The 280,687-nt window shown below is 32.5% G+C and overlaps 20 protein-coding genes and 3 pseudogenes across 28 annotated transcripts; 9 read left to right on the forward strand and 14 right to left on the reverse strand.

Moving 5' to 3' along the window:
- Window positions 1-9,512: 9,512 nt before the first annotated feature.
- LOC114383017 lies at window positions 9,513-13,932 on the reverse strand. Its single transcript, XM_028342592.1, has 3 exons — window positions 13,541-13,932; window positions 11,129-12,439; window positions 9,513-10,113 (listed from the first exon to the last, which is right to left on the reverse strand). Exons 1-3 carry the CDS (start codon window positions 13,721-13,723, stop codon window positions 9,886-9,888), a joined length of 1,722 nt encoding a protein of 573 aa, XP_028198393.1. The 5' UTR covers window positions 13,724-13,932; the 3' UTR covers window positions 9,513-9,885.
- A 3,408-nt stretch (window positions 13,933-17,340) lies between these two features.
- LOC114384312 (lysM domain receptor-like kinase 3) lies at window positions 17,341-22,032 on the reverse strand. Its single transcript, XM_028343977.1, has 12 exons — window positions 21,281-22,032; window positions 20,897-20,930; window positions 20,777-20,784; window positions 20,489-20,647; window positions 19,906-20,108; window positions 19,406-19,495; window positions 18,939-19,032; window positions 18,695-18,846; window positions 18,511-18,602; window positions 17,989-18,127; window positions 17,791-17,889; window positions 17,341-17,690 (listed from the first exon to the last, which is right to left on the reverse strand). Exons 1-12 carry the CDS (start codon window positions 21,936-21,938, stop codon window positions 17,526-17,528), a joined length of 1,893 nt encoding a protein of 630 aa, XP_028199778.1. The 5' UTR covers window positions 21,939-22,032; the 3' UTR covers window positions 17,341-17,525.
- A 2,451-nt stretch (window positions 22,033-24,483) lies between these two features.
- LOC114385250 (chitin elicitor receptor kinase 1-like) lies at window positions 24,484-36,425 on the reverse strand. Its single transcript, XM_028345272.1, has 5 exons — window positions 36,351-36,425; window positions 25,723-25,817; window positions 24,945-25,080; window positions 24,728-24,826; window positions 24,484-24,648 (listed from the first exon to the last, which is right to left on the reverse strand). Exons 1-5 carry the CDS (start codon window positions 36,423-36,425, stop codon window positions 24,484-24,486), a joined length of 570 nt encoding a protein of 189 aa, XP_028201073.1.
- Window positions 36,426-43,928: 7,503 nt separating this feature from the next.
- Window positions 43,929-47,197, forward strand: LOC114384307. Its single transcript, XM_028343970.1, has 5 exons — window positions 43,929-44,317; window positions 44,697-44,821; window positions 46,199-46,290; window positions 46,607-46,693; window positions 46,770-47,197. Exons 1-5 carry the CDS (start codon window positions 43,971-43,973, stop codon window positions 46,872-46,874), a joined length of 756 nt encoding a protein of 251 aa, XP_028199771.1. The 5' UTR covers window positions 43,929-43,970; the 3' UTR covers window positions 46,875-47,197.
- An 852-nt stretch (window positions 47,198-48,049) lies between these two features.
- On the reverse strand, window positions 48,050-55,524 carry LOC114384303. The gene is made up of 18 exons (XM_028343964.1): window positions 55,272-55,524; window positions 54,886-55,003; window positions 54,614-54,801; window positions 54,390-54,497; window positions 53,397-53,461; window positions 52,684-52,789; window positions 52,244-52,327; window positions 51,544-51,690; window positions 51,340-51,468; window positions 50,767-50,834; window positions 50,135-50,168; window positions 49,955-50,039; window positions 49,532-49,599; window positions 49,338-49,451; window positions 49,218-49,253; window positions 48,967-49,053; window positions 48,583-48,674; window positions 48,050-48,464 (listed from the first exon to the last, which is right to left on the reverse strand). The coding sequence occupies exons 1-18, from the start codon at window positions 55,398-55,400 to the stop codon at window positions 48,368-48,370; spliced, it is 1,755 nt and encodes a 584-aa protein (XP_028199765.1). The 5' UTR covers window positions 55,401-55,524; the 3' UTR covers window positions 48,050-48,367.
- A 655-nt stretch (window positions 55,525-56,179) lies between these two features.
- On the forward strand, window positions 56,180-57,692 carry LOC114384309. Of its 4 annotated transcripts, none has more exons than XM_028343974.1 (2): window positions 56,180-56,329; window positions 57,010-57,692. In XM_028343974.1, the coding sequence occupies exon 2, from the start codon at window positions 57,012-57,014 to the stop codon at window positions 57,444-57,446; it is 435 nt and encodes a 144-aa protein (XP_028199775.1). In that variant the 5' UTR covers window positions 56,180-56,329; window positions 57,010-57,011; the 3' UTR covers window positions 57,447-57,692. The 4 variants fall into 4 exon arrangements, with proteins under 4 accessions (XP_028199775.1, XP_028199773.1, XP_028199772.1 ...); XM_028343972.1 differs by having other exon boundaries at window positions 56,187-56,406; window positions 56,961-57,692; XM_028343971.1 differs by having other exon boundaries at window positions 56,187-56,406.
- A 271-nt stretch (window positions 57,693-57,963) lies between these two features.
- Window positions 57,964-61,561, reverse strand: LOC114384304 (serine/threonine protein phosphatase 2A 59 kDa regulatory subunit B' gamma isoform-like). Its single transcript, XM_028343965.1, has 2 exons — window positions 59,961-61,561; window positions 57,964-58,825 (listed from the first exon to the last, which is right to left on the reverse strand). Exons 1-2 carry the CDS (start codon window positions 61,179-61,181, stop codon window positions 58,436-58,438), a joined length of 1,611 nt encoding a protein of 536 aa, XP_028199766.1. The 5' UTR covers window positions 61,182-61,561; the 3' UTR covers window positions 57,964-58,435.
- A 1,585-nt stretch (window positions 61,562-63,146) lies between these two features.
- On the forward strand, window positions 63,147-67,525 carry LOC114385251 (annotated as a pseudogene).
- A 1,655-nt stretch (window positions 67,526-69,180) lies between these two features.
- LOC114384305 (plant UBX domain-containing protein 4-like) lies at window positions 69,181-71,861 on the forward strand. The gene is made up of 4 exons (XM_028343966.1): window positions 69,181-69,710; window positions 69,980-70,295; window positions 71,172-71,267; window positions 71,363-71,861. Exons 1-4 carry the CDS (start codon window positions 69,250-69,252, stop codon window positions 71,744-71,746), a joined length of 1,257 nt encoding a protein of 418 aa, XP_028199767.1. The 5' UTR covers window positions 69,181-69,249; the 3' UTR covers window positions 71,747-71,861.
- An 8,762-nt stretch (window positions 71,862-80,623) lies between these two features.
- LOC114384306 (homeobox protein knotted-1-like LET6) lies at window positions 80,624-85,380 on the forward strand. Of its 2 annotated transcripts, XM_028343969.1 has the most exons (5): window positions 80,624-81,102; window positions 81,328-81,620; window positions 82,019-82,268; window positions 84,220-84,449; window positions 84,979-85,380. In XM_028343969.1, exons 2-5 carry the CDS (start codon window positions 81,363-81,365, stop codon window positions 85,174-85,176), a joined length of 936 nt encoding a protein of 311 aa, XP_028199770.1. In that variant the 5' UTR covers window positions 80,624-81,102; window positions 81,328-81,362; the 3' UTR covers window positions 85,177-85,380. The 2 variants fall into 2 exon arrangements, with proteins under 2 accessions (XP_028199770.1, XP_028199768.1); XM_028343967.1 differs by lacking the exon at window positions 80,624-81,102 and having other exon boundaries at window positions 81,223-81,620.
- A 3,202-nt stretch (window positions 85,381-88,582) lies between these two features.
- Window positions 88,583-90,335, forward strand: LOC114384310 (50S ribosomal protein L30-like). 2 transcript variants are annotated; one of them, XM_028343975.1, is made up of 3 exons: window positions 88,583-88,740; window positions 89,637-89,836; window positions 89,929-90,335. In XM_028343975.1, exons 2-3 carry the CDS (start codon window positions 89,645-89,647, stop codon window positions 90,058-90,060), a joined length of 324 nt encoding a protein of 107 aa, XP_028199776.1. In that variant the 5' UTR covers window positions 88,583-88,740; window positions 89,637-89,644; the 3' UTR covers window positions 90,061-90,335. The 2 variants fall into 2 exon arrangements, with proteins under 2 accessions (XP_028199776.1, XP_028199777.1); XM_028343976.1 differs by having other exon boundaries at window positions 88,596-88,740; window positions 89,643-89,836.
- A 12-nt stretch (window positions 90,336-90,347) lies between these two features.
- Window positions 90,348-94,888, reverse strand: LOC114384302 (protein NRT1/ PTR FAMILY 6.4-like). The gene is made up of 5 exons (XM_028343963.1): window positions 94,684-94,888; window positions 94,460-94,583; window positions 94,135-94,352; window positions 93,229-93,776; window positions 90,348-91,378 (listed from the first exon to the last, which is right to left on the reverse strand). The coding sequence occupies exons 1-5, from the start codon at window positions 94,684-94,686 to the stop codon at window positions 90,508-90,510; spliced, it is 1,764 nt and encodes a 587-aa protein (XP_028199764.1). The 5' UTR covers window positions 94,687-94,888; the 3' UTR covers window positions 90,348-90,507.
- An 11,412-nt stretch (window positions 94,889-106,300) lies between these two features.
- On the reverse strand, window positions 106,301-108,136 carry LOC114384308 (annotated as a pseudogene).
- A 797-nt stretch (window positions 108,137-108,933) lies between these two features.
- Window positions 108,934-113,173, reverse strand: LOC114383746 (annotated as a pseudogene).
- Window positions 113,174-125,669: 12,496 nt separating this feature from the next.
- Window positions 125,670-131,848, reverse strand: LOC114383405 (endoglucanase 11-like). The gene is made up of 5 exons (XM_028343079.1): window positions 131,490-131,848; window positions 131,150-131,362; window positions 130,691-130,891; window positions 130,043-130,297; window positions 125,670-126,501 (listed from the first exon to the last, which is right to left on the reverse strand). Exons 1-5 carry the CDS (start codon window positions 131,733-131,735, stop codon window positions 125,833-125,835), a joined length of 1,584 nt encoding a protein of 527 aa, XP_028198880.1. The 5' UTR covers window positions 131,736-131,848; the 3' UTR covers window positions 125,670-125,832.
- Window positions 131,849-147,808: 15,960 nt separating this feature from the next.
- On the forward strand, window positions 147,809-155,963 carry LOC114384024 (nucleobase-ascorbate transporter 1-like). Of its 4 annotated transcripts, none has more exons than XR_003660605.1 (14): window positions 147,810-148,095; window positions 150,859-150,956; window positions 151,056-151,235; window positions 152,678-152,778; window positions 152,867-152,942; window positions 153,419-153,478; window positions 153,562-153,749; window positions 153,831-153,927; window positions 154,195-154,281; window positions 154,449-154,507; window positions 154,611-154,702; window positions 154,868-154,941; window positions 155,032-155,192; window positions 155,400-155,487. XR_003660605.1 is itself a non-coding variant. In XM_028343705.1 (14 exons), exons 1-14 carry the CDS (start codon window positions 147,897-147,899, stop codon window positions 155,610-155,612), a joined length of 1,689 nt encoding a protein of 562 aa, XP_028199506.1. In that variant the 5' UTR covers window positions 147,813-147,896. The 4 variants fall into 4 exon arrangements, 3 of the variants coding, with proteins under 3 accessions (XP_028199505.1, XP_028199506.1, XP_028199507.1); XM_028343705.1 differs by having other exon boundaries at window positions 147,813-148,095; window positions 154,868-154,945; window positions 155,400-155,612; XM_028343704.1 differs by having other exon boundaries at window positions 147,809-148,095; window positions 153,562-153,927; window positions 154,868-154,945; window positions 155,400-155,963.
- Window positions 155,964-162,902: 6,939 nt separating this feature from the next.
- On the forward strand, window positions 162,903-171,650 carry LOC114384542 (subtilisin-like protease Glyma18g48580). The gene is made up of 11 exons (XM_028344233.1): window positions 162,903-163,035; window positions 163,158-163,267; window positions 163,555-163,652; window positions 163,767-163,931; window positions 164,689-164,812; window positions 165,302-165,845; window positions 169,336-169,430; window positions 169,527-169,802; window positions 170,037-170,151; window positions 170,230-170,443; window positions 170,893-171,650. The coding sequence occupies exons 1-11, from the start codon at window positions 162,949-162,951 to the stop codon at window positions 171,426-171,428; spliced, it is 2,364 nt and encodes a 787-aa protein (XP_028200034.1). The 5' UTR covers window positions 162,903-162,948; the 3' UTR covers window positions 171,429-171,650.
- A 9,473-nt stretch (window positions 171,651-181,123) lies between these two features.
- Window positions 181,124-184,665, reverse strand: LOC114383416 (MDIS1-interacting receptor like kinase 2-like). The gene is made up of 2 exons (XM_028343091.1): window positions 181,811-184,665; window positions 181,124-181,698 (listed from the first exon to the last, which is right to left on the reverse strand). The coding sequence occupies exons 1-2, from the start codon at window positions 184,548-184,550 to the stop codon at window positions 181,352-181,354; spliced, it is 3,087 nt and encodes a 1,028-aa protein (XP_028198892.1). The 5' UTR covers window positions 184,551-184,665; the 3' UTR covers window positions 181,124-181,351.
- Window positions 184,666-218,760: 34,095 nt separating this feature from the next.
- On the reverse strand, window positions 218,761-223,566 carry LOC114385184 (subtilisin-like protease Glyma18g48580). The gene is made up of 11 exons (XM_028345194.1): window positions 223,445-223,566; window positions 223,164-223,273; window positions 222,987-223,084; window positions 222,720-222,884; window positions 222,462-222,585; window positions 220,742-221,285; window positions 220,549-220,655; window positions 220,200-220,457; window positions 219,976-220,090; window positions 219,641-219,854; window positions 218,761-219,495 (listed from the first exon to the last, which is right to left on the reverse strand). The coding sequence occupies exons 1-11, from the start codon at window positions 223,526-223,528 to the stop codon at window positions 218,963-218,965; spliced, it is 2,352 nt and encodes a 783-aa protein (XP_028200995.1). The 5' UTR covers window positions 223,529-223,566; the 3' UTR covers window positions 218,761-218,962.
- A 13,522-nt stretch (window positions 223,567-237,088) lies between these two features.
- On the reverse strand, window positions 237,089-240,487 carry LOC114385013 (MDIS1-interacting receptor like kinase 2-like). The gene is made up of 2 exons (XM_028344939.1): window positions 237,795-240,487; window positions 237,089-237,687 (listed from the first exon to the last, which is right to left on the reverse strand). The coding sequence occupies exons 1-2, from the start codon at window positions 240,364-240,366 to the stop codon at window positions 237,326-237,328; spliced, it is 2,934 nt and encodes a 977-aa protein (XP_028200740.1). The 5' UTR covers window positions 240,367-240,487; the 3' UTR covers window positions 237,089-237,325.
- Window positions 240,488-244,183: 3,696 nt separating this feature from the next.
- LOC114385014 (subtilisin-like protease Glyma18g48580) lies at window positions 244,184-252,651 on the reverse strand. Its single transcript, XM_028344940.1, has 11 exons — window positions 252,502-252,651; window positions 252,241-252,350; window positions 252,067-252,164; window positions 251,808-251,972; window positions 248,877-249,000; window positions 246,267-246,810; window positions 246,068-246,174; window positions 245,727-245,978; window positions 245,489-245,603; window positions 245,174-245,387; window positions 244,184-245,028 (listed from the first exon to the last, which is right to left on the reverse strand). The coding sequence occupies exons 1-11, from the start codon at window positions 252,586-252,588 to the stop codon at window positions 244,493-244,495; spliced, it is 2,352 nt and encodes a 783-aa protein (XP_028200741.1). The 5' UTR covers window positions 252,589-252,651; the 3' UTR covers window positions 244,184-244,492.
- Window positions 252,652-264,306: 11,655 nt separating this feature from the next.
- On the reverse strand, window positions 264,307-268,601 carry LOC114384449 (MDIS1-interacting receptor like kinase 2-like). The gene is made up of 3 exons (XM_028344122.1): window positions 267,038-268,601; window positions 264,791-266,263; window positions 264,307-264,679 (listed from the first exon to the last, which is right to left on the reverse strand). Exons 1-3 carry the CDS (start codon window positions 268,278-268,280, stop codon window positions 264,318-264,320), a joined length of 3,078 nt encoding a protein of 1,025 aa, XP_028199923.1. The 5' UTR covers window positions 268,281-268,601; the 3' UTR covers window positions 264,307-264,317.
- Window positions 268,602-271,647: 3,046 nt separating this feature from the next.
- On the forward strand, window positions 271,648-274,523 carry LOC114385087 (glucan endo-1,3-beta-glucosidase 12-like). The gene is made up of 3 exons (XM_028345057.1): window positions 271,648-272,014; window positions 272,114-273,445; window positions 274,136-274,523. The coding sequence occupies exons 1-3, from the start codon at window positions 271,966-271,968 to the stop codon at window positions 274,168-274,170; spliced, it is 1,416 nt and encodes a 471-aa protein (XP_028200858.1). The 5' UTR covers window positions 271,648-271,965; the 3' UTR covers window positions 274,171-274,523.
- The last annotated feature ends 6,164 nt before the right edge of the window (window positions 274,524-280,687 follow it).

The raw sequence follows: 280,687 nt of genomic DNA on the forward strand, positions 1-280,687 counted from the left end.
ATCGCAGGATTTCGACAAAGGGAATCCACATACCATTGGATTATGAATTTCAAGCATAGGAATCATTTCAAAATGCATTATTAAACTGTCCACACATCTGTGAAAGGTTAAAGACAACGACAAAATTCAAATTTGTCAAAGTCATAAGAATCTCGCCGGTCGACTGGTTCCTTGAGAGATCCAACAATTCCAAATTTCTTAAATTTCCCAAGCAGTGGCGGAGCTTAGTTAAGTATTTTTTTTACATATAAAAATACAAAAATACAGTATTAACAAAAAAGATATTCTAGTATTTTGTATATATTATTTAAAGTAATTTTTTCTTTAATTATTAATAGTTTTAAGTTATTGAAAAGGTGTTAATATTGCATTCTATGTTTTTTTTTTCTTAAAGAAAGTTGCATTCTAAGTTCTTGTTTTTATAACATCAGTTATTATAACTTATTTAATAACACTTTTTATAGGTAAACTATTTTACTGTTTAATTGTCTTTTTATAGAAAAATTTATCACTTAGAAAGTTCAAGCTTTTTAGCAATCTCGGACTATATATATAACAGATACTATCTCCTTGTAAATTTATTGAACCACAAGAATTTGTATAACTTACAATTAATTTGCAAAAATTTTGCATGTGGTTGCAAGAAAAACTGAATATATTATCACAAAGTTTGTATAAGAGTTTCGAGAAACTGCAAAAAATGGCTAAATCTATATAAGCTGAAGGTGAAACTTCTAAAACAATCTTTTGATTAGCTTTATAATGGAGTTTATGCAGTGTATGATCTATGCAAAACAATTAAACGAATCCCATCAGATACAATAATCTTAAATAGATCTAATTAAAACACTTAGTTCTTCAACTGATGATTTTTTCTTCTACTTGGAAGCTTATTCAAAATATATATCAGAAAGCCACTGATAGTTTCAGTGAAACTATTTTTTTAAGATTAAAAAAAAAAGATGAGAAACACTGCAAAGATATTTTAACCTGATTCAGCCAAACAACCTCTGAACTAAATCTAATTCCTACGTACACTCGTCAATCACTAAGTAGAAATGCACAGTGAAACTAGCTGTAGGTGCAAGCAGATATGCACAACAGCTTACGCTCGTCAATCATTACTTGGTTATTATTAGCACAACAAACCTACTTGCAAGTGGTTTCTTTACCTAAATATTTATAAAATTGTAATTTTTATTCTTCTCATCGGCACAAAAGAACGTAATGTAAAATTACTGCAAACCAAACATTTTTATAATCATAATTTCATACATAATGAGTGAGAAGATCAACAACAGTGTAATAGATCCACAGCCGGTTGTCCACAGTAGAACATAGAGATGTTTCAGCTCCACCATCATCAACCTGTCTTCCTGTCTCTTTCAATCTCCTCTAGTTTCTTTTAATTTTCTATTTGTTACCTACATGCAATCCTTCACAAGTTGCTGTTATGATGAAGAATATCAGAACTAGTGATAGAGGAGCAAGTATTCACAGCTTGGGCTTCGAGGGCCAGGGCCTCCAATGAAGAAGAAGAGGGAAGGAATGAGAGGAGTGTAAATTGTTCTTATTGATTTTGCTAGTTATTTACATATGCATATATAATGCCTACTGCTAAAGGAATTATCCATATCTTCTAGGAATATTTGCATAACAGAATTGGTTATGGATGCATCCTAGCAGGGGACAACTAGAATCTAGCAAATCCTGCACTGCCAGCTCATCTCCTCATCATTTGCATTGCATTTCAGGCATAATCTCTGAGATATGCTGGCCTGGTAACTCTCCTCTTTGCTTTTGCTAATTGTACTCCTGCATTGTTGTTTACTTTCCCTGTTTTCTCTGATGTTGCTGTTGCTGCTACACTGCTATCAACTAGCCACTTTGATGAACAGAAATCTGGTGAATATCCATGTCCTTCAACATCACAGAACGCTCAGACAATCCTCTTAATCTGTCACGGACGTCCATGGCAGACCTCCCAGCTTGAACCATATCTCCACAGAACCGGCATGTGATTAGACGCAGGGGGCAAACTGAAGCTTGATGCTCCACCTACGAAAATAGTTAAAACAATTTATTAAGATAGTCTGATTCATAATATAATAATTTGCATATCTTTCATATGAACTCAGATTACCAGATTGTATATTTCCTTGCATTAACTATGAAGAATTGCACACTGACTGGAAAATTAAATTAACTGTAATAAGTAGACCACACTTCTTAGTAAAAGGAAAACTTAGATGGTAAATTTTTATACAAATTGACAACAAGCGACAAACTTCAGGATTGGCCCCCCAGTCCTTAGATTCAGAAATAATATACATTTCAAGAATTTCTCTTTGTCCCTTAATTATTTCTAATTTCTAAAAAGGGCAAATGCCAAACATGCTTATTTCAAACATATCCAATATCCATCTCCTCAAACAGCCTCCTAATGTTCTTAATCTCCAAAAGTTTTGGTAACTAAAACAATGGATATTTTTTAATATGAAGATATGAAGAAAAATTGAGATTCCTATCATATGGAATAAAATCGAAAATAGGGTGTGCGAGCATGTTCTCACGGGTGGACTGACATTACAAATATCTCACGGTTTAACTTCCAATCTGTTCAAAATTGTAAGTCCCATCATAATTCACATGATAGTCTGTTGATAAAAGAATCTAATCTTAAAATGCATTTGATGAGAATAATAATAAGTACAGATAGATGAGGCTTACGGTTCATGTTTAACATAGACAAAGGAAAAAGTAAAAAATAGAAAGAAAAAAAATGATGTGCTAGGCAGGATACAAGGAGAAAAAAAATTATTTCAATGAGTCACTCCCCAACCCCTATATTATTAAAAGAAAAATTTCAGAAGATTTGGAAATGGCATTAAACTTCACTCCCATCACTAGACTTTCAACTTTTAGAAGATCCAATATGTGTCAGCTAACCTTGGAAAAAACAAGTAAAATTCCATACTTCAAAGTTTGTGAAAATCAAGAAAAAATTCCAATAAAAAAAAATATTGTAATATTTTAATACATGACACTTTTTAACTGCAAAAAACATAATTATTCATGGCCTCCTCAACATTGTTTCAAAATAAAATTTAAATAAGATGAAGGCTTCTGCCATCAATTCTCTGGATTAAACTAACTTATCTCGGCAATAAATTCGGACAGACACAATGGCTTCAACAGAACACAGAAAAATAATGTATGACAGTAATCCCATATAGATTGACAGAAAAAAGAATTAGAAGAGGCAAAAAGAAAAGAAACACACGCACACACAAAACTAGCAAGAAAGGGTAGGAGACATGAAACTCACCATTTGCTCTTTCTCAAGGATTATTCCACAGGGCAGTGAAGTGCCTCGTGAAAAACTTTCATGTGATTTTCTAATTCTTCCTGCTGGAAAGCCTGACCACACCTGTCACAGTGAATGTGGTTCTTGGGCTCCTCAATCCTAAGAAACACTCCACAGCCTGCAAAACTGTACATTGTTCGGTATCCAGTTCCATAGATGACATGCAAGATGATGCACTTATGCTGGTGTCGTGTAGGAAATATGAGAGGATGTCTGGAGATGAAAATATCAGTGTCCCCCCCCCAATCTGACTCTGATTCTAATTTTACTTCAACACAAGAATTCCCGGAAGAGAGTTTCTCCCAAATGACATTGTCTATGGAAAATTTGTAATAGACAAACTTTCCTTCTTCTATTGTTCCAATTTGTGACATTCTGAATACAAGTGGCATTAAAACATGCCCATCTGTCTTTTCTGAAAATGTATCAGGATCAACAATGTCAACTTCAATATTCGTTTCTAAAATAGATTCACTTGAAGAAGGTTTTAACTCAGGGACCCTTAATTTGTAAGCAAGTTCTCCATAGTGTCACCTTGAGAAAGAGTAGCATGCAGCCAAAGACATGTTTCGAGGATAGCCTTATGATCGGGCCAGTCAGATAATCCTACTCTTTCAGGCTGAAGTTTTGAATATGTCCCTTTTGGAAGCCAAACATAGCGGACATCAACTAAGGGAGGTTTTGAAGTGCCTTCAGAAAACAAATTATTCCCTACATGAGGAGGAAGACCCACTGAACCTTGATCAGCAGTGAATTCTAAAACTCCTGAATGGGTGGTCGTCCCCTGTTTCACTTTATCAGTTGTTTGGATGCTTGAAGTGCTTTCTTCATGAACTAACGACAACTGAAAGTATAAGGGTCCCTGTCCCTTAACAAAAGTACCCTGCTTAGACAGTTCTGCTCAGACAGCCTGAATTGAGCATGGAAAATGAAGGAAATCATTTCGTATTTTTCACATCAGGAATATAGACAAAAAAGGAATTGTTTGCAGCCGCAAATTTTGTGGTGGAAGGTATGGTAAGCATTTGTGTATAAGAAGATTAGCAAGTTTATTTTCACCGGTGGTGGGATTAAATATTACAAGACTAAGTTTCAATATCATTTAAGGGTTTAAATTAAGCATCACACCAGCTGGTTGTTTCTTGGTAACATTGCGACTGATCGTTATGTTCATGTACTTGATAGTGTTAAACTTTTTGGTGATGGTTACTCAACATGATATTGAATACTCTTTGACAAACTGACATGGAGTTCCATGCTTGATAATATAATGCCCCATTATTTGAGCCAAATTGCATTCAAGCATAAGATATGATGGACCTATCCTATGCCTTACCTCAACCTCAAAGGTTTATTAGAGACTAAACTCTTTCTAGGCCATCACCTTACAGCTCAAGCTTTTGAGTGGAAAAGGTTGCTTGGTACCAACTAGTTCTTTCTTAATACACAACTTTGAAGACTCGACCATCGAACCACAATACCACATCACAACCCTATTTAGGGGCTTGCCCTGGTAACTAGTAAGAGGCATAGACGAATCCAGCATGGGCCATTTCATCCAGAATTAAAACTTCTCAATGAATACAGTTGCTGAATTATGTTTTATATAAGATAAAGAAAATGTTCCGAACAACCATATAATGTAAAGGGTCCAAAAGTGATTCACAGTTAAAAAAGATGCAAAGGTAGCAAGTCAGGGAACATAAAACCAAAGGTGCTGCTGCATAGACATCAAAAATCAGGGAAAGGGCGAAATTTTTATTACCCTTGCCCTTACACAACATGAACAAACTGAAGAATAAGATTTTTGAGTGAGATAATCATAACAATAACAGGACATGATCGGACAATCCTTTGGGTGTGTGAGTAATTTTGTGGTGTGGTGGAGTTTTCCCAACACATTTTTATGGTGACTTTGGTTTATTTATTTTCACTTAAGGAACCTCCCAAAAGAACACAGTGGCCTGGGCACATCACCGATCATCATTCAGCAAAATTAATAAATAATTGGACTGACTTGGTTAGGGATTATTGCTTAGAGAAAGTATGTAATAACAGGGGTAGGTGAAACCAATTTTTAAATTAAAAGTCCACTTTTAATCATAGCTCGTAAAATGGCATTTGTGACACGGTAAATGTCTTTCTTCAAAAGCATTCCAAATACCAACCCACATGCATATCCCACTGCTACAGCTTTCCAGCCAAATCCTGATTCTTCATGATGAAATGTTGGATGTGGTGGTCAATCTTCATCCTTATTGCAGGATTTTGACAAAGGGAATCCACATAGCGTTGGATTTCCAGCATAGGAATCATTTTCAAATGTGTTAAATTGTCCACCTGTAGGTATGATTCCCTCAAAGTGGTTTTGTGAAAGGTTCAACACATCCAGAAAATTCAAATTGATCAAAGCCAAAGGAACCTCTCCTTTCAACTGGTTCCACGAGAGGTCCAACCATTCAAAATTTCTTAAATTACCAAAGGATCGCGGAATGGTACCAGTGATTGCATTGTGCGAAAGGTTAAGCCCTTTGAGAGAATGCAATTCTCCAATGACTTTCAGAAGTTCTCCTTCAAACATATTATTTGATAAATCAATGGTTGTGAAAATAGTTAATATCCTCTTGAGCTCCATGTATTGACCTTTCATTACAACCACTACTGAATCATTATAGAAATTGTGGTTACCCATATATTTCAAACCAGTTTGGCTGTCATTCACACTCACCATTCCTTGAAAGTTCTTGATGTATGATGCTGGAAAGGGTCCACTAAAATTGTTATTTGAGACATCAAAAATTCTCAGCCTGGGAAATGGATGCTTGGCACCGAAACAAGTGATGACACCATGAACCTTATTTGATCGCAAACTGAGTACCTGTAACTCCTGGAGGCTTTCTAGCCAATGGGGAAATGTATCCTCTATGTTATTGTCTGCCAGGTCCAAAACTTCCAGATTTGTGCAGTGGGCCAAAGACCGTGGTAATGGTCCATCCAATTGGTTGCTATTCAACTTTATAGTTTCCAATGCATTTCCCTAAGAAAAGTTTCCAAGTATGTTGCCGTAAAGATTGTTCTTTTGCAAATCCAATGCCCAAAGAGAAGGAAATGTTCCCAGGCATTGCGGAATCTGGCCTGTCAAGTTGTTATGAGTCAAGTTGAGTATGAGGAGGGAGCTTGCATTGCACATTGCTGAAGGAATGTTCCCGGTCAGCTCATTATTTGAGACTAAAAAGTATGGAGTGACATTGGGTGGAATTGGGAGATCTCCTTGCAACTTGTTGAAACTGAGATCAATATGAGTAATTGTATAATTCCAGGAGTGTAAGAGCTTCTCATGAAACCACTGGAGAATGCTTCCACGAATGTTGTTATGAGAAAGATCTAGATTCAACAATAATTCAAGTGGTGCTAAGAATTTAGGGAAACTATTAATATTACAGGAAGATAAATATAAGGATTGAAGGTTGGGTAAGATGTAGTCAACGGTACTATCAAAGTTAATAGAGAGAAGACTATTGTCTGAAAGATCGAGAATACCTAGATATTTTAACTTTGAAAATAGATGAAAGTCCAGATGACCACTCAAGTCAGTTGATGCCAAACTCAAAACAGAAAGATTTTGGAGTTCAAATATTGAATTTGGAAAACTACCTTGCAGTTTGTTATTAGAGAGTGACAAGTAATCCAAAGAATAAGATGAGAATTCACCAATTGACCCCGTGAGGTGGTTGTGGCTAAGATCCAACCATAACAACGAAGGCAAAGAATAACACCAATATGGAATTGTTCCATTTAACTTGTTATCAGTCAAATATAGAAACTGCAATTTTGGAAGTTTATTGATTTTGCTTGGAATGGGGCCAACTAATTTATTAAATGATAGATCTAAAGTGGAGAGTTGAGTTAGATTAAACAATGATGAGGGAATCAGTCCTTCAAAATTGCAACTCTGCAGAGCTAGACTGTTAAGAGACATCAAATGGCCAATGGAATTGGGAATGTTTCCCGAAAAAGCAGTATAAGCGAGAGCCAAGTAGCTTAGTGGAGTAGTCCAGTTGGACTTTGGAAGTTCACCTCTCAGCTTTTCATTTTCATTCAAATTTAGTTTTTGAAGATTGGGTAAACAGAGGATGTGACTCGATAGATTCCCTTGCAATTTGGTGTCTGCAAGACTAAGAGAGGTGAGAGAGGAAGACAGATTGGTTAGTAATGACAAAGAACTCTCTCCGATAGAAGACATGTCCGCGCCATCTAAATAAAGCTCTCTTAAATTAGTTGCATTTTGAATGAGTTTGTTCCATGTGTATGGATCAACTCTCATTCTCGGGTAGCCGTAGCCGTAGGTGCAACTGAGATCAAGTGATAGTAATTTGGACAAGTGAGAGTTTGTGGAGGGAATGTCACCAAAAAAATGATTGTAGGCTAGGCAGAGTCGTTGAAGGTGGTTTAGGCTGAAGATGGTGCTGTTGGGATGGAGTTGACCTTCAAGATCACCGAAGCTAAGGTCAAGACCGATGACGTGGCCTGAGATGGTGTCGCACGTGACCCCTTTCCACTCACAACAATCTGTGCCGTTTTTCCATGTTTCTAGTTGGGAAGAAGTGTTGTGTGAGTTTTTGAAAAGTAGTAAGGCAGAGGTGTCATGGTGGTTGCAGAAAGAGGAAGAAGAAGAAGAAGCGAACATGAAGTATGGGAGTAGAAGCCAGCAAAGAATGTTATTATTGATATTCATCCTTTAAACAGAAGAACAAAAATAGAGAGGATTTGATATGGATACAACCAATTCAATTCACTAACTTCAATTTATAGCCTAGGCTACTTCTAAGGCTTTCATTTCGATTCAACTGTTTGCTAGCTTCTTGTTTCTTTATTTATTTTTTCTCTTTTTATCAAATTATTAATTATATTTATTATTTTCTTCAAGAAAATTGTTTGACTTTGTTCCTAATAAAATGCTGATTTTGAGAGGATTGAAGGTTGAACGCGTGAATTTTCCTCATTGCCTTTGCAGGCCAGGATACAACTCAGACAACTTACAGCAAATAAATACATAGTTATAAACCCACACAATACAGAACCATATTAAACTAATTCATTCCTTGACAATTTGCATGGATTCTGTTGTTTGTTCCTTTCACTCTGACATATGAAACACCTTCAACAAGTCTCGCAATCCATTGGGGTTTTCCGGTGAATAATACATTACAGCCCAATTAAAGTCATCGAGAAAATTCAAATTTGTCAAAGTCATAGGAATCTCACCCGTCAACTGGTTACATCAGATGTCCAACAATTCCATATTTCTTACATTTCCCAATTTTTTACATAGAAAAATAGTATTGATAAATAAGATATTTTAGTATTTTTTGTATATTATTTAAAGTTGTTTGTTCTTTAATTATTAATGGTTTTAAGTTATTGACAAGGTATTAATATTGCATTCTATGTTTTTTTTTATAAAAGAAAGTTGCATTCTAAGTTCTTGTCTTTATAACATCAGTTATTATAGTTTATCTAATAGCACTTTTTATAGGTAAACTATTTTACTGTTTAATTGTCATTTTGTAGGAAAATTTATCACTTAGAAAGTTCAAGTTTTTTAGCAATCTCGGACTATATATATAACAGGTACTATCTCCCTGTAAATTTAATGAACCAGAAGAATTTGTATAACTTTCAATTTGCAAAAAGTTTGCATGTGGTTACAAGAAAAACTGAATATATGATCACAAAGTTTGTATGATAGTTTCGAGAAACTGCAAAAAATGGCTAAATCTATATAAGCTGAAGGTGAAACTTCTAAAGCAATCTTCTAATTAGCTTTATAATGGAGTTTATGCAAAACAATTAAACGAATTCCATCAGATGCAATAATCTTAAATAGATCTAATTAAAACACTAGTTGTTCAACTGATGATTTTTTCTTCTACTTAGAAGCTTATTCAAAATATATATCAGAAAGCCACTGATAGTTTCAGTGAAACTATTTTTTTAAGATTCAAACAAAGGATGAGAAACACTGCAAAGATATTTAACCTGATTCGGCCAAACAACCTCTGAACTACATCTAATTCCTACACTCGTCAATCACTAAGTAGAAATGCACAGCGAAACTAGCTGTAGGTGCAAGCAGATAAGGACAACAGCTTACGCTCGTCAATCATTACTTGGTTATCATTAGCACAACAAACCTACTTGCAAGTGGTTTCTTTACCTAAATATTTATAAAATTGTAATTTTTATTCTTCCTATCAGCCCAAAAGAACGTAATGTAAAAAATACTGCAAACCAAACATTTTTATAATCATAATTTCATACATAATGAATGACAAGATCAACAACAGTTTAATAGATCCATAGCCGGTTGTCCACAGTAGAACATAGAGATGTTTCAGCTCCACCATCATCAACCTGTCTTCCTGTCTCTTTCAATTTCCTCTAGTTTCTTTTAATTTTCTATTTGTTACCTAGATGCAATCCTTCACAAGTTGCTGTTATGATGAAAAATATCAGAATTAGCCACTTTGATGAACAGCAATCTGGTGAATATCCATGTCCTTCAACATCACAGAACGCCCACAGGAATCACACGGGGCAGTCCTAGAACCACAAATACTCTCATGCTCAGACAATCCTCTAAATCTGTCACGGACGTCCATGGCAGACCTCCCAGCTTGAACCATATCACCACAGAACCGGCATGTAATTAGACGCAGGGGGCAAACTGAAGCTTGATGCTCCACCTACCAAAAAGTTAAAACAATTTATTCAGATAGTCTGATTCATAATATAATAATTTGCACATCTTTCATATGAACTCAGATTACCAGATTGTATATTTCCTTGCATTAACTATGAAGAATTGCATACTGACTGGAAAATTAAATTAACAGCAATAAGTAGACCACACTTCTTAGTAAAAGGAAAACTTAGACTTTTTATGCAAACTGACAACAAACGACAAACTTTTTTAATATGAAGATATGAAGAAAAATTGAGATTCCTATCATCTGAAATAAAATGGAAAATAGGGTGTGCGGGCATGTTTGCACGGGTGGACAGACATTACAAATATCTCACGGTTTAACTTCCAATCTATTCAAAATTGCAAGTCCCATCATAATTCACATGATAATCTGTTGATAAAAGAAGCTAATCTTTAAATGCTTCTAATTGATGAGAATAGTAATAAGTAGAGATAGATGAGGGTTACTGTTCATGTTTAACATAGACAAATGAAAAAGTAAAAATCAGAAAGAAAAAAATGATGTGCTAAGCAGGATACAAGGAAAACAAATATTATTTCAATGAGTCACTCCCCAACCCCTATATTATTAAAAGCAAAATTTCAGAAGACTTGGAAATGGCTTTAAACTCCACTCCCATCACTAGACTTTCAACTTTTAGAAGATCCAAAATTTGTGTCAAGAAAAAATTCCAATAAAAAAAATATTGTAATACTTGAACAGATGACACTTTTTAACTGCAAAAAGCATAATTATTCATTGCCTCCTTAACATTGTTTCAAAATCAAATTTAAATAAGATGAAGGCTTCTGCCATCAATTCTCTGAATTACACTAACTTATCTCTGGCAATAAATTTGGACAGACATAATGGCATCAACAGAACACAGAAAAATAATGTATCACAACAATCACATATAGATTGACAGAAAGAAGAATTAGAAGAGGCAAAAACAAAAGAAACACAAGCACACACAAAACTAGCAAGAAAGGGTAGGAGACATGAAACTCACCATTTGCTCTTTCTCAAGGATTATTCCACAAGGGCAGTGAAGTGGCTCGTGAAAAACTTTCATGTGCTTTTCTAATTCTGCCTGCTGGAAAGCCTGACCACACCTGCCACAGTGAATGTGGTTCTTGGACTCCTCAATCCTAAGAACCACTCCACAGCCTGCATGCTGACAGACAACATTGTGCCTGCTACAGTAAGCTTCATGTAGTGCAATAGTCCTGCCGGGTATATAATGCTTGCAGTTCCTACATTGTTCGGTATCCAGTTCCATAGATGACATGGAAGATGATGCTTGCTGACCAACATTTTGGTTGAAATTATCCTGGACCATGACTGATATTTTATAGTTAGTAATTCCCTTGAAGCCATATACACCAATGCTGTAAGTCCCTGCACCCATGTTTTTATCATTAGAGCTAAGAATCAAAGTCTTTGAGCCAATATCATGAGAAGACCACTCATGCCGGTGTCGTGTAGGAAATATGACAGGATGTCTGGAGATGAAAATATCAGTGTCCCCCCCATCTGTCTCTGATTCTAATTTTACTTCAACACAAGAATTCCCAGGAGAGAGTTGCTCCCAAATGACATTGTCTATGGAAAATTTGTAATAGACAAACTTTCCTTCTTCTATTGTTCCAATTTGTGGCATTCCGAATACAAGTGGCATTAAAACATGCCCATCTGTCTTTTGTGAAGATGTATCAGGATCAACTATGTCAACTTCAATATCCGTTTCTAAAACAGATACACTTGAAGAAGGTTTTAACTCAAGGACCCTTAATTCATAAGCAAGTTCTCCATAGTTTACAGTTAAAATGTCACCTTGAGAAAGAGTAGCATGCTGCCGAAGACATGTTTCAAGGATAGCCTTATGATTGGGCAAGTCGGAAAATCCTACATTTTCAGGTTGAAGTTTTGCATATGTCCCTTTTGGAAGCCAAACATAGCGGATTTCAACTAAGGGAGGTTTTGGAGTGCCTTCAGAAAACAAATTATTCCATACATGAGGAGGAAGACCCACTGAACCTTCATCAGCAGTGAATTCTAAAACTCCAGAATGGGTGGTCCTCCCCTGTTTCACTTTATCAGTAGTTTGGATGCTTGAAGTGCTTTCTTCATGAACTAACGACAACTGAAAGTATAAGGGTCCCTGTCTCTTATCAAAAGTACCCTGCTCAGACAGTTCTGCGAAGCAAGAAGGAGGTAGCTTGATCTTATCTCCACCGCCTTCATAAAAAAAAGCCTCTAGTAGTCGGTAAAACACTATTCCTCCGCCAGCAAGTAGGTTTTCTTGCATCTGTCGGGCAGCCTGAATTGAGCAAGGAAAATGAAGGAAATCATTTAGTATTTTTCACATCAGGAATATAGACAAAAAAGGAATCGTTTGCAGCCACAAATTTTGTGGTGGAAGGTATGGTAAGCATTTGTGTATAAGAAGATTAGCAAGTTTATTTTCCCGGGTGGTGGGAGTAAATATTACAAGACTAAGTTTCAATATCATTTAAGGGTTTAAATTAAGCATCACACCAACTGGTTGTTGCTTGGTAACATTGCAACTGATTGTTACAAATCAAAAACCATTCATGTTCATGTACTTGATAGTGTTAATCTTTTTGGTGATGGTTACTCAACATGGTATTGAATACTCTTTGACAAACTGACATGGAGTTCCATGCTTGATAATATAATGCTCCATTATTTCAGCCAAATTACATTCAAGCATAAGATATGATGGACCTATCCTATGCCTTACCTCAACCTCAAAGGGTTATTAGAGACTAAACTCTTTCTAGGCCATCACCTCACAGCTCAAGCTTTTGAGTGGAAAAGGTTGCTTGGTACCACTAGTTCTTTCTTAATACACAACTTTGAGGACTCGACCATCAAACCACAATACCACATCACAAACCTATTTAGGGGCTAGCTCTGGTAACAAGTAAGAGGCATAGATGAATCCAGCATGGGCCTTTCCAACAACCATATAATGTAAAGGGTCCAAAAGTGATTCACAGTTAAAAAAGGTGCAAAGGTAGTAAATCAGGGAACATAAAACCAATGGTGCTGCTGCATAGACATCAAAAATCACGAAAAGGGGAAAAATTTTATTACCCTTGCCCTTACACAACAAGAACAAACTGAACAATAAGTTTGCTGAGTGAGATAATCATAAAAATAACAGGACATGATCTGACAATTTACGTGGTCTGATCGTTGCAAAAGGTAGACAGAACATACTGAATAGCCAAAAAGCAAAAGTATAAAAAAAAAAAGTTGGAGATGGCAAAAGGGGTGCAACACAAGTCATCAATCTCACGAACCCTACATGTGTTTTCTTCAAAGTTAATATCTTCAAGGAGCAACCAAATTTGTACATTTCATATTCTCAACAATCATAATAAGGAGAGACTACCTTGAGTTGAGCTTGTGCGGCATCAATACGACGAGATCTTTGAACAGCTTCGATGGCTTCCTTTTGCTTCTGAGCCTCTTCTTTGACCTTCTTTTCCTTCTGAAGTTTCAGTCTTGCTCTTTCCTTCCTCTCCCTCTGCTCTTTCTCTAGCTTCTCTCTCGCTCTTCTCAGTTCAAAATCCATGTCTCTCTCTGTGTTTGTGTTTGTGTTGTGTTCGTGCTGATTAGGAAGAGCCGAGAAGGAGTTGCAATTTGTGAATCAATCGAATTGAATGCAGAGTTTTTTCTTTCTTCATTTTATTGTTGTTTGGTCGGTTGGCTTCCTTCGCAGAGGTATTTAATATCTAGAAGAGTCTGGACCTTTCTTCTGGGATCAACTTGGGTGTTTCCTTTACTTAGGCTCCCTTTTTATACAAAACATGTAAAAATTTGATTTTGCTTCTTTTGTTTGGTGATGAAAAAACACAAATTCCTTTGATATTCTTGGCTAGATTATTCGTACTACTTTCTCCTGCCTCCAATATAAGTAACAAATATTTCTTATTTAATATTTGTAAAATATAATTTTTTTTATAATTGAGACCCAAAGAAATAGGTTGAGTTGAGTTTATAACACACTATGTGTTAGAGGGAATAAATAGATGAAAATAGATAACAGAAATAAAAACAAGAAGATTTATGAGTCCTTTTGTTTGTTAAAAAAAGATGGGCACATGATATCAATTTTTTTTTATCTCATATTTGATTTAAAATTGTTTATAGAACAGAATAAAAGAGATGGTATATTGCAGAACAAAAATATAAAAAATTGTTACTTAACTAAGGAAACTTAATTATCCCAAATTCAAGTTATACAAATATATATGAATAATGATCGTTTCTTTTCTTTTTTCTCAATATTTCCTCATTAGACATGGCAAGAGACAGGTCAAGGGGTAAGTATGACTATTCCCATCATCTATTTAAAATTTTAATTCACAAACCCATAAGGTTTTATTGGGTTTTGAATATACCTACAAGTAACATGCAACACCATTTTTATATTTTTAATTTATTGATATTTTTAAATAAATTATTATCAAGTTATTAATTATATAATAATTCACATGGTAGAAAAATAAAAAACAAAAAAAATTAAAGATGAATAATTAAGAATTAAATTATATTTTTTTGTTAATTATATAATTTTAAGTTTATTATTTAATTGTTATTATAATTTAAATTATTTAACTATCAAATTAATTAATTTATATTTTAAAAAAATAATAGCAATAAAACCTTGTAGGTATTATATGTCTATGTTGTAAAAGAATTATAAAAATAAAATAAAATAAAATTTATTTATTTTTATTTATCGGGAAAATTAAATTTATTAGATATTATAAGGGTGTCGCAACCCATATACATGGATATCACGAACCAGACAACCAATCCCTCATCCCTTCAAGCTTACCCACCTCTTATCAAGAAGGTTACAAACATACCTAAAGAGCCTATAACAAACAAAAATGTACGCAAACCATATTACGTTCCCTCATATCATTCTACAGACCCTACACTATAGGCTCCTCAAGCATATCATTGGATTTGTGTGATCATTTGTGAAACAAAAAATGAAAACCACTCATTCTATTTGTCTACCAAGACAAAATTAAATCAAACACATGTTCACTCTAGTTATATCTTTTGAAAAGGCATATCATCATCAGTTGGAAATTATAAATCTCAACGTTTGTTGAACGTACGAACTATTAAATTCCAAGGAAAATTCACAACAATCATGGTACTAGTCAGGCAATTAATCCAATTAGTAGGATATTTAGGAACAACAAAAACATTAAGTCACAAATAATCAAACACATCATAGAAACAGAACAAAAGTTGAAGCCAGGAGGAAGAAAAGATGAAAAACAAGCAATTATGGTGGCACGAAATATTAATTAATTAGGGACGAAGGGCTTCTAAAGTAAGAAGTATGAATGAGATTAGCACGCCACATGCATGTTCCAGGGTTTCTTGCAGTAGTTTACTCATTTTCATCCTCGATCACCACATCCAAAACTTCCTGTCGATCCACGGCGATATCCTTCGACAAAGAATTGAATAGTTTTAGGTGTACATGAGCATTATGATTGTTCATCAAACACTTTCCTCTTGTTAAGTGATTCTGAAATTTGAATTTGCAATGTTTTCCCCCCTACAATATTTACATGCCTTGGGCATTGAAAAAAATCGAAATTAACTAGTTAATTAATTATCTGGGTTGTGTCATTCTCAATCTCAATTAATATACGAAGAACCATCAAGGGCAACTGATTCTCAAGCATAAGCATGCATGTCACGTTTGAGATATGGCACGACATTGAGTTTCCCGTGTTCTCCAAAGACAGTATCATTGTCAGCATAGTCATCAGGCACACCATAATCGGATCGAAAAATCTCCAACACGAAAAACAGCCATCAAGAATCATCATTTGCAAGAACCTAGGCTTATCCTGCATCCAAATTTGATCTAGTGGATTGTACGAGCCTCTCAACTCGTCAACCACTTGATCCATGCAATGCTAGATCAACTCAATGGGCTTTATGCACCTCTAGAGGAAATGAATTAGAGCTCAATGCTTGTGATCTTCCATGTCCTTCAACGCAGTGACACGTGAGGGTATCTTGTAAATTGAATGTCTCTTCCATTGCTCCTTCTCAGGTACTGAAGCACCATCACTCTTGAGCTCCTCATTGATTTGGACCACCCACTTTGTTTCTTCCATGTATGCGTAATAGATTTGGTACCTCTATGGTGTCTCTCTTGAACCATGACATACAAAGGTAGGTATTCATTTCTGAATCTTATAGTAATGTTATGCACGTGAAAAGCAAGCATAAAATATTCACGATCATAAGCCTCAAAGAGGTTAATATATGTCTAATTAGAATCTTCTTTTCAGTTTTGGAGGATGGCGCGCAGAAGGTGCTGCACCACAATTAGAATCGTCTTTTGAACAAAATTAAACATGATTATATATATATAAGTATTACTACTCCCAACTCGGAGCAAAAATGTGTCAACTTCATTCATAGCTAAAATATACAAAAAAAATAAAATAAAATTCTTGGCCTATCTCTAAATATATTCTTCACATTAAAGGAATTGCTGATTCATTAGCTACCATATTAGAGAGTTGGTTACAGATCAATAGATTGATGCAATCCATTATCCTTGAAAACAATTGTCAGGAGAATACAACTTGTTCGTAATGATGTATTAAGAAAGCCAATAATTCTGTCAAAAAAAAGAAAGCCGGTAATTATTATTATCTCATATTAAGGAAAGTTGCTCTGAAGCATTACATAGCTGTTTTATACAGCTGCAGTTAAGTTGCAACTTTTTACCCATCACTGTTGCACCTTTTTCTAGTGGGTGCCTCCTTTTTGTTTTACTTACTATGACGGGTTTTCTATATTTTGCAATAGTTTATGTAGGATAACTTTCTTATAAAAAGCAGATCCTGTATGTTGCTTTGAGTGTGTCAATTGGATTAAAATCAATTCTAAAGCTCGCTTTATTCCTGGTCGTATGAGTGTGTGTAGATTGTAAAATATTTAGCTTTCTGTTTTCTTACTTCATACATGATGATCTATGAAAGATTGGATCCAATCTCTGTGAATGATATTGAGTTACTTCTATTAGCTAGGAGTCAGGAAATATAAGATGGACCAGATGGTTAAGGAAGAAAAGAAGAAAGAAAAGATGGTGAGTTCGATCTTCTCTTCTCAGAAAACTAACATTCCAACAAATTAATATTCGCTGATAAATAAAAACTTCTATTAGGAGTCAGAACAACAGGTGTTTCCAAATCAGATAGAAGAAAATTGAACAAAACTCATTTACAAAAATCTCAACTCCATTCATGTACAAACTTTTCAGACCTTACATAAAGTGCTTCCAAAACTCATTAAAAACATGGTGTAATTGTCACAAAGAACCTTCATCTCACAGACAGTAGATTTATGAGAGTCTGATTTTCGTAGGAAGTGTCATCATAGCAATCCTCAGTAGGTGATGAAAGTGTCAAGAGAGCAACAACTATAGACCTCATACTCGGGCGTAGTAGTGGGTTATCTCTTGTACAAGCTCTCCCAAGTTGAGCAATCTGCAACTCATCAAACAATCAACTTACCTTAAGTTTTGGTTGGTATAAAACTGTATAAGATATAAATAATCAAATTATTTTCACAGAAAAATGCTTCCACCTTGAGAACTGAATCGATTGGATAGTTTTCTCCAAGCCTAGGATCCACCAGTTTGCGAATACTTTCTGAAGGATTACTCTGATTAAGTGCTTCTTCAAACTGAAATACAAAACAAGTCAACTGTAACTTCCTTTCTGTGAATTGAGGGTATTTTGTTAGTAAACTAGTTCAGTTCAGAGAAGGAGTATGTAAACTCACCAAAGCTACAAGGCCCTTTGATTCAGCAACAGATTCTCCTGTCTTTAGGACAGCATTCTTTGCAGAAATAAGTTCATAAAGAACAACTCCAAAAGAATATACATCTACTTTTGGAGAAATGTCACCATATTGAACATATCTGCAGAAAATTCAGGTAATCAATAAAATAATTAGTTCTGTTCATACAAAATTAAAACTAAAGTGCTCGTTTTCCTTCCGCAATCAAAAAGTTTAAGATAAGATCGCTAATCCATGGACAAACAAACCTAGTAATATCCTTGCAAAAATTAAAAGAGATAATTAATGAACTAATTATCAATGATATGTCACTAAAACTGAATTTGATTTTACTAGTTAATCATACAACATTTCCCTTGTTGTTGTGATCTGTTCATCAATAACATCAACTTACGATTCATCAATAATAAGAGGGCCTACTATTAACAATACAGAGAACACATGTTTTTTCCAACAAAACCGAAATTTCATTTTGATTATTTAACACAACAGAACAAATCATACTCTGGTGGCATGTATCCAAATGTTCCCACAAGACGAGTTTGAAGTGTGGAACCTCCAACTTCAATAAGTTTGGTCAAACCAAAATCTGCAACCTGTATTTAAAAGCAGACATGGTTTAGTCTCAAAACAGAAATGGAAAATAATGATTTGAAGAAAGGATCAGGAAGAATGGTAACAATGCAACCTTTCCACGGAAGTTTTTGTCTATTAATATATTTGCAGATTTTACATCACGATGGATATACACTGGCACAGTGTGCTCGTGAATATATTCAAGGCCTCTTGCTGAATCTAGTGCAATTTGCACTCGGCTAGACCATAGGAAAGGATCTTTCCCTGGAATCATGTTATCATCATTATTCATTGTTTGACAATAAGGTAACATGAAACATCATAGGAAAAATATCATAAATACATGCTGTTCTCACCTGTACCATGCAAATATTGGCCTAAGTTTCCATTGTCAATATATTCATATACAAGGAAAAGAGACCCCTCAACACAATATCCAATCAAGCGCACCTGTATTGTTGTTCACAAAAAGGTAGCTATAAAAATACAGAAAAAGGTATTGAACTTACATGGAACTGCTTATGCCAAAAAAATAAACTACATTGACGCTCACAATCAATTACAGGAATAAGATATAGATATCACAAGTTTTTTTCACACAAGTAATGCTGATCTCATGTTAATTTGCAGGATTATCATGTGGATCTGCAGAAATAATATTTCAGGATAATTATAGACTGTTTTTGCAATTCTGTTCACAAAATCACCCTGGATATTTTTTCCTAACTTCCTTATTGTTTTTCAAACTATACGGAAAATGATTAATTATCCTTCCCAGATATATACATAATACATGCTTGGAGTTATTTGAAGGATGTTATACCAGATTCAAGTGATGAACATGAGTTAAGACCTTCAACTCGCAAAGAAATTCTGTTGATGCTTGCACGTCCATCTTCTTGATTGCAGTTTTCTGCATAGAAATGAATTATATGAGAGCATATCCAGGAATAGAGTAAAAAAGGTAAAGGGTTAACCTGAAATGGCATAAAAGCCAGAAACTTGCCAATCCACCCTTGACAATATTATCAACTAATAAGTGAACAATTCCATAGGTACCTTTCAGTTCAATGAATTGTCTTATACTATTAACTAAATTATATAACTTATATATCACACAATGAACTGAAAGCCTTACAATTTAAACATATCAGTACTTTTCTGATGTAAAATAGCAATAGCATGGGAAAACTGTATGTGTCAGTAATAGCAACACACGAGTAAAAGTAAAAACTTCTATCCTCCATTTTTGTTTTCCTTCTTTCCATTAATATTCTTTTGTCTGATTATGTTATAGAACTGAATATACATGTAACTTCCTACCTCGCCTCTCAGTTCTGCATAATAGACAATTCCAAATTCACCTTGACCAATTTTATTCTCCAAGCTGAAGTTATTTGTAGCCTTGGCTAGTTCTTGATATGAGAACTCCATTGATTTTGCCACCATAATGCCTGTAAGGCCAGTAGCACTAGTACTAGCAGTCCCACTGGATCCTGAAGTTTCATATTCTGCACTTCCAGAGACTTTACCCGGAAGAGGAAGAAAAATCAACAAGTGTTGCCATGGCCCCATTAGTCTAGTACATATCAAATTCTAGGAATATGCCAGAGTTGATGACAAGTAAACTTTGAAGAGGTTGATAAATAGCAGGCATTTTTTTTTTTTATAATAGATACAAGACTAAGAGGAGAATGTGTTAAAGAAAAAACATGAAAAATGATAAAACAGCCTAAAATTGGATCAGGTAATAAACTTATACAGGATAATCTTTGAAAGAAAAAAAAAGATAGTATAACAAAAGCTTAAAGACATGAAAATTCAGAGTACTATCTTTAACCCATATTTGGGAATATGTTATGTGAATAGTTTAGAAGGAATGCGTTATATGAATACGAAAGTTTACCCATACCATCTTGAGTTGAAAACGCCATAGAATTTTCTGTTGCCAATTTAGCTTTCTCTCCTTCCTTCTTCTGGAAGTACTTGACATATATGCAAATTACTAATAGAAGAACGCATATTCCTGCTATAGGTATTCCAACTGAAGCACTCGTAGCAAGACCTGCTTATATACAGAAGCAAATTTAAGCTCCCAGGCTCTGACTTCTTTTTTTTTTTTGCTTTCTCATATTTTGTGAAGCTGAAAATAATCTTCATGTAACCAACTCTCTATGAAGTTTGAGAGCCAAACCTGTTTTTCTGCAAGATGGAAAAGAAAATGAAAGTTAAAAAGATAGAATCAAGCACGTAGCAATATTCAATTCTAAGAGCATAATTCAGCATGAAAGGTGAGACAATCAAAATTACCCACCTAGGGTACAAGGGAACATAATCTCCATGTTGATCTGGCAAGTTAAATAAAATTGAAACGTTAGACAGATGCATAAAATGTTTTCCCAAATGCTTTGAAGAAAAATAAATGAGTTATTTTAACCCTCAATATGCTGATAATACCAAAAGGAAAATAACTTGACATTGCTCTCTATTCAGAATTGCAGGTTCATCTTGATAATTCACGTTATAAAGGTTTGCATTAAATATTAGAATAGCTTACCAAAGTGAAACACCAATTTGGTTTAGAGAACAATACCAAAAACACCTAAGGAGTTGTATCTAAGACTCTAAGTTTTGTCCATACCAAAAAAATACATTGATGAGTACACCAAAATAACATGATGTGAAAAGGAGAGCATACCTCTTCCTGGAATGAAAACAATATCCCCACTCTCTTTGCTGAAATTGACACTAGGATTGTAACTCTGTAGCAACTGTGCATCAAGGCGAGCCTCGTTGGCAATATCATGCAAATTATTCCCAGGCCTGAGTGGATAGGTAATAAACAGCCCATAATCTTTTGAAACCTGGCTGTTCCCACAAGAACAATTGACCGTGACATTAACCGTGGCATTTGCAGGTATACCATTTTGATCATAACTGTTGAACCTCCGCAAAAGCTCAACAGTGGTGAGATTGGCATATGTCACTTTCGCAATCGAATCATAGGTGTCACCTGCAGAAGCTGAGTACTCAAACACATGCCCCAGAAACTCACCATCGATACAGCCACAGGGGAATGGAATATTGAGTCTGGAAAATGCTAGCACATTTTCATTGAATATTTTGTCTTTGTTGTAGATTATAACATCAGAATTGGACAGAACAATTGATTCCATCAAGCGCGTTATATTTTCGAAGAGTAAATACCCTGGACTAACATAGTATGAAGCTAAAGCTACATCACATCCCTTCACACACTTAGACTCCGCATTGCAACAAACATACTCCAGCAACAAAAAGAACAGTAACCATTTTTTGAGTTCCATTGGGTCACGGAGAGCACACAAGAGAGACATAAAGAAACTCAAATCAGAAAAGTGGATTTCTAGGACTTTATACACCAGCCTTAAGCATATTCATTTCTTTTTTTTCTCTTTAAACCAATGTCACACTTCCTCTTTTAATCAACACAGACTATAGAAAAGTAACTCAAAACATAAAATAAAAGTATAAAGGTGTAACTAATTAAGTGAATGAACATAAACTAAGAATTCACATGCACACGTTTATGCTTTTTAGTTTTTTCAGAACATACACCTGATAGGTTATAACGCTAAATAGTTTTCCACGAGAATGTGGAAGGAAACAGTAGGATTGGCTAGAAAATAATTGAAGTTGACTTGCATGTCATTTATTTATATGACAAATATTGATCGGTGTTCTTAAGATATTGGTTAAGAAACTAAAAGAAAAAAAAATTATTCAAATGCACAAAATTATGTTTTACTTGACTTTTTTATGTTCTCTTATAGTTTTTACATTAAATATTTTCTCGTTTTAATTCCTTAACCAATACCCTATTAGCAAGAACCTAATTTATTTATTTATTTAATTTTGGATAACAACTTGCATGTCATTTATTGAGGAGGACATATTTGGTGTACTTTGAATATAGTGATATTTTTTATGGTAGAGAGGGCTGCATAATATGGACGCGGAAATCTCTGTGATTGAAAGTGTTGGCTTTGTTTGATCCTTTCTATCCGAAATGCCAACCGTGTCGGCCAATGTGCCAACAAACCACTTCGTATTGTGTCCTCTCATTGTTCTAACATAACAAACGAAGAACAATTTTCCATTTTAAATTTTGAGGCACGCCTGTGCAGCTTGGCTATGACCAAATATACTCCGTTGACATAACAAATGTTAAAAATAGTCTCACATCCGGTAATTCATGAACATGATAAGTGTTTATATAGCTGGGTAGACTAGCCCCTTATGAATTGATTTTTAAGGGGACCTTTCGGATGCCTTTGCTGCACTATAAAATTTAATATGGTATCAGAGTCATATTTTGCTTCTATCCAGTGGGTGCCGCTAGAAATGCTAAAGAGTGCTTCATGGCACTTGTGAAGGATATACTTGTTTTTTAAAAAAATAATTTTTTCAGTTTTTATTTACTAAGTTTTATGTATTTTTTATTTTCTTAACAAGTATTTTTTTAAGTAGATGTTGGGTTTGTAGTGTTGAAAATCATTTTTATATTCTTTTATCATGTGAAAAAATTATGTTACATTGAATAAATTAATAAACACTATCAATTAATAGAATATATACTTATTTAATTAATTAATTATATTATCTCTTTATTCGTTAATGCTCTTCATTTCACCTAATATAGATATTAAACTATATTGATAAAGTTGAAAAGCATTGTTAATATTTTATTAGTTTGCAGTGACGACAAAATTTCAAATAATTAAGTTAAAATCTCTGATAGGATGAAGTAAATATAAAGTAATAAAAAATGAGAGGAAATTGTTGTTTTGTTTGGTGGCATTATATATCCTTCAACAATTAACATCATGACAAAGACACATAAATTGATAGGCACGTATATCCTCCTCTATTATTATTTATATCAGCTAATTTAAATTTTGAATTATCTATGCTAATTCCACAGTAAATATATTTTTTATCCGTTAAAAATATAAATATTTTACTTAATTTAACTATTAAATTAATATATTATTTTATCATTAATTTAGCTTCTCAAATATCAAAACTATGATTATTTATAAACAAAATATAGTATAATTAATAGATAATTTAGTCTCTTAAAAACATTTATTAGGATTGGATTCTTAATTATCCATACAAAAAAAATACTTTATTTAAAGATATATTTAGTTTGGTTATTACTATATCTTGAAATGATTTAATTTTTAATCTTTGGCGATTAAGGAATACTCTTTACTGAATTGTCGTTATTTTAAACTTATGTTACCTTCCATCGGACGGAATATATTAATTAAAAGCTAATTTCATATGCAAATGCATATTGATTCCCATGAAAAGGTAACCAGGCAATATAGAAACTATAAATTAATGTAAGTAATGAACATTATCCTTTTTTTCCCCTCATTGTTTGGCGGTCGAATTGCCGCAAAGGGGTAGCAAATGCAAAATAAACAAATACATAAGAATTAAAGAAAAAAAAAAGAAAGAAAGGATAAATAATGTTATATAGTATTATTTTTATATTATTATTTAATTACAAACAGTTATATTTGATAATTTTATTAATTTTATAATAATTATCTTAAATATCATACTAAATATGACTTTTGATTGATCGGTAATGTAAATTTTTTTATAATAACAGGACATGTTTAGATAAATAATAAACAATTTCCCATGCAATTTTTTCCAAAGCAAGAAAAAACCACAGTAAGGAAACGGAGTTTATTAACTGGTACAAACAATCAGTTAGTTGTAAATCAGACTACAAACAATAGAGTTCGGTGTAGATAATTGTTGGGAACGAAGTAGAGTTATCACAAATTTGTTTTGCAACAGAAGAATTAGATGGTAACATTTGTATTCTAAATTCCTTTTTTCCTATTTCCCAGACATTAGATTAGCATGATTTGGATTTTCAATGATGGAAGCAATATCCCAATCCTCAGTAGTTGAAGTAAGTGCTGTGAGGGTAACCACAACAGAAATCATATTTGGACGTTGTTGTGGATCACTTTCTGTGCATGCTCTAGCAAGTTGTGCCATCTGCAAGAAGAAAAATGGCCTAATTAGTTGTTGAAATCAGAAAAAGAAAAAAGTTTAAATGCTTTGTGATCACTGATACCTTGCAAACTGAATCAATTGGGTAGTTATCTCCAAGCCTAGGATCCACCAGTTTTTTAAGACCTTCTGTGGGATCTTGCTGATCAAATACTTCATCAAACTGCCATATATATTTCCAACTAATTAAAAACAAGAAAGGGAAAATATAGTTCTTAATTGTTTATGTAAGATCACTAGGCTGTCATTTAATTCAACAGTAGGGTGTGAAGAATAATCACCAAAGATACAAGACCCTTTAATTCTGCACCAATTACACCACCTCTGATCAATGCTTCTTTAGCAGAAATTAGTTCATAAAGAACAACTCCAAAAGCATAGACATCTATTTTGGGAGAAACATTGCCATATGCATATCTGCAGAAATAATGGTATCATTGAATTCAGGCTCATGAGAAGCAACCTGATTTTATGTTTATGGAGACAAATGTATGTTTAAGTGTTAACAATGAAAAACTTCTCCCTCAAATGCTGTTAAAGTAAAAGGAGCTGCATAAAAAGAAATACTCTCTAAGTATTCATAATTGAGTACTATATTAGAGGGGAAAAATAAAAGAGCAATTGCCAGCATGTATACTCTGACAAAAGAAAAACCAATAGTAAAATCTATCTACAAAATGTACTATATTTGTTTTGATTTCCCACTAGCATCCCACATAGCAGATAATCTTGTTTGTGGTAAGATCAAGCATTTAATGTGAGAATGCCTCTTCCAGCAAGAACTCAAACCATGGAAAATGTGCATTTAATTATGAAAAAGGATTTCTCCTTTTTCTAGAGGATTAATGATTAATGTATGCTTACATATAAATAATTTGTGAATTTGTTTGTGTGACGAACTGGCTTTAATCAATTTTAGTATAGTGAATGGGTCTGCTACAAGACTTATATTATTGCTGTTGGCCTCAACAAGGCTCTCTGATCCTTACTTCCCAGAAACTACAAATTCCATTTATAAGTTAAGTATCACTTAAAAGAGAGAAATATAATTCATCATACTCTGGTGGCATGTAACCAAATATGCCCTTCAAATTAGCAGTGGGAAGTGATGAACTTCCAACATCAATCAATTTGTTTAATCCAAAGTCTGCAACCTGCAAATAAATTAATATAGGATTTCTCACAAACTATTCCCATTTTGATCGGCCAAGAGAAATATAATTCCATAAAAGAATGGGTATAAGGTATACCCATAACAAAACATACAATACTGTTAAAGTTGCATAAAACAAAAAGAAATACTTGCTACATTCGAACATGTCCCAATATCACATAAACTTAATTCCTGCATCTGTCGTAATTGATACCATGTTTTCATCCATTTTAAAACTACATAAAGATCCTATAATCTTCTCCCATTGGTTCCATTAGATGCAAGAAAAAAAAATACCCTTCGAAAAAATTATTCCAGCTTGTAAGTATCAATAGCGTGGTTGTACACATTTGGAAGCAAAATTTCATTCAAAATAAAAGGATAAAGGCGTATGAAACAGTATTATATGATGCCCAGTACAAAGGGTTTATATTAAAGTGTGTTAATAAAAAAATATAAAAATAGAAAGGGAGGTATGCTAATTAATTAAAAGTGGTAAGTATATCAAAAGCCTAGAAAGGATGACTTGCATACCCTGGACTGAGTCCAAACACGTTTCTTTTATTTTTGTGCTACTTAAAAAAACTAGTACACAATACAAGCGAATTGAAGCCCAAATATTTTCTTTTTGTGTATGGCTTCACCAAAAAAACCGAATCCACCAAACTGGCCGAAGGTCCTAAGTGGTACACTCGCCAATTTGTTGGATTGATGTTCCCTGCACCTCTAAGTTGCTTCTTGCATCTCTTTTTTGCTTTCAGAATGACCAAACCGTAATGTAAAATTACATTCCAAAATGATTATAGATTTTGATTTCTAGAACGGTCAATCCAGAAAGTAAAGAAAACATTTTGGAAAGGATGCAGGAAGTAACTTGGAGGTGCAGGAAACATTATTCCAATTTGTTTTGTACTTTGTTCTCTGATTCTCATAATTCTATTTGGGCATTTACTTTTTTATCTTCCCTACCTACTTCCTGCATTTCCAACTTTTTTGAATATCCCTAAACTACTCTTTTCATATTATAACTTTTTGGAATGGGTATTCCATAATACACTTGCAATCCATAAATATATTTCATAACACCTATTTTGGAAAAAAAATCATTCAAAAACATTGTTCCAAAATACGTATTTCAAAACATGTTTCAGAATTTAAAAGTCTATTATGAAACACTCATTTCGTAATTTACTTTCAATCCTTAAATGTATTCCAGGACACCTATTCCAAAAGAAAAAAAAAAAAGAAAAAACATTGTTCCAAAACATGTATTCCGTAACACGTTTAGAGATTTACAAGTCTACTATGAAATACTCATTCTGTAATACACTTGTAAATCTGGAATGTGTTACAGAATACCTATTGCAGAAGCAAAAATAAAAAAATAAAACTTATGAATTACAAAATAAGTGTTTCGTAGCACATTTATAGATTTATAAGTATAACTAACCAAAAAATAACCATCACTTACCTTCATTAGCATCACACCTAGAGGGTAAGGCCGCAAACCACTTCGTCCGTGTTACATGACTAAGGGTGAGGGACGATGTTGCATGGGATTTTTTGACTAAGGGAAGAGGGTCGTGCAATAGTTAGACATTTGGGAGAAGGAAGTGTTAAGACTTGTTAAGGATAATTTTATTCACACAATAAAAATGAAAAGTGCAAGAAATAGGTAAGGAATTGCACAAAGTAAATATCTTGTATTTGCGCTTTTGTTGGGCTAGATGTGGTCCAAACTTAAAACTCCAAACTAAAGCTAAGTCTATGTCCTTTGTTTTGAATCACCATTTTTTTAATCCCTCAATATTAGTTGTTAGGTGTTAGTTGTGTATTAGTGGAAGATTCAAAATCATTGAGTTCACAACTTCTCTATTCCTCTCTTCTCCCTTTATCATTAAACAAACCTTATAACTCTTTCGATTTGTATCACCATAATTCAATATTATTATTTAATTAGAAAACATGTAATTTATTTTACTAATATTTTAATTAAAAGTGAAAATTAAAATTATATAAATAGTTCAAAATTAACTTAAGTAGAATAATCACAAAATTATAAAAAGCTAATAATGATACGTGTGATATTTAATTGTATTAGTTTGGTTTGGATACCAAATTAAACTAAAAAAGTAAATTTATATATGTTATTTTAAGTTTTTTTACATCTTTTTTTCTTAATATAGAATTTTAAGTTTTATATCACTAAAATTAAATATATATTTTTATTCTTCAGTATCTCTAGAAAATAATTAAATCAATTCCAAGATTGATATTTTTAATTAATATATAACTTGTTCACATCTATGACTTTATATATCTCATTAATCCTTCTACTTAAAACATGCGTCATAAAAAAAACTAAAATAGTAAGCATAACTAAAGACACTTGTAAAATTAAATAATAAATACATAAATTTGAATGTTTAAAAACAAATAATTATTTAGGTGGTGATTTGATTTAGATTTAAATAGTTAAATATACGAATAAAGCCAAAAATAATTGATTTAATTTGTATTACAAGAGAAATAAATTAAATCAACCATGTAATCAAACTAATATGAATTCATTTAAATATTTTTTTTAGATTACCAAATTTACTATATTAATTCAATATGATAAACCTTACCTAACCACACAAGAACTCTTGTTTGTAATCTTCTTTGTAGTCTTTTAATTTGGTCGTGTAAATAGCTACCATTTAGGTAAAAATAGTGAAGATCGGGGACACGAAATGGGGTGCTTAGGTGAAAGTGCATTAGGCCTAGCCTCATGGCAATTCCTCCTTAACTTATAGCCTAACCAACAACCAACAACTTAATATATATATATATATATATATATATATATATATATATATATATATATATATATATATATATATATATATATAGCACTTCAATCCGAGTGGGTTGACTTATATGTAATTTGGCATTATAAAGATTAAAGACAAGTGAACTTTGTTCAACAAACCACTCGAGTGAGTTCTGATCACACAGCCACAAACTACCGCACAAAGTAAAAGATGCCTTTCAGGTCTAGTGGACTTGATGCCACACCCAACGTTGCTACTACTCCAACAATATATACACATTTTTCAACCAACAAACTCTCTCAATGATTTTCCTGTACATGCAATAATAACACGCAAATTTATTCATAGGAAATATTTATTGAGAAAGAATTCAAACACACAAATAAGTCGTTATTCGAAAATAATTAGTATAAGTAATTTAGATGGTTGTGCAAAATACTTATATATATATATATATATATATATATATATATATATATATATATATATATATATATATATATAACACCATGTGATGATCTTTCAAATTCATGAAACGTTACTTGTTTAGACATATGAGAGTTTATCATATTTACTGAATTTCACTAATTTCATATTTTAATTAGTTTTGTTTCTCTTTAATTAGTTCAAATGTTGTGGATATTGATGACTAGCTTGCGCAAGCATTGTTCGAAAGGTTGTTCAGCAGCAGGATATTAGTATAATACAACATTGATGTTAAATCGAGTTACCTCGAAACACAGTTTGGTTTGTTCCTCCTAAATAGAGGTAAGTGCATGCATGTGAAACCAAATATAGTAGGGACCGTTTTACGTTGTTGCAGATATATATCGGGGTCAGCTTGCGGTTGCAAGTAATCCACTCATGCAAGGGCTATAATATATTGTAAAAGCATATGGTTTTCTAACTCTTAAGTGTTGAGGCAACGTACCTCAATTTGGCCATATGTGTTTGTACAATTACAAAGTACATGAACTATATAGGCTCCGGGTTGTATTAATTTTTAAACGATAATGATTGGAAAGCAATTTCTTTCAAGCTAGCTAGAGAGATGAATAATGTACAACCTATCTTATCATATATAAGACTTTCCATACAACTATTGCCATAATATATCAATCAAATATAGTCTGGTACTAGTAAACTATTGATGTAGTATATGGTCTTCTGTGTTCCAAGTAATTAACGTTAGGTTTTTCTTTATTCATTTAGACAATTAGATTTGTCTTTATTAATATAACCTTATATATATATATATATATATGGACCTACCTGATGGGTGGATAAATATATAAGTGAAATATTTAATTTAGTGGTCATTAAAAAGTAGGTTGAAATATATTGTTTTAATTTATTAGTGTTTGTTGAAATATAAGTGTGGGATAAAATTTCATATTTTATAAAAATAAAAAAGTTGAATATCATATATATAAGTGAAAAGAATACCCATAAACTTGAGTTTAAGATTTTGTATTAAGAAGCAGTGTTAGATTCACTTCACTTATATGATTGATCATTATTCATTATTATAAATTTTTTCGGTATTTATTCCTTAATTTTTCCAACATTTTTAAATGTGATTTCTTTCAACTATGTAATGCAAGTTTATTATCGTAATAAAAATTAAAAAGTTACTCTTGAAGTATATATATATATATATATTTTTAAGAGTAACTTTTTAATTTGAAATTATTCTTTATTTTTACCATTCATTTTCTTAAAATCTAATGGATAAGATCAGCTAATTATTATAATCACTAGATTTCAAGAAAATGATTGATAACCATGAGGAGAAAATATTCTCGGTATTAGACCCCCTTTATTTTCCAATAATAGTTTTAAATGTGATTTCTTTCAACTATGTGATGTAAGTTTATTATGATAGATATTTTGGTCTTTACATTAAAAAAATATTTACAAGACTAACTTAAAATCTTTCTAGCATAATCTAAGAGTAACTCTTTTATTTAGAGTATTTTTTATCTTTATCATTCATTTTCTTAAAATCTAATGAATAAGATTAATGACTTGTTATAATTATTAGATGTGAAGAAAATAAATGATGACGATGGAGAATATATTGATTTCTCTTCTCTTTTATTTATATATATACATACATATATATATATATATATATATATATATATATATATATATATATATATATATGAAGTTAGAGTACATGATGAATGATTAATATGTTCATAATGTTTGAATAAATCATTATATTCTCGAGAACACGTACTCTTGCACAATATTATTTATTTCAATATATATTTATAGTTTAAAAACCCAATTTTAGTGTCTCGTTATTCATTAATACACGCACCAAGTGAAACATAATTTTAAACACGCCATTAAGAAAATAAATAAATTGAAATGAACCAACATATTTAAAATTTGTTTAATTTGTCTAGTTGTAAGAGTTGATATTAAGTTTTACATAAGCTAAATCACATGTTAACTTAGTATAGAATTCAATTGTTATTAATTTTGAAGTTTTACAATTTTGACCCTTTGAAATATTATTTATTTTACATGTAATAATTAACAATGTTAAATATTAATCGTGTTCTTTTTAATTTAGGCAACTTGTATTGAGATTTAACACATTACATGTGTTACCTCTGATTTTTTAAACTCTACACAACTTTCCGCAATTTATATAGCATAAGACTATATATCCCTCCCATTGACACATTTTTTCCTAATTTCTCATACTGTTATATGTTAGTATAATGTCGAAAAGGAAATACTCTTATGTGAAGTGTGAACGGGAGGGTTACGATGCAGTGTTCAGATATGTTCCTTTTTAAGGCACTCTTGTACAACCTCATTTATGAACAAATATAAAATCTAATTACTAGATGAAGTTTGAAAGACATATATATTATAATTTATGTGTTTGAATGTCCTTTTTAAGTATATATTAGTTAATAATACTTGATTAACTTTGCATGTGAGAATAAAATCTTCACAAATGTGCTTATATATATTAATTATAAAATTAAGATAGGTTTAAACTTACGTACAAATCTGAAATGTTCAATAATTGACTCCAGAGACTGATTAGCAATTTGTTCTCTATATGTATAATGGCAATTTTTACTTGGTTTTGACGGTAGGTACAAGAGGAGACATAAGTTTAATTATAAACCATAATAGTCAACGATACATTTGAAAACTATTTATTGTTAATATCTTAATTTAGATTTAATTCTTCTCTATATGTGACAGCTATGGAAATAATACTTTGAATCACCATGAAACCACTCATTAGTTCCTAATAATACTCATAAATGGCCCTTACACAAGAATAGTAGTTATATATATTATGAATAAAACATGTCGATGAACTTGAAATTTGGAAAGAAAAGCATAATATGGTATAGATTAATTCCTTGTGTGGGGTCATTCAAGTTGGAATATCACCTCATTTCATTTTTCCGTGACTTATCAGTATCTCCAATGTTCTTCCGCTTCTCACAGCTGCTCTTTCCACACCTCCAGATATCTGCTGCCAAATCATCGCAAATTAGTGGAATTTGAAGAGGATACGGTAGCCATTAATATTGCTTTGAATTTGAAATAAAAAAAATATATATTAGTGTTGTATTAATGGGTGATGAAATTTAAACAATCTATTTTAAATTATTTATCTTATATTAATTAGTGCCAACAATGTTACATTATATTTAAAACTCATATTTTACTTTAATGGTATAATTTTAAACGACTCTTAATTTATTCTATTAAATGATCTCAAATGATAAAAAAAATATGTTTTACTCATAAGCCATCAGAATTTAATTTTAAATAATTTAACTTTAATATTAAAAAAATTAAACAGCAGTATTTAAAAATAAGAAACTCATTAAACAAACTGCGTTAAAACCCCTCTTATATAGTTAAATTCAATTACTCTATAGAATGGTAAAATTGATAATATAATGCAATCTGTCATGCCCCTTCAAAAGTCGGTGAAAAAATGCATATGCTCCCATGAACACATATTTGAAAGTTTATCTGCATTTGTGGGCGGACCACAGAATTTCAGTGCCATCACATTATCAATTTCTTACTTTGGTTGGATGAGAAAACGATACCTTTGAACCGTACAAGCTTAAAAAGTGCATTTATTGACTCATATATATATATATTTTTTTTCTCTTTGAACGTTATGAATAATATAATACATGACTTGTGTTTTTCTCGCACTTCATATTGGAGATGCTATGAATTATGATAAACCACTAAACGTAATAAAGAAGGATCACCATTTTGTTTGTTAGTAAGATAATGTAAATAACTTTCCGCCAAGGAATCGAACTTGCATTTCTTCTTCAAGTCAATATTCCTTTCTCCAAACTACTAATTGTCTATCACTTTATTTTCCCTTTTGGAATTCTTGACTATTGAATTGTCTCCAACATTTAAACTTGAATTAACGCCCAACCTAACCGCCTTAACTATAAGGCATATACATATTCTTTTGAGGAATGCTTACAGCTTTTAGTGCAAAACAGCTAAGGCACAACACAAAACATAAAAAAGTAGTACTTCTTCTCATTATTTATGGTTTCATCTTTTGCTATACCAAAAGCTAAAAAGCCACATAAAAACGAGTTTTCACCAAGACGCTTCAGGTGAAGCCTTTTTGGCCTTTCCCTATTCTCACCCGTGCAAGAAGATACATCCATATCCACTAGATTTAACATTGACAATTCGTGCTCCTCTTTATTGACATTTTTTTTTTCTAAATGATACTTTTTTTGGTCTAGTCTAAATATATGACACTAATTACATGCGTTATACATGGCACAATGATTCAATATAAGACTATTAGCATTACGAGACCCATAATCTATTGTATCTTGAATAATTCAGAAGAAGGGAGAGGTTTTGATTGGTCTCTTAGCTGAAGAAGTCAAATATTTTTAAACTATTCATAAAGTGATTACGGTATCATTACAAATATTTTTTTTTTTACTTTTAAATTAGTCAAAAAAAATTAAAACGTCTCCCATTCATTTTGATGGCAGACTAAAGTAGTTTTTATTTATTTATTTTTTACAGAAAAAGACTAAAGTAGTTATCATGTTTTTTTGGGTACTTTTTTAGTACAAAAAAATGATAAGTACAATAATTAATTCATTTATTTGAATTAGTAAATTAGTAATAAATAACATTAAAGTATTATCAACAATTTTATGTAGGTTTGTATTTTTTAACCTAATGATAATTTTGACTAATCATTGGATATGAATCAAATCATATTGAAAATTCATCTTGTATAGCTCATAATTCTCAATTAATATTAATCTTTACTTTCCGCAGAATTATTTTGTATCAATATTATGATAAGAAAAAATTATTAAAGTATTATTATAATAACATACTAATATTAAAAAAAACCAATTTAAAAATAAACTGTAATTCTTGCATAAGCTTGCATGGTGAGGAGGAATTAAGAACAAAATCGACCAGTCCTCAAAATCTACATTTTGACTTAGACCCAGCAAATACGGATCTACTTAACCTACCTTATGGAGGTGTGTATGTGTATAACCTTAATAACTAGTAATCTAGTATATGATCCCTTTCAACATGTTTATTATTTTAATTCTATTTGATTAATTAGATAGCAGCACTATTTCAATGCCGCATGCCCCTCGTTGCTTGCTGTTCCAACAAAGCCAATTGAGTGCCTCGGCGAGGTTTGACTTTTCATGACGAAAACACCCCTAGCATACTGCGCGTGCTTTCATTGCATTGACTCTTTTCAGAAACAAAGAAAAGGGGCATTTTGGTCATTCACCAAGTTAATTAAAAAGTCATAGCAATGCAAAATCAAAGACCCTTCTCTTTGGCTTCAAGCTTTCACATACATGCACCTCCTATGAGTTCGTGTTCATTTTTCTCTGTCACTATCTCTCATTGAATATTGCCACCACACCACCACCCCACAACCGTCATTCTAGGCCCCCTGATCCCCATATCCATCATTGACCATTTGATCACAATCACACGGCAATTAGGCCATGCCCCACCACCCAAACTCACACGGAAACACCATAATTGTTTTCATAAATATCACCAGATTTAGTATGCAAATGTTGGACCTAACCTTGTCCATATAAATATATGCACAACATAAACAAAGCCTATCCTACACCAAACTTTTTGCATTTCCATCACTCTGTGTTTTGTTTCTCCGAGGCCTTATTAAACAAACAAAACTACGAACATGAAGCACTTCCACTTGTTCCTCTTCCTCGCTCTTCTGTTCCTTACACCAAGAGTTCATGCCATTAGGATCAAATTCTCAGGCCCTTCTACTTCAAGCCATCAAGATTTTCATCCGTGGGCAAATTCTCCAATCCGAAGCAGCAGAGAAAGAGAGTTTATGTCTGAGAAACGCAGAGTGCCAACAGGATCCAACCCTTTACACAACAAGAGATAGATAGCTTGATCTCTCTCGGTTTTGGTGGCAACAGCAACAAATATAGTGTCATCAGATATGGTTTCTTTCTTATTCACTACCTTCTTTGTTATATACAGGGAAATACAAATATAATATATGTGTTATATTATATGCTAGCAGAATTCAAGTTGCATTTTTTAAGTCATTTTAGAAATATGATTGTTAATTAATTAGCTAGATTAGTGGAGAGTCCTTGTACAGAAGGTAAAGAGAGGATTTTGAGTTTTTAGGAAGTATGAAACAATAAATTATAAATTGGAGTTTGTGTATGCAGTTTTATACATTTTCTTTGCCTTAACCAAACTTTCCTGTTTCATTGCAATTGAAGCCAAATTTTCTTAAGATCACAATTGTATGCTTTATTCATTAAAAAATCATAGTTTTGCTTCCTCCATGGCTCAAAATCAAACAAGGGTCTCCATAATTCCCAACTGGTTGCATGTCAAATGAGTTACAATTTCTTGGCCAATCACTGCTAAGATTTGAGGTTTCGTTGGTCAAATTTTGGGATCCACCATCAGATATTTGCGAACATTTTTCCATTTTCTTGGTCCTCCTCTGCCTATGTCTTGAAAACAACTGTTGAGAAGAAGAATATAGAACACACGGTTGACCAACAGGTTTTCACAGATTTTTCGGGTTTCGCATCAATTCAAGTTCTAAAATTGTACCAAATTAGCTTTGTTTCCGGGAGGAAGAGGAGATCGGGGGGCTTTTGAGTTTGAGTTCAAAATTAATATCTGAAAATGAAATGGCAGTCATCAAAGATCAAACAGTTAAGTCATTATACCTCCTCTGGTGTCGTAGGCCCCAAACCTTGAATGCACTGTGTTAAATACCCATTACTTCACTCAACAACCATGCAAATAATTAATAAAACTCCACCATCTTGTGCACACACAAGAATATTTGTTGCCAGAAGATGATAGACTCCACATGCTCTTAGTCTTACCCTACCTACATAACATTTTGGTCCCAGAACCTCTTGTACATTTATTTTTTCTATTTTCACTTCTAATTTGTTAAAAAGGTTTTTCTCCAAAATGGTAGGGTAGTTAGGATAGAAAAAAGGTTCAAGTATATATGGTGTACAGTGAGTGTATAATATATCTCAATTCCATAGTTGCATGCACACAAAATCCATATAGGGAGCTATTTGGTTTTGGTGTGAAATTAAGGTGGGGTTTGTGGTCCACACAGGGGTGGAATAAGTGCACATACTAATTCAGGTTACAGGACGCCCACCAAGGGCACCACCAGCTCCAGCTATAGCCTTTTTGGTGTGCGCGTGTTGATTTTTGAACACCATGGTTGAGTCAAATAATTGTGTAGTTGGAAAATAAATAAAAAAGTAGTAACATAATACCAACATAATATGTTGCTGTTGGATACGCTCAATGGTAGTGTCAATTGCCGTTTGCCAATTAACATTGGCCATGCCACCATCACTTTTTGTATTATCCATAAAAATCATAAACAAATATTAATAAATTTATAATAAATCATGTACTTCACTCAATTAATTGAATTAGACCTCCTAAATAATAAATACATGTTAATAAAAAAATTATTATTTCCTCCATCATATTATAATTTTCGTCCTAAATTTTTTAACATAGACCAATAAAATCTAATAAATAAATAAAAGAAAATAACAATTTTATAAAAATAAGCTTATTGCTGTTAATTCATTTTTAGTTTTTGTTCATTAATATTATAAAAAATATAAGTCATAAAATATAATTAATGTTATATTAAAAAATAAAAATAATAATTATTTTAGAATAATTTTTTTGACAACAATTATTATAATACAAAAGGAATAAATAATATCACACCATCACATATTCATATTCATTGTCCTAATTAATCTCTTTTGTAACATGTATTTAAGTGTTTCATTGTACTATAAGAAAGAATTAATAAATTTAATCACAAGTCATACACTGATTAATTGAGTTATAATAATTTCAAATAATCTAATAATTTATTGTTAAACACATAAAAATAATATGGATGATTGCTTAAGGGACCCATCCACGCGCTAGCTACGGTAATAGTAATCGATTCCTTATTTAGGCTTCTTTGCTACTCTATTATTACATTTTTTTTTCATAATTTTTAATAATATAGGTTAGACTGCGTGCTGGCGAGATAATTTAAAAAAGCAGTAGAGCAAAAAAATAGTCAAACTAGTTAAATTAAAAAATAGTTAAAATTAATCAATATTATGTGAAAATCGATGTTAAAAAACCTGGTTCAAGTAATTTAAAAATAATATATTTAGTGTTTATTCTTTAATTTATTTACCTTTTTAGAAATATTTTTTTAATTATTGGTTTATTTAAAAAAAATGGCAATCTGTATGAGGTTTACATTAGAAACATTTGTATGAATGTTAGAAAGTATTTAGAAAAAAATTGCAGACATGCTTCTTAAACTAAGGATGAATGTGTAAGAAACCATCATAATTTTTTAATTTGTCACACAAATCATTCAACAGTCTTGTGATAATTAATAGACTTTTTGTTAAATGATTTATAAATGTGATCATTAAGAGCACATGCTGGGTACGGAATCTTTAGTCATCACTTTTGAATTTTTTTATATTAAAAATATAAAATGAAAAATATTTTAAGATTTGATCAACCTTTTAATGGTCACAGTAGATTTTATCATAGTTTTATTTGATGTAGATTGTGAAACTGACGCTGATCGATGACTTATCTGTAATGATCACATGATTAACAGAAAAATGATAAATAGATTAATAATGACCTATTGTTATATTGTTTTACCCAAGACTCATGCCAAAAAATTATATATATATATAAATTCACACCTAAAACATACTTTATCCTAATTAATCATTAGTAAAATATATGGATAAAGATTTGGAGAACGCAAATAGATACATACATTTTTTTTAACTGAGGTATTTGGAATTTTTATTTGATAAATAGGTACGTATACCTGTAATACATATCGACACAATTAATAGGAAAGTAAAAGAATTTCTTGTAACAAACGCTCCTAAGAAGATAAAAAGTATGGAAAGAGAAAAAAAAAGATAAATAATCATTTGTGTTTTTGAATGTATAATTCATTGATAAATACGTTTCTAAAAAATAAAAATAAAATTTAGTTCATGTATAAAGTGTAACAAATATATATGATTGTTAAATTTTTGTCTGTAATTGTGTTACATAAACTATTCTATTAACGATGATAAACAGAAGGTAACCGTTAAATATATTTATTATATTTTTTATATTTTTAAAGATTAAATTTTATATTTTTATATTTTAGAGATATGTTTATCAATAAATTATATATTTAAAGATAAAATTGATTATTTATCAACAAAAAAAAGAAGCGCTCATTAGGGTCCTTCGAAGTATCAAGGACATATACAGTCCTAATCATATCATTCGGAGATTTAAAGGAACTAGTATTTGTGTGTGTTCATTGTACAGTAAATTTATAGTATTTTTAAGAATTTAATATTTTTAATCACAAACCATTTGTATTTATGTAGAGTATAAAAGTTTTATTAAAATTGTTACATTTTTTAAAATGCTAATTTTGAAATTGTTTTCAATTTATTACTTTATTATTTTTTATTAATATTATATTTGTCTCATATATAGAGAGAGAGAGAGACTTTTTTGCATTTCCATTCCTTCAAAATTATTTTTTATTAATATATTGACCCAGAGTTTTATAATAATATGAGAAAATTAAAAGAGGAGTTCAAATATTATATGTGAAAGACTAAAAGATCGATGACAGAGTTTAACCAAAAAATTAGAATTAATAATTAGTTAATATTATATGAATATGTATTTTTTATTTTTCTCATTTTAATATTAACATATATAATAAAAAATAATTTTCAATATACTAAAAGTTAATATAATTTTTAATTGTATTTCTTTAATTTTTTTTAAAATAAATTAAAAAAAAAGTTAAAATGTGAGAGTGGGAATATGAAAAGTTTAGAAACATATGCATAAAATAAAAAAAATTAAATGAAATGATAAATTAAAATTATTTTAAACAATTTAAAAATAAAAAAATGTCACATAATTTAGTTAAAAAAACATTAATATTACATATGATATAGATAGATATAGCTTTGATTTTTTTGTTTGTTGATATTAGGAAACTTGATGCTATTAACTTCTAGGCATATTTTGCCAACTATTTAGTAATTAAGCTGAAATAAGTGGCTGCCAAACGCTAAATCTTAAGTCCCACCACACTGGTTTTTGTTGGAGTTCTTAAATTCATTTTTAATTTAATTTTTTAAAGTGTTTTTAACTCAATTTTAAAAAAATACTTTAACTTTTTTTGTTGTCAATTGTAAAAATAAATCATTTTGTCTTATAAATAGTAACATAAAACCTATCCGGCCGTCATCATGTCTCAACACAGTGAAATGTGAACTCACTTTTTTTTTCACTTCACCCTCTTTCCTTTATTTTATCTCAAGTAGGTTTGCATGATTTACACGTGGGACTGTTCTAATTTCTTATCCAATATAATTGTTACTATGCCACATTTAATTACCGTTATCCCATAACCATTGTTTTTTTTTAATCATCGCTTTCATATATATAATTATTAACAGTATCACTATCACTATCATTAATTATCATCACGATCATTTCCTTCATCATCATTGATCACTATTCTGTCCTCTTTACTGATTTTATTCAACAAATGTGCAATTAGTAAATTAAAAGAATGATTTGACAATCAAGTTTTGCTCGATAACTTGGCAATATAAGTCAAGTTTTATCAAACCCCAATTATTTTAACTGAGCAGGACTAGATTAGAAGCTTAATCGAATCCCCATTAGAGTTAATTTTTCATAGCTAGAAAATACTTATTATTTTGTGTCAACAGAAGATTTGATTATTATAGAAATGCACATGGCTAGTGGTAGACTCTTATTATTACTTATACGTGGGTGCAGTGGTAATGAAGGGCTTCCTTTGCCATCGATCCTATATAAGGTGCACGAGGGTGGTAAAGCCAATTGCACCGTGTGGATAAAATGCCAGAAAAACAATTTAAATTTTCAATGTATCGTAAATTGATGGAATTTGTTGATCCGAAGAAATTAAATCTATATTTATCTTTGAATGAAAGGGATTGAGGTTTTAAAGGTGTTAGGTTTGTGAGAGACGATAATTAATAATACAGTTGAAAGAAAAGGAAGTTCTTGAGGCAGGAGAATTCTAAATAGGAGAGGGGACATGTGAACTAATTAAAAAGATGTGTGAGAAGATTTTTTTTTTTTTTTTTTTGTGTGTGAGAGAGTATTACCACTCCTTGTGATTCTTGAATGGTAAACTCAAGTTTCTAGAGTGATATTATTTCAGAAGAGTTTTTCAAGTTTGTGTAAAAAATTTATAATTTTATGTGAGACAATGAATTTTTTTTGGAATTTCCATGGAAATAAGCAAGACGTGTGAAGTCACCTTAAAATTCAGTACTATTTCGATCTATTTCTGTTGTGTTTTTTTCGTCTTCCAATCTTTGATTTGTGTTGAGTGTCGAGAGTTTTCCCATTGATGAAATTAGGTGACTTAATTAATTAAGAATAAAAGCACAATGAAATTGATGGTAGATCCATGTAAAGATATCCTGTATCGAATATCTTCTTGATGATATGAAAGTCAAGTAATTAGTGATGTGTTATGTTAGTGGTAATTAACAATGGTTACAAGTACAAATAGTGTTAATACTCATACATGAATACTAAAAATCAAACTATGGCAGGGAGTATACTAAGATTTGTGCAGTGGAAGCACGATTCACAGGACATGAGAGCTAGTAATAATTAACTCAAACAATTCTTAAAAACACTCTTCCTTAAGAATAATTCATAAAAACACATTCTCATTCAAAATCATCATTCAAACTTGTATTAAGAATAAATTTTATTGAAATATATAGAAATCAATTTCGTAATGGTTAAAAAGTTAGGAACTAAGTTCAAATTTTTAACAACTAAAAATAATGAGACGTTAAGTAATTAACTAATATAAAAGTAAATTGTTATTGAAAAAGTATTTTTATATATTTTAATCACATTAAAATATAAAAAAGTAATTTCAATCACATTAATGACATGAGAGAAAAAAAATGATGCATTAAATATAGCAATAATTATATTAATGATAAAATTAATAATAAGACAAAATATTATAAAGATAAAATTATTTAATCTCTTTTATTTTGAGTGAATTAGACAAATTCGAATAAACAAATCACATCTATTATCTATATAAATATAAATTAAGAGGGAACTACCACTTTGATCTTGTGGGATGCTGTGATAGTAGTCCTTGAATTTTTTTAAAAAAACCAATAAATATCTGAAATTGAATTATATCAATAAAGTTAGTCATTCATTATCCAAAGAGAGTCACAGAATTTGGGAGTCAGACACACTAGCCTATAGAGTTTCGGATTGACAAAAAAACACACCCTACTATAAAAATTGAAATTGTCACAAAATAAATGGGCTATAAAACTAAGTTGGGCACCACCGACACATATTCATTGTAGTATATATTTTATTTTTGGTAATTAATCATTCCATAATTTTATGTCTACAATCTCCACGCACACAAACACGTGCACACAGACTGCAGCAGAATTAAGTTGCGCATTACTGGCACTGTCAACTTTACAACTTCTCTCTCTATCATCAACGTTACTCAATAGCCATTTTTTGTTGTTGTTGTTGTTGGGTACAGAGTCAAAAACTGTAATGGAGATAAGTTTTACTTCTTCATATTTTGAAGAAAAACAAGTATAATTATTTTCAAAGACTTAATCATTTACGAATATATTATAAATCTATGGAAATACCTATTAAAGACAAAAGAAAAAATCAAATAGAGTAATAACATTAGCATTATTTTTGTTCTGCAATAAACAATAGCGTTTATAAGTTAAAACCTGACGTTTGAGGATTGTTGTAACGAAGAAAATCAAGTTAATCGATCTATATATGGTGATTGCCCAAAATCTATCAAGACCATCTCATTTATCAAAGGGATCTTATTCGATTGATAGAAAAGGATAAACTGTTATAAAATTTTTAATACGTGTCATGAATTCTTATAGATGAATAAAATAAAAATTATTCCATTTGTTATACAGCATATCAAACTGAAACTTTTTCTCCAAGCATGCTGATCTTATCTCCAAGCAATAGGAATGTGCACAATTCTTGCTTCCCAAGTAATTAGATAATTTTTTTTAGTACTCTCAGGTCTGCTTATAGAGTTATAGTCAACATTTATGTTTGAACGTAGAGCAATGCTACTATACAATAAATTAAGCACATATTTTATTATAAAAGCAATTTACACGGTATCACTTTTGCAGATGATCTTCCTGAATCACAACATATATAATAATCAAGGTTATATGTTTTGATATGTGTTAAGATATATTTTAGAGAAAGGTTAGGCTAGTAACACATTATAGGTTAAAATTAATGAAAAATTGCAAAAATTTCTAGGTTTTGTTTAAGTTTTGTTTTTCTTCTTAAAATTCTTATAAAATTTCTAATGCATGTATGTTACTCATTTTTTAAAGTTTTTTTCCTTAAAAAATGAGTGTTTTTAGTAAAATAAAAATATTTATGTTTTTTTTGTTTGTCTAAATTATTTTTACTTAAAATAAGTATTTATTTTTTATTTTTTAAGAAGTAAATCTTATTTTTTTTAAACTCTTATTACTAATTGTGTAATTTTTAATAAATTTTAAGTAATATGTATTTAGACATTAAAAAAAGTAGCATGCATTAGAAATCATGTTAAAAAGTGTGTTACGGACATTTTTTTATGTAATAAATATTTTTTTTTATATGTAAGAATTGAAGTATCATAAAGTTTATGACACTTAGACACATTATTCAATTAATTGAGTTGAACTCCCAAAATAATAAACAATAAACATATTTAAATTGATTGTGTGTAAAAATTCAATCATAAATATCACTAACTTATTAATAATCAATTTAGAAGTGATATAAAATATTTTAATTGATTTACAATATATAAAATTTTATGCTTAATGCATGCTTATTATTATTTTTAGGATAATTTGACAATTATTAACTGTTTTTTTATCTATTAACTTAGTAAAAGTTAGTTCACAAAAAAACTTATTAAAAGTTACTATAAAATTTAAAATAATTATTAAAAATTTAATAATTTTAAATTAAACAAGATTTTTTTTTTCGCTCAATAAAAATGGTAAAACGAAGATATACTCCATCAAGGAAGACACTAATCACATGTTGAAACTATCAAGAAAGGTAGACCTAAGGATTATTACACATATTTAAACTATAAATTGGGATATTCCAATTCATCCATGAAAAAGTGAAAATTCATTTCACATCTTTAATTACTTGTGTCAACCAGAAGAATAATTTACTATTAATTTAGTTGTTTGAGTAGTGCATGTTAGTTGTTATAAATTGTTTATTGCTATTTTGTTTGATTATTATAGATAAAAAAATATACAAAAATTTATAATTAGAAAAATATTTTTTTGGACAATCTTAACTTGTTTACAACTTAAGAAAAAAAAAGAGATGAAAAATAAATGATAAATTTAATTGGTGATGTAATGTGATGAAAAAGAAAGATAAAAAGAAAAAAAATTATTGATTGAATGTTTGAAAATATAACCACTCTTGTAATTAATGATAGTTTTTAACTAAATTCAATAAAGTAGATAGCTTGGGAGCCATATAAATATATGATGGAACGGTGGGAAGGAAGTACAAAGTACAAAAGTAACAGAGTAACCTGGAAGATGAGTTTTCTCGCGGGAAGGTTAGCTGGGAAAGAAGCTGCGTACTTTTTCCAGGAATCCAAACAAGCCGTGGGAAAATTAGCCCAAAAAAACCCTCTTCCCAAGACCAACAACAACAACCTTAACTTTCACGAAGGATATGATCATGCGGATGTACTTCCCGAGGTTCTAAGGCACTCTCTTCCTTCCAAAGTGTTTAGAAATGATGAAGCCACCTCCTTTTCCTTCTCTGCCTCCAAATGGGTCCTTCATTCCGACCCCAAAACCCAATCTTCCGTATCCCCTGATGCTCTCAATCCTCTGCGTGCTTACCTTTCCCTGCCCCAAGTCACCTTTGGCCCCAAAAGGTTCCTTCATCACTCTTCAATTTCAATTCCCCAGTTCTTTTCACTTTATGAATCAAATTTCATTTGCATAATGTTTTCCCATTTGAATTTCAACTTTTTGTTTTAAAATCGAGTTTAATTTTTGTGTGTTATTAGTATACTGTCAATTAATCAGAAATTATCATTGGCGTGACTTTTAGGATTATAATTATGATAAAAATTAACGATATTGTAAAAATCCTTTACACTGTTAGTGTATGCTATTTACTCTGTTAAATTTTATAATTTGAGATTTAATAGGGCAATGAAGCTGATTGTGATTCATCTTCTTCTTTTTTAATGTTTATAAAGGGTGGTTTTGTTTGTTCAATTGTTTATGCACAATGGTTTGGTTACACAGGTGGCAACTGCCTGAAGCAGCAAACACGGTTTCAGCCTCAACAGCTAATGAATCGCGTCTAGACAGATATGCCACCCATGTTAACCCGGAGAAGTTGAAAGCTGCAGGTGAAGGGCTTGCACATGGTACATTTTCTTCTCATTAACTTCTTCTAACTGTAGATGGATGGTATCTCTAATGCAAATTCTCACTGATGAATATGTACATTGTTGACTCTATCTACTTGACAAACTTACGTATATTAGGTTTGGTACTTCATCTTTCACATAACCACATCCTATCTCTGTGGACTTTATAGTGGAATCTGTTGCAGATAATGGTTTATGGAAAACTGAGGGCGTAGTCAAGGCCCACCATAACTTACGGTCATCCTGTGATCCCTCTATAGAATGTGATACTCTGTTCAACTTTGATAAAATATGTCAAAGTTGAAGTACCAATATGTTCAGCATCAGGTCTGGCTACTAAGAAACTTGGTCCAACCAGTTGAGTTGATGCAGTAGTATAAAGGGGAAAGGTGTTGGGGGAGATTAGGTAATCTTATTTTATTGGGTGTAGAGAGTGTATTAGTTAATTTGAGGGAGGGAACTTGTGATACTTTCAAGTTTCTCATCAACTAAACAAGCTAGAGTTAAACCTTCACAGGGTCCCGTAACACTAGAGAAACTTGTAGTTGTGTGTGATATTAAATTAGCAATATTGGTAAGTTTAAGTGAGCAATCCTCAAGTATAGAGCTTTAAGTTGTTTAAGCTATGTTTTGTTATTTGTTGGGAGTGTTTCAATAAGGCAGACCTTTTAGTTTGAGATTGAGGTTAGAGTGTTTTATATTTTGAATATAGAAATTGAGGAGGAGGGAGAGGGGATTAAGTTATAAAATATATGTTGTTTTTATGGGGAATGAAGTAATGGGATACTATTTGGGCAGAAGTTGCTTTTCTGGTGTAAAAAGGTTTAGGGTTGAGTGTGCTAATAGGGTTAGTAAATAAAATCAAAATAGGCATCATTTTCTCTGTTTTTGGACTAAGTATGATTTAGAATATGAAAAACTAAAGTGGGGCATTAGCAGTTATAATCAACACCCTGAGAAACCTGCTTTGGGCTTCATGAACTCAAGGAGAAACATATGGGGGTCATAGTTATTAATAGCACACAATATCACTTGCTATAGTCCTGTTACTATCACCAGAAGTTGCACTATTGATACATGTAATGTTTTGTGCTTTAGTTTGTACATACCATATCTATGAAGACAATGCATTAATGTCCTACCATTTTGGGATAGTGAAGCCCAGGAATAACCTCACTTTTTATACTTGATTTGCTTGTACATAAAGTTCAGGTGGTTGTTTACTTCATTAGATATTGGTTTATGACTTTATTTTGATTTTTTTATGCTCATTATACCAATAATGAAGTTAAGAAAAAAAAATAGGTTTTTGGCAAATTCTTTGCTTATGATGCTTATGTTTGCTAATGCAACTTTTAATTTCCAATTTTATAGTTGGAAAGGCGTTTGCTGTTGCCACTGCATTTGTATTTGGTGGTGCTGCATTGGTATTTGGTATGGTGGCCTCCAAGTTAGAGCTGCAGAATGTAAGTAATTTCAATTATATGCAATTTTTTTCTCTCCCATTCATAATACATGTGTATGCTTTTAAATTAGTCAAGTAACCCACTTGAATGCCTAACTTGCTGCATTTCTATTCACCGTTCTTCATAAATTATTCATCATGTTGAATGACATATTTAGAACCATAAAACTTCCTCGTATAAGCCTTTGGTATTGTATATCGATACTGTTTTCTCTTCTATGGTTTTTTAGTTTTATTAATAGATCTATATATTGTCAAATAAATTGTCCATTTTAGTTTGTTAACTTCTTTATCGGAAATTTTTGTTGTTGTAACAGATGAGTGACATCAAAACTAAGGGAAAAGACTATGTTGAGCCAAAACTAGAGAATATCAAAGAGCAATTTGTTCCCTTAAAGATATGGGCAAGTTTTAAACTGTATTTCTTTAATCTTCTGAATGTTTCAATTCATAAGCCTAACTCAAAACTTGGATTTGCAGGCTGAGAATATGTCAAGGAAGTGGCATGTGGAAAGGGACGATGTTAAGCAGAAGACTATCATAAAGGAGCTTTCAAAAATTTGGGGTGAAAAAAGAACAGATTGAGATCTACAATTTTATTTGTTTTCCTCTTACTTTAGTTGCTTTGGAAATAGTGGCATGGACATCCAAACATAGATAATTTGGATGCAGTATGCCTCTGGCGGTTCTTGTGGCTCTGTAAATGTTGAAGCATGCAGGAGAGTAAAAATAATGCAAAATAGTGTGTATGTCAATAATTAAGATAGTAATAAATTGCGGAATGTGGTTGTTTTGGTTAATTCAACAATTCTTTATTATTTTTTTCTTCAAGCAGACTAGACATATTGTTAAGGTTCTGAAAACCATGATTTGTTGTAACAAGATGACATTTGACAACGTGAGATCAATATCTAGCATGTTTGGTAGTAAAATTTAATAGAATCAATTTTGCGTTCAAAATTATGACTTTGGCCACATGATGGAAATAATTCGCTTAAGACAATATCAATTACTATTTTTCTTTTAATTGTATTCTTACTTTTATTTAAATATTTATACACTGCATATATATGAAAGAATCGTTAAGATTAATTTAGGAAGCTAAAAATAATTTTGATATAAACTAACAGATTTAGATAAAACAAACAAAGGAAGTATTGCTTCTTGAAGATGTTATAAGGGTGAGATGACACTAAGAGTCAATTTGTTTAAACTTTTAAAAAATAATTTTGAACAAAATGTTTTTTTTTAGAAATTGTTTTTAAGAAGTAGATAGAATTTACTTCTTGAAAAAAAACAAAAAAATTACTTTTTAAAGTAAAAATAATTTAAACAAACTAAAAAAATGCTTATTTTATTTAAAAAACATTATTTTAACAAATAAGTTTAAAATGGACCCTATATCAAAGAAAGCCCTGAATTCACTAAACATATTGATGATAAATTAAGTAATTGTCGTTATAATCCACCATTTAAGTGCCGTAAGGAATGCAGTATGCTGCTATTGATGTTGTTCATCGAGGAAAAATAGAGGAAAAACGTAGACACATCTCGTAATGCAGAAAGTTATTGTTCATAGTCACTTTTCATACAAAGTTGTAAAACTCAGAGTTTTATAGACTAATGCCTGTTTATTTTTTTAAATTAATGGTGTTAACATGCTGCTCACAAAGGATTTTGATGAAACGTATTATAAACATGTCATTTTATTGGGGACGGAAAACACATTGGAGCAAATGATAAGTTAGAAAGTATAGATATGACGTTTCTTACAAGCCTAACATATTAGTGATTTGATTTATTGCTCTCTTTACATGCTTCGTTTTGGAACACCCTATGGACAATTTAGATGATATATCTCGGACTTAAAAATAGTTTTCATTTATGTCACCTCACTTGATGTTGAAGTGGTAAAAATGAATCAAAACTTCCCGTTTCCATTGAAGATCAAGAAGGAATGAGATGAAGAGTAAATCTTGAGAAGAACCACAAGAAATTGGATGTGAGGAAAAAACCAATTATGCCACCACATCATCTCTATTTTGAAGGTTGGTTTGAATCATATGTAAAAGTAGTTACTATAACTTGTAATCAAGACCAGCTCCATATTTCCAAGCCTCGAGATGCCGCTTCCACTGGAAACTCGTCTTGGATGGTAATGTATTTAAAAATGGCCTTGCAATACATAGAACATGTGCATAGAATATAAGGGTGTGTTAGTTGGACCTATATGCTTGTTGAATAAGTAAAGAAGCTAATAAGTGGTTTAGAAGGACTATGTAAAGACTTTTACCTCACAATAGGATCAGCAAAGGTCGATAAAAAGGTGTAGTAGCCAAGCCCCAGAAAATGTCTGGACCAATCAAGAAGTACGGGAATACCAACCTGAAACAAGATAAAATGCTAAATCCCCTATATTGAAAAGGTTGTTTCACTAATTATTTATGCCGTATATTTTTATTGACCTCCAACTAGGTGTTAGATGTTTGTTTGTCCAATTAAATGACATAAGAAACTAAGAGATGAACATATAAATTATGTTATGATCTATGTCAGTCAAAGCAGCACAAAAATGTAGGAAAAGATGTTTTTTCAGTTTTTAGGTATTTATTCATATTTGCAGTCTTGAAATGAAAAAAGGAAAAAGAAGTTACTGATAGCTAAACTCATGAATTACCTGTTTGAATATGGATGGGAGTATTTTAGGATTTGTTAACATAACTAGGCCCAATGTCTTGGAAAGTGGACCAAACTGTACAACATCCTGTAATAAATAATGGATAATTCCTCAGGACAGTCATTGTTCCAGGTTTGAAATTTGATATTGGTTTGGTTCTCATCTCATTTAAAGAATATTTTGGGAAGAACATCTCACAAAGACAAAGCAAAAAACATATCCAGAGTTTCAGACCGGGACAAGAAGTCCACCTGTAGAAATGGTCGGAGCACTGGATCACCAAGCCTCTGCAGAAGTGATAGATAAAATAGAAGCAACAGTAAGTAAGAAAGAACAAAATTATAATCTGAGTCATGAGAGAAATAAACTACCTGCATACAACTAAAATTGGTATATAGAAGTTCATTAATAAAATCTTCGGGAACATTGGACTGTTTCTTTGCTGACATTGCTCTTTGGAACAACCATGAAGCACTCAAGTTGGGCTGCATTATACACAATATTCACCAGGTATTTAGTTTCATCTACAGTTGCTGAAACAGTCTTTAGAGAAGTTGGAAAGTACCATGTAAGGGTTCAGCAGTGACAAGCTGTATGAGTCAAGATAATCACCATTGATTGCTTCATGTATTCCTTCATTATAATAAAGTGAAAAAAAGAATCAGATTCTCTCAATAATGTGCCTATTTTTTGTTGTTAGCTGTTACTTGTTTGAACAACTTCCTAAATCTGTTTCAGCCACATTATATTTTACTGAACTAGGTTGTTCCAATGTAGCTGAAGACAAGGTAAAGAGAAAAATGGTGGGGAGTTCACTCAATACTCAGAAAAACTAACAGATTCAAAGTTTCATGTCTCACAGATAAAACATAAATAAAACTATGAAACTGAAAATAAAAAGCCTCCTGTTCCACAACATTGCAATAGATCTGCTTCAACTAGTTCAAAAGTATACATCAGAAGTTTGAAATTTCACTGAAAGGCTTACCAGCTGACAGTCTCCCCAGGTGCCTGGTCAAGCTTCCAAATCCACCAAATGAAACAGGTGATTGTATGCCACTAGCATCACCAAACTACAGAGAATGAAGCTTCATTACTTTAATATTAGTTGATAGATCATAGATGGCTTAATTTTATAGAGGCTTCAGAAGTGTAAAACGCAATTTACCTGTAAAACTCTACTAAAAGCAGCTGGTAGCGGACTGCTAGGTGCTCCACATCATCAAACATTGTACAGTGTCATATTAAAACAAATGACAGGTAAAGATATCAGTAAGAGGAAACGAAATAAATTTAAAACGAACTTGGGAAATAGCAGATGTTAGTTAGAGACAGAGAACACATCAAGTTGAAAGATAATTTTCTGATGTTCAATTAAAAGTTGGATGGTTCATTTATTTCCATTTAATGGAGTAGTGCCATCTGGAAGTGACAGGTTAGCCAAAGAAACATTTGAAAATTTCCAAGTGAGACATTATGGAACAGGCATAAGGAAGTTCAACTTATTTAGTAGCTTCCACAGTGAGTTGCCATGCACAATACATGGTTCAAATTCTTACAGGAACCATGAATGACAAAGGAATTAAATGAATGATGTGTTTTAACTTCTAGTATTAAAATCTTCAAGGTCAAACTACTGGCTGACTGGCTGTATTGCTTTCAGGTGTCAATCTTAAGTGAAGCAAGAACTTTCAGCAAGAGAAAACAAATTGTGTGTGTGTGTGATAAGACAGTAATGGGAAGCCTATTGTAGAACTTATCAACTGATTTTTACATACATCTTCTAATACAAATTAATACCTCTGGCGATATGTGGGAAATATTCCATAAATAACTCTCAGTATCTCCAAATTGTCAAGTGAAACACCCTAAACGAAGTTTCAAATTGACATCAGTCAAGCTGATAGCAGTAGAACACCAGTATAGAAGAATGCATCTGATCAAATATAGATGTCTTGGTTACTTATATGACTTCAAAAAATAATATTTGAAGAGTGTAAAACTTTATCAGTTAGCATAATCATTACAGAACTGATTGCATAGATACTCTTTAAGTAAACAAGGATAAAAGGCAAGGATAATATGATGTAGATAACTGGAATTGATTAGTAACATACACCAAGGCAATCACAAACAGTTCTGTGACTTGATAATTCATACACAGACTGCCATTTTCAAGCTTCTAGTTTGGCTGTTAAGAACATGAAATTGAATAAAAAGATCTCCTTACTTCAAATCTTAGTTTTTCATAGAAAAAGAAATTTTATTAGAGAAAAGAAGGAAGCACAGACAAGGGGAGGATAAAATGTCCTCCAAAATGAAAAAATGAAAAAATGAGCCATCAGAGAACACAATGAAGAAAAGAAAACTAGCCTGATATTCTGGCATCAAATCCCAGTACGCTTCTAATAATTCTTCCAATTTTGGGGATCCAGGTTGAGGTTCCACATAAGTGAACAAATAAGTAGTACGGTCCAAAGGACCTGAGCCTGCTGGAAATGCCTGTGAAGATTTTAGTTAAAGTTCTTAAAAATAGAGATGGGGATACTGTGTTTCTATTGATACAGTGGAAGTTACCTCCCAAAATAATTGTGCTTTTGAATCTCCAACTTTCTTTATTGATGAACTGCTGAATATGACATCACTAGTGGAGTTTGTTTCAAAGCCACGTGCACATGTTCCAACGACAAGGCAAACACCATCAGGCTTCCTCCCACCTCTTATCTGTAAAATCATTGAACATGAAACTTGTAAGAAGCTTCAGGAAAAGGTTTTAATTTTAATATTCAGTAGGCACTTATCTATCTTTCATTAAATCAAGTTAGCATATGTAGAACTTTAATGAATAGAAACTTTCTTTAAATTCTCAATGGAGTAGTCAGTCTCATTCTGGTTAGTGATGATTCAATCAATAATACTGGATGAAAGAGACCATTATTGTCCTATCCTCCCAGTCTCATAATCATTTAGGAATTTAGTTGGCTAATTACTTATTTAACAGATATTGCATAACTTGCATATTAAATGATGTTGCACGTACATATATTAGTCAATGTGTCCTACATATGCAGGATAGAACACACAACAGAAGACCTTTCTGTTGTGTCACTCAAAGACAATCACCCTTACAAAGATAAACAAAGGAGAACAAACAAATGACAACCAGAGCCTGTATAACGTGATAACATGATGAAAGGAGAAAACATCCTAGTGATAACGTGATGAAAATCATAACTATCTGTAAGAATACAACAATGAATGAAAATATATTCCTGACCTGTTTTACAACAGGGGAGAAGTTTCCCATGGCATCAATTATAAGACGTGATGACAATATTTTGTCCCCAGAAAGTTTCAGAACCTGGAAAAAAAAAATACATGCATTCATGCTTCTTTATCATCAAATAAAAGTTATCATTCTTCAGTCCCATAATTAAATGGTACTTCAAAATTTCCATTTCAATGCTAGGCTCATATATGATATGTTTGCATGCTTCACTGTCGCACCTCAATCTACTGTGCAACTTTTTTTCTGGTACAGTAACTTTCTTTATATAACCCTTTGATGCTTACCTCTAGTTAGGTGGTGTTTATAAATGCGAATATATATGCATAAATTCAACATATAAAAATTCTGTATTGGCTGCATGGCCTTTAATAAACTAAAACTTGTGGCTGCACTAGAATAACTATTTCTAAAAGTTAAGGTAAACTCACTGCAGCATCCTCATATACATTGATGCAGGAAACACCACACCCCTCAAAAATGACTCCACCAAGGGAGATAAACCGTGTCTTTACAATCTCTATAAGCTTTGCAGGTCTGCAATTGCAAATGGCAAAAATGATTATGATTTTCAACAGAATAATCAATTTTATACTCAAATTACATAATTGTAAACTCTGTGCCTATAGTAAAAATAAAATGCATGTTTCTGAGAGCTAAGTCCAGATAATATTCAAAATTGTGTGTAATAGTACTAATGGAAGAGCATTCATCATAATAATTCAAGTTTTTTTTTTTTTTTTTGCATCTGCTTGCACATTTCTTAGTAATTCTATATCCAGTTTGCTACAGCAGATTTTCTGTCCTCTCTTGAAGGAATTATGCAAAATACAACAATTAAGTACGTTATGAAATTAGCTTATTTTGTATTTAAGATAGGTTTAGATTATAATTGAAGTCTTAATTAGAAGATTTTGAATAAAGAAGTGATTTTTCTCCAAAAAATTAAATAATTCAAACATGCACTAAATTAAAGCAACTGCAACCACATATTGTTCATTGCCAAGCCAGACAGAAAATAAAAGAAAAATATTAACTAGATAAGAACATAGATTAAATTATTCATTCATAATTGAAATAGAAAAAAACAATTATTATAATTCTTTACTGGTATATCGAATTAGTTTATGGGATGGAGACTGACGAGACTCCGAGATTAAGTATGTCGTTGACCCAGATATCCCCTTTCCTTTCAAATCCACATCTGTTCTGCATGGTTCATGAAATTGCCAAAGTGAAGTTAGTGAAAAATAAATTAAAGGGAAGAGTAGGAACCATAAATCCTAGAAGGTTACAAGAGAAGACACAGCTTGAAGGCAACATTTGAGACATAGTTATGCCATTTGTGATATGGCTTTTTACCTATAGGAGAAACAAACTATTGGTGATTGAATGTTCTTTAAGGAACAAAAAAGAATCAAGCAGCTTGGAAATTACATTGAAGCACTGAACTTAATACTTCTTAATATGTAAACAATGGTCATGTTGTGAGAACTCAAAACTTAACATGAAAATTCAGAAATTCTTAATTTTTAAGCACAAGAAAAAAAATGAATGAATTGAAATAGGATGAAAATTATTCAATGGTTCAATCTTAAGTATATAATTGTAATATAAAAATCACATTCTTTAATTACTTCAAAGACACACATGTATAACACAATAAAGTATCGTGAATTAATATTCATGGAGGATATTAATAATAAAACATTTATCTAACCGTAACAAAAGTCAGAGTAAGACTGCCAGGGTACGTATTTCCTTTTTCTCTACCTTGTAAGCTTGAATGAGTTTCTCCTTTATAAGTTTTTATACAAAATTAAACACTGCTGGGTCTTTTCTCTTGGGATTGACGACTACATTTACTGTTACTAAGTAGATAACATACTAATTTTTTGTACTGTTTGATAATATCCCTGGGTTGTTAGATAACTTCATCTTGCAGTGCTCTATGAATTTTGTCAGTTCTTTGTAACAAACAAGACCTCCTTATCCATCTTTTACTATGTTTAGGCATGTGAATGATGTGATGTATGTTCGAAGTAACTTCAAGACATTAGTTATGGAGAAATACCTAATTGAGATGATTCTTGCTATATATAGATTGGAAACTAAACTGAAGAAGTTCAGGAATTACAGGATTGAATTTTACTGCTGTGGCTCTTTCAATGTCATCTTCTTCCAGGACCCCAACTTCTACAAGTTCCAAAAGCTCCTTAGTTGATATATTCCATTCCTGATCTCTCTAATGATCAAAATAACACAGACAACTCAAAATTATTCCGACCCTTCAAAGAATTTATCGACTCTTTTCTGCGTAGGATTGAATGCTGATAGCCCAGTCAATGAAACTGAAATTACCCCTTTTAGCACATTTCTTTCCACAATGGCAACTCGAAGACCCCTAGCACACAAGGCCGTGGCAATGAAGATCCCCAGAGTGCCTCCACATACTAACACATCGTATGATCCCTCTGCTTTGTCAGCAAGATCAGATGAGCCAAACAAGCTTGGGATGGTAGAGACAACTTGCTGAGGCTCTTGCACAACTGCAATGCATACATAAGAAGATTACAAAAATATAAAATTGTCTCATTTCCTAAAGGGTATAAGAATCATTGAATGACATGAACCTTCTTGAGAGGAGCATATGCTTGACCATAGCTGGTCTAATCTTTTCAAGGCTTCATATGAGTATGCTCCACCAGCACCACCAACTTCTCCACTCACTGAAACACTCTCCATTATCCTCTATAAAAGTAAAAGAATTGAGTTTAATTTTGCTACACTTTTACTGTAAAAATATTTTTGTGTCAACAAACTAGAAAACAGCTTAAATATGACTAATTATTACAAAAGTCAATAATTTTATCATACATGCTAATCCATGATTGAAAGTTAGTGTAGAAACCTTAACACTATCATGCATTCCAATTAAATTAAAAATAAAATGCCAATCTTTATTTGGACTTGTTACATAGAAAACACAACGTGGCACGACACAGTGAAGAATTGGTACCTGGGTTCTGGAGGGAACAGCTTGTGGTCTCGGAAGGAGGGGTCTTCGGCTACATTTCTTGTGTGGGAATGAAGTCCCCACTGAGAGCTGAGATATTCCATTAATGGGTTGAAGCCGAAGCAATAACATAACAAATGAAGCTCAAAAAATTTAGATAATCAAGAGAGTAATTGAAGTAAAGCAAGCAACTGTTTTTTTTCTCTCTTCTCTGTTTGGTTTATCAATTATCATTATCATCATTGAAAAAGGCAACGAATTTGCGCACCACAAGTGGACACGTTCAACCACCAAAACTGTCTGTGTCCTTTCCTCACTATATTCCTTTCCTTCGCTATATTTCTCTTTTCTATTTTTCACTTAATTAGATTAGATATGTCTAAGTTACTCCTCTAGATATCTTTGTCAGATATGATATGAGAATAATATTAAATTATTAATGGGATATAGTGAAAAGAAATAAATAATCTATATAATTTTTTTATATTAATTAGAATTTTAATTTAATTTTAAAAATAACAATATTTTTATTTCATTATTTTTAATATAAAACTTATTAATTTTCAATATTTTGTTTGTTTTACGAAAAATTATTTACTTAATAAAAAATTAAAATAAAAAAGAAAAAGAGAAGTTTTCATTTCCCTCCTTCCATTTCAATTGGGGAGAAGGTTTTTTTTATTTCACAAGAAAAAAAAAACACATTTATACTTCCTCTTTTGAACAAATAATAAAAATTTGGTATTTCTATTTTATTTTATTTTTCTTATTTGCTTGCTTCCTATTTCCTATGTTTTGCATGATCACATTTGGAAAAAAAAATGTTAATAGTATACTGTTTAATACTTTTTGTTAACATATTTTCATGAAATATTTGTAGGTCTTATTAAATACATATAGTTGTGTAGGCAACAGAGTGGCACTCCACTGTGTCTACTTAATTAATAAAGGTTTCAACTTTGAGGATAAACCTCACCGGTTCTCACAGGGTTTATCGTTTAACGGTTGAAACGAAGCGAAACTTCCAACTTCATCTTCAACCCTGCGCTTCTTTTGAACTGGTAAAAACTTCGATCATTTTTTGCTCTTTAGTCGGTGTTCATTTCAACTCAGAAGTCAGAACATCGGAGCTCATCAAGTATGTTAATCACTTACCGCGCATTCACGAATTGGGTCTTGACCAAAACCCTAATTAGAAAACTAGTGTTTTTACATTTGTAATTGATTTGTGTGCTTTGGAATCTGAAGATTTTATTATGTGTATTTAGTGTATGATATCTACTTCTCTGAGTGAATGACAATTAGGACTTAAAACAGCCGGAAGTGAACATTGATGATTTTATGAACTTCAATTGTTATTCATTTTTCTGGTCCATTTCCATTCCATTGTTGTGGGTTTTAAAGTGTGTAGGTACTAGGTAAGGTAAGCCTCACCCTTCAAATTTTCAAGAAAAAAAAAGTTGGAAACTTGTTTCTTTTTCTAGCCATATGTGATGGAAACAGACACAGCACAACACACAAGTAAAACAAACAAACCCACATAGGGAAGCATACCTACACGTGCTACTATAGAATCAACGGAAGGTTATGTTATAGTGTCAGTTTTTCCCCCTTTGCAGTTAAAAATTAACTGAGATTACTCATGGTAATTTAAGAGGGAAGTCTTTGAATTTCTTAAAACCTTTCTTGCAGATTTGTGCTAGTTTGCAAGGGAAGCTCATTGATTGTAAACTGTTAACAGGCATGGCAAGCTCTTTGACAACATTAGCCATTACCTATTCTCCTGTCAACAATGGTTCCAGGGGTTTCAGAAAGTCAGTTAATGCTTCTAAAGGAAGGTGTTGCATAAAAGCAATGAGGATAGAGAAATCCTTGGAGGAATTGTACAATGTGAAGGTGGAAAGAAAAGTTCCTCCTGAGAGACTAGCGGAGCTTGGAGTTTCAAAATGGTCAGTGTGGAAGACTGGGAAAAGCAGGTTGCCTTGGGACTGGCAGGTAGACCAACTGGTGTACATAGAAGAAGGGGAAGTGAGAGTTGTGCCTGAAGGAAGCCAGCGTTTCATGCAATTTGTGGCCGGAGACTTGGTCCGGTACCCAAAGTGGTTTGAAGCTGACCTCTGGTTCAATGGTCCATATCAAGAACGTTATAGTTTCAGAGCATATGGTGATGATCATTGACGAGAAGATGATGCTTGGTAACCACTTAAAAGTAGCATGCACATCTTATTTGGATGTTTTATGTAATAGATGTTTTTTAAAAGTTATAGTTTTCCAGTTCTAAATGTATTACCAATATTTTTTAATGTTAGTGATACTTTGCCATCATTTAAAAGAAATAGTCCTAAATGCTTCTGTTGTATCCTTTTCATGTTCTGCCTCTGCAAGGTAAGACTTCCCGATGAGTTCATATCGACCAACTTCATATTTTTGTCTTCCAAGCAGGATGTAAAATCCCAAATGTCCATAATCCAAAGTGGAAAATTTAACTCTGCAGTAAGTGCATCATAGTGTTAAGCACACAAATTCAATTTCTTTTTTACAGCCTTCTATAAAAATATTTTAAAAAATGCAGACGAGTACAAGAAAAGTCTCGTTATAAACATAAGAGCAAACAAGAAATATCTCGTTATAATAAGAATCGCGTCATAAACATGAGAGCAAACGTATTCACTTGGAAAGGAGACAGATCCCAACGAACCCAACCCACAAAGGTTAAGTAATAAATAAGAAATAGATCCACTGAAAAGCACCAAACTCCGAACGTGTAATGACCCCCCTCTAGAAAGAAAAAAAAATGGATCCACTGTGACAAGCAGTTCAGCCAGCCAAGAACAAATAACTGCCAGAGGGAACAATGGGTTGGGATCTTTTTCTGCAAAAGGCTAAAAGAAATAGAAATTTTACTAATGTTAAAATTACATAAATATGGCAAAAGAAAAGGATTGTTTTTGTATCACTGCATAATCTCAATGGCTAGACTTCTAAACAAACACTGCCTATTATAAACTACATTCCTTATGATACATAGTACAACCCATGATTCCAGAACAGATGATGGAGACGAAAAAGCCCAGAAACAAGGAGCAGCCTGATATCCACATCAACCCCCATTCACCTTTGTTCCTCATCATGGGGTCAGAACAAACAATTTGGATCTCTGATGGCTCTCAACCACCTGCAGTTGCCAATTGATTCGCACTGGTAGCAATTGCAACAGAGGACACAAACCTTGACACAAGGATGGCCTCACTGCTTACAGCATTAGCTGCAGCAACATCTTCCAGTTGTTTCCATATGGATTCTCGCTTTTCTTGCTTCTCCCTATCCTTGATTTCTTCTTCTTGGAATCTCTTCAAGCATTCATCAAAAAGTGCCTGGTCAGCATCAGAGAATATTTTTCTAACATTCATGGTCAAGCTCTGAACTGCTTGATTCCAATGGTCCCGTATATTTTTCTCCATAGCAGGGAAGATTATAGGCAGTATCACTTTGCTGTTTTGTAAGATCAAATTTCGAATATGATCATTGTTCCACAGAAACAGTGCTCGTTCAGCTACCTGCCAACAAAATAAAGTCAACATCAAATCTAATTCTTTGAGACTGATTCCAGATAATAAAACTAAAGTATGTTGTATTGTAGCACTGCAGCTTGTAACACAGAACACAAATCTACAAAATCTTTAGTTGTCACAAATACAAGTTCTAACATGAAAGACAACCATATTATAAAATATTTTGTTGTTTAACTTCCAAGCAAAATCCAATAATCATTTCATATGAAATTATGAATAAGTATCAAATTTCTGAGATTTAAAATAAGTCTATAGTTGTCCCAAATACAAGTTTTAACATAAAAGAAAACCATATATAAGATATCCAAATAATCAATGAAATTATGAATTGACATCAAATTTGAGATTTAATAAGATATCCAAATAAGATATCTTATTAAATCTCATACAGGCATAAATAAGATATCCAAATAATAATGAAAGGAAGAAGGAATGTCGAGTCACAACATCTTTATGGAAAAAGTTCAGCAGTGCCACATCTGAACCCAACTCCAAGAAAAAAAAAGAGTAAAAACACTAACTACCACTGAAGTTTCATGAAATTACACGAACACCCCTGCCTTTTTCTACTCCTACACTAACCTCCCTTTGTTATTTAAAAATATACATTGACATCCCCTTATACATTACATTAACCCCCTTATGTTATTTAAAAGCATACAATGGCACCCCCTTAATTGTTTGAAAAATATCACATCAGGCTCTCCTAAAGGGAGATTACTGTAAATGTTAAAAAAACAGGGGAGATTTGTGTAATTATACAAAGCCTCGGGTGGATTATGTAATTTACTCAAAAGAAAAAGAAATGGCAATGAAAAAAAGGTAATATTAATGTAACATAGTTTGCCTTTCTGGTATCAATACAAGTGCTCTGATCTGATGGCTGAGCTGCTTACCTTTGATAAATTTATTACAGTTTCGAAAAGTAATCAACAAATATTAGAGAAATAGAATGATAGCATCTAAGATAGCTAAGACAAGCGAAGTGAGAATGGAAGTGAATAACATAGAAATAGAGATAGAGAGCTGAGGTCACAGGTGTTAGCAAATGCTAATAAAATGAATGCAGACAGAAGACATCACAAATGAAAAAAAAAATATGGGGGAATTTTGTAAGCACCTGAAAGTGTAAGCTATTGAGGCATCTACCAATTTGTCGAAATAGTGGGATCACACATCGCTGAAATTCTGCTGCTTGAGTTGCCTCTAAAACTTCCTCCAACTCACTAAGGAACATTACCTCCTTTGCACTATTAGTTATCGGCCAATATTTCAAAAGACCTCTTACCACAGTATCAGCTAGTTTGACGTCCTTCTCAACAAACTGAGTAATGCAATAAGAAAGCTGTTGATGATAAAGTGCAACACACTTAGGCTTGTGAAGCGGGATCAATGCACGGGCCAGAAACAGCTTATGCTCTTCCTTCAAAGGCAAAGCAAAACCATTGATTATGCTGCCCAATATTTCAAGCAACTCTGCAATCCCACTGTGTTTCTCTGTCTCAAATATGAACCTGTAAAAGATATTGTTGATAGCTTTTCTAATGAATGGCCGATGCACCATGAACTTCCCATAAATGCGATGGAGGATAGTCTTCAGGTAATCCCTCTCTCTTTGGTCTTCCGAGTCAAAAAGGTCAAGCAGCCTCAACACAAACGAATGATCAATGTATCTTTTAGCAAGCTTAGCATCCATCTCAGGTGAAGCCACAAATCTAAAGAGAAATTCATACACAATCTGCAGATGAGGCCACGCTGGTTCCAAAACAGTTTCCTCTTCGTCAGGCTCACCCATGTCTGCCAACCTTCCATCATGATTGGAAGAAGGCAGAGTGCGAAATAAATTGGTTGCCACCATCTTGGTCATCTCCTGCATCACTAACTCGTTGAACTTCGAATTCACGGATGAAACATAATCAACAAGCTCAAGTAGAGTTTGCCGCTTCACATCCTTCTCTTTGAGATGCTTGGCAGGATCATTGAAATCAAACACAACACAGCACAAATTCAACTTTCTAATAAAAAGATTATGCTTCTCCGAGCTAGGAACATCCCTGAAACTAGGCAAAGCCTCATAAGCTGCAGAAGCCATTACTGAACCTGTAGTAGGAGCTGATTTCTTAGATTGGTTTGAATAGTGTTGAGCAATAGTCTCATTCCCAGAACGAGACCCAACTGAACCAGAACTTGAAGATTTTGAAGAAACTGAATTGGATTTCAAGAGGGTATTAGAAGATGAGTTCAGTGAGAAACCATCATTGAAACCTCCTTCCCCGTTTGAATTATTGTGAGATGATTTTGAGGGTTTGCGAGGTATTTTACCGAATATCTGTTTAATCATATCTAGAAAAAACCCAACCCCAACTATCTACAAAAGAATCAAACTTTCACAACCTCGATCAATAACATTATAGAAAACAAGTAATGAAACACGTGGGAGGGTGCGATTTAAGCATACCCAAATACCCTAATCCCAAACCCATACCACGGAAAACATCAGTGAAATTTGTACTCATAAATTCACGGATTGTGGGTGCATGGGCTAGGGCGTGAAGAAATTGACGGAATGAAGAAGTGGAAAGAACTTACATTGAGAATAAGAGTGAGAAGATGCTACGAGAGTGGAAGAAAATGCAAGAAAATTAGAGATAGTGAAGTTAAAAAGAAGGAATTTGGTCACAGGAAATTAGCCCTAGTGAGAGAAAGCTGATAATGTATGTGGCCCAATTTTGATATTTAAATTTTATTAAGAGAAAAGTCAGTCACAAGTTCTCTTGTATGCTCTTTTAAATATATATTTTTATTGTCCTAAAAGCATACATTTTATTATTAATTAAATTAAAATTTATTAAAAATTATATTTTTTATGAATCTCACTTCTAATTTAATCAATTTTGTATTTTGTATTTTTATTATATTTAATCAATAATATTTTTTTACATAATTAAAAAATATGTTAAAGAATATGTCTTTAATATTTTTTATAATGTAAGTAGTATTTTAATATGTGCATTTTCTTAAATAAATATTTATTTCTATACAATTGGAATTTATAATTAGTTAATGTTATATTTACGTACATAAGTTTTATCAAATTAAATGAATTATATAAAATAATTAATTTTTTACTCTCTACCCAAAGATACTATGAGTTTACCTAAAAAAATTTATCAAATTAATTCATAAAATTTGAAATTATATAATATTAAAAAATAAAACTTTGTCAAATAGACTAAAATGGTACTGCCATTTTATTAAGTATATGTTTTTTTTTATGAATCGAACATAAACATAATAACTTTATAATAATTTTATTAAGTATATGTTTGGGAATATAGTTAAGTAATTTACAAGTTAGTTAACTAACTTTTTTAACAAAAAAGGAAAGAAAAATAGTTATTAGAAGTGTTATATTTTTTTAAAAAAATAACTTGAAAGTTTTGATTTAATTATAGAAGCAACAGTATGACTTACCATTATCTTTGGGAAAACTAATTAAAACTTGACCAACAAAAGGTAAAGATTGCATTTTTTTCAGTTTTTTTCTTCTTTTTAATTTAAAAAAATTATAGTAGTAATTTTTACTCTCGACTAATTAATATTCTTATTTCCAATAAATTTCGCATGCATATTTTTTTACTTATTTACATGTGCATACTTAATCACTTTATTTTTTATTTTTTTATATAAATATACATTGCACAATAATAATAATTTATTTTTCAATTTGAAGTCAGTTTACTTATAATGACCCACCTCACATGACTTAATTGCTTGGGTGTCTTTTTGTCTAAGTTTTTTTTATATATAAAAAAAATCAGTTATGAGAATTGTTATTAAAGTTTTCAAAATTCCACCTTTCAAAATTTTAATTTAGCATTTTTTTCTCAATATCAAATTTAATAACTTTAAGAAAATTTTCTACGAAATGTTATACCAAAAAACCACTTTCTTTAAAATGAGATAAACGTGCAAGATAATATTTTTTTTCAAAAGTCAATATGGCCAATTGCGAATAAAAATTGAGATGGATATTTTAATAATTTTAAAGTTTAAGAAATAACGTGATAAAGAGTTCGAACTAAAAGAATTAAAAAAAAATATGACTAACTTAGTTACTAAAATTCATACAAACTTAATTTGGACTATTAGAAAGTACAATAAGGCTTAAATAATATGTTGGAGTTAATGAGTTTTACAAGACCAATAAGGTCTATTTAGAATAGTTTAGAAATACTATTTTAGTAGTTGATTTTAGATTTTAGACTTTCATAACAATTAAAAACTTCTTTTTTATCAATTGTTTATGGATTTTAAGTTTATTACCCAGTACCGAGTCAAGTAACATTTTTGTCATTATTAGTTGGATAGGTTCTAAGTGTTTCGGTTCCTTTTGTTTCCTTTCATATAGCTTGTATAAAAAAGGATACTGAACAAGTCAATAGCAAAAGAACTTTTGCCAACTCAACCTGTGGATTTTCCAATTGAGCCATGCCAGGCAGTTTTTCTTGTGAACCTTACCTTGGAGGAATTTAAGGTTGGGTATGTCTTTCACCCTTATAAAATAGAGGAGGTTCACTTATTATGCTATTCATTGACAATAATAAAAAAAACTTCTGGAGAAATTCTAATAATACACCCTTTATATACTCTTCAATGCGAAATCTCATGTTGTACTAATAGAGATTGAGCCCAAGTTATTTGGTGGGATTAGTATGAAACTTTATCCAATAAAAAAAAATTGTACGACAATAAGCCTTGGGACCAATGGAAATCCTAATATTTCTCACAACTTTTTGTTGATTTAGTCTCATCTTTTCGTCTATTTTATAGAAATTGTCAAAGGAGGAAATGGCCACAATAGACAAAGTTTGTATGGAAGAAGCAAATTCATTTGTCATGTTTGATCCTGACATTGTAAGGGGTCTTTGCAAACGGGGACTGGTCTATTTTGATGTTCCTATTTATCCTGAAGATCGGTTTAAAGGTTTGTTCTAAGGGTTTAAGTGATGTTCTATTTTAAAGTGGGGAACTGCTACGCGCACAAGTAGTTTTGATGTTCTACGAGTTTATTTGTTAAGCTTCATAATTTTAATAAGTAGGGTTATTCATCAGTTTAGTTTGGTCTTAATTTAGGAACCTGACAATTTAATTGACCACATTGGTTACAACAAAATTGAAAACTAACATATTTGTTTATAGCGACATGACTCAACCAAACCAAACCTATTGGAAGCTAGTTTGATTTATTAATTTAATATGATTGACATGGGTTTTTTCTAAGCTAGTTTTACAAGAACAACATCATCCTTGAGGGTATGATTAGATGAGAGATTATGAAGAAAAAAGAAGGCAAAGAAAAGGCCTATGGTAGTCTTTCAACATTTTCTCCTTTTGACAGTCTTCTAAAAAGAAGAGAATTGAAATAAATAAAAAATTCATCATTCCTCATTTCTTGTTCTTAACCTTCATTCTTTCGTGATTTCTTTCTTCCATTTTCCTTCTTAACTTCCAAACACATCCTAAATGATTAAATATATCCAATGTAATAGAAACTCACTAGTCAACACATTGTGTATCAGAGTAAAGTTCATAGAAATAACAATTCCGGCAAAAGTTAAACCAAATAAAACAACCCAATTTGGTCAAGTTAGATCCTTAGCCTCAAATATTTCAACTGAAATAAAGACTTTAGCAAAAAGTAGCTAGCATGAGCTCGTAAAAAAACAAGTTTTTGAATTAGGCCACAGAAGCCTAAGACGCATTCAAATATGCAATGCATTATTTTCCAAAGGTTGTCTCTTATAAATGTGATTTCAATAATCTTTATGTTTATGGTGGTTCAGTTTCCCGGCTTGAAGGTTTTGTTTCCAAAAGGGAGCAGTCTTATGAAGATCCTATTGAAGAGTAAAGTAGCTGTTTCAGTTTGTGTTTCCACATTTTTGTTCAAATAGCTTACTTCTATATAGTTTGACCCTAATGCTAGAGCTATTTTTTTCAGGCTGTTGTATGCAGTTTTTGTAGTTTCAAATGAAAATGTAACAGTTAGGGACTTGGCAACAACCCTACAGGCTGATTTGTCACAGTTGCAAGCTGCTGCTGCTTTTGGGTGTCGATTGGGATGGGCAACAAAAGTACTTGATCCAGAATCTATTATTGGAGATTCAACTATACTTGCATCTCCTGTTGCAAGTACAACTAGTGATGAAAATGCTTTTGTTGCTAGTCAAAATTATAAGAATACTCTTTTTGCTAATGACTCCATTCAACAAGGGGATGCTTCAGCTTCAGGGAACAATTGACCTCGTTCTTCCTACACTCGAGTTGCTTTCATAGTTGATGCTAATATTACATCCTATCTTATGATGGGATCTGTTTCACCAGGTTTATAGCCTTCACTCTTAGCCTCTTCAAGCTTAAATTATTTCCTATAGTTTTATTATTTTTAATAGTTATTATTATTCTTAAAGGCAACTTGGATAAATTTCTCTACAAATACTAAGAAGAAAATAAAATTTTAACTACTCATTACGACTTCTTGTTATCTAATAATATTTTTGAAACTTCGATTTTTAACCATGTCAAATGACGTCGTGTGATCCATCTAGCCGATCTCACCTAGTAAGATAAGACTTTGTTGTTGTATTAAGACTGTGTCTCAAAATTGTTTTTTGCTTTTGACTAAATTATACTTCTTGCCAAACTTTGCAGGCCTGAAATCTCATGCTGTTACACTCTCATGCAAGGATCTTAGTACCTTGGAGGGTGCAACATATGAGGGAGAATTACAGGAATTTGCTAACCATTTATTTAGTCTACGTTGTGTCTTAGAGTGTCTACAATCAGGTGGAATAGTTACAAACATAAAAGAAGAGGGAAGTTCTGATAAGCTGAGTATGATTACCTCAAGTAATGATGGGCCAGTTCTGAGATAGCTGAAAGTTCTTTGGTTGATAAATCAGGAGATTGTAGTGTTTTAGAAACTGTGATAAATAATGAGGATCTAATAAATTCTGATTCATAGAAGCTTGTGGAGGCTTCTATTTACACGGACCGTGTTTCTAGTGGAATAGATGATGAAACTCGTTCCATTACTTTGGAGGATAGCAGTGATCATATCCACGAAGCTGACAAGGCACACACAAAATTTGATGGTAATGAGAAACTAGCAGTATTTGAAAGTTAGATGTTAAGACAGGAATGCTGAAAAGGAAAAAGAAATATCATGTAGACGTTATTCGCTCTGAAAGTGGCTTCTCTTGCACCAACTACTCTTGATCGTTTGTTTCTTCGCGACTATGTTATACTTGTGTCCATAGTGCCTCTTCCTCATTCAACAATTCTTCCTAGACCTACAGGTCCAGTTCATTTTGGTCCTCCCACATATTCTTCTATGAGTCCTTGGATGAAATTGGTTTTATACTCAACTGCAGGTAGTGGCCCTCTATAAGTTGTTCTGATTAAAGGACAGTGCCTGCGCTTGCTTCCTGCGCCATTGGCTGGTTGTGAGAAAGCCCTTATATGGTCTTGGGATGGTTCCACGATAGGAGAGTTAGGAAGGAAGCTTGAAGGAAATTTAGTGAAGGGAAGTATCCTCTTGCAGTGCTTAAATTCACTTCTTAAACATTCAGCTGTGTTGGTGCTGCCTCTTGGTAGATGTGATCTTAATGAACATGGAAAATTGACTACTTTGGATATCCCTTTACCCTTGAAGAATGCTGATGGATCAATTCCCTCTGTCGGAAAAGAGTTAGGACTAAATGAAAAGGAAGATTCTAAGTTGAATTCTTTATTGACCAATTTGGCCAACAAAATGAAATTGTGGACTGTTGGTTATATTAGACTATTGAAATTATTTAATGGAACAAAATCAGACCAATTTTCTTCAGAAGAGAAATATTAATGGGTGCCATTGAGTGTGGAATTTGGAATGCCATTATTTAGTCCAACGTTGTGCAATAGTATATGTAGAAGGATAGTTTCATCAGAGTTGCTTCAATCTGGCTCATTTGGTGAACACTATGATGAAATGCAAAACGAAAAAATTGCATGATATTTGTGATGGGTACCAATCAACAGGTCCCATTACAAAGCTTCTTTACCAGAAAGAGCAAGCTTTTGGACAGCCTATGGACCCTGCCAGTGGAAGATGGAATTCACTAGTGGATCTTTCTCCCATTTCTGGCGCATTAAGTGTGCGCCAGAGGTTAAAACTTGTTAATCGACAACATTGGCAAAATGAAATTTTGAGCTGTGATGGCAGTTTTCTTAGGTTTGTTGCTAAATTTCTATCAATTCAATGCTTAAAGTTGCTTACTTTTTGTTAGATAAAGTTCTATTACCAATATCTTGGCAAACAATAATCAAAAAGATATTTTTCTGTATGGCTCACAATCTTGATTTCCTAATCATCCCAAGTCTACTATTAAATGGTGCATGCAGATCATACACATTACTTCCTGCTCATGAAGCTGCCAAGAATCCCTTGAAGCCGTTACAACCAATACGATAAAAACTGAACCAGAAGAAATTGATAGTAAAGAAGCAATCCTTCGTGGAGTTAATCTTATTTTTGATGGTTCTAGGTTGCTTCCATTTGATATAGGTGCTTGTCTCCAAGCTTGCCAACCTATATCCTTGATAATAGATGCAGCTGCTGCCTCAACATATGCACCATTCAAATAGTCATGAAGTCATCATTAATTCTTATAGGTTATTCCACTTCAGATGCAATTACACTGTCTAACTTGAGCTTAGGTTGAAGGTAAAGGTTAATTTCTTTTTGGTTGGTGTTTGTGTGTTTTACCTGTTCAGTGTCACTTCTATGGATTTTGTAAGTATTACTACTTAAATAATGCATGTTGTTTCTGTTTCAGATTTTGCTAGATTAAGAAATTCAACATTATTCTAGAGATGTGAAAACTGAAATGAGGAAATACGAAACAATCCTTAAACAATGTATATATGATAGGATTTTTTTTCTTTTGCTCCTGTCAGTAAGAAAAGGACATGAAGTCACCTTTGGCTCAAATTTCAGCAAAACATAGCCATTGGAAACTTTTTTTTACCGTCTCACATGATGTGAACTAATTGTCTTTTACTTCAGTGGCTTCCTTATGGTCCATGTGTAATATCGATCTACTGTCTTATGTTTGATCTTGTAAGCCAATTAAGGGATACATTATATGATTGTAAAACACAACATGTAACTAAATAAGGATAAATAACTGGTGTCTGGCATGTGGTTGGATGATTAGTCTTCTTTAGATGCAAAGTGTTTCCTTCAATTATAATATATGAAAATATCACATTTTATACTATCTTAAATTATTTTTTAATTTTAGTTTTCAGATTAGTTTTTCCAAAGTAAAACAATTATAATGTAAAAAAGGTGAGTTCTTCCTTTAATTTGAATCCAATAGACATCTTAGATAAGTTTCGGCCCATATAATTGAAAAAGTCAAATTATAAGGTCATAATTCACAAACATTACCAAAAAACACATCAAAAGACAAATAGATTTTCACAATAATTACTTGTGATAAATGAGAGCAAATATTTTGAGGAAATTAAAATAAAATAAAAATACTTTTCACGATTTTTTTTAAAAACAATTCTATTCAGAATATTCTCCAACATTAAATATAGAAACATCTCTCAATGAAAATTTCACCTTTAATTAATCACGTAGTGGGAAGACTAGTCCTAAAAAACATTTATTTTTATATAACTAAAATTTATAAAAATAAATGTTTAAATATATAAATTATATTTTAAATTTATGATAAAAAAAAGTTACATGTCCTACAATATTTTTTTTAATTATTGCTATTTTCTTTAAAAAGTTATTGAAATTCAATTTAAAAATAAAGATGGAAATGATAGATTAAAACTTAAAAAAGATAAATAAATAAGAAAATCAAATATCAAATATAACTCTTAGAAATTTTTGTTTGAAGGACTATTTTATTATTCTCAGGATGTGAAGAATTCTTAGGATTAATATCATAGTCATTGAAGAATAACTCAACAGGATAGTCATTCAACATGTTATCCCTCGTAAATCATTCTTAAAAATACTCTCACTTAAGATATGGGTAAGATATTTTTATTTTGTATAAAATATTATTTTTATTTTTTTATAAAAAGCTGCGTTAATGAAGATTGATAATTTGATAAGAGATGATTTGCGTTCCCAACAGTCCACGCAAGGTACCCGGCTGTGGCCAGCGAGAGTTGAAGAAATAAAGCGAAAACTGAAAAAGTGTAGAAAACGGTGTCGTATGACTGATTGCGTGGCAAGTGAGGTAGTGTGTGTGTGTGTATATATATATATATAACGTAGGAGATTGTAAAAGACTCTGTGAAGTGTGCGTGAGAAAGGAACAGAGAGAAGAAAAAGAAAAAAGATGGAAGGAGAGAAAGAGAATCCCGATTGTAACGCCACTTTGGTGAACTCCTTCTGCGAAATCACTTCCTCTTCCAAAGAAGAAGCCCTTTTCTTTTTGGAGAGCCACAATTTCGACCTAGACGCCGCCGTTTCCACTTTCCTCGACAACGCCAACAACCCTCTCATCCCTCAAAACGACGACGTCGTTGTCGCCGCAAACCCAAACCCCAACTCCGTTTCCCCTCCCTCCGATTCTCACTCCCCGGACTTCAACCCTTCCAGGTCTCCTTCGCCGTCTCCGTCGCCGACTCGCACGCCCTACGAGCTCCGATCCCGCAGGTCTCTCGGCAAGAAACCCTCCACCAGCCGCCAAGGCAAAATTCGCACTCTCGGCGATCTCAAACGCTCCTCCCGCGATGATGATTCCGATTCCGATCCCGATTTCGAACCCGACGAGTACTACACCGGCGGCGAAAAGAGGTATTCATGTAAATTGATTATATTAATTGTTGGAAAGTCGCCTTAATTGCAATCACCCCTGGCCCACCTTAGTTGTGTTGGGTAGCCTGGTAAATGAGGTATGCTAGAGATTTCACATATGAATAGTGATATGACCAAAATAGAATATATGAGGGACAACCTGTTGAGTTAGGACCAAATTCGTATTCTAAGACTACGATTGTGAGATAATAAGATCCAATGTGGCTTTTTTCGTTGTAATGTGTTTATATATTTGATGCTACATGCAGTGGGATGCTTGTTCGAGATCCTACCAGAGGAAACAGCAACAACAACAACAGTGTGGATGATATCTTTGATCAAGCGAGGCAGGTTGCTGTTGATGCACCTCCGGAGAATCCTCGAAGCTCGTCGAGGTCGGGAAGTTTTAGTGGCACGGCGAGGTTGCTCTCTGGAGAGAGATTGCCATCTGCTGCTGCTGCTGCTCCTGCTCCTCAGCGTGTAGAGGAAGTTACCCACACTGTCACTTTCTGGAGGAATGGGTTCTCTGTCAATGATGGTCCTCTACGGAGGTTGGATGATCCGCAAAACGCACCGTTTCTGGAGGTAGTTTGCCATTACTTTTGCTTCCAAAAGCTCTTGTTCGTAGGCTTTTATTCATATCTTATGTTTATCTTCTGAGGGTGCATGTGCATTTGGGGAAATAGTTTAATTAAGTGTGTTTATTGAATAAGGATTTGTTTACATAAATTTTTTCTATAAGCCAATTCATAGGAGAAGGAAATAAGAAAAGGAAAAATAAGAATTTTAAAACTTTGTTATGCTTAAGTTTTTAATAAGAGGTTGGTGATAGTGATTTTGGCTGCAGTATCAAGGTTTCTTGAAGTGTATGTGGCTGCAATTGTGACCGCAGTTGTTGCAACTTTCCATAATATCATGAAAATTGATGAAACCACAGTCGCAATTTAAAACCTCGTGCATAAGTTTATTTATTGAACTTCTGTCATTTAACTTCTCCAAAAGTGGATTTTGACTTGTGCTGTTGGGCATGAGCTAATCTTAACTTATTAGAAAAGCTTAATTCATTTTACCTTTTTATTTTCTTCTCCTATGAATGTCTATTGAAAAGTTAATCCAGATAGGATTTAAGTGCTTATCAAATAAGCATTTATTTATACGTTATAAGCTTATTGAATGAAAGAGGAAATAGGGCTAGCTTGTTTTCTTATAAGTTGTAAGTTATTTTTATAAGCTATGTTGAATAACTTATTGAAATAAGCTTACAATTTTTTTAAAAAAAGTTCATGAACAGTCAGGCTATTTTTATAAGCTCTTTCAAATATTTATACAAGTGCTCATGTCATAAAATAAGCTTAAATAAGCTCTTTCAAGTACACTAAAGTTAATACTGCTTTCAGCACGGCAATGTGTGAAAGCTGTCCCAATATAGAGCATGCTAATCATTTGTTTACCTCAATATAGAGCATAAAGAAGTCCGAATGTCCCAAAGAGCTTGAGCCAGCAGATAGGAGGACTGCTGTCCATGTCAACCTCACAAGGCGGGATGAAGACTACCCTGTATTCCCTTTTCTATTTTCTAGTTTTTTGCATCTATCTATCATCCTATTTAAGGTTTTTACATTTTCTTTTTCCTTTTGCCAAAATGTATGCAGGAACCAGTGAAGCCACGCCATCGTGCTTTCCAGGGTGTTGGAAGAACTTTAGGTAGCACCAGCTCCAGCAATGATGAACCTATTCAAACAACTGGTGCTTCACCAAGTACTGCTCCATTGCCAACAATGGGTTTAATTGTAGATGAGGCACAGTCAGTGACATCAATCCAGCTGAGGTTGGCTGATGGCACACGCATGGTTTCTCGCTTCAATCACCATCATACAATCCGAGATGTTCGAGCATTCATTGATGCATCAAGACCCGGGGGTGTAAGAAGTTACCAACTGCAGTCAATGGGTTTTCCTCCCAAACAACTCGCTAATTTGGACCAGACTATAGAACAAGCTGGTATTGCCAACTCAGTTGTCATCCAAAAGTTGTAGGTTGTTTACCAGATTCTATTTTCAGTCGACTTGAAATTACTATTTTTATGCTTAAACATTGATTGATCTACTTATATTTTATTAGTGAATTTGATAAAAATGTTCATTGTTAGTAGATTCCTTATCCTAAATTTGCTTTTATAAGAGAAATGTTGTGTGAATCGAGACAAAATTACTATGAAAATTAGTGCCTAAAATTTTGTTAGGCCACAATCACCCCGTAAGGTAGTTGGTTGAAAACTGCAACTGTTTTTAACATAATTCGTGAAAAAGGGTGGAAAAAGCCTGAAAGTAGATTATGTAATGGGTGTTGTTAGGTGCACCTAGCATTTTTTATTAATGCCCGAAATGTTCTTGACTTGTTTCTTTTTAAGTTGCTTTTTTTGATTGAGTGATGATTCGTAAGTAGATTTTTCACATACGGATCAACTTGATCCGTATGAATTATACGGATGAAGTTAATCCGTATGTATAAAGTTCATCCCTATAAAGCATAGGGGTGAAATTCATCTGTGTTGGTTTTTTGTTTTTTTCTTAATTACTTAAAGTTTAATTATTAATATGTTAAATTATTCGTTTGTGTATTAATTTTTTTTTTACTAAAATTTAATATATATTAAATTTTGTAATAATAAATATTTTTTTATAATAAAATATAATTCGTATGAGTTATATCAAAATTAATTGTCATAATTTATTATTTAAATTTTGTTATGTATAATAACATTATTTATTTTATAATGTAATTGACTCATTTGATTAGTTGGTAAAATAACAAAACCTAAAAGTCACCGTTCAATTCTTGCTTTCACCATTAATTTGTCAGGAATATTTTTTCCAAAAAAGGGTAAAATTGGAAAGATGTGAAGGGTGCACGTAGTAGTGCCCTTATGTAATTTACAAATAAAGACCATCGGAAAAACGGAAAGATTGAGGGAGCCCAACCTTGTATAAAGCAAAATCGAAGTCTCTGAAAAGTTATATGCAAACACTAAACAGTATGTAAAAGGCCCAGAAACAGGTGTACCCCAGCGCATTGCGCAGGTTGATGTGTAGTTCAACTTATGTTTTGGTTAAGTGATTTTAAGAAGTTAACAGATTTTTACACTCTAATTGTTTTTTCTTTCTTCAATGATTCCCAAATAAAACACAAGAAAAATGAAATCAATTGTTAATATGTTGTAAACATTTTTTGAGTTACTATCTACATCAATGTGTTCCGACTTATTAATTTCATGTGAAAGGATTATATATGGGCTCTATCAAAATCTGTACTATTTTGGTAGAAATCAAAATCTGTATTTTAATCATATGAATAAAATTAATTAAAAAATAAACATACAAAATATTTTGTTAATTACTAGAGTTTTTATTTTGTTACAAAATTAACATATCTATCTTTTATTTTTATTACCTTTTCTTATTGAACAATAATGATGGTTGCTTTTCTTATGGGTTATAGCACTTTTTTCTTTGGTATGTCTAGTTAATGAAATAAATTGAAAGGAAAGGAAGGAAAAAAAGTTGAAAGTGGCATTATTTTAAGTTGTTAAGTAGAAATAAAATGAAAGGAATATATATATATATATATATATATATATATATATATATATATAAGAGAGAGATTAAATCATAGTAGGTGTAATTTTTCCAATTATTACATTATTTTTATAAATTAATATAGGATGTAATTTTTATTGATCCAACTGTTAATCATATCTATATATTATCAAGATCGTCTGTGTCAAATTATGTCAAAATTAAATAATAATAAAAAGATAATCAAATTATTCATTTGTTAGTATATTCTGAAATATTTATGTTACATTGATTTTAATCTATATGAACGAAATAACAAATAATTTTGTATTAATATAAAATTTTACATGTGATACATGTGAAAAGAACTTTAAATCCAACAGCGAGTTTAAAAAAAATTATTCCGTTAACAATATAATAGTTGTTAAATTTGCTAATTTGATCTTTTTTATCTCTCTACATGTGTGTAAGACGACATCCATACTCTAAATAAGTAATAAAATATGATAGGAATATTTTTGTTATTCTAATCATAAAAAAAAAAAAAAAACTTTCCATTACTTTCAATCCATTTGTGAGATTAACAAATCATTGATCTATGTGAAGTTGAGTTCGATTTTTTTAATTAAGACCTCTTATTCGAGTATTATGGATTAAAAAATATGATTAGAAAAAAAAACTTTACTAATAATGATCAATTAAATTTTTATGTAAATATTAATTATCAATAAAATTAATGAGTACTTCATACTAATGTCATATAAAAATAATTTATTTGTGGGCTGAATCTAAAACTCTTCTCTCCTTTGTTCGCTGGCAAAAAAAAAATAAAAAATAGTGCCCTCCATTACTGTCTTTGATCTAGTATCAAGAGACACTTGGATCTTCAAGAGGGAGGGGGGGGGGTATCTAACTCGTTGTGCCGTGCACCAGTATTATCTGGCTAAAGTGTAAATAGTCGATAAACAGTGTTAAGTAGTTGCCAAGGATGGCATGTCTATAGGAAAAACTTGTTAGATCAATACCTCATAATTGTTTGACAAGCAATTTCATGTAGACAATACAAAGGAGGAATGAAAATGACAATACAAAGGCTTTGATATTCCACAACTCAAGTAGAGCAATGGCCTGTTTGGTGAAGGAGCAGAACATCACAAAATAGTACGAATGTCATTTTGCTTTTGCTTTCGTGTGAGCAAATTTTAGTCCTATTTCATGATATTTTTGGATGGAAGTCAAATCATATGAAACCCACGAAAAGTCATTCCTCTCCTTTATTTCTACTCAAAATAAATAGTGGAAGAGATTTATTTTTGCCCTTCTTTCCTCCTCTCAATTTCCCTCCAAACACAGTGTAAATGATCAAAGCAATAAAGACAAAATGAGACGAAGATAACGAACAATTGAATGAATATGAAAAGAAGTTGATTTTTGTACGAATTCTATCCATGTGAATATTACAAAATGACGTAATATTAACTTTTGTTTACTTTCTGGTATATTTTTAGCTATTTCGTGTTTTCTCTTCTCATCCAATGATTGATTGCAAATTCATTTGTATGGCTTTCATGCCAAACTGTTCATACGGAATATCACAATTCCTTGGCATAAAATAAGAGTGGAAAGAGTTTGACATATTTTCTATTCTGTTGGTCAACTACGACTGTTTTTTTCTTTTTTTTTTTTTGTCAACTACTACCTCTCTAATAAATTCCGGAAATGTTTTTCCAAAATTATGTTAGCACTCCGGAAAACAACATCCATTCCGGAAATGCTTTAATGGAATTATGTTAGCACAATTTCAAAAAAATAACTTTTTTCCCAAAAGAGTATGGGTGAGTGGTCACGCATGCATATGTGGGTTAGGATGATGAATGGCGGTGTAATTATGTATGGTTAGGGTTGGGTTTGGTTGCGCTAGAGTGAGATGGCTCAACACCGCATTGGCCACAATGGTGTTTGGGTGGTTCATGGTGGGTGGCAAGAGGTGGAGACGGGGAAGGAAGGACATATTTGTCCGTTATGTTTTCTATGGGGTGCAGGAAGGAAACAAATAGGTGCTGGAAGTAAAATCGGAGTTACCTCGCCAAAAGGCCCAGAAATAGATGTTTATCACAAAAAAAAAAAACAGATGTTTAACCTTATCATGTATTAGTTTATAATTGATCTGAAATATATAACTGCATGAACGGAATTAAATAGGATGTGAATATGTTTCCTTAAGGTTTTATAGTTTCTTTCTTTTTTTTTTACTTTTAATTGGTGAATCCTACTTTGATTAGCCCAGCTTACCTCGTTCTAACAGATTAAATGAACTGCACCAAAATACTAGTCCACAAATTTTTACAATTTGATAAAATATCAGCCGAACGTGTTTGAGGTAAATTTATATGACTTAAAAAATCTGCTTTTTAAATGAAACTTGTTATACAAGAAAACAATCAACTACTTTTTTAATAAACTTAAATATCAAAGTCAATAATCAGTAATTGCATTACGCAATTTAAATGTAATTTTAAAATGCCAATAACTCATAAAGAACTTACATAAAATATTAAAAATTACATGATATTCTTAATAAACGTTCTACTTAAAAAAAAAATCCTTCAAATATATACTATTACTACTATTGGATACATTATTCAAGTAAAATTATTTTAACTTACATGATTTTGACTATTAATATGTATTTGTTGGCATACTCTAAGAGATTTATTGTGCATGATGGTTCTAATCAAATCAACTCAAATAAAAATTACTTTCTCTATAAGATATTTGTGGTTTATATATATATATATATATAAACTTTAACAAGCTGCATAAAATAAATGAAGAACAATGAATTTAAATAGATCAATAAAATAGAAAGCTTGTTTAGGATAATTGATTACACAATTAAGCAAGTTGGGTCAATAAATTGAACCTATTTTGATGGTCTTAATATCAGTTTATATTTCCATGTAACGATCTAATCTTGTAAGTCTAATTCTTTTGTGTTGATTTAGATTGATCCAACGTTTGCGTCATTATAACCTTTATACAGATTTGGCCTCGAGCCTACAATTTGATAGCAAGAATGTTTTGTCAGAGAAAATAAAAATTGATTTGTCTATCAGAAAAAGTGAAACGTCTACGAATCTAATCAGCTAGTCATTAGTCATTATATTATTTTGTTAACTTTTCATTTTTGAGCTGATTTTCTTTTTGCAACATCACTGAATGTAAAGAAAATAACAATCTTATTTCATTCTAACTGCCCCATGAAGAAAATCTTATTTCATGAAGCATAGTAGCATATATTGATTTCGAAGTCAATCCAATTGAATCAACCAGAAACCTTCAGGCTTACTCTCTTTGTTATTACGTTGTTTGTTTGCATTAGATGAGTTTTTCAATAAGTCTTTAAAATTTAAGTCTTGAAATATAATTTAATTTTTTTGTCCACTAGTTTCAAATCTAAAATGGTTGAGTGTCAGTCTAACAATGACGTGTTGATTAATTATCATATTCTTAAATACAAGAAAAACATTCTAACACCAAAATAAAAAAAGAAATTAATACAGAAAATCCTTCAGATAAAAGACACTTCCTTCAAATGGAATCGAGATCTCCTTAATTTCCTTCCGCCTTTTATTTATTTATTTTTTAATTAAGATATATACATTATTTTGACACTAAATTTTCGAATATTGTTATAGTGGTACAATTGAGAGACATCTCACGTAAACATAAACATCTTATATATATCATCAACCATCGGGAAAAAAAGTATGGATATCTTTTAATTTTATTAAAAACTTAATTGATGAAATTTGTCAACCATAGGGTACAAGTGGAACAAGCTACTTTATCATGTCTGTGAATAGTAAATCATACGTTAGTAACAGTAAGTTCTAAAGCATTTATGTTATTAAACGTGTATAAGGATATCCTATCCATGTCTTGGAATTATAGAATCCGAATTCTCTTGTTCGAGGTTGACATTATGATATTTGGTAGATAAATTCAGCATTGATTCTGCGCGATTCTGTGGACTTCATGGCATTGCATGGTTGGCTAAGGATAGTAAGTAAACTACACCATATCATCCCGTGAGGATGGGACTTAGCAGGGAGATCAACTCACCACCCACAAATTAATGTTTTTTTTTTTTAATTATCATGAAAATAACGTGAAAATATTTATCAATTTTTTTAATTAATATTTTTCTTTTAACTATATTTTTTATAAAGAAAATTTGAACTCAAAATCTCACTTAAAAAATCATATTCAGTTTTTCACTACCAACAACATGTTAGTTTAAAAAATTAATGTTTTGTTCGAATCGGAGGTGAAATAGATAGAAAAGAAATAAGAAAAATAGAATAAACATATATTGTTTGAATTTGAATGGATAAAAATAAAAATAGCATACAAAAAAAAATTATCCATTTGTTATGAGCAGAAAAAGAGTGAAATAAAAAAAATTATAAATAAATAAACTTAAATAAAAAATTATATAATGTTTTTGTATTAATTAAAAACATATTTTTTTTTACTCTACTATATTTTTAACACAATAAATTATTTAACTTTAAGAAATTATGTCATTAAAAATTTATTTAACTTTTTAAAAAATTAAAAGAAATGAGAGAGAGAGAGAGGGAGAGAGAAATACTCCGTAAACTCTTCGCAAATCATCCATGTCCATTGTCTAACATAGGGGTAAAGATAGAAAACAGGGGCAGGTTGGGGGTGAAAGAAAAGCAAATATTCTCTTCTATTTATTTTTTGTGAATATTTAGACATTTTAAGTGATTTTTTAAAACAGATTAAAGAAATGAGTTCTTTTTCTAATAATTTTATTGTATGTACATGGTTAGAAATTAAATATATACTATTATGCTTAACCGATGCATATCTACTGTAATCTTGTATAAAAGAGTGATCAAATATTCAAATTATTCCAAAAATTAACTCTGAAAGGGTTTTTTTTTATCTCTATCCTTTATTTTTTTTATTCTAACCATTGAATGTAAGTCACTAGTTAAAATTATTAGATAAATAAAAAAAATAAAGATGAGAATTAACTCTTTAATCTAATTAAAGTCAATGGTATATTTAAAAATATTATTCTTTATTTTTTCTTTCATTTTCTTTTAATCTAATAGTTAATTGTAATATATGAGTTTGAACTCAATTCCCATATTTAAGATGTTAGAGTCTTGTGAGATGAAAAATATGATTAAGAAAAGATATTCAGTAAAGGTAGTTTGTTTTATTTGTTTAATAAAAATTAATAATTAATAAAACGGATAAATATCTGATATCGATATCATGATAACCTAATAAAAATAAGATGAGTTGTAATCATACCTTAAAAAAATGAAGAATAAAAATGAAAATAACTCTTGAAAGATTATTCTTTATTGTTGAATTACCAAAAAAATACAATGTGAAAATAAAAAATAACTATTTATTTATTTTTTAAAATAACTTGATATTTTTTCACTCTCTTCACACACACATTATGTGAAAATCAAATCATACCAATATCACGAACTATTTCACTGTCACTAATAACTTTACATAGAATATGAAATTTGTTGATCAATGAATTATAATCAAATATTATTTTCATTATTAATGGTTTTTAGTTAATAAAATATTAGAAGAAAATATATTTTATATTACTTTATTCAACCACAAGTATTCATGACTATGGAGTGTTTAAGAGTTTATTTAAATTTATAAAAATAATTTATAGCTTCATAAACTATTTTAATTCATGAAAATAATTTTTGGTATAATTTATCACAATACTTTTTAATATATTTATATTCAAGTTTATAATATAAATTTTTATATAATAAGATTTAATTAATTAATTAAATTATTTACTCTAATTCACTTACTAAAGGTTCTCTCATAGATAACTTAATTTATATACAATAATTTATTATAAAAAGACAATATGGGGATTTTTTTTGGTGTATAAGGTTGATAAAAAGTGAATAGAAAATTTAATATAAACTATTTAAATTTTTGCACCATTGGATTGACACCAGTAAATTATATAAGAGTTTAATAGTCATATATTAATAATATAATCAAACATCATAATTAATACCATCTTTGATTTTATTTATAAGAAATAAGTTATAATTTATTATATATTATATATTTTAATTGTGATTAAGTAATAATGTAAAAAATATTTTAGACTGTTAGTATAATTTTCTTTTTGATATATATATAAATTTTGTATTATAATTAAATATATTATTTACTGTCAAAGAAAATGGCAAAACACAATATGTCAAATTGTCAATCATTCGTGTAGGGTAAGGTAAGAAACGCAATAGTAAAGAACTGAAAGGAAGGGACGCAGGGAGTGTCCCACAATGAGGGCAACATCTTATATAACATGGGCTTCTTTTGCTATGTCTACCTCTTCCAACCCACTTTTCTCCTCTATTTTTTTTTCATTTGATTAGATTGACATGACCCCTCTGACATATGTGTGTCTTTGCATGGATTCCAATTTACAAAACGGTGTCGTCTTCCTCTTATTAACCCACCCTCATAGTTGCTAATATATACCAATTCCATCATACTAAAGCAAAAGTGGTATGTGTGAGAGAGCGATAAAGATCATATCTCCCAAAGGAATATCACATGGGTGATAGGTGTCGATGGACGGTTGATGTTTGATTCCTTTCAATCACACCAACACCTCTCTTTATCACTACAATTTATTAGAGCCAAACTAAACCAAACACCCTTTCATCTTATGTTATATATTATTATATTAATATCAACATATCTCACGTAACTTAATTAATAATACACGTTAAATTTATTTTAAAAAACGTAAATTTAACTCCTGTCAACAGATTTTTGCACTTTGCGTTATTCTAAGCCACTGAGTTTTGATATGATTCCAATCAAACTAACAAAAAATGTGCTCATCTCAATCTAACATAGTACTTGCCAAAAAGTTAACTTAATCCTTTTTGTTATCAAAAGTTATTTCTTAATTCTTACACATCTATATATAAAATAAATCTTGCCAATATTCCTAAGAATATTTTAACACTTAAGCATGTTAAAAATGGAATAAATATAAGATAATTAAGAAGCATACCATATAAGTACGTACTTAATACTAGTACTGTTCTTACTTTGGATATAATTTTAGTGAAAGAGTGAAACACTTTTTCTCTCTCCTTCATTTCCATTAATTTCATGATGTGAGTGTGACTGATAGATAGCCAACAATAGTACTACGCATAAACAGTAGTAGTGCATAGACCTAGCTAGCTAAGAGGGTGAGTTTCACATTATTAACATACATAGATACATCTTATTTCATTGGGAAGGAAAACTCTGAGTTAAGTTGCAGACACACACGTTAACCCTGCGTGTAGCCTCTGTGTCTCCACCTGCATTCAACACACACAGCAACAGCAACAGCACACTGATAGTAGTGTTTGAGAGAGAGAGAGAGAATGAGATTAATAAGAAGCAAAGCAACACTGTTGATGCACAGAAGGAAGAAGGTAGACTACACATTCCCAAGGGGAGGACTCTGAAATCTGAATCTGAATCTGATTCCCACCACCTTTTACAGGCTATAGAGCCAAGAGCCCAAAAATCCCTATTGTTCTGACTGACTATCCATTTAGGTTCTTTGGAGTTTTCTACAAATAAAGGACTCAGATTTTTTAGCTTCATTTCCGGGAGTACTCTCTGGACAATTATATGCAGTGTGCTCTTTTTGAGAAAACAGTAAGGTGGGGACTAGCAACTAGGAACAACTGATCCAAGCCAAAGAGGTAGTAGAGCTACATACTCATACAGCTATTGGTTTTACTATTCCTATTTTACTATTACTATTTTATAACATAAAATAAATACATATGTTATATATGTAGCATGTGGAGTTTTAATTTTTTTACAGTGAGAGAGAGAGTGAAACAAAAAGAGAAAGAGCACTTTCTTTTTCATTCATTTCAAGGGTTTTAACTACACAACTTATTATTACTTTGAAACTATGATAGGGTTTGGAGGGAACAGTTGCAGTGAGCTTTCTGAGATGGACATGATGAACATGGAAACTAATAATAGGAAGTTTCTTTCTCTGCCTCTCAGTAACAACAACAACAACTCTGGTAATGCCCAAATGCGCAGTAGTAGCGATAATAGAAGGGTACCTGTCACTAGCAATAGCAATATCGCTCAGGAACATCACTACAGCCACCACAACCCCACCGACACTTGCAGTGTGAGGGATAAAATCATGGCACACCCTCTTTTTCCTCGTCTCTTGTCCTCTTACCTTAATTGCCTCAAGGTGATGATGAACTCTAAATTGTTCTCCATATTCACATAAATTACACACATATCTTTCCCTTTCTTCCTAACACAAATTGTCCTTATATAGAATATGTAAGGTTGGTTTAGTGGTGAAGGAAGAAAAAAAGGAGAGAGTTACTGGGTTCGAATTCCCGCAGACAAAAGCTAACAATATTAACAAAAAATAATTTCCGATAAAAAAATAGTCCTTATCTATATGATCATATATACACTCTTGCAGTTAACTTGTAAACTATAATTGCACTCATATCTCTACTTCTCTTTCATGGGTTTCATGAGGACTCAAATTTTCTGTTGTGGTTTTTCTTTTTGCGATTTTTGTTTATATATTTTCATGTTTTTCTTGTGTTGATGGTGTGAGTGGAGTATTAATAGGTTGGAGCACCTCCTGAAGTGGTGGCTAGCTTAGAGGAGTCATGTGCCAAATGTGAGTCCTTCAATGCATCATCAGGAAGGACAGGTGGTTCAATAGGTGAAGATCCAGCTCTGGACCAGTTCATGGAGGCCTACTGTGAGATGCTCATTAAGTATGAGCAAGAGCTCACTAAACCCTTCAAAGAAGCCATGCTTTTCTTCTCAAGAATTGAGTGTCAACTCAAAGCCCTAGCAGTTTCATCAGATTTTGGTGATTAATTACCCTTAAATCGTTATTTGTTCCTACACTTCTCTGAGTACTGTGGAGCAATTATGGACTGCGATTTCTTGTTTAGTGAAGTGGGTGACAAAGATTGAGTGTCAGTATGTGTGAGAGTGAACTTAATTAGTAATCCATGCTCGTGTGACCTATATGAATGAATTAGCAACACAACCATGGATCGTTGTTTTACTACTATGAAATTATTACTAGAAATCAACCCTGTGTGGAAAGGTTTTGGTTAGAGGCTAAGTAAGTAATGATGAATCACGGTTTAACTTGCTACCCATAGGCTAGTGGTAGTTCTTCTGTGTCTCAAAGTTTTAAACCCTCTGGAAATATGCTGCAAGCATTGAAGGGATCTATGACCTTGCTAGCTAGTTAGTACTCATAACTCTGATCTTCAGAAGCAATATTGTCTTTCAAAGCTTAATGTTGGTATTAAATATTAATATTAAGTGGTAGAGTAATTAATGATAACCACACAGCTGATGGTGCAATTGATACCAATAAAAAAAGGAAAACCACACCTGCGTGTACTGGATAAATGTGTTTTTACTAAGAATGATGTGATGCTAAGTTTGTTTGTTTATTATATATTATCATCTGAATTAATTGAAAAGAGTTAGTCAAATTACCTTTCTCATCATAAATAGTGTGATTAGTTATAAAGGAACTTGATTAAAAACCTTTACATTGGTTTTAAGAATGTTAATAATAATGGGTCCAAGGTGTTTGAATTAGGTCAAAAGGTTTGAAAACGATTATGAATCCATATTACTGCTTGAGGGGAAATCAAGAAAAATGAGATTTTGTTTTATTATTCTAATGATAAAAAGTTTATTCGTACCCCAATAATGCTGCTGCTTAATTAAGTGACCCACTGATAATCTTGATGGCTTTCCGGTTATTTTTTTAAAGGGATTTTTCTTTATGGTTCGTGTGACCTTGGTGTTACTCATTATTTCTTACGTACTCAGTGAGTTGTCACCTTTTGCAAGGCATTAGTCTTCTTTCTGTTTAATTCATCCTCTTCACTTAGATGCATGGCTCTCTCTGTCAAAGTCCCTTTAAGAACTTAGTTGAAAAAGGAAACTCCTTGTCTTATCTTCTGTTGTCATATGTTTCCTTGTCAATTTGTTCCCTCTGTAGCTTAATTAAAAAAAAATGTAAATTTTGAGTATGCATGATTATTTTGTTATTCCCTTCCTTAGTATGTTCTCTGGTGGTGGATGAAAGGGTTATATTTTTAGCTCTAAGAGTGAACCATATCTCTTGTGTATAATAGCTCACTTCTTTTTTAGTAAAGGTTGTACTCTTGAATGGCCTTTTATAATATGAAGTTATCTAAAAGCATGGTGAGATACATTTTGCACTGATCTAAAGTTCAGTTATTTTCTTTGCAACTTTCTCCTATTTAGTAACAAAGCTAGTGTGTAATATAGAAAATACTGTAATGAAATTTAGTTTTTAACTTGTTTTTGTCATTTCTTAGGTAATGCATGTTATTTGATAATTCAGAAAAATGAACATATAATCTTAACATAATGCTTTGTTTGATTGATATATATATATATATATATATATATATATATATATATATATATATATATATATATATATATATCAAAATAAAATAATTTTATATCTTCCTATCATAGTATTCTACTAATCCATTTAATACTTTATGAAAATTGTACTAATTAACTGAATAACTAAATATAATTAATGTCTTAGAAAATAAAAAATACTTTCTTTATCTAGTAAGGGGATTAGTATGATTTAGAATTATTTGATGTATTATTTCTGTCTTAAATGCCAATAGTTATAACTGACATGCAATTTTATGATGTCAATATTTTCATGATGGATATTTATTTGCATGAATTGTTTTTACTGATAACTTTTCATTTTTATTCCATTTTGTTGTGGCAATTTTAAGGTCAAAGTGAAACATCTTCGCAGAATGAGGTTGATGTTCATGAAAACAACCTAGATTCTCAAGCTGAAGATCGTGAACTCAAAGTCCAGCTTTTGCGCAAGTATAGTGGATATCTAGGGAGCCTCAAGAAGGAATTTTTGAAGAAGAAAAAGAATGGAAAGTTGCCAAAGGAAGCTCGGCAACAGCTACTTGATTGGTGGAACAGGCATTATAAATGGCCATACCCTTCGGTAACTAAGTTCTACATCCATTATAAACCATAGAGAAATGCTAGTAATCCTTTTTTTTTAACAAACTCTTCATTGATTATTTGGCTGAAAATTATTAAAAATCATATTTTATGGGTCACACTTCATGTTTAAATGAGTCTCATCTATGATTTTGTATTTTTCAACATACTTTAATCAAGAGTAGCGTGTGCGTATTATAGAGTGTGGTAGCAGTACTTCTTTTTATAGTTTCTACCATGCCTTCACAATGTGTATCCTGATAAATATTCATATTTTCATTTCAATACCTTGTTTCCTTTATATTTTCACCAAAATATAGCCTCATTTGATGGTGCTATAGCCTTTGGTGTTAATTAGAAAATAATCCTGGTAATATGAATTTCAATATTGAAACGTTAAATTGTTAGCATGTTGGTATCAACACCCAATTATGCATTAATTAATTCATAAGTTTTGTTTACTATTTATATATATCCGATGACTAATCTTATATTATGGCAATGGTGAATGTGCTTGGATAAACATGTAGGAATCTCAAAAGCAGGCACTTGCAGAATCCACAGGCCTAGATCTGAAACAAATCAACAACTGGTTCATCAATCAGAGAAAACGTCATTGGAAGCCTTCTGAGGATATGCAATTTGCCGTGATGGATGCAACTAACTACTACATGGAAAATGTTATGTGCAAGCCATTTCCAATGGATGGCATGCCTATGCTTCTTTAACTCAATCCTCTACTAGAATATTCAAAAGCTTAGCCGAGAAAACCCTATCTATTTTAAGTTGCCTAGGTCGCCAGGTTGCTATATATAATGTGTCATTGATGAATGTTTTACTTTAAATTGTAGAAAGCAGGATGAAAATTCTGTTATCCCTGAACTGCAATCTATGTAAGTGAGCGTGAATCTAACTATATGCTCTATTATCTACACTGTTTGTGGAGATCACTAGAGATGTTGTGTATGTGTTGTTTCCTAATTTAATGAAAATAATTTGTTTTCATATGGAAATGCATTAAATTGATAAAAATAATTTATTTTGTTTTTTCACGACGTTGACTTTAAAGAGACCATTCAAAATCGTCTTTAATGTGTCAAAAATTTGTTCAGTGAATGTGTTTTTTTAGCATTGCTAAATGGTATTGATTCATCGAGCAAAGGACTTGTTTTTTTATTAACAGCGTTTGACTGCTTGTATATAATTATAATTATCATTGTCGAAAAATTTCTTGATTTATGTTTGATGCATGTCTACTATATGTGCAATATGGTCTGTTGTGTTAGAGATGTTGTGGTCGTACAATGTTGGTATGTGGTCCTCATGATTGAACCCTTCGTGTTGTTGCTTCTTGTAACTATGGTTTTCCATCATTTGGAGCAGCCAACTAATGTTTCTTTTATTTGTGTGTGAAAAAAAAACAACGAATATGTGATTATTACCGAGAAAGATTATCATTATTAGACATAAAATTGGTTTGTATAAAATGGTGTATATATGTGTATAGATATGTGGAAAGAGGGACAGAGAAAGGTAGATTTTACATCACTAAAAGAATTTTTTTTCCTTTTTTTTAAGCCCTTTTTAAGTGGGGTGTGTGTAAAGATGGTTTTTTCTTTTAAAGGAACAACTGTGTACATTTAAAAACAATTAGCAGGTATTCATATACTATTCGATTATTGATAAAAAAAAATAAAGTACAAAAGCATAAGTATTTAAAACTTTGAATTTATAAAATCTCAAAAATTAATTAATTGATGCAGTAAACAAAATTAGTTAATTAATTAAATGTTATTTTATTGATCATTTATGTATTATATATCGATGTCTTATTAGTGGTAGTGAGAAAAAAGTAAATGAGGATTTTATAATTAATCATGGCAATTTGGTATAAAATAGATCAAATTTTTGTGTTACACATCAATCATCTCATTCACATGTCTATAGGTTATGTTTGACAATTAGTTTCATCACTAGAAAACCAAATTATTAGTTTTAATCCTACAAATCTCCTCCAAATTCATGAGTTCCCCTCCCAAGAGGAGAGAAACAATTCTTCATCATAATTGGACAATGGAGGAAACAGTTTCATGATTTAAATTTATAATAACTCATCAACTTATTGCTCCATTAGATTAGATCACGTACACATGGTGCTTTTAGAATGTTCCTCTGTTCGTTAAAAAAAACACAAAATGTATGGGAGTTATATTTATATTTATTTTAGAAATAATTATGCTACTTTAGAAAATATAATGCTTTTTGCAATCTTTTAGGAAACTCATTTTATTTTGTTTAAGCTTTTAATAGTAAATATTCTTTTACCTTCATTTGGTCACCTAAGTCCTTAATTTCACGTCCATATATGTTATTATTATTTTTGGATTAATTAATACTATATATAGGGTGCGGGAACTTTGTTTATTTGTAGCTCTTTTCATGCATGACTTTGGATCTACATACAAATGATTTTGTAATATTTTGATGGTTTAATTGGACTTTAAGAAAATACAAGATTTTTTTCTTTTCATAAAGTATATTTAAGATAGAAAAATAATATCATATCTGTATAAAACAAAAAACCTATATTAATTAAGATTCAATATACTATCTTTTTTTATATGTCGTTCATATTTCAATTTCCAAATGATTGCTACTTCATATGTTGTTGATAGTAGGGCTTGATACTAGTTATTTGTTTTACATGCTATACCGAGGTAGCATACAATTGTATTAGATATAGGTCCTAATGGGGTTAAGCCTTTCTATGAAGACTAATAGCATTTTATAATTTCCTTATGCAAACATATGTAGTAACTTGTAAATTTGTACATCTTTTGAAAACATTGTTGTGTAAATGTTGTATATAAGTACCAGTCTGTTGCCCCATGCCTGATACGGGTGATATTTACTTATACTTATTATGAACATATAAAATAAATATTATAATAAAATTTTGAGAATTAAATTGTTAAAATTATTCAGTTAAAAAAGTTGTTAAAATTATAAAAATATTAATAATTTTGAAAAAAAAATCATTTTTTCATTAGATTAAAAAATATAATATTATAACTAATAAAAATGCTTCTTTAAATGAGAAAAAAACTTCAATACTTAACTGAGAAGCTTACTATCCAAATTTATAAAATACTAAATTCTACAATAAATTGTACATCAAGCCAGCATTTTCATAAATCTCCTAGTAATATTATATATATAATCTTCAAGTTAGTTCTACATTAGTTCCTTTTTATTAATGTTCATAAAATAAATTTAAAGACAAAATTTCTCTATACTAATCTTAAAGATGATTTTTACAAGAATTAATATGATAACATATATGTAATAATGAATAATTGATTAACGTTGAATTTCTCTCTCTCGCGCGCACGAATAGAACTTAAAAAACACATTAAAGACAATATATTACTCAACATTTCTTATTTTACCATGATCATTCATTTAAAAACTAATAATTGCAGACACAGTTAGCAAAGTGAAAAACTCAGGTCTCTATGATTTACGTGAAAGCTCTGTCAAAAAAAAAAAAAGATTTACGTGAAAGCATGCAAAACTCATCAATTAATTTTCTTTTTAATTTTCATCTCTTAAACTTATTTAATTCATTCAAAACTCAAAATTTATTCATAAAAAAATTGCAGGTGGAAAAAAATTACATTAAGCTAAAGGTGACTATTTACATCCATTGCATGTGGTCATACAAAATGATATAAAAAAAATCACTTTTCCATATTTTTGTACATTGATAGTTCTATATTTTTGTACATTGATAGTTGTGATCTATGTAGAAAAGTGATTATCTATATAGATTATGGTCATACTCAATATAAAAAATTACTTTCTACATTGATTAAAATTATAACTTATGTCAAAGGTTGAAATAAATAATCTTTTATCAACATAATAAAATATATCGAAATTGAAAATTTGAATAATAAAATCTTTGAAAATAAAATTCAATAATAAAATTTACAAAATAATAAAATTTGAATGGTAAAAATTTTATAATTAAGCCAACTTTTTACCTCACCAATGTGTAACTTTTTTTTTTTTTTCTATTTTTAAACAGTTTTTTCCTTCAAAATCTGTTGAATAATCCCAAATAATCCGACCCTACCCCGACCCCTAGCACAAAAGTCTAAACTGTGCGTTTTGTTGGTTGGGTGCGTTAGGGGTTTCTTATTTTTTATCCCAATCACTTCCGTCAGTGGTTCCTGCCCATAACCTTTTCGGGTGATTGTTCTTCTTCGCTCACCCACGCACGCGTTACGGTAACCCTTTCTCTCTTTTTGATTCTTCACCTGAAGCTATTTACATTTAGTTGGTTTGTTTTTTCAGTAGTTCATTCCCTTTGTTGGTTCCAATTTGCAATCATGTTCTAGTTTGAATCCATGATTGAGTCACCCTATATCACGTTGAATCGTAGTTCATAACTTGTGTTGGCCGGGCTGTAACGGCTCTTGTGATTTATCTAACTTGCGTGTCTGCCTACCACCTGTTTGATAAAATGCCTGAGCTAATGCCATTGTACATATCTTTTAGAGTAAATTGCACTGACACCCCTGATGAGGTTTCGTCAATTTTCTCCCGACGCCCTTCTTTTTTTTACCCCTACACTTCTTAATTGTTTGAAGAACATTACGCCGAGGCCTCTTATACATTATATTAACTCCCTTAATTGTTTGAAAACATTACACCGTGTACCCCTTTAAGGTGGTTGCTTTAAACGTTAAAAATAAAAATAAAAAGAGGGTTATGCTATGTGTTATCTCAAGAAATTTTAGTGGAGTGTCTGTGTAATCTCACTCTTTTATTATCATCTTTTTTAATCTTTTCTTGTTTCAATGGCAAGGAGGTTTTATAAATGCTTCCTTACATTTCCTTCACTATTTATTTGCATATACTTTTGTCTCTCTCTAACTGGTTTCTTCAATGTGAGTTATTCAAGGTAAGATTTTCTGTGCTGCTTCCATCAAGTAGTTTCAAATATACAGTATTGCAGTTGAATGAAGTGTGTGGATTTTGTTTCTTTTCTTATCAAGACTGATTTTATTTAAACTTGTTTTTTTATCTATTTTTTTACGATAATTGTTAAATTTTGGTATCTAGTTAGAGTATGAAAAACATATTAACTTGATTTGTTTCTTAATGCTGTTCTGATTTTAAGCTGAAGGCATGAATGCGTTCAAGGCATATAAGGCCTGTGTGCCAATTGCTTGGAGCCCCAATATCTATATAACTCTAGTTAGGGGTATTCCGGGGACCAGGAGGCTCCATAGGCGCACTTTGGAAGCACTTCGCTTGCGCAAATGCAATCGAACTGTCATGCGATGGAACACACCTACAGTTAGGGGAATGCTCCAACAGGTTTTAGCAAAAGCTCTACACAAGTCCATTTTCTTCTTGAAATGACTTATCCCTCTGTATACTAACATTGGTAAACTTTGTAATTAATATAGGTCAAGAGGTTAGTTGTTATCGAGACAGAGGAAATGTACAAGGCACGCAAGCAGAAGGAGGAAGCACACAGAGCTCTACGGCCTCCGTTGGTCATAAGCCACAAGCCTCCCTCGGTTACTGATGCTTTATAAAGTCTTCTGCGTTCTTAAAGATATTATCTTCTTGCTACTAAAACTATCTAATGCCATTGTTTAAAGCTTTGGTCTCAAATGGACTAGATTTTGCTTTCAAGATCATGTCATAGTTTGATTCTATGATTCTGTAGTGTTTTCTACTGATAACATTAGTCAAATTCAGGCCTCTGCTCATGAAACCTGGCTAGTAGCAAGTGTTCATTTATTTATATTCTTTAGTTTGGGAATATTTATAATTTATTCCATAATTGCCTTTTCTCTTTTGGAAACAACTCACACTGTCGTTTGCCTTTTTTATATCTGTAAATACTTAATAATACATTACAATTGTCCTCGTTAAATGAGGTCGACAAAACACCCAAAAATTAACAAATTTGGAGCACAATGTTTTGTTCTTACACACTATATATTGGGCCACACAAAATGAGATTTTAAGACTATATCTTATGCTTCTTCCTTTCCATCAACTCCAACTTTCACATCATTTGCACTCACAAGCTCTTTTTCTGCATCGTCATTAGGCTTTATGTTGTGCTGAACTTTGTACTGATGCCTCATTGCTAATACAAGAAAAAGTATGAAATTCAGTAGTCCTAGCACTGCGAGCAACCAATAGAAGTAATCTAACCTGCCCTTGTTCAGATTGCTCCTTAGCCATCTTTTCTTACTTGCTTTGTCCACAATTGCCACCAATAAGCTACTGACAAAATAACCCATTGATAGTGTAGATAGGAAAAGTCCAGTGCTCATAGATTTCATTCTCTCTGGTGCCTCCCTAATGAAAAATTCTAGTTGTCCAACATAGGCAAATGCTTCCCCAGCACCCACCAGAAAAAATTGAGGGACCAGCCAAAAGGCGCTTATGGTATTATTTTTTACTGCATTCGCCCTCCTTTCTTTCTCAACAATTGCAGCAACTGCCATGGCAACACTGGAGAAAACGAGTCCAATTCCAACCCTCTGGAGACTTGTGAGCCCTTGGGCATTGTGGGTCAGTTTCCGAGCTAAGGGCACAGTGAGTTTCTCATTTAGGGAAGTAAAGAGGAGAATGGTAATGATTAGAAAAGCTGATAGAGATCCTGCTGGGACAACTAGAGACCCAACTTTTCGATTCATGAATGTAGCTTGCTCAATGGTGAAGGTATTCATTTGAGAATAGATTGTCCAGAAGAGGATACATGTAGACCAAATAGGAAGGAGCTTGATTACCATTTTAACCTCCTCAACCTGAGTCACTGTGGAAACTATCCAAGGGTTTTCCCTGTTTTCCTCCTTTGAGCAGTTCTCATCTAGGATTGCAGCTTTGTCAAGGAACCTGTCAGACCAAATACAAAGCAGTGAAAATACATGTTAGCTTACTGTTTCCCTAGGAAATGAATGACATTTTTATTATAAATGGTTCATTGTGTTTTCACCGAAGAATCAATTCATAGCTATGGACATATGTTGATTCAAGAATAAATATGGTATCAAATTAAAATCATATAATCCAAAATTTGTTTTAAGGTTGCAGTTAGATAATTCAATCTAATGCAAGATATTTGGATCTATTATTTTTGTTTAAATGGTTCAAAATATATAATTGGTCGTGCAAAATCAGTGCCTTATTTGCCATCAGTAGTTACAAATCACTGCAATTTCTTTACTGGAAGTTTTGTAGGAGTGTACCACAAAAAAAAATGCTATAGTGGTGGAGTAAAGGATTTGTCTCTTTTAATGAGTAGAATACACATTAGATAATCGATCGAATAGGATCGGCCTACTCGTAAAAAAATTTATGTTTAAACCTTATCAGTATTATTTATTATATAAAAAATAAAATATTAAAAGATATGTGCAAACCTTATCAGTTTTATTTTTTTAACAACTTCATAGTTTATGTGTGTGTATATATATTCTATGTCAGTTTTAACTTTTAATATTTAAATGTTCAATTAAATGTTATCATTATATTTTATTTTCTAAAGTTTTCTTTTTGTAATTTCAGTTGCATGCTCCGATTCTCTTTACGCATGCTTCATTCTCGTCGCCTGTGGAAGTGGAAGGCATAAACACCCAAAGCTAAATGCTATGTTGGATCATTAAAGAACATTAATATCTCATAATTGTTTTTGAATAAATATTTATATTTAATCTCAAGTTGAAAAATGAATTTATGGTCTAAAACTAATTTTTAACTAAAATAATTTTAGATAGCTTCTATGTTAGATAAAAAAAACAGTTTTCATTGAGTTTTACTATTAATAACTTATTTTTAATAAAAACATTTAAATAAAATCAAATTACTTAACTTCAGAATTAATTACATCCAAAACCAATTTTTACAAAGTGATTGCTTAAAAGGTTAGTGATCTGAGTGGAGTACAGAGTAGTGTGTAGCTGAAAAAAATAGATGTATCGTCTCCATTGTGATTTGAGCGAGTGAGTGAGTGAGAAAGATCTATGTCTCATTTCTATTTCTCGCAGGTGACAAAGATGTGTCAAGATGAAATATGTGTTCATTGGCAGAACCATATACTCTCAAACCAAACTTTTTTTGTTTTGTTTTTGTTTTTAAAATACAGTTTTCACAAATCACTTTACAAAATAAATTTTGGAAAAAAGGGCAAAATACTATTCCTTTCCAACAGACGCTGTCTTTTTTTTTTTTTCGTTTTCAAAATTCCTTTTTGACGGACTGTTCAATCAAACGTTAAATTTGTCCTTTTCTAGAGACAATACAAACACTTACGTTGTCCCAGATAGTAATAGAAATAGTAATAATCCCGTGAAAGTAATCATTATCAGAACCACAAAAAATGAGAAAATCTTTTGAAATTGCTGTGCAATAATTGAAGAAAAAGACAATCCAGCATAATATTAAGAGTAAATTACCATTTTGGTACATGGAAGTATAAAATTGTCATACTAATTCTTAAAATTAAGAAATTGTTATTTTAATCTTTAAACATATTTCACCGTAGGAACTGTGGTCAATCCCAATACAAAAACATATGTTAACAGCTTTTTTTTATCAGTAATATGTCCATCTTAATTTTAGACTAATATGATTAACGAATTACACTAAAAAAAAGGTTTAGAATTTTTTAAATTTCAATAACTAATATTGTAAGTAGTTTACTCTTAGTCATGTTGATAGCTTTAAGAGGAAGACAGAAAATTTACCTGAACTTCTGAGTATGTGGGACCTTAGCTTCAAGATAACCATTGAGAAAGGAGGGTTGTGAAGGATCAGGAAGACTCCTCTTCTTCCAAGCCAAAAACAGCACTCTCCATATAACTGTTAAGGGGCTTCCTTGTGGCCTCTTGAATCTATAGAATGGTGTGCCACAAAGCAAAACAGCAACAGCAATCACCATTGTCCCTGCTGAAATTCCATAACCCCACCCTCTCCCTATGTTGTCTTGCACATACACCAGCACCACCACAGAGAACAAGGACCCTATGCTGATGAAGAAGTAGAACCTGTTGAAGAAAAACACCATCCTTCTTTCCTCCTTGGGGTCTGTTGTATCAAACTGATCTGATCCAAAACCTGAGACATTGGATTTTATTCCTCCACCACCCACTGCTACTGTGTAAAGTGCCGCAAATAGCAAAGCCAATTGTTTGCCACTGGCCTGAATGCATTCATGGTGTTGTTTTCTGACACTGCTGCACACAGGAGGCCTCATGCTAGGAATGGTTGTAGCCACAGTTAACAAACACACCCCCTGGTCCAAGAAAGATGTGACAAGAAAACTAGTTTGTGACTGCTAGTATAGCTAGTAATATGTTAGAGTAAATAGTGTATGTACTTACTTACATGTTATCATCACAAACTAACCTATAATAAGTTTATTGAATTTTACAATATCTACCTTATAAGTCATACCTATGATGATTTTTGTTTCTGATTGATTGATAGTTAAGTGCATAGAAATTAAACTAAGAAAATTATGCTATTTGCAATTGAAAACCACTTTCCCTAGAGGGAAGGGAGAAATTGGTTGCTTTAGTGTGATTAAAAGCCAAAAGAAATTAGAGAATTGAGCATTGAGTATATCTAAATATGCAAAGCTTTTAACATACCAAAGCAGCTATGATTGCAGATATGGCAACAGTTACGTATCTGCCAAGTTTGGCATCAGCTATGAAGCCACCAAGAAGGCCAAGCAGGTTGAGAGTTCCCATGACATTGGTAACTATGGTGGCAGAATCAGCTGAAGGGAGATTCAAAACTCCAACCAAGTAGGTCACTAAGTTCATGCTTATGCCCATTACACATATTCTTTCTGCCAGTTCAGTACCTACATAAAAAAAAAAAAAGAGTATGTGTTGGAGCCAAATTGAAGAGCCCTTTGGTTCAACCTTGAAAACATGACTAAAATTTCTATGGATTGAGATGAATATGAACCTAAGATGAGCCCTGCTGCTAGCCATCCTCCAGTTTTTGTCTTGTCCACAGGGTGACCTCGAAAATCAACAGCAGCAATGCCTTCTGCCCCCTTTTCCTCCTCGCCATGACTTGCAACTAGAACCTAGAAGATAGCAAAAATGCAAAAAATCATTAAGGCATCAACAAAGTATAAAAATAAGCTTTGAACAATCGAAAAGGGTTCTTGAAAATGAAGTTAACACCATGTTTTATCTTCTGTTGGAGGGATAACTGAGGAGAGTTTTGATGAAGTGCGTGAGTGTTTCAGCTCCAAGAGTTGCAAAATATAGAAAGTGGTGTGCAAATGTAAAGTTAATTAGCTATGTCATGGCAAGGACAAGTTTGATAAGAACTAGTTTGTTATAGGTCCACTTGATGAGAAGATGAGTGGCCTGAAATGCTGAACTGCAAAGTTTGTGTCCGCGTGCTTTGGAGTTTTATTATAAGCTATTGTTGTGTGGCTTAAGAAGACCGTACGTACTGGCCTAATGAAAACAACATCTTGTGAAAGTGATGGAACACTATAGGCACTCCAAATTGCCATCACAAAGTCACAGTCATAATGAACAACTGGAAAAAGAAAAGTGTGTACAAATCCATGTTCTTCCGCTCCTCTTGCTTTATCAAGTAATTACCATGATGAACAAACAATTAATTGGACGATGAAGGTGGATTATATAGTTACGTTTGTTTGTTGCATCAGCAAATTTTAACTAAGTAGTTTTAGTTGAAATTTCATAAGCTTTGTTGGTCTATCTGTTACACAGGAAGCCAGAAATTGAAGCGTTTGGAGAAGTGCATTTGTATGCATCATGTATTGCGTTACACATTTTCTAAAAGTAACATGCTCAAAGTATGTTAAAGGAGAAAATGATCCTTATAAACCTGCAATTACATCACCACCACATCCTCTTCTGTACTATGTGTTAAAGGAAAGGTAGAGCAATGTCAGTGTTTATACTGTTGATAGTACAATGCGTAGATATATACGAGATTATGTCCATGTGACAATGTGAGTGATTGTACTGTTGTCTATTGGCAATTTTCGAAGACAATAGAAAATGCATGCTTCTAGAACAATGTGGAAATAAAATCAAATTCTTCTTTAAAGTTCAAGTCTAATAAAAATAAAATAAGATATATAAACCAAAATAGAAATAAAGAAAGAACACAGACTAGAAGTAAAAATTCTATAAAAAAAATTCAAAGAGTAGAGGAAAGGATGCATATTTTGAAAATACTAATAAGTAAAGGGTCTTACTAACTTAGAGCACTGATTAACGAATTATCAGAAAAAATGTTTCATTGGAAATTATATAAGAGAACATTTTAAAATCATAGACTTTTTCTTTTATTTCTTTAATCATTGCTCTAACTAAGGAGTATTCATAATGGTTAGCATTTGTTATGAGTAGAAATAATTGAAAAACTTTTCTAACTATTAGGCTATGCTTAGAAAAAAATTGGAAAATTTTCTTTGTAAATTCCAAAGAATATTTCTGAATTTTAATGTTCAAAATGAAGGAGCAAATTGTTGATTTGAAAGTAAAATTACTTTTTAAGATCTGCATCCAAACATGCACTCATTATTCTGTTGTCTAACTTAAAATTCATTTTTTAAAATCTTTAATTACAACATATGGTTTGAACCCACCATAAAACTGCATCAAAGAACACTTCCATCACTTGTTGAACTGAATAGTTTGATTTTGAGCAAAGTTATATTCGGAGTGTAGCGATGTTGATGCTTTGCTCTTTTTCTGTTTTCAAAATTCACACTTGTTTATAATTCTGATTTTTTTATATTATATTTTCATAAGAGAAAATTAAAGTCCCGAAAGTTTTTTTCTTATCTTTTTGTGAAATTATGTAGCCATTTTAATATGAGATTAAAACGTATTATCTTTCTTCATTTTTTCAAAAAAAAAAAAAAAACTACTGCTAGTTAACTAGTTAAGACTTTGTGTTCTGTTAAAAAAAAAGGCTGTGTAAATTATTTAAACCCTCCATGCTAGGCTAGGCTAGCCTAGTGAGCTACTACCAATTAACTTACCACTAATTGTTTACAGTAAAGTAATTACAGACTGAAATTCAATTAACCAAAGAGTGTGAAATTCATTTGTTTTCTTGAAAAGAATGTGAACTAAAGAATATAGGAGTAAATTATATAAAATAAAGGAAATCAACAGGGATGAGCTTCGTGGAATGTGTTAGTCCCTTATAAAATACTCGTGAATAAAAATTCTTAGTCAAAATTGAAAAATATGTTCATATTTAATGCTCGATAATATGATTATTTTTTAAGAGAAAACCAAAAGAAACATATGTTGTCATCGTTATAAGATTTCAAGGTATGCATAGCATAATCCAAGATTAAGCGTAACCAATCAAGAAGTTGCAGCATAAGTGTATTATTGTTCTGCCAACTGATCCTGTCCTTTAATAATACATTGTATAATAATATATTAAGGGGTGCTAACAATATTTTTTAAAACAACAATTATTTATATTAACTAAAAATTATTAAAAACTATAAAATTATAAGTGTATTCATAAATTAAAAAAATGAGACTTATATTTTTTAATTTTTTTTAATAAATTTAAACTAATTGTAAAAAAAAAGTCTTCTAAGAATATATCTAAAAATGTGTTGCTAACATTCAGTGGACACTCACAACCCTAAATCATATTTTTTCCTTTGCTGTTTCTTTTGACGGAGAATTCCCTTAAACTATTAGCCTTATTTTATAAAATGATTTTTTTAAAAATAAATTTTGAAAGAGTACTTTGCTTACCAAAGTTAGTTAGCCCCGCCTTTGGTATCCATCCGTGATTAATACATGATATAGATTCAAATGAATCAAATGCAAAGATATATCATTAGTCTATTACTTGTAAGTATATATCACACAAGTGATGTAACAAACCTTGACCCTAGTTCGAGGCAACAAACTCTCACCTTAAATTTGCATGATTTTTTAAAAAAAATCTAATTGTTACTATTATTATTATTATCCACTTTCTTATCCTTATCATTATTATTGACGTTATGATTATTATTATTGAAATTATTATTATTCTTGACTTGAATTGAATTGAAACTAACTAGAAGAAAAAGTAATTATTTGACTACGTATTGCTTCTTTAAAAAATGAAGCATTCTTTGCTCTCTTATCATCTATTATCTTTTATATAAAAGAAATCTCTAAGATTTTTAATATTTCAATTTCTTATTGCGTGTTTGATGACATGTTAGTAAATAAATTTCAAATAATTATTCAAAAATCAATTTATGTATATAATATTTACTTTTATTTTCTCAAAATTTAAACTCAAACTTCCCCAATTAACTTTGGCAGAGAGAATAAATTTGGTTAGAAAGGTACTTGATGCATAAGCGAATCTCATGGGGTGCGTGTAACAATTAGCTCCTGCTACTTGTCACAATGTGTGGATGAATATTAAAAATCTAAGCTGTTGCATTGCATGAACGAACACACCTACTAAAGCTGTATATATTCGATCACCCCTTTGAATGTTTCTTACATTTGTCACTTTCAATATTGCTCAAGAAACGACCAGTTAATTTCGTGACACAACAGAACTTCAAACGCACTCATATATCAGACAATGATGATAAGAACCTGTGTCTCTTTTCATTCTCATCAACACTGTTTTGAGAGGTATGAATCGAGCAACACGTACGTATACACAGTCACCCATGACCCCTATTGAATTAAAAAAAAAGTATAATTTTATTGTCTTAACTTTTATTATAGTTATTACCAGCCAAAACATGTATTAGAAATCGACTGAATAACTTGAATGATACGTGGGTGGGAATGTCATGTCAAATTTATAGAATAACACATAAGTAACTAAAGGACACTTCGACATGCACGCGCATGTCTTAATTGATTTTGAATTAATGTAATTTGTGTTGGAATGTTTTTATCATAATTTTATTTTACAAATGATGTATTTGCATTCGCTTATTTTATGTGATTTTTTTTATCACTTATGAAGCAGTCCATTGTAGCTTTTACGTATTTAAACATTTGGACGTCATTTTTTATGTTGGAATATGTGTCCAAATACATACTTAATTGTTCAACAAAAAAAATTACTTTAAATTATTTTAACACAATTAATTCTAAACCTAAAATCAAATTTTCAATGTAAAACTAAACCTCCTCTAAAAAAATGTAAAATTGCATATGGTCAGTAGTTCAAATAAAAGAAAGAATCGGTTAGATTTTTTATATCTTTTCATCTTCTCTTATGAATAGACTAATTATCTTTCTAATATTTCTATATTATATATATATATATATATATATATATATATATATATATATATATATATTATATTTAGATTGATCAATTAATTGAAAGATCTCTTAAAAAAATAATACTTATAAAAAACACTTCTTTAGATGTTCTAATAAAAAGAATTTTTTGTTTTTCGTCACTAATGTTAGTTTATAATATTTTTTTTACTCTCTAACATCAATTTCATTATTATTATAGTCTTTTTAGTGAATAATATAAAATAAAAAAATAGAATATTTTTTTAATAATGATTAGATAAATCCTTCATATTTTTAGAGATTGAAGACAAAATTTACATAATTTTTGGGCAAACACATTCCCTAATCTTAAAAGGGTATATTTTGGCTCATGGTTGGCCTAAGTATTTTAGTGACCTATTAAACATATATATTGTGGAGTATTGTTAACGATTTCTATGGTTTAAAGTTAATAAAATGTAACTTAAGATTAATATCTCAACAAATATTTCATAAACGTACTTTGTTATTAATTCAAAAACGCTAAATAAAATTAGTACAATATTTTTTCATGTTAAAAGTTTTTTAAAAAATACAATTGAAACAAAAATATCTATATTGAATTCATATGGCATAGTAATAACTTTAATCTCTATCTCTATATCGATGTAAATTTTTTTATCGATCTCTATCTTTTATACACCTATATATTCATACATACTCACACTGTTACACATACTTATATGTAAAATCAATTTGTTGATAAAAATTATTAATTAAAAAATTTCTCCAAATTGAATCGAAAAATCATTCTTTAAATCATATAAATATAATCATGCACATGAGTAATATCATCATTTAACATAATTATTCTTAAATATAATATTTTAATTCTTAAAGTTGATTAATAATGCAGGTGTACCCATTATCCTGAGTATTTTTTTAAGTACCCATAAAGTATTGATAGAATTTTTGTCCCTATTGTTAAATTATATTTATCCTTGTACCAAGTCTTAGACCACTTCGTAACAAGTAAAAGTTCTACTTTAATTAAATTTGTCCATGACTACGGTTGTACTTTTATTTGAATACAAGTTATAAATGTTTTTGAAAATTTCTTCACTGAAAATATATAAAAAAAAATTAGTAGAGAAGTTCTAAAAAAAATACTTCTAATCTTGTATTTGCTTAAGCGACCAAGTTTGTACTAGAATATTTTATTGTGTTGTGATTTAAATAAGAAATAAAATAAAATTTTCATATGTTAATGACAACATATTTAAAGCCATTTGTATTTCTTTTTCTCTTTGATCCATAAGCTGACGTTAATTTGTGCACCTAACATAATTACTGGTACATATAATAAAAAAGTAAAATTTCATTTTCATACTTTCTTAAAGCTGATATGAATTGGTGAATCCATAAATTCAATACAAATTGTTAATCCATAAGTCTCATATGGATATGATTTTTATTTATAATTTATATATGCAAATAAGTTAATTATTAGATTAAAATTAATTATCACAATTTATTATCTAAATTTAGTTTTATATTAAATATATATTAAAAATTATATTATTATATATAACGACATTAATTATTTTATAATATAATTTACCTATTTGATTAAAACATAATATTAATAACACAAAAGAATTTACTATTCTACCGAATATACCCACAATTATGCTGAATGCACATAACAATGTCCTTCATACGCCATAGCCATAGATTTCCCTTGTTTTATGTTGGTATTTGGGCTTCTGTTTAATTGAAAGAAGCCGAAGAGCTAGCCTAGAGCCCAAATTGTTGACGCTTCAACGATGCTACAGTACAGGACGCACTATTATTATTGCCAATGCTATGTTAGCAACATTGAGCTGAAATTTTAATTAAAAAAAATTGGGCCAATTCATCACTACAATAAAAAGTCGTCTTAAAAAAATTATTTTATAATATTGAATTAACTTGGCCATGTTTCATATCCTTCCTTCTTTTGCATAATGTTGTCATTAATATTCTTTTTTATTTCTCACGATGCTATGGGATTGTGTTGGATAAGGATCAGTTTGCATCCTTCCCCCTTCAGACCACACACAGACATACCAAGAAGAAGGCTGTTTACAAGTTGAGTACATAGATGCTTAAGGGCTTAAGGCTTAGTGGCTTACCGTATTTAATGTATTTGGTTGATCAGGATTTTCTTTCAATGAGTAGGTGTGGCGTCTAGATTAATCTGTGATGCTTAATTGTATTAACTCTTTGTTTAGTTGTTTCATTGACAAGTGGCAACTTTTAGTTGACGCCTTATGATGTATAGCAATAGCAACCCATGCTGTGTAGTGTTACTTCTTCTCTACCATGAACATTTGTCCTTTCCTAAGTTGTTGCTTAATTGCCTTGCTTTTAATTCGTCTATATACTTCTTGCGGCCTTAAGGAGGTAAAATATATTTTATTACAGAAAAAAAAAGGAAAATACAAGTCTGAGTAGGATAAAATTAAAATCTTCTAATGTAGAAACAAATATAAAAAAAGAAGAAGAAAAAACTCAAATTGCATCAAAGCTGCCAGGTTTGTTTGCATATTGGAGATAGAAATTCCTCTCAATTTTGATGTTTTGGGGTGGTTTGATCAAATAAAGACAATACATTTTTTGTGGTTTGTTAAATTGGGTATGAACTTAGGATTTAAATCTTCTGTCTTAAAATGTATAATGTAAGAAGTTTAACTCAACTTCAAAAATTAGTTCAAGGGATAAAGGTTGTCCCTCACTTATATATTCTAATATGGGATTAAATTGAAATCTAACATTCTGCAACCTTGAATTTTCACATTCCAAAGTTAACAATCAATGACATGAAGTATGCAACCACATTTGCTGCATCATCAACTGCCTTCCTCCTCACTTGAGTTAAATAGCCTTTCTAATAGCTTATTTCAGGTATATGCAAAATTGTTTCTCCAAATTGCCGCCTCTTATCTAGCTGCTTTTGTCTTAATAAAAGAAAAAGGATTTTAAAGTTTGAAACAAATGTACAACCTCTTTGACTATCTAAATGGAATGAAAGGATATAATAACTTTATCAATGAGAGGCAGGTAAAATAATATCTATGTTGCCTCTCAATTTGAAAACACTGTCTAACATCATGTGTATTGCAATTGCAACAAGATTTTAACAGAACAAGGAGAGGATGGAGCTTTCAAATTTGTTGCACATAAAACAACCCATGCTCCCACCGAATGCCTTGTTACAAAATGATGTGGCAGTTTACAAGGCTGTACAGCATCCAGGAGAGCATTTATGGAATAGTGGGTGACTAGGTGTCTGTTAAGGTGATGATATCTTTAATACGATACTGAATATATGTTTTGCCATAAATAACTTTCTTTGTAAGATACCTTTGTTCTTAATTATAGTTTCTGTTGATTTTAATTTATTCACCCTTTTTGAAGATGGTAACTATAGGCTATAGCTATTGGGAGCAAATTCCACCTGTCTTTGGTAGTCTCTCAAATATTCATTGGCTAGTCTTGGCCAATAACCAGTTTGAATGGCCATCCCCATACCTAATGGAACTAATACTGGTCTTTTGATATGATGCACCGTTGCATCATACAAAGCACTTGTATGTGAAAATACCAAAAGTTGGCGTGTTCTGATTATTTCCTCTCTACAATAATTTGTTTTATATCTATCAAAATCCATCTAATATATTCCATTATCTACAGTTATTGGTAGGTGTATAACATTTTTTAGGTAAATAGATTTTTTTTTCTTCCAAATCTGCAAATTCCAAATAAAGATGCGAATTTTAAACCCACATCTTATATTTTGGAGTCTTAGATCTTAATGATTATTCGCTATTCTTTGTTAATGACAACTTTTTTTTTCCTGTTCCTCAGCTGCTTTTGTTAGCAGTTCCTTTGGTTCTGTTTATTTCACCATCTGTTTTTGAATAAGACAATACTATACGTAGAAATAGTAATTGCATAAGGATGAGTGTATTCTATGTAACACTAATAGTGAATTAAAAGTCTGGTTATCGAATTTTAGAGACTAGTTATATTTTCAAATAATGAAAATTATTAAATTAAACAATTAAGATGATTAAAAAAAAGATTTAAGTAATTTTGTGGTTTTTGGTTTTTTAAAAAAAAAGAAAAGTAAACTATTGCAAAAGAGATATTTAAGTAATAGTAAAAGTAACCAAAGATTATGATTCACCGAATTTTCTCTAAATCCTAATTCTAATGAAATTCCTTCCATAGTTAATTATTGATTCTCAAAGTCAATCAAAGTATATGATCAAGGTCAAATGATGTTCTTTACCTTAAATCAATACTCTAATGATCACATATATATCAATTTAAGTTAAAGTATATAATCAATTTCATGGATGATCAATTAAAGATTAACTAATCTATCAGAAACTACCTAAACAATTTAATCAATTTGGTGTAAAACATTCTTTACTTAGATCCATTAGACATACACAAATGATCACCATAGTACATTTGATTAAATATAAGAATGATCGGTTCCCAATTAAACAATAAGAATAAGACAAAGAATTAATTAATATAAAATACTGAAAAATTTCATTAAGAACAGATAAAGGAATATAATTAGATAATTACATCATAATCCCGAACTAGGGTGACTAGCTACTCATAGTCAAAACAAAACTAGACAGCCTATAAGAAATGAGCTTAGACATACAAAAGTGCTCATGGTATTGCCTTCACCTTACCATCCTCAAAATCCCCAAAAGTGCTTTCTAATTCGAAAATATGATAAAAGATATTGTTTACAAACTCCAACCCTCCTATTTATAGCTCCCTAAAAATAATAAATCATATGAGATGCACCACGGCCGTGTTGAAATCCGCCACGGTAGTGGTCGGAGACGGTGACCCTAAAGTTCTAGGACATTGTGGTATGACTACAGCTCTCATGGTGCGTCCGGACCAAATGAATGTTTTCTTTTTTCTCATTTTTTTTGTCTTTATATAATGAACTCAACTTCATCTCATTTGTCAACGGTTGTGGTGAACTCATTATGGCCATCGTTGGAAGGCTGAAGCTGTTTAGAGAGGATTGTCATCATATTGCCATGGTCATCATGCTCACCACGGTTGTGTTGGATGTACTATGAATGTTGTCAAGTGACAAAGTTTTTAAGTCTTTAGGTAAAATTGTAAATTTTCACTCTCTTCACTTAATTGAGCGTCTATGCTTTTGCAAGGCAAAATTAGCATCCAAACAAGTTTTGCCAAGAAAATACAGCAAATGACACAATAACTCAGACAAAATATCACTGCAACAATGGTTTATCAATTACCATTAGTGGACTCCGTCTTTGCCATCAGTCTTTGGTTCAAAATGGTTACTGTCGCAATTCTTGATGCCAATAACGGACTTTAGCTGTATTAGGGACATTCTATTTATGATATTCAAAGAGACTACAGAGTGCAAAAATTTAATGAAACATATCTAGAAAGTTGGGGGGAAATGCAAATGAATGATTATGATAAAGTAGCTGATCTATACTTAATTACTTACATGTGGCAGACGGAGATACGGGGTTTTGAATATTAGAGTGTTTATACTTTGGCAACTGCTCTTAACTTCATGAAATCCACATGACAATTAATGTTGGTATGAAAATTCATTTCCATTTTCTTTTTCCACCCTTCTATTCATCAGTGGCCAAGTTTTAGTGTAATTTTTATTTATATATTGGAGGAAGTATTCCTATTCTATCCAGTTCACTAGTCTCTATAAAACTTGTAAGTAATATGTTCCTGGATTCTTTAGCAGCTAGGACAATCTTTAAATCAGAACTTAACATCATACTCATTCTACTCAGTATCCAGTGCTGAGTTTTAGGTTTCAACTATTATGGCCCGGTTGCGTACGACACAAACAACATCTGACGCTGTATTTTCTGAGCTTCTGTCAAGACTATACTGCTAAAAGTTAATCCATAACAAATATCAGAATGTGAAATAAGTTCCTGTCCACTGGTAATTTCTTTTTTCTACTGCAGCACTTCTGGCTGTGCCACTTTTTTCTTGGCCTTTTTTTCGCTTCCTTTCTATAGTGACTAATTTGTTCCTTAATTAGGATTGCATTGAATGTATTTTAAATATTGGTGTTGCAAGAGAGCAATCAATGTTGTGCGTATATATAATTATATATTGGTTCTGATCCTGACTTCTCTGTTAGTGATCGTTCTGTGGATGGTTTTAAAGGGGGTGAAGAAGATATTATAATAATCTTCACCGTGAGATCTAATGAGAGTGGTAAAGTAATGTTTTCTTTCCAAGAGACACAGCAAATGTTGTATGGACTAGGGCAAGGTAATGTTACTCACACATGTTTAGGTCATTCTTTGGTGTTCTTTCCAAGATATAAATACGGATACTTTTGATCTATTCACCTAATTTTATTTACTCAATCCATTTACAGATAAACTTCATATTTATCTAATATTGTTGTCTAAATAGATTTGACGGTGACTGCAAATGTTTTTGTTGTCTACTTGTCTTAAACAACCAACTTTTGTATTAGAATATATATCATATTTTTAAAAGCAACGTACTTAAGCCGTTAGTTTATTGTGAAGACGGTGCTTTTACATGTCACTTTGGCTATCTAAAAAACCCAAATAATAGGATATTCTGTTAAATATGCAATTTGAGTGAGTTTGAGATTAATCATATTTTATATAAAAGGCTTCTAGATATATAATGTAATTAATTACTTGGTTAAATTAGGTGCTTACAATCAGTTACTTTGACTGTGACAGTGTCAGTCTCCTCTGAAACTTGGTCTTCATGTTGTATCAGATTTATATTTTCATCCAACTGTAGACGCAGTTTCATCTTGGCCAGGACCTGCATTTGGAACGTGTTCAAAGGACTAGATCCATTTTATAGAATACCCAAAAAAATGTAGCTTTCAATTTTTACAGAACTTTTACTAAAGGACACCATGGACTTCTCCAAATTGTTGCTTCGAACTCTGCTTTTTATGTTCTAAAAGAACTCATGTGCCACCAAAATGTTGTTATAAATCAATCTTACCATTTAAAAAACACTTTGGGTTTAACTATGATTACCATAAAGTTTATACTTACTCCTCAACAATTAAAATATCTTCATAGGGTGTGTCTAAAATTTCATCTTAAGCGATTCAATCAGTGAGATTCTTTTTTTTTCTGCCGGAGACTGGAGCTAAAAATAACTTGAAATGAAAGAAGGCGAGAAGCTGATTTTTCTGGAGGCTCAAATGACATTCAAAGCCAAAAGTTTAGAACTCCGTAGAAGTCAAACAAATAAAAATTGAAGTGACGAATCATGTGTTGGAACAGAACCTCAGGAAGCCTTATCAACTAGAAATTAAAAAAATAAAATAGAAATCATATGTTGCCAGATCATACGCATACGAATTGTGTCATATATGTATATAATATGAAGCAGCCATGCATTTGGATTCATCTGGCACCAAAAAGATCAATAATAATAAACAAAAAAAAAAGTAAATTATTTACTGGCAACCTTTATATTGGCTAAGTCCATCTTCCTCTATTTCATTTCACAGGTTGTTACTCTGAAGTAAAACATCAAAAGAATTTTACACGAAAAGAAGTAGAAAGCATACAAGTTGAAATCCTTGCATCTAGATTCTAGGCCTAGCTGAATTATTTTCTGTATTGGCATTTGATATCACTCGCGAATGATAAAATATCATTTGTTGGATCATTAATTATCTTAAAGAATAACATGTTGAAATGTGTAAGTGTGAACTTCAATTTGTAGTAGCAGCCATCAATCAATCCATATGATACAAAAAGAGGCCAAAAGAAAACTCTGCAAACACAAGATCAAAGAATCTCTTATTCCGTTGAAGCAATTGGGCAGTAATACCACAATGCCAAGCTCATCATCATCTATCTGTTGTCAGAGATTTGGCTAACAGATCTAGACCATTCAAGCTCGTCAGATGGATCCCAATCCAACACGGAGGATTGAATCTTGGACAAAATCATGAAAACTTCAGAAATCTATGACCTTGCATTGAGGTCGCGAGCAACACAGCGTTTGGCAAGTTCTGCCATGGAATAAGCCAGTTCCAAAGGATACTCATATCTCAAATTTGGATCCATGAAACCTCCAAGTTTCTCTCTAACATTCCCTGAAAGAAGCTCCAAAAGCACAACCACAAACTCAAAAACATATCCATCTTTGGAGTAATCAAACCATTCTCAATGTACTCAGGTGGCATGTACCCTTGAGTCCCCACCACATGCCTTGTCAATTGAAACCCCCCATCACCCCTTATTTTTCAATTATTGAAGGTAGTTAAGCGCGTCAGCAACATCATGAGCAATATGAACCCTCTGCACCCAACTCAAAGGCACGGAATTCTCATACTTCTTGTTAACACTGTGAAGCCAATCTTCAAGAGAATCATTCTCCGCTAACTCGTACAAAAGATAGGTGTCACCTTTGTAGACACAAAAACCCGACAACCTTATACTGTTGAAGTGGTTAATCCTCTTGAGAAGGTTAATCTCACCCGACACGCCACCTTTGAGAACTTTAACCGCAGCATAATCACCCTTGAAAGAAGCCCTATAAACAGAACCCTTGATCTTGTTCTCTTCACCGAAGAACGCCGTTGCCTTCTGCAACTCCTCAAACTTGAACACACTCAACGACTCAATCGCGTAACGAACCCCTTCAGAAGAAACAGACCAAGAATGCGTCGTCGGAATAGTCACCTCCGTGGTGGCAGAACCCGAGAAAGCCTTTGGCGGCGGCGCGGCGGCGGCGGCGGGTGTTCCACCCGCCGCAGTTGATAGAAACAGAGAAAAAACAGAGCAGCACTTAAAATAAGCAACACAAAAACCCCAACCACGATTCCAACAATAACCAATTTCTTGAAAGAGTCGGAATCTCCGTCCTCCACCGGAGCAGGAGGCGGCGGCGGCGACGGGGAATCCTCCGGGGGAGTCGCTGCTCTCTGTATTCCAACCGGTGGCTCTGTTTTCAAAGGAACCGAAATCGGCGTGAAGTAGAAAATAACGGAGGTAGCAGAAAGCTCGTTGGCTTCAAGAATGCTCTGTTCGTCGACGCCGAAGATATCAGCAATGGAAGAAACGGATTCTCCCAGAGAGACCAAGTACGTGAGCAAGTACTTGAACCCTGCTTCGCGCTGTTTCTGCGTGGGGCAGGCGCACCTGAGAGGTACGTGGAGGTTTCTTTTGACCCTTGAGGAGGTTGCGTTCGTCGATGCAGTTTTGAAGCATGTGTTACAAAAAATAATTAGGAAACCAAAAACATAACATGAGGAAAATTATTTCACATATAATCAATATGTAAATAATTTTTATAACAATATTTAATAAAATAAATAAATATAATAATAAACGAGATTTTAAAAAAAATGGATTAAAGAAAAAGAAAAAAAAAGCCTCCACTATATCGGTAGAATAAATTTACATATATATTTTTAAATTTTTGTATCACAATTATTTTATATTTTAAATTTTTAATAGTGGTGTGCCAATTATTCGTTGACCACAACAAGAATATCTCAAATGGAAAAGAAACTCTGCTTTTTGACGTCAAAACACATTGTGGGTGCAACTGATAACGAAGCCTGAGGAAAAAGAGAAGTTATGTATGTTTCATATGATAGACTTTAGGTTAACTTGCTAAAACAGAAAGTAGATATAGTAACTTTCGCCATAGATTTTTTATTATTATTATACAGAATAATCCGTGGAATAATTTTTTTTCCCTGAGAAGTTAAAATTTCAAAAACTATATAGCAAGTTAAACAATTAATTTTTCTTCTTTTTTCTTTTCATCACCAATACATATTTCTCTTTCTTACCATAGAGTCTATAGGAAAAGATGGGATCTGGTTTCTCTGCTGTCCCTCCCTTCTTGTGCTGCTATCCCTTTAAAATTATACAGTTTTGATGATTTTTAAAATTAAATGTTATCATTAAATATTAATATAACTGTCATGAAGTGTTATTTTCATGGGGTAGCACAGGGATAACATGTGAAAGGACAATAGAGAAGTCAAATTCGAAAAGGTGTAATAAACTGAGTGTGAAGCAGCGCTACAAATTACATGTCTTTCCAAGAAGGTGCCTCAATTCATTTATAATTTTCTTTTTGATTTCTATCTCTTGATACAAGTGCACACCAAATTTGCAAATCCATGTTTTAAAACAACCGAACACAAACTTATGAAATACTAACAAATTAATCACATGAAGCAGCACCAGGATTCCATCATGGCATTCTATGCATCATATCTAATGGCTCAACCACCAATTCACTCACAAAAAAAAACAACTTCTAAGTGTGCTTATTGATGAAGGATTGATTAGTGGAAACGGTACAAGAATAATCTATACATCTTATTGACCTATAACCACTGATGTTAAATCTACAAAGGAGAAGAGATAATAACACATGCTCCCTTTTGCTGACTGTGTACATATCTATGCGTATCAATCGTGCTTTCTTTTGCAGCTTTCAAGTCGGCAAAGTCTGAAGCAAGTGTAAACTAGCACTAGGAATGCAACAAACATCACTGCAGCAAAAAAATGAAAAATATTCCTTGAAACCAAATGATAGTAAGCAAATTACCAAAAACACAAACAGTTCAGGTTTAATCATACTATGCATGGAAACTTTAAAAGATTGATATCCAAAGTAAATAACGCGCATGCACGCGCACACACAAAGGATCACTAGCAAGTGGAACTTAGAAGTGACTTACCAAATAAGGTGGAAAAGAACAAGATTGCCAGGCGATATCTTACAATCCATGGCAGACTAACTTCAAGGGTGCAATGCTTTGAATTATTATGCTCTGCTTTTACCCTGTCTAAAATCTCTGAATTTGATGGTTGTAATTCCGTTAATGAAACATCAACCCCTGTAACTGTGACACTATCCTTGTCCCTGACTTTGAATTTCAGAGTCACTGGGTGAGAGTCCCAATCTATCTCAATAGTTCCAAAGTTTGGCTGACCTAATGAAATCCCACAATTGAAACATCAAAACATGAAAACCAATATACAGTAAATATTCTTACCCAAAAATAAGGAAGAAAAGTTTACCATAAATACAAGATTTGTATCTGCAATTTTGGTTCTTAACTCTCATAGTAGATGGGGTCAACCATGCCACAAATCTCACAAAAGAACGCAAGAAAGGTGGGACAACCTCCTCAACTGATTGAGTAACCCCACTTGAGGTTAAATCATATAGTGGATAGTCCAAAGCACAATCATATCTCGTGATTTCCCCAAAGTGAACATCTCCACTAATAAAAAATACTCCAGCCCTCTGCATAGAAAAGACTAATAAGAAGTGAAATGAGTCCTCACTACAGCTACGTAAATGATACCAATGAAATTCCCTTTAACAACATAGATGTAAAACATAGAAAAGAGAAGTAGAAAATGAATGTACTGAAAGTTGTTACCTTACTATCAGCGATTAATTTAAAAAGGCGATCTCTTTCTTTTGGAAAACGACCCCATGATTCCATTGCGAACAATGGATGAATGGTAGCTGAAAGATTTGATATAACCTGACATAGAAAAAGAATATAGAAATGATTTCATATTAACAACATAAAAATGTATCTCAATTTTCCAAGGTGCAACAATTCAAGCACAAAACTGAATTATATATTGAGTTCAGCAAGATTTTCATGAGAAAAGCGCCCAGTCAAATTTAGATATACAATTTCAAGAATACAGACATAATAATTGATAATGTAGACAAAACTCATAAAGAAGCAGATGCCATGTTTAGTATTTTGAATAATTCTTATTAATCTCTGGCATTATAACAATTGATACCTAATTGCTGTACCTGAATAGAAGATCCAATTATGGTAAGAGCTGTTGGTGGACCCTTGAGCTCTGTCTCCAACCACAACCATTGTGAATTCCCCAAAATGGTTCCATCACTTCCTACAGGGTCTCTGTGATATCTGGTATCTAAGAGGACAATCTGAATAGTTTTCCCCAATCCACAGTAAAAGCAAATATTAGCACAAGAGACATGCTTAAAAGCTAATACACAATTTAAAAGCAACTCTCAAGCCTTAATTATTGACAAAAACAAAATGAGTTCTTAACCATCAAAAGACATTTAAGATGATCATGGTTACATCCTACCACAGCACAATAATCGTGAAAGGACTTTATGAATTTAACAAAGAAGATATATTTTATTTGATCAATACCTTGATATCTCTACCTACAGGACCATACGTATATGAGGCATATACACCAGCCTGTTTCCGCCTGAAATGAGAAGCTAGAGTAAGTATCTAAAATCTAAATATGTATCTGTTGCCATTAAAATCTATTAATGGGTGAATACGTATATTAGCCAGACACGTAAACATGTCTTCACTCTCCAAGAAAAAAATGAGGTTCCCCAGCCAATATAATCATGTCTCATAATATTGGAAAACAACCCCTGGAATCAAGAGAACGATTCATTTATATACTAGTATTCTTAAAAGAATGTAAATCAAATCACCCAAGCTGTAGAATACAGATACGCCCGACATGATAATGCAGCAAAAGAGATTATCCACCCACCGTGGGCTATCTTGAGGTTCATCCAAGAAATCAAGAAGCAACTTTTGGTTGGTTATTTTTCCATGAAATTCTTTCCCTGCATCATTTAATCCATAATCGTGATCATCCCATGTACCAATAACCTATTAACATACCAAATGTGAAGGTCAGGCCAAAAAATTGATAAGCACAGTCGCCATTTTAACACTCAGAAATTTGAATGAGAATATCTACTAGATAGCAAAAACAAGTAGAAAAGCTCAGAATGAAGCACCTTAGCATTCTGTTGGAGTCGAGCATAGCCAGGATTAGACTTAGCTTTTTCATATCCAGCCTTCATTTCCTGCTCAGAGGAAGGACAAATCGTGGAACATTCTTCCACGGTCCAACAGTCCTTTCCTGTCCAAATATTTTGAAAGGGCGTTTGAAGTCTCCATAAATGTTATCACCCAGCCATATAAAAATTTGGGGATGGAAGTCAACCACTGCATCCCAGATGGGCTGGCAAAGAAACAAAACACTCAGCATGCACATATATAAATGAGCTGAAATGAAAAAGTTAACAATATCCTGCAAGCATAGCAATCAAAAGCCTAAATAATAACAATTATTGAACTTGTGCTGGGGAAGAGGTTTGTAGCCTAAAGCAGTCAAACAAGAAACCATGTAAGATTGCAAACCCAAACTATAACCAAAAAAAATACCAAGGCTTAACTCTCATCTAGCTCTGTGATTTCTTGAATTTAGTTGTAGATGCAATACAATTTAGACGGCTTGATTAAGAAATACTACAAAAGACCATACAGTAACGTACAATGTAAATTATAAAGTTGTCTAGTTTCAGTAAAACATGAATGATTTTAGTGGTAAAAGTGTGAAACACACTACTCCATAATCAATTTTGATTTCTTCTAAAAACTGGGGGATAAAACGGAATTTCACATGCATCTCACTCTTGAATAAAAATTATATTATGCATAATCATCCTCACCAACAATTCTTACAAACAGGGAACATTTTCCAGAATCCACGGAAAATTATAAATAGAAACGGTTGGTTGTTACTTGTTCCATAAAATTAATCAAATTTATTTTGTTTACAGAAAATTATACCATTTATCCACAAGACACTTTTTTTACAGCATTATTGTTGTTTGTTTTCTTTTTAAGTTGAGTACAACAGAACTGCAGTTTGCTTAAAGCTGACGTAACATTGGCACTGCAACAGCGTGCTAGTACAAGAATTGGGACATCATGGTTGAAACAAAGAAACAGAATCATTAGCATACAAGTTCCATTACACGACACTGCAACATGGGTGAAAAAAAATAAAACAAAGACAAGACAAAACAAAACAGAACTAGAATAAAAAGTAGAAAAATTAAAATAGAAAAAAAAAACATAACAAAATAGAAAAAATTTTGGAACCTGAGGAGCGCTCTGGTTGGAGCATGATCCGAAGGCAATTCGAGACACCACTTGTTCCTGCTTCTCGTGACTGTCGGAACCGGTAACGGTTACTACTGTAACGCCGACCATTCCGATCAAAACGACGGCGTTCCACCACCGCCACCGAAGTTGATCGATTCCCATTTGCGCAAAAATCACAACTTCGAATCCAATTCTTTCTCAGAGGTCATAAAAAGGGAACTTTCTTAGGATGTGAGACCAATGGCAGACACAAAATGAAACTTTCGGTTGTTATATAATGCATTTCTTTTCTCTTTTTTCCCGATAAAAAAAAAAGTAAAGAGAATTCAACGAAACATTTTTCAAATCTGGAAATAAATATACGTAATTTTTTTCAAGACAAAAAGCTTCCTTTTTGCTGCAAGAGATCGTCACAAGTCAATATTTTTCTGTAAAAATAATATTAGTTTGGAAATTAAGTTTTTTAAGGAAAAAATATGTTCCTAGTTTCTATCCTTTATAATATTCTTTGTTTTAGTTTTTGTACTTCACTATCAAGTTTGGTCCAGAACTTTAAGAAATAAATATTTTTATCAATTTTTAAAAATTTAAGACCAAAATATTTGAATGTGAAGTACAATGGAATTTTACAAACTACAAAAAGACAAACATTTTTTTCTTTTATTATTTTATAGATGCAATATATTTTTTAATTTTATTAATAATCTATTTCAATAAAATCTCCCTTCTTAACCAATTTTTTCTTAACTACAAAATTTAATGCTGAGACTTTACTTAAAATGTTTAAGTTTAATTTTAATCGAATTAACGTAATCTTAATAAAATAATTAAGTTTATATTTTCAATACTTTTATATAATTTTTAACAGTAAAATACTATTATCTAACCATAATTACTTTAACAGTAAAATACTATATATTAATTATAATATTTTTATTAATTTTTAAAATAATTACTTTAAAAATCATATTTTAAGTGATATTTTATTATTTAAAATTGTAACATACTTAAAAATTAAAATATTCTTAATTTAAGATTTATTAATATACTTAAATAATAAATTGAGGCTAATATGTGTAAAATAATTGAATTTAAGTATTTTTAAAAATTATAATAATTCATATATATTACTCAACTAACTGAAATGTAATTGATATATTTAAAAAAAGAAAGATAATGCACATAGATTATGATATTATTGGCATCAAAAGAGAAAAGAAGAAAATAAAAAAATATATATGTATAAAATGATAAATGATAATAATGTGATAAAAAATAAAAATGATTTTAGTAAAATATTTATGATATTGAGGTCTACCCATTGGAAAAGCGAAATCCATGAAGCAAATAGCAATGTATAATAAGGCAATTCATTAATTGACATTTGACAAGGCTTTTACTACCATGACCAGTGTCTACAGTGAAGCAACTTTATGAGCCGCACTGATTGATAATGTTGGAGTTTGTGTTGACTGCAGTTGACCACTGACCAAACATGGAACCCATTTATCCTATGTCCTCCAAAAGCATACCTCAAAGGCGGGAAATCTGGACATTGTGCAATGAAACAAATCCAATGTTATCATTTTCAACAGTTACCAGACAGAATTGCATATTTCTACCCTCTCTCTAATGGCCATAGCCTCCATAATTGAGGGCATCTTTTGTTCATTTGCTTTTTTATTGATTGAGAGAAGCAACTGTTCATCTACTTTGCTTGCTTGTATCATATGTTGTGAATGAGTGGAGTTTTGGATAGATTTGGATTTTATTTGTGATAAGTTGGGCAAGAACAGATAACTTGGATTAGAGGAAGAGGAAGGGCCACGTGAAATTTTTTTCCCCCCCAAATGATTTTGTACGTAAAAGGCACGTGAATTTATATTTAAAATAGTTAATTCTTTATGGTTTATACATCAATAATAATTTTGAATACGATGTACCTTGTTTAAATAATTATTCAATCATTCGTTTGTGCATTTTCTATTCAACATGTAACATCTTTTACTGTACTTTGATATTATCAATTTTTATACATATTCGTTTAGGAGGGACAATTTTTTTGGCAATGCAACCATGATTCTCCTCGCTATCAAATACCAAAACCTAGGAAATTTACTTATTGCACTTCTCATATTTGCTAATTGTACTTCCTTTGTGTTTTTTCTTTCCTCAAAATGATCTCTTTCTGAAAACTAAATCTGAAAAGTGGCTAACATTTTAAGACTTTCTAAAATTACTTTTCAGAAACTACTTTCTAAAAATGTTATAACATTTTCTGGAATTTACTTTTCGAAAGCAAAATTAGGAGTAGTTTTATAAATTTGTCAAGAGAGACCCAAAGTAGGACTTCCTAAACACCACTGTCTCAAAGCTCCTAAATTGTAAGGAATAGGCTGGCATTGGGGACGTGCTTTGTGAAAGTGGAGAGGACAAACTCAAAGACTACATATTTTAGGGACTTCATTTGTATCTCTTTTGATAGATCCATACAACTCCCATTTTTACTTCTGAAAAATATTTTTTGAAAGTATTATTACACTTTTTGAAAACTACTTTTTTTAAAGCAAAGACAGAGGTGTAATTTTAGCATAAGTAGTGTTAAAATTTTAACACTTTCCACAACTTAGTTTCCAAACAAGAGGTAACTTTGAGGGAAATAAAATACAAATTAGATAAAGGGAAGTGCATTTATAACAAGAGAGTTGCATTTAGCAATTGTCCAAAGAAGATGAAAAAACATACTCACAAATTTATTTATTTTTAAACTAAACTATATATGGTTTTGATTTCTAATTAAAAACGTAATACACTATCTTGTTAATATTTAAAATTAAGAAAATTCTATATAAATAAGACATTGAAAAATTTAATTATTCCAACTAAATTGCTTACTATTAATTTGGTCCCTAAATACATATTAATATTATCTCTTAAGTTATATATGTGTGAATTAACCTGATTGATGGATTGCACTTTCTGGTGTTATTTAGAATTTTATTAATTTTAAAAATTAATACGGCATTATATATTTTTTGGGACTAAAATGGTGATATATTTTTTATTTTATTATAAGACAAAAATATATTAGATGGTGGAGTACAAGGAGTACCTTTGCCCATTATTATATCCTTCTATGTTCAAATAGTAGTAGCATAAGATGGGTTACACCACTTCATCTCTGTGTTCAGTTGATCGATAAGAACTAAAGTATATTTGGTTTATATGCACCCGCATTGACCATTTAATACAAATTCAAATGAATTTCTAGAACTTTATCTCCTCCCTCCTATTCGCCTTTCCTAAATGTGATCAATAGAGTGTTTTACCTAAACATGGTAATGGGATGTATGCACCTAGTCACATGTAGCTCTTTTGCCAAATGGTTGTAGGAAACATTACAAGAGAAAAGCAAAATATTTTGTTTATTCTATGTTACTTATCCAAAAGATACACTGAAGTTGATCTCTTTGGTCTATAATACCTCTTCTAAGTATATATATTGGACTTTGGTGGAATTTTAACCACGTAAATTCCTTGACTTTTTGTGGGGACATACTGCACCATAGATTGTTGTATAGTTTTCTATTTGGGTGACATTTATGACTTTGGATTTAACTTAATTGTAGGCTGATTTCACTTAATACTTACTTGTTTTCCAGTAACGACATAGTGTTTTGTTTATCTTACAGCGTTCAGAGGGGCATCTCGTATTACAGATTCCGCGGAGTGAAGTTCCATCGTGGTTTGAAAACAGAAGTTTTTCTTTTGACGAGGACACGAGAAATCACTATATATGCATGGTTTCGATTCAGCTGTATCAATAGTAACAAACATCCCTAATTCTTGGCGTTCCACTGCATGGTCAAGAATTGCCATGTAACATGTGTGTTGTTTTAGAAGGTTGGGTGTCGGAAAATTTGTGGGAACGTAGCATTTTATGATCTTCTAAAAAGATCCTGAAGAAGATGAATGGCCTCACAGAATGTTGGGAAATTGGGATATGGTGTTCAAGGTTGGGTAGATCGCCCTCAACTATTCGTTAGGTTCTTACCCTTTAATGTTGATAACTGTTGGCAACGTGTGCAAGGAAGATGTTGAAGAGTACTGGCGCTTATCAGCAACAACCTGGGAAAAATATTGCAACAGTGGCAGTAATAAACCCGACATTGGTCCTCTGAAGATTTCATGCGTTTCCACAAAGTTAAGAGATGCAGTGAGGTGTTTGAAGCGGAAGCTAATTAATGCCTTTCATAAAGACGTAAAAGAAGTCGGACACCACCTGCATGACAGAGAAAACTCTTTTCATTTTTTGGCCAACATGTGTTATATATCACGCAATTTGACTGCATTAGAATTGCTTGCTTTGCCTAAATAACTATTTTTTTTAATGTGTAATTTGTTACAAATTTATTTGTTAAAGATAAAAATATAAAATTTAATTCATATGTAAAATGTGTAACAAATATATTTGGTTGTTAACGTCTGTCGTCACGGTTAATCAAGTAACCTACGTAATACGGAGTGATAAATTTGTCATTAAAATGATTGTTAACGTGGATTGTCAGTATAAGGACATATTTATTATAATATTTTTTTAACTTTTCGTCCTCTCACCCCACTAACAAATGCGTCCCTTAAAGATAACAATGCAAAATTTAATCATGTCCATGAAAGATAGCAATGCAAAATTTAGTCCTTAAACGTATAAAAAGTGTGACAAATATATCAATTAAAAAAATATTTATCTTATATCTTATAATTTTATCAAATTTCTATTAAATTTCTTACTTTTAATCTTTAAAATTATTCCAAGTTAAGTATCATTCTATTTAGATTGAAAATAATATGTCGAGAGTTTTGAGTAGAAAAAACACAACTGACCGCAGAACCAAATTTATTTATTTTAAAAAAAAGATTTAATCAACTATTTTTTTTTAAAAAAAAAACAAAGTCTCACAAAATTTATATGAATGAAATGAACAATTACTAACAAATAAAGAACTCTAATAAATTTAAATAAAAAATATAATAATGTTCAAACTAATACAAAGGTTAACTTAAAAAAAATTAATACAGAGGTTTATTCTTTGCTTTTTGGACATATAATTGTATCTTCCGTTGATTTAGAGGCTGCAACCACCTTGTATTCCATTTGATATAATGTGACAGAGTACGTAATAAAAATTAATAATTAGTTGAAGAAACAAAAAATTTCAATAACTAAAAGGCTTTCATTTTTTAAATGGTAACTCAATTTTTTATATCATAAAACTAAAGAAATTTATTTTATTTTGGAAAATAAATAGTTATATTGATTAATTAAAAAACTAATTAACAATTTGATAGATGGATAAATAGATAGATAATCAAAATATAAGAGTTCAAATCTTAAACTCTATTTTATTGTTTTTTAATTTTTTTTTTCCCTAACTTCTCTCTTATACAATTCATTATTAACGTCCGGATATATTTGTTGCACTTTTTATACTTTCGGGGACTAAATTTTACATTTTCATAAAAAAAGTTATTATGACAAATATGTCTCTATGTTGACAATCTAAGTTGACAATCATTTGACAAATTTGTCATTCCATGTAGGCTATTTTATTACCATTGACGGACGACGAAAGCAAAATCATTAATGAAATTGGACATGCATAGGCCCAAATTTGTTGTTCCTCCGTGCCTCTCTTATTTTATCTGTTTTTATTCATTTTTATTTTATTTATGATTTAGACATGCATAGGCCCTAATTTGTTGTTCCTCTCTTCTTCAACCATAAAAGGCTAAAACTTTTCGATTGGAATTTGTTGACTCATTGGCAAGTGCACCAAATCGTGACAAGCAGTAAAGTTCTCGGAAGTCCGAGTGTCGAATCCACAGGGACTTTGTTTGTACTTAGATTAATGCAAACCCAATTTAAAAGCAAGAGATAAGAATTTAAAATAGAAGATAAAAAAAGATAGAAGATAAGCTAAAGAAAAGATAAGATATTTAAATATAAAGAAAAAGATGAAAGATAAGAAAGATAAAAGATTTAAATAAAGGATAAATTCACGATAAAATAATATTAGGAACTGACTTGCCTTGTCTGCCTAGGATGTATGGGTTTATGATTTTTTCTTTATCAATTCAAGTGATTCTACCCTACCCACATCTATTCATTTACTTGCCCCTGATGCCTCACGATGACAAGCCTATTCTACCTATCTATCTCCCAAATGCCTTTGCAAAGACTCAATAGATAAAATGCATGAAATTCTAATTCTAGATGTTTGCTTTGACGCATGGGCATAATGCAATCACTCTATGCCTAGCAATGATTTTATTATGATATCTTTTCTTCTTGTTCTATTAGAAGTTATCCTCTCCCGAGCGTCTAACCCCTAAAACTAATGCATGCATATCTTCTTTAAATCTTATTTAGAAGTTACCCTCTCCCGAGCATTTAACTCCTAACAGAGTATAAAGATGAGTATGCAAGATAAAAACAGAAAAGAAAATAGGAAAGAAAAACTTGGTATTGCATTGATAAATAGTGAAGAGTACATCATACATCACATTGGCTTCTAGGACTGCCAGACCCTAACTAAGGGTTTAGCCACTCATGCCCATTGAGGGTTTTACAATGAGAAGGGGTGAAAGAAAGGGAGTAAGTGAAACCCCTAGGAGAGGGGGTTCTGTCGTGGTGTGTTCTGTCCCTTGGACTGACTCTCTATTTATAGCTGTTGAAGTGGGCTTTGGGCCTTCGTAGGCGCGCTCAGCGCGACACCCCCTCGCTCAGCGCGTGTAGATCGCGCGCTTAGTGCGCATGTTGCAGGCTTAGCGCGCGTGTTGCAGGCTTAGCGCACGCTTCTGTTAGATCGCGGGCTTAGCGCGTGTGTTGCAGGCTTAGCGCGCGCTTCTGTTGGATCATGGGCTTAGCGCGTAACGCGCGCTCAGCGCGCGTATTTTACTGGGCCTGCTTCAGATTTTCTTCTTTTCTTCAATTTTTCTAGCCTTTTTGCTTGTTACACCTCCAGTTTTTATATCTGCAGTCAAAATTCAACAAAACATCAATTCTTTAATATTTAAGCGCAAATAACTGCTAAATAATTATTTTTAAAGACAATTTTGCCTTATTTTCTATCATCAAAATACAATTATTTAGCAGTTATCAAAATCCCCCAAATTAAAACTTTGCTTGTCCCCAAGCAAATCAAATTAAAAGCAGGCTCCGAATGCTTCAACACTTTCAATGGCTACAATTTCTCAGATTCCTCCAACTGGTCCTTTCCGCATTTGTCATAATCTCACAATGGAAGCATGAATTACATCAAGATGCAATTGGTTAGTATCGGAAATCAATCAAGTTGGTTTGCCTCACTTTCCTCACAAGGTTAGTGTTTATCTCTACGCACAAGTGTCTGGGGTGAGTGTTTAAAATTTATACGACCTGCAATTAAGATTCCCAAATTTTGCACTTCATCACAATTAAAGTTATTCTTACTTACATTTGGTGGATCACTAAGGACTTTTATTGGCTTGTAATGGGGCCTGGCTAGACAAGAAATCATGGTTTCTCTGGGATTTCAAACTTAAGGTTATAAGAGAGCATTCATCCTAGAAAAACTTATACTTAGCCTAGGCTTTATTTGTTTTTCAGCCTTAACACATATGCAATCTATTTTTCTTATTTCCAACCTTAGCACTTATGGCACCTCTTTTTTTTTTTCTGCCCTTATTTATTTATTTATTTATTTATTTTTTTGGAAAGAGACTTTGGGCTTACAAGCTCTTTTTTTTTTTTTTTGGGTGCCTTATTATGTGCTACTTTTACATTCCCAAGACCATCTTCATTCTACCCATCCCCCAAATTAGGGGTTTATTATGACTAAAACCTTTATGCTCTCTTAGAACCCTAAAATAAGGTTAGAGATATCACAATTAGGCTCAGGGGTTTTATTTAAAAATAATAATTACTAATTTTGGCTCAACAAGGGTGCAAGGGATAAATTTCATCACAGGTTGACTTTTTGGCTATGTGGCTAAAATAAAAAAAACATGGCCTTGATCATATCCACCTTATGTAAATAATCTAATGGTCTAAGAATGATGCAAAATTAGGAATTTAAAAACAGACGTTCTCTCATAATTAAGTTCACACAGCTCTCCGGGACAAGATAAAGTTATCGGCTTACCGGACCATGATCTCTTTCCATCAAGCTAACCTTTTCTCTCTTTGTGATTCATGTCTCACTGGTTGACTGACTCTTGCTTCCAGGAAACCAGTATTTTCACAATTGTCATGTAGCATTTCAAGTGTTGAATTCTTCAGAAAAAGCCTAAATAATGACTTCACAAATATCATGCAATTTTTATTCAATAACTGAATTTAAACTACTAAAATTAAAATGCATAAAATCATAAGTAAAGAAAAGAAATAACACAACTACCCTAAAACAACAACTGCAACTAACTAAAGAAAGATAGGGTAAGAAATCCTGGGTTGCCTCCCAGTAAGCGCTTCTTTAACGTCATTAGCTTGACGAGTCAAATGCCTTCAAGGTGGCATGAAGGTCACAAAGAACACATCTTCCTTGCATTTTCGCCTCTTAGCTAGAGACGCCATGAAACTCGTGTATTTTGGAAGCACCTTCCACATTATTGCAAGAGAAGTGGTGGCGATCAAGGAAAGAATGACACTTAAGGCTTTATCATGTTTTCCATGTCTTTCTTCCTTGACAATCAGTTGATGAGGAGTGGTATTGACTTGGAGAATACTTTCTTGTTGAATTTCTACTTGTGAGTACTTCTCCCATTGTGGTGCTTTCTCCTCATTTCTTTCTATTTCTTCCTTCTTTTCTTCTTCCACATCTTCCTTAGTTAAAATTACCTTGCACTCCTTTTTGGGCTTCATCTCAGTATTTACCGCAAAGGTTTCGGTGGGCTTTTCAGCAACTAGCTTAGCTAATTGTACTTCCAGATTTCTGATTGCTGCATCAGTGCTCTTCTGATGTGACCTTGTTTCCTGCATGAATTGTACCAGCAATTCTTCTAGCCTAGTGCTTTCTTCCTGTGGGCTGGGCTCTTGGTCACGTAGAATGACATAGTCATTGGCCGCCATATTCTCTATTAGCTCAATAGCTTCTTCTGGAGTCTTTAACTTGATCTTCCCACCGGCTGAGGCGTCAAGGAGCTGCTTGGAATGGGGTTGCAAGCCATCAATAAAGATGTTGAGCTGGACTGGCTCACTAAACCCATGTGTAGGAGTCTTCCAAAGTAACCCATGAAAGCGATCAAGGGCTTCACTCAATGATTCATGAGGGTGTTGGTGGAAGGATGAGATTTCCACCTTTCCCTCAATGGTCTTGGACTCTGGGAAATATTTCTTCAAGAACTTCTCCACCACCTCGTCCCATGTCCGCAGGCTATTCCCTTTAAATGAGCGAAGCCATGTTCTTGCTTCACCGGCCAAGGAAAAACAAAATAAGTCAAGGTGGATGGCATCTTCAGGCACTCCTACTATCTTCACCGTGTTGCAAATGTTGATGTATGTGGCCAGGTGTGCGTATGGATCTTCACTTGGTAGGCCGTAAAATAGATTCCTTTGAATCAGCTGGATCAAGGAATATGGATATGAGAAGTTGGTCGTCTGCACCTCTGGTCTAGCTATGCTGGTGAAGTACTGAGGTATAATAGGGCTAGAGTAATCCTCTAGCGTCATTCTCTGTGGACGATTTTTTTGCCATGATGCGTTCTTCGAAAAAGGAGTGTGCACTGTTAACAAAAGAAATAATTACCGTGCACGTTATCACAGAATAAATAATTTTTTTTTAAATTTTTTTTTATTTAAAAAAAAGAATAAAGTAAGAATGAGTAAAGAAAAAAAAATTGAAAAATAAAATAAAGCAGCTACAATAAATAATAGATAAAAAACAAAAAATAAAAATAGAAATAAAAATAGAAACTGAAAACTAATTGCTTACAAATTGGAATATGCAATTAATCAAGTACGAAAAACAAAGTCCCCGGCAACGGCGCCAAAAACTTGTTAGGACTTTGGCAAGTTTACCAAATCGTGACAAGCAGTAAAGTTCTCGGAAGTCCGAGTGTCGAATCCACAGGGACTTTGTTTGTACTTAGATTAATGCAAACCCAATTTAAAAGCAAGAGATAAGAATTTAAAATAGAAGATAAAGAAAGATAGAAGATAAGCTAAAGAAAAGATAATATATTTAAAGATAAAGAAAAAGATGAAAGATAAGAAAGATAAAAGATTTAAATAAAGGATAAATTCATGATAAAATAATATTAGGAACTGACTTGCCTTGTCTGTCTAGGATGTATGGGTTTATGATTTTTTCTTTATCAATTCAAGTGATTCTACCCTACCCACATCTATTCATTTACTTGCCCCTGATGCCTCACGATGACAAGCCTATTCTACCTATCTATCTCCCAAATGCCTTTGCAAAGACTCAATAGATAAAATGCATGAAATTCTAATTCTAGATGTTTGCTTTGACGCATGGGCATAATGCAATCACTCTATGCCTAGCAATGATTTTATTATGTTCTATTAGAAGTTATCCTCTCCCGAGCGTCTAACCCCTAAAACTAATGCATGCATATCTTCTTTAAATCTTATTTAGAAGTTACCCTCTCCCGAGCATCTAACTCCTAACAGAGTATAAAGATGAGTATGCAAGATAAAAACAGAAAAGAAAATAGGAAAGAAAAACCTGGTATTGCATTGATAAATAGTGAAGAGTACATCATACATCACATTGGCTTCTAGGCCTGCCAGACCCTAACTAAGGGTTTAGCCACTCATGCCCATTGAGGGTTTTACAATGAGAAGGGGTGAAAGAAAGGGAGTAAGTGAAACCCCTAGGAGAGGGGGTTCTGTCGTGGAGTGTTCTGTCCCTTGGACTGACTCTCTATTTATAGCTGTTGAAGTGGGCTTTGGGCCTTCGTAGGCGCACTCAGCGCAACACCCCCTCGCTCAGCGCGTGTAGATCGCGCGCTTAGCGCGCATGTTGTAGGCTTAGCGCGCGTGTTGCAGGCTTAGCGCACGCTTCTGTTAGATCGCGGGCTTAGCGCGTGTGTTGCAGGCTTAGCGCGCGCTTCTGTTGGATCATGGGCTTAGCGCGTAACGCGCGCTCAGCGCGCGTATTTTACTGGGCCTGCTTCAGATTTTCTTCTTTTCTTCAATTTTTCTAGCCTTTTTGCTTGTTACACCTCCAGTTTTTATATCTGCAGTCAAAATTCAACAAAACATCAATTCTTTAATATTTAAGCGCAAATAACTGCTAAATAATTATTTTTAAAGACAATTTTGCCTTATTTTCTATCATCAAAATACAATTATTTAGCAGTTATCAGAATTTCCGAAATGCAAGAAGCAACATCCATAATAAAATTGTTTGAGCCTATTTCAAAAAATAACAAATAAATAAACAGAAAAAAAATCCAAAATGGACCACACAGTCCAATTGCAATAAAAAATAGAGAAAATACAAAAAAAATACAAATGAAATGAAAAATGAAAAACAAGCCAACGCATGGAGCGAGGCAAAATGGATGTTTTGTTTCTCCAATATAATAAAACCAAAAATATACTTTCTTCTGGGATTCTTTCCCTTTTTCACACAAAAATAAATAAAATAATACCTCATTAATACATTACCACTACTCAGAATTAGACAAGAGAACATGTCATATCAGATTAGACTTTACATAAATAGGCTTAGCCTTTAAAAACTAAGGCCTAAACTTAGTCTAATACAAGTTTCATTAACATACTCTCCAAAGGGAACTACCACTAATGATAAATTGCCCCATTTAAGTGATAGTTGAAGCTCAATTCATAACAACTTGTATTATGCAACCAACAACTAAATAAAAAGCTATCAATTAAAATTACACTGAAAACCAAGAAGGTGAAGCCAACAAAGGTAGACTTAGTGATTAATTATCAATTGTAGACCACTAGTCTGACTATAATAATTTAATCTTGGCCTTATACATTTGTTTAATAGTTTTTTTTTTTAAGTTGAGTTAAAGTATGTTTTCAAATTTTCTTATCTAGTTGAGCGCATATATATGGTCCCTCTTTCAAAGAAGAGAAAACACACATAATCTTTGAATTTTTTGGATGTATTTCATTTCAATTATGTCATTCTGTATCAGCCATATAATTATATATGAGTATGTTGAGACTTATTTTTATTGGTCTAACGTTTTCGTCCCATATTTTCAATTTATCAAATTATTTAATTATTAGGTTTTTATTTCTAACTTTTTAACTTTTGTTTTTTGACAAATTTTATTTCAACAAATTAATATGATATATTTTACTCCAAACTTTTAAGAAACTTGCGAATAAAAAATTTGCAAATTATTAGTGGACAAATGACAGGAGTAAATGACAGGAATAAAATTTGCAAATTTCTTAAAAGTCATAAGTAAAATACGTCAAATTAATTTGTTAGGGTAATATTCACAAAAAATTAAAAAATTGAGGTTAAAAAATACAATTAAACCTAATTATTAAAATAAAAAAGCAAACACATATAATAAAAAATTAACTATATTATGGAAACTAGCTTTTATGAAGGATATGTTTTAAAGAGAAAAAAAAAACTGGCAGGAATGCAAAAAGTAAAAAGGAGGAATGTAAATAACATAGCCGAAATGAAAACGTGTCATCCAAACCCATTTCATACTTACCTCACTGAATATTGCTTTTGAATTACGGTCCATCTTCCTAACTGGCAACATTTATTTGTTCAGCGGGATGTAAGCATCCAACAAAAAAAGAGAAATCATCAAATCAAGCTGATATCATCAATTTGAATGGATAGATATGGTTGTTTATATTGAGTACATTTTAGGGCCAGAAAATCTCAGTCAAACCATAAATCACTCATCAATGAGGAGAAAAAAATAATTGAAAAAGTTGGCTTTTGACTTATGAGAAACATATACTGTATTAATTCACTGTATTATTTAAAGGAGGCAACCAAAAGTGAATTGCAATCATGAACCAGTTTTTGGTTTTCTATATGCAAGAACTTTGCAAAAACACCAACTAATGGTGCAGTATTATATGTGCATGCCTCAGTCTGCATAAAATTGTTCCTTCGATCCTCAAAATTGTCTTTCCCATCAGGCCCTCCAACCAAAGCCCCAACCAGAACATTAGGATTAGGTGCCTGGCTACCATACCAATTATCATACCCTTGAGTACACCCTATGAACCCTTTATTCTTTTTGTATGACACAATGGATGCCCCTCTATGGTGCACCCTTTTAGGGTAGTTAGGGCCATACCCAACTAAATAGCTCATGTTCATTGGGTTGGACCCCAAAATGTAATCAACCTGTGACTTAGCAAAATTAAGAATTTCTTCATGGTCCACTGTGCCGCCATGGCAATTTAGCTTTTGATTTGTGTTTTGAAGGAAATCAGAGTATATTGAGAGCAGAAATGCTGCTGTTGAAACGTATTGCATGTTGTTCCACTGCCGGACATAGATTAATCCAGCTGGGGTTCGTTCCACGTTATTGCTATCATTATTTTTGTTGAGACATGAGCAAATATAGTACTCTGCTTTTGATTTGTATTCTTCAAGTATATCCCTATGCTTCTTGTGTTTTTCTTCGCTTAAGAACTGCAAAAACAGATGTAACTGTAGTTAGATTACATATACTTCAATTTGTTTCACGTATCCGTGTTGAATACATATAGGATACAATATTCTTGGATATATGTAGTATATATCCAGACTTAGCACGGAGAATTCAATTTATTCCACATATTTTATACCGCACTCTTTTGGATACTTCCTCATGTATCTATCTAAATTTTTAAAAAATTCAATGAATTACTTCAAACACTTAATATGTATAATATAGAAACATTGTCCCGGTAGTAAATAAAAAATGAAAATTATTTTCTTTATACATAATTTCAAGAAGGGAATGAAATTTTATAATTTTCTATTTTTTTTAATAATATCCAAGAAATATATTTTTAATTTAGATTTGTAGAATTGTAATTATATAATGTATTTATTATGTTTTATGAATTTGTATACATCTATGTGTGTGTTACACGCATCGTATGTATTCTTTAAGTAATCGTATCGACATATCGGATCTCATACATTTATCGTGTCTTTGTATATCATATATAGCTTGCTTACTTGCTAATCTTATTCTGATAAAGGAGACATATGAGAATTTTGTAGTTATTGATTTCTATGATTCAATTCAATTTATTTTATTTTTATTCCCTTAACTACCAAATACTATCTAAACTACTACTACTATTATTCCACCCACCAGTTGCTTGTTGACATTTGAATCAAAGTAAATCATGACTTCTTATAGATTTCATGCTTGTTCATCGTATCCATAATCATTTTCTTCTCTCTCCAAATCAAACTTTGTAAAGTGTAATACTTATCATCACCAAAAAAGCCAACACATGGGTAGGGTCGGGTCTAATTATAAAATTAAACCACTTAATTAAATTTGAACTTGATTAGATTAAACTGTTTTTTAACTGATTTGACGCAAATTAATCAGACTAAATTTGGGTTTAGTTTTTTTTTGGTAAAGCAAATTTGGGGTTAATTTGCATATGGTCATCGAGTTTGTATATATTTATATATTCTAAAAGATATTTATAAAAGTTGAAATAATATTAGAAAGACTTAAATATGTTTTTTATTTTTGATATATACCTGAATTTTATATTTGATTTCTTATAAATTTTTTTCTTTGTCTTTGTTTTTTATATTTGAAAAATTTTGTATTTTATTTGTAAATTTTTATCATCAATTAAATGATTCAAGATTTATGGTGGTTGAAAAATCATGTTATTTATTTCAAACTCAAACTTAAATTTATTGGCATTTAAAAAACATCAAAATCAATTAAAATAAAAAATAAATAAATCAAATATTGAAAATCCTCTTCCTCTACCCTCTCATCTTCCACCCCCTACACGAACTCATCTTCCACAGTCGGATGTTAGAGTACCCATTAGAAGCCTCTTCACAATTTCATGTTGCCTTGTTTGAAGTGCGGGAGTCAATGTCACCTCCTCCGTCGACGCTGCCAAAGATTGCCGATCTCCGGCGCCGCGCGAATTTGACTCGTCATTGCCACCGCCGCTCACTAATGCTGACACGCAAATGCACCTTACGTAGCCACAGTTCCTCGTCAGCAACGAGTGGATCGACGCCGTTAGGGAAAAGCTCATGCTTGATCTCAAGATCGAGGCCGATAGGATGAAGGATGTGATTCTCGTCAAGGAGGTTGCGGAATACAATAATGATGTTGAGATGAACGAGAGATATCGCCGCCACCAGTGGAGGAAGAGGCGTTGTCATTGATTACTGGAGTGAGGACGTGGAATCTACGGACGCGGCGGGCTCTGGTGGCCGGAGACAAGGGAGTGAGGATTGACGAGAGGAGGGGCGATGGCCGGAGGTTGTCGTTATCGCCATTGAGGATGAAGTTGCCGAAATTGAGAGGGTTGTTGTTGAGGTTTGAAAACTTGATTAAGTTTTGGGTTTTATTTTGTATTATATTACTTGCGAATTAACGGTTGGGTTTGGTTTTTGACAGAGGTAGCATTGTGATTGGGGAGAGACATGCTTAGGATACATTCAGGATTTGATGGATGATTGGACTTGGTGGGAGGTTTTCTTTTGAAATAAATATTTAACTTTTCAAATATTAGGGAGTTTGTAAAATTTATGAGAGATCAAACATATAATATATTAAGATCTAAAATATATTTTAAGTTTATTAAAACGAAAAAAAAAATCTGCGTATTTATAATTTTAAAACTTTTTCAAACTATAGTTGTAAACGGTCCAAATAAAATTTAAAATAAAATAGAGACTTATTTGGGATTATTCTAAGTTGATAAATGCTAGGAATACACATCAATTGATGGATTAAAATAATAATTCATATGGGCATAAAGAGAAAGATGTATATTGGGCTAATGACTTGCGACAAATGAAAAACTTAATATGAAGCCTAATTAAGATTTGTAAGGGCAGTTTAATATGAACAACCACAAAAAAAGGTGCGTCAAAAGTATCGTATGTAAACTTTGGACGTTTTTTAAATGAACTTAGATCGTTCTAAAACTCACAAATTCCATCCCTCAACTTTTTTCTTTTTATGAATTTGATATGTAGTTTTAGATTATCTATTTTTTTCCATGAAAAGTTCATCTATTAACCTCACATTAGTATTTTAACGGAAACAGTAACGTGACATTTTAATGCAATGCATATGTAAAGACTCACTACAAAATATGTGAGTCTCATTCTCCATTTAATGGTCTCATTCTCAAAATAATGAAACTCACATGATTTTCAACCAATAAGAAAAATGTGTTTGAAATATTAGCAAAAAAAAATATTACTAACACTCCTTAAAAAGTATATAAACATTTAATTTTTCGATATTATAAATGTGAAACACTTCAACATTCTATCTTTTTTCTTCCACTTTTAACAAATGATTAATCCCTAACAAAATAAATAGTGACCTAGTTTCTAAAAATGTTAGCCAACGAAAGGATACCTACCTCATAACTTATTTGCTAATATTTATTAAAAGGGAAAAAAAAAGGAGGGGGAGTGTACTGAGGTGTTTAAGGCTCTCTGCACTTCACTTTAATTGCTCTGTGTTGCAAAGCTAAAGCACTAACTGCACATGGCCTTGTGCTTGGGTACACTTTTTCATTTTTATGTCTTTAATACCCTTAGATAATAATACTAGTATATTAATATACCTTAATTCGTGCATACTCCATGAATGAATGACCTTTAAAATAAAGTACCAAGATTTAACCCACCATCATTTTCAGGTTAGGAAAGCAAAATCTAGATAAAGAGCCACTCACATGGGAGAAAAAAAATAAATCAAAGGAGTTTGAAACAATGAAACCCAAATAAAATGAAAACACGCTAAAGGATCCTATATTTGAGGCTTGAGCTCTTTGAAGGCCATTATTAGGAACAAAATGTTATTAGAACAAGAGGGTGTAGTAACTGGAAAAGGATGAAGGAAGAAGGTAGAAGGAAAAAAAAGAAAGATAATGGATTTGAATTTTTTTAAATTGATATTTTTAATAAAACTAATAAATTATTTATTCATGAAAATAAATGAAGAAAAGTTTACCTTAGAGACCATGAGTTGAAGGCCAGCATATTTCACGTCCCAGCTGAATTCTGAAATGGACCAACCAGTACCACCAAAGGTATGTGCATTGGAAATAACATACTCAAAATACATTTTGTTGTTAGTGGCCTTGTACAGCCACGTGGCAGCCCACAACAGCTCATCCATATATCCACTCACCGACGCATAGTAGTTCTTTACCACTTCGACACTAGCATCATAATTTCCCCTATACTTGTCTCCGAACTCAAACAACTACAAAACACATACAATAAATGTTTTCATTCCCACAATACTTCTTTAAAAATACTAATAAATGTCTAAAGACAAAACCCCATTAAAGAAAAAAAAAACATTAGAAAGTGTAATAGTCCATTTAATTGTGATCTTTATTCTTTTAATTTAAATTTTTCTATTTATCAATTTCTCAATCAATATCTTAGCAAAAGCCCATTAATAAGTCTTAATTTCTCATATACTTTTCAAATAAAATCTCACTCAGTCCAATTATTAGTTTTGAAATTGAGATTGTCACATAAAAGTTACTACTACAAACAATTACTATCATGCAGCTTGTCAAAGCCAATAAAAAAAAGCACAATCAATCACACTTTTAATTAGGACACAAAGCATTGGCTAATGACTCACCTGCAGGGCATGGTGTAGAAGCAACTGAGAGTAATGTGGATTGGTTTTCCTGAACACAACGGAAGCAGCTGCCATGGCTGCTGCAGTCTCTCCGGCCAGATCTGAACCAGGATTGTTCTCATCTATCTTAAATGCTCGCCGTGAAGTTGTCATATCCTCTGGACGTTGCCAACAATAATGATCAGTGTCACCATCACCCACCTGAAAAAAAGGATCTCATTAATTTGAGAATTCATTCAATCTCTTCAACCAATGCCTCTAAGTAATTAAACTGGAGAGAATAACGAATTGGATTGATTGAATTAGAAATTTGCTATGGTAGCCAGAGAAATCTAAGTTTTTGGTACACTTAATTTTTTAATTCAATACTAACAGTGGAATGAATTTGGACACATTGAGAAAGGTCTTCTCGAGAACAACACCAATTAAAACTCTTGAAATTTCTTGTAGTTAGTGTACCTCAGCCCATAGGACATTTGGGCTAGTGTGAGCTTTGATGAAATAATCAGTGCCCCATTTGATTGCCTCCAACGTGTGTTCTAGTTCACCTGCATCTTCAATTTGTTGCCTATACTCTATGGCACTCCATGAGAGCATTGTGATGGTGAATGCCATTGGTAAACCGAATTTCACATGATCCCCTGCATCATAATACCCTCCCACCAAGTCCACCTACACAAACCAAAAAGAAAGAAAAAAAAAAGTTTTGATTTTGAAAGGGAATTGACATACCAAGAGAGCAAAAGACAAGAATTTGATGAGTTGGCTCATGTGGGTATTATTGAGAATTTGGACCTACCCCTTCTTCTAGGCCATCAGTGAGGCCGGAATGGTCACGCCAAGTGACACGCTGATTATAGGGTATCCTCCCAGAGCGTTGTGCTTCAAAGTAGAGAAGACTCTTTGAAAGGGCATCAGCATAATCAAAAGCTTGGGTGGTGGTGGCAGTGAAGAAGGTGAAGATGAAGATGCTAATAAGACAACAATGTTGTACTAGCATGGGGACGTTGGAGGTTCCAAAATGGTGTTTCTTATGTGGTTCCATTGCCCCCCTTCCCTCCTAAAAAAGTTTTTAGGAGTGAAGGGAAATTGGAAGAAAAAAGAATAAGTGAAGTCTCACCACACCACCACAAGTGGAGGGTTTGAATTGTCTTTTAAAAGCCTGAGATGTGCCTAAGATATATCTAAAATAGGCTGGGATCATTTTGGGGGAGAGCCCCACAAAATGAGAGAACGTGAAACTCACCTCACCACTTTTACTTGTTTTCTTTCACACAAGGGTGAATTTTGCATCACTTGGATGTCCATCTGTGTGCCAAATAAGGAAAACACCCTGCTATGTTGACTCGTGTTAAAATTCCACTGTAATTTCAAGGCACCTATTCTCTCCATTTAATACAAGAACCGTTTTTTCCTTGTGACTTATTGCAGGAACCTTGCATGTGTAGCTTACAACTCTTTTCATCAGTTACAACAACAATAATAATAACAATTTAATTAAAAGATGATGCTATTAAGTCAAAATATTAATTACTTCTATTTAATAGTTTCTATTAGATGATTTTAATTATTTAAAGAAATATTACATACTTCTTTTATATAATAAATATTGTGTTTTATGTACTCTCAATCAATAAAAAATTCATTTTATGTGTAACTTTTAAAATATTCATAATAAAAATTAACAAACCTATTAATTTAATAATTTATGAATAAATGACCGTGTAAAAAATTATTATCACTACATTCTAAATAAATTTATAAAATTTAATTTCAAATTTTAGCATTTTTTAACTAATATATTTTCAGAAGTTTCATTATTCAATCTTTAATAACTGGGTAAAAGTGTTCAAGGTACAGATCAAAAGCATTCAATACATTTTATTAAATATATTATATTACTTAAAATATTAAGCGTTATTTTTTTAATATATTAAATGCAAAATGTATTTATTTAATATTTCTACAAAATAATTAAATTCAAAGACATGAAATAAAAAAAATTTAATCACTCATTTAGTCCATAGTTTTTAAATTTATCCTCTTTTTAATTCCTATAGTTAATAAATAGATTTTTTAGTCCTTAAAATTTAATAAGTAATTTTTTTAGTTTCTGAAGTCTACATTTTAATTTTTAAAAGTTCATGCCATTAAAATTTTTAACTCCTTTGGATAATTAAACCAATAAAAAAAGTTATTTTGATTATTCAATGTTGTAATGGCATTAATGGATGCATCTGCAATAATAATAAATGAATTATTCAATTCTCTTTGTTTTATTTTGTCATGAGAAATCGAATTTACAAAACCTATCGTTACTGTACCAACTCCAGAGTTTGAATTGTTTAAATCTCTACGACTTGCTTTCGGTAGAAGAATATTTTCAGAAGATAAAAAAAATCCTTAAATTCATAAAAAAATTAAAAGTGCAATTAACTTTTAAAATAAAATTGAACAACAAAAGTATTGTGGATTTATTATTATATAAAAAAGATCCGTTGAGAGGATCCATCTCTCTCACCTGATACACACATCTTTAATGGGAATTTTAGTGCCTACGTTAATTTTAATTTAAAGTTCTTGTAGAACAGGTATTATATAACTATCTAAATGGCATATTTGTAATATGCATGGCTGTATTTGGCACAGCATGGAAGTTGTAAATTAGAAAACTCGTAAACTAATTGGAGTCTAGTTTGGAGGATGCCAAGCTAGGAAGGGTTGCTAAGTAGGCTCCATAAATGTTACATTGTGCATGCAGAGGGTGGTCTATTCCTTATCTTTGTAAATAGTTAACGCATGCCAATGTGCACAAATTTTAAGCTGAGCAAAAAATGGTTCTTTTATGGCTAAAGTTGGTCAATTTCTTATATCAAAAGCGATTTGCCTGCTATTAAGAGATAATGTTTGGCAGGCATTGGTTCAGGCAAAAACTAGAAGTTTGAAAATTATTTTGGAAGAAGCAAGGAGGGTATGGTGCGCGTGCCCGTGTTTGCGACGCAAGTTTCATCCACATACAATATGTTATTTAATCATTATTAATATATGTTGGTCCTTTAGCTCTTCCCTCTTTTTCTTTTGCTCCAAGTTTTTTTTATATCATATGATCGGCAAGGATTCACTAATGATATGATAATGATTATAACCATGTTAGTTTCTTTTATACACTATGTTTCTACATGAGTATGAGTCTATGAGAACTTTGCCCCGTCTTTTTGCGCACCTTATATAGTCTGCAATACGATACAACAACGAAGGAGAGAGGAACAAAATCACAAACAACTTTAACTATAGTCTATAACGATATTGTAGTAATTATTGCCATCACTAAGAGATTAACCAGTTATTTTCTTTTGTTTTTTTAACTCTACATTATAAGAAAAAAGTTAAAGAGTAAGTTACTAAATTTGTCTTTGGAACTGTGAGGTGCCAACAAGTTAGTTTTTGAAAGGCAAAAAATTACAAAATGTCTCTAAAATTATATTTTGTCACCAATTAAGTCTTCCATTATTTTTTGTTAGTAACTCCATCAACGGATGAATAGATAATATCTATGTTAATGTTAAATTATCTCTATTTTTTGTCCTTTTTTTAAAATTACCAGTGAAAGTTTTTTAAAAAATTGTTTAGCTAAAAAATTCTACAGGGTAGAACAAAGAAAAAGAGGAAAATTTCTTGGATTAAAAGTGAAGATGAGTATAAAGAAGAGTGCAAGGGTGGTCTTGGGATTAAAAATCTCTCTTGGTTCAATTTAAAACTTAATTGGAAAGCAAGGTGGCAATTTTTTGGTTGAAAAAAAAAGGGTTGTGGCTTGAAGTTCTTAAAGTTGTATATACATATTAAATTGCATATAGTTGGATGGTGACTCCTTTAGATCAACTTCGTTGTAGTGGAAGGATATTAATTTGTTTCACTAGGAGGTGTTCGAGTGTGGGAGAAGATTGATTTTCGAAGTCATTTGAATAAAGGTTATTAGGCAATGAGTGATTTTATTTACAAGCAAGATTAGATAATGAGTTGTCTATTCATAAAAAAAAGTTAATGAGTTGTCTATCCAATTCATAAGAAAGATAAAGGGTATATTTTGATCAGATTTGAATGAAGGATTAATTCCCAAGATTGTTTTTGGTGTTAGAATGTAAGCCATTGTCTTAAATATATGTCTCTTAAAAAACTCTCATAAAAATTATTAGATTAAGTCAAATGATTTTAGAGTTTATGAATTTAGTTGTTTTAACTTTCTATTTTTCATTTCCAAAATAATTTACTGTTTTGAAATTTCAAAGTCTATTTTTTTTTTCCTCATATACTAGTATACTCTTATTTAATACTACTCACTACTACTAATGTATGTATCAAAGATAAGATAGCATTAAATAAGAATATTTTAATAAAAAAATATAACAATATTTTTATTTATTAAGTATTATATTGCTTAATTTTATGTGCATTAACCTTAATTAAACAACTAAAAATATGAGATGGAGGAAGTAATTTAAAATAATACTCAATGCATTTTTGTTCCTAAACTATAGACATTTTAGCATTTTAGTATTATTATAAAACTATTGATATTTTATGAATCTAAGATTAAATTTATCTTTTTTTTTCCAATTATATCTTTGTTTACAATTAGTCATGCCTGAAATTTTTATTGCTGTCTAAGATAGGCACATGTACCAAGCCGATAACACTAATCATTCATCAATAAGAATGTCCATCTAGCATAGTCTCTGCCTCTCTGGACTCTTTACTATTGAAATATTAATTAGTAATGGTGGTTCTAACATGATTAAAAAGGAATATTTTAGTCAAAAATATACTCTACCAATTAATATTTTTTTAATGAGGATACACTAACTTTAACCATCTACTAATACTATAGTTTAAGAACGGAAGAACAAATAATTAACAACTTAAATTTTCATTAATAAAAAAATAAAGTTAAATTCAATGTATTCCCGCGTAATCCGAAAGGAAAGATAAGAATGAACGCGCATTAAATGTCTTGGAACAAACACGAAGCTCATGATGATTCTTAATTACACCAATCAACTCAAGATTAGGGGTAACAGCACGAGAAACATAATAATTACTCTCGAATTGATAAAAAGCAATATAATAATAGCATTTCAAAAGGTTATTGGCCATGTTCCTGAAAATAAAACTAGTAAGTCAACAGCATTACCCCTGGTGTACAAATTAACTTGCACAGCTGAGAACAGATCGAGTAAGTTTCGAATGATTTTAATATGGAAAAAATCTAAATAGAATCCTGTAATTCCTCCAGATTTAAATATAAACAAAATTAATGAATGTTTACATTAATTAAAAAAGTTAATTAATGTTATTAAAATCTTTTAATTATATTTAAATTTTATTTTTAAAATGTCTTTTAATAGAATTTGATATTAAGAATAAAAAATAGACATTAATAATAGAATCTCAATTCATTGAAGGATGCTTTTGAGTTGTATCATTAAATAAATAAAAGTTGTGAAATTTTGTTTATATTTGAGTAAAAAAATAGTTATTGCTTATAATTAAGTTCGGAGAAAGTAGTTAATTTTAATATTTTACTAATATTTTAGCATGTGCATTATACTAAATAAATGTTTATTTCATACAACTAAAATTTATAATTTATAATCAATAAATATTTTTAAATATATAAATTATATTACAAGTATAATATGTAATAAATAAATATTTTTGACATATAAATTATATTTTTAATTTATGATAAATAGTTTATGTCGTGATATATTATTATTTTTAATTATTGATAAATTTTTAAAAAATAAATTCAAATTAGAACTAAATATATTAAAAATGATAGATTAAAAAAGATAAGAAATTATGTTAAACTATTTTGTTGATATTATTAAAGGCATAAGATGATGTATATGCCATAAGTATATTTGAATCTTGAATGTTGAATATATATATATATATATATATATATATATATTTCAAATTAGTTTTTGATATTTAGTTTTAGTTGTTAAACTTAGTTGAAATTAAAAACATAAAAAAATTATCAGATTTATATTAGAAGAATAAAATTCATCCCTTCATAAGAAAATATTATTCAAATAAAAGTAAATATTATTCAGATAAAAGTAAATGCGAGAGAAAATATAAAATGTGAAAGCATGAAAAAACATATTATCTTACACGCGCATGTATATACAGGACATAAGAAATTTTCAACTCAGTTTCTAAATGTAATAAGCATGGTCATTTTAATTTTTGAATTTAATGAAAAAAGAATCCTTGAATCCATGTCTTTCAAGTTAATTTTTTTTTATCATAGTATTAATATACAAAATAACGCCTCATTAAAAATAATTGTTAATTTTCTGAGAGATCATAAAGGCACACAAAATAAATATTTTTTTTCTAACATTAAATTATTTTGTTGTTGAAATTGTATATAACCCTTTAAATTATTTCAAACATTAACATTAACTCATTTTGTTGTTTTTATTTTTAGTGAAGTGCATTAGTTGTCACTTTAAGTGTCTTCATGACACATGCAAAATGACTTTTATGTCCTAGTTATTAGTAGGAACTAGGATTTTGCATGCACCTTTATATATTATTGTGCCTCCACTTTATGGTTCATGACCACTATCTTCACCTCTAGGGGTTCAATGAGTTTCCCCAATTGGAACAACAAATCAATTTTAAAACTCACCTTGTAAGCCTTTTTAAGATGACATTTAATTCGCTTCCCATCCATCATTATTTCTGATCTCTTCATATCTTACTTGAATCACCCATTTTATAATGTGACATTTTTTTTTTATAGTTTGTCATGTGTCTTTAAGTAAACCAAATTAGTATGATAAAATAATGAAAGAACTAATTATTCTGATGGAAATTCTTTAGAGAATCAAAGTAAATTTTTTAAAATATAAGTGATCATCAAACTGAAACAATATAGATAAGAGATTAAAATTTAATTTTTATCTTAATATAATCATTCAATACTATTTAATATTCTAGATTTAAAATTCTCATTTACCATCATATTTTTTTTCTTACCCATAAGAGTCTTATGTTATGTACTCTCTATATATAATAATAAGAAACTCATTAAAAATCTCAACTATCTAATCCTTTACGAATGCACATTTAAACCTGTTCCTTGTACTAACATTTTTCTTGTCTTACCCTTTACCAAAAAAAAAAAAAAAACAAACTAAGCCGAAAGATTTAACTTCACCTTGATTAAGACAGGACTGAGTTAAGGAAATTACATATATGATATTTTCTTTATACGATAGTTAATTTAGCTTCTGGACATGCACCGACAAAATATATTCCATGATCGATGCAAGATCCAAATCTCAAACCCACACTGCTGTCATTGTTCCTTCGAATGTTTGGTTTGCATCAGCCCATTAAACATCACATGTGGCATCACATATTGAGTAGAAGAACTGAAGAAGGCTTACAAAGAAAACGTGAATCAATTTCAGTTTTCTTAGAACCGTGGTTCTTTTCCCCCCCAGATCATGACATGCACCAGTCTGTTGATTATTTGACCTAATAAATCACGAGTTTAATTTATACATTTTGTTAGTACAAAAGAAATTACACTATTAACTAATCTGGAATTAGGATAGATATAATTTTTTAAATAATTATTAAAAATCAACAAATTTACTTTATTATTATTAATTTATGATTAAATAACGTGTAAATAAAATTTATAGTTGTCTGTATATTAAATCATTACATTGTTTTTGTTTTTTGGTACAGGTTATGGTGGACAAATATTTTGTGAATATGATGCACATAGAAAATGTAACCGATTGCGGTAAGTATTTCCTATATTTATAATTCTTTATATTATCATTATTTTAATTATTTATATAGAATTACTATTGTGCCATACAAAGGGATCCCTTATGATGAATTTGGAAGGCCGAGAGTAGACGCTGCTGATATTAAACACGGCCACCATTGGCCTCCGCCACAACACCACCACAACCACCATACTCTGGTGCTTGGACTTGCCGACGTGCTACTTCTGCGGTAGTGCCACCACCGTGAACTTAATCTTTGATGGTCTAGGAGCCTTACTGGGAACATAAAATCACAAAAATAGGGTGGAACAGATAGGTGTCATTGGAAGGAAGATGCTTGAAAGGGATTGGGATTTTGGTTGTTTGACTGTGAGTGTGATCTGTCTTTGATGGTTTGGGGTTGGAAGATTGAAGCTTTTGCTTGCTTCTTGACCATGGTGCTGTGAAGGTTTCATAGAGTTGAAATTGAGAGTGAAAGGGTTGACAAGCTGAGAAAGAAAGAAAGAAAAATAATAAAATATACAAAATAAAATATACCTAAAACACTTACCATATTTGTTTATCTTTTTCTTTGACCACCAAAGAAATTTAATTTTCCATCATAATAATCTGTGCCTTTTTTTTTTGTATGTTTTCCTTGTGCTTGTTTTATGCAGTTACATGAAAAAAAAGTTTCCATCAGTATAAAAAAACTAATTAAGAGGTTATTAGAATTTAGAATTATCCCCCCACGTCATCAGTTATTTTTTGCACAAGTACTCAGGTAAATCTGTTTTAATTTGTGGGAAAATATGCCGATCATCATTATAATTATACATATAATAATATCTTAATTAAAAAGTATTATTAGGTTTTGTTTAATTAAATTTAGTATTGGATTAAAATCTAATTAAATTATATTAGCTACTGACCGGTTCATATGATAACAAAAAGAATACAATATTGTTAATTAAAATTATAAGTGCGTGCTTCTTTAATCTTCATACATAATTCTTTACCAAAAAAAATCTTCATATATAATTATATGCTTTTAAAAATATTATTCTTTATGATTAAATATTTGGATTATTTTTTAGTAAAAAAATTAAATTGGCTAGAGTCAAATGTTGGATACGAAAATATGAAAATACGTGTACTAAACGTGGCCTTAGTCTCTACCCTCCAATAGAGTTATGAAAAGGGGTCATTCCAACCTGTTTAAAGTTCGAAGTTTGTCTGCATTATTGACTCTCATTTTTAACAAGCTAATTAAACTGAAAAAAATGGACTTCATTTTTTGTCTTGCATCTGTCTTGCATAAGCAGTACAGCTTTCGATTAAATAGGTTGGCCTACAAACCAATTATTAAAAAAATAAAAAAAATGAAAAAAATAAAAAAATGAAAAAAATAACTAACAAATCTAGAAAAAGAATGGGAATTGCGATTTCTTTTATTTTTTCTTTTGTGAGTCTTTATTTGTTAATAATGAATTAATTTTCATAATATGATAAAGATACAAATAAAGCATACATCAAATAAGTAATAAAATTTCTTAGCCAAACACCATATATATATATAGTCATTAATAATGTAAACTAATCAAATGTATTATTCAAACAAAATCCTGGTTTTTAAATATTTAAGAGAAAAGGTAGAAATAAAAAAGAAATAAAAAACTTTTAACTAGCTAGAATCTGAGAAATGGAGAGAATTATTGGAGAAAAAACACCAAATTATAAGTGTAAAATAACCAATATTGCGAAAGGAACTTAAAGTTGAAAAGGTCTATTAACTTCTATAATATTTTTAATTATTTATTACATTCTTTATCTTATTATGCAACAGAGAAAAATTCTTTATCTTATTATATATTTTTTCTTCTCTTCATATCTTTTTTTTTTTTAACCAGACAACTTTTTGTAAAAAAAAATAAAAATAATACAACTACATTTTCTCAGTTGTTTTGATACTTAAATACAATTTCTTATTAATGTATTAAATAGTGCAAGATATAAACTACGTAACCATAAATAAGCCCCCTTAAGCTTGCACCATGAATCATGACAATATTCTTTACGTAATTATCCCCTTATTACTGGTGACAGCTGTTCTGATACGAACTACATTCTGTTTTGGTAATCTCAACTACGTCTAAGTTTCTTGATATGAAGACTTTCCACTGAACAAATAAATTAACTTACTATAGATTTCGGAACATCTCAACTACGTGTAAATGGCGTAACTTAAGTCTTAATATGGAGACTTAATTTACTCTGAATAAATAAATTAAGTTAATAGTTTAGTGCACGAGACTTTACTGATAACAAGTCAGTTGCACACACACATTATCAAGCATGATAAAAATTAAAATATTAATTGTTTTCTTTGTATAATAATAAGATACTGATTTTAACCCCCTCCCTCTCCTCCTTTCTTTTATGAAAAACCCTATAGGGATGAGTAGTCTACATCTTCTACAAAATTAACCTCTTTTTCAACAAATTTTTTTTCCAAATCGAATAAACTTTTAATACACACTTTTTTCATACGTTTTTAATACACACTTGCAAACAAAGAAAATAAGGAAGATGGACTAAATTTATTTTATAAATTAAAATCAATTTATAAATTTTAATTTTTGAAGAGAAAAAATAGATCAGAGAATTTCTAAAAATATTAAAACACACAAATTAATCTTTTATTTATATAAGTAGTTATATCCAGGCTTAAGTATTGAATCGAAAATCTGTACAATAAAAAAATGAATTTTGAAGTCTCAGATAAGTTTTCTTTTTTTGGTAAACAGATAGTTTTGGACCACAAATACATGTTATGAGATCATGTTCATATTGGGTAAGTCTAAAGGCTAAAATCATGTTAGCCTAGAACTTAATTAGAAATGTGCTATGGTACTCGCTCACCGACTGTTTTATATCTTCGAAAACAGAAAACAGTTCATATTAGTGCCTGTCACGCAATTATTTTTTAGATATCCCAACTCCTTTATATATAATTAAATAAATACAGTGTCTTACTCTTACATGTGGACCAATTCAGATTTCAGAGTGAAGTAGGCCAGCCCCTCATTGTCACTTTATAGAGCAGAGACTAAGTCTTCGTAATTTCAAAATCAAGTGTACTTTAGCTTCTAGTTAGAAACCTAGAATAGGTATAGGGATTCTTTGGTTATTAACCATAGAAGAATGAAAGTTTATACATCAAATTAGGCCTTCATTAATTCACCGTGTTTATAAAGTGGCGGTGCGGAACTTGGTTTGGTTCAAAATTGGTCCACACGTCCTGCCTTTAAATGGGTTGGTATATTTAAAAAATAATTGCGGGCAGACTCAACTTTGTGAAGAGCTTTGGGATATATATATATATATATATATATATATATATATATATATATATATATATATATATATATATATATATCAGTCGGTGCATTTCGTAGCACAATTTTAAAGTTCTATCGATGTGTATGTGTAGGCCAATGCAACCCTATCATCACATGTACAAGTGGTCCAAAACGAGATCTTTGGCAATTAGGAAAGTTCATGACTGAAATTCGATATTTTAGTTTACAGATTTCAAAATCCAAAATTTTTAATAATTGTGGAGAAAATTCCACATGGTATAGACTTCAACATTATAAAATTTTATACAATCATCAAAAATTTAACTATACAAAAAAGTATAAAATATGAAGGGACTAGGAATGAAGATGAATCCGTGGAAGAGGATTGACTCCCAAAGATTGTCTTCTTCTCCTAACTCAAGCTCTAAGGTTCTGTTCTTGTCTAAACACGAACACCCTTTCTTCTTTATGTTTTTTTCACTTAAAAACCATTACGAGCTGAGATTCTACGCTGAGGGTGTCTGCACGCTAAGTGTGAGTAAGTGGCTGGGCGCTAAGCGCACCTTCACATGACTTCAGATTCTTCAGACTGCTTCTTTGCACTAAGCAAACCTGGCGCACTAAACGCGAATTCTCATGCTTCAACTTCTCTTCCTATCCATTTCCTGCATTTCTATAAAATAAAAATCACCAAAATAGTATGAATTAACCGTTTAAGGTACCTACTGCACAAAAACTCAAAGGATGTCAGAATTCTAATGATTCACACAAAAAGAAGCAATAAAATGACAGAACATTGTTAATTCTTATATGTTTTAATTACATAATCTACTTATGCATATCAGTTATCATTGAGAAAAATAAAATATACTTCAATGATCTCTACATTTCTTGTTGAAAAAACTAATATCTCCATTTCAAAAATAATTACTCTTCAACTATTAGTTAGAAAATATCTTTAATGAAAGAAAAAAAAATTAATAAATGATATATGTTGTGCATAGATATATTTTGTGATTAAGTCATATAAAAAATTGTTAGATTTTCTCTATTATTGTTTCTTTTTGTGTGAAAAATTTGAATTTTAATATCATTTAACTTTTTGTCCAATATGTGATTAATCTGATAAATTTATAGTTCTCTGGTGCTATAATTGCTATAGAAACATAGAGTAAAACTTGAGAGAGAAGTTGAAGATATAGAGATGCTCGCTCAGCGCGTCACATGCGCTTAACATGACAAAGTCACATGGACAAGCCTGATATCACGTGATGACACACTTAGCGTGAGTCTCGTGTGCTAAGCATGTGATCACTTACTCCACACTTAGCGCCTAGTGCGAGGTCACATAAAATCTAAGCAAACTGCACCTTTGAAAGGGTAGAAAGAAGGGAAAAAGCATTCATTGAACCATTCGAGAGAATATTCATGAAATTAGAGTTTCCCACAAAGAGCAAAGGCTAGGGTTCATGCAAGAATAGGAGAAATCAACCTTTAGGAGTTATTCCTTCCCTCCATCTCCATTATCCTCTACCCTCTTCTCTAGGGATAAAATGACATTGTTTGTTTTATGAATCTATGTTTATAATGCAATTTAACTAGTTGATTCTTTTAAGAGATTAGGAGACTGACAAGATAAATTAGACTCTTTAACTTGAGGGATCATGATTAGATATATGAGTAGATGTAAGTGATAATTGAAATAATATTAAATAGAGAAAAATTATTAATATTACATTGAGAGTAGTTTTGGTAGGTTAGGTCCCAACACATCTATATTCTGAATCAACCATCGCTTCATCGACCCAAAGTGTTTGTTTTTCTTTCCCTTTCACGTGTTAGATAATTCATTTAATTTTATGTCAATTTACTTTTAATTTTCCATCTCTCAAAATCTTTAATTCTATTCATCAATTGTTTGAAAAAATTTGATAAGCATAATTCTGATGATCAAAACAATCCATCTGAATTCGACACTTGAATTTTTGTTTTTACTTTATTACTTGAGACATTTTGATGCACTTGTCAATGAGTTAATAGTAAACATGATTAAATACTCTAAATGAATATTTGTTTGAAGGTTTTCAGTCACATAACCAAATATGTTAATATAATTTTTCGTATGTTTATTTAAGATGTAAGTGAGACAAATTAATGGAAGAATTTGACTTTTGAATACATTTTTTAAAGCAAAATATACTTTTGGCCAAATTTAAGTCTAATTTTTTAATTTGTTTGGATGATTTTTTTAAAATAATTTATATACACTGTTAGTATAAATTTGTGGCTTAAATATAATTTTAGTTCCTTAAATTTAGATTAAATTTATTTTTAGTCTTTCATATTTAAAATTATTTGTTCTTATCCATATGATAATGACTCAAAAAGGATATTAAGTTTTGTGGATAAAGAAAACAAAAAGAATATTAAGGGATTATTTCACATTATAATCTTTTAAAAAATAAAATTCAAAGATAAAAAGATGTATCATATTTTTTAAAAGTTAAAATAATATGTTAAGTTCTATGATAATGAGTCTTACAAAATGTCAAGTTTCACAATATCTTATAATATATTATAAGTTAACTTCTTCAAAGATATGATAGGATCCATTTATAAGTATTTTGTTGAGAGTAAGTGTTAACTCACTTTCTTGACTTGTGTTCAAACAAAATCTAAGTAAAAAAAACTTTTTTTTATTGGACCAGGGTCCCGCACATATTCAACATGCTTTACAAGTGTTTAATTATTTAAAAAGTGTTCAAGACACTAACTCATCAACACACCTTTTATGTTCAAAACATGTTTGACAAGTGAAGTGTTTGATATGCCAACACTCTGACTCACTAACACACCATTAAGCTCAAAGCATGGTTGACATGCCAACGAACAGACACACCGACTTATTGATATGTCATTTTGCTTACGGCATGTTTGAAAACCTAAGGTTTGCAGAGGTGTCTATACCTTATAGAATTGTCGAGTACATATAAAGATCACCTTGATTTTGGAGGTGGAGAAAATGTAGAATATCATGACATAAGCCAATTTGATGCCGGAACCAAATGAGTTAATTGTGATTAGGAGAAGTTCATTGCTTTGGAGGTAGTGGAACATTTATATTGAAGAGAGCCATGACAAGAGAAAATCAGTATAATTTTTGGTTGGTTGTTCCTAGTAGATGTCATAAAAGGTAACCTTACACCAAATTTTTATATATTCATGTGAGATGTGTAGTTAAAGAATTTAGGATTAAATGCACAATAGAGGTCTATTCTAGCTAGAAAGAGAATGCATAGAGGCTCAATAGACCAGTAAGTTGATCATGTTGCTTGTATTGAAGATAATTTCAATTGACCAGTGATAGTAGATAATTTTGTCTTTGGCCTTCTAGGCAAATAGAACACTTACTCAATCTATACACTTAACTTTTGTTCTTCTTACTGATCTATCTAGATCTGTATATCATTGTCTTCTCTACTTACTCTGTCTAGTTATTGGTTTTGATTTTCACAGGCAGAATTGTCTCTTCCTGATTTATTGAGCCCCTATTGTATACTTTTGTGCAATTAATCCTGAATTCTTTGATGACGCATCTCATACAATATATACAAATTTGGTGCAGGGTTACATTTTATGATATCTACCAGCACAATCAACCTTAAAGTGTCATGCATCCCTTACTCCGTGGCTTGCTTCAACCCGATGTTAATGCTCTACTATTCCCACCTAAGGCTACTTCCAGAACCTACTAGTACTCAAACATCTTTATACGTTATGTGAAAATTTGGCATAACAAGGTCAAATGAAAATTTAACATGAAAAAATCTATGCCTAAGATACACACAAATTTGGCATGAAGTTCTTGACTCCTTGTATTTTAATCAATGGTTTGATTTGCTTTAAGTAGTTTTGAGTTTTCACTTGTCGTGTTCTACTTTTGCGGTGCAATTTAGACTGTGTCGATGTTAATGTTTCCTTTTCATTCTCTTTGTTGGCTCATTGTGAATGCCTTGTCTTGCAGCTGAAGTGTGAGGCTATCCTACCATCATTTCAAAATTATATATATTGAAGCTGGGAACAAGTTTGATGATTCCTTCATTAATTGTTCATGCCATGGGAAGAAGTGATGTGTGCTTAATTTCTGCTCGTGTAAAACAAATCTTGCTTTTGGAACACATATTTGCTTGTTACTAATTGTGATTTGGTTGGTCATATAACCAGGGTGGCAAGGCATGGTAATGCAAATTCTGCTCTTTGTAGCTGGCATTAACACACTTCTCCGAACACTTTTGGAATTAATTGCCTACAAAAGTTGGAGGTTCATTTGCATATGTACTCTTCCAATTGCTTATATTATCACTGACTGCCTACAAAATTATATATTTCCTCATTCCATTTGTTCATCACTGGCAATCTGAGAGCAACTGAGCATTGTTTTCTTAGTTTGCAACCTCTAACAAATGATTATGGAAACATTAACGCAATGATTGTCATTTGTAAGTTTTTTTTGTTTTATGGATTTTATTTGACTTTATTTGGACTCTCATATATATATATGTGTGTGTGTGTGGGTTAGAATGTGTGGATTTGTAGTTTTTGATGAGGTTAGGAGCTATGGTTGATTATAGTTATATCTTGATAGACTATTAAATATATGGACTATGGTGCTGCCTAATGCGTTAATAATTCTATAATTGAACCTTTCACCATCCTTATCAAGATGTGCCAGGATCTTCTAGGTTAAACTTTTTTTTTAATCTTATTATGATGTTTTTAAAAAATAATGGATAAATTATCAATACAGAATGACATCACCAATCCTCTCTAATTTCAAAGGTGAATTTAGATTTGAATTTTATATGCCTTTATGAATATATAAATTGATAGATGCCTAACAAAGCTCTCAATATATAATTCTGTTTCGATACATTAAAATCAAGACAGAGATAATTTATATAATAAAAAGAAGAAAGAAACAGAATTTTAATGAAATCACCAGAGAGAATTCAGGTGAAAATTTTAATTAAAACAATTATTTTCATGAACATGGGGATTTGGATCCCCTCATGTCTATTCAATCTAATTTTAATTAAAACCTTAACCCTTAATTAAAAGAATGCATTAAAATCAATAATGACGTTTGATTGAGAATCAGTTGTCTTACATATTAAGGATAAGTTAACTTTTTAGTTTTCTAATTTATTTTAAAGTTTAATTTGATTTTTTAGTTTATTTAAAATTCAATTAAATTTGTTCAATTTCAGTCTAAATTAAATTAATAGTGTTAAGAATATGTTAAGTGAGCCTTGAATAATGAAGAATTGACAGAAATATTAAGATTGAAGTTTATGAGTTATTTTTTATATATTTAATTGGTTTATGAGTTATTTTCTCATATATTTAATTTGGATGTAGGACTTTACTTTGAATTTGCTTTAAGAATAAAAGAACTTTCTATCCTGGTCATGAACCCATATATTAAGTACCACTGTGATTCCATAAGACTCCTGATGCCACACGCGAATCAATCACGCATGGCATGGATGATAGACTCCTGATGGGTGTGGCAAATAGGACACTCCAACCCAAAGTCAGAGCAAGATCAAACAAATTCTCATGGCTTAGGTTTTTATTGCCATGCCTATTTTCAAATCCTAAGTTGAAAATTTATGATTCCGCGAATCTGATGACGATGGAAACAGAGTTATTCACTCACAAAAGGTACCATTTCGACCAACATTATTATGCATCCAATGGGTGCCGTACAGTCCCATCAGGGGACCATAGTCACGCACAGTGCTTCGCTGGTTTCCCCAGTAAGGACACTTCAACTTCATAGTCGAATATCAATGACCCCACTTGGGAATTTGTGGGCCCCCTCCCCACACACTTTCCTATTCATAAACGCTGATCAAGGGCTAGTTTCGTAAACCACGTCCAATTTCAAAACCAAAAAATAATAACTAGCTTATCGATCACAATTGAGGCTGTTATGTTACACTTCCACACACACTTCACTTTCCATTATTTGACTAATAAATATTTATGCTTTTGCTCACTTTATTGTTGCAGTTTACTTTGTTGAGAATTCTTCTTCACCTTCTTCCTCATCATCCTTTCCTTTTTCTTCTTTCGATACCTCTTTGTTTCTCTTCAAAAGCCACGACAATGGCAGACATTACCCATCTCCCTATGGAACAGCTTCAGGACCTTGAATGCTGCTTAGACTCTAATCCTCCTTGGGGTATGCTCTCTCTCTCTCTCTCTCCCTATTTTGTTTTTCCCTCTTATTATAATCTCCGAGTTTTTTCTATTCCTTTTCATCATTTTCTGTTGCCAATTTGACGAAAAAAGGGTGCTTTTTCTTTTATAAGCAAAAAAAAAGGGTGCTTGTTAAATATTTGGATTTGAACTTAATGATCATTAGTGGGTAAAAATCAAAGAAAGAGGAAGCTTGCCAGTTTGGTAGTTTCTCCAACTTTAGTTACAAACCCATATGGATGAAATGATAGAAAGCTTTTTTCTTTTTTTGTCTTGAAGCGATTGCATGAGCTGGGTTTTCTTCCATTTGGTTTGTTATTTTTGTATGCGTTACTCCAAAAGTTTGAGACTAGGCTATATTACTTTGTTTCTGGTTATATGGAATAAAAATTTGAGATTTTTATGCTATTTTAGATAGAGTGCAACGTTGAAGTTTGAACTTTTCTGTTTTAGTCTTTTTCTCCTTGGGTTAGTTCTTAATTTAAACATAAAATGTGTATTATAATTTATAACATTCTGGTTTTTTAAATAGATGTATTGAATTCCTCTGTTTCTCATCATCATTTTAACATGTCCTTTAGCGCTGTGAGATAGTGATCACTATTTCTAAGAAGGCTTGCAATCATGAGTCATGACCATTATTTGTAATTACCACTTTACCGTACTTCTTCTGGCCTGGTTAAATGAAAACAAATATATACTTATTAATGACGTTAGATTCAGAATAAGTGGTCCTACATATTAATTTATGACTAATCGACCATTTTTACCTTATGTGTTGGAGAAATTGTTGCTACGAATTACAAAGCACCTACTTTGATTAAATTTTATGTTAAAAAAAACTCGGCCTTACATGTTAAATTCATGCACTTTTTATTTGTTTTGTTCGTAATAGCGTGACTCTATACATATAATCAACATGACACTATACATATAATCAACATGACAAAAGTTTATATTAAGAATATATATATATGTGTGTCTTCTAAAAGCGAACTTGTTAAGCCTTTCAATTTTCATATGATAATGACTCACAAGAATAATACCAAGGGATATCATTTCACCGTGCAATCTTCACACACACACAAAAAAACAAGATAAGAAATTCTTAAAAAGTTAAAATAACAAAAAAAAAGTCCTATGGTAATGGGCCTAAAAAAATAGTATGAGTCTCAGCAATATTTATAAGTTAACTTTTTTTTATTTTTATGAAAGGAGTGTTTAGCCAAGAGTAGGTGTTGCCTTTGGTTCACTTTCTTGACCTGTGTTCAAGTTAGAAGGGTCCAAGCAATGTCAAAGCCAGAAAAATACTTTCTTTCTTTTTAATTGTAACACCGCGAAGGTGTCCCCCACATTCTATGCATGTTTGACAAATGGGAAGTGTCCAACACTGACAAATTGATTCACTGACATGGCGGCGTTCTGCTCAAGGCATGTTTGACAAATATCATGTCTAAAACCACATGCTGACACACCAACATGCCATTCTTGCATAGGTGTCTATGCTTTATAGAATTGCCCAGTACATATAAAGATCACTCTGGCACTGGAGGTGCACAAAATGTAGAATATGATAAGATAAGCCACCTCGGAGCTGCAACCAAATAATTTAATTGTGATCAGGAGAAGTGCTTCATTGCTGTGGGCATAGAAGAGCTAGAGAGTAAGGAATGATGTTATAATTGTGGGTTGATTGGTGCTGCTAGATATCAATATCATAAAAGGTAACCTTGTACTAAATTTTTATGTATTTATGTGTGAGATGTGTAGTTAAAGAATTGGGGATTAAATGCCCAATATACATAGGTCTATTCCAGAAAGAGAATGAGAATGCATAGGGGCTACATAAATTAGGAAATTCACAATGTTGCATGTAAAAATCAGAAACAGGAAATATATAGAGTGTACAGAGAGGATAATGATATATGGATCTAGATGTAGATCAATAAGAATAATAAAAATGAAGTGCATAGATTGAGTAGGTGCTTTATGTACCCAGAGACAAGAAATTATTTACTAACACTAATTGATCATTGCTGGTGGATAATTTATTGTTTTTGGACTTCTGGGTCCATAAAGCACCCACTCAATCTATGCACTTAGCTTTTGTGTTTTTTATTGACTAGATTTGTGTATCATCATCCTCTGTGCTTACTCTATCTATTTTTTGTTTTTAATTTTTACAAGCACCATTGTCAGCTTCCTGATTTGTTTAGTCCCAATGCATTTCTCTCTAGAATAGACCTCTATATACTGTGCATTTAATCCTCAATCCTTTAATTACAAAGCAAACACTTAAATATATAAAAAATTGGTGCATGGTTATCTTTTATGATATCTACCACAATGATTGACCTGAAATTATCATGCATTCCTTACTATGTGACTTGATTTAGTGCAAAGCTAATGCTCTACTATTCCCACCTAAGGCAATCTCTAGAACTTCCTAGTACTCAGCATTTATATGTACTCAACATTTTTTCGTTTTGTAAAAATTTGGCATAACAAGGTCAAATGAAAATTTAACATAAAAGAATCTATGGCTAGATACACACAAATTTGGCATAAAGTTCTTGGTTTCTTGTATTCTAATCAATGGTTTGATTTGCTCTAAGTAATTTTGAGTTTTCAATTGTTGTGCTCTACTTTAGCAGTGCAATTTAGACTGTGAGGTGGGATATTAATGTTTCCAATTTCCTTTACATTCTCTTTCTTATTGGCTCATTGTGAATACCTTGTCTTGCAGCTGAAGCTATCCTACTAGCATTTCAAAATTATATATTGATGCTGGGAACAAGTGTGATGATTCCATCATGGATTGTTCATGCCATGGGAGGAAGTGACGTATGCTGAATTTCTGCTTGTGTGTAAAATAATTGTTGCCTTTGCCACACATTTATTGCTGATATTTACTTGTTAGTGTTTTGGTTCTGATATAACCAGGGTGACAAGGCACGGGTAATACAGACTCTGCTTTTTGTAGCTGGCATTAACACACTTCTCCAAACGCTTTTTGGAACCAGATTGCCTACAGTCGTTGGAGGAGGTTCATCTGCGTATATATATCCAATTGCTTATATCATCACTGACTCATCGTTGCAACAAATTAGTGACTCTCATGAAGTAAGTTTCCTCATTCCATTTCTTCATCACCAGTAGTTTGAGAGCACATTAAACTATGCATTGTTCTTTTGATTTGTAACACATTTAATAACCATTTGCAATGATAATCCTTTGTCCTTCATTGATTTTGGAACCTTTCATACCTATATGTAACTATAAGCACTGAATCCTCTATGGGAGCTTTTAGACCCACAACAATCCTAAACATATAACCAAGGATTTATTATTCTGGACAAAATTCAACGATTGTTCTTGAGTGAAACACACTGGGATTTTAGTTGTAGATATGCTAATTATTGATCACCAGAAAAATCAATATTTAGTTTTTACCAACTTTGCTATATCCATAGTATGAGGTTGTTTGTGAAGTTTAAAGTGAGAATCCACTGGCTTTCTGCCAAATGGTAATAGGTTAGCCCCAGATTATAAAATTCAAATTTAGTGTAAAGAAAAATGCTAGCCGCATACTTTTTGACATGCTCTTTCTAGCACACTCTATATTATTTTTTGAAATTTATTGGGATTCACGAAATTTTAAGGATCCTATGCCTTATTCAATGAGTTATGAGTCTCACATGATTTTGTGAGTCTCAGTAAATTTCAACCAATAATAGTGTGTTCTACTTACTAGCATTCCTCATAGCATATAATATTTTTGCTATCATTTATGATTTAAACTTCCACTGAATATTTGGACTTGGTTTTGGATCGATGACATATAATTTGGGGATTGATAAGAGATCAATAATAAAAAGGGTGTACACCAGTTGAAATCGGCAGCACAGAGGATTATACCATCTTCAATGTATTTCATTGGTCAGTATTGGTTAGGAGCAGTTAGAATGGGAGGGGGAGGTTAAATAGGAGTAGGAGGGAAACAATGAGGTTGGAATGAAATAAAGGTTGGAATAGGGGAGAGCATTTGGCTATCTCGAATCCCTGTGGACTAATACATTATATTTCATCTTCTTCTATATCACATTGATCAGAGTAAAAGCCTACTTAATAATACATCCAACTGTTCTTTGTTGATCGCTATATTTTCCTCTGTTCTGATTTGGTTCTTATTAGTTGGTGTCAAAGCTTTCCACCATGTCTCTCAGCTGCAATCAAGCGACACAGGTAGTGACATCAGCATTGCAGTGTTGTTCTAGGACTAGTACACTGCCAGCCCGAATGGGTGCTGGGACTGTGGAGTGTGGTGGGATGTTAGGATCCAGTTGAAAGATATGGAACTTGAGTCCCACATTGGAAGTATGAGATTTTATTGTGAGGTTTATATGGCCTCAGGCTCACTAATTACAATTACTAGCTTTTTTTGTGTGATTCTCATAAGGTTCTTATTAGGGAGCAACATAAGTTATATAAACTTTCTTAGAAACACACTTAAATTTCTTTCTTATTCTTGGTTTAAGAGATCTTTCAATGTTATTGGTTTGCAGAGATTTATACAAACAATGCGAGCAATACAAGGAGCTTTGATTGTAGCATCAAGTATTCAGATAATCTTGGGTTACAGCCAAGTCTGGGGACTCTTTTCGAGGTATACTAGTATCATGTGACATGTTTGTGAGTTGACAGTGTCTAATTAAAATTTTGAAGCATTTTTGTTTTGTGGATCTTCTATCCAGATTTTTCAGTCCCCTTGGCATGGCACCTGTAGTTGGATTGGTTGGATTAGGATTATTTCAACGTGGATTCCCTGTGGTAGGTGTGGCTCAAATCTCCATCTTATTTTTCATGATCTTTGTAGTAAAATTTTGATTAAATGGTGATAAATAATAATATTTAAGGAACTTATCTTGAATCCAATCTCCGAGTTGTCACCTATTTAAGTGAATCCAATTTTCAATGCTGAAATTTGATCCTTGTTATCAGTATATATGATGGATTGAGGGTTTTGTCTACTTTTCATCTTATGAATTATTTTGTAGTGGCATATGCTTAATTTGTATACAGATATTGGTGGCATTTTCTGTAGAAAAATCCTTTCATTCAACATGCTAACTATATTTCTGAATTATTTGATAGTGGCATAATGCTTAATTTGCATGCAAATATTGATGCCATTTTCTTCTTCAGAATCTTGTAATTGAGCATGCTCACTATAGCTTGATGGATGCCATACGTTTCATACCATCTTCATAAATTTACTCAATGATCTTTATTATTTTCATTTTCAGTTGGGGGACTGTGTAGAAATTGGTATACCAATGCTGTTGTTAGTAATTGGTTTGTCACAAGTAAGTGCTCTAACTAGAAAATTGTGGTTTGCATCAAATTATAATTCTTTCCCTAAGGCAAATAATTTTGCTATAAATTGCAGTATCTAAAGCACGTGAGACCATTTAGAGATATCCCTATCTTTGAACGTTTTCCAGTGTTGATTTGTGTCCCATTTGTTTGGATCTATGCTGTTATCTTGACCGCCAGTGGAGCTTACCGACACAAGCCAGACATAACACAACATAGCTGTCGAACAGACAGAGCAAATCTGATATCAACTGCCCCATGGTACCTGAAAAAACCTGTACTAATTTCTTCTGATAGGTTCAAAGGTTTTGCTGCTTCTGAGGTTTTTTCTTGTTGTTCTAGGTTCATGTTCCCATATCCTTTCCAATGGGGTCCACCTACATTTTCTGTTGGCCATTCATTTGCCATGATGTCAGCAGTTATTGTCTCAATGGTGGAGGTATCTATTTTCTTTCCTGATTTTGTTTTTATTTTTCTGGTTGACTTCAGTCTCACCTGCAGAGTTAGTATTTGTATGTTCTATCCCGGTACTTGTTAGTTGTTACTACAGATTCATATTTCAAAATTTGACCAAGGGGTCTCAGGCCCCAAAAAATTCACAATGATTAAGAAACAAAACACTGATTACAATCACCATAAATTGTCTCATTGTGTTTTAGTGAATTTTCTATAATGTCTTGACATCTTGACCATGCACTTGTTGCAGTCAACTGGTGCATACATGGCGGCCTCTCGGCTAGCAATTGCTACTCCACCTCCTGCATATGTATTAAGTCGAGGCATTGGTTGGCAGGTTAGTTACAAGGCACAAGTCATTTATTATTATTGAATTGCCTAGCTTATGCCTGTGTATTAATTTGAATAGTTTTAAGACTTCAATCCTGTGACCAGTCATTAAAAGTTAAAAATATTGTAGAGGCTGATATGACTGAGATGGAACTGATTGTTTATTTTATCCAGGGGATTGGCGTCTTACTTGATGGTCTTTATGGAACAGCGATTGGTTCCACTATTTCTGTGTAAGTCTAACTCTTCATTGAGTTTTAACTGCATCAGCTTCTTGTGTATGATCCATGTATCTTTCTATAATAGCTTGATGAGCATCATGGTTGTTTATTCTAGGGAAAATGTGGGACTCCTTGGACTAACCCGAGTTGGAAGTCGCAGAGTTGTTCAGATTTCTGCTGGCTTTATGATATTCTTCTCTATTTTAGGTTGGTAGAGACAAATCAAAGATGAGCCTGGGTTACAATAGAAGTAAACCAGTTCCTCATCATGTTATTCATAAAAATTGTTTTACTCTGATAAATTATAAACGAGAAAAGATAGTTCCACTTACATGAGGTTTTTTTGTTTTCCTTTTCTGTCATCATCTGTAGGAAAATTTGGAGCCGTGTTTGCTTCTATACCCTTCCCAATATTTGCTGCACTGTACTGTATTCTCTTTGGCCTTGTGGGTATGCCATATAATCTCAACTGAGATTTGATTGTAATACATTTTCTCTTGTTCATCTATTTACAATTACCTTCCCTTGTTCATCAGCTTCAATTGGAATATCATTTCTTCAGTTCACAAACATGAACTCCATAAGAAATCTTATTATCATTGGACTCACACTTTTCCTTGGAATATCTGTTCCTCAATTTTTCAATCAATACTGGACTCCCTCGCGACGTGGCCTTGTTCATACTAATGCTGGATGGGTGAGTTTTACTTTTCCGCAGCCATCTATATTATGCTTTATCAACTAACGTGTTAGCGTCATGTTATATGTTTTTAGATTTCTTTCAAGAAATTTGTACTTTCAATTTTTGTTTTGATATGTAACCTAACCTGTTCTTCATACTTGTCAACATCAATAGCCTTTTAGTAGTTTACTTGCTCTGAATGCAAAATTTTCATCTTTGCAGTTCAATGCATTCTTAAATACCTTATTCTCATCACCTCCAACAGTGGGTTTGATAGTGGCAGTGTTTCTTGACAACACTCTCGAGGTAGAAAGGTCAAAGAAAGATCGAGGGATGCCATGGTGGGTGAAGTTTAGAACATTCAAAGGAGATAATAGAAATGAAGAATTCTATACTTTGCCATTCAATCTCAATAGATTCTTCCCACCTACTTGATCTTAATGAAGATGATCAGGCTAGGTAAGATTTTGTTGGAGTTGCACATTCCAGCATTCATGAGTTAGGACTAACAAAAGCTACCATCCAATTTTTTTGTGGACCGCATGTGAAATCTTGGTCCAACAATGGATTCTAATGCATTGGGTCCATGCTCCCTAGATATAATAATTGCTAGTGCTAATGAGTAATGAGTTCTGTTCCAAGATTTTCATGCCTCGACAACTGAATTTAGTGAATTTACTGTATAGATTTCTATAATTGTCCTTCTGACTAAGCATCTTTTGTTTACGTACGATTCTTGATATTTCATGTGCAAACATTAATAGATAGCAGAGCAGGTTTTGCATTTACTAAAGGTAAAAAAAAAAAAAAGAAATTGCTGACTGAAAGGTGCTACAAGCCCAAAACGAAAAATAAAAAATGCTGATTCCTGGCTCCAAGGACAGTCTTTATTTTGCAACAAAATTACTCTCTGAAGTTGAGCTGGACTAATATGAAGTGATTACCCTGACTAAAGCCTTGAATGCCACATGCTATGAAACGATTCCTCTGTCTAAAGCCTAGAATATTTTTTTACTAGAGGCATATTGTATAGGTTGATAGCCTTCAACATATATATTTTTTTAATGTAGTCTACTTCCCTTCTTTTATTTAGAAGTGTGTGACTGTTATTAAGGGTTTGTTTGGTTAACAAAGTGGAAGTAAAGAAAAGGAAAGGAAGGAAAGAGTATAATAATTTTAGATAATTTTGAGGTGGTTTGTTTGGCAAGGTTGCCCAAGGGTATGATAATTAAAGTTTAAGCTTTTTGCCAACCAATAAAATTTTGTTTGTTATCAATTTTTTAAATCATAAAAAGTTATATATGTTAACAAAAAGGTTCGAGATATAAATACTTTGTTATTTATCAATTACCAATTGGAGGTATTATTTTTTTATTTTTTTCCTGTTCTTTCGTCTTTCAATATTTCCACGCAGTGTAAGGATGAAATGAAATAAAATGAATACAACTATAAATATATAAAATTATTGTAATGAACTCAGTGCCCTGTTTGTTTCATGGTTTTTAGAACGGATTTTGTTTTAGAAAAGAAAAACATGGTTGGTAAAGAATAGATTTTGAAAACTGTTTTTAAAATTATTTTTTAGTTTTTAATAGGTGACACCACACCATTATGATTCTCCTGTTGAGCTCCCTTGAGTTCATGTTCTCATTCATGGTCACCTCCATGTTTGCACCGCCACTCTTATCACCATTGTCAGTCAATGGCCACCAAAATCTTCAAGCTTCTCAATGCTTCCTAGGCTAAAGTCGTCACCACCTACTCCATCCATTCAGGTTTCGCTTACAGAGCCTTTGATTTAAGAGATAAAAAAAATTAAAAATTTCTTTTGAATTTAAAGTAGAGTGTAGATTTGAGATTCATACAATTTATTCTTTATTTCACTTCTTTTTCCCTCAACCAAATACATCCTTAGAATTGTCAAAATCAAATGTTTTTTTTGTTTGTTTTAGTTTTTGAAAACTAAAAGTAATTTTTAAAAATAAAAATCAAACTCATCCAAAACATCTGTTATTTTGGATTTTTTTTAGTTCCATGTTATTCATGTTTTTTTCTTGTACTTTTACATATTCCTTCACTTCTCACTAAAAATTAGTTTTAAAATCTAAAAAACAAAAACTCAATCAAACACATCTTAAATAAATTATTTTACCTTAAGTTACTGTATAAAATTAATTTGTTTCAGTTTTTGAATATCCAAACAATCAAAATTAATGTCATTATGTCTCTTTTCATCATAGAAGCCATGAAACCCATCTTAAATGTTGTAATCTTGATGGTACGTTTCGTATAATGCACCAATTCTCATTGAACTAAGCATTGATATTGGTAGGTAGATGCCAACAAAATTTCCATTGCTTGGGCCTAATACCTACACAATACAACATAAACATTATTTTTAGTATGAATATTAAAATAATTATTGTAAAAATTAAAAACTTTATCATATATTTTTTATTTGTGATTAAATAATAATATAAAATTATTTTATAATGCATTGGCTATAGGCTATTTTTCTCAATAGTTTATATACAAATAGTGTAAAATTTTAAACCATCATCCTATCACAAATTATAATATATGGTAAGTTAATTGAATTTTATAAAAATTATTTTAAAAAGTATACCTATCATGATTTATGATTGTTTTTTTTTGTATATATAATTTTTTTGTTAATTAAGGTATCAATGAAAAAAAATAAAATTTTTGTTTTATCAAGGAACAAAAACAGATAAATTTTTTATTGAATAACAAAGATAAAATTTAAATATTTATTAGGGATAAAAATATTTTTTAATTTAAAATAAAATGAGTATTGTTTGGTATAATTGAAATAGAGTGGAGAGAAATGTAAAAAATATGGTACCACAATCTTTTTTTTGTTCTCACTTCAAGGAAGAAATAGAAGGGAATTATTGACTAACAAAATGCATGACAAATCTATCTCTCTGAAGTGTCTGTCGTTGACTGAATAATAAAAAATTATTGCTGCCATATAATTGATTATATCATCCTATAATCGATTGTATTCTTAATATAATATTAGATGGATTCAGTGGTGCTAGAAAAATAATGGTGTATAAGTCAATGTTATATATAAAGGGTAAAATGGTATTTTAACTACTAATCTAATTTTTCTCTCATCTATTTCATTCAAACCAAACAACCTCATGATGTTGTTTTTTTTTTTTTTTTTTTTTTAATATATTTTTCTGAAACTAAACTACCCAAAATTCCTTCATATTTTCTATTTGTCTCTCTTCTCTATCTGTCTCCTATTTTACTCCACTCTTTTTCATTCGCTCTAACCATAATAAGGATAATCTTACATAATTTATTTCCGTCATAGATAAAAAACAATTGATAGTTCACAACATAAAAACTTGATAGAGACTAGTTCTATTTTCAGGTGGTTTCGTGGAAGGCTCTTTCACTTTAGTAGGATTAGATTAAGATTAAAACAATTAAAGTTTAAGTTTTAGATTTATTTGTTATATATATGTGAGTAATATTTTATTTAAAATAAAAAAGTCTCTCAAAATTTAGTTGAGCCAACCCTGCCCTTGCGTGGTTCAAAGTTAACTAATTAATTAAGGTAGTTCATGCAACTTCCATAGCAAACAAGTTGCTTGAGGAAGCATCTAACGTGACCATAATGATCACTTGTTGCAGCCTATGCTTCGTTTCTGGGAGAGTGTAATATGTTGCATGCTGAGCTTTGGGGTAAGTTGTACGAAACAAAACTTGTTTGGCAAAGGGGGCTTCGTAATATCTTCATAGAGTCTGACTCTATTTAATTTAGGTGATCAATCTCCTCTAGAAATAAATCTCAGGCATGCTATATATGGCCTAGATCCACACCTCGTACTAAGAGAAGGGTGTTGTTTTTCAATGGGATAACATTTCTCATTAAGAAAATCAATGTGATGATGCCATGAGCCCATGACAAAGTTTGGTTTATATACTATCTACTACTTGTATATATTCGTGTTTTCAACGTTGTTCCAGATTTCATCTTCCTTCATTTTACTAATTGATGTTAATATAAGTTTTGTTGCTTTCCATCGTGGATTTTGAGTTTGGCTAACTGCTAAGGTCCCTTTATTCAAAAAAGTAAAATCTCAACACACTTTGGATAACTTTGAACTCATATGACAAGGAGATCCAGATGACAAATACATAAGGTGCCCATCATGAAACCTTTCCGCGGCTACCAAGATCGAGGTTTGACTTCATAAGTTATGAGTAAATATAAGCAAAATTGAGAGTTGGATTAAAATTTTTAAATTTTTTTAAAATTAAAGGATTAAATATTTATATCTTAAAATAGAGATCAAAATTACAAAATTGAAAAGAAAAGAGGACGAAAGTTTAGTTTTGGCCAACTTATTTCATATAATTGATTGTATTTATAATTATTTGTTATTTTCACAACTAATTAATCCAGGTAAAATTAGATGGATTTCTCTTAAGGCGTACAAGTAAAATAAATATATTTTAAGTTATTTTCAACTATAATTATAAAATTTTATTAATTAATCAAATATATTAATGATTTTAAATATTTGTATATTCAACTATATAAAAGAATCACACTGTATATAAGTTATCTCAGGTACTCTTTGTACATTCACATAAGTTGGTTTATGGTTCAGATTTCTTTTTTCATTTCTCGTAATTCATCCTTTTATTTTATAACTTTTGAAAAAAATTTCTTATCTTAATTTTCTTTTCCAACTGGATCTTTTTAATTTTTGCTTAATTCTTATTTATGACGGTTGGCCTGAATGTTAAAATGTTTCAGTAACATTTATATTGTGAACGATAGAAATCTTTGAGTACACATAGATAGGTAAACACAATGAATGTAATCACCAACAAATTAAACACAATGCACGTGACATTATGCCATTTATAGGAAGAGATGATTGCTTTATTTCTGGGTAGTTCATTAATTAATGTTTGCGAGTTATGTTTATTTTTTTGTGTTTCAACAGCTTTGGAGTTTCACGGCTCAACTTTACGTCAGGATCAATCAATGCAATTCAACCCATTACTTGCGAGGAATTTAGTCAAGCCTGTTTGGCTCCATGTGACATGTGACGACACTGACGCAAGAATTATGATATAATTTGGCAGAAATGATTAAAGGAAATAGAGAGAATAGAAATAAATAGGTGAAAAAAGAAATAAAAAATGAATGCAAATATTGATATTTGATAAAAAAAAACAGAATAAAAATAAAAGATCCAATTGAAGTGTCACATTATGTTAAAATTAATTATTTTAAAATATAAAAGTTAACCATGTTATTAACATGAAAGGGATCAAAATAAATCCATTTGTAAACATAAAAAATTAAATTGAAGATTTTAAAATATAAATGACTAATTTAAAAAAAAATGTAAAAATGTAATCAATCAAAATGATATTTTAGCCATTTTTAAATTGCCAACTATTTTATTGCCTAATTTTTAAACAGCTGCATACTTGCGTAATATTTCATATTTTATATTTAATTAAATATATTTAATTTTAATATTTTTCGCATTCAATTATTATATGTAATGTGCTTGTTAACCCTATTATTTTATCATGCAGAATGCTTTGAATTGTCTCAACTCTCAACAACTTTGGTTGCACTATCTATTCGGAAGTTGGAACTGTTGAGACTTGAGAGAAAATGAAAAGCATGAGGGGGAAAATAAAATAAAATATAAAATGAAAAAAATAGAAGAAAAGATAATTTTTATTTTTATTTTTAAAAATTAATTTTTCTCTTTTTTATTTCTTTAATTTTCGTGTGAGGATAAAAAAAGAAATATTTTGTGTAATTCGTTTTCTTTTTAATAAAAATTCATTATTTATATTTGAATTTTAAACATACCATATTATCAGCCTAATGAACCAATTTATTTAAACTCATTTGTAGTGAAAAAAAAAATACTTATTTAATAAAATAAGTATTATTTTTTTTAATGTACTTGTCTAAACATTTTTTCTTAAAAAATAAATTTTACGTATCTTAAAAAAGAACTTTTATCCGATTACTAAATCAACGTTTTTTTTAAATACTTATTTTAAAATTACATATTTTAAGTTTAAATAAACTGGGAATGTTGGCGCCATGGACCACTTCTACTTCCAGCCCAAGCATGATACAATGGCTAATGGTATATTGTCGGTAAAACATGTAGTAGCCATTTTTGTTGTCGGTAAAAGAAATATTAATTGCCACTAAAAATAATTTTTGTTGTAGTGTAGCTAAACTCACCAAACACTTTTAGTTCAATCAATTACTTTATATATTTTCAGGTTTTAATTCTTAACTTTTACGTTATAAACTTTCAGCCAACTTCTAAATTTTCAATAATATATGGGTTTATTTTGTCAAATGTATCCTTAACTACATACAAAATAAGCAAATAGAGGATATCCGAATACTCTACATAGGTATAACAACTACACAAAATATAGGCCATGAAAAATGTTTTCTTCATATAATTTGAACGTAGAAAATATATTTACATTATATAAATTGGATGCAACTTTAGGAGTCAGAACTGTGCAATTTTTCTGAACTCTACAGGTGATCCGAGCTAGTCCGTGCAAACCTTCCTTTTTAATAATTGCCCTCACAGATTCTTTAATGACATAAGAAGTCACTTGGTTACAAGAGTTATCATGTCATTAGTTAACATAAATAAAAAATAAAATAAAATAATTAAAGGACCAAAATTAAAATGATCCTATTTTAGAATAAATCATATTTAAGTCTTAGATTTTTTCTAACCTATCCTGATACAAAATATGGCGGGACCAATTGACTCATGAGTTTCGACTCATTTTGATGGTTTGAATTAATTTTTATAATAATTATTTTAAAATTTATAATTAAAAATATCATCTTTTATATATACATTAGAATAACTATATTGCACATAATAAAATATTAATTTCTAATTAACTAATAACTCAAAAAAGTTTCTGTAAATTTATAATAAATGAAAATGAACTTTTTTTCCTTTTAATTTTATGAAGTTGGTCAAGCGAAGGAAAACAATTATGGCAAGTCGTAAACTTACTAGGGTAGGTCTAGTAGTAGGAGTAGAGACAGTGCATTTAACGTCATAGAATTGAACCATAGGACGATCATCACACACAAAAAACAACTTTTGATAAGTTGACGGTTTAAGTCCTTGTAAATATTTTTTAGTCTAAATTTAAGGTGCCATTTGCATTCCCTAAACTTGTATGTATAATAAAAAATGTTTAACTGTTATACACGTGTAGAATTTTTTACACTAATAAGTAGTAACAATACATGGAATTTAATGGGATTTTTAAGATAATGGTAGTGTTTTTAAAAAATGGTTAAGAAATTAAAAGAATTTTTTTTTACCGTGGAGACCTTAAAAAATGTAAAAAAAAATTATAGACAACATAATTTTACAAATTCTAATAAATATATTTCTCCTTTTAATTTCTTAATCAATACCCTAAATACCCTAAATGCATTGGTTAGGATTTGTTTTAAGATACCCTAAATATTAATGAATACCCTTAATTAGCATTGATTAAAAAACTAAAAGAATTTTTAATGAAAATATATAAATAAATATTTTTTTAGTTTCCTAACTAATATACTAAGACCAATGGATACAGATCAATAGATACAATGTAACCATGTTTGCCTCTAATAAAGTGTGGTGAAAAGATTTATATAAGGAAGCGCGTTATCAGCACTTCCAGAAAATTAAACCAGCTGAAGATGGCTGCATCCTCCCTATTCAAACTTCTCCTATCATCAATCATGCTTTGCACTATACTGCAGCCATACACACATGCTCTTAGAAAGGCAAGTATCTAATACAGTTGTCACTGTTTAATTTCACATAACTTCAACTACAAAATTCACATTTTGCTGTTGGATATACTATATTTCACATATTTATGCTTTGATTTGATTCTCTTTAGCAGACCTACATTGTATACTTGGGAGAGCATTCTCATGGTCCAAGTCCTTCACTTCGCGATCTTGAGTCAGCCACAAATTCCCATTATGATTTATTGGCCTCAGTCTTAGGAAGGTATATATAAAATCTAGTGTATTAGTTCGAATTCTAACTTTTGTATATAAAGAAAACTTGGTTCGAAGAGACCAACTAACCTTTGCCTACCTCCAAAATCTTTGAAGGAGATTTGTCTCAGTGAAAAAACAACATACATATTTCGGCACCATAAGTCCTGAGTCCTCTACCAGGACTCGCTATCATTCCATGCAATCATATACGTGTAAAAAAAAGAATCTTTATTCTGTGACTCTAGCTAGTTGATGACTAAAATATTTTTATTTATTTATTTATTATTTTCACAGCCACGAGAAAGCAAAGGAAGCAGTCATTTACTCGTACAATAAGCACATCAATGGCTTTGCTGCACTACTTGAAGAGGAAGAGGCGTCAGAGATTGAAAGTGAGCTGATAAATGATTACCATGGTTTCTTTTAGATCTTCGATATATATAAATTATAACTACGCATTTTGATGCTGTACGCATATATATATGTATTTGGATCTATTGGTGCAGAAAAGGCAAGTGTAATTTCTGTTTTCATGAGCAAAGAGTATAAATTGCACACTACCAGATCATGGGACTTTCTTGGGCTGGAAAAATATGGAGGAATTCCTGCAGAATCCGCTTGGTGGAACGGAAACTTTGGCGAAAATACAATCATTGCTAATTTTGATTCAGGTACACTAAACTTTTAGTTGCTCTTGATACAAGAGATTTCGGATATGGCATATCTAAACTGAATTTGTTTCTTAGATAAGAGTATATCAACATGTTTTTTTATAATTTTTTCTGACACATTATTTATTTTTGGGCCAAAGAAAGAATGTAATGGAACATGTGTTATTCTATTTCTATTGCCTTTAATTTTATATCTTTCCCTATTTACAATATATATTCCTTTTTTTGTTCTGAATTGATTAATAATGTTCCCAATTACTAACTGAAAATATTGATTTTATTTTTTATTTTTTAAGGCATTAAATATATATATATATATATATATATATATATATATATATTTTATAATAATAACAACATATCATACAAAGAAATAAAATTATTTTTTTAATTTAAACATTTTTACATCTTAATCTTTATACTTATTTTGTATTTTTCTTTATTTCTTCCTTCCTATTTGTCATATCAATTATCTCATCTCGCTTTTTTCTTCCTCCACACTTCAAAAGTATACACACACTTTTTTAAGATGTGAAAAAATGATTTTTCATTTAATATTAAGTACTTTATAATTTTAATTCATTAAATTTCAAGAACAGATATACTTCTATTTATATACTTTAGAAATGAACTCATTATACTTATACCCCAATCAAATTTTAATTTGTTATTGTTGTTGATGTTGTTATTTTGTGTGTGTGCGCACGTCCACACGCGTGGTTGTAACTGAATTACTGACTGTTTACATGTTGAACAGGCGTTTGGCCCGAACACATAAGTTTCAACGACAATGGATACAGTCCAGTGCCATCAAAGTGGCGTGGGAACGGGGTCTGTCAGATTGACCATTTTAGACCTTCAAACAAAACATTCTGTAACAGGTCATTTTTTACATTTTTTGTCTGTTTCTTTAATTTCACTAACCAGTGTCTCTAAAGAAATGCCAAATGAAACACTTATATATAGATATATAACTTTGAATATTTGATTATTTATGTGCAGTTTTAAAATGTTAATAAAGTTAGTGTAATCTGAGTAGTTTGTAAGAATTTATAAATTCAAACCTCTAAATCTACTAAATAAATACATAAAAATTAATTAAAAACATTTGTAAGCAAATGAAAAAGTTCCTTAGCAAATGTGACAGTACATGCATAAACCAGGCACATTTGTGTGTGCATCAGCATGTGACAATATATATATATATATATATATATATATACACACACACACACATGAAGCCCAATATGCACTTTCTATTTCCACTGACTTTTGCGGATCTGTTTTTATATAAGCATTTTATATGTTGGTGTGTTAAATATTCCAAGAAAAAGAAATATAGATACTACACAGCTATGATGATGAATCAGGAAGTTGATTGGAGCAAGAGTCTTCAGTGAAGCTTACGAGGCACAATATGGCAAACTTGATCCCTTAAAACGCACTGCACGTGACTTTGTTGGCCACGGTACACATACCCTGTCAACTGCTGCTGGTAATTTTGCTCCTGGTGCAACCTTCTTTGGCAATGGCAATGGCACTGCAAAGGGTGGATCCCCGAAGGCTCGTGTTGCGGCGTACAAAGTGTGTTGGTCTACAAATGATGCTGGTAGCTGCCATGAAGCAGATATTCTACAAGCATTTGATTATGCTGTATACGATGGTGTTGATGTCATTTCTGCCTCTGTGGGTGGCTCCAATCCTTATATTGAAGCTTTCTTCACAGATGGGGTTTCCATAGGGGCATTCCATGCAGTTACTAGAAATATAGTCGTGGTTTGCTCTGCTGGCAATGATGGACCAGCACCTAGAACTGTCACAAATGTGGCACCCTGGTCCTTCACAGTTGCTGCTAGTACAATAGACAGGGATTTTCTCAGCAACATTTCTCTTGGTAACAAACATTACCTAAAGGTAACATGAACAACATTTTTCTTTTATATCTAATTAGAAGAATTTAATTAATAGATATGTGGTTTATTTAAAAAAAATTTACACCATCGACCAATTAGAAAATTCATTCTTAATCTAACTTGTAAGATAGTTAATATAAAAATCAACAAATTTATCGTATATGTAAGTTTTGTGGCAGAAAATTATAAAAAAGAGGGGAGGAGAGAGACAATACGTATGTGGAGGAAATAAAATTATTCTATTCTAAATCAAATTATTCTAAGCCGCAATACAATAAATAACAAAAGATAAACTAATTAGATAACAAGATTTCATCAGAATTGAATATTAAAACTAATTTCCTCCTTAAAGATAACAATCACTTATTAACTAGACTAATCCATTAAAATTGAGTTGTCCCTAAAATATAGGAAACCAACTCATATACTAAATCCTATCTTATAAACTGAAAAATAAAATATTATATAGTTACAAAAGTATATCTTTAACACTCTTCCTTGTTTTTGGAACTGCAAACTCCAATTCTTTGCCTTAAGAGTTCAAATTTGTTGATGGGCAGTGACTTTGTAAACATGTCAGCCAGTTGATCTTTAGACTTGCAGTAAATTAAGTTCACTTCTCCACTTTGCTGCATCTTTCTCAAAAAATAGAGCTTCATGTTAAAATGTTTAGTCTTCCCATGACACACTGGATTGTTTGCAATAGCAATGGCTGCCTGGTTGTCAACAAAAATTCCAATTTTGTTCTTTTGAGCAAATATAATATTTGGTCTTGTTGTAGTGAGATACATTAGACATCCAATTAAGCTCCTATAATATCCTTCATCAATTTTATCAGCACCATCTTCCTTGGTTAACTTCACCTTTTGATTCATTGGTGTGCTAATATATTTGCATTCCTCCATTTGAAACTTCTTCAAAATTTCTTTTGCATATTTCCTTTGACAGATTAACACTTTAAGAAAATTTAATGAAGGCTTATAGCCATACCAAGCCTCAAATGGAGTTTTATACTTCAAGACTTTGGTTGGAAGACGAATTTGAAGAAAAACTGTTGTGTTAGCTGGCTTCGCCCAAAATGTTTTAGGCAACTTCTTCTCATGCAACATGCATCTAGTCATCTCCATCACCAATCTATTTCTTCTTTCACTAACCCCGTTTTGCTCTGGAGTGTAGGGGGTTGTGAGTTGATGTTTGATTATAGCTTTTTCACAAAATTGATTAAATTTTGATGATGTATACTCTTTCCTTTTGTCAGATCTTAGACATCGAATCTTGTAGCCACTTTGAGTTTCCACCATTTTCTTGAACTTCACAAATACTTCAGCCACTTGTAGTGATGGTGTTCTTTGAGGTCTTGCCACATCAGTGTGAATTAGCTGCAACTTTTGAGAGGCTCTCTAAGTTGATTTGGGGAATGATTTTCTGTTTTGTTTACCAAATTGAGAAGCATTACAGTTTGGCAAACTATAAGAAAGTATTGGTAGACCTTTTGACTTGTCCTTTTTTTCATGTTTAACATTCTTTCAAGATGGCAATGACCAAGTTTCTTGTGCCAGAGTTTCGTGGGTATGGCTTGAGTGAAATAGGTTGCATGCTCCTCCTCTGTTGGATCAAATGAGAAGTTTTTACCTCTCATTTTAACCCTTAGAACTTCCCGGCCAACAATGTCATAGATAAGGCAATGTTGATGTTCAGAGGACACTTTAAAGCCCTTTTTAATCAACTAACCTACACTTAGCAAGTTTTGGTCAATGTCAGGCACATAAAGAACACCTGATATTAATTTGGTACCTGAACACGTTGAAATTGCAATGGTTCCTTTTCCTTTTACAAAAATATAGCCACCATTTCCAATTCTGAGCTTTGAGACATTAGTTGACTTCAAATCCTTAAATAGAGTCTTATCATATGTCATGTGGTTCGTACAACCACTATCAATCAACCAACATTCAAAACTACTCCTCATCGAATAACATGTTGCAGTAAAAATATAATCTTCTTCCTCCTGCTCAACAACTTGGGCATCAGCTTCTTGCTGTTGAATTTTGCTTCTACAAATTACAGCTTCGTGTCCAAGCTGATTGCACTTGTTGCACTTTGCGTCTGGTCATTTCCAACATTTGTATGGTGGGTGACCTAATTTTCCGCAATGCTGACAAGGTGGATAATTTTTCTTTTTACCCTTACCTTTGTTTTGGTTGTTTGCATTATTTTCGTTGCTTGTTGGCTGATTCTTCTTGACATATTTCTTTCTACTGGATTTAACATGATGGTGCTTGGCTTGTAAAGCACCTTCAACTGCACTGTCTTGTCTCATCAACCTCCGCTGCTCTTGGGACTGCATAGCATTTACAAGTTCTGCCAATGTAATCTTTGACATATCCTTAGTATTTTCCAATGAAGCAGTAGAAGCTTCAAATTTTTCAGGGGCAGTCACCAATATTTTCTGAACTATTCTTGAATCAGAAAATTCAGAACCTAGCAACCTCACCTTGTTAGAAATGCTAAGAAGTTTGTTTGCATACTCCTTGATTGTTTCAGACTTCTTCATTTTTTGCATCTCAAATTCTCTAATCAGATTCATGGCTTGCATTCCCTTGATCCTTTCATCTCCTTCATATTCATCCTTGAGAAAATTCCAGATTTCAAATGCTGATTTGGTTGTCATGATTCTGGTGAAAATGTCATGTGAAACAGCAGCAAATAAGGTAGCCTTCGCCTTTGACTTTCTAGCTTTCCTCTCCTTTTGATTTTTAATTTTAGCCATAGTTGGATTGGCCGATAAAGGAAAAACTTCGTAGTCTTCCTCAATAGCTTCCCAAAGATCATTTGTCTCCAGATGAGTCTCCATATGAGCCTCCATTCGTGCTGCCCAGATGTGATAATTATCACCATCAAACACAGGTGGTGCTAGTGCTATGTAAGGAGTTTCAGAATCCATCTATTTGATGAATTGAAGCAAAGTTGACAGGCTTTTTTTGTGTGTGGGTTGTATTGGTTCACTCACAGGTCCCTCTAAGAAAAAGACTCTTGATACCAATGGTAAGTTTTGTGGCATAAAATTATAAAAAACAAAGAGAGACAATACGTATGTGGAGGAAATAGAATTATTCTATTCTAAATCAAATTGTTCTCAGCCGCAATACAATAAATAACAAAAGATAAACTAATTAGATAATAAGATTTCATCAAAACAGAATATTAAAACTAACTTGCTCCCTTAAAGATAACAACCACTTATTGACTAGACTAGTTCATTGGAATTGACTTACTCCTAAGATATAGGAAACCAACTTATCTACTAAATCCTATTTTATAAATTGAAAAATAAAATATTATGTAGTTACAAAAGTATATCTTTAACACAATTTGTGATTGAATCACAGGATAAACAACAAATTTATTTTTTTGCTATATGATTAGTATATAGGGAAAACCATATTGTATATCAATTTAATTTAATTGGGTTGCATGTCTATGTACATCAGGGAGCCAGTCTTAATAGAGGCTTACCATCCCGGAAATTTTATCCATTGGTTCATGCTGTCAATGCTAGACTTCCTAATGCCACAATTGAAGATGCGTAAGCTCAAATTCCCCTAACTTGCTTCAAATATTTACGTCATTGGTTAGATTTTTATTACTTCTTGTTTCTAATATGAGTGTGTTACTACCGTAGTGGTCTTTGCAAGCCAGGAGCACTTGATCCTAGAAAAATAAAGGGAAACATATTGGTCTGCATTCGACGTGATAAAACAACATCAGTAGCTCAGGGTTACGAAGCCGCTAATGCTGGCGCAGTAGGAGTGTTTGTGGTCAATGGCAAGCAAAGTGGCGGTACACTTCTAGCTGAGCCTTATCCTATACCGGGTGCAAATGTGGATGTCAGTCAGGATAAGGATATTGATGAACACGAATGGTTTGAAAAAGGAGGTTCCGACACTAACAATAGCAGGTAATCATATATCACTTAATGGTTTTATTTGGGATTCAGAATCAATTTTCCAACGGGTGACCAAACATGTTCATATTTATTTAAAATCAGGAAAGTTGGTATTTCAAGGTCATTTTTGATGATCTGACATGAATTCAAACAGACACTAAGCCATTTCCATTTCATTTCAGTGTTTCTTACATTCTAAAAATACATGCAGCAAATGAAAAACTTCATCTATAAATTTCTCTGCAGGAAACTTGTTGCTTACATGACTGTAGCAAGAACATATTTAGGAATAAAGCCTGCTCCAATTGTGGCTGGATTCTCATCCAGGGGTCCCAATGCAGTGCAACCATTGATACTCAAGGTCTACATTTCATTTCATCATCATGATATATTTTTCTTTTCCATTTTCTTAGATTCAATACTTTGTTTTCTGTTTCAGCCTGACATAATTGCCCCTGGTGTCAACATATTGGCGGCTAATTCACTAGCGGCAAGTCCATCAAATCAACCATCAGATAGACGTCGTGTTCCTTTCAATATACAACAGGGAACTTCTATGTCTTGCCCTCATGTTGCTGGTGTCGTAGGTCTTCTCAAAACACTTCATCCTGATTGGAGTCCAGCAGCCATTAAATCAGCCATTATGACTACTGGTATGCTGGCAAAAATAATACATCTATATGCATTTACCAAAAGAAACATTGATTACCCTTTTACCTTTGTTACAAATATAATTAAGGCTTTATTGTATTTTTAGTCTTTCAGTTTTTCACCTTTAAATTTCAATGGCATCTATTGATAATTACTAGCATTTCGCTTAACGGAATTAGCAGATGTGACAAACTGACATGATTTATCAGTAAGTAAATAGAGTTTTAAGATGTCATGTCAGTATGCCACATTAGCTCATTCTGTTAAATATTGTATAGAATGAGGATAGAGGAACCTAATGATAAATGGAATAAAATTCAAATCACACACTTGCGACCTCTGAGGAACTGAAAATGCAAAATAAAAAATGTTATAGATGTTGAAAAAAAAAACATTCTACTTCAAATTTTGGGAAAAAAAATCTGATAGAAATTATGCTATATTCCTGTAGCTACCACACAAGATAACAACCACCTACCAATTCGGGACGCATTTGATCAGATAGCAACTCCATTTGATTATGGCTCTGGACATATTCAGCCTAACCTTGCAATGGACCCTGGACTTGTTTATGATATGAGAACAAGGGATTACTTGAACTTCATATGTGCCCATGATCACAACCAATATTTTCTCAAATACTTTCATAGAAGCTCTTACAATTGTCCAAAGTCTTACAACATCGAAAATCTCAACTATCCTTCGATCACAGTAGCAAATCGAGGGATGAAACCTATAAGTGTTACTCGTACAGTTACCAATGTGGGGACTCCAAATAGCACATATGTTGTGAAAGCTAACGTACTTGAAGGATTTAAGGTTCTTGTTCAACCAAGTTCATTGGCTTTCAAGACAATTGGAGAAAAGAAGAGCTTTCGTGTTATTCTTGAGGGAACCAGTTGGCCTAGTCATGGTTTTCCAGTATTTGGGAACTTGTCTTGGACAGATGGTAATCACACAGTAACCAGTCCTATTGTAATCCTGTAACCTTAGAAATTACTCTCAGAAATGTTATCATTGTCGTTTGTGTTTGTGTTTGATGTTATTAGGTAGAAACTCTTAGGTGTTTTTTATTATTGGAATGTTGTATCGATCGAACATCGTTTAATTGGAGCTGTGTTTGTATTAGGCAGCCTCACAATCATGTATGGAGCTTATATGCAAGGATAATTCTAACAAGTAGTAACATACGGTCGTAAAACTGATCAATGAAACATTTTCTTTCTGATTAAAATTATTCACATTAATGAATTGTACAATGTTCTTAATCCTAATTTCTTGAAATTCCACGTCGAATAAAGATATGACTACTTTACTTCTTATAAGGCTTAGACAGTCTCTAGCGTACAAGTTAATTTTGTGAGATCGATAGGCCTTAAACCTAAATTTTAAAATAGCTATAGAGCATATCCTAAATCTGTTATTGGGCATTTGGGTCACCCAATTGTAGTCTTACAAAGCTTTGGCATTCTTCACCTCACAGTTTTGTGGAGTTAAGATCAGATTCTATATGATAATTAAACCCCGAATTTAGTTGTGTTCTAGCTACTTTCATGTTGTCTTTTTGTATTATTTTTCAAAACTATAGGAAGTGCTAGTGTACTACTGGTATTGCTTTCAGTGAGAGTGATTTAATTATCTATCGTTATGGACTTTTTAAGTCAGCAAATTGTTATCCATTGTATATAACTGTGATCCAGGCATCCAGCGGATCTTTGTTATGTATTTTGCTGGGCCTTGGTTTCTTATTTTGCAGCAAATCTGTTAATATTTACCTTAGGATTGCAGAAGCAGAACATAATCTCTGTATTATTTTCGTTTGTTGAATAAGTCTTTCAAGTCAGTATTTTTTTAAAAAAAAAAATTTGGGAAAATGTTTTTTATTTCCTTTTCTGTAGATAATATAGAAAAGTTGTAAATTTTATGTTTATTACAAGTAGTATAAATGTTGGCTGATGATAAATAAAGTAGAATTCCTCCATATATAAATTATAGATGTTGGCTCTCAACCTTTATACTAAAAACCTACAGAGTTTCAGAATTTATTAAATTTCATGATCTTTAGACATTTCCTCTGTGCGGCATACAATGATGCAAGTTTATATAGAGCTAAGTTTCTTTTCTTTTCTAAATGTATGCTATATACAAGGATGCAGTTTATCTTATTAACCAACCTTTTGACTTGGCCTCCTTATGATAAACCGTAACAACCTTATCATCAGTTTTCTTATCAAAATATTTTTTTAATATTCTGCTCATTGATACCAGAAACATCTTGTTTGGGCTTTATGTAATTTATTTTGGTCCATTTAGCTGCTGAACTTTTTTTTAGAAGAGCTGCTGACTTAACTCAGTCATATTTGCCTATTCAAATTTGGCCTTTTGGCTTGGGCTACTAAAAATTAAAATTTAGGTTCCAACAATTATACATGAAGTAAAATTAGTACTATGAAAATTTTAATAAATATTTTAAATATATTTATATATGAATATAAATTATTAATCTCATTTATAATTTGTAAATATATCGTGTACACACCAATTAAATAGATATTACTCAATGAAGTTAAATATAAATTTATTTTATTATTTAGCTTATATTATTGTAACATTTGTTTCCTGTAATATAATTTTATTATTTAGAATTTCTCATAACTTACATTTATGCTGCAATTACTAATATATATATATATATATATATATATATATATATATATATATATTAAGTTAAATATAGTGATTATATTGAACACTAGTGAATCATTTTAATATTTAAAATATATACATGCATCGTGAATTTTATATATCATATAGATATAATTATTTTTCAAAACCAAACTTGTCGGCCTGGTCACCACGCTAGAAATAAGAACATCATATCATCGTCTGAAATGCATTAACTTGGGCATTCCATTTTTTTTTTCATTTGCCTTTTTAAAAATGAATAAAAAAATAAAAGTGATAAAATAAAGAGTGAAAGTAATTAAAGGGTACAGTCAATACTCTTTCCTTTCTCACTTTACACGTTAGCTTACTTGTAAAAGCTGAATGCCCGAATCTTAGTCTTCTACTATGTATATCTTGAAGACCTTAATTAGTCTTCCACTATTATCTTGAAGACTTTACTCAAGAATGTGTACATTCTTTGATAAGAAGAGGCTTTTATATTAGCGAATAAGAGAAGGCTCTCCAAAGGGAAAACTTTTTAAACTCTTACTATAATGCAAATCCACAAGTGGAACTCACCAATGTTGGATAACAGGGATCCACCGGTTTGGTGAAACATCGCATTCATATCATCACCTTGACCCCATCTTCCATTTCTATCTCAGACAACAACACAATTCAAGTTCTACATATATTTCCCAGCAGCCAGGGGTGGAATATGCTCAAAGCAAACATCCATGTGAGTCTGTCAGGCATCTGAAATTTAGGTCTACAAGTACAACATTGTGGAGTTTGGACTTCTTCAATCTTAGGCACCGTCCCTAACTTTATATCTTTTGTTTGTTTTGTTACTACAACTTTCACATTTTAGAATGTTGCTAGCTTCCTCCTCCCTCAGGAAACAATGCTTAAAGAAACAAAATGTAAAATACATTGGCATATTAGTCCCATTTTCCTTGACCATGCTCTTCTTGTTGCAGCCAAGGTTTTAAAAAATGGTATCCAATGACAATTTCTGCTGCAGTATAAAATCAACGCAGCCACATCAGTTACATTTATCTGAAATTTTCCACAACATCAAATACTGCAATGAAACTCTAATGGGACCTGACCGTAATTTAAAACCTTGGTTGCATACAACCAGTGCATACAAGGCAGCATGACTAGGCACATGCCAGTTATTTACAATGAAATTGCCTAATACGTTAACCCAGTTCCATCAGTTTAGATAGTCATGTGACTTTAGATACATTTGTGTCTGCTCAAGCAGTATGCATATTATTGTTAAATGGTGTTATTTTATAGGTCAAATCTTGTTTATTTTGGACTGTTTCTGTGTAAGTTCTGTTTCACTCTTCTTTTGCTTATGAAATATGCTCATTGTATATTCAATAATACCTTGTTGAGCATCATGGCCTTTTATTATAGAGATTGTTGGAATAACTAAACCAGTAGGAAGTGGCAGATTTGTTAAGATTTTTGCTGGTTTTATGATACTAGTCAGTCTTTATCTAAGATGGGTTTGATATAGACAAATCAAACATGAGTCGCAGTGGGGTGAAGTTTAAAACGTTAAGGCTAAATATTTGAAAGATTTGTATAATTTGCCATTCAATACAATCTTCCCACCAAATCTGTATCAACTTATCTGTTTGCCTTGAAAAGACACCAACTTGATCAGGTTTTCTTGGAGTTGCATGGTCCACCATTAACCAATCAATTGCAATTTGGTTCAATTTGGGTGAGTTTGAGATAATAATCACACTATATTCCAACGGTTGAAAATAAGAAGGGGCTAGTTGATTTTCAGTTAATCCAACAGCACTTCGATTACTTAATTACTTAATTACATTCATATATATTGGAGTTGCAAGAATGCTCTAATTGATTGGAATCAAGGAAGCAAGCATGTGTTGAAGTAATGCATTTGATTTAGCCTATTTTACTTTAAGTTTTTCAGGAATTATTTCAAAAAAATAAAATAAAATAAAGAAGACTGCTTTAAAAAAATATAGTAACTCTTCATTTACCTTACCAAGTTTAATTACTGTATCTTTTTACTTAAATTTAATTTGACTGATTTGTTCATTTGTTAAAGTTCATTTAACTGTTTATGAAAATTCATAGTAGACCATTGAAGAAAAAAATATTTTAATCAATTAAAATTAGTTTTATTTAATTGATTAAAATTTCTTTCAAACATGAGTTACAAATGTTTTCAATTTTTTATATTTGAAATAAATTTAATCCATATATGCTATAATTTTGTCTAAATTATATAACATATATAATTATTTTTTATTTGTTGGAATTAAACACAATGTCAAAGAATTTATAACTCACACATTATGTTCAATCAATTAAATTAAACTTTTGTTATATATATATATATATATATATATATATATATATATATATATATTTTGTTGTTTTACAAAACAAATGAAATATTAAATTTATTTTCTTTTCCAAGATGTACTCTTAGAGTCCATTTATGTTTGTTTCACCAAATAAAAGTTTATTTTCAAGAATGCTACATGAAAATATTGCATATTCATGTTTGTTACATGTTAATAATTTTTATTTTTATCACACTTTTCCTACACTTCCATTCCCGTGAGAAAAGATGGGAATGAAATATTTTCATGGGAATAAGGAGAATTATTTGCTAAAATATTCTTAATTTCTTTTCTAATTTATTTTTTATTTAAATTATTTCAAAATTCTAAAAAATATTCAAAGGGATATTAAAATGTAATAAATCATATATTTTTTTTTACACTACTACAAAAAGATGATTCTACATTGGTTCTAAGGTACTTTTAAAAATAATTTTGAACATTATTTATAGCAAACTAAGTAGAAAGTCTTTTTACAACGTTCTTGAAAAACCGTCTTAAAAAAATTACACATTTTAAAATAATTTTCTTGAGAAACGTCTTAGAATGTACAGCTTTTTTAAAACGATTTTTCAAGAATCATCTTAGAATATATATATTTTTTAAAAAAAAGTTTAGAATTCTAAGATAGTTTATCTTATAATGTATCTCTTTTTTTAAAAAAAATTAAATATATTGAAGATTATAAAACGGTTTTAAGATAATTTTCTCATGAAACCATCTTAGAATGTATTTTAAAAAAAAATAAAAAAAATATTGGTCAATTTATACAACATTCATAAGAATATATAGGGATAGAAGACATAAAGAAAATATTAGAAAAGAATTGGTCATTGGTCACTACATAATAAATGATTATTGTGCAAAAAAATATTGGGTATTGGTCATTGAATAACATCCATATGCACTATTCGACCATATTCGGCTAAATTTGGGCTGAGAAAAGTATTGTGTAAAAAAAATATTGGTCATTGGTGTTCAGTCCATGCTATCAAGTCCAATGAAAATTATAAAAGTATTCGACATAAAAAAAGTTATCCCTAGAAATTCGGAAGCCTTTGCAGGTACATTAGAACCATGTTACAATATTTCAATGTCTAAAATTGGAAATTGAATAAAATGGGGAAAAGAACCGACATAAAAAGACTGATTTTTAGTAGTGTTCTTTTTCAAACAAAATAAACAAGCATTAATATATAAAGTGCAATTGCTTATAGTAAATAGAGTATCTTCTAAAAGGTAGAAGAAATGTGATTTAAATAGAGAAATACTTAACAAGGTCAAGCACAAAGGATACTGCAATTGCAATTCCGACAAGAAAATATCTATAATAATATTAACAGGGATAAAAGATTCCTAACGTGTTGTGTCTTTCTCATTTTAGTTAAATCTAAATTTATATTCTAAGAGTATAAAATTTGCATATCACATGTTTAGGCTAAAGAAATTTACAAATGAAGTTATATTTTCCTAAGGTTGATTGGTCGAACAAGGCACAAAGATTGATTTATCAAAAAAGACGATTTCCTTCTTTCTTTTTTGTGGACCCAAAGGAATGACTTTTTTTTTTTTCTCTCTCTCTCTCTGTTTTTGTTTTTTTTAATGTTTATGAGGAACGACTTCCTTTTGTAACAACCACGAGATGGGATTTATAATAGGGTAGGGATAAGGAGTTTTTTTTACATACAACAAGAAAAATAATTACTCCAATATCATAATATATATCAGAAATCAATTTTACAAAAAAATATTTTTATTGTCTATCTTATTTTTATAAATATATTAATCTCAAATATGTTTTTGTCTCTTAAATATATTAGTTTCTTATATTTTATAATAATGAATAAAGCTTTTAATTTTGAAGCAATCAAACTACTTAATTTAATTTAATAAATAGAGTTTTTGTCTTGAATAAAGCTCTTAAATATATTAGTTTCTTATATTTTTATAAATATATTAATCTTAAATATGTTTTTGTCTCTTAAATATATCCTTATCTTACCAAGCATGTGTTGAAGTAATGCATTTGATTTAGCCTATTTTACTTTAAGTTTTTCAGGAATTATTTCAAAAAAATAAAATAAAATAAAGAAGACTACTTTAAAAAAATATAGTAACACTTCATTTACCCTACCAAGTTTAATTACAGTATCTTTTTACTTAAATTTAATTTGACTGATTTGTTCATTTGTTAAAGTTCATTTAACATTTATTTATGAAAATTCATAGTAGACCATTATTTGAAGAAAAAAAATATTATAATCAATTAAAATTAATTTTATTTAATTAAAATTTCTTTCAAATATGAGTTACAAAAGTTTTCAATTTTTTGTATACACACACACACACACACACACACACACACACCACACACACACACACACACACACACACCACACACACACACACACACACCACACACACACACACACACACACACACACACACACACACACACACACACACACACACACACACACACACACACACACACACACACACACACACACACACACACACACACACACACACACACACACACACACACACACACACACACATCTTTTCCAAGAAGTACTCTTAGAGTCATTTATGTTTGTTTCATCAAATAAAAGTTTATTTTCAAGAATGCTACATGAAAATATTGCATACTCATGTTTGTTACATGTTAATAATTTTTATTTTTATCACACTTTTCCTACACTTCCATGCTCATGAGAAGAGATGGGAATGAGATATTTTCATGGGAATCAGGAGAATTATTTGCTAAAATACTCTTAATTTCTTTTCTAACTTATTTTTTTATTTAAATTATTTTAAATTCTAAAAGATATTCAAAGGGATATTAAAATGTAATCAACCATATATTTTTTTTAAAATAAAAAGATTCCATGAAACAAACCTTTCCTCATTAAGAATAATTGTTGTTCTATAACAAATGAGAAAAAATCTAATCAGTCAAAGAAATAAAGGATATATTAGAATGGTACATAATATATTTTATAAAATTTGAAATATTTACTACATTTCTTGAATAGTTGTGCTAAAACTGTAAAAAAAATAATTGTGTTTAAAAGTCATCTAAAACACAATGGAGAGAATATCTATCATTCCATATTGAAAATTCTATCTATTGAAAGTCTTCCATTTCTATAGAGTTGAAGTGGTTATTGTCCTAACCATGAACCGTTGAGCCTCGCATGGTTAGGATACGTTGGGGGAGTCTGAAGATTTGAACAATTCTTAATTTAAATACATCAAATATATATATATATATATATATAACAAAATTATTGATTTTATAATAATTATTTCTCTTAATATTTAAGACAATTGAAACAACTCTACACAGTGCAAATTAATAATTAAGATTAATATTATAAGATTTACAATAACTTTACTCAAATAAATGCTAGATCCCTTATTCAATTATAACTATTGTTATCAGTTATGGTGGTGTTATCATTTATCACCACATGGTTGATGTTATTAGTTATCACTAAATAATTAGGAAATCATACCCATGTATTTTTCAATTTAATTAATATTATACAGAAGTAAATTTAGTACTAATATTATTAATTAATATTGAAATATGTATTTTAATAATATTTATATATTAATATAATGTTTATAATTTAAAATATATCATGTAAGCATTAATATCTAGTTTGTTTGTTAAGCTAAATTGAATAGACATATTAGGCAATGAAGTTAAATATAAACATGGACTTTCTTCTTTAGACTAATAAGATTCAAAATCAAGTTTATAATTCAATAAGTTTATCTTATTTGTTTGTTTGAAGAGAAATAGAGTGGGATAAAAGAGAAAAGAGAGATATAAAATAGAAATACTAAATTGATACTATATATTTAAGTGGAAAAATAAAAAGGAGAGAAGTACGTGAACTTGAAGCAAAGAAGCATGTGTTGAAATAATGCATTTGATTAGGCAATTAACGTCTTTGATTTTGTCTCGTTCCTTTTTGTATAATGCCGTTTTGGCTGAAATAAGTTGCAATACCGTGTTTTCTTGCGGATTTTAGTGTTCTTGGGGTTTTCTCGAGTTAGTTTTTTCACAAAAAAAAAATATTGCATTTGATTTATCCTATTTTAATTTTTTTTTTTTGGGGGGGGGGGGGGGGGAATTATTATCTGACAGTTGCTTTAGAAAAATATCCCTAATCAGATAGATCACACTGCTTTGAAAATAAATAAAAAAAATGAAATTTGATATAGAATAAACAATGAAGCCTCATATAGGATTGAACAAAATTAAGTCATATATTGAATAAAAATAATATCAAGATAAATATATAAGGAAGGGATAATTTTTACTTTATAAGTCAATATTATATGGTTAAGTTAAATTTAAACTCATATTTTAGGATAATATGTCACCTATTATATTATCCACATACCAAATACAAAAATATTTTAAGAAGATGGATAAACCTAAGTATCATTTCTTTTTGCAATTAATATGTTTGTAATTGTTGAGAAAAAAAAAGTATCATATCCATTAGAGATGGTGCAAAATATAAAATATATAAATGAAGGATAATTTTATTTTATAAATTGATTTTGTAAGATTTAGTTAAATCTAAATTCATATTCTAAGAGTGTAAAAATTTGCCTCGCACATGTTCAGGCTAAAGATATTTATAAATGGAGTTATATTTTGTTAAGGCTAAAGAAATTTACAAATGGAGTTATATTTTCCTAAGGTTGATTGGTCGAACAAGGCACAACAAGTCGTAGATTGATTTATCAAAAGACGATTTCCTTCTTTCTTTTTTGTAGACCCAAAGGAACGACTTCTTTCTCTCTCTCTCTTTTTTTTTTTTTTTTAATGTTTATGAGGAACGACTTCCTTTTGGGATGTATAATAGGATATGGATAAGGATTTTTTTTACATACACTAAGAAAAATAATTACTCCAATATCATAATATTTATCAGAAATCAATTTTACAAAAAAAAATTACTGTCTTTCTTATTTTTATAAATATATTAATCTTAAATATGTTTTTGTCTCTTAAATATATTAGTTTCTTATATTTTATAATAACGAATAAAGGTTTTAATTTTGAAGCAATCAAACTACTTAATTTAATTTAATTAATTTCTCATTTTATGAAAATTTCATATAACATTTATTTATTAAAATTCATAATGTATAGGACAGTATTTATAAAAATAAATATTTTAATCAATTGACATTTGATTTAATAAAAATTTTAATTGATTAAACTTTGTTGCAGATATCAGTCATAAATAAACATAATTTTTTTCTATTTGAAAAAAAAATGATCCGCATAATAGTTTTGTGTAAAATATATAACATTTGTATTCAAATTTATTCTTCAAAATATCCTTATATGAGTTTTCTTGTAGATTACTAAAGTCCTAATATATATTGGGACTTGGGAGTGTCTTCAATTTGTAATATACTTCACCGAGTGGTTAATCGTTAACGTCAAATAATTCTCAAAGAAATATACAGTCAAAATATCCTTATCTTACCAAAAAACATTACTTTTTTCTTTTGATAAAAGTGGCTTTTCATTTATTTTTATGCAAAGTGACTTTATTTATTTTATAAAGACCAAAAACATGACTGTCTCCCTTCAAAATCACACTTTATTTATTTGATCTTACAAAAGACATAAGACAACTTACAATTATTTTCCAAGTCTTTAACGGAACAGAACATACAAAGCACTCCACTCAATTAGAAACATGCAGAATATGCAAGAGAAAAACATTAATATCCCAAAAGGCTTAATCACACTGTACACCAAAAAACTAAAAAACACATAACACACCAGAAAACAAGTTTCGATTATTTAGATAGTTGACCAAGTGTGATCATGGGGAGTGGATCCAAAGAAGATGATTTTGGCATCACAAACTCGTTATGCACTTGTTCCATACTTGGGCGAAAGCGTGGATTCTCACTTAAGCAAGCAAATGTTAATTTTGCAATCAAGATCACTTGTTCAACAATTGGCTTCACTGGATGAGGTAGTCGCTGGTCCAACACATCCATTAATAGCAAATTAGACGCAGATGATGAAAACAATGAAGAAATGAGATCCCCTGGATGCTTTCCCATTATTATTTCCAAACAAAGCACTCCAAAACTGAAGACATCACATTTCTCATTCACTTCCATAGTATAAGCAAGCTCTGTAATTGATCAAAATAATAAAAATAGTATTATAAAACAAGTAGCAGGACTTATTATTCAAACAAGTATTGATATATAGGATTAAATTCCTAAGAACAAAAATGGCCTAACCTGGTGCAGAATACCCATATGTGCCTGCAAACGCGGTTATATTTTGTGAATCAGGATTCAGAATTTTAGCTGTTCCGAAGTCAGAGATGTGGGCTTCATAATCCAAATCTATAAGAACATTCTTACTTGATATGTCACGGTGAACAATAGGAGGAAAGCAACCATGATGCATATGGTACAAAGCACTTGCCACACCTTTAACAACCTTCACCCTCCTTTCCCAATCAAACATTGTTGCACGCGTATCATCGGTTAGTACTTTATCCAAGCTACCACCCTCTAGGAACTCATAAATCAAAAAGGAAAAACGTGGATGTAAACAATATCCTAGTGACTTCACAATGTTACGGTGCTTGATTTCGGCCAAGGCTTTAACCTCAGTTGAAAAAGCTTTTGAATCGGGTGTTTCCTCGTTGGGTGCAGCATGAAGTTTTTTCACAGCAACAATCTGTCCTGCGGGTAATTTTGCCTTATAAACAGATGCAGTTCCTCCTTCTCCAACGAGATATTTGTCATCAAACCCCTCTGTGGCTTCAATGATATCTTTATACTCTATTTTTCCATCATAAATCCAAAGGGAATAATGATCCTGACTTTTTTCTTCTTTATCCTCCTCCTTTTTGGCCTTTGTTGCTCTTCGGTAGTAAATACATAAAGAAATTCCAACCACCAATAATAATAGAAATAGAGCGCCGAAAGAAAGGAGTAATGCCAGCATGATGACATTTCTTTTCATTTTATCATGAGGTGGGGTGTGGCAAGGCACCAAACTGGAGGCTTTTCCACACAGGCCTTTATTATTTTTCAATGCATCAAATGAAGCATTAAGAAAGGCTGGAATGCTAGGAATTGAGCCCTCCAATTGGTTGTTAGATATGTCAACATTTAACAAGCTATTCTGAAAATCAGGAATGGCTCCTGAGAGATTGTTGTGTGAGAGGTTTAGTGTTTCCAATCTTTGCATACTCGCAAGTGCTGCTGGTATTTCTCCATTTAGCAAATTACAACTAAGATCGAGATCTTGAAGAGATTGCAATTGGCTAAATTCTGATGGAATGCTTTCTGTGAATTCATTCTTGCTCAAGTTCAAGTAAAGTAACTTGCGCAACTCTCCCACCTGTTTTGGAACCGGGCCACCTAAATTATTTGCTGCAAGCTCGAGACGTGTAATGCCGGACCAGGCTGCTATTTCGGCAGGAATGTTGCCAGAAAGTTCATTGTCGCCTATTGATAACTCCAACAAAGCGGTCAAGTTCCCAAGTTCTTTTGGAAATTTTCCTGTTAGATGATTTGAAGACAAGACTAGTACTCGTAAGTTGGGTGCCTGGCCGAGTTCTGGGGGTATACCACCAGATAAATTGTTGTTGGACATCTTAAGGCTTGTGAGATTAGGACACTTTGCCCAGTTTGGTGAAATGTGGCCATAAAAGTTATTGCTACTCAGATCAACGTAGTCCAACTCTGGATATACACCAAAAACATCTGATATATTTCCGGTCAACTGGTTTTCATTTAGTTTGAGTCTGTAAAGACGGGAACAATTTTTCAGGCTTTTTGGAACTGGACCCGTGAAATAATTACTTTCAGCAGTAAAACTTTCAAGTAGCCCACCAAGGCAAATTTGTTGTGGCAAGGGGCCAGTGAAACTATTGATGGCTGGTCGAAAGATATTTAAATTGGTAATGTTATTCAATGCTGGTGTTAATCTGCCTTCAAGTTTGTTATTAAAGACACTGAAAACCTCGAGGTTTGTCAAATTTCCAAAGGTGGAAGGAATAACTCCGGAGATATTGTTCTCATAAAGGACAAAGAACTGTAGATTGACCAAGTTTCCGATGGAGGTAGGAATTGATCCAGAAATCATGTTAATGGCAATGACCATACTGACCAGCTTTGTCAAGTTTCCAATATTGGAAGGAATTGAACCTGAAATTCTATTATCATCGATTTCAAAAACAGTCAAATTGACCAAGTCTCCTATGGAGGATGGAATGGAGCCAGAAAGTCTATTGTTTGAGAACTGAAGGAGTTCTAAATTTGTCAAGTTTGTAATTGAAGTGGGGATTGTACCAGAGATTGAGTTCTCTGTTAAGTCAACTCTAACAAGGTTGGACAACCTTCCAATTGTTGGAGGAATGGTACCAGAAAGTTGATTCCATTGAAGTATTAGACTCTTCAAGTTCTGCAATTCTCCAATCTCCTCAGGAATAGAGCCAGAAAGTTTATTGTATTCCAAGTTTAGAATTGACAAGCTAGCCAACTTCATCATGGAAATGGGGATTGGACCACTAAAATTATTAGCACTCATTATCAATTGAGAAACACTGGACAAGTTAGCAATTTGCTGAGGAATAGTTCCACTAAAACTGTTGTGACTAATATCCAGAGTTAGCAGCTTGGGAAAGGATGAGAAGTTGAGAGTGTGAAGAGTACCTTGTAGCCCAAGATTTGTAACATTTATAGCGGTCACAGAGATGGATTCGTCACAAACGATTCCTTTCCACCTGCAAGGACTGACACCACTGGTCCATGAAGACAGAGAAGCTTGGCTTTGGTTGTCAAGACTCTCTCTCCACTCAAGTAGAGCACTTTCACTTGCTTCCATCTCTTGGTTTTCTGCAACTTCATTAGCAGTGATGGCAGCAAAGGCAAAAGAAGAAAATGTGAAAAGATGGGAGTAATGGAGGCTTAAGAGTGAGCAGAGAATTAGACGAATTAATGAAAGCTTAATGAACACCATGTTTGAGTTACAGGGTGATGAATATGTTTTATTTTTTGGTGAAGCACATGTGATTGTGGTATAGTCGTATAGTACAAGATGTTGGACACTCTGAGCTAGTTATGCAATTAAATAGCAGAATAGCTGCTCCTTCTTTTTTCCATGATGGATGGTGATCCTATAATCACTCGCCCATTTGTTACTGTCACTCGTCCAGTTCTTGAACATTTTACACGATTTTAAGCCTTTTCTTTTTACTAATTCAAATCATGAAACTAGTTCTACTATATTTATCTAAAATATTATGAAACTCAACTAATGTTAAAAAAAGGTATAAATATAGTAAAAAATGTTAGAAAAGTGAATCTCACAAATATTTTAGTCTTTATTGTATCTAAGATTGTCATCATTTTGTCTCTTTCAAAGGAAATTGCTAATTTAGTTTCTGAAATTGTGAAATCGATCAAATTGGTTCATGAAATTAATAAAGGCCTTTTGGTCCTAAAATTTTATGATGGTACAATTTTAGTCCTTTGAAAATTTTTATTACACATTTGGTTGTCTACGTTTTTTAATTTTAGCAATTTAGTAAACTTTTAGTTTGTTATCAATTTTTTTAGCAAAAATTATTAATGTAACATCTAAGTGATGACATCATGATAACAACTAAATATGAGCTATTTTGATAACAAAAATATATTAAAAATATCTTTAAAAATATTTATTTAGCAATTATTTTTGGCTTAAATGATAAAAATTGATATTTTTATTATTTATGACTTGTAGAGAAAAAGATCGAAAAAATATCAAAAATACGAATAAGAAAGATTTTCAGCATCAGGCTCAAGTCCACTCCAACAACTATAAGGAGGGAGTCAAGTCAAGAAGAAGAACTAACACAGAACCCCCTTCTAGTATGGGTTTCATTTACTCCCTTACTTTCTTTCATCCCCTCTCATTGTAAATCCCCCTCAATGGCTATGAGTGGCCTGGCAGGCCTAACAAGCCAAAGCGATATAGTGTACTTCATATTTATCAATGCAACATGATCTTTTTCCAAGTTTTACTATTCTATTTGTAGAGATGGCAAGCATTCTCTCTGCATTTCTGTTATTTTCTGTTGTAACTATTAGAGTTAGTTAGTTAGAGTCTGCATGTGTATATATAGGGCCTTGTAACTAGCTGTAAAGATAGATTTTGAACTCTGTATTCATTGCATCTGATAAAATAAGTGAAAAACTCCCTATTTTCACCAAGTTGTGCTCGTTTCTTCTGACTTCCTATTCTTCTTCTCCCTTGTGGGCTAAAAGGCTGCACATTCTGTTTCTTAACTTTTGAATGATAAATCTGTAACAAACTGGTATCAAAGCTTGCTCTGATCCGGCTTCCGCATTCGATTGCTCTATCATTGTGTTTAGTTTCCTATTCAAGTTTCACTATTCTTGAAAGATGGCCAGCACAATCAAGATCGAGAAGTTCACAAGGAAGAACAATTTCAATCAGTGGCAAATCAAGATGCGAGCTCTGTTGAAGGAACAGGGCATCTGGGCACCACTCTCCAGCAGATCCTCCAACCTAGAAGCATCCTTTCTGGAGCAACAAGAAGAAAAGGCTCACTCGCTGATTCTTCTGTCTCTCTCAGATGAAGTTCTCTACGAGGTGGCTGAAGAACAAACTGTTGTTGGGTTGTGGCTGAAGCTGGAGAAACTCTACATGACGAAGTCCATCTGCAACAAGTTGCTATTAAAGAAACGACTCTTCGGACTTCACATGAAGGAAGGTGCATCTCTGAAGAGCATTTGGATGAGCTTAATTCAATATTGATGGAGCTGCACGACATAGACGTGAAGATGGAAGACGAAGATGTCGCAATGATTCTGTTAGCCTCTCTCCTTCCCTCGTTCGAGAATTTTGTGAGTTCTCTAACAGTTGGAAAGGAATGCATCATCCTCGAGGAAGTGAAGTCCAGTCTCTTCTCGAGGGAGCTCCAACACAAGGCGTCTAGGAATGGTGATGAGTCTGCCTCTGGATTAATAGCCTCTCAGAAGGACAAACAAAAGAAGAAGAAGGTCAAGAAAGGCAAGATTGATCATAGGGACATATGCAATTACTGCAAGGAGTCGGGTCACTGGAAGAAGGACTACCCCAAGAAGAGGAACAAGAATTCTTCAACTGCCATCGTCCAGGATGATTCATTAGATGAAGGTTTGGTGTTAGCTGCTAATTCACACCAGCAGCGTCATTCTGAACAGTAGGTTCTGGACTCAGGCTGTTCTTTTCATATGTGCCCACACAAGGAGTGGTTGGACGACTATGAGGAGAAGGCAGGTGGTAATGTGTTGATGGGCAATGATGCTCCCTGCAAGACCGTTAGCATTGGGTCTGTAAAGATCAGGATGCATGATGGTGTGGTGAGAACATTGACCAATGTTCGTCACGTCCCTGATCTGAAGAAGAACCTCATTTCTGTGGGTGCTTTGGATGCAAAAGGGTTCGTCTATTGTGTTGAAGGAGGGATGTTGCAAGTCAAAAAGGTGAAGCCTGTAGTAATGCAGAGAACGAGACAAGGTAATCTCTATATCTTGCAAGGGGCCACAATGATAGGAAATTCCTCATCCGTGTCACAATCTGAAGCCTCTAATAATCCTCTATGGCACATGCGTCTGGGCCATATGAGTGAGAGAGGTATGGAAATTCTATGCAAGAGAGGTTTGCTAGGCAACCTCAAGATGGAAGCTCTTAAGTTCTGTGAGCATTGTGTGTATGGGAAGCAGCACAGACTCAAGTTCCCAAAGGGAGTACACACAGCGAAGGCAACCTTGGACCTCGTCCATGCTGATTGTTGTGGGCCTTCGAAAGTTCCATCTCTAGGAGGAGTTAGATATTTCCTATCTTTCATTGATGACTACTCAAGGAAGACTAGGGTATTCATGATGAAGCAAAAATCTGAAGCCTTCCAGAACTTCAAGCACTGGACGGTGCTTATGCAGAACCAGACGGGTAAAAAGGTGAAGCGTTTGCGGACAGATAATGGCTTGGAATTCTGCTCTAAGGAGTTTAATAACTTCTACAATGAGGAAGGCATTGCTAGACAACACACTATTCGTCATACTCCACAGCAGAATGAAGTAGCTAAAAGGATGAACAGAACCCTGCTTGAGAGGGCAAGGTGCATGTTGTCTAACGCGCATCTGGATGCCAGCTTCTGGGCTGAAGTAGTTAACACTGCTTGCTATCTGGTGAACTTGTCTCCGTCCACTGTTAATGGATTCAAAACCCCTGTTGAGGTCTGGTCTGATCAACTAGGTGACTACTCAATACTGAAGGTGTTTGGATGTCTAGCCTACAATCATGTGATGTAGGGTAAGTTGGAGCCTAGAGCCAAGAAGGGTATTTTCGTGGGCTATGGACGAGGACTCAAGGGATTCAGAATATGGTCACCATCTAAAGGTAAGGTAATTCTGAGCAGAGACGTTACTTTTGATGAAAAGTCTCTGCTGCGTTCAACAGAATCTGAAGAGGATAAAAGGAAGTCCCAGGAGGTTACTCAACAGGTGAAGGTGGAGACCACTATCAGCAAACGCCAGGAGCAACCTCAGTCTGATGGGTCCAGTGGGGCTGGACGATACCCTTAGGAGTGCATCCAACAGCAAATCCATGGAGAGTCTGGTGCTGGGTCTAGCCAGACTACTCCTCAACCAGGAAACTCTGTAATTCGGAGGTCTGAGAGGCAAATTAGAGCCCCCGTAAGATATGGTTTCGAGGACATGGTGGCTTATGCATTACAAGTAGCTGAGGAAGTTGACACATTCGAGCCAACCTCTATTCGAGAGGCAATCACTTGTGTTGAGTCTGATAAGTGGATTGTGGCTATGAACAAGGAGATGGAGTCCCTTCAGAAGAACGAGACATGGGATCTTGTGAAGCTACCTGAAGGCAGAAGGACCGTTGGATGCAAGTGGATCTACAAGAAGAAGGTTAGACATACAAATTCAATGTCGTCTGAATTTGGGTCATCCACTGCTGGTTCGTCCAATAGTGGAGTTTCCAGGCCTGGTGCGTCCAATGATATGTCATCCATTCTTGGACAAACTGAACCTGTAGATGTCAAGTATAAGGCTCGCCTGGTAGCTAAGGGCTACAGTCAGAAAAAGAGGGTGGACTACAATGAGATCTTCTCTCCTGTAGTAAGACACACGTCCATTAGGGTCTTACTTGTTCTAGTAGCAACATTGGACATGGCACTAGTGCAACTTGATGTCAAAACTGCCTTTCTCCATGGGCATTAGGAGGAAGAGATTTACATGGACCAACCAGAAGGTTTTGTAGAGTCTGGCAAGGACACTTGGGTGTGCAGGTTGAAGAAGTCTCTTTATGGCTTGAAGCAGTCCTCAAGACAGTGGTACAAGAGGTTTGATGCTTTCATCATCGCTCAAGGGTACATTCAAAGTCCTTATGACTCATGCGTCTATTATAAGAAGGTGGAGGATGGTTCTCGCATCTACCTCCTTTTGTATATGGACGACATGCTAGTTGCGTCCAAAAACAAGGCTAAGGTCCAGACGCTGAAGTCACTACTTGGTAGTGAATTTAAGATGAAGGATTTGGGAGCAGCTGAGAAGATTTTTGGCATAGAGATCAGGAGGGATCGAGTTCAAAGGAAGTTGTTCTTATGTCAGGAGGGGTATATTCTGAAGGTGCTGAAGAGGTTTGGAATGAACGCGTCAAAACCTATCTCTACACCTTTGACATCATCCATTCGTCTGTCTAAGCTCAATCATACTCAATCTGAAGCAGAGAAGGAATACATGGCTCGTATTCCTTATACTAGTGTTGTGGGTAGTCTAATGTATGCTATGGTGTGCACTAGACCGGACCTAGCACAAGCAGTTGGTGTGGTGAGTAGATTTATGAGCAATCCGAGAAAAAAGCATTGGTTTGCTGTGAAGCGTATCCTCAGGTACCTTAAGGGTACGCCTGACATCGGGCTAGTATACAGAGGTGACAACTCTTGTTCACTTACTGGATACTCAGATTTTGACTTTGTTGCTGATCTGGATGCGAGGCGTTCTGTGACTGGATATGCTTTCACAATTGGCAACTCTCTTGTTAGTTGGAAAGCAACACTCCAACCTACAGTTGCTCTGTAACTGCTGAAGCTGAGTACATGGCTTTGACTGAGGCTGCAAAGGAAGGGATTTGGATGAAGGGTCTGATTTCTGAACTAGGGTTTCCATAGAAGGAGGCTATCATCTTCTATGACAGCCTGAGTGCAATCTGCTTGGCCAAAGACAACGTCCACCATGAGAGGACCAAGCACATTGACGTCCATTATCATTTCATTCGAACAGAGAAGAGGATAGAAGTGCAAAAGGTTGATACCAAGGACAACCCAGCTGATATGTTCACCAAGCCTGTTCCAAAGAGTAAGTTCATGCATTGTCTTGAATTACTCAATTTGGACTGCTGGAAGGATTAGGCGTTTGTGTCTAGAAAGGATACTTGCCAAGGTGGAGATTTGTAGAGATGGCAAGCATTCTCTCTGCATTTCTATTATTTTCTGTTGTAACTATTAGAGTTAGTTAGTTAGGGTCTGCCTGTGTATATATAGGGCATTATAACTAGCTGCAAAGATAGATTTTGAACTCTGTATTCATTGCATCTGATAAAATAAGTGAAAAACTCCCTATTTTCACCAAGCTGTGTTCGTTTCTTCTGACTTCCTATTCTTCTTCTTCCTTGTGGGCTAAAAGGTTGCACATTTTGTTTCTTAACTTTTGAATGATAAATCTGTAACACTATTATCTTTTCTGCTTTTATGTTACATTATTCTTCTTTATTTTTAGGGGTTAGACACTCGAGAGAGGGTGACTTCTAAATAAGATTTAAAGAAAGTATGCATGAATTAGTTTTGGGGGTTAGAAACTTGGGAGAGGGTAACTTCTAATAGGACAAAAAGAAAGGATTTCATAAGAAAGTCATTGCTAGACATAGAATGATCATTTTATGCCCATGCATTCTTGCAAACATCTAGAATTCATACTTCATGCATTTTATTTGTTGAGTCTTTGCAAAGGAAGTTGGGAGATAAATATAAATAAAATAGGCTTGTCATCGTGAGAAATCAGGGACAAGTAAATGAACAAATGTGAGTAAAATAGAATCACCTAAATTGATAAAGAAAAATCATAAAATCATATATCCTAGGTAAACAAGGCAGGCCAAGTCCCAACATTATCACGTCCTGATTTAATTTCCTTTATCTTCTATTTTTATCTTTTATTTTTCTTATCTTTTCTTATCTTATCTATCTTTTATCTCTTATCTTTCCTTTTAAATCTTTATCTTATCTTTTATCTTTCTAAGTACAAACAAAGTCCGTGTGGATTTGACACTCGGACTTTCGAGTACTTTACTATTTGTGACAAATTGGTGCACTTGTCAACGAGTTAACACATCACACTCACATACTAACATGATAAATGGTGTGGCAATTTGATATCTGCACATGCTTATGTGACATTGAAATTTTAAAATTTTTCTTATTATCATGTTAACAAATTATCAATGTCATGTCGACATATATGTCAAACTACTAGGTCATCTATAATGTCAGCACCTCAATAGCACATAAAAATCATTGATAAATTGCAAGGATATGAGGTTTTTGGTGAAGTCTATTTAAACACCCAACAAAATGTGTTGGGTTTGAGATATTAGGTATTTATGAGGTGCTTACATCGAAAAAGAGTATAGATAAACAATGTCATATAAACGATGCTCAAGAGGTTCTCCATTGAAGATACTCTCAAGAGTTTATATATATATATATATGTGTGTGGATGGTTAACAGACTAAATAATTTGGTTAACAAATTTAACTTGACAGAAAAGTCATTAAAATATTCATAAACAATGTTATCCCTCACATGACACAAGTCACAAACTCTATTAAATTTTGAAATAATTCCATTTTGGTATCTAGTCTACTATCTATATAAGAAATCTTTTGGCTAACAAAAAGACAGTACTAATCCTTTTTCATTTTAAGACGTATCCTTTTTTTTTGTCTTTTAACCAAATCTATTATTTAATATAAGAAAATTTGGTTCCTTGTGGGACACATGTGGCCATCCAACAAAAAAATCCCTTCAAAAAATCTCTATATTCCTTTTTAGTTATCTTTTCTTTATTTATCTATTTTATATAGGAAAATAAATTTCTTTTTGTTATCTATTCTACTCTTTTTTTTTTCTTTATTCTTTCTCAGTTTTTTTCTTCTAAAGTTTATTTCTTTTTCATTTAATTCTTTTCTTTATTTTTTCTTTATTTATTGAATTATATCTACATATTATCAAGATTGTCTATATCAAATTTTGTCAAAGTTGAACAACAAGAAAAAGATAATTAAATGATTTATATTTTAATATATTTTAAAATGTTTATATTATGTTGATTTTAATCTATATGAACAAGGCATCAACTGATTTTAGATTAATATCAAATTTTGCATATCTGACCTATGTAAAAGGAACTTCCAATCAAACGGTGAATTTTAAGAAAATATTATTAAATTAAAAGTTATAGAATGGTGAAATAGTTGTAAAAAATATACCGTTATAATTTGATCCCTCCTTTTATATATATATATATATATATATATATATTACATAAATATATTAAAATAAAATTGCTAATGACAATTTTGCTACAAAATAATTTTATATTATTTCATCAGTAATATCATAAATTAAATTATTTTTATTTTTTATGATAGAAATTACAAATATCGTTTACGGAAGACAATCATAATCGAGTTAGGTGAGATCAATTTAGGAAACAAAACTCTTTCTGTGAATATTTAATACAACTACATATTCCAAACTAAACAATATTTGTTTTTACTTTGAAATGTTACAAAAATATCAATTTTACTAAGAAATTGTATAAAATGATTATAGGTAATTTCATAAATGAATATTTTGTTGAATAATATTTATATTATAAAGTTTAAACTTTGTACTAAATATTAATTTAAATCTAATTAGTTAACATCTTTATTGTAAAATAATATTTTGACTCTATTTCTAATAACCTCACATACAAAAATCTGTTCATGAATATTTATATAATAATGTTAATTTTTTATATAAATATATAATAAATATTTTAAAATTCATCTAAAAAATATATTTTTATTAAAAATAGTTTTAAATTAAAATAATATTTTTGTTGAATAATATTTATATTATGAAGTTGAAATTTTTGTACTAAATATTAATTTAAATCTAATCCGTTAATATATTTATTATAAAATAATATTTTGACTATATTTTGAAAAACTTCATATATAACGATAATTTTTGTTAATATTTATATAATAATATTGTTTTTTATAAATATTTTTAAATTCATAAAAAAACATTATTATTAAAAAATAATTTTAAATTACTTCATCAATACAATTATAAATTGAGTTAGTTTTAATTTTTCTTTTATAGTTGAAACCACAAGTTTCATTCACGAGAAACAGTAATATTAGATTAAGGTAAAACCATTATAAGTGACAAATTTCTAAGTTTGAGTATTGAATAGATCTACATACCTAAGAGTCAACAATATATTTTTTAAGTTTAAATCCCATAAAATCATTTTTACCTATAAATTATTTTAAAATAATTTTAAATAATTTCATAAATAAATATTTTGTTGACTAATATTTATTTTATGAGATTGAAATTTGTATCTTAAATAATAATTTAAATCTAATTAGTTAATATATTTATTACAAAATAATAGTTTGACTCTATATTTAATAATTCCATATACAAAATTTTGTTGATTCATGTGTACATTATAATTTAAATTTAAGTTAAAATATGTATCTTAGTCTTTGTACTTATTATCAAACTTGATTTTAGTCTTTGTAGTTTTAAATCCACCAGTTTGATTCCTATGTATACTTTAAAAAATATTAGTCCATGCTCAGTGATGATTGAGGGATAATTAAATCCACCTATTTTTTTAAACTATAGAAACAAAATTAATCGATTTAAAATTGCAGGGACTAAAATCAACCTTGACATGAAATACAAGAACCAAAAATCAATTTTATCCCAAAAAAAATAAAATTGCAGGGGGCTAAAATGGTTATGAATTAGGTAGACGTTAATGTATCATCTATTACATCTCTTTGTTTTGTTTTCCCAAAAAACATGTTTAACCGAACGCTTGATCCCCAAGGCCCTTTATATTTTTGTGTTTGTTTTTTAATTGATCTTAGGATGCTAAGCAGATATCACGCTAATTTTGGATACATATCTGATTTTTGTTTAAGGTTTTCACACTTCCGCAATTATTTAGGAAATAACATGGTACGGGAAAGGTTGTATAAGTGTGTGTTTCCAATACTAGGAAAAACGCATATTAGCTACTATAATTAGTGACTGAATATTATTAGTCACAAACTGCGATAGATTTACCCATGGATGGTAACCTTTGTCATTTGCACAAAACAGTGACCACTTTTGCAACTCAAGTTTTCGGTGGCAACAAAATTCCTCGCTAATTCAGCCGCAGCGTTGTTTAAATAATGAAAATTCTGCTCTAGAAATTCTAGTGGTTGAATTTGCAATTACCTTCGAAATTGACACAACGAACAATTTTCGTTCCTAACAGTTAATGATGTTATCCTTGGCGACCGAAAGAGGTCCGGTTGCTAGATAAAAGAATTTGTTACATAGCGACGGATTTGTGTTTTGGTCTCTGTTTCACTAGAAATAAATTTCTTACAATAAGGATTTAGGAGGTGTTTGATTTGGTTGTTTTCGGTTTTCATTTTCACTGAAAACAGAAAATGATGATAAAAATGTGTTTGGTTGGATTTTTGAAAACATTTTCAGTGAAAATGAAAACAGGAAACAACCAGAAAATGAAAACAATAAAATATCGTTTTCAGTTGTAAATAGAACCTCATTTTGGGTAAAATGCAAACGCGGTGACAAAGAATGTAATTTTAAGCAAATATAAAAATAAAAAAAGACAAGAAGTCAATATATCATAAATTTTCAGTGTTTTTATTTTCTGAAAACAAAAAATAAGAAATCAAACCAAACATATTTTCAGAATTTTAATCTTTTGAAAATGAAAACAATTTTCAGAAAATTAAAACAAGAAATGAAAACAGAAAATGAAAATGCAAATCAAACACACGTATCGACTTGGGTTGTTCAGACTACTCCTCTTCGGTCTCTAATATATGTAGACCTATTACCCAATTTAGAGACCGAATTGGTTGGTCTTTAATGACTTTTTCTAGTAGTTACTGCATGTTTGGGTACCATTAATATCAGGGTGGCTACCTCAAAATCTTGAACTGTGACAGACACCAAACCAAAATCTTATTTATTTAATATTTCTTTTTCTCGTTTGCTAGTTGTGTTTAAATGATAAGCTTTTAGATGGATGACGGTCATATGAAGTGATACTATTTTTGCTTGATGTTCGCGTAGGATGTTGTGTGGTTCCTTTATTAAAGAGTAAAGAAAAAAACGTGGTTTAAATTTGCTTGATTTCCCTCCAATCATTACTAGTTCTTTGATGATAGCTCCAATTCCATCAGCATTCTAAAAATACCTTATTTATGACAAAGTTTTATATATAAAAAAAACAAAGCTTAATGCAATAGGAGTAGGAAACACGCTTATATTACATCCTAAAAAACAACAAATGCAAACACACTCAAAAGACTACAATGATAACATAACAATGCTGATCGAGATTAATTTCTAAGGCAGATCCGAGTATCGCACAAGGCTAGCAAGCGGATCCAGGTACTCTCAAAATCAATCCCAAGGGATTGAGCTGGATGTACATAAAGAGAAGGTGGGTGCTGAGACGAAAGAGATGGCTCCTGTAGGGGTAGTTGCGGGTGGTGTGTTATAGCATGGCAGGAGTAGGGGTAGAGGCAGCCATGAGAGGCAGCCATAGGCGATAGGTGGCTGTAAGGAGTGCGTATGGTGGAAGGTAGTGGTTCCGGCAGGTAGAGGCAACCATGGAAGGCGGTCATGGATGGCAGGTCAGACCAATTGTTAGGAATAGACTTCTATACTTAGCTAATTTCTACTGCTACTGCTATGAGACTATACTGATAACACTTTTCCCTTCCTTTATTTCATTCATTCATGGTATTTATAATGGCTGATACACTTGATAGTGGGGGACAAGAATATAACAGAATTTTTGAAATTATCCTATTAGTTATAACAAACTCCTGACAAGATAATACCAAGGCAAAGCTAGTCTGATTATGGGCCTATGGCTGCTATCTACACCCCTCTGTATGGTATTGCTATCAGGTGATAGGACTGGTTACTCTGTGCTTGCCATCTGTCCAAGGCAAATTCCCAAATAAAGGTAACCCATGATGGAGTGCATCATTAATTGCCAACAAAATAACCAGAAACTTCTTCTTTTCTCCGGTTCTCTTAAGGGAGTTGCTACGTGCACCCAGCATTATTGCTGGGGCACCCAACAAACAGCGAAGTGGCGAAAATGCCCTTCCGGGAAACACGTATCCGGAAGAGCCTTATTCCGGAATCATTCCGGAAGACTCTGCTTCCGAAAACCTTCCGGAAGAACCTTCTTCCGGAAGAAGAAATATTGTTTCCGGAAGTACTCAGACACTATTTCCGGAAGAACGTCATCCGAAATTTTTCCGGAAGAAGCTTCTTCCAGAAGATATACTTTTACTTCCGGAAGAAGGGTCTTCCAGAAGTTAGTTTTTTTTTAAAATGATTTATTTTGTAATAATTTACTTTTAATGAATAATTAATATTATTATACATAAATAATTAAATAATTAGTGAACGTAATTATGACTAATATTTATAATTTGTTTTTTACGCGCATGTAATTGTAAATATTAATTTGTACGACAATTTAGTATAATTTAAACCATAAAAATTAATTAATTCGTATATTTCATTAAAAATATAAAATTTTTATTATGATAACATTTAATTTCTATTACAAAAGTTAATATATAATAAAAAAATGATTATTATTTTATAACAATGTCAACAAAAAATAATTTTCATTTTATAATAATAAGTAAAAATAAAATAATATTTAATGCATATGTAATGACGATTTTGCCCCTGTGTAATTTTCTTTAAATTTACTGCGCTGCACGCTTCCATTTCACGCTTGTGTTTCTTACTTTTCTTACTGCGCCTTCTTACTTCTTCCTTGTCTGGTTTCTTTCTTTCTTGTGTTGCTTTCGGTGGTCCCTTTTGCGCTTTCCATTGGTGGTCCCGTGAAGTATTTGAAGATTTGGTGGTTCCCGTGAAACAGGTGTTCCGTATTTGAAGTTTTGGTAGTCGCTGTTCTTCCTATTTCGTCGGAGGTACGCATTTATGAGTATTTTTTGCGTTTTCCGGCTAGTTTTTAGAGAAGAAGAACAGTAAAAAAAATTGTATCCGGAAGAAATTTTAGGGACAGCAGGAAGAAGTTCCGGAATGAGAATGTTAGTAACTTCCGAAAGTTACTAAGGGTCATTCAGGAAGAAGGTCTTCCGGAAAACACTTCCGGAAGTACTTCTTTCGGAATGACCCTTAGTAACTTCCGGAAGAACTTCTTCTGGAAGTTACATTACTAACATATTTTTTTATTTCTGTTTTAAAATTTATATTTATATATATATATATATATATATATATATATATATATATGTTGTGGATTATTGGTTTAATTAGGTATAATGGTATAATATTAAATTAAATGATTTAGGTAACTTAATTGTATTTTGTTGTAGTAGAAAAATGTTTTATTAGTTGTTTATTATAGTGATAAGTTTAGTTTAAGTAAATAATGTAGTTATAAATTTAGAATATATTTGTATTAGTTGTTAGTATGTTTGTTAGTTAATAAGTAGTCAATTTATGGATGTGGTTATATGATAATTTGAATATACTTGTGTATGATGCATATGTGCTGTTAATATGTTTGTTATTTAAGGTGTAGTAAATTTTTGGATGTGGTTATATGATAATTTGAATGTACTTGTGTATGATGCATATGTCTTTAAGATGGACGAAGATCAATGGAGGTATGACTTTGCGATGTCACAAGAAGTTCATATGGATTATGATTATGATAATCAAGAAGAATGTGTGGTGAATGAACCACATGTGGATTATTCAAATGCTTTTAATACGTCTCAGGTAATCATAGATAATTTGAGTCATTTGGTTGAATTGATATTTTGAATGAAAATTAATATGTTAGGGTTGTGTTGTATGTATTCGCTACTCGAGATGATGTTTTGCAATGGGCTCGAACAGTTGCCCATGAAAATGGATTTGTTGTAGTGATTATGAGGTCTGACACAAAGACCGGTAGCAGAGGAAGAAGTTCATTTGCCTTAATTGGGTGTGAAAGGAGTGGTACGTACAAGTGTAGAAATAAAGAATTCATTAGAAAAGACACCGGGAGTAGGAAATGTGGTTGTTCCTTCAGGCTTCGTGGGAAACCAGTGCATGGAGGGGAATGTTGGATGGTGAAGTTGATCTGTGGGATTCACAATCATGAATTGGCGAAGTCCTTAGTTGGACATCCATACGCCGGGCGATTGACTAAGGAAGAAAAGAAAATTATTGCTGATATGACAAAGTCGATGGTGAAACCGAAAAACATCTTGCTAACGTTGAAGGAACACAATGCCGACAGTTGCACCACGATAAAGCAAATTTACAATGCAAGAAGTGCATATCGTTCTTCAATAAGAGGAGCTGATACCGAAATGCAGCATTTGATGAAGCTTCTCGAACGTGATCAATACATTCATTGGCATAGATTGAAGGATGAAGTTGTGGTGCGTGATCTGTTTTGGTGTCACCCAGATGCAGTAAAGTTATGCAATGCATGTCATCTGGTGTTTTTTATAGACAGTACCTACAAAACAAACAGGTACAGACTCTCACTACTTGACTTTGCTGGAGTGACACCAACGGCGATGACATTCTCTACTGGGTTTGCATATCTGGAGGCTGAGCGTGTTAATAATATTGTATGGGCTTTGGAATGATTTCGAGGCCTATTTTTAAGAAACGATCGTCTCCCTCTTGTTATTGTCACTGACAGAGACCTAGCACTGATGAATGCAGTGAAAACTGTGTTTCCCGAGTCTACTAATTTGTTGTGCAGGTTTCATATCGATAAGAATGTGAAGGCGAAGTGCAAATCTTTAATCGGGGAAAAAAATGTGTGGGACTATGTAATGGATAACTGGGGTACTTTGGTTGATTGTCCGTCCGAACACGAGTTCCATGAGTCACATCAAAAGTTTCAAGTTGCTTGTTCGCCTTGGCCGATGTTCATTGACTATGTTAACGACACATGGATTATCCCCCACAAGGAAAAATTTATTACAGCATGGACGAATAAGGTCATGCACCTAGGCAACACAACAACAAACAAGTATTAAGAACTGATTTTATTTAATAGTAAGGATTAGTATTAAATGGTATTTAATTGTTGTATATTTTCATGTTTGTTGTGTATTTTAAATGTAGGGTTGAATCGGCTCATTGGGATCTCAAAAGAGTACTACAAAATAGCGTTGGAGACCTATGTAGTGTTTGGGATGCCATGAACAACATGATCACGCTGTAACACGTCGAAATTAAAGCATCCTTTGAAACAAGTACGCATGTGGTTGGGCATGTATATAAAAAAACCTTATATAAGAGGCTTCTTGGGATGGTTTCAAGGGATGCTTTAAATCAGATTGCTTCTGAGGTTAACCGTCTACGTTATCTCAACAACAATCTCTCTTCTTGTGGTTGTGTGATGAGAAGCACGCACGGTCTTCCTTGTGCATGTGAGCTTTCTAGGTATACTGCTGGCAGCATCCCATTGGAGTCAGTCCATCTTTTTTGGAGGAGACTTTGCTTTTCAGACCAAGGGTTATGTGAGACGGAAGTCACCATCAAGGAAGAGATAGAGATCATATCTAAAAGGTTTGATGAACTTGATGTGGCTAGCAAAGTAACTCTGAAGAGTAAACTTCGAGAAATTGCATACCCTGATCATAACTCTATGTGCCCTCCTCCGTCAAAGGTCAACACTAAAGGTGCACCGAAGAAACCGATGAAAAGAAGTCAAAGATCCACAAAGCGTGATCCGTCTTACTGGGAGTATGTTGATGCTTTTCATTCTGTTCAAAGTAGCAACTCTCCAGTGAAACAAAGTGCATCATGTTCTCAACCGCCTCAGCCAACAAGGATCATCCCGATGTTGGATCAATTTACGTCATTCTTTCAAGGTTTCATTCGTGACATTGTGGATGTCAAAGTGGACGGTAACTGTGGATATCGGTCCATTTCCGCTTTATTAGGTATAGGGGAAGATTCGTGGCCGTTAGTGCATAATGAATTGATTAAAGAACCTGGCAGGTGGTCGCATGAGTACATGAACCTCTTCGGTGTGACAAAGAGATTTGAACAATTAAAGTTGTCCCTACTTGTTGATGGCTTTTCAAAGGTATGTTTTTAGGTTAATTTTTTTTAATAACAATGTTTAAATTACTTACATGTGTATGTTTGGTTCATTCAGGATAGTGTGGACAAGTGGATGGATATAACGGACATGGGATATGTGATTGCTTCACGGTATAACGTAATCCTTGTATCGTTGTCCCGACAACAAAACATGACATTTTTCCCTCTTAGAAGTCAACTACCACCTGATTCTTCTGGCCACCGCATCATATGTGTCAGTCACGTGTTTGGAAATCATTTTGTTCAGGTACATTGAATATAGTTAGTATAACAATTATGCAATGACTTCGCTGGTTCGTTTGGCACGGACAACGTATGATATAATGTTTGTTCATGTACAACAGGTTTATTTGAAAGATCATTGTCCCTTGCCGCCTTCAGCGCTGTTGTGGTCAAGCAATTGTTATTCTTAGGCAAAGCAGTGAACAATTCCATATATTAGTAGAATGCAGCAATACACAAGCTTGATGTCATTCAAAACACACTATGTAGACCTAAATGAAGACTAAACATGCATTGTTTATGTAATTGTATTCATTATGCGATATAATTTGTTGTAACCCGTTACTAACCAATTAATATTATCAAGTACTCGTTTGGTTAAGCAAGGAAATTGTTGGTCCAACAAAAATCATTTACGCGTGCAGCATACATCATTGTCATAATTGACAACACATAATGACATGCATGCGTGTTACAGTTTGAGCGCGACAACACATTGGCTGACTTGACTACACATTTTAAAGGAAACATAATCACGAAACATTTTCACGTGTGTCTATTTTTTTCTAAACAAAGTTAAGCAATCGCTCGGTCACAACCATCTATATATATGGCAGACACGGCTAACAAATCACACATTATCTTGCTTTCAAATAGTCTCCCAATTGATACACAAAGTATGTCATTTTTAGGAGAAACTAGCAGTCAGACGATTATCAACTCAAGGTTGGCTTTCATTTTTCCAAATGGATCAATTATTCACAATGATACTGGCGTTTACTTCCAAACTTCAACTCCGGTGCCCATTCGAGTACCAAATAGCTGTGATTTTGCAAGCCTAAAAACCAGAATACACAATACCCTTTAGCTATCCGACAAACAATTTTTGGATGAAATTTACTACCGGAAGCCATTCACCGATACAGGTAACCAAAATCGCTTTCAGTGTATGAAATTGATAAATGATGACGATGTCAACACAATGTTAATGTGTAATGATGAATTTTGCTGTGTTGGTCCGATTGAGTTATTATGCACCGTTGGAAGAACACCAGATGAAATAATAAACTTACTTGAACGCATTATGCCCCGTACTCATGACGCGATCCTGTATTACAACGGGAAATGGAACATGCCACCGCAGAACAAATTTGTTGGATGCGCGTTCACAGGAAAAAATCCTAAGAAATTTCAAATTCCTTCAACATGTACCATCGATGAACTGAAGAATTTAATAAAGCAAGTTGCACCTAAAGGGATTCCCCCTTTTGGAATTCACGAATCACAAATGGTAAGACGATTATTTTTCCGCCAACCTGCTCGCTTTGAGTATTCAGATACGCTTATAAAATATGAAATAAATGAGCTGATGAGCAACGAAGAACTGTTGAAGGTGTTAGTACAATCTAACTACTGGAAAAAATATGGACCAATAGAAATTTTAGCTGTCTTTACTAAATATGTTGTGAAAAGCGAATACGAGGTCACTGGGACGTCGCTAAACAAGTGAATGTGATGTTTATTATTTTGCTTTTCGTTGAATTAACCTTTATCTATTTACGACGTGTTTAATTCCCATAATAAAGTTGAATGTGTTGCACACCCAGGCAAAAAAATCCCAAACATGGGTACTTGAACATGAAAAAGGGTCGATTTCCTATTTTTTTTGGATTTTCAGGCTTTGTTTTTAGTTGTTATTTGATGGAACCGGGGAACGGGACTATTTTTTTTGGGTTCTTTGACGTCCAAACATGAGAAATGGCTGCCCTCCATTGTCTCACGACAATGGCACATCCAGGCAAAAAAATCCCAAACATGGGTACTTGAACATGAAAAAGGGTCGATTTCCTATTTTTTTGAATTTCCAGGCTTTGTTTTTAGTTGTTATTTGACGAAACCGGGGAACGGGACTATTTTTTTTTGGGTTCCTTGACGTCCAAACATGAGAAATGGCCGCCTTCCATTGTCTCACGGCAATGACACACCCAGGCAAAAAAATCCCAAACATGGGTACTTGAACATGAAAAAGGGTCGATTTCCTATTTTTTTGGATTTTCAGGCTTTGTTTTTAGTTGTTATTTGATGGAACCGGGGAACAGGACTATTTTTTTTGGGTTCTTTGACGTCCAAACATGAGAAATGGCCGCCCTCCATTGTCTCACGACAATGGCACACCCAGGCAAAAAAATCCCAAACATGGGTACTTGAACATGAAAAAGGGTCGATTTCCTATTTTTTTTTGGATTTTCAGCCTTTGTTTTTAGTTGTTATTTGACGAAACCGGGGAACGAGACTATTTTTTTGGGGTTCTTTGATGTCCAAACATGAAAAATGGCTGCCCTCCATTGTGTCACGACACTGGCACATCCACGCAAAAAAACCCAAAACATGGGTACTTAAACATGATTTTTTTTTAAAGTCATCTTTGTAGTATCTTATATGGCCATTTCATTGTCATGTAATTTTTTTTAATACATAATTATGAATTATGAATGATTTTGAAAACATTTATTTTTTATGTAATTCTTACAAACAAAACTCATGATTTTAGGTTCACTTTTTTTAAAAATAAATTTAAAATATTCGTAAACTTCGCTTAAGGACCACAATCGGAATAATAAACTATATTATAAAATAATAAACTGTGCAAAACACGCCAACTATATTAAACAAAAAACTGTAATAATTACAAATATTCATGTCAACTACAACACAAAAAATAAATACAATCATCAATGGTCCGTGCGGCGTCTTTGACGAGCCCTGACAGTCCCATCAGCACTGGGTCCCACTCTCGCGATCGTCAGACAGTCCTGCATAATGTCATATAACTCTGTGCCTGCAGTGACTATCCTAAGGTTGAGCACTCGCTCCAACCTCTGTGCAATCGCCTCATATCCGTCGTAATCATCCTGTCAAAGTCATTAAAAACATTTATTATGAAATTTAAAATAAATAACAACTCATAAAACATTAAACGCGCAAAGAATCTTACCACATATGGAGGGGGGTCGAATGCTACTGGAACCTGGGGGCTGGGCGGCTGTATGTAGTCCTCAGGGTTTGCAGCTGGTGCATCTCTCGGCTGGTCACCTGCTTGGGTCGGTATCATGAATGGGTGAGATATGCGGAAAAACCACTCCATGTAATCCGCAGATACCTGCCCAGGCACTACACAAAGCTGACCCGCAGGTAGTAAGTGCTCCTCAAACTGCATCCACCTGTCATCTATCTGATCGTGTGACAATCGTGCACTAACAGGCGGCGGAGGGATGCTCTGGATGTAACCAAACTGGCGTACCACCCTTTCCGATCGAGCTGTGACCACCATAGGACCCATCGCAGCTGACCCTGGAAAGATGAAATCTCCTGAAAGGCCCTAACCCCTCGATGCTCCGTGTATGGCATCCAGGACACATCTGTGACGGTCAAACCATCATAACGTGCCCTGTAAGGTGCTCCTGTGATTCCCTTCATGTGCGCCTTGGACGTCAACCACCGGGAAGCACGTGGGGACGTCTCCTGGTAGGTATCGTCTGTCACACACTGGTGCACACTAGGGAAGTGCTCATAGATCCAGCACTACACAATAATTGAGGTTAACATAACATAAAAACATGTTTAAATCATAATCGAACGTAACATATTAAAAAACACAAAATTTACCTGAAGTAGCGTCAAGTACCCCGCAAGCTGTCGGGTGAGGGTCCTATAAGCCTCATCTAACTGGTCATACATATGAACCAGCGCGGAAACTCCCCAAGTGTAACCACCACTCTGAGCAAGGTCCCGGAAAGCGTCAAGGTGAACCACATGCACGTATGTTGCACTCTTATTAGCAAAAAGAGTGCAACCAACAAGGTGCAGCAGATAAGCGCGAGCTGCGACAATCCACCGCTGGGCCTGACATCTCGTCTCATAAATGTCTCGAACCCATCCTAGTCGTACATGTGCCCCACGTGTTAGTGTTGTCTCCGCTCTGGCCTCCTCGGCAGACACCTCCAGCAACTCTATCAGCAAAAATCTGGCCTCCTCCGTAAAAAGAGCATGGAAACTGTGCAAGGCGCCAGAGATGGACAAATAAAGGAGTGACGACACATCATCCAATGTGATCGTCAGCTCTCCTACCGGAAGGTGGAATGTGCTAGTCTCATCGTGCCACCTCTCCACGAATGCGGATATCAGTCCAGGATCGCCAGTAGTAACTGAACAATCGATCAGTGGACTTAATCCTGTGGCACCCACCAGGCCTTCAATCTCAGGCACTGGCCTTCCAATCAGTGTCACCTTCCTCCCATGTGACATTAACTTCAAATCAGGACGTTCCTGATTTGAAGTACAAATTATACAATTATTAAAAAAAATCACAAACAAATAAATCAACAATGATAAATAATTAACAAATTAAAATACCTGTCCACTCCAAACAGCATGTGCAACATGCTCGGAAAATGATGTGAGCACTGACGGGTCACGTGGACCACCAGGGAATCCCTCAGCAGCATCATCACCATCTAACCCCTCACCATTATCAGCACCCTATGCGTCTGCACGCATCTCAGGTGCCTCCGCAGCCTGCTCAAGGACATCGTCAGTCATGTCAGCGACGTCGTCAGCCATATCACGTCCCTCCATAGTCATCTGATGAATGCGTAGCCTACGGGCTGAGGCAGTAGGCCTACGCCTCTCGGGAACATCAGCAGCATCCTGGTCAGCAGGTCTATCTCTGCCTACAACTCTACCTATGGCACGACCTAAACCTCGTGTTCTGGCCATGATCTGCAAATCATGTCGAACACGTATTTTTTTCGGTCAAAATATACACAATTTTATTTATAAAAAAAACAACTTTATTTATAAACAAATAAAACTAACTTAAATCAAATTATTTTAAAACATACACAACATAATTTTTTTTAAAAAAATTAAACAACTTCATTTAAAAAAAAAAACACAACTAATGTAAAAAAAAATTAATTAGTAAACATCCACAACTTAATTTAAAAAAAAAATAAGAAACTTCATTTCTAAAAAAAACACAACTAAATTATTTAGTAAACATCCACAACTTAATTTTTTTAAAAAATAAACAACTTCATTTATAAAAAAAAACTAATATAAAAATAATTCATTACTAAACATCCACAACTTAATTTTAAAAAAAAACTTCATTTATAAAAAACTACAACTAATGTAAAAAAAATTAATTAGTAAACATCCACAACTTAATTTAAAAAAAAATTTAAAAAAATTCATTTATAAATAAAACACAACTCAATTATTTAGTAAACATCCACAACTTAATGTTTAAAAAAAATTAACAACTTCAATTATAAAAAAAACATAACTAATATAAAAATACTTAATTACTAAATATCCACAACTTAATTTTAAAAAAAATAAACAACTTCATTTATAAAAAAAAAACACAACTCATATAAAAATAATGAATTAATAAACATCCACAACTTAATTTTTTTAAAAAAATAAACAACTTCATTTATAAAAAAAAACACAACTAATATAAAAATAATTAATTACTAAACATCCACAACTTAATTTAAAAAAAACTTCATTTCTAAAAAACCACAACTAATATACAAATAATTAATTATTAAACATACACAACTTAATTTAAAAAAAAAATTAAACAACTTCATTTATAATAAAATAAACAACTTTATTTATAATAAAATAAAAAAGTTTATTTATAGACCAAAAAAACACAACTAATTTCAAAATATATAATTAGTAAACATACACAACTTAAATTATATATAACAATAAAACAAAAATGGGAAAAAAAATTCCAAACATACACAACTTTATTTATAAAAATTAACAACTTCATTCATAAAAAATACATAAGTAATTTAAAATTAAATAATTAGTAAAATACTCAACTAAAATGATATAAAAAATAAACTGAAACAATTAACAAAAATAACAAACTTAAATAACAAAAACAATATTTAAAAAAAAAAAAAACACTTCCGGCAGAAGTGGTTCTTCCGGAAACATTCCGGAAGAAGGGGTCTTCTAGAAAGTGCTTCCGAAACCACTGAAAGGTCATCCGGAAGAACCCTTCTTCCAGAATGTTTCCGGAAGAACCACTTCTTCCGGAACCTTTCCGGAAGACCAGTACTTCTGGAAGACGTTTCAGTGGTTTCGGAAGTTTTGGAAGAATCTCTAACGGGTCTTCCGGAAGGCGCCACCGTCACCACGCTGTCGCCATTTTTTTCGGCGTCTTCTACCCTAAGGTTCAACTAACCTAAGGTTCCACTAACCTACCCTAAATGCTACAAATGTAGTGCATAACAAAACCAAAGCTAAGAAGAAGGCCACCTACCTCGAATGCAAATGGGTCCAAGGGCTGCCGGAGAAGCCTCACGGAGAAGAAGCTCGTCGCGGAAGAGAGAAGGGAAGAAGCTTTCGCAGAAGAGAGAAGTGAAAAGAGAGAATGCTTCCGAAAGAGGGGAAAAAAAGCTTTTTATTTTTTTAAATGAAGGGCAAAATTGACCTTTCAATGAATTGCTGGGTGCACCTAGCATGACCCTTCTCTTAAAAGTCAACGAACATGGTTGAACAAGAACCTTAATCCCCTTTGGCCCGTGAGTATTCACTACATACGTGCTTGGAGGCCCAACGTTTGTAACTGTAGGAGTAACACTTATGGTCTTTGACCCAGTGATGATGGCTTGGATTCACAATTATTTGTAGCTGGCTTGTTAATTTCTTTTGGGCCATTTGTCTATAGTGAGAAAATATATCGGGAGTTGCTAGGTGCACCCAGCAATATTGCTGGTGCACCCAGCAATTGATTGAAAGTACCATTTTGCCCTTTAAAATAAAATTATAAAAAACGCAAATCATTTCCGGAACACTTTTTTTCGAACAAATTCTTCTTCTCTCCCGTCCCGGAACACAGCTTCTTCTCTCCCGGAACAGCTTCTTCTTCTCCCGGAACCTGCTTCTTCTCTTCTCCGTGAAGCTTCTTCTCCGCGAGGCGCGCCAAGGCTTTCTTCTTCTTCTCCGCGAACAGGTTAGTTCCCCTTCCCCTTACCCTTAGCTTGTAATGTGCATCACTGTTAGCATAGCAATGGAACCTTAGCATAGCAATGGAACCTTAGGGTAGAAGACGAGAGGGGAGAAGACGAGAGTACGCCGGAAAAAATGGCGAAAATGGCTGACGGAGGAATCTTCCGGAAGACCCGTTAGGGGTTCTTCCGGAAGTTCCGGAAGAACGTTTTCCGGAAAGTTTCCGGAAGAAGTGTTCTTCCGGAAGTAACCAAACGTCTTCCGGAAGAACACTTCTTCCGGAAGAATTCCGGAAGACGCGCACTTCCGGAAGAAGTTTCAAAGTTCCGGAAGACCTTTCCGGAAGAACCCTTCTTCGGAGTGTTTCCGGAAGAACCACTTCTTCCGGAAGTGGTTTTTTTGTTTTTTTTTTGTGTTTTTTTTTTAAAATTTTTTTTAAACAGAAATTGTTTTGTTTTTTTTTAAATGAATTATTTTATTTATTTTGGTTATTTTGTTTTTTAGATTTTATGAAAAATGAAGTTTGGGTTTTTGATGTCATATTTTTTTTATAATTTAAATTGTGTATTTTTACTAAATATTAATTTGTAAATTAATTTTTTTTTATAAAAGTAGTTGTGTTTGTTTTTGTTTATTGTTTTTTTTTAAATTAGTGTTTTTTCTTTAAAAATGAAGTTGTCTATTTTTATAATTAAAGTTGTGTGTTTTGGAAGTTTTATAAAAATACTAATTTTTTATAATTAATTAGTTTATTTTATTATAAATGAAGTATTTTATTTACTAAAAAAATTGTGGATGTTTACTAAATAATTTTTTTTTTACATTAGTTGTTTAATTTTTTAAAAAAATTAAGTTGTGGATGTTTAGTAATGAATTATTTTTATATTAGTTGTGTTTTGTTTTTATAAATGAAGTTGTTTATTTTTTTTTAAAAAAAATTAAGTTGTTGATGTTTACTAAGTAATTTAGTTGTGTTTTTTTTTATAAATGAAGTTGTTTATTTTTTTTTAAAAATTAAGTTGTGGATGTTTAGTAATGAATTATTTTTATATTAGTTGTGTTTTTTTTTTTTTATAAATGAAGTTGTTTAATTTTTTTTAAAAAAAATTAAGTTGTGCATGTTTATTAATAATTTTATTTTACATTAGTTGTTTTTTTTTATATAAATGAAGTTGTTTAATTTTTTTTTTTAAAATTAGGTCGTGTATGTGTGAAAATAATTTGATTTAAGTTAGTCTTATTTGTTTATAAATAAAGTTGATTTTTTATAAAGAAAATTGTGTATATTTTGACCGAAAAAAATACGTGTTCGACATGATTTACAGATCATGGCCAGAACACGAGGTTTAGGTCGTGCCATAGGTAGAGTTGTAGGCAGAGATAGACCTGCTGACGAGGATGCTGGCGATGTTCCCGAGAGGCGTAGGCCTACTGCCTCAGCCCGTAGGCTACGCGTTCATCAGATGACTACGGAGGGACGTGATATGGCTGAGGACGTCGCTGACATGACTGATGATGTCCCTGAGCAGCCTACGGAGGCACCTGAGATGCGTGCGGACGCACAGGGTGCTGATAGTGGTGAGGGGTCAGATGGTGATGATGCTGCAGAGGGATTCCCTGGTGGTCCACGTGACCCGTCAGTGCTCACATCATTTGCCGAGCATGTTGCACATGCCGTGTGGAGTGGACAGGTATTTTAATTTGTTAATTATTTGTCATTGTTTATTTATTTGTTTATGATTATTTTTTTTTAATAATTGTATAATTTGTACTTCAAATCAGGAACGTCCTGATTTGAAGTTAGTGTCACATGGGAGGAAGCTGACACTGATTGGGAGGCCAGTGCCTGAGATTGAAGGCCTGGTGGCTGCCACAGGATTAAGTCCACTGATAGATTGTTCAGTTATTACTGGCGATCCTGGACTTATATCCGCATTTGTGGAGAGGTGGCACAGTGAGACTAGCACCTTCCACCTTCCAGTAGGAGAGCTGACGATCACATTGGATGATGTGTCGTCCATTCTACATTTGCCCATCACTGGCGCCTTGCACAGTTTCCACGCTCTTTCTACGGAGGAGGCCAGATTCTTGCTCACGGAGTTGCTGGAAGTGTCTGCGGAGGAGGCCAGAGCCGAGACAGCGCTCACACGTGGAGCATATGCACGATTAGGATGGGTTCGTGACATTTATGAGACCAGATGTCAGGCCCGGCGGTGGATTGTCGCAGCTCGCGCTTATTTGCTGCACCTTGTCGGTTGCACTCTTTTTGCTAATAAGAGTGCAACATACGTGCATGTGGTCCACCTTGACGCTTTCCGGGACCTCGCTCATAGTGGTGGTTACGCTTGGGGGGTTGCCGCGCTGGTTCATATGTACGACCAGTTAGATGAGGCTTGTAGGACCACCACCCGACAGCTTGCGGGGTACTTGACGCTATTTCAGGTAAATTTTGTGTTTATTAATATGTTAGGTTCGATTATGATTTAAACATGTTTTTATGTTATGTTAACCTCAATTATTGTGTAGTGCTGGATCTATGAGCACTTCCCTAGTGTGCATCAGTGCGTGACTGACGACACATACCAGGAGACGTCCCCACGTGCTTCCCGGTGGTTGACGTCGAAGGCGCACATGAAGGGCATCACAGGAGCACCCTACAGGGCACGTTGTGATGGTTTGACCGTCACAGATGTGTCCTGGTTGCCGTACACGGAGCATCGGGGTGTTAGGGCGTTTCAGGAGATTTCATCGTTCCAGGGTCAGCTCAGATGGGGTCCTATGATCGTCGCAGTTCGACCGGAGAGGGTGGTACGCCAGTTCGGTTACATCCAGAGCATCCCTCCGCCGCCTGTAAGTGCACGATTGTCACAGGATCAGATAGATGACAGGTGGATGGAGTTTGCGGATCACTTACTACCTGCGGGTCAGCCTTGTTTAGTGCCTGGGCAGGTATCTGCGGATTACATTGAGTGGTTTTTCCGCATATCTCACCCTTTCATGACACCGACCCAGGCAGCTGACCAGCAGAGGGATGCACCAGCTGCAGACCCTGAGGACTACATACAGCCGCCCAGCCCCCAGGTTCCAGTGGCATTTGACCCCCCTCCATATGTGGTAAGATTATTTGCGCGTTTAATGTTTTATGAGTTGTTGTTTATTTTGAATTTCATAATAAATGTTTTTACTGACTTTGACAGGATGATTACGAGGGATATGAGGCGATTGCACAGAGGTTGGAGCGTGTGCTCAACCTTAGGATAGTCACTGCAGGCACAGAGTTATATGACATTATGCAGGACTGCCTGACGATCGCGAGAGGGGGACGCAGTGCTGATGGGACGGTCAGGGCTCATCAGAGACGCCGCACGGACCATTGATCATTGTATTTATTTTGTTGTGTTGTAGTTGACATGAATATTTGTAATTATTACAGTTTTTGTTTAATATAGTTGACGTGTTTTGCACAGTTTATTATTTTATAATATAATTTGTTATTCCGATTGTTTGTGGCCCTTAAGCGAAGTTTACGGTTGTTTTAAATTTATTTTTAAAAAAAGGGAACCTAGAATCATGAGTTTTGTTTGTAAGAATTACATAAAAAATAAAAGTTTTTAAAATGATTAATAATTCATAAGTGAACCCTTTTTCCATGTTCAAGTACCCATGTTTGTAAGAATTACATAAATGAACCCTTTTTCCATGTTTGTAAGAATTACATAAAAAACATAAGTTTTTAGAATCATGAGTTTTGTTTGTAAGAATTACATAAATGAATCTTTTTTCCATGTTCAAGTACCCATGTTTGGAATTTTTTTGCGTGGCTGTGTCTGTGCCCTGAGACAATGGAGGGCGGCCATTTCTCATGTTTGGACGTTAAAGAATCCAAAAAAAATAGTCTCGTTCCCCAGTTCCGTCAACTAACACGTCAAAACAAAGCCTCAAAATCCAAAAAAATAGGAAATGAACCCTTTTTCCATGTTCAAGTACCCATGTTTGGGATTTTTTTGCGTGGGTGTGCCTGTGCCCTGAGACAATGGAGGGCGGCCATTTCTCATGTTTGGACGTCAAAGAATCCAAAAAAAATAGTCCCGTTCCCCAGTTCCGTCAACTAACACGTCAAAACAAAGTCTCAAAATCCAAAAAACTACGAAATGAACCCTTTTAACAATTAAATTTTTGGACCACTGAAACAACGCATTCAACTTTATTATGGGAATTAAACACGCCGTAAACATATAAAGGTTACATCAACAAAAAAACAAAAAATTAAACATGACATTCAGTTGTTTAGCGACGTCCCACTGACCTCGTCTTCAACATATTTAGTAAAGACAGCTAAAATTTATATTGGTCCATATTTTTTCCAGTAGTTAGATTGTACTAACACCTTCAGCAGTTCTTCGTTGGTGATCAGCTCATTTATTTCATATTTTATAACCGTATCTGAATACTCAAACCGAGCTGGTTGGCGGAAAAACAATCGTCTTACCGTTTGTGATTCGTGAATTCCAAGAGGGGGGATCCCTTTAGGTGCAACTTGCTTGATTAAATTCTTCAGTTCGTCGATGGTACATGTTGAAGGAATTTGAAATTTCTTAGGATTTTTTCCTCTGAACGCACAACCAACAAATTTGTTCTGCGGTGGCATGTTCCATTTGCCGTTGTAATACAGGATCGCGTCATGAATACGAGGCATAGTGCGTTCAAGTAAGTTTATTATTCCATCTGGTGTTCTTCCAACGGTGCATAATAACTCAATCGGACCAACACAAGAAAATTGATCATTACACATTAACATTGTGTTGACATCGTCATCATTTATCAATTTGATACACTCAAAGCGAATTTGGTTACCTGTATCGGTGAATGGCTTCCGGTAGTGAATTTCATCCAAAAATTGTTTGTCGGATAGCTGAAGGGTATTGTGTATTCTGGTTTTTAGGCTTGCAAAATCACACCTATTTGGTACTCGAATGGGCATCGGAGTTGAAGTTTGGAAGTAAACCCCAGTATCATTGTGAATAATCGATCCATTTGGATAAATGAAAGCCAACCTTGAGTTGACAATCGTCTGACTGCTAGTTTCTCCTAGAAATGCCATAGTTTGTGTATCAGTTGGGAGATTATTTGAAAGCAAGATAATGTGTGATTTAGTAGCCTAGTCTGCCATATATATAGATGGTTGTGACCGAGCCTTTGTTTAACTTTGTTTACAAAAAAATAGACACGCGTAAATGTGTAGTCAAGTCAGCCAATGTGTTGTCGCTAATGTGTAGTCAAGTCAACCAATGTGTTGTTGAGCGACTGCTAGTTTCAAAATGTGTACTGAAGTCAACCAATGTGTTGTCACGCTCAAACTGTAACACGCATGCATGTCATTATGTGTTGTCAATTATGACAATGATGTATGCTGTACGCGTAAATGATTTTTGTTGGACCAACAATTTCCTTGCTTAACCAAACGAGTAGTTGATAATATTAATTGGTTAGTGACGGGTTACAACGAATTATATCGCATAATGAATACAAATAAATAAACAATGAATGTTTAGTCTTCATTTAGGTCTACATAGTGTGTTTTGAATGACATCAAGCTTGTGTATTCCTGCATTCTACTAATATATGGAATTGCCCATTGCTTTGCCTGAGAATAACAATTGGTTGACCACAACAGCGCTGGGGGCGGCAACGGACAATGGTCTTTCAAATAAACCTGTTGTACATGAACAAACATTATATCATGCGCTGACCGTGCCAAACGAACAAGCGAAGTCATTGCATAATTGTTACACTAACTATATTCAATGTACCTGAACAAAATGATTTCCAAACACGTGACCGACACATATGATGCGGTGGCCAGAAGAGTCAGGTGGTGGTTGACTTCTAAGAGGGAAAAATGTCATGCTTTGTTGTTGGGACAACGATACAAGGATTACGTTATACCGTGAAGCAATCACATATCCCATGTCTGTTATATCCATCCACTTGTCCACACTAACCTGAATGAACCAAACATACACATGTAAGTAATTTAAACATTGTTATTAAAAAAAATTAACCTAAAAACATACCTTTGAAAATCCATCAACAAGTAGGGACAACTTTAATTGTTCAAATCTCTCTGTGCCACCGAAGAGGTTCACGTACTCATGCGACCACCTGCCAAGTTCTTTAAGCAATTCATTACGCACTAACGGCCACGAATCTTCCCCCATACCTAATAAAGCGCCAATGGACCAATATCCACAGTTACCGTCCGCTTTCACATCCACAACGTCACGAATGAAACCTTGAAAGAATGACGCAAATTGATCCAACATCGGGATGATCCTTGTTGGCTGACGCGGTTGAGAACATGATGCACTTCGTTTCACTGGAGAGTTGCTGCTTTGAACAGAATGAAAAGCATCAACATACTCCCAGTAAGACGGATCACGCTTTGTGGATGTTTGACTTCTTTTCATCGGTTTCTTCGGTGCACCTTTAGTGTTCACCTTTGATGGAGGAGGGCACATAGAGTTATGATCAGGGTATGCGATTTCTCGAAGTTTACTCTTCAGATTTACTTTGCCAGCCACATCAAGTTCATCAAACCTTTTAGATATGACCTCTATTTCTTCCTTGATGGTGACTTCCGTCTCACATAACCCTTGGTCTGAAAAGCAAAGTCTCCTCCAAAAAAGATGGACTGACTCTAATGGGATGCTGCTAGCAGTATACCTAGAAAGCTCACATGCACAAGGAAGCCCGTGCGTGCTTCTCATCACACAACCACAAGAAGAGAGATTGTTGCCGAGATAACGTAGACGATCAATCTCAGAAGCAATCTGATTTAAAGCATCCCTCGAAACCATCCCAAGAAGCCTCTTGTATAAGGTTTTTTTATATACATGGCCAACCACATGCGTACTGGTTTCAAAGGATGCTTTAATTTCGACGTGTTGCAGCGTGATCATGTTGTTCATGGCATCCCAAACACTACATAGGTCTCCAACGCTATTTTGTAGTACTCTTTTGAGAGCCCAATGAGCTGATTCAACCCTACATTTAAAATACACAACAAACATGAAAATATACAACAATTAAATACCATTTAATATTAATCGTTACTAACAAATAAAATCAGTTGTTAATACCTGTTTGTTGTTGTGTTGCCTAGGTGCATGACCTTATTCGTCCATGCTGTAATAAATTTTTCCTTGTGGAGGATAATCCATGTGTCGTTAACATAGTCAACGAACATCGGCCAAGGCGAACAAGCAACTTGAAACTTCTGATGTGACTCATGGAACTCGTATTCGGACGGACAATCAACCAAAGTACCCCAGTTATCCATTACATAGTCCCACGCATTTTTTTCCCCGATTAAAGATTTGCACTTCGCCTTCACATTCTTATCGATATGAAACCTGCACAACAAATTAGTAGACTCGGGAAACACAGTTTTCACTGCATTCATCAGTGCTAGGTCTCTGTCAGTGACAATAACAAGAGGGAGGCGATCGTGTCTTAAAAATAGGCCTCGAAATCGTTCCAAAGCCCATACAATATTATTAACACGCTCAGCCTCCAGATATGCAAACCCAGCAGAGAATGTCATCGCCGTTGGTGTCACTCCAACAAAGTCAAGTAGTGGGAGTCTGTACCTGTTTGTTTTGTAGGTACTGTCTATAAAAAACACCAGATGACATGCATTGCATAACTTTACTGCATCTGGGTGACACCAAAACAGATCACGCACCACAACTTCATCCTTCAATCTATGCCAATGAATGTATTGATCACGTTCGAGAAGCTTCATCAGATGCTGCATTTCGGTATCAGCTCCTCTTATTGAAGAACGATATGCACTTCTTGCATTGTAAATTTGCTTTATCGTGGTGTAACTGTCGGCATTGTGTTCCTTCAACGTTAGCAAGATGTTTTTCGGTTTCACCATCGACTTTGTCATATCAGCAATAATTTTCTTTTCTTCCTTAGTCAATCGCCCGGCGTATGGATGTCCAACTAAGGACTTCGCCAATTCATGATTATGAATCCCACAGATCAACTTCACCATCCAACCTTCCCCTCCACGCACTGGTTTCCCACGAAGCCTGAAGGGACAACCACATTTCCTACTCCCGGTGTCTTTTCTAACGAATTCTTTATTTCTACACTTGTACGTACCACTCCTTTCACACCCAATTAACACAAATGAACTTCTTCCTCTGCTACCGGTCTCTGTGTCAGATCTCATAATCACTGCAACAAATCCATTTTCATGGGCAACTGTTCGAGCTCATTGCAAAACATCATCTCGAGTAGCGAATACCTACAACGCAACCCTAACACATTAATTTTCATACAAACCATCAATTCAACCAATGACTCAAATTATCTATGATTACCTGAGATGTATTAAAAGCATTTGAACAATCGACATGTGGTTCATTCACTCCACATTCTTCTTGATTATCATAATCATAATCCATATGAACTTCTTGTGACATCGCAAAGTCATACCTCCATTGATCTTCGTCCATCTTAAGGACATATGCATCATACACAAGTACATTCAAATTATCATATAACCACATCCAAAAATTTACTACACCTTAAATAACAAACATATTAATAGGACATATGCATCATACACGACTATATTAAAATTATCACTATATTCTAAATTTATAACTGCATTATTTACTTAAACTAAACTTATCACTATAATAAACAACTAATAAAACATTTTTGTACCATTATACATTTAAGTTACCTAAATCATTTAATATTATACCATTATACCTAATTAAATTATCCACAACATATATAAAACAGAAATACAAAAAATTATAAAACAGAAATATATATATATATATATATATATATATATATATATATATATCATTATAAAACAAAAAAATTATTAAATGAATTTTATTGTTATAAATTTTAATGTCCACAATATATACCATTATACCTAATTAAACAAATAATCCATTATTAAACAAATATATATATATAAATTATAAAACATAAATAAAAAAAAATCTAATAATTTAACACATCCGGAAGACCGTCTTCCGGAAGTTTCTGAGGCCTATTCCGGAAGAAGTGGTTCCGGAAGTGTCTTCCGGAAGCACTTCTTCCGGAATGGGCCTCAGTAACTTCCGGAAGTCACTGAGGCCCATTCCGGAAGAAGTGCTTCCGGAAGACACTTCCGGAACCACTTCTTCCGGAATAGGCCTCAGAAACTTCCGGAAGACGGTCTTCCGGATGTGTTTTCCGGCAACACTTCATCCGGAAAAGGCGTCAGTGCCTAAAATTTCTTCCGCATACACATTTTTTTTACTACTTTTCTTCCGGAAAAGAAAAAAAATACCCATAAAAGCGTACCTCCGACAAAATAGGAAGAACAGCCACTAACAAAACTTCAAATACCGAACACGGGACCACCGAATCTCTAAATACTTCACGGGACCACCACCAAAATAGCGAAAGCGCAACCGGAAGAACACCAAAATAGCGAAAGCGCAACCGGAAGAAACAAAGCAACCGGAAGAAACAAAGCAGAAGAAAGCGAAAGGCAGTAAAAAGAAGCGAAGAAAGCGAAAGCGCAGTAGAAAGAAGCGTTTACGCGTTAATTTAAAGAAAATTACACAAGGGCAAAATCGTCATTACATACGCATTAAATATTATTTAATTTTTTTTTAAAAAAAGTTCAGTTCCGGAAGAAGGTTCTTCCGGAAGTTTCCGGAAGAAGGTTCTTCCGGAAACTTCCGGATGACGATCTTCCGGACGAAGTTTGTGAGTACTTCCGGAATTCCCAAATTCTTTTTCCGGAAGAAGTCTTTTTCCGGAAACTTTCCGAAAAAGCTTGTTCCGAAAAGTTTACGGAAATACTTCTTCCGGAAGAAGAATTATTGAAGGGCAATTTTGCCACTTCACTGTTTGCTGGGTGCCCCAACAATAATGCTGGGTGCACGTAGCAACTCCCAAATATATCCGATAAAGTATGCATCTTGTTTCTTATAAGTACTCGTATGATGATCCATTATTAATTAGTTCTCTTTATTTCCATGCTCTAATTAAAATTGTTATGAATTAAAATTGTTACGAATTAGGTAGACGTTAATGTATGATCTATTACTTCTCTTTGTTTTGTTTTTCCAGCAACATATTTGACAGAACGCTTAATATCCCCAAGGCCCTTTATATTTTTGTGTTTGTTTTTTTATTGACCTTAGGATGCTAAGCACATATCACGCTAATTTTGGATACATGTGATTTTTGTTGAAGGTTTTCACACTTCCGCAATTATTTAGGAAATAACAGGGTACCGGAAAGGTTGTATAAGTGCGTGTTTATTTAATGTTGGAGAATTGATTTTACATAAAGTTTCCAATACAAGAAAAATTGCATATTAGCTACAATAATTAGCGACCGAATATTATTAGTCACAAACTGCAATAGATTTACCCACGGATGGTAACATGTGCCATTTGCACAAACAGCAACCACTTTTGCGACTCGACTTTTTGGTGGCAACAAAGTTCCTCACTAATTCAGCCGCAGCATTGTTTAAATTATGAAAATTCCACTCTAAAAATTCAAGCGGTTGAATTTGCAACCGCCTTGAAAATTAAAACAGCGACCAAACAATTTTTGTTGTTAACAGTGTTAATGATGTTACCCTTAACGATCAAAACTGGTCTGGTCACTGGATAAAAGAATTTGTTATGCAATAGACAGATTTAGGTTCAGTCTAGAAATAAATTTCTTTCAACAACGATTTACCAACTTGGGTTGTACAGATTGCTCCTCTTCAGTCTCTAATATATGCAGACCTATTTACCCAATTTAGAGACCGATCTGGTTGGTCTCTAAATAACTTTTTCGTGTAGTTACATCATGGTTTGGGTACCATTAATATCGGGGTGGCTACCTCAAAATCTTGATTTGTGACAGACAACAAACCAAAACATATTATATGATACATAAAAGCCTAAACTCCTTTATTATATAAAGTCTAGTTGGTCTCTTTTTTGTTTTGGTTTGATTATTTATAAGACCTCTATTTTTTTAGGGAACTCATTTGGTCTCTATAATTATACAAATTTTACATCTTAGTTTCTATATTTTTAACTTTATTTCCTTTTAGTTTTTATATATACTATTTTTAATCATTTTTAGATCTTATGAGTCTAGATTAAAAGAAATAAAATGAAGATAAGCTTATTTATTTAATATTTCTTTTTCTCGTTTGCTAGTTGTGTATAAATGATAAGCTTTTAGATGGAAGACAGTCATATGAAGTTATTACCATTTTTGCTTGATTTTCGCGCAGGATGTTTTGGGTGGTTCCTTTATTAAAGAGTAAAGACAAAAACGTGGTTTAAATTTGCTTGATTTTCCTCCGATCATTACTAGTTCTTTGATGATAGCTCCAATTCCATCAGCATTCTAAAAATACCTTATTTATGACAAAGCTTTACATAAAAAAAAAAAAAAAAGAGCTTAATGCAATAGGAGTAGGAAACACGCTCATATTACAGCCTAAAAAACAGCAAATGCAAACACACTCAAAAGACGACAATGATAACATAAGAATGCTGATCGAGAGTAATTTCTAAGGCAGAATTGTGATAGGACTGGTTACTCTGTGCTTGCCATCTGTCCAAGACAAATTCCCAAATAACCCACGACGGGCACCAATTGGCTGCAGTATAACCTGAAACTTCTTCTTTTCTCCGGTTCTCTTAAAAGTCAACGAACTTGGTTGAACAAGAACCTTAATCCCCTTCGGCCCGTGAGTATTCACAACATACGTGCTTGGAGGCCCAACATTTGTAACTGTACGAGTAACACTTATGGTCTTTGACCCAGGATGACGCACCGTAATTGAAGGATAGTTGAAATCTTCAATTCTGTAAGACTTGGGACAAGTGTATGGGAATTTCAATTTGGCAAATAAGTTGAGTAAAGCTTGGTTGTAACCAGAAGCACATAAGAAGTTCAAGTAATCGGTGGTGCGTAAATCGTAAACGAGTCCAGGGTCAATTGCAAGGTTAGGCTGAATGTGTCCGGCACCATATTCGAATGGAGTTGCTACCTTATGAAATGCATTGCGAATCGGTTGATTGGTGTTATCTAGTGTTGTAGCTGGAATTAATTAAGAGCATAGTTGTTAATTAATAAGCCACCAATGCTTTGCCAAATGATATGCTGCATATGTGCATTTTATATTTTGTAGATATGACAGTATTTTGTAATTAAGCATGCATATGCATATATATTACTAATGTACCTGTGGTCATAATAGCTGATTTGATAGCTGCTGGACTCCAAGTAGGATGATATGTTTTGAGAAGACCTGCAATGCCAGCGACATGAGGGCAAGACATAGAAGTTCCCTGTTGCACATTGAAAAGAGATCGGCGTCTATCCGATGGAAGATTAGACGGACCAGCTCCTTGTGTAAAAGCAGCAATTACGTTCACACCAGGAGCAGTTATGTCTGGCTGAAAAAAAAAACGAAACGAATTATCTAAAATTTATCTCTAAATGAGTCATTAATTGTAAGAACGAAAATCACCATGTAATGTAGGTGCATGTAGTTAACAAAATGTATATATTATAGACCTTTAGTATCAATGGTTGCACGGAACTGGGACCCCTGGATGAGAATCCTGCTATGATTGGAGCTGGTTTTACTCCTATATATGTTTCTGCAGCACTCAAGTAAGCTAAAATCTCCCTGCAACAACATACATATAAATTAATATTCAAGTGTTTCACTCGCTACTATTATACTATATATATAGAATACGACGTTTAGAAGGGATTTAATGATATATGAATTTTACTTGTTATTGCCATTGTTGCCTGTACCGTTTTTAATATTATGACTTCCCGTTCCACTTATACTTGCAGCGGGTAATACATGATTCTCGGCCAGAAGTAAATTATCACTTGGGTCATCATTTTGCACTAGAACTGCCACAGCGCCAGCAAGTTTACCCTGTTCACCCTCACTGGCTGAAGTTAATTTATTACCTCGAAGGCAGACTAGTATTTTTCCCTTTACTTTGGTAGGATCAAGTGTTCCCGGTTTGCAAAGACGACTACACCAACCAATACATATATATATACACACGTATGAGACAAATATTTGAAAGCTAGCTTGGGAAATAAAATAATGAAAATGGTGCTTACGCATCATCAATGGACACACTAGGAAGTCTAGCGTCCACAGAATAAATCACCGGATAGAACTTTTTCGATGGCGACGAAGACGGTAAGCCTCGATTGAGACTGGCACCCTGATATGATACACGTACGTATGATCCAATTAAATTAATCTATATGAAATAAATTAATCTCTAGATAATTAGATGATATCTCTTACGATAATGGATTGATTGTTGCTGAGAGAAATTCTGCTGCGAAAATCTCTGTCCATTGTACTAGCAGCAACGGTGAAGGACCAGGGTGCAACATTTGTGACACTTAAAGGTGCTGGTCCATCATTTCCAGCAGAGCAAACTACGACTATGTTTCTGGCAACTGCATGGAATGCCCCTATGGAAATCCCATCCGTGAACAAGGCTTCGGGATAGGGATTAGACCCACCCAACGAGGCAGAGATGACATCAACACCATCATAAATGGCATGATCAAATGCTTCTAGAATATCTGCATCATAGCACCCTCCTTCATCCAGTTTATTCCAGCATGCTTTGTAGGCAACAACGCGAGCCCTAGGGGATCCTCCCTTAGCAGTACCATTGCCGTTACCTTCAACATTTGCACCAGGAACAAAATTACCACCAGCTGTTGACAGTGTGTGGGTGCCATGCCCTACCAAGTCACGTCCGCTGCGTAGCGTTTGATCAACCTTCCCACCTCCCGCCTCCCGACTTTTGAGAAAAATTCTTGCTCCGATCAACTTTCTGAATGTTCATCATAATTATATTAATATTATGGCCTCATCATGTGATAGCAATTAGCAGCAGCGTATTCAAGAATTTTTCTTAACGTGAGTAATAAATAATTTATAATATTTTTTTCAAAAAAATATATCATGAATCTTTATAAAATACATAATATTATGATAAAAAATCCAAGATACTTAAACTCGGTTGTGGATGTGCATTAGAAAAGCTGAAGGCTCCAAAATTGCTTGCATGCTATTACCATACTCATTTGTTTATTTTTGGTCCTGTGACTCTTGAAAAAATGATTGGGGTATTCTTGTTCTTGTCTGAATTTGGATTTGAAATATGGATTTGGAGGCCAGAGCATTAAAAAAAAAAAAAAGAAGACTATTTCATATTAAACCACAATAGTCATTACGTAGGAGATTTGTATACTAACTTGCCATTTTTACTGCACCTTTTTTTTATACTTATTTGAATAATAAAAAATATTATTATTATTTGACTCAAACAATAGTTTCTATTCATCTATTATACTTTCACAATCTTTCCTTTATTCAAACACATCCTTAGTATCACAAAAATAAATAATAAAATAATTACACTATAATTTCCCTCTATAATATATATATATATATATATATATATATTAGAATAGCTACACCTATATTCCTAGCTGTCTAGTATACTTTGGTAGTTTTTCTTTAGATTCAAACACACCCTTAATAAACACAAATTACATAATATAATAGAATATCTAATTTACAATTTTAATCACCTATTGATCATAATCTAATATTTTGATCTCTCTATTTTTTTCACGATATTAGCTTTCTTATTTCATAAAATTTATAATTTTAATTGAATCCTAATTTTTTACACTTTTTTATGTTTTAACTAATATTGAGGATTGAAAATTAAACATTTAACAACCAAAAAATAATATAATTAATTTAAAAAAGTGTACAAAATTAAGGATTAAATTAAAATTGTGAATTTATTTAAAATAAATGAACTAAAATTGAAGAGCGAGAAAATAAGAGGCAAAATTAGACAGATAAAACATTAATTAAGCTGTAAATAAAATAACAACTACCTTCCATTGCCGTGATCTTCGCACCGTTTTAAAATACATATATTATTTCAAGCTCAACCCAATTTTTGAATTGAAATATCAGAAAATTAATTTACCTGTTACACAGATATTTCTTTGTACCATTAAAACTGTCAATCTGACAGACACCTTTTCCACGCCACTTTGAAGGGATAGGCCCGTATCCTTTGTCGCTGAAACTGGGGTGTTCGGGCCAAACCCCTTTTCAAGAAGCAACCAACGTATTTAATTAGAAAAGGAAAATATGTTGGAAGTACAAATTCATGAAGAAAATAAATGTAAACTGAATTAAGAGCACGTGGAACGGTAGTCAAAAAGAGATTAACTAAGCATACCTGTATCAATATTAGCAATGATTATATTTTCTCCAAATCTTGCTTTCCTCCAAGCGGAGTTTGCAGTGACTTTTCCATTTTTTTCCAGTCCAAGAAAATCCCATGACCTGGTAGTGAACAATTTGCGCTCTTTGCTCAAGAAAATAGAAACTACATTTGGATTTTCTGTACCAATAGAAACACGTAATGCATAATTATTATATCAATTTGTGTGGCTTCAAGATGACAAGAAAATCATGGCAATATATGGTAATGAAGTTTGCTCACTTGCAATCTGTGATGCTTCTTCCTCTTCAAGTAGGGCAGCAAAGCCATTGATGTACTTATTGTACGAGTATATAATTGCTTCCTTGGCCTTCTCGTGACTGTACGTTAAACAAACTTTGATTAACTCATACGTCCCAATAAGAATATTTAACACAACTAATTCCATAATTGTTTTACCTTCCTAAGTAAGAAGCGAGTAAATCATGATGGGAATTTGTGGCTGTTTCAAGATCACTAGGCAAAGGGTCTGGACCATGAGAATGTCCTCCCATGTACACAATGTAGGTCTGGAAACACAGAGTCCAAAGCACACAATTGGTGAAATGTTTTATGGTACATTAACTAACAAAATATAAATTTGGAAATTCTCAAAGTTGGAACTTGAAGAGATGATGGCAAAACTCCATCAGATTTGAATGGCAAAACTCCATCAGATTTGAATGGCAAAGCTTACTAGCCTTTCTAAGGGCATTGGTAGGTTCCTGCAAGAAAATGCAAAGAAGGAATAACGACAGAACATGTTTGAAGATAGAGAATGCCATAATATATCTTCAGTTGTTGTTTTGGTGTGGATGTAATCCGTGCTCTGCCTACTTATAGACGGAGTCTGGGCGCGAAAGTGCGTGCGTGTGTAAAAATAGAAAATTAGATCATTTTATTTTTAAAATGAACGGTTTAGAAGCATGATTATAATATGAAAATGAATGATATACGAAAGGTGTATGTACTTACTGATTGATAAATATATCCTCGTACCAAATAAAATTGAAAAATATAGTAAATAATGTGATGTAATAAAAAAAAGACGCAAAGAATGTATATATGTTATAAAATTATATGAAGGTCTTTGTGCATAATGCTTTACTATTGGCTTTGGAAATTAGCCTACGCCACCTCTTCCCCCAATCACCACGTCATTCACACACAAAAAAAGTATTTCACTCCATAAGGGTCCGTTTGGAAGGGACACATATAAATGAAAAGAAAATTAAAAGAAAAAAAAACATATATAACGATATATTTCTCTTATTTGGTTTTAGGGGGCAAAAATCAAACAGAGTAACTCACTTTTAGAAAAAAAAATACAATTTATCTTTTTTAATTTTTTTCTCCAATTTAAATTTTAAAGTTTTTTTCTCTCTCATTTATTTTTTCCTCTTCCAAACATAGGATAAGTCTAGCTCTAAATCTTTGGTAACTTTCACCTATTTTCATTACATAGACATCAATGATATCATCAATGCCTACATATGTTATTATTTATTATTTAAATATTATTTATTCTCTAGTTAGGCTCTAATTTTTTATTTGATATTAGAATTTATCTTATCCATCCAAAGAATCATGCACCAAGTTAATATGAGATTTGGATTTTTTTTTTAATATATCTTCTCACGTTCAATATTTTTTGGGTTTGGTGTGTGATTCTTTGAATGAATCTAAAATAAGTTCTGACACCAAATAAAAATATAAATTTGGTGCATGACCCTTTAAATAGGATTAGGACTAGGTTTCCTATCATTTATTTACGTTATTTTTAATTTGTATATAAACACTATATATCATTCTATATAAGCCAAACAATGAATTGGCATTAGTTTGTAACAATAGAAAGAGGAGGCATATCTAACCTGGGGAAGTGAATAACTTTCTCAGGAATGGGTAAATTACATCATAGATTTATTAGTTTGATAAAAAATTTTATCATATATTAATTTGATAATTTAATGGTTAAGAATTAGTGACTAACCTGTTGTAAAGATTTTAAGTAGAAGTTTATATAATTGCAAATAGTGCATGAATTATATATTTAAAACAGTTTTTGTTAAATTATATTTGAAATATAAATATATTTTTATCTATCCTCCCACCGAATGATTAATCAATGTCTTTTTCTCACGATGAATCGGAAAGGATTAAAAAAATATAAATTTATATAAATTTTATTTGTCTTGCATTTTATTAAACTTAATGTGACTAAGTTGTTTGCTTTCTCATGTAAGAGGTTAGAAGTTTCATTTCTTTCTTTTAGTGTTTTTTTTTTTTTTTTTGTGTATTTTCGCTCAACTTTTCAAGGGAGTAGTGCGTAACAATAAGCCACAGCAGAGATGAGCGGAAAGCATTGCCAATTTTGCAGGTGCGGGAAGTGAAATCAATAAAAATGTTGACACGGTCTAATTAGAACATTCTTTTATTCAATAATAAATATATAGAAGAGATTAAATTAAACTAATTAAATAAATAAAATAACCAAATTAATAATTTAGGAGAAAAAAGTAGAGCTCGATCGGTCACGTGAAACATTCCAGCCCACTTAATTTCAACACAAACGTTGCAAAAAGTGCCTTCTTTTCGTAAAATATTTCAATTCAATCACTTTTTAATACAATTATAAAAAAGAAAAAGAAAAATCCCTGTATGATTAATCATATCATATAGGTATCAAAAGAAGAAAAAACAAAGATAAGCACAAAGGAATTAAAGTGCACAAAGTTCGAGATTAGAAAGATGATTATGATTGCTTTTTATGATATAAATGGTTTAGAAAATGAAAATAAAAGAATAAAAATAAAAAGAATTTTTAAATTAAAATAGAAAGTAAAATGAATGTCCCACTAAAATAATTTTTTATTTTATCTCAAATTATTTTCTTTTGCTAAACACTACTTTTTCCTTTTAGTGACCACCACCCCACCACTCCTACCAACCATAGCAACAGAGAATATATGGATGCTTGACTTCTCCTCATGAGTCAAGGCACGTGTAACAGTCATCTATTAAAGCACCTCCAAGTCCATCCGAGATGCTGATGTGGTGAAATTTAAGAAGGAAGAGAATGAAATGACGGAAGAGAAAGAAATAATTACAAAATAAAAAAGTAATTTGTTCAAAGAAATTGTATTGACGTTGTCCTCGATTCATAAAATATAAGTGATATTTTATATGACTATTTAAGATATATGTGAATTCTCATAGACGTTTAGTCTTCAATATATTATCTCTAATAATCTAATTATTTAAATATATTGTAAATTTTTTATTTATCCACAGATATTCAATTATTTATAAAGTTATACATTATTTGTACTAATTTTTATCTTTTAAGTTGTACATTATTTTTAACATAATTCATAAGGTACTCATTATAAATGGGTAATTATCTATAAGGACTATTACATCACTATAACAATCTTTATCAACAAGCAACAACTTTCACTTCACACTATAGGAACTTTTATACTCTTTACACACATTTTTCATTTGTACTCACTTGAGACGAACACATACTTATTTACATACACTTACATTCTCATATTTATTCTCTTGACTCACATATTTACTTAAGTGTTAGAGTCATTTATTTTTCATGTCTCTCCTCCTGTCCTCCTAGCGAAAGTCATTCTGAATCTGAAGTGCAAAATTCAAGAGTCCATTTTAATCATACATATATTGATGTGTGTCAGTTTTCAATTTTGATAAATAAATAAAAAATCAAAATCAGAATAACATTCATTTAAGTAATATTGAATTCAATTTTGTTAAATAAGACTTTAGATTTAATATTAATAATTGGTAACCCGAAAAACAAGAAAAATGAAACAAATGAATAGTCTTTTTGTTCATTTCTCTAAAATCAAATACTTTTATTTTTATTGTATTTCTCACTTATTTTGTCAAACATTCTTATTTCGATTCTTTCTATTTCTCACTTATATTTTCTTTCTTTCTTCAATCAAGCAGATCCTAAGAAATGCTTAGTGGAACATGTTCTTGGTAAATACTCTCAAAGTAGCATATACTTATAATGACATCAAATTTTAAAAGTTTTGTGGGTGTTATGTACATATAACTTTATGAACAATAAATTATTTTTCTCCATTTCATAACTATTGTTATTTTAAAATTGTTGATGCTTTAAAAATTTTAAGCCTTATATTAATTATTTTTCATATATACTTCTATTTAAAATAACTATATTTATTCTTAAATTTACTAGGAACACTATACTTGCAGCCTAAACACGAATATTTAAAATTGTATTGCTGAAGAGAAGATAGTGGATATTTAATAACTAAACGACAAATTTTAACATGATGTAAGAATAAAATTCAATTGCATTGCAATCTAGTAGTGTGAGTCTATCAAACATTAGTTAGAAAGATCTAGAAATATATAAAAGAAAAAGAAACAAGCAAAAGGGTAGAAATTATCCTTTTTTCAATAAATTGGAGATTAATAAAAGAATTCTTCCAATTACATTGTCAAGCCTTAGCCCTTTACTCTTGTTCAGGGTTTTCTACGTATATCCCTTTCAGTTCATTATAAAAAAGTCATATTTTATAGGTTTAAAAACTTTTTTGGTATTAAATAATTTAGTAATTTTTTATTTTTGTCTTTATAATTTTTTTATTTTATTCTTTATAAAATATGTTTGTTTTATTTTTTATCTTTAAAACACTTTAGATTGTATTTTGAATAATAAAAAAATGTTATAAACAATAAAAAGACTTATTTAAAGTGTTTTAAGATTAAAAAAAACAAAATAACGCAATGGATTAAAATAAAATTATTTTTACAAGTATAAAAATAAAATATATATTATAAAAACAGTTAAGTCTATTTTATAATATAAATGACATGTTGAGATGTTAATGATTAATTTAAAATAAATTATCTTTCTTCACTATAGGAAAAGTGCATTATCACTATAAACAAAGTTGCTTAGCTGAGCGCATAAAGGAAACTCAGAATAAAGTAAGGAAAAGTGTGTTTGGAAACGAGACAAAGGCAGTATTGATACTTTTCTCCCCTTTGTCTCAAACTTGATACTTTAATTATTATTATTATTATTATTATTATTATTATTATTATTATTATTATTATTATTATTATTATTATTCAATAAAAGGATTATTATCTTACATATATTTTATAATAGATAATTTTACTACATATTATTATAATTTGAGCGAAAGAATTTTTTTTAAAATATTTAATACAACTATATATTTAAGATTTAAAATCAAAATTATTCATTAAATAAAACAATCTCATATCAGTTAATCCAAATGTTAAATGATTGTTCTGAAATATGTTTAAAAAGATGATTAAAATTTAAGTCAAGATTAGATCAAGATCAAAATCAAAGAAATCAAGAAATATAAGTTCTAAAAGTAGCTAAGTGAAAAAAAAAAAACATTTTTAGGCAAGGGTTCAAATCAAGTGAAGGTTAACAACTATTTCCTTCAGGATACAGATGAAGGTGCTTGCTGATTGAGCTTGAAGTCGTATGCAACAAGGATGAGGCTAGTTTCAGATTATGTTTTGTATTTTCGTTCAACTTTTGTATAACACCTTCAAGTGACAGCTAAATAATGTTAAATGTGTAAAGTATTTTGGGTTTAACTTCTATGTAATATTTCTTTATGTTATGAGTAGCATCCGCAAGACGTGATCAACTTTTATTATTTTGATGTGTCCGACCTCATTCCAAAACCCATTACATGGTTTTTGTGTGAATAGTTTTTGCGTGTTGTTAAAGGGATAAAACCCATTACATGGCTCCATTCTCTCCTTAATAGAATGCATAACAATGAAAATAGTTGACCTTCAATATCTTTGAACAATTGAAAGCCAACATTCCCTCTGATATCGATGATTTCTCATTCAAATAAGTAATCTCAATATTATGAGAGGTTAAATACTTCTAAGTTTTCATAAATTTCTTCAAGATTGATTTGGGCATTAAATTGATGGCAACACCACCATCATGTGGCATAGTAAGGTATTGGAGTGGACACTCTGAGCTAGCTAGTTATGTAACTATGTAGCAGAAAAGCTGCTCGATCATGTTTAATGTACGTGAAAGGAAAATGTTGGAAGACTCCATAATAGAGAAAAGTATAGTCCATAGACACCACAGTCATACTAACACCTAGGAAGAGAAAAAAAAAATTATGATAAAAAGAGAAAGATAAAAAACAATAATACAAATGTTAACATTCTATAATGTTAATGTTAATGAATAATGAATTTTTTTTATTATGTACCTAACCTATTGACCACGACCAATATCGAAAAGTGATAGCAATAACGACACATTTATGATCTACGGTTAATAGTCGCTCAATGTTTCGATGTTTATGTACTCCAATTTAAAAGTGATAGCAATAACGACACATCTATCTATGGAGTACATTATTTTTTAAAAAGTTAAAGTTAAAATGGATGTACACTAGTACTTTATCGTATCCAATTCAAATTACATTATTTCATTTCTTTAGCAGAGTGTTTTAGTTCCCCAAGTTATACAGTTGGTCAAATTTATCTTAAATTATAAATGATCAGTTAGCTTTATCTCTCCATTAGTTAACGTAAATTTTAATGTTGTTAATCAACTTTATCTCTCCATTAATTAAGGCCGAATTTACCTGCCCTCCACCCATCATAATTGTAAATTGAAGTATACATTCTATAAAATGCTAATTTATTATTATTGTATATAGTAAAATTATTGATTTTTATAGTAACTAGTTTAAAAAGTTACGTTAGATTTTGATGTAACAGAATTCTACAAGGTTAATGGGTTAGAATTTCATAATTTTATTAATTTTATTCTTTTGTTAAACTTTCTATGCTTTTTCTTTATGGTACACTGATCACCACCACTACTACCGTGAATAAAAATCGAGAAAACGAAATAAAGAAGAAGCGAAACCACAAAGAAAGAGCTTGAAACAAGAACCATTATTTCTTACACCGTTGACGGTAATATAAAAGGAGTCATATGAAAAGGCTCTTCTTTTTCTTTACGTACGGTACACAAAGGGCTTTTGAGCTGGAGATAAAATTCCTCGATCCATATATTCTCATATATATAACGAAAAAAGCTAGCTAGTTGATGAGATAGATGCTGCTTGCTGCTGCTATATATAACGACTTTGTTCCCGTGTCTCCAATAATTAACACAAAGCTCTGTAAAAAGCAATCGAGGGCATGCATGAATGCATGTGCGCATTTGTAGTGGTGGTCTATTATGGATTCAAAGTAGGTTGCGAGAGGAATAGAATTGAAAAAGCATCTTTGCTTCCATTGGCTTTATCAATGAATTGAAGCTTGTGAGTGGTGACAGCCAGTGTTCATGCACCGACTCTATCTGTTGTCTGAGTATCTTATAACTACAGTTAAAGGTGTTATTGATGAGTTTAAAGGCAATTAAAGTAACCCATAATAAGGAATAATAAATTTAGTGAAATGACTAAAAACATAAGGGGTTTCATTAGGTATACAAATAGACATGTATAGAAAGTAAGTTAAAAGAAAATAAAGTTACAAGGAAGTAAAATATAATTTATTTTTGGAATTATGTTTTTTTTTTAATTATATCTAGAAGTTATTTTAAACTTGGATTAATCTTCGTTGAGTTAATTAAAAAATGTATTGGATGAAATGAACTAAAATATTTTGTTATAATCTAATATTAACTATGTTTTTAGTCCTATAATATGAACATGTTTTTTTTTTGTTTTTTTTTATTTTCATCTCCGTAAAATATAAAATAATTGTTTTTTTTTTCACTTAAAAATAAGCAATTTTTTTTGGCCCTGGTAATAAAAATTAGTTTTTATCCCTCCAAATTTTAAAACCATTATTTGTGCCTAACATATATCTATTTTTAGGAAGATAGGTAACACTCATTTTGGACATTATTTTGCTAAACTAGATGATTTGGTAAAATTACATATCAAATTAGGTGTTTTGAAAAGTTAATTACTCAAGACAGATGATTTTTACTAAAAAATTATTGACAATCTAGAAGTGTGAGTCTATCAACCCTTATTTAGAAAGATCTAGAAATATATGAAAAGAAAAGGAAACGAGCAAAAGGCTAGAAATGATCCTTTTCTGAATAAAATGGAGAAGAATAAAAGTATATATTCTTCCCAAACCTTACATTTTCAAGCCTTAGCCCTTTACCCTTGTTCTGGGTTTTCTACGTATGTCCCTCTCAGTTCATTATAAAAAAAAACGTATTTATCGGGTTAAATATTTTTTTGGTATTCATAATTTAGTATTTTTTTCATATTTGTCTTTGTATTTTTTTATTTTAATTCTTAAAAAATATGTTTGCTTTATTTTTTTTTATCTTTAAAACACTTTGGATTATATTTTGAACAACAAAAGAAATATTTTGAACAATACAAAAATAGTATTTAAAGCATTTAAGAATAAAAAAAATGAAATAATACATTTTATAAGAATTAAAAAAAAATTGTTTTTATAAGAAAAAAATGAAAAAAAAATTATAAAACAGTTAAGCCTATTTTATAATATAAATAACATGTTGAGATGCTAATGATTAATTTAAAGCAAATTATCTTTCTTCACTTTAAGAAAAGTACATTCTGACTATAAACAAAGTTGCTTAGCATATCACATAAAGAAACTCAGAATAAAGGAAAAGTGTGCTTGGAAACAAGACAAAGGCAGTGTTGATACTTTCCCCCCCTTTGTCTTTCAAACTTATACTTTTATCGTTGCTATTATTAAAGAAAAGGATTATTATCTTATGTGTATCAGAGATCATTGTACTCAAATCAAATACATTACTATAATTTATGAGCGATATAATTTTTTTTTTAATTTAAATATTTAATGTAATTATATATTTAAAATTTAAACTCAAAATTATTCATCAAATTATAACAATCTCATGCTAGTTAGTTTAATCACTCAGTGGTTGTTCTGAAATATGTTAGCAAAGATGATTAAAATTTGAGTCAAGATCAAAATCAAAGAAATCAAGAAATAAATGTTCTAAAAGTAACTAACTAAAAAAAAAACATTTTGAGGCAAGGGTTCAAATCAAGTGAAGTTTAACAACAATTTGCTTCAGGATACAGATGAAGGTGCTTGCTGATGGAGCTTGAAGTCGTATGCAACAAGGATGAGGCTAGTTTCAGATTATGTTTTGTATCTTCATTTAACTTTTGTACAACACCTTCGAGTGACAGCTAAATATAATATTAAATGTGTAAAGTATTTTGGGTTTAACTTCTATGTAATATTTCTTTATGTCATGAGTAGCATCTGCAAGACGTTGTTTCATGTTTTAAATTTTATTGATAAGGAGGTTGACCAACTTTTATTATTTTGATGCGTCCATTCTCATTCCAAAAGAATAGGTTATGTGTGTTGTTAAAGGGACAAAACCCATTCCATTGGTCCATTCTCTACTTAAGAGAATGCATGACAATGAAAATAGTTGACCTTCAATGTCTTTGAACAATTGAGAGCCAACATTCCCTCTGATATCGATGATTTCTCATTCAAATAAGTAATCTCAATATTATGAGAGATTAAATACTTCTAAGTTTTCTTAAATTTCTTCAACATTGATTTGGGCATTAAATTGATGGCAACACCACCATCAAGTAAGACTTTATTTCGAAAATGGTCAAGTTCTTCGGAATAACTATTGAAACTTGAACTACCCCGTCAACACTTAGAGTGAATGATTCTTTGATGTGTCTTTCTTCTTTGAAATCAGATAGTTCTTTAAGAAATATTTATGTGTTGAATTGTTTTAATTATTATTTTTTAGAATAAGGAGCTTTATGAAAATATGAAGAAAAGACATTAATTTTTTTAAGGTGGGGCAAAGTCACCATTGTCTCAGGCATTCCAAAAAATAATGTTCGTGATAGCAAAAGAGAAAATGAATCAGAAATAATTATCTGTTTTTTATGGAAATATTTTTGGAAATGAATTATTGGGAATTACTAAGTTGTCATGTCTCAAGCATTCCTTAAAAATAAAGTTTTAGCGATTGCAAGTGAATCGGAAAGGGAATAACTAAGGAAATTGCTTCTTGCAATCCATTGTTTACTTCCTGCACCACATACAAGCTGAACAATCAAAAACACCCTTTAGGACTATTTTTGGGTTCCAAAACTACTCTTTCGTAAGCCTATAGGCATTTAGGAGTACTATTTTTTGGGTTTCATAATAACGAATCCAGAATATAGACCAAGAAACTTATCCTTATAGAACACTAACCGGAATCATGAAAACATTATTTTGAATTGAATAATCCGAAGAATAAATTGTTTCGAGAAGTAATCTTAATCTGGAACTACATTCACGTAATTATGGATTGGTTTTTCTAGAATTATGTAAACATAATTCTGGATTAAGCTTTCTGGAAATCACTTGTTCTCCGAATTACTTAATTAGGAATGACACAAATATTTCGCCATTCCAGATAGTGTATTCCAGAAATAAACTAGATCTAAAAAAATAAAAGCTGTGAGGTCTCAAAGCTTTCGATTTTGCACAAACTTTTTTGTCCATTTTTTAGTTTCCTATGGGTGTAGTAAGCAATTCCTCATAACTAATTACTCATTTTTATTCTCACTAACACTTTATAAACCCAACTAATTAGGGAATTAATAAGTATATTTCCTTTTATTTTCTATTTTCCAAAATACCCTTATATTAAGGGTGGGCGTGCACTGTTACATACAGAAGATGAACAAAGCATGAGTTATATGGGTTAGGACTTAGGAGGAATGTCTGAGTTAGTAAGATAAAATGTTTTAATTTTGTGTGGGTTGCAATTGTGGGAGGTGGTATGATGCAATTGTGAGCAAAGAGAGAAAAATCAGAAAGAAATTGCTTGTTTCCACCAAGGCAATTGCTTCCTGCACCCTAATCTGAAACGTAATTTACATTTCAGATCAACCATTTCTTAATATAAAAATTTATATTCCAGATTACATTTTGAAAAGGCTAATCCATAATGTGAAATTACATTTTGAATTAGGCTTTTTAGAAGGTTAAAAAGGTGCAGGAAGCAAATATGAAGGTGTAGGAAGCAATTGCCTTCCACCCATAAAAATAAAGAAGGCTGATAAGCCCATATTAATCCCACGAACACAGGAACCCAAAACAAAATAAATTCAACAAATAAAAGGAAAAAACAGAAAACATTTTTTTTTTTATCTGAGTTTTATTAAATTTCTCAAGTCGTTGACGACAAAAAGAATGCTTATATTTATATGATTGGCATGTGAAAATTGGTTTGAGAACACAGTTGATATAGCCGCATAAACGATAGCAACCAAGTTGAACAGGGATAGAAAACAAGGATCATTCATGACTAGAATTTAAAGCACATGGGTGTCCATTAATCATTTTTCAAGAGAAAACCAAGAAATTTTACCCTAACGCCTAGCCCCACCCCAGGTGCGCTTGCTGTTATCCTCCCTCGTGCTGTCTCCTTCATAAGAATGTCAGTTGAGGAAATTTTTTGGATCAATCAGTGCCTTCTATGTGTGTTAAGTTTTTCATCTCAAAAAAAACTTAAAAAGAAGCCCCATAGCCATACAGGACCTCCTTATTATACTTACACTCGGTTTTCACACCTCTCTTGTTAATGTATTATTTATTATTAAGGTTAAATATTATAGTTATAATTATAAATGAGGTAATATATATTCACTATATATTTTTCCTCAAAATAAAAACGGTCTTTAATAGTTGAATCTCATGCTTGAATACAATTCATATGTAATTGGTGTTAAAGGTGACTCATTAGTGCTTCACTTGATTAGGATGTTTGCGTTATGGTTTGATTATTCAGTTTTTAGATAAAAAATTATCCTATCTACATATAAAATAAAGATAGAGTTTGGTTAAAATATAATATCAAATCGGAATCAAATCAAATTTTTATGATTTGATTCGATTTGATTTAATGATTTTTTATTTTTTTTATTTTATTATCGTATTTTAAAATCTATTCATTAAACTTACATAATTATTATTCTATATTATTTTAAAATAAAATTATTTTTTTATTAAATTTTGTTTAACATATTTTAGTTAAAATTTATTATTTTCACTATTATTTAACATTAATATAAAATGATATTATTAATTTTTTTATAATATAACAGTAATTTGTGTTTTTACTTAATATTTAATATTAATTTTTAACAATATTAACATATTTTTTTAACATATGAAAATAAAATATGCATTTTAATTATAAAATAAATGAAAGAAATAAATTATCTATTAATTATCATAATAAAAATCAATATAACTATAATATGTAAATTATTTGGTTTGGTTTAATTTTTTATAATAAGATATGAAAACCAAATCAAACCAAAAAAAAATGTGATTTTTAAAATTTTTGGGTTTTGTGATTTTCAATTTTTTTTATTTCATCATTTACCAACGATTTGGTTTTAAATATCCTACACTGACTGTGAATCGACCGTACATGTGTTTCAATTTTCATTGTGTACTGCAATATAATTACAGCATTCCAGATATTCATATCAATAGATTCATTAAAAAAATTCATCTTCTCTTTCCAATAATTATATCCTTCATCATTAAATGTTAGAGTACTTAATGTTACCTTCTTGTAGAAAACTAGAAAAGGCTTATTTTTGAAGCTGTTACACTTGTAATTGAGAGTCGATGTCACTTATTAATCAAATGATTACATATAAATTTAGAAGGTTGAATTAAGTTCTTTCAAAAATGTTTTCACAAAAATGGTCAATATAAATCATGAAAAGAGAAACCCTATATTGATTTGTTGGACAGATATTAGAGTAAAACCACAGAAATCAAACAAATAATCAAATAGAGCAATATAAGAGTAAATTTTATATGTGATTAGTAGTAATATATAGACACCCTATTTCTAGAGTTGAGGAGGCTAACTGACAAATTAAAACTCCTGCAAACGTTAAAACTTTCAAGCAAGCTCAACAATGAAGACATCTATATAAAAAAACAAAAAGGCATCTATCACAATTCCCATAATGCAAATCCATAAGTGAAAGAAACTTACCAAAGTTACTATACACTATCCTATATATGTATTGCAAGCAGAGACATAGTTAACTAGGGGTCCACCAGTTTGGTGAAACACTCAGGCAACAACCTAATATAAATAATTTCAAGTTACAATGATTACATATACATGTGTGTGTGTTTCCTTGAATCCAGAAACAACCAGCGTCGAAGGGGCCAAAGTTTCACGTGAAATTTAGATGTACACATTGTTTAGTGCGGACCGCAATATATATGCATGATGTATTTTTGGACACTACCACAAAATTTGTCGGCAGGGTATCTAACATTATATCTTTTGTTTAATTACTACACAGCTTTCACATTTTAGAATTTGGCTAGTTCATTCCTCTCTCAAGAAACACATGGCATATTAGTCCCACTTTCTACATGGTATCTAGCATTAAATAAGTTTTTTCTATGTATGAATCATTAAATCAAAGAATCTTGTTAATTTGATGGTTGAAAACTGTTAATATTTTATGCAGTAATTAATGTATTTTCAGACTAAAGTACAACCACCTATACCTTTTGGAGTGTCTTAAGCTTTGTATTTATGTTGGACAGGTGGCTCATTAACCTGTTAGGTAGTAGAAACCTGCTGTGCTATTTTGTAAGTCAGTATACGGATCAGAAACATAACATTTTGCTGCTGTATGAATGAAATACCTCTCACAGTTCTGATTTCATAGAAACTTATTTTACCAGCAAAACTAATGTTACCTACCTCTGTAACTAGTATTTGTAAAAAGCGGTAGATTCAGCAATAATCAATTATCATTATAATAATTGCTTACTTTGCTTGGATACTAATTTCTAAATACTCATTCACTAATAATTGATTACTTGTCATATTAATTGATTACATTTATCTGAATGTGAACCTAGATGTTTTGTTGGATAGTTTAATTGATTAATTGAAGCAATAATCAATTACAATAGTTAAAGAACTAACGGAATAACAAGGTTGAACTCTTTTACAAACGGACGCGCGGAAAACTTTTCAAGTAAATATTTTTTAGGACTATGGCTAAATATATCTGCAAGAAAACTCGTATATGGATATTTTGAAGAATATATGAATTTGAATATATATGTATTAGACAAATGGTAAAGAATCCTAAGAAAAGGAGAACTGAATTTCTAAAAATCAGTCCCAAAATTATTTTCTTGAAAACTTATAGACACAATTAGGTTATGTAATTGTGCAATTGAGATGTAGAGAGTATAGCCAATGTAAATCTAATGCAATTTATATGATTCTAACACGATTACAGCATATAGAAGTCTAGAAACATTATGTATAACAACAATACAGTGAGTTGAGGAATAAAGAGGATTTGAGACACAGATGTTATTCTGTTTAGATCATTACTGATCTGCATTGAGTCTCCAGTAAACCGTGCTGAGATTCTTCACTAGTTAAAGCAATAAAAAAGCATACAACAGGCTGGAAACAAGGTTCAATTATCAACGAGTTGACTAAGTGTGACCATGGAGAATAAATTCACTGAAGATGATGTTGGCATCACAAACTCGTTATACACTTGTTCCATGCTTGGGCGAAAACGTGGACTTTCACTTAAGCAAGCAAATGTTATTTTTGCTATCAAGATCACCTCCTTGTCAACTGGATTCACTGGTTGAGGTAGTCGTTGGTCCAACACATCCTTTAACAGCAAATTAGACGCCGATGACATTCCAGGGGATGAAAAAAATGAAGAAATGAGATCGCCTGGATGCTTCCCCATCATTATTTCCAAACAAAGAACTCCGAAACTGAAGACATCACATTTCTCATTCACTTCCATAGTATAAGCAAGCTCTGTAATATATTCAATTAAATATGAAAATAGTATCATACAACAAGTAGCAGCACTTATTATTGAAACAAGTATAGTGTTAATTTCTTAATAACAAAAAGGGCCTAACCTGGTGCAGCATACCCATAGGTGCCTGCAAACGAGCTTAAATTTTGTGAATCAGGCTTCAGAATTTTAGCTGTTCCAAAGTCAGAGACTCGGGCTTCATAATCCAAATCTATAAGAACATTCTTGCTTGATATGTCTCGATGAACAATAGGAGGAAAGCAACCATGATGCATATGGTACAAAGCATTTGCCACACCTTTAACAACCTTCACCCTCCTTTCCCAATCAAACAGTGTTGCATGCGTATCATCGTTTAGTAATTTATCCAAGCTACCTCCCTCTAGGAACTCATAAACCAAAAAGGAGAAGCAGGGATGTAAACAATATCCAATTAACTTCACAATGTTACGATGCTTGATTTCTGCCAAGGCTTGAACCTCACTTGTAAAAGCTCTTATGTTGAGTGTTTCCTCGTCGGGTACAGCATGTAGTTTTTTCACAGCAACAATTTGCCCAGTGGATAAACTTGCCTTATAAACAGATGCAGACCCACCTTCTCCAATGAGATATTTGTCATCAAACCCCTCTGTGGCTTCAATGATACTTTCATACACTAATTTTCCATCATAACTCCAAATGGAAAAATAATCCTTGGTTTGTTCTTCTTTAGCCTCCTCCTTTTTGGCCTTTGTTGCTCTTCGATAATAAATACACAACGAAATTCCAATCATCAATAATAATAGAAATAGAGCCCCCAAAGCAGGGAGTAATGCCTGGATGATGACATTTCTTTTCATTTTACCATGAGGTAGGGTGTGGCAAGGCACCAAACCGGAGGCATTTCCACACAAGCCTTTATTATTTTTCAATGCATCAAATGAAGCATTAAGAAAGGCTGGAATGCTAGGAATTGAACCCTCCAATTGGTTGTTAGATATGTCAACATTTGCCAAGCTATTCTTAAAATCAGGAATGGTTCCAGAGAGATTGTTGTGTGAGAGGTTTAGTGTTTCCAATCTTTGCAAAGTTGCAAGTTCTGCTGGTATTTTTCCATTTAACAAATTCCTACCAAGGTCAAGATCTTGAAGAGATTGCAATTGGTTAAACGAAGGAATGCTTTCTGTGAATTTGTTGTTGCTCAAGTTCAAGTGAAGTAATTTGTGTAAAGATCCCACCTGTTTTGGAATTGGGCCACCTAAATTATTTGCTGCAAGCTCCAAATTTTCAAGGCGGGACAAAGCACCTATTTCGGTAGGAATGTTGCCAAAAAGTTCATTGTCACCTATTGATAGATCAAACAAAGAGGTCAAGTTCCCAAGTTCTTTTGGAATTTTTCCTGTTAGATGATTTGAAAACAAGACAAGTTCCTGTAACATGGGTGCCCAGCCTAGTTCTGGTGGTATACCACCAGATAAATTGTTGTTGGATATCTTAAGGCTTGTGAGACTAGGACACTTAGCCCAGTTTGGTGAAATGTGACCATAAAAATTATTGTTACTCAGGTCAACGAAGTCTAACTTTGGATGCACACCAAAAGCATCTGAGATATTTCCGCTCAACCGGTTTCCTGATAGGTTTACTCTGGTAAGACTGGAGCAATTTTTCAGGCTTTTTGGAACTGAACCGGTGAAAGAATTACCATTAGCAGCAAATTTTCTCAGTGACCCACCTATGCAAATTTGTTGTGGCAAAGGACCGGTGAAACGATTTGTAGATAGTTGTAAGCTTTGGAGTTTGGTAAAGTTATTCAGTGCTGGTGGTAATGTACCATGAAGTTTGTTATTAAACACTAATAAAAAATTGAGCTTTGTCAAATTTCCAAGGGTAGAAGGAATAACTCCGGAAATAGTGTTCCTAGAAAGGTCCAGCGACTCTAGATTGATCAAGTTTCCAATGGAGGTGGGAACGGATCCAGAGATCATGTTATGGGCTAAGAAAAAAATGCCGAGCTTTGTCAAATTTCCAATATTTGAAGGAATTGATCCCGAAATTCTATTACTTTCAAAATCAAGAACTTTCAAATTCACCAACTCTCCTATGTAGGGTGGGATGGGACCAGAGAGACTATTGTTTGCGAGCTTAAGATGTTCTAAATTTGTCAAGTTTCTAATTGATGGAATGGTACCAGAAAGTTTATTGCCTGTTAAGTCTAGCAAAGACAAGCTAGCCAACTTCATCATGGAAATGGGGATTGAACCACTAAAAAGATTAGCATCCATTTTCAACTGAGAAACTCTAGACAAGTTAGAAATTTGCTGAGGAATGATTCCATTAAAACTGTTGTTACTAATATCCAGAGTTAGCAGCTTGGGAAAAGATGAAAATTTGAGACTGTGAAGAGTACCTTTTAGCCCAAGATTTGCCACATTTATAGCGGTCACAGAGTTGGAATCATCACAAACGATTCCTTTCCACGTGCAAGGACTTACACCACTGGACCATGATGACAAAGAAGCTTGGCTTTGGTTGTCAAGACTCACTCTCCACTCAAGTAGAGCAGCTGCTTCCCTCTCTTGGTTTTCAGCAGTGATGGCAGCAAAGGCAAAAGAGGTAGACGTGAAAAGTTGGGAGGAATGGAGGCTTAAGAGTGAACATATAATTAGACGAAGTAATGAAAGCTTAGAGAACATCATATTTTAGCTATTGGGTGATTATGGAATAGCAGAAGATGATGAATCCTCGATCAGAGCTAGTAGTGCAACTAAATAGCAGAAAAACTGCTCCTGTTTAATGTGAAAGTTACAATTACTTAATCTCATAGAATTAGATAGACTAGCGTGGCCTCAGAAAACATGGATTGGATTTATTGGGAAATTTACAATTACTTAATCTCATTCTAGACTATTAGATTAATTTAATAGTTCGGATTTTACCATTTTGTTTTGAAAGTTTTTTTTTGTTCAGACCATCGGTAGGTTTCATCAAATGCAATCAGAGGTAAATAGAACCGTTATGATTTATAGGCTATAAAATTATCCCTCAAAACCATGTGCTAAATTGAAATATTTTGTAACAATTAATTTACACACTTAATAGTATTTTTTATGGGTTTAAAATAAAAAACGATAAATTAATAACTAAAGTAAGAATTAAATTAAAAAAATATTTTTTAAAACAAGTAGTAAAATTTGGATGATAAGATTAATCTGATAGTCAAAGTGACAGTGACTTTTGCTGCTGCAAAGTTGATGCATCCAAATCCAAAAAAATATTGTGGTCCCCACTTGTAAATTATAGGTATACTTAAAACGTGTTCTACGTTTTTATGTTTATTATTCTTTTAAAAAAAGACAAAGTGACATTTTTAAATTTTTTTATAAATACAAATAGAGGGAAAAGAGAGTAAAAGGTTACCAAATATATTTATGTAAATAAAGATTCTTTTGCAGATAAATAAAGATTTGTATACTATCAATAAATAAGAAATCATTCAATTATTATTTTTACTCAAATAATACAAAATAAAATAATAATTACACAAATAATACCCTCTCCAGATTATTTATACAACTAGCACCATCACTGTTCAAGCAGAGAACTTTGACCTCTCAAACCCGATTTCTCTCTTGAATTTTTTTTATGTTAATTTTATTTTGATGTTGAGAAATTGGGAACGTCATCAAATGCAATCAGAGGTAAATAATAAAGTGACAGTGACTTTTGCTGATGCAAAGTTAATGCATCCAAATCCAAAAAATATTGTGGTCCCCACTTGTAAAATACTTAAAACGTGTTCTACGTTTTTATGTTTATTATTCTTTTAAAAAGACAAAGTGACATTTTAAAATTTTTTATAAATACAAATAGAGGGAAAAGACCGTAAAAGGTTACCAACCTTTTACCAAATATATTTATATAAATAAAGATTCTTTTGCAGATAAATAAAGATTTGTATACTATCAATAAATAAGAAATCATTCAATTATTTTTTTTACTCAAATAATACAAAATAAAATAATAATTACATAAATAATACCCTCTCCAGATTATTTATACAAATAGCACCATCACTGTTCACGCAGAGAACTTTGACCTCTCATACCCGATTCCTCTCTTGAATTTTTTTATGTTTATTTTATTTTGATGTTGAGAAATTGGGAACGTCATTTTTATGTATTTATTATTTTTCTGGTTTATAAAAAGAACAATTCATGCCTAAAAAAAGAACAATTCTAATAACGTTTGTTTAGCGGACACTAAAGGTAGCATCAATCACATTCTGAAGTTAGTTTAAGATTTAGTGTCAAAAATGAAGTCTGCACTAATCAATTTTATGTCAGCTTTCATGATTTAGCGTCCACTCTTGGCTAACATTATACCAAGAGTTTCTTGTAGTGATATTATCACAGAATTTGGTGATTAGGAAGATAGGATTCACGATCACAAAATTAGGAAATAACCGCCATCTAGTTCGAGTTTAAATCCTATTGGCACCTGAAAAATGCGCTTTTGAATGGTTTTAGTCATATGAGATCTCTATGCAGTCATCTATGCAGGAGTACTAACATATTCCAGCTGCTCCAACTGACATTCAAATGCTTGCTGTTATCATTTTGTAATTCAAATTCTGCTGATAAAATATGATTATGTGAGGACTAGTTTAAATTCAAATCTCTTTGGCCTTTACTTATTTAGTTGTAACAAACTCTCTGCTGTGCTGTTATAAATACATATTCCTGTTTAACCTTTGCAAATCAATAAAACAATGAAAAATCTTTCATTATTGGTGGGATGTTGTTAAGGGTTTGACAAGTGTACCAAATGTTCAAGTAATAATAAAGTCTTGGAAGTCTGAATGTCGAATTTATAAAAATTTTGTGTTGTATTTATCTTGCATATTTTTTAATTAATTTATAAGTGAAGAAATAATATAAAAAAGAGGGGCAGAAGAGAAAAAAATAATAATGAATTATAAAAAGCAAAAGAATTAAAAGCAGAATAATTCAAAACGAGATTCAATAGAATGAGAGTGTTAGGATCTAACATGCTATCCTACCCACATTTATTCATTTGCTCGTCCCTCAGAATGACAAGCCTATTTTGTTTGCATGCGCATAAAATTATCATTTTATGTCTAGCAATGACTTTCTTATGAAATTCTTTCTTTTTGTTCTATGAGAAGTTATTCTCTTCTGAGTATCTAACTCCTAAAAGAATGAAAAGATGAATAATGCATGAAAAGATAAACATAAAAGATGATAGAATGAAAAAAAACTTGGTATTGCATCGATAAATAGTAAGTACATCATACATCGCTTGCTTGACTTTTAGGTCTGTCAGGCCCTAGGATTTAGCACCCATGGCGATGAGGGCTATATAATGAGGGGAGAGAAAGAAAGAAAGGGATAACATAATAAAAGAAAGGAGATGAAGAGTTCTCAGGGCTTTAGGTAATAGTAGTGAGAGTGCTCTGAGACTTGGTGAGTCGTTCCCCCTCGACCAGATTCTCCATTTACAACTGCTGAAGTGGACTTTAGATCTTCGTAGGCTCGCTTAGCGCGCCCTCCTTTGCTCAGTGCCAATGGATCACGTGCTTAATGGACTCCTCTCGCTTAACGTGCTCTGTTTTGTTGGATCTCGCGCTTAGCGCGTGTTGCGCGCTTAGCGGATTCTGTTTCTGTTGCGCGCTTAGTGCCATGTCTTCTGTCTCGTTTAGCGCGAGTTGTACACTAAGCGAGTCGTGGGGTGGATCTTTTTTGATTTTTTTTTTTTTGTCTTCATTATTTTCCACTTTTTATTTTTAGCACCTTCAGTTTTTGTATTTGTCGCCAAGATTCAACGAAACATCAATTTTTTAACATTTAAGTGTAAATAACTGTTAAATAATTATTTTTAAAGATAATTTGACTTTATTTTTTATTATCAAAGTACAATTATTTAGCAATTATCAGATGTTTAAAATAAGTGGTTGTATATCATTACTCACAACAACCAGGGTCTATATGGTAGTACTACTATATTGTATCAAGAGCCTATCTTTAATCAACCTTTTTTTTTTTTTTCGACCCACATGGCCTCCCAAACCACCTCTTCCACAACAACCAACAATGCCTATAGCTCCTCTAACTCTAACATCATTGAGTTCAACCTTGCACCCAACCTGCCAACCAAACTTTCAGCAATCTGGAAGGAGATGTTAAATAAACCACTCCCTGTCCTCCATCCACTATTGGATCTGGAGACTCCGCGGTCACAAATCCTGAATACCTGCATTGATGTCACCAAGATAGCCATTTTTCACTTGCCTTACTCGGATCCTGCAGCCCCGCGGCTCAGGTTATGTGGCCTCAGCTACTTCCTCTGCAGATGCTTCTGCTTATCTTGCCCTCAGCCTCAGCCACTAATCTAGAGGCATTCTATGTTGGGAACCAAAGTAAATGAAGATGAATGCATGACTGCACGAGATAAAATAGAAAGAAGAGAAATCAATGGTGAAGGCAAATTGATGGATTAGAGCCTAATTAAAATTGTTCAATATTATTTAGATAGGGTCTCAACTCTCAACATTGTCTATTAATTAGACTTTCAAAGATACGGGTTCCATACATGATAGAGTGTGCCTATTACAAACATAGCTCCAAAGCAACAGAGTTCAATACCTCGAAATTTTAAACCTTCCTACTAGTTTAGACAAAGTTTAACACAACAGGAGTAGGAAGCACGCTTATATTACAGCCTAAAAACAGCAAACGCAAACACACTCAAATGACAGTGATAACATAACAATGCTGAGAGCAACTTCTAACTTCTAAGGTTACATTACAGAACTACAACAGGACTGGTTACTCTGTGCCTGCCATCTGTCCAAGACAAATTCCCAAATAAAGGCAACCCATGACGGGCACCAATTGGCTGCAGTATAACCTGAAACTTCTTCTTTTCTCCGGTTCTCTTAAAAGTCAACGAACATGGTTGAACAAGAACCTTAATCCCCTTCGGCCCGTGAGTATTCACAACATACGTGCTTGGAGGCCCAACATTTGTAACTGTACGAGTAACACTTATGGTCTTTGACCCAGAATGACGCACCGTAATTGAAGGATAGTTGAAATCTTCAATTCTGTAAGACTTGGGACAAGTGTAAGGCAATTTCAATTTGGCAAATAAGTTGAGTAAAGCTTGGTTGTAACCAGAAGCACATAAGAAGTTCAAGTAATCGGAGGTGCGTAAATCGTAAACGAGTCCAGGGTCAATTGCAAGGTTAGGTTGAATGTGTCCGGCACCATATTCGAATGGAGTTGCTACCTCATCAAATGCATTGCGAATGGGTTGATTCGTGTTGTCTAGTGTTGTAGCTGGAATTAATTAAGAGCATAGTTGTTAATTAATAAGCCACCAATGCTTTGCCAAATGATATGCTGCATATGTGCATTTTATATTTTGTACATATGACAGTATTTTGTAATTGAGCATGCATATGCATATATATTACTAATGTACCTGTGGTCATAATAGCTGATTTGATAGCTGCTGGACTCCAAGTAGGATGATATGCTTTGAGAAGACCTGCAATGCCAGCGACATGAGGGCAAGACATAGAAGTTCCCTGTTGCACATTGAAAGGAGACCGACGTCTATCTGATGCAATATTAGACGGACCTGCTCCTTGTGTAAAAGCTGCAATTACGTTCACACCAGGAGCAGTTATGTCTGGCTGAAAAAGAAACAAATTACCTCAAGTTTATCTTACATGAGTCATTAATTGTAAGAACGAAAATCATCATGTCATATTGGTGTAACAAAATGTATGTAGACCTTTAGTATTAATGGTTGCACGGAACTGGGGCCCCTGGATGAGAATCCTGCTATGATTGGAGCAGGCTTTACTCCTATATGTGTCCTTGCCGCACTCAAGTAAGCTAAGACCCCCCTGCAACAATATATGTAGAAATTAATTAAGTGTTTATATATATATATATATATATACATACACACACGACATTTGAAAGGGACTAATGATATGTGTGTGAGAGAGAGAGAGAGAGAACTTTACTTGCTGCTGATGTTGAAAGCACCTCCTTGACTTTCATTCCCTGTTCCACTGATACTTGCAGCAGGTAAAACATGATTCTCGGCCAGAAGTAAATTTCCACTTTGCTCATCATTTTGCACAAAAACTGCCACAGCACCAGCAAGAGCACCCTGTTGGCCCTCACTAACTGAAGTTAATTTATCACCTCGAAGGCATATTAGTATCTTTCCCCTTACTTTTCTAGGATCAAGTGTTCCCGGTTTGCAAAGACGACTACACCAACAAACATACATACATACATATACTCGTACATATAAATATTTGAAGCAAGCTTGGGAAATAAAAACAAAAATTGTGCTTACGCATCATTAATAGACACATGAGGAAGTCTAGCCTCGACAGAATTAATTATGGGATAGAACTTGTTCGACGGGGACGATGGTGGCAAGCCTCGATTGAGACTGGCACCCTGATATATACACACACATTCCAATTAATTAAGTTGACATAATAAAAACATATGAAACTAATAAATTAAGGAAAAATAAAGAAAGATGATACCGTAATGGATTGATTGTCGCTGAGAGAAATGTCGCTGAGAAAATCCCTGTCTAGTGTGCTAGCAGCAACGGTGAAGAACCAGGGTGCAACATTTGTGACACTTAAAGGTGATGGTCCATCATTTCCAGCAGAGCAAACTACGACTACGTTTCTGGCAACTGCATGGAATGCCCCTATGGACATCCCATCTGTTAACAAAGCTTCGGTATAGGGATTAGACGAACCGATAGAGGCAGAGATGACATCAACACCATCATGAATGGCATGATCAAATGCTTGTAGAATATCTGCTTCATGGCACCCTCCTGTGTCCAATTTATGCCAGCACGCTTTGTAGGCCACAACGCGTGCTCTTGGGGAGCCTCCCTTAGCAGTACCTTTGCCGTTACCTTCAACATTTGCTCCACGAGCAAAATTACCACCAGCTGTTGACAGTGTGTGGGTGCCATGCCCTACCAAGTCACGTCCACTGCGTAGCGTTCGACCAACCTTCCCAACTTCAGACTCGTGATTTTTTAGGAAAGTTCTTGCTCCAATCAGCTTCCTGAATATTCATAATATTATAGGCCGTTCTACCTTGTTACCGACAACAAAACTTCCAATGATAAACTGAACTAAATCATTACAGGTATCTAACATACTAATTATGAAAACAAATTAGTTTTTTTAAAAAAATTATTAGCTTTTTTGGGTCTAGACAACAGTTATTCTTTATTAGCTTGCCAACACAATTTATGTAAGAATATTAAAAGGTATCGAATTTGTTCTGTCATTCAAAGGAGCAATCAGTGCAGATATATACACTGGCCAATATTCATCATGAGGCTTGCGATGTTGCTCCCAAGTCCTAAACATATGCATATGTTTGTGGCAAAGAAAAAGTTACGCCTAAATTACCCTACATTAATATCCATATCAAATATACTCCTAAACATACGCCTATAAGATATTCCTACCGGATTTTGTTAAAGAGAAATGATTCTTTGGACACCCAAAGGTATAGACACCTTGAGAGAGATGGAAAGAGAGGAGAGATAGATAATTGATAAGATTGATGATCGATGTGATGTGACAAAAAGAGAGATATGAGTGTTTGTAAAATCAAATGATTGAACATTTATTATACTAAAGTTAAAGTTGAATAATATGCCTAATATCAAATTATGTAAAATCACGTGATTGAGCATGTATAGTTAATGTAGTGAAGTAAGGTTGAATTGTTGGACTAATACTGAGTTTAATTATTAATGAAAATAATTTTTAATTAGATTTTATTTATCTTTTGATCGAATTCAGATTAGACAATATTTATTTTTCAGGATAAATCAAAGGGTTAAGATAAAAAAATGAGTTATTGGTGTCCAAATATCACTATTCTTTTTTTAAAAAATGTTACATGGTATTTACATCTTTTATTTACAAGCGTAAATTTAGCATATCCCATTAAATATCACGTTAACAACTTATCATGACTCTTAAAAAAAAAAAAAAAAACTTATCATGTCTAGGTGTAGCTAGATTCTAGCATCTTATTTCTCGTCTATCTTTGGATGGATTATATGATTTAAAATAAACTAAGATAACTATCTCTAAAGTTTTGCGAAATTGCACAAATCCATCATACTTATCCTACACCAACCTCTTTAATTTTTGAAAAACATACATGAGCACCCTCTTATTCATTACTTTACCTCAACCCAATTTACAAAAGAAAATCCCTGTTTGTTTCCAGAAATAATATTTCTTTTTTTTTTTACAGAAGAAATAATATTCTTGGAAATACTATTACATTAAGATGTTTGATAAATATTTAACATTGCTTGGAATATTTTTAAATCTATATTAATTTAAAAATAAAAATATCGAATAAACAAAATATAAAAGAGAAAAGTGAAAAATTATTTTAGAAAATAAAGCTTCTCACTTTTGCATCAGAATAAAATGGCAATGAAATCAAGATGTCTAATTCAATTGGTTAAACATGCTGTAAATCTCTAGTGCCATGTTAATATTTCCGAGAATATACGTTTACTCCGTGAAACAAATAAACTCAAAGTAATGTATGCAAAATATTGAATTCTATTATGTATTTTTTTTTTTTTTGTTATTAAGAGAATCTTCCATCTATATATAGTTATCAGGACGAATCCAAAAACTAATTACAAAAGAAAAATCTGAAGAGGGTTGGGTCGGGTTTAAGTCCCGTCCTATTTTGTTTGTTGAATTTCCAAGTCCGTCCCTTTGTTTCCGAAAATGACAAATTTATGGCTTCATACCTGGCATCACAATCCCTCCCTTTGCTAAACTTTTATTGCAAAAAAAAGATATAAAATTAAATATTTGCGCTATGATTGCACATTGAATAATTGTTAATTTCTCTGTATAAAATGATAACGTACGTGCAGCCTGATTAATTTGATCCTTTTTGGTTGATTTTCTACACTAACTTGAGTACTAATTTTATAAATTTACATTCAATTACCTTAAGTTATATATTTCAGTAAAAAGAATATATTACCTTTGTTTAAAAGGCTGGTTTCTTATGTTTTAATGGGTAGTTCAACAATCCCAATTTACGAATTGAAAGTTGAAACAACAAAGAAAATTTACCTGTTACAGAAGTATCCCTGTGTACCATTAAAACTGTCAATTTGACAGACACCGTTCCCACGCCACTTTGACGGGACTGGTCCGTATCCTTTATCGCGGAAACTGGAGTGTTCGGGCCAAACTCCTGTTCAAAAAGCTACTAATGTATTTGCAAGAGGAATATGATGGACTTTGGAGTACAAATTAATGACTTTTTATATAAAATGTAAACTATTTTAATTATAGTAGTGAGAATGAAATCCATCCATTTGTTAAAATAAATTATTTAATAGGTGTGATTGGCACACACTAAGCTAAAACATAAAGAGAATAATGCATAACAAATATGTTTAAATTACGAGACATTTTTGAAACACAATGAACACAATACAAACAAATTAATGTAAAACTTATTATAGTATCATTCTTAATATAGATTATCTTAACAAAATTACTTTTATAATTATTATTATATTTTAGAAAATATCATATACTGTTATATATTATTAATATACAGTGGTTGTCCTAAGCACAGTCGAGGTGAATCATTTTTGGAGGGGGATCATTTTTATTTTATTTTGTTTATAAATATTAAAATAATTTTATATAGTTTTAAAATTATATAAAAATAAAAAAATAATAATAACCAATAATTTTTTAGGGAAAAAATTAACAATAATTAGTCAATTAATGGGTGATGTTTTACTTTTCCACAAAAATCTACTCACAATTCTGGAAAAATGAATCCACAATTTTATGCATAATGCTAACGTAAAGAAGAGAGTTGGTATATTATTTCCTGTCATATTTTTTTTTTCCAGCATTAACGTAATTATGTAAGCAATGACATTGAACTTTCTCCCTTTCCCTCTAATCTCTGCATCTTGGGTCTCTCTCTTTAATCTCTTTGTCATTGCACCATGTCTAACAACCCGAATGCACAGTTACACAGAAACAATCGTGTCGTGCCACTAATAAGTCCTACCTTTTCATTGTGTTTCATCCTCTTTAATTTCTTTGTCGATCACTTTGTGTCTCATTGTCGTTGTGTGTACTTGGGTAATTTATCGTTTCATAATGGTAGGAACTAATTAAGACACATAGTACTGGTGGACACCATTATTGATTCTGTTTTCCATTGTGTTGTGGCTTTCAAGGATTGCTCGTATGTTTAATCATTTTTAGCAAGTGTGTTTAATTGTTTATACTTTTGAAAATTGGTGTTTGTAGGTTCAACGTTACAATATATATAGCAATGCCAATGTAAACCTGAGGAATTGTTTCACTTTAGTTGGTATTTGGGATACAAATGAAAAGAGGAGGGATACATTAGGAATATATAAGAAAATAATAAAAATCGAAACTAAAGTACAACATAATTATTCTTATAATCTTGATGGTTAAATTGTTGTTAAGAGAGGTTTTAATGTTTGAATTAAAATCAAGCTTGGTGATATTTAATTATTTAAAGATATTTAATTATTTTCCCTTGTATAACTTTTAAAATAATATTAATTGTTCATGTTGTTACATATGCATATGCTTAAAGAATTAAGTTTATCGACATTGAAATGATTAAAATTCTATTTGCGACCTATTAATTAATTAGAATTTCTTTTATTTTTATCAAAAACAATTTTTAAAAAATCTCGATTACGAACAGGCTATTAATAATTTACAACAAAAAATACATTAATTGAAGAAAAATATTCAAATAATTATAAGAACATCGTCTTCTCGTTTCTCTTACAAATAATAATGAAATTATTTAAATATATTACTTTGATTTTTGCATAGATATATATAATTTCTCATTTTTTATTTAAAATGAATGGGTTTGGTTAGAAGAAGCAAACTTAAACTAAACCTAAAACGACTCACCGACGTGTTTTTGAGCTGATAGATGGATAGGTGATCACAGTATATATATATATATATATATATATATATATATATATATATATATATATATATATGTAATGGGATAAATTGTAATGTCGGTCTTCCATTGATTTTCGATCTATAATTTTATTTTCTCTTTTTTAAAAAAATATACAATTTTTGTCATATCCTTAATTTAATTTTCTATATGCTTATTTTTTTATATTTTAATTAATTAATTTTTTTAATAATATTTTAAATGAATATGTTAGGTTTAAAGTTTTTCAATTGAACTAAAATTAAAAGAAATAAAATATATGTAAAATTAAAGATTAAATCATAAATGTGAATTTTTTAAATACCAGAATTGCATTAAAAGGAGATAAAAATTTTTGTTAAGGAATAAAGGGGAAATCAAATTGCAATTTAACAGTTGTAACTATAAAAACAATATTTTAAAATTTCTAGAAAAAATGTCTTAATTATATATCTAGATATCGAATTAATTCAATAGTTAAATTAAAACATACTTAAGATATTTGGTGGCTTGGTGCTGAAGAAGTAAACACAATAATAAAATATCAGTTCAGCACCTTAAATTTTCGATCAATTTGTTGTCGGAATAAATGTAATATAATGTAATTTAAAAGCTGAGCTGTTGCGTTGTAAAATGACGTACGGCTTTTCTTAGGATTTTTTTAAAAAAATAGGATACAATATTTTTTAATTTCTATAAATATAGTTAAATGTAATTTTTATCTTTTATGCCTAATTTTTTGTTAATTTTTTCTTTTTAAAATTCAATTTTCTTAAAATATACTACTACTTATTAATATATATATATATATATATATATATATATATATATATATATATATATATATCAACAAGTCATATCACATGTTACTTTAGAATAACTATTAAAATGATGTAACTAAATATATCATATGACAGTGACGCTTTAAAGGAATATTTATAATTTCATAATCTCTAATAAATGTTAATCTCAACTAAAGCACTATGCATCTACTAAAAAAGAAAAAAAAAGAAAAAACTAAGCAATATGCATACCTGTATCGATATTAGCGATGATTATATTTTCTCCAAATCTTGCTTTCCTCCAAGCAGAGTTTGCAGGAATTCTTCCATTTTTTTCCAGTCCAAGAAATTCCCATGACCTGGTTGTATGCAATTTGTGTTCTTTGCTCAAGAAAACAGAAACTACATTTGGGTTTTCTGAACCAATACAAACATATAATATACACTATATCAATTTGCGAGGCTTCAAGATGAGTACAAAATCATGGTCATGGTAATAGTCTTTGCTCACTTGCAATCTCTGATGCTTCTTCCTCTTCAAGTATGGCAGCAAAGCCATTGATGTGCTTATTGTACGAGTACATAATTGCTTCCTTGGCCTTCTCATGACTGTTAAATTATCAATTTTTTTAATTAACATGCACGTCCTAATAATATATTTAACAGAATTTAACATTTGTTTTACCTTCCTAAGTAAGAAGCGAGTAAATCATGATGGGAATTTGTGGCTGTTTCAAGATCACTAGGCAAAGGGTCTGGACCATGAGAATGTCCTCCCATGTACACAATGTAGGTCTGAAAACACAGAATCCAAAGCACGCAATTGGTACATCAACAAAATATAAATTTGGAAATTCTCAAAGTTGGAACTTGAACAATTACAAAACTCCATAAGATTAATGAGAAACCGTAATGGGCGAACTAATAAAATGCAAAGCTTACTTGCCTTTCTAAGAGCATTGGTAGGTTCCTGCAAGAAAAAGCAGAGAAGAAATGATGTCAAAACAAGTTTGAAGATGGAGAATGGCATCATGTATCTCCAACTGTTCTTCTGTTCTGGGGTGGCTGTAGTCCATGATGTGCCTCTGCTTATATTGGAAAATGGGTAACATATATTTACTTTGTTTTTTTGTTTCTTTTCCTTCTTTTTTTCGTCCTACTTCTATTCTGTTTTTTTCCCCTTATCTTTCTTCCATTATTTTTCATTATAACATTTATTACATCCATCATTTTTTATTTTTTATTATTCCTTTCTCTTCACCGTACACCAAAACAAGAAAGCAATGATTCAACACTTATCGTAACAGAGAAAGAATTGTGCTCGAGGGAGATAATGAATTTTGCATTTATATGGGATATAGAGGAATAGGTTTGTAACTTTTATTAATTAATTTGATATTAGTTTACAGTGATATATATACAAGTGAACAGCCCTAATATGTAGTGAATCAAGCTACCAATCTCCTAATAATTCTCAACAAATCAGAATTGAAAATAACAGATTTACACGGCTAAATAATTAAAGGAATTGAAAACTAATTATTATTATTGATATCCTCCCGCAAGTTGTATAATCTGGATGAGAGATGCAACTTGGACAGTAGCGATTCGAACCGAGGGTGAAGCAGAGGCTTTGTTAGAATATCAGCAAGTTGATCATCGGTAGACACAAAAGACACTCGAAACTTGCCATGTTGAACATGTTCTCGGACAAAGTGGTAGGCTAAGGCTATATGTTTCATCCGAGAGTGGAAGACAGGATTAGCACTGAGATTTGTGGCACCAAGATTGTCACAGTATATGACTGGATTGGCAGTGGGCATGTGACCAAGTTCTGTGAACAAGGAAAGAACCCATAACCAAGGCTTTGTATTCTGCTTCAGTTGATGATCGAGCAACAGAACATTGTTTGCGGGAGCTCCAGGAGATGGGAGTGTTACCAAGATACAACAAGTAACCAGTGGTTGAAACATAATCATCCTTGTCACCAGCCCAATCAGCATCCGAGTAGGCATGAAAGGTCAAAGGAGCAGTCGCTGAGATGAAGACTCCTTTGTCACAAGAGCCCACCAAATATCGGATCACTCGTTTGAGTGCAGACCAATGCGCCGTTCTTGGATTTTGCATGAAATGTGCGAGTTTGTTAGTGCTGAAGGCGATGTCTGGACGTGTAAGACTCAAGTATTGAAGGCTTCCAACCAGTGTGCGGTACTCATTTGGAGAGGGTAGGAGATCACCAGAATCCTTAAGTAATTGAACACTCGCTGACAAAGGAGTGGATGCTGGTTTTGTATTTGTCATGCCTGATTTATGTAGCAGATCAATGATATATTTCCTTTGTGAAAGAAACATTCCTGCAGCGGAAGGAATTACTTCGACACCCAAGAAATAACTGAGACATCCAAGATCTTTTAACGAAAACCGAGCAGCAAGTGTGGCAATGAGTTTGGACAGCTCTGCAGATGAATTTCCAGTCATAATTATATCATCAACATATACTAATAAGTAAAGTGTAACCTCTGGTTTTTGGTAGATGAAAAGAGATGCATCTGCAGTGGAATTGACAAAACCAAGGGAGAGCAGGAATACGCGAAGCTCCGTATACCAGGCGCGGGGTGCTTGCTTCAGCCTACAGAGTGCCTTTTTGAGGCGACAAACATGATCAGGAAAGTTTTTGTTGACAAAACCAGGTGGTTGTATCATGAAGACATCCTCCTTAAGTGTCCCTTAAAGAAATGCATTGTTGACATCAAGCTGACGTATGGGCCACCCTTGACGAACTGCAAGAGTTAGGACAATGCGAATGGTCACCGGTTTAACAACGGGGCTAAAAGTTTCTGTATAGTCCCAACCAGGGCGTTGGTGAAACCCTTTGGCGACTAACCGAGTCTTGTAACGATCAATTGATCCGTCTGGATTTCGTTTGATTCGAAATACCCATTTACAGCCAACCAAATTTTGATCAGAGGACCGACTGATAAGATCCCAAGTGTTGTTGTGGTGTAAGGCATCAAATTCGGCTTGCATGGCTGAGCGCCAATCAGGGTCGCGAAGGGCCTGGGTGATGGTGTTGGGTTCAATGGGAGAGGAGGCTTGGACATGGAGATTAAGCTTTTGGATGGGTTTGATAATTTTGTTTTTAGACCGAGTGATGATCCCACCTCCATTTGGGTTGACAATGGTTTGGGGTGGTGGAGCAGAGAGTTGCGGGGATGATTGTGAGGTTGGAGGAGGAGATTGAGTGGGGTTTGTGGGTTCGGTGGAGGACTGGGCCATATATGGGGAGTTGGTGATGGATGGGGAGGAAGGGGCAGGAGATGAATCTTCCGGTGGGTTCATGGGTTGTAAGATGGAGAGTTGAAGTGGGCCTGTTTGTTGCTCCGGACTTGGACTAGCGTGAGTTACTAGGGAGTTGAACGGGAATTCAGATTCAACGAACTTCACATGCCGAGAGATGTAGATCCTTCCTGTTGTGGGATCGAGACACAGATATGCATGTTGATCAGCCGAGTAACCTACAAAAACACACATAGCAGACTTTGGTGCAAGTTTATGGTTAGCATATGGTTTAATCCAGGGAAAACACAAACATCCAAAACACTTTAACTTATGATAATCCGGACTAATGTTGAGCAATTTAGAATAGGGTGATTGGTACCCAAGAATTGGAGTTGGGAGGCGATTTATGAGATAAGCAGCGGTGGTCATGGCATGAGGCCAATAGGTGAGGGGCAAGCCCGAGTAATGGAGAAGAGAGAGACCGGTTTCAGCAATGTGACGATTCCGGCGTTCTGAAATTCCATTATGTTCAGGTGTATGAGGTGGCGTTGTATGATGACTTATACCATGATTTAGTAAAAAAGGGCGAAGACCAATATATTCGCCACCATTATCTGTGTAAAGAATTTTTATTTTGTGATGATAGAAATTTTCAACGAGCAATTTAAATTTGGGAAATATAGTTTGCACATCAGATTTTCGTTTCATTGGATATAGCCAAATATAGCGAGTAAAATGATCAACAAACATGCAATAATAGCGAAGACCATCAATTGATAAAATAGGAGAAGTCCATACATCAGAGAAAATTATTTCTAATGGATAACAAGATTTAAGAGTGGATTCATGGAATGGAAGTTTATGACTTTTGCTAATTTGACACGAGTTACAATCGGATTGCGGAAATTTATTTGAGCCTAAGGAAAAATGTTTCTGAACAAATTTGAAAATAGAAGATGAAGGGTGCCCAAGCCTATGATGCCATGATGCAGAGGATTCTGTTCGAACCGTGTGGACGGAGGGTGAGGTGGCGGGCCAGAGATAGAGTCCATCCACACATGAGCCTTTATGGGTTTGTGACCCGTCTGCAGGTCATTCACATAAAAAGAGTTTGGCAGGAAAACAACAGCAGAGTTAGTTTGTTGGGTAAGTTTAGAGACAGAGATTATTTTTTGTTTCATGGAAGGAACACACAAAGCATTAGACAAGGATAAATCATTAAGTAAAAGTGTTCCAGAATGAGTGATGTTTAAACCTGAACCATTACCCATAAACAGTGAGTCAGGACTAGTGTACGGATGATGAAGCGCCAGATTATCGAGATCATTGGTTACGTGATTTGTCGCTCCACTGTCAAACAGAAAATCATGTTGCGATGGGTCGGCAGTTGCAGTATTGACCTAAACCTGTCCAGTGTGAGCCGAAGAGTTACGAGGTGGCGGTGGGACACTAGGATGCTGCTGCTGGAAGGTTTTGCACTGAGAGAGAACATGACCTTTGATGTTGCACCACTGACAGTGGCCGAGAAAAGGTTTGCGAGTGCCAGTGCGTTGAGTTGATTGTGCAGGGTTTTGTCCATGCCGAGATTTGTCATTGGAATTGGGTCGAGCCTGAGCATTCAAGGCTGTCAGCGGGGCAGGAGTTTGTCTTTGGGCAGCACCAATTGAAAGTTCCTGAATCAGAAGCCGTTCATGGAGGTCATCAAAATTGATTGGGGTGTCCCTTGCATTCACGGCATCAATGATTGCTCTATAGCCGTCGTCGAGACCGTGTAAGACATAATCAGTCATGTCTTCAACAGAAACAGGAGAGCCAAGTGATGCAAGGAGATCTGCAGTTTGCTTAGGTGATGCATATAGGTAGTGATGGATTGGGTACCTTTGGAAGCCGTACGGAGACGTTCCTTTAACTGCTTGAGATGGCTGCGAGATGCTTTGGCATAGGTGTTTTTGAGAAGGATCCAGAGATCATGCGAGGTCTTGGTTTGAGACACTAAGAAGGCCACTTCATTAGAGAGAGTGGTGAGGAGAGCACCATATATAAGGCGGTCCTGTCGACGCCAGGTTTGGTAAGCAGGATTCTGAGTTGTTACCGGAAGTGATGCAGTGGTGGGAGTCGTTTCCGACGGAGTCGGCGTCGAAGATGTTGGAGCGGTGAGGATCGTTTCTGACGGCGCAGGAAAAGATCCATCTGGATATTTGAGGAGATCATAGCCATCAAGGAGAGCTTCAACTTGTTGTTTCCAATTAGGATAATTGTTGGGAAGAAGTTTGGTGACATTGGTGAAAGTGATGCAAGCAAGGGGTTTGGATGGCTCATGGGAGTTGGGAATGAAGGAGTTGTTGTCGGCCATGGGAGGCAAGGATGGGGAACGACGTCCTTAATTGAAGAAATAGGGAATGGTTGGATCGTTTAGGCTGATACCATATAGAGGAATAGGTTTGTAACTTTTATTAATTAATTTGATATTAGTTTACAGTCATATATATACAAGTGAACAGCCCTAATATGTAGTGAATCAAGCTACCAATCTCCTAATAATTCTCAACAAATCAGAATTGGAAATAACAGATTTACACGGCTAAATAATTAAAGGAATTGAAAACTAATTATTATTATTGATATGGGAAACAATTAAAGTGGCATAGTTATGCATAATAGGAGCTCAATATGAAATGGATTGTTTTCAGCTTTGTCAGGCGTGGAAGAAGCATATTTCTTTTTCTTCTTCTTCTTCTTTTAATATAAGGTATAAGAAGAAGCCTATTTCATAGTCTGGTAGAGGATGTGAGAAGAATTAGTTCTAATGCTTCAAGGCAAGAATTGTTATTCAAAAAAAGACAAGGCAAGCTGTCCATTGTTTAGCTTCCTTGTCTTTTTATTTATTAGATGGATGTTGAATTCAGGGAGGAGGTCTCTTACGAATGGGGAAAAGAAAAGCCTAGCTTCGAGGCCTAGCAACTAATAATTGTTAAATATAAACTATTTTTTATAATAAAAATATATTGAAAATATCTTTAAAAATATTTATTTAACAGTTATTTTTGACTTAAATGATATGAATTGATAATTTTCTTTTTTCTATGACTTGAAGATATGAAAATAAAAGATTAAAAGATCCAAAAGATATAAAAAAAGATAAATAAGGAAGATCTTTTGCATCAAGTCTAAGTCTACTTTAGTAGCTATAAATAGAAAGTCGGACCAAGGGGAAAGACTCACTGAGTCTCAGAGCACTCTCACTATTACCTAAAGACAGATAACTCTTTTCTGTTATTATCTTTATCCCTTCATTTCTTTCACCCCTTTCATTGTAAAGTCGGCCGGTCATGAGTGACTAAACCCCTAGTTAGGGTCTGGCAGGTCTGTTTTATTTTGTATTCTCATCTTTACATTCTTTTAGGGGTTAGACACTCGGGAGAGGGTAACTTCTAATAAAGCTTTAAAGAAAATATGCATGAATCAATTTTGAGAGTTAGATACTCGGGAGAGGGTAACTTCTAACAGAACAACAATAAAGGATTTAATAAGAATATCATTGCTAGACATAGAATGATGGTTTTATGCCCATGCATTCATGCAAACATCTAGAATTCATACTTCAAGCATTTTATTTGTCGAGTCTTTTCAAAGGAATTTGGGATATAGATAAATAAAATAGGCTTGTCATTGTGAGAAATCAGGGGTAAGTAAATGAATAGATGTGGGTAGAATATATCTAATTGCATTGACAAAGAAAAATCATAAACTCATGCATCCTAGACAGACAAGGCATGCTAGGTCCTAACATTTGCATTTCATTGAATTCTCTCTTTAATTATCTTGCTTTTAATTCACGCATTTCTTAATTCACTATTATTGCCTTCTATTCTTTCGTCTACTCTTTTCCTCTATTGTTTTTCTTTTATAAATTGAAAAGTATCCAAGATAAGTACAACACAAAATCCCTGTGAAATCGACACTCGGACTTTCGAGATTTTATTACTTGGACATTTGGTACACTTGCCAAACGCCTAACAGGAACCTCTATAAGAGAGAAAGATAAGGAAGAAACTTGTATTATTTTTCTGTTGTCCAATACATTCATGTTTACTCCTATATATATGCATCAATGATGTTGTGATTTGAAAAGAAGATAACACGATTCTAGAGAATTCTAGTGAATTCTAGCAATAACAGAATTTAGACAACAATAACAGAAATTTAGACAAGTATCAGACAATATTATTCCTTGTCCTGCCACCTCAGTATTCCCTTAACATAATGGATTACACAAAATCCCTTATGTGCTAAGATTAGGTGATCTTTCTAGTGGGCCTCTGCTGTATGCTAGTGATTGTTCCTATCGTGCCTGGTTGTATTGTATCTGATGGTGGTTGTCGTGTTACTCCCTCCATAACAAGGTCCCATTTTAGTTGAGCACCAAATGATAGGGATGAGCGTGTACTAGTTTTCAAGGAACCAGGAACCTCTAGCAAGTAGTAAGAGAGAAAGGAAGAACAGAGAAGAGAGTAAAGGAAATTGGATAATTTTCATTCATGCCTTGCTTGTTATTTACATTAGTATTTATAGACTTCATTCTAATAGAAAAGATTCTCGAAATATTTGGTCCTAACAAAATTTGTCCACATTGTCCCCTAGGAGCTGACAATGCCAAGTAAGGACATTCTAGAAGGTGGCCTTAGTTGTTGGCCTCACCATTCTTCCTCAAACGTAATCATTGAGGTAAGAAGGTTTTGAAATCCTTCTTTTGATCTTAGTTTCTATTTGCACCTCCTCTTTTGCTTTTATGACTCCTGCCTGCATTTCTGTTTGTAAGCCCGTATCAACCAAATCATGAGCATCTTCTCTATTTCATCAATAATATGTGAGCATCTTGAATTTGAAAAAAAAACTATGCTTTCATCATTTTCTGGAAGCACGATTTTAATCTGAAGAATGATTGATGTACGAAATGTATGTTACCTACCTACCGAGAAATATATGCTAGAAGTAAATTTATTATTAATTATTTATAAGTTCCTATAAGAAAAATAATAATAATTAAGATTTACTTAAATTAATCTGTGTATGATCCGTGTTAAATTTGTTTGTTTTTTTTATTATTCATTCAGCATGAACGACCTTGTTTTGAGCCGGGATAACTTTACTGTTTTTATTCGAACAATTTCTAACATGTTTTCATTAATTGAATGCGAACCTTTTATCTTTTGAAATCAATTTAAAGTTAATGTGTTTAAAAAAAAATTTGCATAATTTTATTTTCTTTTATTCATTATTTGTGAGAATAGAGAGTGTCACACACCAAAACAAGAAAGCAATGATTCAACATTTATCATAACAGAGAAAGAATTGTGCCCGAGGGAGATAATGAATTTTGCATTTATATGGGCAACAATTAAAGTGGCATAGTTATGCATAATAGGAGCTCAATATGAAGTGGATTGTTTTCAGCTTTGTCAGGCGTGGAAGAAGCATATTTCTTTTTCTTCTTCTTTTTTTAATATAAGGTATAAGAAGAAGCCTATTTCATAGTCTGGTAGAGGATGTGAGAAGAATTAGTTCTAATGCTTCAAGGCAAGAATTGCTATTCACAAAAAAGACAAGGCAAGCTGTCCGTTGTTTAGCTTCCTTGTCTTTTTATTTCTTAGATGGATGTTGAGTTTTGGACGAGGTCCCATTTCAGTTGGACCAAACCATGGGCAATGATGTATCTTCTCTATTTCATCAATAATATTTGAGCTTCTTGAATTTGAAAAAAAAAAAAAACTCTGCTTTCACCGTTTTCTGGAAGCACGATTTAATCTCTGAAGAATGATTGATGTACGAAATGTATGTTACCTACCTACCGAGAAATATATGCTAGAAGTAAATTTATTATTAATTATTTCTAAATCTCTATAAGAAAAATAATAATAATTAAGATTTACTTTAATTAATTATGACTTTACTTAAATTACTTTTCAGATTCTTTGAGGAAAAACAAAATCAAATCAATTAATTTGTATCCTATGATAAGCTCTCTGATCGGCATCAACTTCAACTTTATGCCCAATTTCATGTATGATCCGTGTTAAATCAGATTAGAGCCTCTCCATGAATCAACCAAAAGAAAAAACTCAGCTCCATAAAAAGTATAAATCTATGTTTAAAGTTTCTTCAAACATCAAGATCATATTAGTTACATTACTGGAGTCCCCAAGTTAGACTTGACTTTCTTTGTGAGTTTATCTTGCTCTTCTTTCTAAGTCTTGCTCATCTTCTGTTTCCTTGCACATTTTTCTTACGTTGAAAAACACAAATAATTAAGTGCAATCATGAAATGTCAAAACATGAATCACATGAAAGTGTCGACAATTGGGTTATTTTCTTACAAAAATTTATTTAGTTAATGCATTAAAACATCTAAAATATAATGGATTTATCGGCTATACAAGAAAACCAGGTGATCACAAAAGAATAATTGGTTTCTAGAGTTATGCTCTTAAACTTATACCTAGTAAAATTGTTACACAATAACCCTATAACTATGCGGTATTACATGATTTCTTACAATGCAGACAGACAAAAATGCTTACAATGCAAAATAAATCCAAGTTCAAATATTTTAGAGTTGTCCAATTGTAATAACAGGAAATGGACCCATTAAAGGTGATTTTGGCATCACAATTCACAAACACCTGATACACTTATGACCTTTTCTATGTACCTTTTTATATTTTTTTCCATTTTTATCATCGATACATTTATTCAAATTCCTTATCACCTTTTCTAAGTAAATCATGTTTTTATTATTTTTTTATAATTTTACACTTTTCATTTATTTCAATAGTTAATTTTATTGAACATTTAATAAGTTAGTTTTTCAGTTTTCAGCTACCAGTTTTCACTATGTTTGTTAAGGCATTTCAGTTAATTTTTAAATTTTTTTATTAGCTAAAAGGTTTGTTTGACTATTTGGTAAACAATTTTTTAATAGCTTTTGACGTTTTTTAAAATTCTACTTGAAGTGACATTTTTTAAAACATCAGCTTCTAATTTTTTATATTTTCTTTTCTTTTATCTTCAATATATTTACTAGTTATCTTTTTAAAATAAATCATGATTTTTTTTGTCACTTTACATTGTTTAATTACTTCAACAATTAGTTTTATCAAATTTTTAGTTAGCTTTTGAGTTAGTTTCATCAAACATATCCTTAGTAGCTTCTAGCGTTTTTTGAAATATTACTTGAAGTAATATTTTTTAAAACACTAATTTGTAGTTTTTTTATGTTTTCTTTCATTTTATTCTTTATATATTTATCTAATTTTCTAGTTACCCTTTTTTAATAAATTATTATTTTATTATTTTTGTATAATTTTACACTTTTCAACTACTTCAACAATTAATTTTACCAAACATTTATAATTTAATAAGCTAATTTTTCAATTTTCAGCTTTTGATTACCAATTAACTTTTCAGCTTTCAGGTAATTTTTCAACTTGTTTTATCAAACATAGCCTAGGTCTACAAAAAAAAACCTAATCTACCTAAAAAAGGAAATAAAATCATAAAAATAAACTTTGATATTTTCATTCATTGATTGATTTCCTAAAGAAGGAATACACTTATAAATAGTCATAATTGATATCAATCAATGGATACTAATTATTCATTGAGGGCAAGGCCCAATGTGAGGCGAGGTAATGTTAGGATGAACTTAGAAAGACCCAAATATATACTAAAATTAAAGTAATTAAAGGATTATATTGGGCTGAGTTAAATATTTTATATTATAATTTTATTTATGATCAGAATGAAATGATGTTGACATTTGGATAAATATTATCCATGGATTAATATCATTTATCAGTATCTAAATGTATTTTCCTTTGCCTATTATTATGAATGAAAAATATGAATGTTATCTTTTATCTTCTATTTAGCTTTAATAGTAGTTTTATGTAGCTTTAGTGTTGCCTAGCTTTTAGCACTCTATATAACATGGGTTGTAGACTACAATATGCATGATGCGTCAGCTTCTTCAATCTTTGGCACCGTGGCTAATAATCTGTCGTCAGGGTATATCTGAACATTATATATTTTGTTTGTTTGTTACTACAGCTTAATTTCTCATTTTAGAACTTGACTGGTTTCTTTCTCCCTCAAGAAACAAAGTATTAAGTATTAACTTCATGCATGGCATATTAGTCCCACTTTTCATTGACCATATATGTACTTCTTGCTGCATCCAAGGTTTTAAAAAGATTTTGCTTATCTGCAACGTCAAAAAAATTGAGATCTCTACCATTACATTAACTGAGGCTGCATCAATTGTGTATTATCTGCAATTTTGCACATTACAAAGATTATAATGAAAACGCAACGCTAATGATGACCACAAGTTAAAACCTTAGCTGCAGGCGGCATCCCTAGGAAGGCACAAGTCAGTTATTTACAATGAAATTGCCCAAGACTTTAACCCGGTATAGACAGATCAAATTAGCATCCCCACCACGTGGTGTGAAAAAGACTTGTCTAGTTGTAAAGTACACAAATCAAACATGAGACATAATATATAATAGAAACGAAAAAATTATATACTTTTCCATTCAATACAAGTTCTTCCCATCAAGACACTAACATGCGATCTTGTTTAGGATAAGGGTACATAAGATTTTCTTGGATTTTCCAAGTCGAGAGTTGCAGATTTTTTTTGTTTTTCCTCCTCGCTTCTGGTCCACTGTTGGCAACTTGGCTCAATTTTTTAGGTGAGTTTGAGATAATAATCATAGTATATATTCATCGGTTGAAAATTAAGAAGAGACTCGTTGATTTTCAATTAATCCAACAGCTGGCACTACAATTAATTACGTTCAAATTGGGGCCGAGTGCAAGAGTGCTCTACCTGATTGGAATCCAAGAAGCATATATTGAAGTAATGCATTTGATTTGGCTTCTTTTAATTTCCGATTTTTGAAGGATTTATTTATAAAAAAAAACATAAAAATCCCAAACTAGTTTGATTTGATTAGAAAATAAAAATTTTGAAATTAGACGCCACACTGAAGAGTGAAGACTAGAGCTAAAATCGATCCCAAACTGCTTCCTTTGTAGCAACTGTATTTTGAATATCATTTAGAACTATGGTCAATCTGCAATAAAATTCGCATAAGAATATTTTGAACAATAGATTTTAATAAAAATCACTACCGCAAATGGTATTTAGACTATATATGCATCATTAATTGGAAGAGATTTCAAGTGGTACGTTAATTTTGAAATATATAGTGAAAATATCCTTAATTACTTAAAGAAATCACTGCTGTCTCCCTTTAAAACTAGACCATATTTATTCAACCTACAAAATAAAGACTCCGGGTCTTACTTAAAGACATAAGACAGCTTTGCAATATTTTCCAGGTCTGACAAAATAGAAGAAGCATGCACACAACAAACATTAATATAACAAAAAGCTTACAACACACCAGAAAACAAGGTTCAATTATCTCTGAGTTGACCAAGTGTGATCATGGATAATAAATTCACTGAAGATGATCTTGGCATCACAAACTCGTTATACACTTGTTCCATGCTTGGGCGAAAACGTGGACTTTCACTTAAGCAAGCTAATGTTATTTTTGCAATCAAGATCACCTCCTTAACAACTGGCTTCTCTGGATGAGGTAGTCGTTGCTCCAACACATCTTTTAACAGCAAATTGGACACTGATGACATTGCAGAGGGTGATAATAGTGAAGAAATCAGATCCCCTGGATGTTTTCCCATCATTATTTCCAAACAAAGCACTCCAAAACTAAAAACATCACATTTCTCATTCACTTCCATAGTATAAGCAAGCTCTGTAATATATCAAAATATGAAAATGATATTACACAAGAAGTAGCATGACTTATTATTGAAACAAGTATATATATATAGGATTAAATTCCTAAGAACAAAAATGGCCTAACCTGGTGCAGAATATCCACATGTGCCTGCAAACACGGTTAAATTTTGTGAATCAGGATTCAGAATTTTAGCTGTTCCGAAGTCAGAGATGTGGGCTTCATAATCCAAATCTATAAGAACATTCTTGCTTGATATGTCACGGTGAACAATAGGAGGAAAGCAACCATGATGCATATAGTACAAAGCACTTGCCACACCTTTAACAACCTTCACCCTCCTTTCCCAATCAAACATTGTTGCACGCGTATCATCGGTTAGTACTTTATCCAAGCTACCACCCTCTAGGAACTCGTAAACCAAAAAGGAGAAGCGTGAATGTAAACAATATCCAAGTGACTTCACAATGTTACGATGCTTGATCTCTGCCAAGGCTTTAACCTCAGTTGTAAAAGCTCTTAAAGCGGGTGTTTCCTCGTTGGTTGAAGCATGAAGTTTTTTCACAGCAACAATATGTTCTGTGGGTAATATTGCCTTATAAACAGATGCAGACCCTCCTTCTCCAATGAGATATTTATCATCAAACCCCTCTGTGGCTTCCAAGATATCTTCATACACTAATTTTCCATCATAACTCCATATGAAATAATGATCCTGACTTCTTTCTTCTTCAGCCTCCACCTTTTTGCCTTTGCTTGCTCTTCGATTGCAAATGCATAACGAAACTCCAACCACGAATGCCACTAGAATTAGAGAACCCAAAGTAAGAAGTAATGCCAACATGATGACATTTCTTTTCCCTTTATCATGAGATGGGGTGTCGCAAGGCACCAAACTGGAGGCATTTCCACACAAGCCTTTATTATTTTTCAATGCATCAAATGGAGCATTAAGAAAGGCTGGAATGTTAGGAATTGAACCCTCCAATTGGTTGTTAGATATGTCAACATTTGCCAAGCTATTCTTAAAATCAGGAATGGCTCCTGATAGATTGTTGTTTGAGAGGTTTAGTGTTTCCAATCTTTGCAAAGTTGCAAGTTCTGCTGGTATTTTTCCGTTTAACAAATTCCTACTAAGGTCAAGATCTTGAAGAGATTGCAATTGGTTAAATTCTGATGGAATGCTTTCTGTGAATTCATTCTTGCTCAAGTTCAAGTAAAGTAACTTGTGCAACTCTCCCACCTGTTTTGGAACCGGGCCACCTAAATTATTTGCTGCAAGCTTAAGATTTGTAAGGCGAGACAAGTCTCCTATTTCTGCAGGAATGTTGCCAGAAAGTTCATTGTCGCCTATTGACAACTTCCACAAAGTGGTCAGGTTCCCAAGTTCCTTTGGAATTTTTCCTGTTAGATGATTTGAAGACAAGACTAGTACTTGTAATTTGGGTGCCTGGCCGAGTTCTGGGGGTATACCACCAGATAAATTGTTGTTGGATATCCTAAGGCTTGTGAGACCAGGACACTTAGCCCAGTTTGGTGAAATGTGGCCATAAAAGTTATTGCTACTCAGATCAATGTAGTTCAACTCTGGATATACACCAAAAACAACAACAACAACAACGTCTTATCCCACTAGGTGGGGTCGGCTACATGGATCGACTTCCGCCATAATGTTCTATCAAGTACCATACTTCTATCCAAATCATTAAGTTCGAGATCCTTTTTGATAACCTCTCTTATAGTCTTTTTGGGTCTTCCTCTACCTCGAATTGTTTGCCTTCTCTCCATCTGGTCTACTCTCCTCACTACAGAGTCTACCGGTCTTCTCTCTACATGCCCAAACCATCTAAGTCTATTTTCCACCATCTTCTCTACAATAGGCGCTACTCCAACCCTCTCTCTAATAGCTTCGTTTCTAATTTTATCCTGTCGAGTCTTACCACACATCCACCGCAACATCCTCATCTCCGCTACACCTACTTTATTCTCATGTTGGCTCTTGACCGTCCAACATTCTGTTCCGTACAAAATCGCCGGTCTTACCGCAGTCCGATAAAACTTTCCCTTTAACTTGATCGGTACCTTTGCATCACATAACACCCCCGATGCTTTTCTCCATTTCATCCATCCTGCTTGAATGCGATGATTCACATCCCCTTCAATTTCTCCATCATCCTGTATTACAGACCCAAGATATTTAAACCGTGTGACTTGAGGGATAATATGGTCTCCTATTTTCACCTCTGAGTTAGAAACCCTCATTCTTTTGTTGAACTTACATTTCATATACTCCGATTTGCTTCTGCTTAGGCGAAAGCCATGTGTTTCTAGAACTCGTCTCCAAGTTTCCAACCTCTCATTCAACTCATACACCAAAAACATCTGATATATTTCCGGTCAACCGGTTTCCATCTAGTCTGAGTCTGTAAAGACTGGAGCAATTTTTCAGGCTTTTTGGAACCGGACCCGTGAAATAATTATAGTCAGCAGCAAATTGGTCAAGTGAACCACCAAGGCAAATTTGTTGCGGCAAAGGGCCAGTAAAACTGTTTGTAGATAGTTGTAAGCTTATGAAATTGGTGAGGTTATTCATTGCGGGTGGTAATCTACCATGAAGTGTGTTTTCGAACACTAGTAAATAGGTGAGCTTTGTCAAATTTCCAAAGGTGGCAGGAATAGTTCCGGAAATATTGTTTTGACAAAGGTCTAAGATCATTAGATTGACCAAGTTTCCGATGGAGGTAGGAATTGATCCAGAAATCATGTTAGTGCCAATGGACATATTGACCAGCTTTGTCAAGTTTCCAATACTGGAAGGAATTAATCCTGAAATATTATTTTGATCGATTTCAAAGACAATCAAATTGACCAAGTCTCCTATGTAGGGTGGAATGGGGCCAGAAAGACTATTGTCTGAGAGCTTAAGGCTTTCTAAATTTGTCAAGTTTCTAACTGAAGGAATTTGACCAGAGATGGAGTTACTTGACAGATTAAGTTCAACGAGGTTGGCCAACATTCCAATTGTTGGAGGAATGGTGCCATAAAGGTTATTGAATCCAAGTAATAAATACTTCAAGCTCCGCAGTTGTCCAATCTCCTTAGGAATGTAGCCAGAAAGTTTATTGCTTGCTAAGTTTAGCCATGACAAGCTAGACAACTTCATCATGGAGATAGGGATTGAGCCATTAAAAAGATTATCATCCATTATCAACCGAGAAACTCTGGACAAGTTAGCAATTTGCTGAGGAATAGTTCCACTAAAACGGTTGTAACTGATATCCAGAGTTAGCAGCTTGGGAAAGGAAGAGAAGTTGAGAGTGTGAAGAGTACCTTTTAGCCCAAGATTTGTGACACTTATAGCGGTCACAGAGTTGGATTCTTTACAAACGATTCCTTTCCACCTGCAAGGACTGACACCACTTGTCCATGAAGACAGAGAAGCTTGGCTTTGGTTATCAAGGCTAGCTCTCCACTCAAGTAGAGCACTTGCTTCGGTCCCTTCATAAGCAGTGATGGCAGCAAAGGCAAAAGAAGAAAACCTGAAAATTTGGGAGGAATGGAGGCTTAGGAGTGAACACAGAATTAGACCAATCAATGAAAGCTTAGTGAAAACCATGTTTGATCTATTGGGTGATTATTGTGAGGTACAAAATGTTGGACGCTCAGAGCTACCACGTTCTAAGTCGCGGGCCTCGCGAGGCTCCAAGTTGTTTGCCAAATTGAAATTCCCTTACACTTGTCCTAAGTCTTACAGAATTGAAAATTTCAACTATCCTTCAATTACGGTGCGTCATCCTGGGTCAAAGACCGTAAGTGTTACTCGTACAGTTACAAATGTTGGGCCTCCAAGCACGTATGTTGTGAATACTCACGGGTCAAAGGGGATTAAGGTTCTTGTTCAACCATGTTCGTTGACTTTTAAGAGAACCGGAGAAAAGAAGTTTCAGGTTATACTGCGGCCAATTGGTGCCAGTCATGGGTTGCCTTTATTTGGGAATTTGTCTTGGACAGATGGCAGGCACAGAGTAACCAGTCCTATCACAATTCTGCCTAAGAAATCACTCTCGATCAGCATTCTTATGTTATCATTGTTGTCTTTTGAGTGTGTTTGCATTTGCTGTTTTTTAGGCTGTTATGTTTTTATTTTTTATTTTTATTTTTTATGTAAAGCTTTGTCATAAATAAGCTATTTTTAGAATGCTGATGGAATTGGAGCTATCATCAAAGAACTAGTAATGATCGGAGGAAAATCAAGCAAATTTAAATCACGTTTTTGTCTTTACTCTTTAATAAAGGAACCACACAACATCCTACGCGAACATCAAGCAAAAATAGTTATCACTTCATATGATTGTCATCCATCTAAAAGCTTATCATTTAAACACAACTAGCAAAAGAGAAAAAGAAATATTAAATAAATAAGATTTTGGTTTGGTGTCTGTCACAGTTCAAGATTTTGAGGTAGCCACACTGATATTAATGGTACCCAAACATGCTGTAACTACAAGAAAATGTCATTAGAGACCAACCAAATCGGTCTCTAAATTGGGTATATAGGTCTGCATACATTAGAGACCGAAGAGGAGCAGTCTGAACAACCCAAGTCGGTAAATTGTTATTGTAAGAAATTTATTTCTAGCGAAACAGAGACCAAATCCAAATCGGTCACTATGTAACAAATTCTTTTATTCAGTGACCAGACCATTTTCGGTCACTAAGGATAACATCATTAACACTCTTAGCAACAAAAATTGTTTGGTGCCATTTTGACAACTATTTTACTATTTTATAATTTTAAATTGGATAATATTTTCTTAAACTCACCGTTAGTTTAAAAGTTCTTTTTACATAGATCATATATGCAAAATTTGATATTGATCCAAAATCTATTGTTGTCTTGTTCATTATAGTTAAAATCAATATAATATAACATTTTAAAATATACTAAAATATAGATCATTTGATTACCTCTTTGTTGTTGTTCAATTTTGACAAAATTTAACATAAACAATCTTAACAATATGTAGATATATTTCAATAGTTGAATCAACAAAAATAACGTTTTATATTAAGTTATAAAAATGGTGAAAAAATTATCAAAGTTACATCGTGTAATTTGATTCCTCCTATATATGTATCAATGAATAAAATTTTTGTATGTGAAGTTATTAATCATAGAGTTAAAACATAAATTGATAATAAATATATTAATTAATTAGATTAAATTAATTTTTTGCTAAAAAATATTGAGTGTGATGTCATCACTTAAATGCTACATTAATATTTTTAGCTAAAAAATTGACAACAAACTAATAGTTTACTAAATTGCTAAATTTTAAAAACGTATAGAACCAAATGTGTAATGTGTTACGAACATAGAACCACAAGCAGAAGTGAACAACAAAAACAGAGCATCAGCTAGAGTGGAATATGCAAAAGAGGGGGTGCCAACAGAAGACAAGCCCAAGCGAAGGATTAAGAAACGTGCATACCTAAACGACTTCGTTTGAGGATAGCGACAAAAAGAGAATGCTGAGTCATTCCCAGAATCTTCAAAAATCTTCCTTGCACAAAATTCTTGCTTGATGTTGTCAGCCCTGCACGACAGCACTAACAAATTGGTGATTGTAATATTCTTAGGATCATTCTGTTACTAGGAAGTTTATAAATACCTGTAAATAAAGAGAAAGAATCAATGAAAAAGCTTATGAATTTTCCTTCCCCTGTTTCTTCTCCTTTTCTCTCTAGTTGTCTGGAGGTGCTGGTCCTCGTAAACCCAGCGTAGTCATAACAATTTGGTGCTCTCATTTCCTTTCGCCATGTCCAGTACCCCCCTCATCATGGGGCCTCGGGTTCCCTAGAAGCCCTTCTTACTCGTCTCGATGATACTCTCTAAACTATGACCTTGAAAATGGATGAAATCCTCAATCGAGCCTCACCATTTTCCTTTCCGCAACCCAACCTTGATCCTCACTCCACCCATTCGACCCCCATTCCCGCAACAACACATAAAATGAAGTTAGAGGTCCCACGATTTAATGGTACCAACCCTCTCGGGTGGATTTTCAAAATTACCCAGTACTTTGAGTACCATGGCACGCTAGACCGTGACCGCCTCACGATAGCCTCATTTTACATGGAAGGGCGGACACTTGCGTGGTATCAATGTATATCCAGCAATGCACAGTTCACTTCCTGGCCGGCCTTTTTACAAGCTTTGCAAACCCGTTTTGCCCGTCACAATACGAGGACCCCATGGGTGCATTGTTCAAATTAACTCATAAGGGTTTTGTGCAGTAATACCTGAACGAGTTTGAGGATCTCACAAATCGCATCATTGGGCTTCCGCCGCCCTTCCTCCTCAGTTGTTTCATCTCTGGTTTAATCCCGGAGATTCGTTGGGAGGTCCAGGTCTACCAACCCCTCACCGTGGTCCAAGTTGCGGGCCTCATGAGGCTCTAGGAAGAAAAAAAAAAGGCAAAGAAGATCTGACAAGACAATGATGTAAAATTGAGTTTTACCATTAGTTCAAAAAAGTACATGAAATGAAATAAGCATGACCATATTTTTTTTATCTTTATCATTAATGGACGATAGCAGCTCCTTCAAAACACTATCCCCTGTGAGATCGAGAACTTAAATACAGCAATGAACAAAATGCCATAGTCAATTTTCATTCTGATTCTTAAATTGGCCTTTTTTCGGCTGTTTCTTCATTAAAAGAAAAACAAAATCCTACGGAAAATCATGATTCATGCACCACAAAAGGTGTCCATAATCATATAATTAAAATAAAAAATAGAATCTAATACTTATATATAATATAAAATAGTTTTATATTTTTATTTAAATTATTTTAAAAATTAATAATCTTATGATTACTTTTTTTTGTCGTAAAATGACCATTCCTCTCATGAGTTTAATAATAAAAACATCGAAATCCTGATCAAACGCGCATCCCTCCAGTTCTTGAACTTCTGAGCAGCATGAGGCAGGGCAACTGGGCACACCAGGCCATGAGTGATTGATGGTGGTCCTATAATCACTCGTCCATTTGTTACTGTCACTTACACCAAGTGGGTCCCACTTTCCTTCTTACCCTTTACCACCACCTCGTTTCCCTCAACACCCTTCCCTTCCTACATAGTAATTAACACACACCACTCTCTCTCACGTCACCCATTTGTTCCACAGACATACACACACTCTGCACACCACATTCCCAGAAACATCGTCAACAACACAACAAACACAAACCCTCTCTCTCTCTCCCGCTCTGTTTCTCTCCACAGGAGCAGAGAATGCATCGCTTCATCATCCTCACCATTCTCCTTTCCCTGGCACTCGCAGGCAATGCTCACCTCTACCACTTCATTTCTCTCTTTCTCTTCTTTCATTTTTGCATAACAAAAGTTAACCCTTTTATCCTACATTGTTTGTTTGTTTCAGATGGAGGTTCCATTGGAGTTAACTACGGTCGTATAGCGAACAACCTCCCCTCCGCGGTGAAGGTCGTTCAACTCCTCAAATCCCAAGGACTGACACGTGTCAAAGTCTACGACACCGACCCGGCAGTGTTACGGGCACTATCCGGATCCGGAATCAAAGTGACGGTTGATCTTCCGAACCAGCAACTTTTCGCAGCCGCCAAAGCTCCCTCCTTTGCATCCTCATGGGTCGAAAGGAACGTCGCCGCGTACTACCCTCACACGCAAATCGAATCCATTGCGGTCGGCAACGAGGTTTTCGTGGATCCACACAACACCACCAAGTTCCTCGTACCCGCCATGAAGAACATCCAAAAAGCCCTCACCAAGCACAACCTCGACAAGGACATTAAGGTTTCCTCCCCCATTGCACTCTCCGCGCTTGCAAATTCCTACCCTTCCTCCGCCGGGTCGTTCCGACCCGAACTCGTGGATCCCGTTTTCAAGCCCATGCTGGACTTTCTCCGCGAAACCGGGTCATACCTAATGGTTAACGTGTACCCGTTTTTCGCGTATGAGTCAAACGCTGACGTCATCTCTTTGGACTACGCGCTGTTCCGTGATAACCCTGGAGTGGTGGATCCGGGTAACGGGTTGAGATATTATAACCTATTTGACGCCCAAATCGACGCCGTTTTCTCCGCGCTAAGTGCTTTGAAATACGACGACGTTAAGATCGTGGTTACTGAAACAGGTTGGCCTTCTAAGGGGGATAGTAATGAGGTGGGTGCCAGCGTAGAGAACGCTGCAGCCTACAACGGGAATCTTGTTCGTAAGATCTTGACCGCTGCTGGGACCCCCCTCAGGCCCAAAGCCGATCTCACCGTTTATCTCTTCGCCCTTTTTAATGAGAACCAGAAGCCCGGGCCCACTTCCGAGAGAAACTTTGGGCTTTTTTACCCTGACGAGAGGAGGGTTTACAATGTTCCGTTAACGGTGGAAGAGCTCAAGGACTACCACGACCGTCCGTCGGCGCCGGTGAGCGGCGGCGGACAGCAGAAGGAGACGCCGGCGCCCGTTGTGAGCGGCGGGGTTTCGAAGAGTACCACTGGGAACACATGGTGCGTGGCGAACCCCGACGCGGATAAGGTTAAGCTGCAGGCGGCTCTAGATTTCGCTTGCGGCGAGGGAGGTTCTGATTGCGGTCCGATTCAGCGCGGTGCCACGTGTTACGATCCTAACACGCTTGTTGCCCACGCTTCGTTCGCGTTCAACAGTTATTACCAGAAGCAGTCGCGCAAGGGTGGTAGCTGCTATTTCGGGGGTACGTCGTACGTGGTCACGCAGGAACCTAGTGAGTATTCTATAAACCCCTTTTATTTTTATTTTGCCTTAAATATGTTTTGATGCATGAATTTTTTTTTTCCAGTTTATTACCAAATAAATTAAAAGAATACCAAATTATTGGTTGATTGAAGGTGTAGCAAGTGTGTCACGTTAAGTAACAGCATATACTAAAAATTGTTAGATTAGATTGTGAAATATAAAAAAAAAAAATGTTTTTTAGGCAATAAATTAGAAAAGAAGAATAGTACATATATGAAAAATCATGTTTAAGTCTTTTACTTTTTTATCTTCCGATTGGGTGTAGTTTAGAATAGTGTTATGTTGGGCTGCTAACTTGAGCGGGGTGAGAAGAGTGGTGCACGACAGGTCAGTGGACATAAAAGAGGCACGTGATAGGGTTGAGAAGGGGAATCTTTTATGATAACGACGTGGCGTAACTTTAGTGGGTATAGTGTACTATAGGGGTCCATTCTAATTACGGTGCTACAGTGTTGTGTTACTTGATCTATGAAAAAAAAAATGTTTTTTTATTTATCACAATTTTGGCGAAAACCCTATTCCAGGAGGGACAAGGGAAATGGACGCAAACCTAATGAAAAATTGTAATAATTGTACTTTATTGATTTTTTAAAATTTTTTAGTTGAAATTATGGATATGTGGATGTGAGCATAATTAACCTAAGTTGTTATTTTGCAGGGTATGGTAGCTGCGAGTTTCCTACTGGATACTAAAAGCTGAAGAGGGCAGAGATATTCCCGCATGAGGATATGCATCTGGCTGATTTTGCTTTGTGTAAAGTATGTTATGGGAAGGTGTCTGGAAGTGAGACTAGGAAGAGAAGATAAATTAATTGTTGGTTTATATTAGTTTTAAGATTTTTTGGGGTTATGGATTATGTTAGTTAATAACGTTGACTTTTCTTCCAGTTGGTGGAAACTGGGAATGGGTTAGCTAGTAACTACATTAATTTAACTTTGGGGACTAAAGTAAATTGTATCTAAGATTTTTTTTTTACTTTGCAGTAGACTTTATCTTTTGTGATTTCTGAAGTGATCGTTGTTCTTCAGGTTTCATCATATTTGAAGTACCTTTTTCTTCCACTGCATCACATGGGCGTCCTATTAAAATTTTGTTCAGAGGATTATATGAAAGAAATATTAACTTCCAGCATTTCACTTTGGAAGAAAATTTAAATTGAAGTAAAACATGTTTAAGAATAATAAAAACTAAACCTTTATTAAGATTTTTCCCGTCCGTGACTAACGATATTTAATCACGCTTAGGGTGGAGACTATTTTCTCAATTTAGGTGACCTAGAGTATCCTCTAATTGACTAATTGCTTGTGAAGTTAAGTAGCAGCTCTTATGGTTATAGGGCAGTTTACCTACCATTCAGTATATTTAGCTTTATTTGGACGGGTGGGTGAGTCGTCCCTGTGGGACCTAATTCACAACTTGCAACCTTTTTCATCCAAGAAAAGAAGTGAGTAGGGTTTCTGTGAGATAAAACTTAAGTGCTGATCACATGCAGTGTTGCTGAAATTTTAAAATGAAAAATGATTTCCATAACGAATAGCTCAAAAGCAAATAAAGCAATAGCATGGAAATTTACAATTACACATTACTGTTTTTTTCCTTAGGTAATTTATTTTTCTTAGGTAACATATAATAGTTAACAATGTTATTTGTGATGACATATATATGATTCTTAGCTATAATATATTATAGGTGTTATAAAAAACTGTTGCTTTATGTCATACTTGGGGCAACTTTTGTTATTATAGTGTGGTTATGAGAAGAAAAAAGTTGGCATTAGAATGCACTTGAAAATTTGTTATTTATATTTTCAATGATGTTGTAATTTAGTTTGAATGATATTAGTAACTTTTAGCAAAGGTTTTGTATTGCTTTTATGAATAATAAAAAAAAAAGCTGCAGTGATATTGAGTCAGTTTATTTAAACTTATTTATTAAATAAGAGTTTTCTTTAAATAATTTTCTTTTTTTCGGTATGCTTGTCTAAATTATTTCGGTTTAAAAATTAATTTTTGATTATTTTAAGAATGAAATCTTATCTTTTTTTAAAAAATGTGAAAAAATATAAAAAAATATTTTTTTAAAAATTTAAACAAACTCCTGTTTACCAGACTTTGTGCTTTTTCTATACAAGTTTGTCTGTCATTGGATTCTTTTATTTGAGATATTTACGGTTGAAGAGGCAGAAACTATAATGAATAGCGAGAATACCACAATTAACATGTTTTTGTCAGAAGAGATATGTACACAAATTAGACGAAAATAACATAAACAAATCACATAATAAATAACAATGGTGAAGATAATTTGAAAATAATAATAATAATATGATACATTTAAATACTTCTTTGTCTTTGTTGGGAATAGGAGCATGATATAAATTTTAGAAGATTTTCATCAATAAACTATAAATGAAATACTATCTAATTTTCACATTTTTTATGCTTAAAATTATTATACATAAATTAAGAAATATTTAATAAAATTTAAAAAAATTAAATTTGAACTAAAATAACTTTATTTGATACATTTATCTTTGATACTTACATTTACATTACTAATAGTGAATATTAAATAAAAGTATATTTAAAAAAAATGTATTAATTAGATTTTAAAATTCTAAAATATCAAATATTTAAAAAAAATTAGAAAACTAAAACAATAAAAGATATAATAAGGAGGTACTACACAAATAAAATCAACACCACATTAAAAGAATAAATTTATGAATCATTCTCATTTATATATTACTAAATTTGTCTACTCTTACCCAACATAGAAGTTCATATTCACATTCACACTACAACAGTATTATAAATAAACTCATTGTTATCCTTACGTTTCACCAATTTCTCTCAATCTCCTAGTTCAATATTATTTTTTATTCAAAATTATTTACTTCTAACCAGCTTTATATAACTTTATTATTTTCTTGTCAAAAAACTCGTATTTTTTTACATTAAAAAAATTAGGTTAAAGAATCATGAATTGAATAATCTGGTTGCAGTGCCTGTACAAATGGCGAGGGAGACAAAATCAATGGAATGGGAAGCTTTTAAACTTGGCTAACGGCCATAAAAAGAAAAGGCCAAGTCCCATAATATAAGGTAACAGTGAAAGGTAATAGACTAATTAATAGCGAATAGTTTCTGTTTGCAATTTTAATGATTTGCAGAGTTCATTTTCAACAAATACTGCTAAAAAGTAACTACGAATCTCGATTGCATCAATTCCCACTTTCATTTATACAATGAACATGCAGAATATCCGAACCCAGTTCAATCCAACGGATGCCCCATATATCATGATTTGAACAAAAGTTTTGTTTGTTTTTCGGTTTTTATTATTATTATTTTTAAAATTTTTATTAAAATTATGACTTTAAATCCAAACACATTAATTGTTTTATCATTTCTTAAAGTATTTTATCTGATTCTTATTTATATAAATAAACAAGGTATGCATGATTGAAATGTTAGAGAAAAATTAAAAATGTATAAATTTAAGAAAAATTCAATTCGACTAACTAACTAAATTAATTTCCTTCATCATTATAAATTAATTAATTGAGTTTTTTTAAAAAAGGAGAAAGAGTATTAAAATAGTTTACTGTACCAAACAAGAAACCAATTTGTTATTATTTATTAGGTGAGGGAAGAACTAAACTGAAATCCTCATATTCGGCCTCCTGCAGTAGCTTATGGCAAAAAGAAAAAAAAAAAAAAAAATTAGAAACAAAGACGTTCAAAAGTTGGCCATAAATTACACATGAGATTCTCCGCATCATACCAGCAATTTGACAACCAAAAGTACACATTCTTTAATACAAGATTTTTCCCAATATGTTCTCTCGACTGGGCCCGGGAACTTGAATTCATGTGAGTAAAGACTCATACAGTTAACTTGTGACATTATGTTATGTATAAATCTATGCTATTTGGTGTAAAAAATGTGCTAACTTTTTCATACATTTTTTTTCAATGGGAACTGTGTTACATCAGATATTAGGTAGATCTTTGTCATCGCGTAGATTAATTGAAATAAAATGGTTTTAATTTAACTAGTAATTTTAAATTTATGTCAGTATGCTGTTAATATAAATATTTAGAAGAATTTTTTTATTATTTATAATAGTCTTGTCAACTCAAACAAAATTAGCTTCCCTAAAAAAAATATAGTCTCTTAAAAAAAAAACAATATATTAGGTGGATGCTCATATTCAGATTTGTAAAAAAGCCTTCATTGGATGATTATTTACATTTTAATAGTCTTCAACATGATCATCTTGACACAGTCTTTTATAATTCACAAATGAGAAATTAAATTTTTGCTGTAATTTTTTTTTTAAATCAAAAGTGTCAATGGGAAGAGAAGCTTTCAAAGTGGCCGTTAGAAAAGAAAAAAGCCAGATTCCAGCAGAGATAAGGTAACAGTGAAAGGTTATAGCAAATAATTCCTGTTTACTATGTTAATGATTAATTTGCAGAGTTCATCGTCAACAAATCATGCTAAAAAGTTATCATGAATCTCGATTGAATCAATTCCCTCTTTGATTTGAACATGTAGAATATCTTAACACAGTTCAATCCCCTGCTGGATGCAATTGACGAATTAGTACTTAGTGAGTGATTGGTTATGCGTCAAGTTGAATCAAAATTATGTCAAATTTCAAATTAACGTAGAAGTTGGTGTCTGTTGCTTTTGATTTCCACATCCAATACACGAGTATTTTCTCTCCTGACGTGCAATCAAACACACTCTTAGTATGTGTAATGTTTCCATATATCATGATTTGAACATAAGATTTGTTTTGCTTTGTTTAAGTTTTCACTCGAATTATGACTTCAATTGTTTTTAAGGGAAATCCAAACACATTATTAAAAGTTTTACCATTTCTTAAAGTATTAAAATACAGTTTATTGTACTAATTAATTAAGAAGCCAGTTTGTTATTATTTATAAGATGAGGAAAGAATTAAACTGAAATTCGCATCTTCGGCATGCGCTGCAGTGGCTAATGGCAACAATTTTTAGAAATAGAGACGTCCAAAAGTTGCCCATAAATTATACTTGACATTTTCTGCATCATACTATCAATTTGACAACCTAAAAAGAGCACCTTCTTCCATATAAATAGTTTTCCAATTTGTCCTTGGCTGGGCCAGGGAACTTGAACCCATGCATGTGAATAAAGATTCATACAGTTAACTTGTGACATTATGTTATGTGTGCATGCATGCTAGTTTATGTAAAAAGAAAAAAACTAAAAAGTACTAACTTTTTAATACAAATTCTTATTTAGCGTTTAATGGGAACCCTGTTGCTTAGGTAGATCCTCACGTTCTGGTCTGTGGTAAAAGCCTTCATTGGATGATTATTTACATTTGTATATTGTGTCTTCAACATGATGACGGAATCCCATTGACACAGTCTTTTACAAATCTCAAATGAGAAATTATCTTTTTACATTAAAACTATGCAAAAGATTGTATAATGATCAGAGAGAGACAAAAAGGAGAAAAGATATAAGTGAAATATGTTGAATGATATGATATAATAAAAAGAAATAAACCAAACAATGTTATCAAAAGTGTTGTAAAAATATGAATATAACTCTTCTAAGGTGCTGTCAATTTAGATTAACTTTTGCTCACTAAAAAAGTCAACCTTTTAATTTATGAGAAGTCTCTGAATAAATTTTTTTTTTACTTTTAATTTAGGATTTTACTAATTTATAACTATGTAATTGCCTTGTTCTTATAAATAATTAAAATATAAATTTATTTTAATTTATATAAGAAACTTAAATTATTTTATTTCTTTAATGGATTTTGTTTTTCTATATTAATAATTGTTAAAAGCTTTATCTTATTCTCAATACCATCGGACAGGCAACATACTCCTGCCAATTTAAGGATCCGGACTTAATCATTTACTCCTTTTATTTATTATCGTGTTTCTTTTTTACTGCCACATTTAGGTATATATGGTTTGGGTTGTGTAAAATGAAACATAAAGAAAGTTAAGAAAAAAAAATATTTAAAGTGAAGTAGTGTAATAAATGTATGTGTGAGATTCATATTAAATAATGAAAATTTATTTTCTTTTTTAATCAATTTCATCTTAACTAGTGAGTAATATTGACTCTCAGACGTGATAATATAGTTATTTGACGAGAATTTTGTTATTTATAATAATACTCTTAATAAACTTAAATATGATTATTTTCATGAAATATATGATTATTCAGGAGAAGAAAAAGAGATGTTTCGGGCTATCAATTCTTGAAGCTTGAAGCTTGAAGCACGAGCTGAGTTACAGAAGTCGGTTTGTCTCTCCAGCTGCAAGTCTGCAACCCCAAATTGTCATTTAGCTCAAAGTCACATGCCATGTTGTTTCTCACAGTGATTCCAATTTCCAAATCATACAACTCTTTGATGTCATCTTGTGGTTTCGGATTCTGTCACTGTCGTAGTATGGTATTTCGGGCATTGGTCATATGACATTTTGTCTACTATGTGCTTGGTCTCTTCAATTCGGTGCATCATGCATGTGCTATTTTACATTTTAATTAATCCCAGGAATATTTTTGTATTTTGACCTTTTCATTTTAATTATGATTAATATCAACAATACAATTTTTATTAATCTTACATTTTACACCTTATTTCTTCACCCTTTTGTTAGCAACAAGGAACTCAAGTACCAACACGAGACTCACACACCATACCACATCATACTTTAATGATTAAATTATACTCATATTTTTTTTAATATTTTTTTTAGATTGTATTTAACATTTCTCATTTTTTTCCTACAAAATATCTCATAATTATTTTGCTCATCAGATTCATATTACTTCTCTCTTAGATAGTTTAATAATTTATAATAGAAAGAAGACGCATGTTGATCACATAATTTTTTAGAAAAAATTATGTCTAAAATATCCTAGTCTTCTCTATCATACTCGTACCCCTGTGTTTTTTTTTTTTTCAAATTATATCCGACATTCCTCCTTTTTTTACCCTAAAAACTCTCTTAATTATTTAACTCACATTACACTCATATTCCCTCCCTACTAAAAATCGTTTAATAATTTAACAAAAAATAGACACATACTGGTCACATAACTTTTAATAAAAATTTATATTTAAAATACTCTCATCTTCTTCCTCCTACCTCCATAGAAGACATGACATCATTTTTAATCTGA

The sequence above is a fragment of the Glycine soja genome, chromosome 14, assembly GCF_004193775.1.
Source record: "Glycine soja cultivar W05 chromosome 14, ASM419377v2, whole genome shotgun sequence".
Lineage (NCBI taxonomy): Eukaryota > Viridiplantae > Streptophyta > Magnoliopsida > Fabales > Fabaceae > Glycine > Glycine soja.

Bases quoted from the DNA above. Each gene is read 5' to 3' on its own strand.
- LOC114384309 (XM_028343974.1), top strand. From the start codon at position 57,012: ATGGCAAGCTCTTTGACAACATTAGCCATTACCTATTCTCCTGTCAAC.
- LOC114384312 (XM_028343977.1), bottom strand. From the start codon at position 21,938: ATGTCTCTCTTGTGTGCTCTCCGTGACCCAATGGAACTCAAAAAATGG. The intron at 20,931-21,280 runs GTATGCTCTCCT...TTAACTTGCCAG, and splicing joins TGTTTTCATTCCAGGAAGAG to ATCAACATGGAGATTATGTT. The intron at 18,603-18,694 runs GTTGCATTGTTA...TTTTAAATACAG, and splicing joins ACAAAAACTTCCGTGGAAAG to GTTGCAGATTTTGGTTTGAC.
- LOC114384306 (XM_028343967.1), top strand. From the start codon at position 81,321: ATGATAGGGTTTGGAGGGAACAGTTGCAGTGAGCTTTCTGAGATGGAC. The intron at 81,621-82,018 runs GTGATGATGAAC...GAGTATTAATAG, and splicing joins CTTACCTTAATTGCCTCAAG to GTTGGAGCACCTCCTGAAGT. The intron at 84,450-84,978 runs GTAACTAAGTTC...ATAAACATGTAG, and splicing joins ATAAATGGCCATACCCTTCG to GAATCTCAAAAGCAGGCACT.
- LOC114384304 (XM_028343965.1), bottom strand. From the start codon at position 61,181: ATGATTAAACAGATATTCGGTAAAATACCTCGCAAACCCTCAAAATCA. The intron at 58,826-59,960 runs GTGCTTACAAAA...TTTTGTTGGCAG, and splicing joins TCAATAGCTTACACTTTCAG to GTAGCTGAACGAGCACTGTT.
- LOC114384024 (XM_028343704.1), top strand. From the start codon at position 147,897: ATGCTTTTGCTCACTTTATTGTTGCAGTTTACTTTGTTGAGAATTCTT. The intron at 148,096-150,858 runs GTATGCTCTCTC...CTTGTCTTGCAG, and splicing joins AGACTCTAATCCTCCTTGGG to CTGAAGCTATCCTACTAGCA. The intron at 155,193-155,399 runs GTGAGTTTTACT...TCATCTTTGCAG, and splicing joins TTCATACTAATGCTGGATGG to TTCAATGCATTCTTAAATAC.
- LOC114384303 (XM_028343964.1), bottom strand. From the start codon at position 55,400: ATGTTATTGCTTCGGCTTCAACCCATTAATGGAATATCTCAGCTCTCA. The intron at 49,600-49,954 runs GTAAGCCTTTCA...ATTATAATGAAG, and splicing joins CCTGGGGAGACTGTCAGCTG to GAATACATGAAGCAATCAAT. The intron at 49,254-49,337 runs GTAGTTTATTTC...TCACTTCTGCAG, and splicing joins CCAATTTTAGTTGTATGCAG to AGGCTTGGTGATCCAGTGCT.
- LOC114385250 (XM_028345272.1), bottom strand. From the start codon at position 36,425: ATGGTGTTCAAAAATCAACACGCGCACACCAAAAAGGCTATAGCTGGA. The intron at 25,818-36,350 runs GTAACCTGAATT...ATTTATTTGCAG, and splicing joins GTGCCCTTGGTGGGCGTCCT to GTTGCAGACTTTGGATTAAA. The intron at 25,081-25,722 runs GTATGATGAATT...TTATTTCTGCAG, and splicing joins TTTGGTTACATGCCACCAGA to ATATGCATATGGCAATGTTT.
- LOC114383416 (XM_028343091.1), bottom strand. From the start codon at position 184,550: ATGGTGTTCATTAAGCTTTCATTAATTCGTCTAATTCTCTGCTCACTC. The intron at 181,699-181,810 runs GTTAGGCCATTT...GATCAATTACAG, and splicing joins ATATGGGTATTCTGCACCAG to AGCTTGCTTATACTATGGAA.
- LOC114383017 (XM_028342592.1), bottom strand. From the start codon at position 13,723: ATGGATTTTGAACTGAGAAGAGCGAGAGAGAAGCTAGAGAAAGAGCAG. The intron at 12,440-13,540 runs GTAGTCTCTCCT...TGCTCAATTCAG, and splicing joins CCGCACAAGCTCAACTCAAG to GCTGCCCGACAGATGCAAGA. The intron at 10,114-11,128 runs GTGAGTTTCATG...ACTTTTTGGTAG, and splicing joins TCCTTGAGAAAGAGCAAATG to GTGGAGCATCAAGCTTCAGT.
- LOC114384305 (XM_028343966.1), top strand. From the start codon at position 69,250: ATGGAAGGAGAGAAAGAGAATCCCGATTGTAACGCCACTTTGGTGAAC. The intron at 70,296-71,171 runs GTAGTTTGCCAT...ACCTCAATATAG, and splicing joins AAAACGCACCGTTTCTGGAG to AGCATAAAGAAGTCCGAATG. The intron at 71,268-71,362 runs GTATTCCCTTTT...AAATGTATGCAG, and splicing joins GGCGGGATGAAGACTACCCT to GAACCAGTGAAGCCACGCCA.
- LOC114384307 (XM_028343970.1), top strand. From the start codon at position 43,971: ATGAGTTTTCTCGCGGGAAGGTTAGCTGGGAAAGAAGCTGCGTACTTT. The intron at 44,318-44,696 runs GTTCCTTCATCA...TTGGTTACACAG, and splicing joins GTCACCTTTGGCCCCAAAAG to GTGGCAACTGCCTGAAGCAG. The intron at 46,694-46,769 runs GCAAGTTTTAAA...TTGGATTTGCAG, and splicing joins TTGTTCCCTTAAAGATATGG to GCTGAGAATATGTCAAGGAA.
- LOC114385087 (XM_028345057.1), top strand. From the start codon at position 271,966: ATGCATCGCTTCATCATCCTCACCATTCTCCTTTCCCTGGCACTCGCA. The intron at 272,015-272,113 runs GCAATGCTCACC...TGTTTGTTTCAG, and splicing joins CCTTTCCCTGGCACTCGCAG to ATGGAGGTTCCATTGGAGTT. The intron at 273,446-274,135 runs GTGAGTATTCTA...GTTATTTTGCAG, and splicing joins CGTGGTCACGCAGGAACCTA to GGTATGGTAGCTGCGAGTTT.
- LOC114384310 (XM_028343975.1), top strand. From the start codon at position 89,645: ATGAATGCGTTCAAGGCATATAAGGCCTGTGTGCCAATTGCTTGGAGC. The intron at 89,837-89,928 runs GTTTTAGCAAAA...TAATTAATATAG, and splicing joins TTAGGGGAATGCTCCAACAG to GTCAAGAGGTTAGTTGTTAT.
- LOC114385014 (XM_028344940.1), bottom strand. From the start codon at position 252,588: ATGATGCCATTCTCCATCTTCAAACTTGTTTTGACATCATTTCTTCTC. The intron at 246,175-246,266 runs GTATCATCTTTC...TGTATATATCAG, and splicing joins GCGACAATCAATCCATTACG to GGTGCCAGTCTCAATCGAGG. The intron at 245,979-246,067 runs GTAAGCACAATT...TTGTTGGTGTAG, and splicing joins CATGTGTCTATTAATGATGC to TCGTCTTTGCAAACCGGGAA.
- LOC114385013 (XM_028344939.1), bottom strand. From the start codon at position 240,366: ATGATGTTCTCTAAGCTTTCATTACTTCGTCTAATTATATGTTCACTC. The intron at 237,688-237,794 runs GTTAGGCCCTTT...AATATATTACAG, and splicing joins CTATGGGTATGCTGCACCAG to AGCTTGCTTATACTATGGAA.
- LOC114384302 (XM_028343963.1), bottom strand. The intron at 93,777-94,134 runs GTATGTTAAAAG...TTCTTGGACCAG, and splicing joins CTGCAATCATAGCTGCTTTG to GGGGTGTGTTTGTTAACTGT. The intron at 91,379-93,228 runs GTAAATTTTCTG...TTGGTCTGACAG, and splicing joins CCACATACTCAGAAGTTCAG to GTTCCTTGACAAAGCTGCAA.
- LOC114384542 (XM_028344233.1), top strand. From the start codon at position 162,949: ATGGCTGCATCCTCCCTATTCAAACTTCTCCTATCATCAATCATGCTT. The intron at 163,036-163,157 runs GCAAGTATCTAA...TCTCTTTAGCAG, and splicing joins ACACACATGCTCTTAGAAAG to ACCTACATTGTATACTTGGG. The intron at 163,268-163,554 runs GTATATATAAAA...TTATTTTCACAG, and splicing joins TTGGCCTCAGTCTTAGGAAG to CCACGAGAAAGCAAAGGAAG.
- LOC114383405 (XM_028343079.1), bottom strand. From the start codon at position 131,735: ATGGAACCACATAAGAAACACCATTTTGGAACCTCCAACGTCCCCATG. The intron at 130,892-131,149 runs GTACACTAACTA...CCTTTTTTTCAG, and splicing joins CAAATGTCCTATGGGCTGAG to GTGGGTGATGGTGACACTGA. The intron at 126,502-130,042 runs GTAAACTTTTCT...CTGTTTTTGCAG, and splicing joins TTCAACTCATGGTCTCTAAG to TTCTTAAGCGAAGAAAAACA.
- LOC114385184 (XM_028345194.1), bottom strand. From the start codon at position 223,528: ATGGCATTCTCTATCTTCAAACATGTTCTGTCGTTATTCCTTCTTTGC. The intron at 223,085-223,163 runs GTAAAACAATTA...TTTAACGTACAG, and splicing joins CTCGCTTCTTACTTAGGAAG to TCACGAGAAGGCCAAGGAAG. The intron at 220,091-220,199 runs GTAAAATTCATA...ATGTTGTTGCAG, and splicing joins GGCAACAATGGCAATAACAA to GGAGATTTTAGCTTACTTGA.
- LOC114384449 (XM_028344122.1), bottom strand. From the start codon at position 268,280: ATGGTTTTCACTAAGCTTTCATTGATTGGTCTAATTCTGTGTTCACTC. The intron at 266,264-267,037 runs GTGTATGAGTTG...TTGTTGTTTTTG, and splicing joins AAATATATCAGATGTTTTTG to GTGTATATCCAGAGTTGAAC. The intron at 264,680-264,790 runs GTTAGGCCATTT...GATATATTACAG, and splicing joins ATGTGGATATTCTGCACCAG to AGCTTGCTTATACTATGGAA.